Source organism: Notamacropus eugenii, chromosome 3 (genome assembly GCF_028372415.1).
Source record: "Notamacropus eugenii isolate mMacEug1 chromosome 3, mMacEug1.pri_v2, whole genome shotgun sequence".
NCBI lineage: Eukaryota > Metazoa > Chordata > Mammalia > Diprotodontia > Macropodidae > Notamacropus > Notamacropus eugenii.
The window spans coordinates 357,658,542-357,946,899 of NC_092874.1; the positions used below are offsets into that span (position 1 = coordinate 357,658,542).

Below are 288,358 nucleotides of genomic sequence, written 5' to 3' on the forward strand. Positions count from 1 at the left end.
AGAAGAAGAAGAAGAAGAAGAAGAAATGTTTTTGGTTACAAGTCAAACCTAAGAAAATCCCAAAGATATTAAGTAATAGAGAAAATATTGTAAACTATGGGAAATCAGGCACACCAATTTATTTGCTAAAACTGTGTTTTGGTTCAATCAGTTTGCTAAACAATTTGGAATTTTGTGATACTAATTGTTATATTGTACATGTTATGCAACCTGGTGATGCTCCTATTGGACATATACTCAATAGAGATTAAAGAATAAGGGGTTATATTTATTGAAATATTTATAACAGGACTTCTCCAGAAACAAAATAAAGTGAGATAAACAAAAACAAAAGAGAGAAAAAAGACAATTAGCATATGGATGACTCAGACGTTCTGTTTAGGTGTCATGGAAAGGAGTTGAAGAAGTTGTAGCCAAAGGGATCAGAAGCCACCATTTAATGAGACATTTAGTCATATTGCATTGCCATATTTATATTTTTTTGAATCATAAAATTATTTCAGTTTATAGATTAAAATTGATTATAGAAGACACATTCTCTAACAAGTACCATCAAAGTGAATATACATAGTTATTTCATATAATAGGAAATTGTTTAGAAAACACATGAGGCCAGGATGTATGTCTGAAGAATATACATAAGGATACATCTGTAGCAAGGGCACATCCATGGAAAGACAATTAATGCCTCTCATTTAGCAAGATCATAGGCATCTCTTGGTGATATCATAATGGTGTAGTTCCTAGTCCTACTCTCTTCTGGTTGCTAGTTTCTGCTGCTCCCCAAGTGGTATAAATTTTGGTTTCTACTGAGTGTTATTTTAATGACCTAATAGCTAATCTTGGATATGTAGCCTCTATTCCTTTCTACCTCCTTCTCTATTTCTACCTGCTATGATGGAGACCACATCTGAGGTACTACTTCTTCACCATAAGTAGGCTATGCCTTCTTTGTTTTATATTCAAACTCGGAATCTAAATTTCGTCTCTTACACAGACAGATCTAGAAAAGTCCACAAGTAGAAAGGAATTTGTCAGTTTCCAGAATCTTTGGTCATAGGGAACAAGTACTTTGGGGGTGTATTTTTATTGCTCTTCTCATAGATGTGGCACAGAGGAAAGAACACTGAGTATGTAGTCAGAAAAATTTGAGCTCAAATCTGATCTTAGACATTTACTGTCTGTATGACTGTGAGCAAATCACATAACCTTTTTTACCTCAGTTTTAATAACTGTGATGTCAATAGCATCTACATCAGAGAAGATATATAAATCATTATTTTCTTGCCTTCCTCTTCATTAAATCCCTATGGATTTTTGAGAAATTTAGAAGCCATTAACAGGCAAAAAAGTAAACCTCATTTAAATTGAGAGTTTAGACAAAGAGAGTGAGACAAAGGATTCTCCTCTTGACAGTTCCATAGAACTTGATGCTGTGTCTTGAAAAGCCTGAGGAGGAGAATTGTACAAGATTTCTCTGTCAGCACAAGATATAGCAACAAAATTTATAAGAAGGAATAGTCTCAATAATGTAGGAAATGGAAAGTATCAATAATTTATATGATCAATAATAGATATTTTAGGCAATTTCTGTATGTCATAAAATGTATTGGGGTTTGACAAATAAGTACTTTAACTAGTGTAAACTAAACAAATTCTGCTATTGAGCTCAAGTGATTTGCAAATTGGGAATGATAAAAGGTTTTTTTTTTTAATTTACTTTTTTTTATATTGCTAAGACCAATAATTCTTAATTTTGGGAGCAATCACTTGTTTAAAAAATGGTTTTATAAACATTGCTGTTCAATCGTGTCTGATTCTTCATAACCCTGTGGATGATAGCATGCCAAAACTTTCCACAGGGTTTTCTTGGCAATGATACTGGAATAGTTTGCCATTTTATTCTCCAGTGGATTAAAGCAAATAGAGGTTAAGTGACTTGCCTGGGATCACATAGCTAGTAAATGAGTAAGGATTTGAATGCAGGTTTCTTGACACTCTATTGACTGGGCCGCTTAAATGCCTCCTCAATAATGGTTTTCATACTATTTACAATGGCATTTCAATAAAATTGTTTCCCTTTTTAACTCTCCGCATTATAATTTATTCTTAAATCATCCTCGGAGAATGTAGAAACTTCCCTAGATTGCCAAAGTCTAAGACAAGAATTTTTATTCTGAGAGAAAAGCTTCAAAATTCCTGATAGTTTAATTTAGCTAGAAATTTTAGTATGGTCATCTAGAAAGATACATACACTTCCTCGTTCTATTCTGCTCACTTCCCTGGAACTGTTATACCTCTGCTGGAGCTGCAATATAAAAGCACTCTGAGATATCAGACATCCTCAAATTGGGTACTGTGAACTTGAAGCAAAGAAAACCTGTCACCTCGCACACTTTCCTACTTGTCTATGTATGGATGGAGGAGCAATAGCTGCTCTAATATAAAAGTGAACGGATTCAATTCACCTAAGCCCTACTGTCCTTATGCCATACCCTCAGAGCCCACCTAGACAGAAGAGAGGAGAGAAAAATAGGAAAATATATATTTTTTTCTGATATTGCTCTGCAATATTTGGACTTTGGCTTTTGAAGGTTAGTATTTCCCTGACCTGCCCCTTTTGCAGTCTCTGACCAGTCTGGCGAAAGAGCAGTCTAAAATATGATTTTCAAACCATATGTCACTTTAGTTTTGTCACATCAAGAGCTAATTATTTCATTCTTATTGTCTTCATGTGTCAAATTATTTTAACTAAAAATCTTGTCAAAAAGAATAGCAAATGGTATCTCCAATTTTCAACCCCATTATTTGCAGTAAATAGCACATGACTATGATAAATAAAGATGTTTTCGGGATAGAGGTCAATTTTAGGTGGCATCATATCTTAAGGAAGCAAATTAATTTCATTTTTTGTACAGACGACATGGCCTCAATGGCCTCCAAATTCATTGCAGTTTTTGTAGAAGTCTTGGCAAAACCCCAGATCCCTGATAGGAACTCATACATAGGCATAAAGTGCAAAGGCCCTTGGCAGGTCAAGATGAACTCAGTATTTATGTTTTGGCACCAAGCAGTTCATGAAAAATAAATGACTTTTATCTTAGTAAGTCCTTCATATTTTGAAAAGTCATTGCACAGTAGCACTATTTAAGATACAGACTAATTAAAAACTTCAGGATGTAATGTGGTCTATACTCACGTGAGTTTTCTTCAGAGTGATCTCAGCAATTTGTTCTTTTGGGGCTTGCTTATTTTAACAAACATTTGTTTAGTTAGGAACTTGATTTTTTTTAAAAAATTAGAAATCGTTCTCTAAATGGAGATAATCAATCTTCTGAGGAATTTAGAGCAGATCATACTTGATATTCTTTGGGAATATATGCTACTGACACTCCACATTCAAGAGATTAACAAAAATAACAAGAAGCAGTCTGAGTCATCTTGGTTCATAGATAGAGATATAGATAGATAGATAGATAGATAGATAGATAGATAGATAGATAGATAGATAGAGAGAGAGAGAGATATGCAGATATATGTGTATATACACACATAAATACATATACATATATGTGTATGTATGCATATATATGTATGTATATGTATGTGTGTATGTGTGTGTTTCTAATAAATACATCCCAGCTCTAAACTCATGTCTCTCCCTTTTCCCTATTTTTCTTCTTTGGTTCAGTTTATTGACTGTTGTCCTGTCTGTTTTTCTTCTAAATATTTTACCTTCTTTAATTTTTTTCCCCTGCTACTAGAAATGATCTCTTTTTCTTAGTCATGGCACATGACTACGTACATACACATTTATACTCACCTGCCACCTCCACACCAAACTAACAAATATGTTCCAATTAATGACTCCAACTTGCCCCTCACCCTTCAATACAGCAGATGATTATGGTAGAAAGATATGACTTTTAGATGTCTTTAAATCTAATCCTTAATGTTCCCTTTTTAAGTCTGTGCTTCTCAATCTGACTTGCAGTTTACCTTTTTTTATATTATCCACTCAAATATTTTCCCCATGTTGTTTGTTTTTTATTATACAGTCTAATTAATATGTTTAGTCTTCAAAGGTTAGAAGATGCCCTTGTTTCTCTCTCAAATAATAAGTCAATTTTAACAGTGACCTTCTGATAATGATGATAATTCTCTAATGCTCTAAACTCTATAACTCTAATGTTAGATAGTCAGAGCAGTCTAAGCAATAAGGTGTATGACATACCAAAGAAGTATTTTTGATTCAGTAGAAAGAGTACCTAGAAAGAAAAGAGTAAAAAGCAAGTTTTACTCTCACTTCTACAACTTACACATTCTGTGTGACCTTAGGAAAGTTATTTTGTATCTCTGAGTCTTCATTTCTTCATCAGTAATGTGAAAGACTTTAAATAGACATGATTTATGATTCCATTAAGCTTTTATTTTCTATGAAATAAGATAGAAATATCCCTAGAGGAAAATAGCTGTAGGTCATTCTTAATGTTGCACAAGATCTTAAGAAACAACATTGTGGGCCCCTGTTCAAAAATTAATAAAAACAATTGTACAGCTTCAAGTTTATTCAGGAAGCTGTGCTAAGCAATGTAGATACAAAGAAAACAAATATATAGTCTCTGTTCTGCTCTCGATAGTTTCTTATAGTTGAGTAGGGCCAGACAAGAGACTAAATGAGGTAGGGAGATAGTAGAGAATCGAACATGAATGAGACAGAGCGGGAGAATTAACAAGAGAATTTAAGAGGGATGGAGAGAGAGAGAGAGAGAGAGAGAGAGAGAGAGAGAGAGAGAGAGAGAGAGAGAGAGAGAGAGAGAGAGAGAGAGAGAAGAGAGGAGAGAGAGAGAGAGAGAGAGAGAGAGAGAGAGAGAGAGAGAGAGAGAGAGAGAGAGAGAGAGAGACTCAGTTTCAGGAGAACATGGAACCCATGAAAAAATGAGAGAAAAAATGATCTTGAAAAGTTTCATTAGAAGCAGAAGGTAAATATGACTAATTTTAATATCAAGCTACACTTTGAAGTGAAAAAAAAAATAAAGGTTAGCTTCAAGCAAATTGCTGTATAGTGGTGGTGAATGGGTTGAGCCATAACCTGGGGTGGAGAAAGGGGAAAAGGGGAAGAAAGGGATAGAAGGGAAGAAGAGGGGAAAAAGGGGAAGGGAAGAGAATGGGTGGAAAGAATTTACAAAACACTGTGTGGTAAACACTGCACTAATCTCTTCACAAAAATTAGATTTTTGGATTATCATAACAATCCTGTGAGGTAGGTGCTTTTTTTGTCCCATTTATAATTGAATAAATCAAGGGAAATAGAATTTAAGTGAGTTGTCTGGAATCAAATAGATTGAAAGTGTCACTGTTGCAAATTTTGTTGTTGAAAAAATTATATGTATAGAATACACATATATGTATACATTCATGCATACAATACATATACTTACATATATATAATATACATATCAATATCATACTTATAGAATATGTATACACATACATAGGTGTATATATATGTATTATTATATGAATTTATGTATATATTACTTTCTACTTGTCCAATTCTAATCTTTATCAAATTATTTTCTTCAGTTAACTTTTGCATCTCCTTTTCCAACTGTCCAATTTTTCCTTTTAAAATGTTATTTTCTCCAGCTAAGTTTTGTACTTCCTTTTCCATTTGTTTAATTTTCCTTTTCAAAGAGATGTTCTCATCAGTGAATTATTTTTTTTATAATTTAAAAATCATTGGCCAGTTTTTCTTCTATTTCCTTCTTCAACTGTTGCAGGAGAGCTGTTTGTGCATGCGAGAAGTTCATAGTCCCTTCTGAAGTTTCAGATGGAAGTACGGTCTCATTATTGACCTCTTTGGTATTTGTGTTTTGGTCCTTATCTCCATAGTAAGATTCTATGGATGGGAGCCAAGATGGCGGAGTGAAAGCAACGACTCACCTAAGTTCCTGGAAAACTCCTCTGGATATCTCTGGGGGGAGAGTCTGACCAGACTTTGGAGGTGTAGAATCCAGTGGGTGACGGACTTTGATGGATTCGGAGCCCAGGCTGGACTGGAGGGTCCACGGGAGGGATCTGTTCCGCGGGGGTAAGACCCTGGCGCACAGCGCAGCCCGGTCAGCGCGGCAGGGCAGAGGGGACCAGAGGAGCCCGAGAGTGGCGGGCTAGACCAGCGGAGCAGGAGATAAGCCAGGCCGAGCTGGTGAGAGCCGCTGAGTGCCAGACATCAGCGCAGCAGCCCTTGAAATCTTCAGCCTGAAGACGGACTTTGGTGGGTCACTACTTGAACTTCCAGGAACTGGGATGGCAGAGTGATCAGTAAGTGCTCTCTCCTCCCCCCTGATGACCGTGAGGGAACCATAAAATTCTTCCCCAGATTAATACTGGATCAGCGGGAACAGCAGAAGGGGGCGGGTGGTCTCATAACACCAGAGGCTGGAAAAGTGGCAAAGGGGGATTCTTCCTACTGTGGTGGAGGCGATCTGGAGGGACAGATGACCCAGGGCAGAGAAAATTCGCACTGAGACCCAGGCAAGCCTCAGAGCCGGGAGACGAGCCCAAGGAGGGGCGGGAACACGCGTTAGCTTCTAGGCGTGCCCCAGCCCTCCAGGGGAAAAGGGAAGACAATAGGGAAGCTGGGATCACCATCCCCTGACCTTGCCTTTGCCTCAAGTCAGCTGAGGAGATATCCTGAGACCAGACCACACCTCCCACACACCTAACAAGCTAACCCCAGGGTTGATCAGGGAAACAAAAAACAAAAGCCTGCTTTTAGCCCAGACACACATCAGCTCAACTTAAAGATCTGTACCTTCTGACTGAAAGAACCAAAAGCTACAACACTCAGCCAACATCATGAGTCGGAAAAAGCAGAAGAAAAGTGAAAAAACCATAGAATCTTTCTATGGGGATAAGGACCAAAACACAAACACCAAAGAGGTTAGAGCTGAGACTGTACTTCCATCTGAAACCTCAGATGGGACTATGAATTTCTCGCAAGCACAACTAGATTACCTGGAACGTCTGAAGAAGGATATAAAAGAAAAACTGGCCAATGATTTTAAAACTATAAAAAAAGAATTCACTGATGAGAACATCACCCTGAAAAAGAAAATTGAAGAAATGGAAAAGGAAGTTCAAAAATTAACTGGAGAGAATAATTCCCTAAAAGGAAGAGCTAATCAAATGGAAAAGGAAACCCAAAACCTAATTGGGAAAATTGATCAGATGGAAAAGGAAACCCAAAACCTAACTGAGAAAATTGGTAGAATGGAAAAAGAAGTACAAAAATTAAATGGAGAAAATAGCTTCTTAAAGGGAAAAATTGGTCAGATGGAAAAGGAGATGGAAAAGCTAACTGAAGAAAACACTACGATGAAGATTAGAATTGGGCAAGTAGAAACTAATGACTCAATGAGGCAACAAGAATCAGTCAAACAAAATCTAAAGATGAAAAGATAGAAGACAATGTAAAATATTTAATTGGAAAAACAACTGACCTGGAAAATAGATCCAGGAGAGAAAACCTAAGAATTATTGGCCTGCCAGAAACCCATGATGAAGAAAAGAGTCTGGACAATATCTTCCATTAAATCATCAAGGAAAACTGTCCAGAAGTACTAGACTCAGAGGGCAAAATAGTCATCGAAAGAATCCACCGTTCCCCTCCCGAAAGGGATCCCAAACTCAAAACCCCAAGAAATATCTTTGCCAAATTCCAGAGCTATGAAGTGAAGGAGAAAATACTACAAGCAGCCAGAAAGAAACAATTCAAATATCAAGGACACACAGTCAGGATCACACAGGACCTTGCAGCTTCTACATTAAAAGATCGAAAGAATTGGAACCCAATATTCCGTAAGGCAAAGGAGTTGGGACTTCAACCAAGGATCAACTACCCAGCAAAGTTCAGCATAACATTTCAGGCAAGGAGAAAGTCATTCAACGAAATAAGGGATTTCCAGAGCTTCCTGACCAAAACACCAGAACTCAATAGACAATTTGATCTTCAAATGCAGGTCTCCAGAGAATCATAAAAAGGTAAACAGAGGGGAAAAAACAAAAACAAAAACTTGCTACTCAATTAGGGCAAACTGTTTACCTCCCTATAAGGGAAGATGATACCTGTTAATCTTGAGAACTGTGCAGCTATTATGAAAAAGGGATATATGTAGAGGGAACGGGCATAAAGTAAATGATGTCATGTCAAAAATACGATTTAAGTATGAGAAGGGAATGTAATAGGAGGTGTGGAATGGGGGAAGCAGAAAATGGCAAATTATGTCACAGGAAGAAGTACAAAACTATAGTAGAGGGAAGAAGGGGAGGGAGATGAGCATTGTTTGAGAGGTACTCTCATCTGATTTGTTCAAAGGAGGGAACAATAATCTTAAGTAGATAAGCCTAACTAGCTCTATAGGTAGTAGGAGGGGAAGGGGGAAGAAAGGGGAGGGTGGCTAAAAGGGAGGAAAGAAGCAATAAGAGTAAAGGGGACTAAAAGGGAGGGGGGGGTCAAAAGAAGGAGGGGAAGGCTGCAGGAGGAGGGGGAGAAAAGTGAATACTATTGAGGAGGGGAAGGGAGACAGGAGAGCTAAAAGCACAAATGGTGGGAAAGAGGTTGGAAGGAAATACACAGATTGTAATCATAACTCTGAATGTGAATGGAATGAACTCTCCCATAAAACGGAGACGGATAGCAGAATGGATTAAAAGCCATAATCCAACAATATGCTGCTTACAAGAAACACATTTGAAACGGGGGGATAGACATAGGATAAAGGTCAAAGGATGGAGCAGAATATATTGTGCTTCAGCTCATGTAAGAAAGGCAGGAGTAGCAATCCTAATTTCAGACAAAGCGAAAGCAGAAATAGATCTAATCAAAAGGGATAAGGATGGAAACTATATCCTGCTAAAAGGCACCATAGACAATGAAGCAATATCATTACTAAACATGTATGCTCCAAGTGGTATAGCATCCAGATTCTTAGAGGAAAGGTTGGGGGAGTTGAAGGAAGAAATTGATAGCAAAACTATACTAGTGGGGGACCTCAACCTCCCCCTCTCTGAACTCGATAAATCCAACCTCAAAATAAACAAGAAAGAGGTTAAGGAGGTAAATAAAACTCTGGATAAGGTAGATATGATAGATCTTTGGAGAAAATTAAATGGGAATAGAAAGGAATATACTTTTTTCTCAGCGGTACATGGAACATTTACAAAAATTGACCATGTCCTAGGACATAAAAATCTCACAATCCAGTGCAGAAAGGTAGAGATAATCAATGCATCCTTTTCAGATCATAATGCATTAAAAATTACATGTAATAAAAGGCCATGGAAAGAGAAACCAAAAATCAATTGGAAACTAAATAATCTAATTCTAAAGAAGGGTTGGGTTAAAGAAGAAATCATAGAAACAATCAACAATTTCATTCGAGAGAATGACAATAGTGAGACAACATACCAAAACTTATGGGATACGGCAAAAGCAGTTATTAGGGGAAGTTTTATATCTCTGAATGCCTACATAAATAAAATAGAGAAAGAGGAGATCAATGACTTAGGCTTGCAGTTGAAAAAGCTAGAAAAAGAACAAATTGAAAATCCCCAAGTAAATACCAAATTAGAAATACTGAAAACCAAAGGAGAGATTAATAAAATTGAAATTAAGAAAACTATTGAAATAATAAATAAAACCAATAGTTGGTTTTATGAAAAAACTAATAAAATTGATAAACTTTGGTCAATCTGATTAAAAAAAAGAAAGAAGAAAACCAAATTACTAATATTAAAAATGAAAGGGGTGAACTCACCTCCAATGAGGAGGAAATTAAAACAATAATTAGAAACTACTTTGCCCAACTTTATGCCCACAAATTCGATAATCTAAACGAGATGGATGAACATTTTAAAAAATATAAATTGCCCAGATTAACAGAAGAGGAAGTTGAATACCTAAACAACCCCATCTCAGAAAAAGAAATTGAACAAGCCATCAATGAACTCCCTAGGAAAAAATCTCCAGGGCCAGATGGATTCACAAGTGAATTCTATCAAACATTTAAAGAACAGTGAATTCCAATACTACATACACTATTCTTGAAAATTGGGGAAGAAGGAGTCCTCCCAAATTCTTTCTATGATACAAATATGGTTTTGATACCCAAACCAGGAAGAGACAAAACAGAGAAAGAAAATTATAGACCAATTTCCCTAATGAATATAGATGCAAAAATTTTAAATAAGATTCTAGCAAAACGAATACAGCATCTTATCACGAGATTAATACATTATGATCAGGTAGGATTCATACCAGGACTACAGGGCTGGTTCAATATTAGGAAAACTATTAGCATTATCGATCACATCAACAAGAAAGCTAACAAAAACCACATGATTATCTCAATAGATGCAGAAAAAGCTCTTGACAAAATACAACATCCATTCCTACTAAAAACATTGGAGAATGTAGGAATAAAGGGAACTTTCCATAAAATAATAAGCAGTATCTATCTAAAACCTTCAGCAAGCATTATATGCAATGGGGATAAGCTAGATGCATTCCCAATAAGATTAAGGGTGAAACAAGGTTGTCCATTATCACCACTATTATTTAATATGGTACTAGAAATGTTAGCTGTAGCAATTAGACAAGATAAAGATATCCAAGGAATTAAAATAGCCAAAGAAGAAACTAAGTTATCACTCTTTGCAGATGATATGATGATTTACCTAGAGAATCCCAGAGATTCAAGTAAAAAATTACTAGAATTAATAAACAACTTTGGCAAAGTTGCAGGGTACAAAATAAACCCACACAAATCTTCTGCATTCCTATATATTAGCAACAAAGTCCAACAGCAAGAGATAGAAAGAGAAATCCCATTTAAAGTTAGGGTAGACAGTATAATATACTTAGGAGTCTACCTGCCAAAACAAATCCAGGGATTGTATGAACACAATTACAAGACACTTTTTGCACAAATAAAGTCAGATTTAAGTAAGTGGAAAAACATTAGTTGCTCATGGGTAGGCCAGGCTAATATAATAAAAATGACAATTCTACCCAAGTTAATATACTTATTTAGTGCCATACCAATTAAACTATCAGACAATTACTTTCTAGAGCTGGACAAAATAATATCAAAATTCATTTGGAAAAACAAAAGGTCCAGAATATCAAAGGGACTAATGAAAAGAAATGCTTGGGATGGTGGCCTAGTGCTACCAGACCTCAAACTGTACTATAAAGCAGCAATTATCAAAACCACTTGGTATTGGCTAAGAAACAGAGAGTTAGACAAGTGGAATAGACTTGGTAATCAAGATGCAGTAGGCGAGGAATATAGCAACCTTCTGTTTGATAAACCCAAGGACCCCAGCTTCTGGGATAAGAACTCATTGTTTGACAAACATTGCTGGGAAAACTGGATAACAGTGTGGCGGAAATTAGGCATAGACCCATACCTGACACCGTACACAAGAATAAAGTCCAAATGGGTACATGATTTAGGTATAAAGATTGATACCATGAATAAACTGGAGAAGCAAGGAATAGTGTATTTATCAGATCTATGGAGAAGGGAAGAATTCTTTACTAATGGTGAGATAGAATGCATTATGAAATGCAAAATGGATAACTTTGATTACATTAAACTGAGAAGTTTTTGCACAACCAAACCCAATGCAACCAAAATCCGGAGGGATGTAGTAAATTGGGAAAGAATTTTTACAGCTAAGCTCGGGGATAAAGGCCTCATTTCTAGAATATATAGAGAACTGATCCAAATGTATAATCATACAAGTCATTCCCCAATTGATAAATGGTCAAAGGATATGAACAGGCAATTTTCAGAGGAAGAAATTAAAGCTATCTATAATCATATGAAAAAATGCTCTAAATCACTATTGGTTAGAGAGATGCAAATCAAAACAACTCTGAGGTACCACATCACACCTTTAAGATTGGCAAACATGACAGAACAAGAAAATGATAAATGCTGGAGAGGATGTGGGAAAGTCGGAACACTAATTCATTGTTGGTGGAGCTGCGAGTGCATCCAACCATTCTGGAGAGCAATTTGGAACTACGCCCAATGGGGTACAAAAATGTGCATAACCTTTGACCCAGCAATATCGCTACTAGGACTATATCCCCAAGAGATCGTAAAAATGGGAAAGGGTCCCACATGTACAAAAATCTTTATAGCAGCACTCTATGTAGTTGCCAAAAACTGGAAGTCAGGGGGATGTCCATCAATTTGGGAATGGCTGAATAAATTATGGTATATGAATGTAATGGAGTACTATTGTGCCCTAAGAAATGATGAACAAGAAGACTTCAGAGAGGCCTGGAAGGACTTATATGACCTGATGCTGAGTGAAAGGAGCAGAACCAGGAGAACTTTATGCACAGCAACAACCACAGTGTGTGAGAGTTTTTTCTGGTAGACTTAGATTTTTGTAATAACACAAGAACTTCTTACCAAAAAAAAAAAAAAGAAAAAATCCCAATGGAGGATCTCAAGGCAAAATGCCTGCCACACTCAGAGAGAGAAATATGGAAGTCACTCACACATTGTAGCAGATCATGTTTGTGTATGTGTATGTGTTTGTGTATCATGTTCTGATTTGTTATACGATTTCTTTCATTTATCTTAGTCTGACTACATAGCATGAATATAGTGAAAATATACTCAATAGGAAAGTATATGTAGAATCCATACAGAATTGTATGCAGTCGTGGGGAGGGAGGGGGGGTAGTAGGGAGGAGGTGGGGAGGGATAAAATAGCAATTGTATGGCAGTGATTGTTAAACATTACAAAATAAAATAAAATAAAATAAAATAAAATAAAATGTTTTCTTCTCCTTAACTTGCTTAATAAGCCTTATGTTTAAATATCTAACATAGTTTTTCTTTCAAGTGCTCTCAGAGAAGATGTGGTTCATAAACTTGAAAAGAATTAAAATCACTTATTTAGGAAAATGCTGGAATTTAGGCGGAAAAAGTACTATCCTGCCTGCTTACTAGCTATATGAGGGGAGAAAAGTAAGTAAATTATCCTCCCTCTACCTCCATTTCCTCTTCTGTAAATAATACTCAAATCATACTTGATCACAGAAGTTTAAGTTTTGACTGTGCACTATACCTTGGGAAAGTATTTCTGCTATTTACAAGTACGCTAGATATATATACACAGATACATACACACACACACGTATATATATATATATATATATAAATATATATGCACACATATATAATACTATATATAAACACATGCATATATACATACACATATAAACATACAAATATACACATATATATATGCATGTATATTTGTATATATGGATGCATATGTATATATCTGTGTGTATATGTGTATATGTGTCTGTATATAACAAGTCCGATCATAGCAACTCTATAGTCCTTGATGGTTTTAAAAAAGACTTTTTGAAGAAATCTTCCCAGATCTTTCTCATATTTCTTTTTTTTAATTTTCTTCCGAGGTTGAGGTTAGTACTTAGATTTCACCTGTTGTTAAACTTTATTTAAGTTAGTTTTACCCCCCCTTTTGAATCTCTTTTTATAGGATACTTCTCACAATCTTCCATATTTCTACATTTAATTTTCAAAATATTGACATTTCACATCACTGTCATACGTCTTTATCTGGTAGCAAATAAAGCATATGTTGACCAAGGCATATTTTTGGATGAGGAACACTTATCTTTTTGTGCTTCATGCACCACTTTGGCAGTCTGGTGATGCCTATGGAAACTTTCTTAGAAGAATGTTTTTTATTCATAAAATAAAATAAGATTAGAAAATATATCAAACGTTAGTGAAATGATGACTTTTTTTCCCCTCATCCAATCTGATGGATGAAGTAGACCTCGTGTTTAAAAACGTTGTTAAACTTCCATATGCAATTATTGTTGTCTATATCCTTCATTCAGATCATATTCATTTATCACTTTTCATCATGAATAATATTTAAATGTGCATGCTCTCTCTCTGTTTCTCCCAATAATTTGCACCCCACTCCCCTTTTTTCTTCCAGACTAAGCAAAGCAGTAGTTTAACTGCAAACAGACAAGAGATTCAGTGTTGATGTTAGAATAATATGAGCAGCAAGTTAGTTTCTCTCTATTAAAATTCAATCAATTCCATCTTTTACTGATGTTATTTGATTCTTGTCATAGCTACCTGTTCTTTTCTACAAGAAGCTAGTCAAAAGTATATGTGAAGTTTCTGTATAGTGTTCAAGTCTGTCTGATGTCATTCCTTATACCTAATCTGTATTTTCTACTCTACTTTACATTTATTCACACATTCCATTGAAGTTAGGAAATATCAAAGTACATGTTGATTTAATTTGGATGTCCAAATTGACTTTTTTTTGTAGAATTTATCAGCTTCTTCTTTAATAGATGTTGTTATATAAATTGGTCTATGTTCATAATGGTCCTTTTGTAATTGCTTATCACATGCACTGAAACATGATTATGGGATTGTTTTTGTTGTCTTTATACAAAGAATTAAACCAATATTATATTCTTTGTTTGTTGATTATAAAAAAAATGGCATTTCGTTCAGTAGAAAGAAATGGTACCTGGAAGCATCTCTTCACACAAGTCATTCCCATTAAAACATTTAAATCATCATGTAAGTCATTTGAAAAATACAAAAGCAGAGATAAGCTTGTTATGTTACACAGTGATCATTAATATTAGCGGGGGAATAAAACAATATGTTGAATACTTTCCAAAGCTGTTTACTACTGCAATAGAGAAAATCCAAAACAACAACTATGTTAAAGAGTAATTACATATAGATACATACATTCTTTACATTCTCCAGTCTTGGATCAATGCAGAATATTTTGGAATTAATATGTAAATTATGATATTTATTTAGACATACAAGCCATAAATCTGTTTATGATAGTATATACATACTGTCAGAACATAAAGGGATAAATGCTAGGATCAATGTTTAACTAGAAAGTGTGGAAATAGAATAAGCACTGATAGGGAAATCCTAGTTAAAACAAAATAGAAAATGTGAAAAATAACGAGACGTCAGTCTACCAAAGCAATGCAATACTTGTACAGATTTAATTACCAAGTATTCTTTAAAGAAATAAAAAAAATACACAGAGATATATTCAGCACTCGTGGTTGAGTTGTGAAATGTTATGATAAATAAAAATTATAATATTATCAAAGTCAATTTAAAGTTTTAATGCTATACTTAAATAAAACAATTAAAATAACACAATATTTGAATTGTTGATGGAATTGTGAATCCATATAAATATTTGGAGAACATTTTAGAATTATACAAATACATTGGCTAAATATAAATTATGCAAATAAAATCCTCTGACACAAAGATTTGCTTCTGAGTTTATACCCCAAGAAGATCATTGATAGAAGGAGATTCCCACTACATAACACTCAGACACACACAGACACGAGCAATTTTTTGTGATGGCAAAGAAATGGAAACCAAGTAGATTGCGGAATAGCTAAATAAATTGTGGTACATAAATGTAATAGACTATCTGCTCTAAAATATGATGTATATTATTAATTTAGTGAAGCACATCAAGACTTACTTTAAGTGATGTAGAATAAGATAAGAAGTGTCAAGAAAGAATACACTCACTGACTAAAATAGGACAAGAGAAAAGAATATCCATCACAAAATAATGGGAAATGAATGCTACAAAATTATATGTCTGTGTGTGTGTGTGTATGTGTGTGTGTGTGAGAGAGAGAGAGAGAGAGAGAGAGAGAGAGAGAGAGAGAGAGAGAGAGAGAGAGAGAAAGAGAGAGAGAGAGAGAGACAGAGACAGAGACAGAGACAGAGACAGAGACAGAGAACATGAACCGAAAAAACAACAACTGTGAGAAGATACTACACCATACTCTTTTGTAGAGGTATGAAGTCCACAAGTGAGGAACAATGTATATATTTTTGAATTCTCTCATTTTCTTGTTAATTGTTTTTGATGAGTTTCCCCTCTTTCTTTCATTTCTCTTAAAATTATTAATTGTTATATGATCTGTTCATTAGTAGTGGGTAGGGTAAAGATACGGGAGAAAGTTTAGGTGACATAAAACCAAGTACATCAGCAAAAATTCATTTTAAAATTGAAAATAGAGTTTTTGAAGACTCCCCCAGTTTTTTTCTCTGTACCTTGTTGTTTGCAGACAAAAAAGGTGCAAAATATCTACATGTGCAGCAAATTATCTCAACAGCATTTCTATTACGTATCATCAGGATTCTCTTTGACGCAGAACCCCTAGCCACTTCCCCTTGGGGAATTATATCAGTTGAAAATACTGATGAACTCTACACACACTTGTAGAGATTGTGCTCCTTGACAATGTTCCTCCTTCCCATTTCCCCACACAATCTCTTAAAATAACTTGATTATAATAATATAAAAGAGACAAACCTCTGAAAGTCAGAGCTCTGATGAATATACCTATTAACCATAGATCTAAATAATGGTTCTTTCCACTTTTTACGAGGATATTAAGGGACTGGTTCAAACTCAGAAATATATTTTAGATATTTCCAAAGTGTTGATTTGTTTTTATTTTTACTATACATATAAGACACAAGAATGAGCTTCTAATGGTAATGGAGAGGATGCATGACTGGAAGTGATTGAGAAATGAAGGAAAGAAAATGAAATGAAAGCAAAGCAAAGCAAATCCAAAATGGGAAAACTTAAGATGAGTAGAAGAGAATGATTTCTTCTTGGTGACTTGACTATAACATTTTTCTCTACACCAAACTTTGCAAAATATAATCTAGACTCTGAACTAGCTTACTACTTTATAGAATACAATCTGACCATTCATTATTTTAATGCTTTTGAATGACTTGTTGATGAAGTAGAGGTGTTCCCACCTAGTATAAGTATCAGGGCTAGAGCACCTTGTTAGTTACTTAAATGAGGAGGAGTGTAGTTGATTGATTTGCTCAACTGATCCCTAGTCATACAAGCAACAATCACCTTTACTGTTAATTTCTGCATATGGAAATTTATGTGTATGAAATTCATAATAAAAGTAATATTTAAAATGAATATAACAGTTTTTGTGTATGTATGTGTGCATGAACACATGTCTATATGTATATACACATATGTGTGTATGGATCTGTATCTTTATCTATCTATCGAATCATGGAATCTGTGTTATTTTGTCATGAGGTAAATATCTTTACTTATGAATCAAAGATCAGTCTGAGTATTTAAACATTTAAAATACTGCGTTATACTTAAGATAATGTTACCTTTGAGATTTCATGAACTAAAATCTCCATTCATCAAACAGTAGATCAAAGGTTAAAAAATCCATTACTCAATGACATTATATTTATTATGGATATCACTTTTTTTGCCTTCTTGATAGATAGTTGAGGCAGGGAGGCAGGGAGAGAATTTGTAAGCGAAAACAAAAGTAAAGAAATACAGTGCTAAGTTTTCCACTCCTCGGTGAGTTAAACTACACCACTTTCTTTGGCACTTCAATTATATTCTTAAAATACATGATAACAGAGTCATTAACTGTCTAATATCATTAATAATGACACATGTTAGGAATCAGTCAGTTCCGTACATAAAACATAATAAACAGTTGGTCCAATTATAACACAGAATGGTATTATAACTTTTTTGACAGGCTTTTAATTAAAACATCAATGCTGTTGTGACACACAAAAAATAAGCTTGGTTGAGAATATTTTATTTAGAATATGCTAGCAGTCTGTGCTTAGAGATGTGTGAGATGAATTTGTGGTATTTTCAAATGCTTACAAATAGATGAACTGGAAAGAACTAGAATAGAGCTGAGACTGAAGAATTTGCTGCTCAGTTGGAAGATAAACAAATAGCATGGTCTATATATGCAAAAACATGTAAATTACGTCTCAGAACACAGGGAAAAGACCATTAAATCTATTCAAAGTGTTCTCTTTCTCAAGGTAGAATGAATAACTAATCACTCTTAAATGCCTCAAAATATGCCAACCAACTGCTTTATGGATAAATTATGATGCTAAGGAAAGAAAGTCATGTTTCATCCCAATGTCCTTGGCATCTTTTCAGTCTTTAAAAATGAGAAACATGTCATTTTCTTTATGTTCAACAAATGAATTTAACTACTCTCCTAAACATGAGAGTCTTTTCATCTGCCATATTAATAAGTGCGCTAAGGTAAAGATTGAAAGGCAGCCTAGATATTATCTTGCACCAAAACTACACGTAACATTTAAAGACCACTGTGTACTAATACTTTGTCAATCAGTGATGAAGCAAACATCTAATTTGGAACTCATAAAGTGTTCATGTTAAATGCTCCCCAAAATATAATGTAAGAGATGGAGTTTTATAAACAAATGAGAATTACTTTTTTATTTTTTATCTAAATGTCACATAAGGCCTTAAATTCTAGAGTTTAGGATTTCACCACACTACCAATGATGGAATTCTACTTAAGGGCTTTGAAAGTAATATATATATATATATATATATATATATATATATATATATATATATATATATATATATATATATATATATATATATATATATATATATATATATATATATATATGTGTGTGTGTGTGTGTGTGTGTGTGTGTGTGTGTGTGTGGTTTGTTGTTGAGGTTGAAGGATTATATGAAAAAAGTAGATGTGGAAGAAAATATCTTTTTAATGTGTTTTTTTTTTTAATGTGTTTGATTTTTCCCTCCATAGTTACCTTGGCAACTTTAAATTTATGGAATACAAACAAATTGGAGTGAATTTGTACGTGTTTTCTGGTCTTGTAGTTTTATAACATCTTTATTTTTAATCGAAGAAGATTTTTCTCCGCGATGGGAATTTTTCTTTCCAGCTCATTAATCTGCAGCAGAGATTAAGTGTTTTCACGTATTAACATTGAAAAGGAAATAAGTTAATTTTAAAAGCACATTTTTAAGAGTAAATATATGCCACATATCCCCCCAAGTACTTTTCTTGTAATTTTCAAAAATGAATTCAATTAAATAATTAGATATCAGGGGAACTTATTAAAATGGAAATAATTAAGAATTCTAAAATTAAAATTGTACATTCCAAATTTGTGAATTCAAAATGTTGACCTATATTGACCAGCTTACTATTTAAATAAACTGACCAACTGATATATTAACAATTGCTTCCATAATTATATACGTACAGTGTTGTAAAGAGTAAAAACAACAACAACAGATCAGTTGTCAGAAAAGCTTTATATTTGTCTTGTTTTATTTGCCATTAACCAGATGGGTGACCTAGTACAAATCCTTTACCTATCCAGACTTTAAATTACAGCCTGTTAAATAAGGGATTTGACTTAGGGACATCTTGCACCTCTTTTGAAGCCAACAGACTATGTTTTAATTACTCAAACGTCAATGTTTTGTGGTTCTATTCAAATGGAATATATAAAGTTACTTTCATTAGAGAACTTATTCTGTATAGCATGATTGCTTCCAATAATGACCATCTTCATTCTATTTTAAGTGATGCTCTCCTCTTGACGCTATATGACTTATTTCTCAAGGTTAAATTCCAGAGAAATGAGACCCTTTATTCTATAGAATTCCCAACACAAGTTTTATTAAACTAATCAATTTGCCAATTGACTTAGAGAAAACATATTTTTTGTCACCTGAAAATAATAAGACAAAAGAATCACTGACAATGTCCAAAATCAGTTTTCTTTAACTGATGTTACCAAAATCTGAGATTTCTCTTCATTCAAAACTCATTTAAATTGATAACATATTTTAAGGTGGTTGTGAGATGAAATTTTTTGTCGCCATTCTTATTCAACACAGAAATGTGCCATAGAAATAGAATACAAAGTTTGAGAAACCCAATCAATTAATCAACATTTAATTTATTAAATACCTACTAAGCCCCAGGTGTATAAACAAAGCAAGTTCTATACAAAACATATAGGAAATGATTAATAATGGAAAAGTATTTGAATTAAGAGTGGTTATAGAAGGCTTCCAATAAAAGAGGGCATTTCAGTTGACACTTAAAGGAGGACAGGGAATTCAGTAGTTAAAGCTGAGGAGGGAAAGTATTTCAGGCATTGGAACTAGTCATAGAAAAAATATTAGGAGCCCAGAGATGGAGTGTCTTGTTCATGAAACAACATGGAAGAGCCATGGATTAAGAAGCATGTGTAGGGGAGCAAGGTATAAGGTGACTGGAAAGTTTCAAGGGGCTAGGTTATGAAACTCTTTAATGTCAAACAGAACATTTTGTATTCAGTCCTAGAGGTGTTAGGGAGTCACTGGAGTTTACTGAGTAAGTTGTGGTGGTATTGACATGTTCGAATCTGTGCTTTGGAAAAAAGATATTAGTGATTAAGTGGAGGATAGATAGGAATGCAGAGAGACTTGAAGCAAGCAGATCCATTGGCAAGCTATTTATTGCAATATTCCAGGCATGAGGTGATGAGGCCTATGCTTAAAATGTTGGCAATGTCAAAGGAAAAATGTCAATATACTTGAGAGATGTTGCAAAAGTGAAATCTACGGGCCTTAGTAAGAGATTGGTTATTGAGGTAGGAGGAATCAAAGATGGTGCTGAGCACAGGAAGACCTTTAGGTTTTGAGCCTGAGGGGCTGGAAGAATGTCATTGACCTAAAATGTAATAGGGTAGAATGAGTAAATCAAATGAAGGTAGAATGCTCCAGGGATTGAATTAGTCTGTCATAAAACTACAGAAACTTTTGAACTCTTGAAAATTTTCTAATTTTTTTCCTTTTCCAAGGTCTAGAACTTACTTCCTTTTTTGGGCTTACTTTCATGACTCCAAGCCTTTTTTTTATCTCTCTTAGTACCATCCTGTGAAGTGAAGATAAATGTCTGATTTGATTTTCTTCTTTGGTTTAATGCATGTTGATCAGTTCTAGGTTAACCATCAATTCAAACTACTAATACCAGGTACTAGTTGTATTAATGACTGATAGAGAGATGGGTTACAGACACATAAAGAGTAAAATCAAATGCTCACAGAGATATCTTTAATATTATGACACAAATAGAGTAAGGCAAGACATTGGTTCTGAGGGTACAAGTTAAAGAAGCTGCAAACTTACTTGGGTCTTTTATAATATATGCCTAAGTCACAACTTGTTGGCATATTTAGCCTTCAGGGAAGGCACATTAAAACTTTCAGGGTGCTCATTTACTACTTAGCCTGTCATTATAACAGTAAATTGCATGGTTAATTTCACCTCAAGTGGAGACTTCACTTACCCAAATTCAGGATAAAATCAAATTCTTCAGGAAGAAGATAGTAAATTGGTACAGATGGTCATGCAATCTGTATTTGAAATGAGGAAAATTACAATGTAATAAGATAAAGGGTACATGCCAGTAACTAACTCATACTCTAGTTCTGGTGATGTTGACTGAGCACAATGAATATTAAAAATGTTAATTGCACTACATTACCAATTGTATCAATTAACAAAACATAACCTGAATCTAATAGAAACAGTATGGTTGCAATGTTTACTGAAAAGCACTTCTGAAAATGCAAAAAATTCTAGGTAAAGAAGTGTTATTTGAAGCCTAAGGGATTTGATGATGTTCTTAGGACTAGTGGGGATTTGCAATTTCAGGGAAAAGGAAGGAGATATTATGATTTTTAAACAAATCTAAACAAACCATCACATTTAAGCTTAGATTTTCTTTTTCTACAAAGCAAGACATGCAGAGTTTTCCAATGCCAAGTCATCAAGTAGTATTTCCGAGGGCAGAAAAATATCTCAATTTTAAAAAGAAACAAAGTGCAATTTATACTAAATGCCAACATTAAGAATCATTTTTTAGTGTATTCTTGATCTACCATATTCTCATAGTGTGCAAACTAGTGTTATTTTTACTAGTACTGAGTAATGTGTTCAAAGTGATCTTATTTCTTTCTGACCCCTGAAGAAGCATTCTATTTACAACAGCATTGTTGAGCTCAATAACTCTTTAGTACTCCCAAAGAATTAATCCAACTTCTTGAAATGTCTAACTACCTACCAAGGAATAAATCCTCCTCGAGGTGACACAGTGAAAGAATGGTGCTTTTATTTTGGTAGTCAAGAGGTTGGGATAAATTATTTTATTTTTTAAAGACATTAATAACTAAATAAGTACATTCACAAATATGAAATAATGAAAATTTCATATAATTTACATAAGCAAATTGAAATGCATAAAGGAGCTCAATAGATAGAGCAATGAATTTGAAATCATGAACGAAATCATGAATGAAATCCTTCTTCATGTTCTTACTAGCTGTATTAGTGTACACAACTTAATTTAGTTTTTCAAGTTTCAGCTTCCTCATCTGTAAATATTCCTTAATTGTAGAGATTGAACTCACTGACCTGTAAGATCGCCTCTACTGCTAAGTCTATGATTTAATGTGATATTTAAATTTCTAAGCAATAACTTGCCAAAAGAGATAAAAACATGGAAAAATAGTGAAAATACCTATTTCCCATCAGTTTATTTATTCTCAACCAACCAGATAAATTTCCATCTCTTCTCAGTATGTTGTTTTTATTATCCATAAGAAAAATGAGAACAATGATAATGCTGATGATTACAGCAATAACCCCTGGAGGCTCCACCTATTATCTCTGTCGTGTGTGTGTGTGTGTGTGTGTGTGTGTGTGTGTGTGTAAGGTAGGGTAGGTTGGGAGAGTGGGCTGAATAATTATGTAAAAATAATGGAATGCCACCTAAGGTAATAAAGACCAGAGGTTCAATATGCCATGATAATGCAATCACATTACTTGGGAAATGCTTAATCAACTTCCTTTCAGATGAAAGTCTAATCTCATTTTACTTAACAGAAAGTTTTTTAAAAAGTTGAAAACACACTTCAAATATAGACCTATTACTCATTTAGATACATTGCAGACTTTAATTAAGCATTTGCACATTGTTTCACCTAAAAAAAAATATGTAAACACAAAAAAAGAAATCCAGAATGATTTTGGCCGAGCAAGAAAAGGGGAATGTCAAAATCTTTAAGTATAAAGAGTGATTCATTATTAATTTATCCATTTTTGAGAAGTCATCTAAAAGCACTATAATGTATAGATTCTCTTTATTATAATTAAAACATTTTATTGATTACAAATAAACCTAATTTCTTCACTTATGTCATAGACATGTTTGACTGTTATATTAAAATACAATTAGAACACTAGAGTGTTTGATGTCCACAGAGAAAACAATTCGCTATTCCAAACAGGATAAAAAAAAAACAAACAGTAATCTCAAGAACATGACTTCTATGGAGATAGTTAAAGGGCATCCATCATCATCACTCTTGGATGGAAATTGTTTATGAATTTCATGTTCAAATGATAGCCCAACCGATGCCAGACATTTATCACTTAACATTCATGGAAACCATGAAGTTACGCAGTTCCATTGAAAATCAATATAAATGCTTCATTCAAGGGAAATTCTTTTGAATTATATTAGAATATCATTTGGACTAAATAATTCTATCCTCCCTAAGTTGGTCTAAGAAAAAATTGAGATTGAAAATTTTGGGTTTAAATATGGAGTTAAAATTGATCCAATGTAAAAACATTATACACATACATATATGTATCCATGCATATGCACATTGCATGTATGTACATATGTATTACACATGTAAGCCTATATAAATACACACAGTGCATATATACATATACACACATGTTTGTGTATGCAAGTATGCATTCCTTCTTCAGGGGAAATACATTGAATATACCCAAGGAGAAAAATGAGTTTTAATATATCAAGGTAATGACTAACATTCTTAAATGAGCGCTGAATGAAAACATTACCTTTAGAGCAATAATCACTGTGGAAGACTCCTTTTTCACATATAGATTGATATAGTCAATTAAGCAACAGCAAATCTAGAAACTGCCCCAATAAAAACTCATTATGTTTCTAACTAATTTTCATTGATATCTTCTTTCTATACAGCCTATATTTTCTCCCGTATATACAGAATATATGCCATATGTGGAAGGTTATTCCCTATAACATACAAATTTTCTAAACAAAAAAAGAGGAGGAAAAGAATAATTAGAACAATGAATGCATCAAAAAACCTGATATTATGCAATTTCTATACCCACAAACCCTTCTTCTGCAACACAGAAATGCCTATGTATCTTCTCTGAACTGTTCTTTGGAAACAAGCTTCTTCTCTTTAATTTCACAAAATCAGTTTTTATTTATTTTGTTCTTTCCATTTTCATTATTATAGTTATTGTGCATATTATATTACTGGGTTTGCTTATTTCACTTTATATCAGTTCATGTAAGTCTATCTTTCCTTCTTTTTATTTTATTTGTATATTCTATGACATTCTTATTTTATAATTTGTTTAAACATTCTCCAGTTACCATGTATCGAATTTGTATTAAATTCTTTGTTACCTGTTATGGTAATTAGAATTGGGAAATTTTTCCTATTCATTAATAGACCCATTAAATCACATGGAGCCTGTGGTGGGAGGATTTTGCTGAATGGGTGGAGCAGGAAGACTCAAAGCTAGAGCAGAGCTGAGAGGAAGTTAGTCTTGAGAGCAGTCAGAGATAGGAAAGATGCAGGCTGCTGGGTAGTGTAAGTGATTTTGTGATTGTGATTTTGTTTAAGAGAGCCTGCTCGTGATAAGGATAATGGACCTCGTTTGTGGGAAGCCTAGCAGGACGAAGGTGGTTTTCCTCTGCACTGTTATTGTGTATAGATGCTTGTTGCTGCATTGGATTTGGGTCTGAATAAATGTTTTGGTTTTGTCTTCTATGTGGAGAGTCTGTGGTACTTCGCGGTTCTGACTTGTGCCATGATATTCATGGCTATTGTGGGCACTGTGAATATTGGATTGGCATTACATTACCATAAAATATGCTGCTATAAATATTTTAGCTACTTCATTTCCTTAATTACAAATTATTTTCCAGAACTGTTGCATTAGTTTACAGAGAATCCATTAATTTGCCTACCTTTCCATAACCTCTGCAGCAATGGCTGTTCCTTTAAAAACAAAACAAACAAACAAACAAAAAAAACCTTTGACAATTGATTAATTTATAGGTGAAACTTCAAGTTTGTTTTGATTTTCATTTGCACTATAAGTAGTAATTTGAAACATTCTGCCATATGATTGTCAGTAGTTTGAATTTTTTTTTGAAAGCTATTTATTCATATCTTTGGACCACTTATCTACAGGGAAATGAGTTATGGTACTATATTTTTTTTTGTTAGGTGGCATGCACTGTAAGTGTGTGTGTGAGTGCTTTTGTGTGTTTGTGTTACAAACCCTTATCAAATATTCTTAACACAAAGACTTTTCCCCAGTCTACTTCTTCCCTTAAGTTAGATTTTTACATATTTTTTTTAAAGTTTCATATAGCCAAAATTATCTTTTTATTTTTTTTGGAATCAGTAATGAACATTTATTTTTTAAAAATCACACCAACAATGTTAATGAAATGTAAGACTCATAAACTTCTGGCACATTAAGAACAATCTATAATTCCTTGCCAAAAAGAAGAAACATAATTACTAAAAACTCAGAGCATGTACTAAAGAGCATGAAAATTCAAAGAAATACTTCAAGAACAAAAACAAATCTCACTTTACAAAACAGTGTTACTGGCTAACTAGTGGTATATGCCAGTGGACTTCACAAATGTAACCAAAAGAGGATCATCTTGAGAAAGAACCTAAGAAATTCCTAAGATAAACAAGGAAAATCAAAAGACACTCTGTGAATAACATTCACATTAACTCAACTAACAACAGGCCAACACAGAAGCAAGAAAGGACTGAGTCATTTAGATATATAGAAATACAGGACGTTTATGATAGACTCTGAATCACATCATTCCAACAGTAATTACCAAAAGAAAACACAGCCTTAAAACTCGTTCTTTTTCAGTGACATAGTAGACAATACTATAGTTTGGGAGAAAACAACAACCAAAATATAATAAAGTTGAGAGGTGCAATTATGCAACAACATATTGCTATTCATGTATGCTGAAAAGTGATAAGTATTTGTTTTACAAACAACTAAAATATCCTTAAAAGATAACAAACAAACAAAACACATACTTGAATCTGTTATACTTTGGAATGGTGTAGGAAACATAACTAAAATTATTCATGAAAGAATTGGAAACATTAATTTCTAAGATAAAAATAAATTTAAGATTAATTTTATGGAAACCTTTTAATTAAGTTTATTCTACAGATTCCCAGAATAACTGAAATGTATGAAGCACTGGTTTAATAATTTTTAATATGCAATTGAAGATAATGTAGTAAATTCATTCCAATTCAACATATATTTAAGTATATAGTATATCAAAAGTACTGTACTAAGTCTTAGGTATAAGATACTGTAAGATAATCTTTGTTTCCTAATTCCTCAATATTGATTGCATTTCTTCACATTCATATTTCCAAGTGGAAATGGGAAAACTAGAGGGGTGAAGGCCACCTGATATATTTTCCCTCTGTAACAGGTGCCTACGGGTGCCTGCTCTTTATTCAGACTATCTACACAGTTGTGAAGAACTGTACTGGTAGAAATTAACCGATTATTCCTAACTACTACCGTGGCTCATTGAAATGGACCAAAAAGAGTATGTTTCTCAAGTGCAAATCATTCTGTCAGAAAATATGCATCAGTAAATCAAAATTGGCAACAATCAATATCTTCCAAAGCCAAGAAGATTATCTGAGTAAGAAGATGGCATGAGAAACCTTGAGATCAAAAGTAATGAAAATAATCCGATGCTCTAGTCGCTCCCCTCAGGCCTGACAACTTTAATTATAATTTCTTCTTTGCTAAAATTACAGTTCAGGTCAAACTCTAGGACAAAAAATGCAAAAATGGCAAAGTGTGACTTCCAAAATCTCAACCACCTTTACTCGGTGAATCCTTTCCTTACTCACTTAGTCTTATCTTCTGGAAGACTTCTAGTGCTCCCACAATATCTTCTGGGTTCTGAACATCTCCTCCTCTCATGTCACAATGGAAACTGTTCTCCCTATCCATTATTCAATTAAAGAGATTTTTGTCCTATGTCCTCTCCTCAGCCCTACCATTAAGATCCTAACTTTGTTTTATTAAAACATTGCTAAATGGCATTAGCCAAGTTGATTCATTAATATATTTCAAAATTTTTATGGATACTAATGACAGTGTACATTTTAACTAATCCATGTTCAAATTAATAGTGGATTCTGAAAAGTGCTTCTTAACAAATAAACAAAAAGGAGAACTAATTTGTAAATCAGGGGTTCTTAACCTGGGGTATAGTAATCCTTTTTTTTATAACTATTTTAATATAATTGCTTTTTTGTAAACATACATATTTTGTTTTGTACACAAAACACTATTCTGGAGGGGATGTATAGCCTTCATCAGCCTGCCAAATGCACCCATGACCTATCTATGTAAAAAGTGTTGAACCTGTCCTCTAATTGGTAGTATAATAAATTCTATAATGTACTACTCAAGAGTGATTTGGGGGCCAGAAACTTTTTACCTGAGTACTTAAAATCACTCTATAGAGACAATGAAGAAAATTATAAGACAAGTCTGGCATTATGACAAGGTCAGTCTACTAAAGGTTATTTAGAGGGACACTGGTGAACTCATTTGTTTGAAAAAGGGAGTTTTAAAAGTTCCAATGTGCTCATTATTAATTTTACCTGAAAATATGTCAAGGAAGAGTGATTGCAGTAGTTTGTGTATTGCCAGTTTGGAATATTCCTTTGCATATAGAGGTTGAAATCTTTTTATACTATATAGTCTTAAAAAAAGTTGTCTGGGGCTAAAATTGTCTAACTAATTTAACCATCATCCCAGACTCTGCTACAAGGAAGGACTTTAATCTTGGTTTTCCTCACTTCAAATTCAATAGTATATCCACTATGTCTATGAAATGGCAAAGAGCATTTAAGACTTCTTTATACAGAAAAGTTAGTGATGTATCATTTCAAAATATGCTTTCTGTCTCTGTTATTTAGAAATTCAAAACTTCAAAGCATCTTTAGTATGACATATTTCCTACCTTGTCTCATTGCCTGCATACTGAACAGGGGAAAAGTACTGCCACTGGATAAGATGATTCTACTGCACTGCTTTCTTTCTTTCTGTCACGGATGATCAGAGATAATAAAAAAAGTATTTACCACATTATATGCTCTCCATTAAGATAGAACTTTTCTATTTTAAAAGTATTGAGCATCAGTGAGTTCAACTGCATTCCAGAACTGTACTTTTGAAAATCATCTTTGTTCCCTAGTTGGAAAGTGCATCCCTTGTTGTCTGCTTTTTATGTAACACTTGCACACAAGCTTTGAATTTTACTCTGAGAATTGATTTTTTTTAATACCAAAACCATTTATATCCCTGAGATAACACTCAAGTACTGCTAGTGCTATATTTTTCCCACCAAAGCAAAGCTAATAAATGTGAAATCCTCTCTCCACACTCAAGATATCAAAGTAAGGAAGATACGTTTGAGAAATTGCTCTAATACATCAGAAAATATAAAAATCAATAAGCTATAAAAGCTAAAAGGCTTCTTCAATTTTGTCCCCTTATTGCTCAGTGTAGGTGGTCAGGTCCCTGAGAATAGTCCAAGGTTGCAGCCATACTCTTACACATAGAGTTTGGTATTGTAGCAAACATGTGATGTTCCCCTCAAGAACGTGATAGTGCATATTTGGAAAAAAAAGGGAGGTAAGAATGGCCTTTGGGCTCTTCTACATTTGTTTGAGAGCTAGTAAATGCACTTGAGAAATCAGGCAACCATGACTGTGGGTATTGTCACTTTTGTGTGAGAATAAAATAGCTGCAGTCCTGAAGAGCCTTTTCTATTTCTTTCTCTGTGTCTGCTACTTTTCAAGCCCGGAATAAACAGGGTTATTTATGTCAGCATTTACTAACTTAATCCTTGGAAATAAGAATAAAATATGTGGAGTGCCTCATGCTAAGTAAAGCATTGATTTTTCTCATATGGATGACTTGAAAATGAGTACCTCAGTGAATCAAAAACCATCCATTAAATTAGACTGTTTTCAAATAGGGATTTATTCCTTCTTTAGGATGGAGGAATTTGGAGACATGCAAGATTATTCAAATTTTTTTCCAAGTGTTATACTTGGGCAGCAAAATTAAATCTCATTCATGAAAGAGGTGAGGAAAGGGAAGACAGCAGTCATGTTGAAAGCATTCTGAGGATTTGGTGGACTGCTATCTCAACAGAAAAGGAAGCTAGATGGCAGAGTAGGTATAGTATTGTGCCTGGAATCAGGAAGACCCACCTTTCTGACTTCAAATCTGGCCTCAAGCAGTTACTAAATGTACGACCCTAGGCAAGTGATTTAACTCTGTCTATATTTAGTCATCAGCAAAAATGAGCAGGGAAAGAAAATGGCAAATGGTTCCAGTATCTCTGCCAAGAAAACCCTGAATGTAGTCATGAAGAGTTGGACACGACTGGAAAATGACTGAACAGCAAAAAAATTCAATAGAAATCAGTACTTTTATGGAACAGACAAAAAAGTTGATGCTACCATCAGCTGCATTAAGAAGACAATAGTTTCCAGTAATTGTATTCTGCCATGCTAAGACTTCTTCTGACATATTGTATTTAGTTCAGAGTGACGTGGTTTAAAGACACTGATAAGCTGAAGAAGGTACGTTGGAAGTACAGAAGGATGGTGAAAGGTCTCAAATCAATTACAACAAAATCAGTGTCTCTTATTTTCCTCTTTATATCTGTATTGTGTCATATAATCAAGTGTTTGTTGTTCATTGTTTTTGTTATAGAAAGTAATTTTAATAAGGATAAACTATGTGGGGGATAAGAAAGGAAATATTAATTGAGCAGAATTATTCATTGTTATGATTTTCATTATATGAAAATCTAAAGATTGTCACTGTGGGAGAAAAATAGGAAATATTGCGATATTTTTCTTTGTAATTTCCCCCAAAGAGATTCATCTTTTGTGAGGGCTTGAAATATTGACTCTATGCCAGAACCCTGGCAAAAGGGAGTTTCAGACTCACTACTTTCCTTATTCCAGCTTCAGTCAGGCTGTAATAGTAATTTAAATGGAAAGATTTTTTCTCATTCATTAATAGGCCCATATGATCTGCTTAAATCACCTGGAAGCCTAAGTCACATGTGGTGGGAGGAGCTTACTGAGCAGGTGGAACAGGAAGGGTGGTGTAGAACTAGGAGAAGTGAGTGAGCATGGTCCAGTCAAAGGAGAGAGAATACAGGCAGGTGTGGCAAGACTCAGGCTTGTCAGTGTTTGCTTGTGAAAAGGCCCTGACTGAAGGGGGCAGGCTTGGGAATGGCTTTACTCCCTGCAGTGATCATGTTTATTAATTTCTTGGTCACCATGACAGATTTTGCTTTCTGATTCTGGAATTTGGCCTTCTGGTGTCTAACTTAAGGGTTTTTCTTCTGCCTTCTATATAGAGAGTCTTTTATATTTTGCGACTGAGAATTAAGCTGGAATATTCATAGTCACCACTAGTGCTGTGAATCTCAGTCCAAATTGCTGTAATTCCCCTTGTTTTTCTTTATTTGTTTTAATGTTCTACAATCACTACCATAAAATTAAGATTTTAACCCCCTACACCTACCCCTCACTTTCCTCCTCCCTCCCCAAGATGGCATACAGTTCTGTATAGGTTCTACATATACTTTCCTATTGAATATATTTTCACTATACTCATGCTATGTAGACAAACTAAAATAAATGGAAGAAATCATATAACAAATCAAAACATAATACACAAACACACACATACACACAAACATGATCTGCTACATTCTGTGAATGTATTCCATAGTTGTTTCTCTGAGTGTGGAAGGTATTTTGCCTAAGAAAACCATTGAGATTTTTTTTATAAGTTCTTGCATTATTACGAAGCTTCAAGTCTACCAGAAAAAACTCTCGCACACTGTGGTCATTGCTGTGCACAAAGTTCTCCTGGTTCTGCTCCTTTCACTCAGCATCAGATCATATAAGTCCTTCCAGGCCTCCCTGAAGTCTTCTTGTTCATCATTTCTTACAGCACAATAGTACTCCATTACATTTATATACCATAATTTATTCAGCCACTCCCCAATTGATGGGCATCCCCTTTACTTCCAGTTTTTGGCAACTACAAAGAGTGCTGCTATAAATATTTTTGTACTTGTGGGACCCTTTCCCATTTTTATGATCTCTTGGGGATACAGTCCTAGTAGTGATATTGCTGGGTCAAAGGGTATGCACATTTTTGTAACCCTTTGGGCATGGTTCCAAACTGCTCTCTAGAATGGTCAGATGAGCTCACAGCTCCACCAACAATGAATTAGTGTTCCAACTCTCCCACATCCTCTCCAGCATTTATCATTTTCTTGTTCTGTCATGTTTGCCAATCTTATAGGTGTGATGTGGTATCTCAGACTTGTTTTGATTTGCATCTCTCTAATCAATAGTGATTTAGAGCATTTTTTCATATGATTATTCATAGCTTTAATTTCTTCCTCTGAAAATTGCCTGTTCATATCCTTGACCATTTATCAATTGGGAAATCCCCTTGTTTTTCAACCTAACATGATCTTATCAGTCTACTGTACCTCTATTCATGCTGTACTCAATCCTACTCTGACCCATAGGCATACCTCCCTCTTTCTCCCATCAGCTCTGTATCACTTTATCTCATTCACTCTGACACTGTCTTTCTTTGGGATTTTCTTTATTTTCTTTCTTGATGTATTTCTACATCCACTCTGTATCCCTCTCTCTTATGACATGGGAGGAAGTAGAGGTCTTTTTTAAACTGTACAAGCATCTAGAAGCTTCTATCAATCAATATGCAGAGAGTGGGAGACAAAGGGATGAAAGATGTTATGTGATGTGTGAAGAATATCAAGGAGGTAAGTTTCATCATGTCAGAGTACATGAAAACCAAGAAATGTATACTCAAGGTGAAAAAAATGTTGGAGCCAGATTGTGAAGGATTCAGTGGCCTCTAAATTATGTTCCCTTTTAAATCTATGACTTTAATAAGAGAAATTGATATTTGATTACAAAAGTTATAGGGAGGCAGTGGACTTGATTAAGCACATGAATGATGTCATCAGATGTCTGCTTTAGGAATATTTTTTGGAAGCTTTATGGATGATTGATTGTGGAGGGGAAAGCCTTGAGGCAGGGGGACCAATTGGAAAGCTATTGTAATAGTCTAGGTGAGAGGTGGGAAAAGTTTGGAAGCATCAGGATAAATGATGTAAGAGGAGAGAACGGAGAGGAGGGAGATGTTGAGGTAGAATTAACAAGACTTGATAGATCATTGGTGAGGGAGAAAAAGTAGTCAAGGATGACTGTGAGTTCACAAACTTGCATGAAAAGAAGCAAAGTCTTTCCTTTAACACAAATAACAAAATTGTGAAGGTGATGAAGATAAATTCTGTTTAGGACATACAAGCCTAGTAGACATTTCATTATCCTAGAACCCCTTGAAAATAATCTGCCCCAAGTGTGTAGCCCTTTTCAATCTGAGGCAGGTAATAAATGCCTCAGATCAAATACATGCAAAAACCTTTTAAGCACGTTTAGGGTTAGGGAGAAGTTAGTCTAGACAATACAGTGTAGAACTGGGTTATTCAGCATTAAAGTGCGGAGAAAAAGCACCCAATCAACTTTTGAAAGAAATTGCTCACACAGAGCCACAGAGCTTTCTTTATTTTCTTACTTTTGTTCCTTTTTCCCTCCCTCCCTCCCTTCCTCCCTCCCTCCCTTCCTCCCTCACTCCCTCCCTTCCTTCCTTCCTTCCTTCCTTCCTTCCTTCCTTCCTTCCTTCCTTCCTTCCTTCCTTCCTTCCTTCCTTCCTTCCTTCCTTCCTCCTTCCCTCCCTCTCTTTCTTCCTTTCTCCTTTTTTATCCATTTACAAATTTTATTAACATATTTTGTTAATACAATGCAAACTTTTACAAATTGGTGAAAGGTTTCCAACAATAAAATAAAATGATTAATCAAATTCTATAAGCACTATGACATCATTTGAAAATGCATGCAATTTTCCCAAATCTTATCACTTACTCTGCACTTCTATTTTAGGTGCTACTTTAATTAACAAAAAAAAAATTCTATCCCTCCAAATATCATTAAAAAAGAAAATAAAAATTAATTATTTGTAAAAATATTAATTACTTTTAAATTTGTAATTTGTAACTAATAAAAATATCAATTATTTGTAAAAATATGCATTATCAAGCAAAATGAGGTCTCTCATTTTTGGAATGCAAATATATGTATCTATGTATGTATGTATGTATGTATACACACATATATGGATACACACATATGTATATATACATACATATATGTGTGTATATATACACATATGTGTGTACATATGTATGTGTGCATGTATGCATTTCTCATTTTGTCCTTTAAATCTGTCACCTAACTGAGAGGAGGTGGATTGTGTGTTTCATCACTGATCTTTTGGAATTGTGGATGATCATTTTATTGATCGTATTTCTTCCAGCTACCAAAGTTCTTTGTTTGTAAAGTGTTACAATTATATAAATTGTTCTACTGGTTCTACCATTCTTCATTGGTTTATAAAATTGTTCATTTTTACAACATTACAACATTGATTTTATATTAGAAATTGTTCTTCAGGCTCTACTTACTTCACTCTGCATTGGTTCATATAAGTCTTTTCATGTCTCTTTGAAATCATCTATTTCCTAATTTTTAAAATCACAGTGGTACTTCATTACATACATAATTTTTCCTACGTTCATATCTGTATCCTATATCCCATATCCAGGTGCAATTTTCTATGTACTGTGACACCTAGTTGCCAGGACTGTAAGAGTTTTGAGTTCAGTTTACTATTATTCTTTGTTTTGAATTTTGCTTAGTCAATAACACCGAGGATTGCAGTCTGAGAATTATAACTGGATGCGAATTATAGTCTTTATGTGTGTGTACACAGGTATATGTCTTTGTGTTCGTGTATAGGTGTACATATGTATATGTATGCAAATATTCATATACACACATATACACATATGCACAGGTAACCATATCCATAAATATGTATATATACACTTATGTGTATATGATCCTGTATATGTATATATACATATGATCATGCATTTGACCATATATATGAACACACACATATACATGCATACATACATTCATACATGTGTGTATGAAGGGAAGGGAAAGGGATTATAACCCTTTGCCTGAGTTCAAAGTCCTTTTATAATAAACCTATTGGATGTAATCAGAAATTGAAGGTAAAAAGCCAACATATCTTAAAATTTGGACCTTGAGAATGAATGTGTGTGATATTCCCAAATATAGCAGAGTAACAGGGAGTTTTCCTCTCCCCCAAGTATTTCTCCCAACAAATATAAAACTTGCACTTGACTGAATACTGATGGAGAAATTCAAGAAAACTTCTTCATGATTTTTTTCACCCATGGTAAACATCAGGATCATGACAAGGAGGTCTGCAGATACTTGAGATAAGGAGAAATGTTTCCACATTGAACACTCTATTATAGAAGAGGTAGTGCACACAGGCAAAAAGGGAACTAGCATCCAGCACAGAGGGGACTAAACATGTGGCATGCTCCTTGTGGTGTTGGTTGGTAGCATTGTCACTCACTCTCCATTTCCAGGTCTCAGATGCAGTGTGAACTGAGGATGAGACTAGCATGCCATATTATGTTCCTGAGTAAGGAGCTACCATGTGTTCAGGGTTGTGTATTGAGAGAAGCTAGTTCAGAAGCAAGCAGTAAAAGTATGGTTTAGATCCCCAGGGGCACAGTAAGATTTCAATACCAGCTTCTAATCTAGTTCATTCTTAAAATTATACAGACATAACTAGAACAATAATATCAGACCATATCTGAATTTACACTACAATTGCTTTGAACCAACATAGTTACTCAGCTTGGTACTAGTAATGGAATCCATATCAGTCTATGGTTGCTCTGACTTTAATTCAGCTCAGGAACTTGTAAAGAGTGAGGGGAAGACAATCAGACTTTTCTTTGGGTCAGAACAGTTTGAAAATACTGAAAGCTGGCAAATCTACAGCATGAGCTGTTTCCGAGGTCTTTGAATAGCCTAACATTCAGTTCCTGCAAAATGCAACAACAACACAATCCCGGATCTTCCCTTCAGAAGTGAACAGAGTTTGAATTCAAAATAAAGACTGAAGTCATAAAGTAGGTTTGAAGAATAGGAGAAAAAGAGAATCATGACAAAAAACTATTATGCTCAAGACATAAACTAGAAAAGAATGATTATATATATATATATGTATATATATATATATATATATATACACATATATATATACACACACACATACATATAAGCAAAGTATATATATGCAAAGCCTAAAAAAAAAGTGTTAGTACACATTCATTTACAATTCTTGGAAGACCTGAAGCAAGAGGTGTTTTATTTTTATTTGTTGTTGTTTTTTAAGTTACAATTTTAAAAAATGAGTCGTTAAAAAAAACAAATAGAAAAGTAATTAGCATCTTTTCACAAGGAGTAGGAAACCTTGCTCAAGCAAGAAATTTTCTAAAAAATGGCATGAATTTTCTAGAAATGAATGAGAGACAATAAGAGATATTGAAATAAAGTCAAAAGCCTGAATAAAACGAAATATAAATTTTCTCTTTGCAAAAACAACTTACCTGGAAAATAGTTCAGGAATAAAAAAAAATCGTCGGAGAACATAGGAGAAACGATTAGGAAAAAAAGGAAACTTAGACAAAATATATCAGCAAATAAAAAAAAAAATAACCCAAACTTCTTAAGAATAAGGAAAAATAGTGAAAAAAGAAAGAATTTACTGGTAACATCCTGAATGATACTCCCAAATTAAAATTCTCTGTATTATAGCCAAAATAAAGAGCTTCTGGGTCAAAGAAAAAGAAATTGGTAGCATCCATAGAGAAAGAATTTGAGGACTGAGGAGTCATGGTCAGGGTCATACCTGACCTAGTAGCCATTACTCTGAAAGTTATGCTTTGAATACGATATTCCATAAGGCAAATCTGAGTATAATGTTAGGAGGGGAAAACAGATCTTTAACAAAATAGAGACATTCCAAACATCCCTGTTCAAAACACCAAACCTTCAAAGAAATCTAAAGTTCAAATATAGGACAATCAGGATAAACATTAAAAAAAAAAGATAATGACCATTGAGGAGTAAAAATAGAGAAACTGCTTAATTCTTATATAGAGAGACTGTACACATGTCCCCTGTGAACTCATTCATTATTTGATTAGATAGAAGTCCTGGTACTATTTCTGTTATGTCTTTATGATCTTAAAACAATTGAAAAGGATGAGAAGAGGAATACTCTGGGTGGAGGAGAAAGCAAGTTCAGTGGAAATTATTTTGCATAGTCTGTATGGGCAAGTAGAAATACATACAAAAAATGAAGAGGTGAGGAGGATCAGCTGACATTTGAATTTTGTTTTCATCAGAAATGGTTAAAGCAGAGAACATATACATACATAATGGGCTATAAAAATATATTTCCTTAAAAAGATAGGTTAAGGCAAGGATTAGTTCTATGAAGAAGTAAAAAACCTCTCAAACTAAGTACATACTGTAAATACACACACACATATTTGCAGTGGCAAAGAATTAAAATCAAAGACATACTTGTCCTTTCAGAAATACTGAAGAGTTTATAGTATAAAAATAAGGAAAACTAGTATTGTGCTATAAGAAAAAGAAGGATGGTTTCAGAGAAACCTAAGAAGACATGTATGAATTGATGAGAAGTGTAATAAAAAAGAACCAGAAGACGGTGAAACTCCAATTAGCTTAATTGCCAATCATAACTCCAAACGACTAATTATGAAACATACAATCCCCCTCTTGAAAAGAGATGAAAGACTCAGAGTGAAAAATGAGACACGTATAGTAAGTTTTTATATGACTACATATTTGTAACAAGGATTAATTCTTCTTGTATATAGATTAATCTTTTACACATACTCTTCAGTCCATTAATCCCCTGGTCTTTCTGCAGACAAGACAATTTGTTTCTCAGCTTCAGGTGTTTTCCTTATCTACAACAGCAAGGACCCCAGAAGACACAGGAGATCCTGCTGTACAGGTTCTTAGATCTGCTTTTCTAAAAGAAAAGCAACTTTTGAGGGGTCAGCAATCTACTTTAACCAAGCACATATATCATTCACTTCATTCAAAGGGAAAAGTCAGTACCCTGAACTTCAGAGAAAATACAAACAGAAATTATAAGCAGAAATTAAAAACAGAAAGAGCAGCAGACAGGGCTTCCAACTGCCTGACCATAGACAATACAGAAATCATTACCAGAGAGGGAAGCACCAAGATCAGGATTTTCAAAGCCAGGGGGTTCCTTAGCACCTACCCAGAGTCTCATGTGGCACATGAACCTTCTTCCAAAAAAATAAGACCCAAAGTAAAATCTCACCTCAGAGTATACATACACTTTTCAGGGCTGGAGGACAAGACCCTCATGACCCAGTGCTTCATTAGAAATTAACAAAAGGTATCTGAGGCCTATTAACGGACAGGGAAGATCTTTAACTCTTCCCCCCACCCACCGTTAACCTTACACTGTCTCCCATGTCTTGAATGTTCTCCCTTCTCTTTTCTGACTATTGGCTCATCTACCATTGAATGCCAACTAAAATCCCACCTTCTACTGGTAGATTTCCCAAACCCCTCTCAATTCCAGTGCCTTCTCTATGTTTATTCTTTCCTATGTATCCTGCATATAACTTACTTTGTATTTATTTGTTCTCATGTTGCCTTCCCTGTTAGCTTGCAATTTCCTTGAGACCAAGGACTGTCTTTTGACACTATTTATATCCTCAGTACTTAGCACAGTAACTGGCACATTGTAGGTGCTTAATGAATGGTTTTTTTTTAATTTTCAATGTGAAGGAGTGTCTATGTGAGGAAGATGGGAAGGAGACAAAGGAGATTTTTGCAAACTGAAAAAAAATTAAAATAATATTCTTTTTTCTCCATCCGTATCTCTCTTTATCTGTCTATCTGTCACTATCACTAACATTTTTTGTCTCTATGTCTTTGCATATCGGTAGGCCTTTGAAATGTCATCTTTATATACTTTTCCCTAACATTATCATATTTTTCTGTTAGCTGTGAATGTTCTGTGATTTCCCTTTATGATTTTCAGACTTATAATTAGTAGTTATTTGGTTAACTTTTCCTATTTTGATGATTGAAGAATTGCAAACTTGTGTTTAGCTATAATCTTTTGAAGTAAGCAATGTGTATTTTAATTTTGTATAGTTAATAGATTTATCTTGTTCCTTTCTAGATTTATGTGTGACATCTAATTGGGTTTAATTTATCAAGATGCTCTATCACACAAGTCAAAAGATTCTAAGTTTATGAGATTCTTAGAATCTGCATGTAGCTGATATGACGGCAATTTTTGTCTCACTCCTTGCCCCAAGAATGACTTCCCCTAAGCAAAGACTTGCCTCAGAGAGATATTTTGATACTTAAAAGACAAAAAAAATATTTCTTTCTCTTTTTATTTCCTTCCTTCTTTTTTCTTTCTTTCCTTCTTTCCTTCCTTCCTTCCTTCCTTCCTTTCTTCTTTCCTTCTTTGTTTGTTTATTTCTTTCTATCTTTCTTTCTCTCTCTTTCTTCCTTTGTCTCTCTCTCTTTCTTTCTTTCTTTCTTTTTCTTTCTCTTAATTCATTTCTTTCTCTTTGACCGTAGACCCACAGAATGTCTTATATCAGAGACAACATTGATTGAGAGCCATACATGTAAGTAGGGGAGGTACCCTCAAGTTTTACATATTTGTATAGTCTAACTTGTCCCTTCAGCCAATAAAGCTTTTGATGATTCTATTAAGCTCCAGTCTTCCATCAACATTTGACTGCTTTTTATTTCCATTTGAAAATGCCCTATTATTTGTATAAACTTTGTGTGTCTTAATATGAATTAATATTTCTTTCCAAGCTTGCATCCTCTTCAAATTTGCTATTTGTGTTTATACTGCCATCAGTTTCACCAGTGTGTTGCCATCATTTTTCCTATAATCTAAAATCAAACCAGTGAGTCATCTTTAAGTTTTCTGTCTTTCTTGTGTCCTATATCCACTTATACACAAGGTACTAGATTCTTTGCTTACAATCTTTCGGACTCTCTTCTCTTCTTTCCCCTCCCACTGTCAATGTGCTATCTCAGATCCTTGCACCTTAATAATTGCAAATAGTGTCACTTATATTCACTTTAAATACTTACGTTGTCGTGTAACAAATTGGCATTATTTATACAAAAAATCCCAACGTTTTTAGTCTTTCATCCACATTTCAGAAAATTTAATCTTGTTTACTTGTCAACATGGACCTTTATTCATTTATTCTACTATATTTATTCTCTCCTCTACACACAACTTCATTTACACTCCATTACTCATGCTGCCTCTTGGTATGATTACCCATTTCCTCCCTCCTTATACAAATTTTACTCATTCTTCAGGAGCCAGCTAAAGTCCTATATCTTCCTTACCATTCCAATCCCTCCACTTCCTATTTCTTTATCAATTGCATTGTGTTATTATTTAAACCTCCACATGTAAAATTCTTATTCCTCCATCAAGTCTGCAACTCCTCAGAGGCAAAGAACATGACTTACCATTCCTTGCATCCCACATAGCTCTTCTGTTAGGGAGTACTCAGTAAGTTTTTAATACACTGAATCAAAAGTTCAGTTTTCTATCAGAATTAAAGGAGGGCACATGCTCAGATAGTAACAGACTTGATTAAGTTTCATGGTGAAGAGATGACTAAAAATGGACTATTTATTCAATTCTTTCCCCTGAATCTTCAGGCAGTTTAAAATGGATGTAAGAATACATCATGACAAGATTTATAATAGCAGATCACAATTTACAGCTAAGCAATGGTTCATTCCTGGAACTGGATTCAGAAGAATATGAACACTGTCAGTAAATGACTCTGAGAAAACTAGATTAACATGGTTATATAATATAGATGACTATATTGCATTCTGAGAACTATTTTTTAAAAGGCTGGAACTCTGGTAGACATCATTGAAATGAAGCTTTGTTTTTCTTTTTGTGAACCTTTAATTTTTACGTTTTCTTGAGCTAATGTTAAAAGCCTACATTTTGCACAATATAAAAGACCCTCACCTCATCAACAACATACTCAATAACAATTGAGAACTATCAGAACAGTTGACAACTTAATGTATCCTTTAATTCATACTCTAAAATTTGAAGTAATGTATTTGCTAGAGAACTGAATGGTACCGCTATTCTTTCAACCCCTTCCAAACAGAGTACATCTTCACTATTACGCATCTTAAACATTTGCTATAACCAATTCCCAATCTTTTTAATTTCCTTCTTAAAAACAAACCAAAAAAAAGATTAGAAGATAAAATATCATATATGTATATATACACACATACATTTTAAATGGACATATTTATATATCTATAATATATATTGAATATAATATACACTCATATATAAAATATAATTATATATATATAATATTTTTCTGACATTTTCTAAAACAAGTTGTTTTCAGATTTTTTCCCCTGCACACATTATAGTTAGTACTTAACACCAAACTAACATGTGACATATGTCTACCTATGTGAAGCCTTATTTGTGACCAAGATTGGATGGTTAATGTTAATTTTAATATTAAACTGAGTATATTGTTAGAGATGGAAAAGCATTTACAGATAATTTGGCCCAATCCAAGGATTATAAATTTAAAGATGTCATGATATTTGCAAAAGTTCCCCAGTTGCTTTTGTGAAAGTAAGAATTTCTTTTGAAACACAAACCAACTAAGAGTTTTATCTATAATCATAAAGCAGACATAGGGTAAATATAATTTCAAAAATACTTGAGCCACATTCAACAACCTTTTCACTTTCACCACGACATTTTGACATCATGTAAATACAATCTGAAGATTCCTACACTCCCTAGACAGCTAAAGAATGACACTCTTTAATACAAATATTTTAATATTTTCTCTTACTTTCAAAGGAAAATAGTCTATAAAATGTAGATATACTATGAATAATAACACTCATTGGTAAGACATTATTACTGGAGTTTTATGGACAGATAGATAAATGTATCTATATAGAGTCAAATATCTTTATATATGTGTGTACATACATATACATAAATATATACACATAAACATACACGTATATGCAAATACATACAGAAAAATGCATATGTATACACATATATGCACACTTATAAACATATATATTTCTATATAGACATGTACATACATATATACCAATGGCTACATATATGAGGTGTACTATGTTATATATATATATATATATATATATATATATATATATATATACACATATATATATGTGTGTGTGTATGTATATGATTATAAGTACATACTATAAGTATGTGTATGTATATATATATGTAGATATAGATATAGATATGCATATGCAACGTGTATAATGACTTCCTTAGCCCCCAGTGCCTTAACGTCAGGTTTGTTACATTTCATTGCCTTCCCCCCCCCCCATTCTCTAGTATCTTTAAAAGAGTTTAGATGTGTCTAATGTTTGTCCCTATTTCTAGTCTCCACTGATTGTGTTTCCTCAATATTAGGAGATCCCTGCTCCCCAGTTCTAAAACTTGACAAGTCAGCTTAGTTTTTTTTAAACAATTTACTTCACATGTACAGAAAGAAAAATATATCAACAGCCTCTCTCTTCTGTATGTGGTGGGCATAACCTTTTAGCAGCGTAGTGGTGGTGTAGGGTGGAGAAGAAGTGGATATTAAGTTCATAGTTTAGAACTATTTTCTAGTTTCTATATAGAGCATGGTTCTTCACACCCTCTTTAATCACTTGAAGCGATAATCAGGTTCCAAGTCCAAAGCTCATCTGGTTTCTCAGGGCTTTCCTGCTGGGCAGGCAGCAACATCTAGCCTGGAACACTGTCTTGGGTGTTTCAGAGGCTCAAGCACTACTGTCTAGAGTATCCACCTCTTCCACCTAGGAAAGGACAAGTTAAACAGAAGAAAATCCCAAACTAGAGAGACAGACAAGACACAGAAACAGACACAGACAGAGACAGAGACAGAAAAGAGACAGAGAGTCAGACAGAGACAGAGAGACTGTTCCAGTTTGGCTCTCTAGCCTTTGGGAAAGAGACTGCCCTCTTCCATGTGGTAGAAACAAGATGCCTTCCATCAAAAGGAGGTACACTGTACATTAGTGCTTCTGACGTTGATGCTCTGAGAATGCTACAAAATTAACTTACATTAATATGATATATTGTGGAACCCTGTAGAGTTTGTTAAAATATTTAAAATAAGATGAAGTTGCAACTTTATAATTTACTTGGGGAGCTAATATGCTTATAAATAAAAATAAAATTGATCAAACCCTGATAAATATACAAAAGAGGTAAAAATATTAGAAGTTAGAAAAGGACAGTTTTCTTTTTGGGGTGGGATTGGGGGTAGATACAAAGATTAGTGAAGCCTCTGTGGGGAAAGAAACCACAGAATAAGGTTACCTACCAAAGCAGATTGACATCTGTTCTGCAATTTGTAGAATTAACAGAGCTGGTTGGGTCACTGAGAAATAGTTACCCACCTAGGGTGACATGGACAGTATACATCAGGGTTAAGATTTGAATTCAGGCTTCCTTATCTTAAGGCCAGTTTTCTATCCACTGTATCATGTGACCTTTCCTTCTGCAAGATATTTTGGGGATGGGAGTGAATAGTCTATCTGGATCATAAGGTACATGAAGAAAAGTAATATAAGCAGAGTTTAAAAGTCTTGGGTTCAATCAGACTGAGGAAGCCTTCAATAACAGTCTATAAAGCTTAAATTGTATTCATTAATTTTATATAGATGCAAATAGTGCCATCAGGTCACAAACACGTTCCATTGCTTTGGATCCCTTGGATTGCCACATGCCCTAAATACACAAATTCAGATATGAAACCAGTCTAAGTCTTATTGTTTTCACAAACTTGAAATTCCTGAAATTTATCTTCTTCAAAAATAGTAAGATTCTGATCTAAAATATACTAGCCAACATACACATAGAAGATACCCTAATACTCTACACTTTGACTCTACTGGGTATAACCAGAGATACAGTTATGCTACAGGTTATCACCAACAAGGTTTTCCTTTCTACATACCCATCTGTTCTAGAGACACAAAACCAATGATCCACATAGTTCTCATTTGTTGATCTGCCACATTGCAGTTCCTTCTGTTCACATCCCAACTCTAAAGCTCAACCTTTGGCTTTGAAAATCATGCACCAGTATCTCTGAACTACTCCACTACTACCTCTGCTGGTTCATTGACCATCTGATAACTAATCAGCTACCCTACAGTTCCCCAGATATTTGTTTTCTCTCCACATTCCCAGACTTAACACTAGCCTTTAGAGAATCACAACAGGTATTTTTGAGCAAACTAGTGATATAATGACAATTAATCTTTAGGATTATTAATCTGGCAGTGGACAGATAGACTGGAAGGAGGAAGAAAAGAGAAAGGAGATTTATTGTGCAACTATTGTGCTAGTTCAAGTAATAGACACGAAAATGGACAGCAGAACAGAATGCTAGTGATATTGAAGAGAAAGAGGTGACAAAACAGGGAGAGTAATTCTGAAATTGGCATTGCTGCAGGTTCAGGTTAAACAGTCAGTCATGTAAATCTCTCTGTAAACTATGTTTAGAGTAATGATACCCTATTTTTACAGTATTGAGAAACTTAAAATTTTTCTTACTCTCTTTTTGTCATTATTGTTGCTGTTGTTTTTGTTTCTATGAGGCAACTTCTTGGTCCCAGTAACATCTTTGAAAGAGAAATTTAATAGAAATTCTTTCCAAAGAGAAACCTTCCCATTTGAAAGATTTTTTTCAACTAGTGATCCTTTCCCTGACCCTTTGTTTGCATTTGCATATGAAAAATCCTACAAGACAAATGAAGCAAACAATTTATTTCACTTAGGTTTATCTTGAGAATAAAAAAAATATTTGATGACAAAGCTTATAGTATGATCTGCAGCTCCACAGAAGAAATATTTGATCACAAAAGTTAATTACATGCATAAGAAGAGTTGAGATGCTAACAGCTAATTAGTCACAAAGGGAAATTAAATCTACTTTCCTAACTGGCAGTTGGTATCTGGCAATTTTTTTTATTAAACACAATAAATTCTGATCTATCAGAGTGGGAACTCTAAAATTTTAGAGGGAACAATCAGACTCTATAAATTTGGTAAAAAACCAGCATTCATACAGGACAGTAGGATATCAGCAACTTTTTTAGTCAATCTACACATATATATGTAAATATACATATATTTTGTTAACAATTAGCAGATAAACTAAATCAGACTTGCATGGCAAGATTCTTATAGAACTGATGATTCTTGGCCAATACTTTGTCATTTATGAGCCTGAATTATTACATAAGTCTAAAATAAAGAACTTCTCAGAGAAAATGAAGTCCTGGTGAGCAATTAGAGCCATTCAAAATGATGAGCTTAACTTTCTGGTATCTTATCATAACTGTTAAGCTAGAACTTTTTCATGCACCTCATGATGAACCAAACCCATAAAAATGTGCTTGAAAATGCACCCCAATTATAATTTGAAAAAAAATTGCTCTTTATTTTGCTTTACTATGGAACAAAGAATGAGGGAAACCTGGAAATGAATTCACACACACACAATCATCATCACCAGTATCAGTATCATCAGCATCATCTTCATCAATATGTGGTGTAACAATGTATAAAACTTTCTATTTCCTGTAGCATTAGTGTAGATTAGCTACACAGCTAATTTCCAGACCAGATATAGTAACACAGATGTCATCTCAGCATTAGAAAGCAGGAGAAAAAGATGGATTGTATTGGCAAAAGAGCAAGGACATTACTTTTTCAATTTTTGTAGTATCTTACCTTAACAATGACAGGATTTTCTCCTTATAAAATTACTCCTTTTAGTGTAAGAATTTCCCTTTAAGAACAACTGTTTTAGGATTAGTAATTTGCTCTTTTTGTGGATATTTTTTGTTCTTGTGGGTAGTGGTCATAGATTTGTGGTGAACCTTTATTTAAAGTAGTACCCATTCAACCAGCTGAGGGCAACCATCTTCACTAGCAGGTAAATTCAAATGGACTAGCTGAATACCTCTGAATGACCTCTGAAACTACACTTATCATGATTGTAGATGGTTTTCTTGGAATATGCAATCTTTTTTTCTTCTTTCTTTTCTTTCTCCTCTTTCTTTATCTTCGTCCCTTCCCTTCCCTTCCCTTCTCTTCATTTCCTTCCTCTCCTTTCCTTGCCTTTCTTTTCTTTTCATCTTCCTCCTTTTTGCCACCTGTATACCTAAACACCTTGATATACACAGGGGGGATCTACTATCACATTCTTAGGTGCAAATTTATAAAAGGAAAGGCAACTTTTGAGAGATTAACAATCTCCTTTAATTAATCACATATATCATTCACCAAGTTCAGGGTGAATTTCAGTACACTGAATTTCAGAGAACATACAGAGAAATCAATTTCCTCAACTGTAAGAAGGGAATAATAATAGCATCTGTCTCCTAGTTTTGTTATGAGGATCTAATCAGATAGAACATGAAGTCTACTACCACCTTCTGCAGTAGCCTAACCCACCATGGAATATCTATAATGATTAGGAACAATGCCTGGGCATCAAGCCTTAATTTGCCTCTAAAATTTCTTCCCGTTTGTCTTTCCACTGTCTGCTGGGGACAAATAGAGCAAGCCTAATCCCATATGACAGTTCTTCCAATTACTTGAAATTAACTATCACATCCTCTATACTATTTCATCTTCTCTGTGTTAAACATTCCCAGGAAGAGACTGATAGGGTAAAAACATATACTTCATGCACAAAGGTATTTTTTATATAAGCATGAACCATGCTAGTATGACAAAGGCTGCCCAGTGTAATAGGTAGCAAAGTAGCCTTGCAGTTAGGAGCACATGGATCTTACCTCAGACATATATTACCTGGATTAAGTTTCTTAACTCTTCATTTTCCTAGGCAACTCTCATAGAATTTAAGTCCTGATTTGAAATCTTTTTCAGGGACAGGAACATTTGCTCCAGGAGCACAGCATTGTTGAAATCTTATCTCCAGATTTCTAAACATTTTTTTAAAAATGATTGCAATTATCAACATACTTCAAGAAAGTAAAAATGTCACTAACAACTGTGTTTTTCTGGTTATTGTCAGTTATTTAATAAATGTTTATTAAGTACCCACAAGGTACCAGACTAAAGTACTTGGGAATATAAAGACAAAAGAAAAATAGTCCCTACCTCAAGAAACTCACAATCTAATAGAGGAGGACAACATATAAAACGAATCTGAAAAACTCAGATTAAGGAAGTGGATATCTGGTGCAAGGGTATGATTCAATCCAGCAGCTTTTTGGGAAATGATGAGATAGTTTCCCTAGGCCCACTGTAGTAAGTGAATGATTTGGAAAGACCTCTCCAATGTCCATCCCCCACCCCCTCCAATCAGAAGAAAGGAGAACCCCAAAGGCCAAGGATTGATGAGAATGTGTGAGTTTCAGAGTTGATGTGGTATTGTAGAAAGATGAGTTTCTAGAGACAACAATGAAGTCCAAAAGAGTAATCACGTGGAAAATGATGTATGGATATGGTTTTGTGTGGACATGTTATTAAACATTTGGAAGGGATCAAAAAAGAGAGTTTAGGGCATTTAATAAAATAAGGTTAAAAGTTACCCTACACAAATGACCTTCATGACTCATACAGGATAACTTTTATGCTAATAAATGACCCTTGCTTATTAATCTTTAATTTGCAAAGGAGCATTTACCATCACAGTATTTGATTAATTTATTTGTTTTGTTTGGAAAAATATGAGAATTTGAAGTAACTATAAATAAATAGATTAATTTTTTATCAGAAAAATCATGCGAATAAGGAAATTGCTAGTGAATAAACCACCTATGATCTAGTTTGAAAAGAAAGTTAGTATATATATATATATGTATTATAACTATTATATATTTATATATATATATATTATATATATATATATATTTATATACTGTCACAATTTATGGAATTGTCAGGAATCCTCCTCTCATCTTAGTAATGTTCATCAACATGTTCCTTGATCCAAGTATTCTGTTTTGATACCAGAGTTGTAATGGCACAGACTGCAACAGAGCATACGATAATATGTAGGATAAAGAATCACCAAAATTGGAGAAGCTTTTATAAAAGGGCTGTTAGGTTATCTACTCAATTCTTTCACTACAGAATCATTCTGTATAGTCTATTTTCCTCTTCTTTGTCTAGTAGAGTTTGAAATTACTCAAAGTAATAAGATTCCTGCTATTTCCCTAAAGAGGTTACTCCATGGTCTAATAAATCTCAGTGTTTTACTTGACAATTTTACCTTGGATCAATTTCACTCTTTGACTTCCAAGCGCTTCTTAGGATACTTTGAAATAATATTTTTTCTCTTAATGATATATTTAGATGGAGTAGAACTCATATCAATTTTTTAACAAATGAGCTATAGCATGTTCTTTTCTTTGCTATTATTTTCTGTCTTTCTCATCCACACCTACTTCCTCCCCTTTCTCCTTATTGTTCTCCTTTTTCTTCTTATTTCACTTTTTTTTTTTTACTCTATCTCATAACTTTCTTACATAGTGATAACTGGGAGGACTTCTATGCTATGATTTTCCAAATGGTATGCAACTATTTGTCAATTATTAGACATATACATTTTGGGAAAAATATCCAAACATGCTGCTTCTGTTCTCAGTCTTCCGTAATCTGGTAATAGTTTTCCTCAGTGTCGTACTTTATTGCTGTTCTCCAGTCAGATTTCAGCACTGATATCTATATTCCTCAATGGGAATATTGATACCTTCTCTATTACAAGTATGTGGGGGAAATATATTCTAGGAAGAGGACCTCTTAAGAGCAAATAGACCAAAGTAATAGATTAAGTAAATTAGTCTCAATATCCCAAATGCCCTACAGTTACTTTATAGGTCTTAGGAGGTTTTCATGTATGGGTTAACTTTCTTAGCTCATGTGATTACTTCTATATATATATCTAACATTAACTCTGCCCATAAAATCTAATTTTGGAAAATTGTTATAAAAAAGAAAAGTATAAGTTCTAAGTCTACAATGGCTGTACCTTGCCTTACATTGATCATATCTTGCCCTTGTCTATATTTCCATGAATTTTACTAGTGATTAACAAGCCAAGAATGCAAGCAACCTCAGATATATATATATACATATATATATATATATATATATATATATGTATGTATGTATGTATGTATGTATGTATGTATGTATGTATGTAGCAGAGAAAGGGTAAGAGGTTTTCTGCAGAAAACTGTGAATAGAAAAGCAGTGGCATAAATAGATTGTCCCCCTTCCCCAACAACTTACAATGTCCTTCCTTGAAAGTTGATTAGAATTTGGGCATTGTGTTTTATTGCCTAAGTTCCCTCAACTCACTGTGGGTAACACAATGAGGAAAGATCCTAGAGAGGGCTTAACAACTGAACTTTGCTTGTTCAAAAAATTTACATATTTCACTGAAAAAACCCATTCTCTGAGAAGTCACTCTTACCATCTTTTTGCTCAAATGCCTTCAGTCATGTTATCCTCCTACAAAATTATTTCATTTCTTTGCCAAAGGAAATCCCTCCACATGCATAAGCACAGCTTTCCTTAACTTCCATTAATTCTCAGAGGAAATCCCACCTTCTTCTGGAATTCTTTCACAATTCTCTTAATTCTAGTGTCTTCACTCTTTTAACTATTTCATAATTAAATTGTTTATAACTTCCTTGTACAGATTGATATTCTAATTTTCTTCTCCTGTTATCTGTCAGGCATTTCCCCCTTAACTGTATCTCAACTGCTCAGCCTATTGTTTAGCCTATAGTAGTTATTTAATAAATGTTATTTTAATGACTGACTGAAAAATGATCTTAATCCTACAGCAGATAGTCCCTGATATCATCCATACTCTCACATTTATCTTCAATCTATATCTAGCGACTGCACTTTCAAAAAGACCCTTAAGTCATCTATCCATCCTTGCTACATGTTGTTTCATATGCCTCTTCCCTTTTTGTGGATAAATTTCTTTTTAAAATATTTATTTATTTTTAATTAATTAATTTATTTTTACTTTTCAACCTTCATTTCCACAAGATTTAGAGTTCCAGATTGTCTTGCCATCTCTCCCTTTTCCCCGCCCCAAGACACTGTTATTTCTGATTACCCCGTCCCCCAATCTGCCCTCCCTTCTATCACACCTGTCACTTCCCTTATCCCCATCTCCTCTATTGTATTGTAGGGCAAGATAGATTTCTATGCCCCATTTCCTGCATTTCTTATTTGTCATTCCCTTGCAAAAAACATTTTTTAACATTTGTTTTTAAAATTTTGAGTTCCAATTTTTGTCCCTTTTTTCCTCTCCACCTATCCCCGCTGAGAAGACAAGAAATTCACTATAGTCTATACATGTGTAATTTGCAAAAGACTTCCATAGCAGTCATATTGTGAAATACTAATTGTTTTTCCCTCCATCCTATCCTGTCCCCCATTTATTCTATTCTATTGTCTGTTTTGATCTTGTCCCTGCCCAAAAGTGTTTACTTCTAATTACCCCCTCCTCCTATTTGATAGAAGGGAGGGCAAATAGCAAATCATTTAAAGGCTTCTTTTTTCAACTAAAACCTGTGGATCAGTGTGTTAACACTTCAAATGATTTGATCTATTATGCTCAAGACATTGTCTCTGAAACTTCATTTTCTAGTATATTCTTATTTTCTCTTTCATTTCTTTTGGCAAAGCTTTATCTCATACTTTTCCTGATGATAAACAAAGTTCATGCCTTGTACTCTGGGACCCTAGTCTTCTTCTTCTCCTTTTATTAAAATTAATTTATTCTACTTGTAACATACATTTTCACAAAATTTTGGGTTCCAAATTTTCTCCCCATTTGTCTCCTCCTCCACCCCCAAAACACCGAGCCTTCTAATTGCCCCTAACACTAATCTGCCCTCTCTTCTATCATCCCTCCTTTCCCTTGTCCCAACTTCTGTTTTGTCCTGTAGGGCCAAATAACTTTCTATACCACTTTACCTGTATTTCTTATTTCCTAGTAGCAAGAACAGTACTCAACAGTTGTTCCTAAAACTCTGAGTTCCAACTTCTCTTCATCCCTCCCTCCCCACCCCTTCCCTTTGGAAGGCAAGGAATTCAATATAGGCCATATCTGTGTAGTTTTGCAAATGACTTCCATAATAGTCGTGTTTTGTAAGACTAACTATATTTCCCTCCATCCTATCCTGCCCCCCATTGCTTCTATTCTCTCTTTTGATCCTGAATCTCCCCAAGAGTGTTGACTTCAAATTTCTCCCTCCTCCCATTGCCCTCCCTTCCATTCTCCCCCCTACCCTGCTTATCCCCTTCTCCCCCACTTTCCTGTGTGGTACGATAGGTTTTCATGACAAAATGAGTGTGCATTTTATTCCTTCCTTTAGTGGAATGTGATGAGAGTAAACTTCATGTTTTTCTCTCACCTCGCTTCTTTTTCCCTCCACTAAAAAGTCTTTTGCTTGCCTCTTTTATGAGAGATAATCTGCCCCGTTCCATTTCTCCCTTTCTCCTCCCAATGTATTTCTCTCTCACCGCTTAATTTCATTTTTTTATGATATGATCCCATGCTATTCAATTCACTCTGTGCTCTCTGTCTCTGTGTGTGTGCGTGTGTGTGTGTGCGTGTGTGTGTGTGTGTGTGTGTGTGTGTGTGTAATCCCACCCACTATCCAGATATTGAAAAGTTTCAAGAGTTACAAATATTGTCTTTCCATGTAGGAATGTAAACAGTTCAACTTTAGTAAGTCCCTTACGACTTCTCTTTGCTGTTTACCTTTTCATGCTTCTCTTCATTCTTGTGTTTGAAAGTCAAATTTTCTTTTCAGCTCTGGGCTTTTCAACAAGAATGCTTGAAAGTCCCCAATTTCACTGAAAGACCATTTTTTCCCCTGAAGTATTATACTCAGTTTTGCTGGGTAGGTGATTCTTGGTTTTGGCCATAGTTCCTTTGACTTCTGGAATATCATATTCCACTCCCTTCAGTCCCTTAATATAGAAGCTGGTAGATATTGTGTTATCCTGATTGTATTTCCACAATACTTGAATTGTTTTTTTCTAGCTCCTTGCAATATTTTCTCTTTGACCAGGAAACTCTGGAATTTGTCCACAATGTTCCTAGGAGTTTCTCTTTTTGGATCTCTTTCAGGTGGTGATCTGTGGATTCCTTGAATACTTATTTTGCCCTCTGGTTCTAGAATCTCAGGGCAGTTTTGCTTGATAATTTCATGAAAGATGATGTCTAGGCTCTTTTTTGGATCATGGCTTTCAGGTAGTCCCATAATTTTTAAATTGTCTCTCCTGGATCTATTTTCCAGGTCAGTTGTTTTTCCAATGAGATATTTCACATTATCTTCCATTTTTTCATTCTTTTGGTTTTGTTTTGTGATTTCTTGGTTTCTCATAAAGTCATTAGCCTGCATCTGTTCCATTCTAATTTTGAAAGAACTATTTTCTTCAGTGAGGTTTTGAACCTACTTTTCCATTTGGCTCATTCTGCTTTTGAAAGCATTCTTCTCCTTATTGGCTTTTTTAACCTCTTTTGCCAATTGAGTTAGCCTATTTTTCAAGGTGTTATTATCTTCAGCATTTTTTGGGGTCTCCTTTAGCAAGGTGTTGACCTGCTTTTCATGCTTTTCTTTCATGCCTCTCATTTCTCTTCCCAGTTTTTCCTCCACATCTCTAACTTGATTTTCAAAATCCTTTTTGAGCTCTTCCATGGCCTGAGCCCATGGTATATTTATTTTGGATGTGTGGGATACAGAAGCCTTGAATTCTGTGTCTTTCCCTGATGGTAAGCATTGTTCTTCCTCATCATAAAGGAAGGGAGGAATTATCTGTTCACCAAGAAAGTAACCTTCTATAGTCTTATTTTTTTTCCCCTTTCCTGGGCATTTTCCCAGCCAGTGACTTGACTTCTGAGTTTTGTTTCCACACCCATCACGCCTACAGATCTGCTCAGCCACTGCTTGGGGTTTGAGATTCAAATGCTGCTTCCCATCCTCAGGGCTTTGGGCAGGGGTGGGGCTGCTATTCAGTGTGAGATTAAGTTCAGGTCCTCAGGTGGGGGCAGGGCCGCCACACGGGGCTCACTTCCCTCAGGGGTTTTATTCAGAGACCTTTTACAATGGATCCCAGCTCCTGCCTGCTTGGGGAGCCCCTGTCACCCGCCGCCCCTGCTGCTGCCTCCCGAGGGGGCCTGAGTTATGGGAAACCCCACTCCCCTCTCGACCCGCCTAACAGATCCTCTCACTGACCCTTTTCACCTGTGAGTGGAAGGACTTGTGCGGCCACTGGAGATTCTGTCCCTGATGCCTGCTGGGATCTGCTCCTCTTGGTGCTGCGTGGCCAAGGCAGGGCTGGGCTCTGCTCATGGTCTGGCGCACGATGGACCTTTGGTGTCTTTTTTCAGGGCTCTCTGGAACAGAAATCTTGTCCACTCTTTTGTTCTGTGGCTTCTCCTGCTTCAGAATTTGTTAGGAGTTCTTCTTTACTGATATTTTATGGGCTGTGGGTTTGGAGCTAGCATATGTGTGTCTTTCTGCTCTGCTATCTTGGCTCCTCTCCCCCTAGTCTTCTTATATACAGGTCTAAGGTACTCTCCTCAAAGCTGCTCAAGGCCTGTTTTTATGTTTGCCTAGACACATTTTGACTTAAATATTCTGCTAGTACAGAATTTTCCTTCATCTACATTCTCCCCTCCTTGGTTCACTATTTATTAAGAATAATTTGGGTAAGGTATTATGAAAGACAATCAAACACAATCCAGGGCAATATCTAAGCAAAGTATTTCATCTTTCTGACTTCCACAATCTGTTTATAATTTTGCTTGTCTTTCCCTGCTCTATAGTTTAGAATATTCATTTTAGAACTGTAAAGGACCTATGAAGTCTAACCCAACTTCCACATTTCAGAGATAAAGAAGATGACATCCAAAGGGTTGAAATGATATGCCCAGGATCACAATGACCTACAAAATTTTGGATTCAGACTGCATCCTCTGACTCTAATTCCAGTTTTTTCCTATGGAAAAGTGCTACTTTTTTGTTCTTCTTAGTACTTACTCTAAATGTTCCAAATTTCATCTCTTTCAGCACCTCAAATCCCCCCAAGTGGAATGGAAATCATAACCATAACCATATTCTGCTTTTCACATTCTTAAACAAAAATTATAGGAGACCTCAATACATATAAACTCAATTCCAGTCTGATTTTTCCAACCCTGAATGAATAGAAAAACTTCTCCAACTGCATATGTTGTGTGTGTGTGTGTGTGTGTGTGTGTGTGTGTGTGTGTGTGTGGTGGAGGAAGGGGAGAGGTTGTTATATTTTGTTTTGCTACAGATATTCTTCAGTTACCTTCAGAAGAACATAAGAAATGATAATTTCTCTCTAAGCAACTGAACTCTTTTTTTGATCAGAGGATAGCAGCTTATGCACAATTAATCTTTGACTTTATGCTCATTCAGGACTAGGAGGACATGGGCAAATTACTTGAGATGAACAGCCATCTATGCCAAGTGTGACAATGCTCCCATTCCAATCACCTATCACTGTGCAGACATTCCCAACAAAAATATTAAAAAAGTCATGCTCCCTTCTTCTAGGTTTTTCTCAGTTGTGATAAATAGGGCAAAATTACTGAAACTTTTCCCCGGGTAAGTTGTTTAAAGGATACTGAGAGTGCTGTTACAAGACAAGGTTTCTCTCCTGTTGCCCTTTTCCTCCCAATCTCATTTCAGGGCACACACATTCCCCCTTAAACAGTTTAGAAACCTCATGGCATTCAAGAGCATGCTTGTTTCTCCTCAAAGTCACATGCCAGGTGAATTTACCCTGTTTCCATTTTCCCAGGACTCAAAAATTTCCAGTCACAGAATTGCTACTCAGAATTCACATTTAAGCTAAATGGGATTTCGTTTCTAATCAGAGATTTTAGAGGCAAACAATTCGCTAATTGGACATTCCCTCCGTATCTGCAGCTCTGTAGATAAAGAATGTAGATATATTCTCATCCACATTTAGTTTTCTCTCATTGCTTTTATTCTTCCTTTGATTTTAAATGTATTGTTACTCATACAGTTCCATATAAATGCCACAACTTAGGGAAATTTTCAGAAATTCTTCTTTCAAAGATTAGTTCTGAATTTATTTTAAATATCCATTTTCACTATTCCTTCAGTAATTTTTTTGCTTTCTTGCACATGTATAGACTAGACCACGGTTGGAATTTTTCCTTCTTATGGTTTAATAACGATTCACATGACTGACGCATTCTCTAGAAAGTGTAGTAGTTACAAATTGATACTGTGCTTCCTCAGACTATTATCAAAGTTGGTACAGACAAATTTCAGTGGGCCCTGCTTATAGAGGTGAACAATGATGGAAAAGCAATTCTTTCCTAAACATGAGTTACAAAGCATAGAAAGAGCATAGGAAAATGGTGAGATTTATCATCTTTTATAAGTGGAAGAATAAACAAGTTCCAACTTGCTGATGAATCCAGTATACATAAAATGGAATGTTTAGTTGACCTTTTTGACTCCTTATTCTCTTCCACTTCATTACATAATCTCTTGCCAAATTTCCACAATTCTACTTCTATACCACTCCTTGTATTTGCATACATCCCCTTCTTTCCAGCTACACAACCTATACTCTATATCTGATCAAATACAAACTCTTCTCTCTGGCATCTAAAGTTTTTAAGAAGTTTTACTCAAATTTGATTTTAAAACTTGTTGTATCCTAATCCCTTTTATGCACTCTAGGACAGTTAGATGGGCAAATGTATTTGTCACTCAACAGAGTCAGGAAAACCTTAAGGCAAATATGGTGTTAGACACTTAATACTTGTGAAGCACTGTGCAAATCCTTTAACTTCTATTTGTCTTACTTTTTAATTATAAAATGGGGAGAATGAAATATTTATCTCTCAGAATTGTTGTGAGGATCAAATGAGATGGCATTTCTAAAGCACAACACAGAGCCTGGCCCATAAAAGGTGTTTAATAAATGCCTATTTGCTTCCTTCTTTTTATAGTCCATTCAAACTGATCTTAATGTTTCTCATATGTGGTAATCCATTTTTCTTCTCTATGCCTTTGTTCTAACTTTCCCTTCATACACTCTTTCCTCATGCACAACTCTTAGAATTCTTAATATCTTCCAAGACTCAGTTCAAGCATCACCTCTTACATGAGTGCCTTTGTGATTTGCTATCTTATATGTTAGCATACCCCACAAAATTATCTTATATCTATGTACCTACTTTACATATACATATATACTTACATAGTCCTTGTAAACTTTGAAGTCAAATATCTAAATTGGCACTGTGTAGGAAAAATATTGGTTCCCAGGTTAAGGCCATACTTTTGTCATAAGAGCACTAGATATATTCCCTGAGGAGTTGAAGATTATTTTTCCAATGCAATAGCATTGCATAATAGCAAACACTAGGCTTATGGGCCAGGAATCATTTTAGTCAGAATACTTTAATTAGCATTTAGAAATGGATATTTACTCAGATACCCTCTAAGAATAGTGGTTACAAAAAAAACTTTCTAAAATTTATGATAAACTCTTCTCCACGAGATTTGTTTAGGTATAACAAGGATATTCAATAAGCATATACATTGAGGAGATATAGAGGTAATCTGAGTGAAGATTCTTTGTCTTGGGTTGCCCATCATTTTTTACCAGCTAAGAATCAGGACCCACCTGGAACTCCTTGTGATTGTTGTGTACTCATGTCACCAGGAACTGATGTCCACAGATTAAGGTTTGAGTCCTTCTAGCAAGTCTTATGTCAAGCATAGCTTCAATCCCTTTCAAGGAAAAAATATCGTAACTTGCATGGGGTGGTGGCAATAGTAGATTACTGCCTTTCTCATAATCTTTCTCTGGCCAAAGAAGTAGTAATATTGATAGACATCTGACCATGTCCAAACCTGAGGTTTCCTTCTCTTCTTCCCATTTCATGTTATTTCTCCTCTAGTAAAGCCAGGTTTGCTTTACCCTTTTAACAATCCTGGTTTTAAATTATTTTAATTATTTGTAGATAACTGCTGGCATGTGATAATATTTTCTTGCCTAATCCAACTCTTCTTCCTATGTAATATCATTCCATATTCAAGTATTTATAGCCTCTTCTTGGGATTCGTTAACTGAACATTTTATTTCTTTAAGTGACATGGGCTGGCTTGATTAAGTAAATCAATCAGTCTGGAGCTTTTCCTAAATATTTACTGCATGACTCCCTTATTAGAAGCATACCTCTATAAAGGGAGCTTTTGTATATATGTAGGCATGTGTATATATATATATATATATGTATATATATATACATATATATATGTATATATATATGTATGTATATATATGCATATATGTATGTATGTATATATCTTTATATTCACACGCACAGTTAAGGAAACAAAGTTGGCACTGAATAAATACATGTTACTTTTCTTCCTGTTCCTGTTGAACATTTCCTTCAGTATAAATTCTATACTATATAAATACTTGTAGAAATGTATACAAATACATATAATATATATATATATATATGATGCATATGTGTGTGTTTTGTATGTATATGTTTGGATATATATATGTGTGTGTGCATATTATATACATACAGCTTCTGCATAAGTTTCTGTCTTTTTTTTATTGTGTAATTAAGTCCATCTTAGGGTTCCAATAGGGCACAGTCTCGGGAGCAAACCAACTACATCCCCCATCCTCATTCACCTCCCTTCTTAGTGATCTCTGCCAACGTTTTTCTGCATCTGTAGAAATAAAAGTTCCTCTTGAGATGTTTAAGACAAATATTAGAATCTTTGGATCAATGGTTTGTCTTTCCTTTCAGAATCTTTAGTGTCAGCCTTTCTGTGTGCCCTTAACTGCTATGGGCCAATTCAGAAAGCAAAGGGAAAGTTAACTTAGGTTAAATTCTCCTCCTTAGCCTCCGTGTAATGTCAGGTTTCATGTATTTAAAATTCAGTAAGTAAAAGGAACTGTAAATATGCTATCAGGAAGAGTCTTCTAGTTAGTAAAATACGGATGATTTTCTCCCTTCCTTTTTTTACGTTTTTTTTTTTTTTTTAATGCAGACTTACTGTCTTCGTTGATCAGATTCATTGTGCACCCTGAGTTTCTAATCTCATTTTTACTTTTATCATGTAAATGAACCACAATGATAGGTCTCCTCAATTTGCACAAAATGAATGAACCAGGGAAGAATCCACAGGTACATTTTGTCATCTTCTCAACTGGTGCAGACCATTGAACAATCTATTTGACTGTGGCTGTCAGCTTTAATTATGAATTTGGTCAAATAATTTAATTGGCCTAGCTATGGTCTGTTTCACCTGCCATGTATGGATAGAGGCAGAAAAAAAGTTAGATAAGTTGCCCAGTATATTTATTGATTTTGTAATGTAACCAGCTTAAATAACAGTCAAAAATAGTACTTTGTTCAATACATATATACTTTTTCTTCTTCATAAAGAACAGAGATCCTTGAAAATAGTTTTAATAATGTTACTGGCAACTAATATAAGTTACCCTGGGCTAATAGAAAAACAAACGAAATCTTTATGCAGATCAAATTGAAAATAACACTAACTAAAGAACCTAAGTAGCTGATAAGAATAATTGAGATTGCCCTCATAAGGGCCCTGAGAGGTAGGGAGTTCAATCTTTAAAGAGGATAAATGTTTTGACAGAAGCCACACATCTGAAGAGTAAGAAAAAAGGTTTGAACTCAGATGTCCTGACTAGACTTTCAGTTCTTTTTTTCAATAAATTTGTTGTTTTCTATTCTACAATTGTTAATATATGCACACAACATTTTCCAATTCATCCAGTTCTCTGCACTTAACCACTCCTATAGTGCAGGCCTTCTTCACCTTTCATCAGGACTTTTACAATATCTGCACATTCATTCCTGTGGTTTTAGCTGCCCCTTTCTCAGAGCAGCCAAATCAATATTTCCAGTACACGGATCTGATAAAATATTTCCTTAATAAAACTTTAGGCCATCCTTTGCTGTCTATAGTATAAAATACAGAATTCTCAGTTTGACTTTTAAAGCATTTCATACTATGGGAATTTCTATAGTTATATTTTATATTATGAACTAAAATGCATTCTTTCATTTCTGTTTCAATGGAGTAGATTTACAAGCTTTTACTCATTGCACATGACATTGTATCTTCTGCCTCCAAACCTTTGTGATACTACACATCTGGAATGCACTTCACAATAAGGTTGACTTCAGAGAATCCCCTTGTTTCCACGCAGTTTTTATCTAGCTTTCCTCCTAGACACTATAATATAAAAAGCTAGATGAATTTATTGTATAAATATTAAATGTTTGATAATTATATCATCATAATATGTATTAAGATACATATATATTACTTATAAAGCCCTTTCTAATCACCCCAATTGATCAAAATATTATTAATCTTTTTTTTTACTTTGTTAGCTAATTATATGCGTCACCCACTCTATAAAATTTTTCAGGGCAGGGACTGTTCTGTTTTATTTTGATGTGACTAAGTTTCACCAGTACGTAGGGAAGTGATTTATAAATTGTATGCACATTAAAAATTCTGGAAAGCGATGGCTGACCACATACTTAAATTGCAACATGAAATTGTGTAGACAGATAAACTGTGAGAAGAATGAAACTTCAAAATCAAGGACATGAAGTGATGACAAACTGTTGAGTTTTTGGCAGGTATAGGAATGTGGCCACCTTGTTCTTATAACTTCTTCCTGTCTCTGCATCTCATCAGAGCATCTTCCTTTCTATCCCTGGCTAAATTTGCTTTTAATAAACTCATTTCTTAATCAATACATTAGATGTTCCTGAGCAGTGACTGGTTTTTTTTCTTTCTATTCCCACAATTTAGCACAGTGCCTGTACATAGTAGATGCTTAAGAAATGTTTTGTTGAATGACTGGTAAACAGATTTTTTTTTCCCATTTCCTTGCTTCTTCTTATAGTTTACACTTTTTGAAAGAAGTCATATCGTAAAATTTCATCCAAGGATATGATGTATTCTGTCAGACTTTTAAATCTTTTCTATCAATCATATTCAGGTACTAAAATTGCAACAGAGTTTTTAAAAAATTTGTGCAATAATAAAAATTATTATAGTGTGTATATACATGCATACATACATATATACATATACATACATATATATATATATATATATTTCAGTATTCTCTTGGGTCCTCTCATTTTACTCTTCTGTATTTTGTCCAAGTCTTTCCATGTTTCCATGACATGCAATTTACAATTCTTTGTCACGCAAAGAGAGTTGCTTTAAACATTTCAGAACATATAGGTTCTTTTCTTTTTTCCTTTGTTATCAGGTATGGAATGAGTAGTGGTATTCCTGGTTCAAAGAGTTACTCTTTGGGCATAATTGCAGATTGCTTTCCAAAATCGTTGGATCATTTTACATTTCTACAAACAATACATTAGTGTCTCAATTTTTCCACTTCCTCTCCAACATTTGTCACTTTCTATCATTTTAGCCAATCTGGCAGGTGTAAAGTGATATCTCAAGGTTGTTTGAATCTGAATTTCTCTAATCAATAATGATTTGGAGCATTCATATGACTAAAAATTGTTTTTATTTCTTCATTGGAAAACTGCCTGTTCATATCCTTTGATCATTTATCAGTTGGAGAATGAATGATCTGTATTCTTATGTATTTGACAAAGTTCTAATTATTATTTGTAAATTTCCCTCTATCTTATTTTTACTCACTATTTTCTTCCTCATTTTCTTTTTACCTTGTTTCTATTAACTTATTTTTTTCACCCCCCTAAAATTCCATCTTTTATTTTCTCCCCATATCTTCCTCATTTTACTCTATACACCCTTTTAAAATTCCTCCCCAACACTACTTCTCAGTTTTTTCACCTCTAGAATTTCAGAACACTTCCAGAACTTTTTAGGTGTACACATTGTTTCCTCAAGTCAGATGAGAGTAAGTCTCCATTACCAGCCCTCCACACATAATCTCTATTTCTTCTCTATAAATTCTTCCTTTCACATATAATTTTCAGGAGAAAATAATTTTCTTACGCAATTTTTTTTTTTTAGAATTACTGCATCACACAACTCAGTTGCAACCTTACTTTCAACACCTTAGTAATGATAACAGTTTTAAGAATACAATAACATTTTCATATGTCACGATTAAACAGCTTAACATTTATCAGGGCCTTATAATTAGTCTTTAATAATTTCTTTAGATTTCTTCAGGATCTTTCATATCAAAATTTCTTTTGAGTTCTGGTCATATTTTTACAAATATCTGAAAGGTTTTCATTTTCAACAAATGTCCAGTTTTTTTCTCATTCAGAGCTATACTTACCTTTGCTTCATAAGTTATTCTTGGATTTAATCCCAGCTCCTCTGCTTTTCAAAATACGGTTGGTTGTTGTCCTTAGACTTCAAAGAGGATCAAGATGACATCACCATTGTAAAGTGAAATTTCAGTGTATCCAGCTGTGGCTGATTAGACGAATATAAGCTCAGAATGCTCTACCACACGTTGGGCACAGATAGTCCGTGTTAATATTTGGGGTGGATATCCCAAATTTGAGCATCCTGCTTTTAATTTGCGCTGTCTCAATTCTGCTTTGCTCAAAAAGGACAGCACCTTTTCTTATGTGGGCACGTCATCTTGAGTGGTCCTGGGTCAGTGTCTCCCGTGTTTCACAATCAAATCCAAAGTTTTTGAGAAAGACCTTGACAGTGTCCTTTGATTGTTTCTTCTGGCCACCATGTGATCGTCTGTCCAATCCAAATTCTCCACAAAATAATCTTTTTGGCAAGCGTACATTTGGCATTCACACAACGTGACCAGTCCGTTAGAGTTGCACTCTCTGAAGAGAAATGCCAAGAGCAGAACAAAGGTTTGTACATCACATCTGCAGATCTGACCAAGGCCATTGAAACTGTTTATAGTGAGGGCTTTTGGAAAAATTATGTCAAAATTTGGTTGCTTGGAGAAATTCATTGGTATTGTACGTCAATTTCATGATGACACGTTTGCCTGGGTTCTGAATAATGGACAAAGCTCTCAGGCCTTCTCAGTCACCAATGGAATGAAACAGGGCTGTATGCTTGCTCCCATGCTTTTTAGCATGGTATTTTCAGCCATGTTGACAAATACTTTCAATGAGGATGAACACGGCATCAAGTTCAACCACCACACTGATGGTAAGTTCTTCAATTTGAAGAGGTTACAAGTCAAGACCGAAGTGGAGGGAGTGTTGGTGCATGATTTTCTGTTTGCAGATGATTGTGCACTCAATGCAGCCTCTGAAGCTGAGATGCAACAAAATATGTATCAATTCTCTGCTGCCTGTGCTAATTTTGGCTTAATAATTAGAACCAAAAACAACATAGGTGCTACATCAGCCACCACCACAACATTCATATATAGAACTTGGTTACAAAAAAATGGAGAAATTTAGAATGCTATGGATACATTCACCTACCTTTATAGTGTACTTTTCAGGGACAGACACATTGACAATGAGGTTGATGCACGCATTGCCAGAACTAGCTCAGTGTTTGGGAGTCTCTGAGGAAAGATTTGGGAGATCTATAGAGCCATTGTGCTGACCTCATTGTTATGTGCTTGTGAAACATGGACAGTCTATCAGTGCCATGCCAGGAAACTGAATCACTTCCATTTGAACTGTCTTAGGAAGATTCTGAGGATCACCTGGCAGGATAAGGTACAAGACACTGAAGTCCTTGCTCTAGCTGATCTTCAAAATATAATATATATTTCAATAACTGTGGTCTTTTAGTGTAGAAACTGCTTGGTCTCATGAAATACTGATTGAATTTCCTTAGTAAATAAATTTGTCTTTTTTTGTTGTTGTTGCTTACAATATTTTTGCTTTAACCTTGGAATTTTGAAATTTGGCTGTGACAATCCTGTAAATTTTCTTTCTTGGATCACTTTTAGGTGGTAATCAGTGAATTCTTTTTATTTTTACTTTACCTTCTTGTTCTGAAACTTCAGGGCAATTTTCTAAATAATTTCTTCAAATACTTTATCCAGATTCTTTGCTTGATAAAACTTTTCAGGTAGTCACAAATTATTATATTGTCTCTCCTCAATCTGTTCTTTAGATCAGTTCATATTTTCTTCTATTTTTCTTCTTTTATTATATTTTGGTGTCTCATAACATCATTCAATTCCGCTTCCCCAATTCAATTTTTAAGGAGCTATTCTTTAAAATTTTTACATCCTTTTCTATTTCATTGCCTTTCTTTTCATAATTTTTATGGATTATTTTTTTCTATTTTTCCTCATTCTCTCTAATTTGATTTTTAATTCATTTTTATTTTCTTCCTCATAATTTTGTGTCTTTTTCTAATTAGTTACCTTTCTTTTCATAATTTGATTGAATTGTTTTTATTAATTTTCTAATTTTTCTACTTTTTCTCTCATTTGATTTTGAATTCCTTTTTAAATTCTTCCTAGATTTATTTAGGAGTTTTGACAGGGTGATGTTGCTCTTTAGGGTAGGATTTCCTTTTTTAAGTTCTTCCTATTTAATACTATTTTTTCTAATTATAGGTAAAGATACTTTTGAACATTCATTTCTGTAAGATTTTGGCTTCCAAATTTTTCTCCCTCCCTCCCTTTCTTCCTCACTCCCCAAGATAGCAAGCAATCTGATATAGTTTAAGTTTGTGTAGTCATGTTAAATATATTTTGAATGGCTTTTTAAAAAATCATTTTCATCCTGAAGATGAACCCAGATCTTCTTTTACATCAAAGCAACTATGAGTGGTTGGGTTCTTTTTCCTTTGCTTATTGATTTTTATTTTTAATTTGCATTTTTTTTTATTTTTTAGCTGCTTAATATTATAATTATTGAGTTTTAATCCTGAGCTGTGGCTGTCTTAGACCTCAGGTCATTCTAATTTGTTTTTCCCCTAAGCCCCAGTCATGACATTTGAAATAATATTCTTGATCCCTACTGTAATCTACTCAGCAGAATTGTGTTTTCTCCAACTTGGTCGTAGCCTCAGCCAGGATAATGGCCAGTCAACTGTTAGGTTTGACTTCTGGAAACAGCAGGGTGTCTTTCAGCATTCCCCCACTCAGTTGTCTATTACTCTTTAGGTGAATGTTTCTGAGTTGAAGTTCATGAGGTAAAAGTTTTTAGGTGAATTCCCATTTTCTAGTCCCCACTCTTTAATCCAGTGAGTGAGTGAAAACTATGAGAAAGGTAATAGACAAGTAGTCTCAAAAACCAGTAAAGCTCGGTGGAGCCAGGATGGAAGAGTAAAGTCAGTGACTCACCAGAGCTCTCCCCAAATCCTTCCAGATACCTTTAAAATGTCTCTAAAAATTCTTGAGAAGCTGAACCCACAAAAAAGACAGAGTGAAACAAATGTTGAGCCCAAGACAGCTTAGAAGGTAAGTAGCGAAGATTTGTGGAATCTGTGTGAGAGTGGAGCTCAGTCCAGTCTGGATGCAGAGCAAAACTCTGGCCCCAGCAAACCAGGAGCAGGCCTTTGGAAAGACTGAATCAGCAGCAGTAGCAGTAGTGGCAGCTTCCAATGTTATTAGTTCTGAGACTTTAAGGGGGTCAGGAAAAGATTTTAGGATTTTTTGTTGCTGTTTGTTTCCTTTGTTTGTTCACTAGCACTGAGGCAGGATTCTGTTTCTCTGCTCACACTTGGATCTGGGTCTTAGTCTTGAGTGACAGTCCCATGGCAAGAAGCAGAACAGACATAACAGATATTGTGGTCACACTGGAGAGGGGACCCTCTTCACAGCTACAGGGAAGAAAAGATTACTTGTGGTCACTTGCAAACCAGAGCACAGGCCAGGAAAATAGCAAACACCTCAACTTAGAACAACAGAAAACTTACAGATCTCTAGAAGTGTCCCTGAAAGCAGCTGCATAAACCCACTGAAGTTTGGTACAGTGTGACCTCCACCCTGGAAACAGAGCCCTACTTTTGCAAAGAGTTAAAAGTCAACTAACATGCTAGGAAAATGAGCAAATGATAAAAAAATTTTGACCCTTGAAAATTATTATGGTGACAAGAAAGATGAAAACACACTCAGAAGAAGTCAACAAAGTCAAAACTTCTATACACTAAGCCTCCAAGAAATTATATGTATTGGTTTCAGACCATGGAAGAGCTTAAAAAAGGATTTTGAAAATCAAGTCAGAGAGGCAGAGGCAAAATTGGGAAGAGGAATGAGAGTGATGCAAAAAAATCATGAGAAAAGAACCAATAGTTTGGTAAAGGGCACACACACACACACACACACACACACACACACACACAATGCTATAGAAAATAACAACTTAAAAAACAGACTAGGCCAAATGGGAAAAGAAGTCCAAAAAGTCAATGAGGAGAAAAATGCCTTACAATAGCAGAACTGACCAAATGGAAAAGGAAGTCCAAAAGTACACTGAAGAAAATAATTCCTTAAAAACTAGAGTGAAGCAAATGAAAATAAATGACTTTATGAGAAGTCAAGAAACAATAAAACAGAAGTTAGTGGAGTAAGAAGTAAGTTGCTCTCACCCTACCTTACTGGCCTTTGAAAGCCCAGAATATATAGCCCCAGGAATAACCCTGAAATAGCTGAGGTAGAAAAAAAGATGAGGTAGAGCAATCTTGTAGCCCAGGAAGGGAGGGACTAACAGGAAAGGCCCTTCTCACTATAGAGGAAGGGGAGTGGAACAGGACAGAAGGTGTCCCAGCAAGCCAGTAGCAAATCCCACCTCAGCAATCAGGGGAAGATCCTGATCTCCCAGAATGGTGAAACAGGCAAACGCCAACATCAGGACCACCAACCATCTCAATATGATAAGAGGAACTTGTAGACACCATCTTGGAAACCATCTTGCATTCTGGCATTCTCTAGCAGTCAAATCTCCTGCTTCTTCAGCACAACTCCAGGAAACACAACTCCAGGAGGCACAGTTGCAGGCTGACAGATATATTTCAGCAGCTGAACCTTCAAGTGAAAAGTTTGAGTGAGCAAGTATCAACCAGGGCCAGATTCCCCACCCCCACGCCAAGAGCTCCAGTATTGCTGACCTCAGCTCAGCACCAGGTAAACTGCCAGAACCCTACGGCCCCCAGTTGCCAGCACTGGAGGCCTCAGCACACAAAGTCAGGTCCTGGACTCCAAGCATGAAAAGTTTTTATCTATGCCCCTGTGCTCCAACAGGAGAGCTCAACTTTAAAAGCCAAGAAATGGGCAAACACCACGAGGAAAAAGTGAAAAAAAAAAGACCATAGATTCTTATTTTAGAGACAAGAAAGGTGAAGACACAAACTCAGAAGAGGACAACACTTTCAATATACCCACACCTGAAACCACTTAGAATAATTCAAGAAGGCTTTTCAAAGTCAAATAAGAGAGGTAGAAGAAAAATTGGGAAAACGAATAAGAGGTATGAGAGAATCAATAACTTGGAAAAAGGACAAATATTGATGGTAGGAAACAAGACCTTAAAAAATACAATTGGCCAAATGGAAAGAAAAAAAAATATTACATTGAGGAAAACAAGTCCATAAAAAGTAGAATTAGTCAAATAGAAAAAAGGGATACAAAATCTAATAGAAGAAAACAATTCATTAAAATTTAGAATTGGGCAATTGGAAGCTAATGACTTTAGGAAATATCAAGAATGAGATAAACATAAATGAAAGAATGTAAAAAAAAAAAAGATGACATAAAATAATTCATTGAGAAAACAACTTATCTGGAAAACCGAGCCAGGAGAAATAGTCAATTCAATTATTTATTTATATTTATTTATTTTAACTTTTCAACATTCATTATTTCCACAATATTTTGAGTTACAAATTTTCTCCCTTTCTCTCCCCTCCCCTCATCCCAAAACGTCTTGCATTCTGATTTCCCCTTCCATCAATGTGACCTCCCTTCTAACACCCCTCCCTTCCCTTATCCCCATCTTCTCTCTTATCTTGTAGGGCAAGATAAATTTCTATACCCCATTACCTGTATTTCTTATTTCCCAGTTGTATACAAAAACAATTCTCAACATTTGTTCCTAAAATTTTGAGGTCCAACTTCTGGTCCTCCCTTCCTCCCAACCCATTCCCACTAAGGCAAGCAATTCAATATAGGCTATATATGTGTATTTTTGCAAATGACTTCCATAATAGTCACGTTGTGTTAGAGCAACTATATTTCCTTCCCTCCTATCCTGCCCCCATTTCTTCTGTTCTCTCTTTTGACCGTTTCCCTCCCCAAAAGTGTTTGCTTCTAATTGCTCCCTTTTCACATTTGTCCTCCCTTCCATCATCTCCACCACCCTGCTTATCCTCTTCTCCCCTACTTTCCTGTAGAATAAGATAGATATTCATACCAGTCTGAATGTGCATGTTATTCCTTCCCTGAGTCAAATGTGGTGGGAGTAAGCTTCACTTTTTCCCTCTGATCTCCTCCCTTTCCGCCTCCATTGGACCAGCTTTTTCTTGCCTCTTCTATGAGAGATAATTTGCCCGATTCCATTTCTCCCTTTCACTTCCCAATATATTCCTCTCTCACCCGTTAATTTTGTCTTTTTAGATATGATCCCTTCCTATTCAACTCACCTTATGCTCGTGTGTGTGTGTGTGTGTCTGTGTGTGTGTGTGTGTGTGTGTGTATAATCCCTCCAACTACCCAGATACTGAGAAAAATTTCAAGAGTTACAAATATTATCATTCCATGTGGGAATATAAACAGTTCAATTTTAGTAAGCTCTTTGTGATTTCTCTTTCCTCTTTACCTTTTCATACTTCTCTTGATTCTTGTGACTGAAAGTCAAATTATATTTTCAGCTCTGTTGTTTTCATGAAGAATGCTTGAAAGTCCTTTATTTCAGTGAATGGCCATTTTTCCCCCTGAAGTATTACATTCAGTTTTGCTGAGTAGGTGATTCTTGGTTTTAATCCCAATTCCTTTGACTTGTAGAATATCATATTCCAAGCTCTTCAGTCCCTTAATGTAGAGGGTGCTACATCTTGTGTTATCCTGATTATATTTCCACAATGCTCGAATTGTTTCTTTCTAGCTGCTTTCAATAGTTTCTCCTTGACCTGGGAACTCTGGAACGTGGCTACAATACTATTAGGAGTTTCTCTTCTTGAATCTTTGTCAGGAGGTGATCACTGGGCTCTTTCAATATTATTTTGACCTCTGGTTCTAGAATATCAGGGCAGTTTTCCTTGATAATTTCATGAAAGAGATGTCTGAGTTCTTTTTTTTATCATGGTTTTGAGGTTGTCCCATAATTTTTAAATTGTCTTTCCTGGGTCTGTTTTCCAGGTCAGTTGTTTTTCCATTATCTTCCACTTTTTCATTCTTTTGGTTTTGTCGTGTAATTTTTTGATTTCTCATAAAGTCATTAGCACCTATCTGTTACATTAAAATTTTTAAAGAGCTATTTTCTTCAGTGAACTTTTGAATCTTGTTTTCCATTTGTCTAATTCTGCTTTTTAAAGCATTCTTCTCCTTATTTGTTTTTAGGACCTCTTTTGCCAATTGAGTTAGCCTATTTTTAAAAGTGTTATTTTCTTCAGGATTTTTTGGGGTCTCGTTATCAAGCTGCTTACTTTTCAAGATTTTCTTGGATTGCTCTTATTTTTCTTCCACCTCTCTTACTTGATTTTCAAAATATCCAAAATATCTTCCATATCCTGAGACCATTGCATATTTATTTTGGAGGTTTGGGACGCAGAAGCCTTTACCTTTCTGTCTTTCTCTAATGGTTAACATTGTTCTTCCTCATTCAAAAGAATGGGAAAGAATACCTGTTCGCTAAAAAATTAACTTTTTATTGTCTTATTGTTTTTCCCTTTCTTGGGTGTTTTCCCAACCAGTTACTTGACTTTTGTGTCCTTTGTTAAGAGTAGAATATACTCTTGATATCTGTCAGTTCTCAGTTCCTTCAAGGTGGTAAAATCAAGGAAGAGGAGTTTACTCCTCAAGGACCTCCAGCTCCTCCACACCCCAGGACCATGTTCGGGGCTCAGCTCAGATTCCCCGGGGGCTTTCAGCTGAGCTACTCCAACAATGGACCCTGGCTGCTGCAGTGGCCACCGCAGTCACCTCCCACCCCAGCCCACTGCTGTTGCTGCTGCCACTGCTGCTTGGGGCTGCTGCTAGGGAAGACCCTGTTCCCTTCTTTCTCTGGTTGAAAAAGTCGTCTCACTGACCTTTTGCAGCTATGTGTTAAGGAATCTGTGAACCCCTGCAGCTGCCAGGGATTCCATCCCTGAAGCCTGCTTTTATCTTTCTCCTCCTAGCCCCGTGCAGCCAAGGCTGAGCAGGACTCCACTTCATGTCCAGTGTGACAGACCTTTCCCGTCAGCCATCCAAGACACCCTGCACCTATGATACCTTGGACAGTATCTTTCAGGAAATCATCAAAGAAAAGGCTCAAGCACCAGAAGGTAAAATAGTCATTGAAGAAATCCTCTGACCACCTCCTGAAAGAGATCCCAGATTGAAAACACCTAGGAATATTATAGCCAAATTTAAAAATTATTGGATCAAATAGAAAATACTGCAAACAGCCAGAAACAAACAATTTTAATATCACGGAAACACAGGACATTGCAACTTCTACATGAAAAGGTTGGAGGGTGGCCAAGATGGCAGAGCAGAAGCATGGACCTGATAGATGTATGTATGCACATGTATATGTGTGTGTGTGTATACACACACACATGTATATATACACATATATATACACACAGATATATATGTGTGTGTTCAAGTATATATATGTATAATATATGTGTGTATGAGTATCTATATATCTATGTGTGTTTTGTATGTGTATATGCATATGTGTACATATGCACATATGTGTATATATGCATATGTATATAAACACACATATGTATACAGTCAGGCACTCATATATATTTATACACAAAAGCATATTTATCCACACATATACATATATGCATATATATATTCATGCATACACATATACACAAACACATATACATACACATGCATACAGCGAGGGAGAAAGGGCACAGGGTGAGCAGATTATGAAGGGGTGATATCTATAAAAGGAAATTAAGTGTTGAAAGGAAAATACTAGGAGCAAGAGAAAGGGAGATGTAGAATGTAGTAAATCATCTCACATAGAAGAGGTGAGAAAGAGTTTTTACAGTAGAGAGGAAGAAGAGAGGGAATAAGCGAGCCTTCCTTTCATCAGATTTGGCTTCAGGAGAGAGCAAAATACAGAGTTAATTGGGTATGGAAATTTATATTACCCTACAGGAAGACAGGGGGAAGGGAATAAGAAAGGGAGGGGGGAATAGTAAAAGGGATATCAGATTGGGGAACAGTGTAATCAGAAGCAATCACTTTGGTAGAGAGACAGGTCAAAGGAGAGACTAGAGTAAGTGCGGGGTGGAAAAGATGAGGGAAATAGTCTTTTGCAACATGACCATTATGGGAGTATTTTGCATAAACACACATGTATAACCTATTTTGAATTGCTTGTCTTCTCAATAGTGGTGGGTGGGAAGAGAAAAAGAGTGATCATTTGGAACTCAAAGTTTAAAAGCAAATGTCACAAATTGTTTTTACAAGCAACTGTGAAATAAGATGTACAGGCAATGGGATATAGATGTAGAAATGTATCTTGCCCTGTAAGATAATAAAGGGGAAGAGGGTAAAAGGGGGGATAGAAGGGACATTAGACTGGGAGAAGGAGTAATCAGTATGTGTGACACCTCAGGGTGTGATGAGGGGAGAGATGGGAGAAAATTTGCAACTCAAAATGTTGTGGAAACGAATGTTGAAAACTAAAAATAAATATATTAATTAATAAACAAAAAGAAGGAAAAGGACTTCTATGTACAAAAATATTTCTTGCAGTTCTTTTCTGGTGGTGAAGACTTATAAATTGAGGGGATGTCCATAACTTGGGAAGTGGTTGAACAAGTTGTGGTATGCAATTACAATGGAATACTATTGTACTATAAGAAATGATGAGCAGGATGCTCTCAGAAAAACCTGGAAAAATTTCCGTGGTCTGATGCAAAGCAAAATGTACTGTGTACACATAACAGCAACATTGTAGTAAGATCAGTTATAAATGACATAGGTACTCTCAGCAATATAAAGTTCCAAAACAACTCTGAAGTATTTATGATGAAAAATGCTGTCTATTCAGAGAGAATGAACTGATGATATTTGAATACAGATTGAAGCCTACTGTTTTGGTTTTTTTTTAGTTTATTTTTCTTAAGATTTTATTTTTCTCTGTTTTCTTTTACAACATGACTATTCTGCAAATGTTTTGTATGACTACATATGTATAACATATTGCTTTCTCAGTGGGATAGGGGAAAAGGAGAGAATTTGAAACAAAGTTTCAAAATAAATGTTTGAATTGTTTTTTCTCTTAGGTGGGGGAAATTAAAATACTAAATAAACCAACAACAAAAAAGCCACCATCAAGGAAAAGAACAATAATACTAGCCTGACCCCACATCTTTTCTCTATCTCAGCCACTACTTTGTTTTCTTACTCTTACTTATCCAACATCTAGGTCATTAATTCCTCAGTTCAACATCTTCTCACAAACACATATCCCACTGACAGTATTTCTTTCCTGAATTCTTCTCTCTAAAGAGAGGAAACCACATTTCCTTACAGAGTACCTCTCCCAGAATCTCATGTAGGTAGCCATGGATGACTTTTCTCTGTCCACAGAAATATTTATTCAAAGATCCAAGATACTGAATTAACTATCTATGATTTACGAAAAGGCAGGAAAGATTAAGAAAAGAGACTACTTTGGCGGCCCGTGTAGTGCTGAGTAGAACTGCTTATTTTATCAGGTGAAATATAAGTTTCCATAATACTAGATATTCCCATCAGAAATAGAAAAAATGCTTTTCAAAGGAAAAAAATCAATATTTTTTTGGATTATCTGCTTGTGTTACTATATGAAGAATGAATAGATTTTGTTTTGTTTTATCCTGCCCAGAAATTGAAGTAGTTATTCTCCAGCTATCTATTTCTAAAGAAAATCTGTAAAATTCAGTGTGTTTAACATGGAAGGTGAAAAATAGCTTTCCTTGTAACTTGAGAATGTCTTTAAACATATATATCTTCTCAGATACTTGTCTGGCACTATAGAACATAAGCTTCTCAAGGACAGGAACTGTTTCATTTTTTTTTTAATTTCCATCACTAAAATCAGTTTTTGGTACATGGTAAGTTTTTAATAAATGGATATTCACTGATGTATTGAGTGACTACATTTTTTACAAAACACTGTAAATTGAATGTCCTTTTAAACATTATTTTTCCATTTTTCAAACTAGGTAAGTCCCTGTACTTGATAATGAAAAAATTCATATGGTGAAATATTTTTCAGACTTTTCATTCAATATCTTTCCTTGAAAATCGGCCTACCTTACTAACTACAAAGGTTTTACTTTTTTAGACCTAATTTATTGTTCCAAAATTCAATACACTCTGGAAAATAAAATGTAACAAAAGGACCTGTTTCATGTAAAACTTTGTTATTACTGAAATAAGAAGGTAACATCAAATAAAATCTGAATCATTTTTTTCAGTCCCTGGATCTTTGGGAAGAGAACATTCCTTTCACATATACCCCAATTTGGTCTTTGAATGAATTAAAGTGTGATTTTTTTTTTCTACATGATATTGGATTTTTTTGTTGTTTTTGCTCTTTTTTATTTTATTTTATTTTCAATACCTGTCCTTTTTTATCAAAAGATGTTTACTGTGAGAGAGAAAGTCAAAGGAGAATTCTTTTGTTATGATAAATCATGTTGATGGCTCAAGTCTGGCTCTAAGAAATGTATGGTATAGGCTGGCTGTCTTTGCAACACAATTTGCAGAGTCTCAGAAGGCTATACTTTGGAGGACAGACATACCCTTTCCAAAGAAATAAAATTTCCAGGCTTCTGCTGCTAACTCCTTATAGAGTTAGAGGTGCTTTGAGAAAGGGCAACCATTTATCTCTAATTCACAGAGGACAGGAAAGAAATGATACAAGAAGGGGAAAGAATGGGAGATTGACAAAGACTTCTCTCTCCAAGTCCTACTGGTTTTAGCATGCCAATTGGAAATGTATGTTCTGGCAGAACTAATCTTTTTGATCACTAATAGTATGTGTGAGTGTAGGGGAAACTGGGTTAGGAAAACACCATTTTTGATTTTTTAAATATGCATAAAGTTAAATATAAATGAAATTTAATTTAAATGAAAATTAAATTTAAGAAGTGGTGTGCTAGGTGTACCAATTATTCTGTGGTGGGGGAAGAGAGGAAGGATTTCTTTTTAATAAAGAACATACTCATTTATATTAAATAGGTTATTTTGAGTAACCAATCTTTAAAGAAATATTTGAAATAATTTTATTTCTCACAATTTATTTTCAAACTATGATAAAGTTAGTCTCAGTTTGATTTTCTCTGTAATGTTTAAAATCACAATTGTCTTTGAAGTCAGCCATGGGTATAAGAAGAAATAGGTTTCAACATTCCATTTTCAGTCTATTTAGAAAAATGTAACCAGTTGTATCCTCCCTTATGGGAGATGCATGATAGTTTCACTCCCCATTAATAAATATCTTTCATCGATTATAAATCTTATACATGCTCTCTGATCCATAGCTGAAAATCAACTGGACAATGTTTTCTGTGCTTCAGATGAATGAAGAAACCGTATAAATAAAATATAATAATTGCTGATGCCTTGTAGTTTTGATTAAAATAATATACTATCTATCAAATTGTGTTTTGTGAGAATCTTGCTAAATACTCATTTGCATAAAAACTTAGTAAGTGACATGCTGCGATTTTCCAAGGCTGTTTTGTTATTGGTGTATTATCCCCTTGATGTTACCCTCAACTGGTTTTCTTTCTTTTCATTACTTAAAATAAGCCAAATGATTAGTGCTCTTAGTAATGGGAATTCTTTGTTAAATGAGACAGCTCATGACCCATTTGTCAATTCTTATCCCACACAGTTTCTGTCCATGTCTTTCCAAAAATCCTCCATAAAGAATCTATTCAAAATATAGGATACCTCCTTCTAGGTTTTTAAAAATCTGATAGATACCATTGGAATGTATAAGATATCCATGTGTCATCTCCTCACTACATTATCGCCTGATTCCCAAATAGGATCACACACTTCCTGGATGATATATTTTATGCCATTCTTTTCATGAAAGCCATTATTGCTTGCAGGCTATTTATACTCACCACCACCCTTTGGATCAACTTATAATTTTGATTCTTCAGTGTTTACGGTGTTCTATGAAATACAGATATGTAATGTAATTATGATAAGATTTTTGTTAAAGCATAGATTTTTATGGCAAGTAGAAGAGTGAATTTATCAGAATAATTACCATCCCTGTGTAGTTCATACTATACTTTCCTCTTATTCAATTCTGAATGCGATTCAGTGTCCATCTGCAATGTATCCAGGATTACACACAAACACACACATCTATATCTATATCTATATACACACACATATACATATGGATATGTATGTGTGTACATATAGACACTAACTCAATGAATTGTTCACCACATTATGTATTGTAGCATAAACAAAGAACATACTTTATTTATTTGTTTATGCCTATGTAGACATTTAATCCGATGCCTTTTGAGTGAATGTGGATCTGTTTAAAGAGGTTCATAAGTATCCTATGTCTTCCAGAAATAAGTACAATGTCATCCCTAGACAGCGACATCTTAAAGACCTAACTATCCTCCTCTAATTTGGACTCTCCATGAAACAATCTCCTTGAAGGTCGATGATATTCACTGAACAAATTCATTTTTCTGTTTTCATTTATTAAGGCATATTTTATCATCTTAACTAATGCTCATGGAAGCTGTTATGGGAGGAAAAATAGTAGGGCCGATTTTTCTTGTAGCCAGTCAAATGCTTTTTGAAAATATTCAACATACACCAAACATAATAAAATTTTGTATGATCTATGCCTTTCAAAAAAGTTGTGACTGAAAATGTGTTCTGCTATAAATCAGTGTTTATGAGTGTCTATCTACTCCATGCACATATTTTCAACAAGGATACCTTTAATATGTATCAAGATCACCTTCATAAAGATTGTATAGAATTGAGAAGATAGTCATATAGGTTGTCAGTTATTGGTATAGATCCTTAAAAAAACGCAAATTGGCTTCATATAAATATATGTAGATGCATAGATATTCATCTATGTAGATGCACAAAACTCATAAAGTGCATTTCTACATAGTCTCTTGTACTGCAGGTTTCACTTTTTTTTCATTGCCTGGACCAGAAAGTATTTTTTAATTGCTTTTCACAATTTAAAGATTCTCTAGGTACTTCCAGAAGTTAAACAAAATCTGGAATAGACAAAGCACTCAGCTGAGCTCTCCCAATGTTTGCCTTCAAGCAACTTTAAAATAATGCCACTAATCGAATTCTGTAGTGACAGAACCAACAAAATGTCAGAGTGAGACACTGTTTCACCTGAAGACAATGTAGCATTTTGGAAAGAAAAATATTTGGCATAGAGGAGAAGGCTGACGCAGAGTCCCTGGGGATGAACTACCAATGATAGGATGAGGACCTAGAACAAACTACCCAGAAAAATTGATTTTAATCTTTGAAAGGAAAAATGAACATTTAATGAACTAGAGGATTTTCAACTATTCCTGCTGGAAAGACAAAAGGCGATCAGAAAATTTGACTGAAATACAAGATTCAAGAGAATCATAAAAAGTAAAGGGAATTCATAAGGTACTCAATATAGTTGAATTGTTTATCTTTCTTAATGGGAAAGATGATAATTATGATTCATAAGAACATTATCAGCATAGCTGGAAGGATTTTACATAGAAAAACTGTATGGGAAGAAATGAATTATGTTGGAACGAAATATAGAAAAAATTAGGTAAGAAAGAGGGATGTTCTGGGAGAATGAGAAAGGAAGAAGAAAAATGGGAAAATATCTTTCATATAAGAGGTTTTAATAAAGATTATAGGGGAGAAAATTTGGGGATGTGTGCATAACAGTTGAACCTCAATTATACCTAAATGGATTCAAAGGGGGCATATACACATGGATTTTTATATGTATGTATGTATGTGTATATGTATGTATTTAGACTCAATTATAATATAGATGTATATACATACATATATATGTATATATATACACATATATATGTATTACCCAGCAGGAAATTAAGAAAAGAAGAGGGATAAAAGAAAGGTCTTTTTTTTAAAAAAAGAGGACAAAAAAGAAAAAGACATTGGTGAAGGTACCTGAGAAGAGGGAGGGATGAGAGAGAAAGAAAGAAGAGGAGAGAGACAGAGAGAGAGAGAGAGAGAGAGAGAGAGAGAGAGAGAGAGAGAGAGAGAGAGAGAGAGAGAGAGAGAGACAGAGAGAGAGAGAGACAGAGACAGAGACAGAGACAGAGACAGAGACAGAGAGACAGAGAGAGACAGAGAGGCAGAGAGACAGAGAGACAGACAGAGACAGAGACAAGCAGAGACAGAGACAGAGAGAGAGACAGAGTAAGCAGAAGAAAACAGAATGGGGGAAAGTGCACACTTAATAACCATAATCATTAATGTGAATGAGATGAACTTACCCATAAAATGGAAGCAGAGAGCAGAACGGATTAAAAATCAGCAGCCAACAGTATTGTTTACAAGAAACGTACCTGAAACAGATAAACACATCCAGTTTTGAAATAAGGGGGTGGAGCAGAATCTATTATGCATGAGCTGAAGTAAAAAAAAAAAGGCAGGGGTAACAATTATATTCTCAGGCAAAGCATAACCAAAAACAGACCTAACTAAAAGGTATAAACAGGGAACTTACATCTTGTAAAAAGGTACCATAGATAGTGAAGTAATGTCAATATTAAACATATATGCATCAAATAGCATAGCATTCATATTCGTAAAGGAATAGTTAAATGAGGAAGCAGACATAGAACTATACTAGTAGTAGACTTCAACATTTCCTTATCAGAGCTGGATAAATCTAACCACAAAATAAATAATAAAGAAGTCAACGGGATGAATAATATCTTAGTCATGTTATATATGACATATCACAGGAGAAAACTGAATGGGAATAGAAAGCAGTATGCCTTTGCCTCAGTTATACATGGCACCTTCACAAAAATTGAGAAGTAACCAAAAAAAGTAGTCAAAAAATAAAAAAGATTTAGGATATAAAATATACCCACATAAATCATCAGTATTTCTTCCATAAATTACCAACAAAGTTTAGAAGCAAGACATAGGAAGATAAATTCCATTTAAAATAATTGCACACAATAGGAAGTACCTGGAAATATACCTGCTAAAACAAACCCAGTGATTATATAATACATTTCACACAAATAAAGTCAGATCTAAACAATTAGAGAAATATTCATTGCTTATGGGAAGGCCAAACTAATATAATATGTATTACAATTCTTCTAAGTTAATTTACTTATTCAGTGCCATACCAATGAAATTACCAAACAATTGTTTTATAGATTTAGAAAAATAATAACAAAATTCATCTGCAAGAACAGAAAAAAAAATCAAGAGAATCAATAAGAAAATGAAGGAATGCAACTAACCAGTACCAGGTTTCAAACTATCTTACAAAGCAGTAATCACCAAAACAAGCTGGTACTGGATAAGAAATAGAGTATGGATTAATGGAATAGATGAGGTACACAATAGATCATAGTAAATTATCACAGTAACCTAGTAGTTGATAAACCTAAAGATCCAAGTTTGTGGAGCAAGAACTCACCATATCATAAAAGTTGTTGGAAAAATTGGAAAGTTGTTTGGCAGAAACTAAGCATAGGCCAACATATTACGCTTTTTTGCAAGATAAATTAAAAATACATAAATGTGTTGTACATAAAGGATTATATAAGTAAATTAGGAAAGCGTGGAAAAATATTCTGTCAGAAACAGAGAGCATCACAGGATGTAAATGGATAATTTTCATCACCTGATATGGAATAGCTTTCACTTAAATAAAACTATTGCAATCAAAATTGTAAGAGTTATAGAAAACTGGAGGGAGGGATTTATAGCAAATATTTTGAGGATAGTTTCATTTCTTAAATGTACTGGCAACTGAGTCAAATGTATAAAAAAAAAGAATAAGGGCATTTAACCTGTTGATAAATGGTCAAAGGATATGAACAAGCAGTTTTCAGAAGTAATCATAACTATCAATAGCCACACAAAAATGCATTAAAAACTTACTGATTAGAGAAATGAAAATTAAAATAACCTGAGATACCAATTCAAAGCTATCAAACTGCTTTATATGACAGAAAATGAAAATGACAAATGTTGGAGGGTGGAAAAATGGGACATTGATGCACTATTAATAAAGTTGTTAACTGATCCAAACATTTTGGAGAACAATTTAGAACTATGTCGAAGGGCTATAAAAGTGTGCATACCCTTAGGCCCAGCAATCATACTATTAGATCTGTATCGCAAAGAGATCTAACAAAAGGAAAAACAGCCTATTTGTTTAAAATCATTTATAGCAGTTCCTTTAGTGGTGGCAAAGAATTGGAAATCCAGAGGACGCCCATCAATTGAGGAATGACTGAATAAGTTGTGATATATAATTTTGATGGAATACTACTATGCTATAAGAAAGCAGGAACTGGATAGTCTCTGAACAAACCTGAGAAGACTTATAAACTTATTCAAAATGAAACCAGCAGAGCCAAGAGAACTTTGCACATAATAGCAATATTGTAAATCTGTGAAAAGTTTAGGTACTCTGATTAAGAGAATGGCCTAAGACAATTCCACATTTCCTGTGATGAAAAATTTTACCCACCTCCAGAGAGAACTTATGAATTCAGAATGCAAATTTTAGCATGCTTTTTTCCTCTCTTTATTTTATTGTTCCACTTTCTTTGACATCAATAAGACAGAAAGAATGTGGGACACATTTTTGGGAGATAAAACATTTGAAGAATGGGATGGGGATAATGAAACATCAAAAGAAATGATTTTTTGGTTGTCCTTAGTTGATGAAGAGGACCAAAATGACATCACTATGCTAGAGTCAAGTTTCTACGTGTCCAACTGTGGCTGATCAGACCAATACCAGCTCAGAATGCTCTACACAGGTCAGGCAAAAATACTCCCTGTGAATATTTGGGGTGGATACTCCAATTTTGTGCATATTGCATTTCCTTTGAGTGGTTTCAATTGCTTTGCTCATAGAGCACAGAACCTTCTCTGATGTGGGCAAACCATGCTGAGCAATCCTGTGCCAATGTCTCCCCTAATGCAAATCAATTCCAAAGTTCTTAAGAGAGAACTTGAGAATTTCTTCTGACCACCGTGTGAACAATTGCCCTGTGTGAATTCTCCATAAGATAATCTTTTTTGGCAAGTGTACATTTTGCACTTGAACAATATGGCCAGCCCATTGAAATTGTGCTGATTGAAGCAGAGTTTGTATGCTTGGCAGTTTAGTTCGATGAAGGACTTTAGTGTCGGCTACCTTATGTTGCCTGGTGATCTTCATAATCTTCCAAAGACAATTCAAATGGAAGCAATTCAGTTTCTTGCCATGGCACTGATACACTTTCCAGGTTTCGCAGGTATAAAACAATGAGGTCAGTACAATGGCTCTGGTAGTCAGTCTAGTATCTCTTCTCTCCTGCACTTTCCTTCAGAGTTTCCCAAACACTGAGCTAGCTCTGGCAATATATGTGTCAACCTCATTATCAGTGTATACATCCCTGGAAAATACGCTACCATGATAAATGTAGACTTTAGGATGTATTCAGGGAAGACTAGTATCTCTGGTGTGATGACTGCCTAGCCCTTTTTAGAGCTGTTTTTCATCTTTGGTGTCCACTTGTTCCACTCAAATCTCATCTGGGACTCTAAGAAGTTGTAGTATGCTCAGTGACCGTACCCTAGTAGGCCAATTTTGAGCAACCAGGAAGACAGGAGGAGAAAAGAGAGAGATCAGTGTCATAAAAAACCTAAGGAGAATAGACAGTCCAGTAGGAGGAGATGATCAGCATTGTTAGATGCTCCAGGAAATTACAAAGGAAAAAGACTGAGAAATATTAAAAGAAAAATTGTTAGAAAAACAAAAGGGATATCAATCAAAAGAGATGTTTTTCATTTTAATAAATGTTGTAATACAATATATCCATAAGAAATAGGAATAATATTGCTTTTGGGGCTCTGCATCTAGTCCTCAACTTAGATTTTTTTCCCCAAAGAACAATGCCCTTGGAGATGAAGAGTCATCTCAGTTACCACCAATAGTATTGACTGATTAATATTCACCAATGGACAGGCAAATAAGCATAGGCAAGGGAATAATATACCCTGAAGTAAAGATAGGAGTCAGTATGTACCAGGCAGAACAAATCATCACTAACTACTTGATCCCTACCATTCCTCATACCCTGGTGGGCTACTCAAGAGTCTTGGCCCATAGGCCACTAGTCTTGCTTTCAGTGTGGCCTTATTGCCATTATCTGATGTAGTAACCTCTAGAAACCGTATTTTACTGATTTTGCAGGAGATAAAGTCCCTGCCTCTTTACTATTCATTATTATTGGAGATAGAAAATTCTCATTACAAAAATCTTTGACAGTGTCCCATTTCTCAACATCCGGAACTGGTAAAGTTTTACTGCAAGGAAAACTGGAAAATAGCATGCCAGAAAGTAAACATAGGCTAGTTTTTTTATAGCATATACCTAATTATGGTCATAATGGGTACATGATTCAGTCATAAAGCATGATACCATAAGCAAATTAAAGGAATAAGGCATAGTTTACTTGTCAGATTTGTGGAAAAAGAAAGAATTTATGACCAAATAATACAGGGAAGTTATGAAATGCAAAATAGTTTTGATTATATTAAATTTTAAAAAAAGTTGTTGCACCAACAGAATCGTTATAATCAAGATTAGAAGGAAAGAAATAAGTTTGGAAGCAGTTTTAATAATGTGTTAATGATAAAGGTCTCTTTTTTTCAAATATATAGGGAGCTGAGTCAAATTTGCAAGAAGACAAGTCATTTTTCCAATTGATAAATGGTCAAAGGACATGAACAGGCAGTTTTCAGGTAAAGAAATCAAACCTATCTATAGTCATATGAAAAAATGCTCTAAATCACTAATGATTAGAGAAAGGCAAATTAAAACTACTCTGAGGTACCACATCAGACCTATAAGATCAACTAACATGATTAAACAGGAAAATGATAAATGTTGGAGATGTGGGAAAATTAGAACCCTAATACATTGTTGGTGGAGTTGTGAACTGACCCAACCATTCTGGAGAGCAATTTAGAACTATGTCCAAAGGCAACCAAACTGTGTGGAACCTTTGGTCAAGCAATACCACTACTAGGGTTGTGTCCTAAAGAGATCTCAAAAAAGGGAAAATGTCTTTCCTTACGGTCAAAAATATTTATATCACCTCTTTTTGTTGGTCAAGAATTAGACATTGAGAGGATGCCCATCAGTTGGGGAATGGCTGAACAAGTTGCGATATGTGATGTAATGGACTACTCTTGTGATATAAGGAATGACGCAAGGGACTGATGTCGAATGAAGTCAGAACCAAAACATCGTACACAGTAATAGCAACATTGTGTGATGATCTACTATGATAAACTTAACTCTTCTCAGTAATGCCATGATCCAAGACAATGCCTAACGATTCATGATGGAAAATGATATTCATATTGAGAGAAAGAACTATGGACTAAATGCAGATAGCAGCATAGTATTTTCACGTTTTTGTTGTTTGGGTATTTGAAGTGATTTCTCCCTTTTCCTTTTCTATTTTTTTTTCTTTCACAATATGACTAATGTGTGATCAACATGATTAACATTAACATGATTAACATGATTGGACATGTATAACCTATATCAGATTGCTTGCCATCTTGGGGGAGAGAAAAATGTGGAAGTCAAAATCTCATTTTAAAAAATGAACTTTGAACACTGTTTTTATATGAAATTAAAATGATACCATTTACAAAAATATTTTAAACATAACATTATTTGATATTATTTTAAATAAGTGATACTATTATTATTTTTAAAAAATTGACAGTTTTGTCAATAAAAAATGACAATCTGCTTTATTACTGAGGTCCTAAGAATAACTAGTTTGATGTGTCCTGAAGCTCTCATGTGCTAATATGAAGTTCTCTATTTCCACCACTAGACTGTGAATTTTTTTGAGATCAGGCTACTCTTATTTTATCTATCTTTACAATGAAGCAGTAGTTGGCACATAGGAAGCATTAGATAACAAATAAAAAATTACGTACTCAAAATTCAAAAAGTAGATATTTCTACTTCATATTTCTCATGACTTTCTCTATATAAACTACTCTACATCAAATTGGCTCACTTGGTCTTTTTAAATTTCAGTTATTCTCATGTGAAGCATTTACTATGTGCCAAAGTACAGTGCTTAGTTGAAGAAATGTATAGAATGATTTTTCATTCATATGTGCATCCATTCAAATAACAAATATAACTGATTAAAAGAAACATGAAATTTCTACGAACTAGTGCTGAGTGAAATAAATAGAACTAGAATAAGGCTTTACACAATGATCATAATAATATGAAGGAAAAGAACTCTGCAGACCTCTGGAACTCTGATGAAATTTGTGACCAATTATAATTTACAAAGAATAAAGCTGAAGCATATCCTTCACTTCTCCATGGAGAGATGATGAAGACTAAATGGAGAAAGAAACATATATTTTCACACTTGGCAAATATGCTGATTTATTTTATTTTTGTCATGAGGGCATGTGGTCTATAGTGGGACCAATACAGAGTATATGAATCCAAACTCTCTTGGGAACTTGCAGGGACATCAAGTACATACTGATTGATTGTTTGGAACTTCTGGGATTCCAAGCATACAAGTAGTGTACAAATTTGGAATTTTAGCAAAAAGTGACAGAATTCTGAGTTTTTTTCTCTGTGTAGTCACAAAAACAAGAAAAAGTCTCTTTATATCTTCATATGCTTTTTTTTTTTCTTGGATGCTCAAGAAATATTCTAAAGTGCTTACCATATGCAAAGCTTTGACCAAAGGATTCTGTATACAAATTTAATTTGAGCCCTGCTCTCAAGATAGAAAAAAAGGGCTTCCTACCAAGATGCCTACTTGAAGAGAGGAAAACTGGCTTGCTCCCTAACACCTAGTCAATACAATTATGACTTTGCATCAGACCAAATAATAATCAAGAAATTCAAAGATAAGTTATAGTGACTCCTTCCACCATAAAATCACACACACACACACACACACACACACACACACACACACACACACACATTAGCCAGTGACCCTTAGGAAATAGGAGAAGTGGGGGGGAGAGGAAGCAAAGTAGCTGGGCAGGAAAGGACAACCACAAGATTGAAAAAGTACATACATAGAGGAAGAATTTTGGGGAGAGAGTTAAAAGGAAGAATTAACACTACAGAGAGAACAGTCAAAATAGATTTTTTAATCTTGAATGCGGGGATAAGAACAGAAGAAAAGAAAAGAAGGAAAGGCAAGATGAGGTGAGGCAAGGTGAGGTGAGATGAGGCAAATCAAAACTAAGATATAAGAAGGTGCCCATCAAATTGATGAATAACTGACTAGATTGTGGTATTTAAATATGAGGGAATGTTATTACACTCAAATAAATGATTGAAAGAGATTACATGTTCACATGAATTTCTGTTCTGGAAAACAACGGGAATCAACATTGAAGGAAACTGCGAGCATTTGGGGGCTAGGGGCTATTTTCACCTTTGTCAAGATATCCACACTGCTTGGCATATAAGAAATACTTCACGAATGATTCTACTTTTTTCTTAATAGTATTTATTCAACTACATGTAAATATTCATTTTTGTAAGATTTTTAAGAGTTTGATGTTGAAATTTTTCTCTCTTTCTTCCTTGCCTTCCCCTTCCCTAAGAGAGTAAGCAATCTGAAATAGATTATACATGCACTTTCTTGTTAAACATAAATTGTGTAGTGAAAAAACGAATAAGAACAAAAAAAACGGAAAGAAAAAAATAATAAAAAAGTGGAAGTAATATGCTTCACTCTGCATTCAGACTCCATAGTGTGTGTTTTTGTTTGTTTATCTTTTTTTTCCCTCTGGACATAGTTAGCATTTTCATCAGGAGTCTTTTGGAACTATCTTGGATCTTGGTACTTCTGAGAAGAGCTAAGTATATCACAGTTAATCATTACACAATGTTGCTGTTACTGTGTACAATGTTCTCCTGGTTCTGCTCACATCACTCAGCATCAGTTCATGCAAGTCTTTCTAGTTTTACCTGAAATCTGCCTGCTCATCATTTCTTATTACATGATAACACTCCATTATATTTATATACCACAACTGGTTCACCCATTCTCAAATTGATGCATATCCCCTCAATTTCCAATTCTTTGCTACCACAAATAAAGAGTTGCTATAAATATTTTTGTACAAGTAGCTCCTTTGCCTAATTGCATGATCTCTTTGGGATACAGACCTAGAAGTGGTCTTGCTGGGTTAAGGGGTATGTACACCTTTGTAGCCCTGATAGTTTCAAATTGATCTCCAGAATGGTTGGATCAGTTCCCAACTCCTATAACTGCATTAGTGTTCCAATTTCTCCACATCTTCTCCAACATTTCCCATTTTTCTATTTTGTCATGTTAGACAATCTGATAATCGTGAGGTGATATCTCAGATTTGTTTTAATATGCATTCCTGTAATTAATAATGATTTAAAGCATTTTCATATGACTAGATGTAGCTTTGATGTCTTCATCTAAGAACTGCTTCTTCATACCATTTGACCATTGATCAATTGGAGAATGACTTCTATTTTTATAAATTTGACTCAGTTTTATATATGTTTGACAAAAGAGGCCTTTATCCAAAACACTGGCTGTCAAAAATTGTTTCCCAGCTTTCTTTCATATCCTGGTTACATTGCTTTTATTTGTGCAAAACCCTTTCAAATTAATGCTATCATAATTATGCATTTTGTATTTCATAATGTTCTCAATCTCTTGCTTGGTCATAAATTCTGCTCTTCTCCATAGATCTGACAGGCAAATTTATTTGCCTTATTAATTTTGCATATAGTATGACCCTTTCTGTCTAATCATGTATCAATTTCAACCTTAATTTGACTTACTGAATGAAATGTTGTTATCTGCCCAGTTTCTGTCATAATATTTTCCAGTTTCCTCAGCAGTTTTTGTCGAACTGTGAGTTCTTATACCACAGACTCGAGTCTGTGGGTTTATCAAAGAATAGATTATTATAGTCATTGAATACCACGTGTCTTGTGTACCCAACCTATTCCATTGATTCATCATTCTTTTTCTTAGTGAGTATCAAATAGTTTTGATGATTGTCTCTTTATAATATAGTTTTAGATCTGGTGCACTGAGGTCACCTTCTTTTTGTAATGGTAATTTCAATGGGGAGATGTACCTGGGTCACATGTAAGTCCGAGTCACATGAAGTCTGTGGTGGGAGGAGTTTGTTGAAGGGCCGGAACAGGGGAGATAGAATGGAAAGAGGAGGAGCTAGAGAACAGCTGAAAGGAAATTCGTCAGTCTAGTCAAAGATAAAATGGATGCAGGCAGGCAAGCAGGCAGCTGGCTAACATGAGTGAAAGAGCTTGTTTGCGATTTTGTTTAAGGGAGTCTGCCTGTGATTTGTTTAATGAAGCTGGTTTGTGGGAAGCTTAGCCCTGGGAAGGCTAGGGGTTGAAATTGTTTTCTGTATTGTTATAATGTATAGATTTTTGTTACTGTATTGAATTTTGCTTTCTGGTGCCTGAATAAATGTTTTGTTTCTGTCTTCCATGTGGAAAGTCTACTGCATTTTGAGATTCAGAATTGTACCAGGATATTCATGGCCTGTGTAGCAGCTGTGAATATTGCATTGGCACTATAGCTTTGCATTTTTTTTTGTTAATTCCCGTGATATTCTTGACCTTTCATCTTTCAAATGATTTTCTTTTTTTTCTAGCTCAATAAAATAACTTTTGGATTTTTAATTGTTATGGCTCTGAATAAGTAAATTGATTTAAGTAGAAAGACATGTTTATTATATTGATTCTGTCTACCCATCATCAATTAATATTTTTTTCCATTTGCTTAGATCTAGCTTTATTTGTGTGAATAGTGTTTTGTAATGTGTTCAAATAGTTCCTGCATTTGTCTTGGCAGGTAGATAGCCAAATATTTTGTACTGTCTACAGTTACTTTGAATCAAATTTATCTTTCTATATCTTTCTGTTGGGCTTTGTTGGTAAAAATGTCAAAATAATGATTTATGTGGATTTATGTCCTACAACTTTGTTATATAAATTATATGTGTGTGTGTGTGTACGTGTACATATGATTACATCTACATAAATTAATTACAGCATGAATACATTGTCTTTCATCCATTTTATATGCTGCATCCAAACCAAACATAATATGTCAACTGCATAATTTTACTAGGTTTCAACAGTAATACCAGTTATCACTACATGAATCTACATCTTTTCTCGTATTAAAAAAAACTCATTCTCAGAAGTGAGAAGAAAAGAATTTATTGACTTTGGCATGAATATTTCTTGCCCCCTTTTGTTAATATTTTAAAAATTGTCTTTTATCTTTGATGCTTACTAATAATAATGAAAATATTTTAGAGAAGGAAACAAGTACAAATCAAGTTGTAATTGATTCCTTCTAACTTTATTTCCTTTCTGTTGTCTGAAAGATGAACCATGCTATTGATAATCACAATGCATAATCATGACAGGAAAATTCACAACTAGAGTAATGGCTGCCAGAGTCAGACTTCTTTGAACCTTCTTCTCTCAACTTTGAAAGTCATAAGGTGGTTTGAAAATATGGTGACTTTTATTTTTATTCTGCAAGAAGATAACTTGTATTGTGTTTTCCATCTAGGAGTAAATAAAAGGAATGTGAATACAGATATGAAGGTTAATTTAATAAAGAATAAAGATTTACAAAATGTTTTCATTTTTTGTACTGAAAAGCACATATAATGCAAGTAGCATATTTTAAGTCATCAACACTTAAGAAGCCTGACTGGTTAGAACACACATACACACAGCAATACATATTTTTAGTTATTTGATTTATGAGTAAAAACAAATGTATACTAAAAATCTTATCAATCCTAGTAATATTATTATAAAAATTAAGTAAACTATATGGCCCTTGCAAAACAAAAAATGTTTCAGTCAATCTGCTTTGTTTATAAAATTGCATTAGAAAATTACATGGATTTCAGTAATTCTAAGAAGCAGTCATCCACTGTTTAAACAAACTCTTGGATTGGTAGATTTTGAATAAAAGTATTTATCTGTGATTTTACACAGAAAAATTCATTCTCTTAAAGCAAAATGAGGTTCCATGGAGGATGAAAAGAATTATTACTGTTCAAATAGCATATTCTAGGTATGGATCATCAAACTGGCAAGTTATTTTCTGCTTTTATGATTCAGGAAAGGATGCAGTACTTTATTATGAACAGCAAGGTCTGGATTAGACTTAGAAAAGTGTCAAGGTCAAGAAATCACTCAAGACACTAAGAATAATCTTACTATTTTCAGTTTTCTTTCCACCCCCACCTCGCCTCCAGATCAGCCCAGCCAGCACTTGAGGTCAGAGATTCAAATGCTGCTTCCCAGCCTCAAGGCTTTGGGCAGGGGCGGGGCTGCTGTTCAGTGTGAGATCACGTTCAGGTGCTCAGGTTGGGGCAGGGCTGCCACACAGGACTCAGTTCCCTCAGGGGGTTTATGCAGAGACCTTCAACAATGGATCCGAGCTCCTGCCTGCTTTGGGAGCCCCTGTCCCCCGCTACCCCCACTGCTGCCTCCAGAGGGGGCCCGAGCCACAGGGACACCCCACTCCCCTGTCAGACACTGAAAAGGACTCTCTCACTGACCCTTGTCACCTGTGTGTGGAGGCACCTGTGCAGTCACTGGAGATTCTGTCCCTGAAGCCTGCTGGGATATGCTCCTCTCGGCAATGGGCAGCCAACTCAGGGCTGGGCTCTGCTCATGGTCTGGTGCACAATGGACCTTTGGTGTCTGTTTTCAGGGCTCTCTGGAACAGAAATCTCGTCTGCTCCATTATTCTGTGGCTTCTGCTGCTCCAGAATTTGTTGGGAGGTCTTCTTTACAGATATTTTATGGGGTGTGGGTTCGGAGCTAGCATATGTGTATCTTTCTACTCTGCCATCTTGGCCAATCTTACTATTTTCAAATAAACATTCATGCTTGTAGTACTATTCCTAGGAGAAGAGGAAAATAATTTCCAAGAAAAACTACCAGTAAATTGCTATCAAAATTGGTGTTAATATAATGCCTAGTTTACAGAACCCAGCAGAAAAATTCCAATTCATGACAATGAAGTTTGTAAGAAAACATAACACCCTCCCACATGTATATGATACATTGCCATACTTGCCCAGTATTTCTGATGTTTTACTTATTTATGTCTATTATACTGTAATGCTAAAATTTTAACTGTGACTTAGTTATATATTATAATTGTTAGCTGATATGTGATATTTCTAGTGAACTTAGTATGTTCTCCCTCAAAATTATCTAAAAATGGAAACATTTATGATTTTATGCAACATGGAATCTAAAACAGTGGATTATGATTAATAAGCAACTTACTTAGGAACTTGGAATAGAGGTGTGGTGGCAGGCAGTCATTCAACAGGCATTTATTAACTACTTTTGATGTGCCAGGAACTATATAAAGTGTTCTGGATACAAAGGAAGGCAAAAAACAATTTCTTTTTTCAAGAAGGTCATAGTCAAATTGGGGAGACAACACACAAAAAAACTATTTACAAACAGCATATGCGTGTGTGTGTGTGTGTGTGTGGATTTGTGTGTGTGTGTGTGTAAATTAAAAAAAATAATCAACTGATTAAAAGTACTAGAATTAAGGGAGATCACAAAAGACTTCTTGTAAAACATAACATTTTTATCCGGGACTTAAAGGAAATCAGGGTAACGAAGAGGTACCCATGAGGATGAAGAAGAGCAGGCATGGCATGAAAATTGCTAGTTAGGAGATGAAGCATCGAAGCAGAAAGAAAAGCAAGAAGGGCAGCATCACTTAATGTCATAATATATGGGGAAAGTCACAAGGTATAAGAACAACAGAAAGGTTATGTGAGGCAGGGAGGAGGGGATAGTTTATGAAGGATTTTGAACATTAAGCAGAGGATGTTTTTCAGATTATAATCTTTCATTATTCCATCCTTATCTTTATTTTTTTAATTTTTTAATATAGAGTTTTATTTTGTTAGATGTTCCCTAATTACATGCAACAAATTTAATCATCATTTTTTTAAATGTTAAGTGTAAATTCTTTCTAAACCTCCCCCCCCCAAATACAGCAAGCAATTTGATATTAATTATACATGTGATGCTATGTAAAACTTATTTCTATGTTTGCCATTAGAGAGAACATATTACATTTGGTCCTGGCGGTGAGAGGAAGCCACTAAAATTGACAGAGTAAGAAAATGGCATTAACAGAGTTGCCTTTTTGGAAAATCACTTTTAAAGCTCAGGTGAAAACAAAATGGAGTCGGGAGAAACTTGTAACAGGAAGACCAAACAGAAAACTGTTTAATGCAATAATTCAGGCGTGAGAGGATGAGGGCCACTCTAATTTTGGTAATAGTATAAGAGGACGGAACAGGGTATATTCAAGAGATTTTACAAAGGCAGAATGAGTAGACCTTCAACACAATTTGAATATAGGCCAAGGTGGAGTGGAGAGAGAGTGAAGAGCTGAAGATGACATACACATTGCAGCTTTGGATGATTAAGGCGATGTTGGTGCCTTTAATAGTGATAGTGAAGTTATTGGGGAGGGTTTTTAAGTTCTGTTTTAGACATGTTTCATTTAAGATGTCTGGAAGATATTTAATTCCAGTTTTCCAATAAGCATTTGGTTACAGCAAACTGGAGGTTCAGGAAAGAGGTTAGAAATCAATGAAGAGATTTGAGAATCGTCTGCATAGAGATGATTATTAATCTATAGGTGCTGATAATATCACTATATGGAATAATATAGAGGGAAATAAGGACACAGGACAGAATCCTGTGAGGAATTCACACTTAGTGTGATGTGGATGAAGAATAAGTTAAGAGACTGAGAAAGAGAGATCAGATAGGTAGGAGGAGAATCACAAGAGAGCAGTTTCCATACAACCTAGAGAGAAAAGAATATTGAGGAGAAAAAGGTAATTTAAAGTGTCAAAACCCATAGAAAGTTCAAAGATGAGGATTAAAAAATGGTTATTAGATCTGGCATTTAAGAAATCATTAGTAAATTTGGAGAGAGCAGTTTTAGTTGAATGAAGATGTCAGCAGCCAAACTGTAGAGAATTAAGAGTGAGAGAAAAAGAAGAGGGGCTACTTATTTTCAAGAGCTTTTTCAGAGAATTTAACCCAAAAAGTGGAGGAAAATATGGGAGAATAGCTAGCAGTATTGCTAAATGGATTTTTGAGGATAAAAGAGACATGGGTATATATGTAGTCATTGAAGAAGCACTTTGTGTGTGTGTGTGTGTGTGTGTGTGTGTGTGTGTGTGTGTAAGCAATGTCTCAAAGTTATTAACATTAAAAATGGGAGGTAGGGGCAAGACAAGATGGCGGAGTAGAAAGATGCACATACATTAGCCCTTCCCCCACAGCCCATAAAATAACTGAAGAAAGACTCTCAACAAATTCTAGAGCATCAGAAAGCATAAAACAATACAGTGGAGATTTCCAGCCCACAACGTCATGAAAGGCAGATGGGAAAGGTCTATTGCATGGGACATGGAACAAAGTCCAGCCCAGCTTTGGCAGCTGCAGGCACCAGGAGGAGGACCCAAGTAGGCTTCAGAGGTGGATTCCCCAGCAGCAGTAGGGGCGGTTTGCAGATGCCTCAACCCATAGGTGAGTGAGAGGATTTTTTCATCTAGCCAAGAAGGTAGCAGGGTTTTCTCATAGCTCCTCAATCAGGTGGCCATGGTAGAGGCCAAATCGGGCAGCAGGAGCTCCCACAGTGGTTCTTATCCATTATTGGATCATAAAACCCCTGGGGGAAATGAATAATTGATCCTTACCTCAGTCCTGTGTAGCAGCCCTGCCCCCACCCAATGTTTCTGGGGGATTTGAGCACCTGATCTTTATCTCACACTGAATGGAGCCCCTGCCCCAGCAAAAGCCCCTGGAGGATCTGATCGGTTTAGCTCAATCTCAGCCACCAGTGCTGGCCTGGTAGAACTGGAAGCCAGGTGGCTGTGGAGAGGAAACTCTATTACCCACAGATTCTGGGCACAAAAGTTTCTGGTTGCTTTTGGAGGAACTGAAATCTTACAGATCCCCAGAGTAAACCCTACTCTTCACAAAGGACAAAAAAGTCAAGTAACTGGTTGGGAAATGCCCAAAAAAAAGGGAAAAAATAAGACTATGGAAGGTTACTTTCTTGGTAAACAGACATCTTCTCCCATCCTTTTGGATGAAGAAGAACAATGCATACCATCGGGGAAAGACACAAGAAAATCAAGGCTTCTGTATTCCAAACATCTAAAATAAATATTCAATGGTCTCATACCATGGAAGAGCTCAAAAAAGATTTTGAAAATCAAATAAGAGAGGTGGAGGAAAAATTGGGAAGAGAAATGAGAGAGACGCAAGAAAATCATGAAAAGCAAGTCAACAACTTGCTGAAAGAGACCCCAAAAAATGCTGAAGAAAATAACACATTTAAAAATAGGCTAACTCAATTGGCAAAAGTGGTTCGAAAAGCCAATGAGAAGAAGAATGTTTTAGCAAGCAGAATTAGCCAAATGGAAAAAGAGGTTCAAAAGCTCACTGAAGAAAATTGTTATTTAAAAATCAGAATGTAACAGATGGAGACTAATGACTTTATGAGAAACCAAGAAATCACAAAACAAAACCAAAAGAATGAAAAAATAGAAGATAATGTTAAATATCTCACTGGAAAAACAACTGACCTGGAAAATAGATACAGGAGACTACCTGAAAGCCATGACAAAAAACAGAGCCTAGACATCATCTTTCATGAAATTATCAAGAAATACTGCCTGATATTCTAGAACCAGGGGGCAAAATAAGTATTCAAAGAATCCACCAATCACCTCCTGAAAGAGATCCAAAAAGAGAAACTCCCAGGAACATTGTAGCCAAATTCTAGAGTTATCAGGTCAAAGAGAAAATATTGCAAGCAGCTAGAAAGAAACAATTTGAATATTGTGGAAATACAATCAGGATAATGCAAGATCTAGCAGTTTCTACATTAAAGGATCAAAGGTCATGGAATATGATATTCCAGAAGTCAAAGGAATTAGGATTAAAATCAAGAATCACCTACCCAGCAAAACTGAGTATAATACTTCAGGGGAAAAAAAAATGGTCTTTCAATGAAATAGAAGATTTTCAAGCATTCTGGATGAAAAGAAAAAAGCTGTAAGAAAATCTGATTTTCAAACACAAGAATCAAAAGAAACATGGAAAAGGTAACCAGGAAAGAGAAATAATAAGGGACTCACTAAAGTTGAACTGCTTACATTCCTACATGGAAAGACAATATTTCTAACTCTTGAAACATTCTTCAGTACCTGTGTTGTTGGTGCTATTACAGAGAGAGAGAGAGAGAGAGAGAGAGAGAGAGAGAGAGAGAGAGAGAGAGAGAGAGGAGAGAGACAGAGACAGAGACAGAGAGAGAGACAGAGAGAGAGAGAAAGAGAGAGAGAGAGAGAGAGAGAGAGAGAGAGAGAGAGAGAGAGAGAGAGAGAGAGAGAGAGGGAGGGAGGGAGGGAGGGAGGGAGGGAGGGAGGGAGAGGGAGAGGGAGAGGGAGGGAGGGAGAGGGAGAGGGAGAGGGAGAGGGAGAGGGAGAGGGAGGGAGGGAGAGGGAGAGGCAGGGAGGGAGGGAGACAGAGAGCACAGAGGGACTCGAATAGAATGGAATTATATCTAAAAAATGAAATTAAAGGGTGAGAGAGGATTATATTGGGAGAAGAAAAGGAGAAATGAAATGGGGCAAAGTATCTCTCATAAAGGAGTCAAGAAAAAGACGTTTCAATGGAGTGAAAAAGGGGGGAGGTGAGATAGAAAACGTGAAGCTTACTCTTGTCACATTTGACTGAAGGAAGGAATAAAGAGCACATTCATTTTGGTATGAAAACCTGCCTTGCAATACAGGAAAGTGGGGAAGAAGGGGATAAGCAGGATGGAGGGTATGATGGAAGGGAGGGCAATGGGAGGAGGGAGCAATTAGAAGTCCACACTATTGGGGAGGGACTAGGTCAAAAGAGAGAATAGAAGAAATGGGAGGGGCAGGATAGGATGGAGGGAAATATAGTTAGTCTTACACAACATGACGATTATGGAAGTTTTTTGCAACACTACACATATATGACCTATATTGAATTACTTACCTTCCCAATGAGGATGGTTGAGGAGGGAAGAAGGAAGAGAAATTGGAACTCAAAGTTTTAGGAACAACTGTTGAGTGTTTTCTTGCATACAGCTGGGAAATAACAAATACAGGTAATGGGGTATAGAAATTTGTCTTTCCCTACAGGACAAAAGAGAAATGGGGATAAGGGAAGGGAGGAATGTTAGTAGGGAGGGCAGATTTGTGATAGAGGTAATTAGAATGCTCACTATTTTGGAGTGGGGGGAGGGGAGAGACGGGGAGAAAATTTGGAACTCAAAATGTTGTGAAAATGAATGCTGAAAACTTAAATAAATAATTTTAAAAATGGACCGACTTGCCTGTCTTTTATTCAGAAATTATTTTAAAAAGCTGAGAAAATCAGAACTCAGTGGAAAACTTGATATAAAAGATCCAGAAGAAATATAAGGAAACCATTAAAGAGTAATTATAAGGCACTGAAAAAGGTTAAACTGTTTACTTATGATGTGTAAAAACTGTTATCATTACTAAGGTAGTTTTAAAGAAAGATTGTGACTGAGTTGCATGATGAGATGATTCCAAAAAAAAAAAAAAAAAAAACCCAAAATTGGTTAGACAAAGGTAAAAAGGAGCAATTGTCTCATAAAAATGGAACATGACAAGAAGAATTGATACAGAGGAAACAGGTGAGAGAGTAGCGTTGATAATGTTGGAACATTAATCTCATATGAGTTGAAAAGGAAATAAAGTGTACATCTGAAGAAGTTTAAATGTGTCCTCAACTTCTACAAAAGTGAAAAAAAAACTGGGGGAGAGGAGCTGGAATAGACTTTTAAAATAATGTATAGAGTAGATTAGGAAAGTAGGGGGAGAAGATACGGGGGAGAGAGTTTTAGTGGTGTGGGTAAAAAGAGGAATAAGAGGGGAAGGTAAAAGATAAGGTAACCTGGAATAAGGTAAACAGAGAGGCTGAGGAAGCAAATAATGAGTGAAAATAAGATGGAGGGAAATTTGCAAGCAGTAATTAGAACTTTGTCAAATCCATAAGAATACGAGTCACTCCCCAGTTGATAAATGTTTAAAGGGTATGAACAGGCAGTTTTCCAATGAAGAAATCAAAACAAATATACATACACACACACACACACACACACACACACAGTCATTTTTGTTTTTGTTATTCACATGGTGGCCAGAAGAATTGATACAAGACCACTCTCAAGGTCTCTCTTAAGAACTTTGGAATTGATTATATGACATGGAAGACACTAGGACTGCTCAGCACAGAGTGACCACATCAGAGAAGGTGCTGTACTGTGCTCTGTCAGCAAAGAAGAATTGAAATTGCTCAAAAGAAGCACGAGATGTTTTAATTTAGAGAATCTAAAATGTTCACGTGGGCTATTTAGGCCAGAGCTGTGGTAGAATATTCTGAGCATGTATTAGTCTGATCAGCTGCAGTCAGACACACTGTAACTTCACTCTAGTGTAGTGATATCGTTTTGGTCCTCTTTAAGAATGAATGACAATAAACAGCACACATACTTGCACACACGTATATATGGGTACGTATAAGTGTATGAACACACACATATATGCTCTAAATCATTATTGATTGGAGAAATGCAGGCTGAAACAAGCTTGAGATATTATTTTTTACTTATCAGATCAGCTAAAGTAATCGAAGGGGAAAATGACAAATGTTGGACAAGATGTGGAAAAATTGGGACACCCATTCATTATTGGTGGAATTTTAAAATGTTTGGAGAACAATCTGGAATGATGCAAAAGACTTATTACACTGCTTATACCATTTGACCCAGAAATACCACAATTTAGTCTATTTCCGAAGATGTTTATAAAAAGGCAAAGAACCTATGTGTTCTAAAATGTTTGTAGGAGCTCCCTTTGTGGTGTCAAAGAAGTAGAAATAACAGGAATGACCATCAATAGGAGAATGACTGAGTAAGTTGTGGTATATTATTGTGATGGAACAATACTGTGCTATGAGAAATGATGAGCTGAAGGATTTTTAAAAATGGAAAGAATTGCACAAAACAATGAAAAGTTAAATGAGCAGACCCAAGAGAGCATTGTATACTGTAAGAGCAATATTATTTTAAAAATGACTGAGTGAATAAGTTATTTTATCTATTAGAAATACCTAAATTAACTATAAGGAGCATATGAGGAAAGATGTTATCTGTATTCGGAGAAAGACCTGATAAATATATGTGGAGAATAATTTTATATTCTTTATTTTTCTGTAATTGAATATATTCATGTATATACGTATATGCATTTGCGTTTAATGGTAGCTGTCTCCACGGTGGGAAGGGAAGGATGAAAAGAAGAAAAAATATATAATTTTCATTTACATTTGAAAAGAAAGTTGTGCGTAGTAGATTTGCATTTTCATGGGCAATCTTTTTTTTTATCAAACTTTTATGGCCATACTTGTTTAATTTTATGAATAAAAATTAAAAAATTTTAAAAAGGGAAACTGGATGGCAGTAGGGTTGGTATGGGGGTAACTGCCAGAGTTCCTGCACCTGTCTAAGGTATTGAGAAAAAGGTGTAACAGGCAGGAGTGGTTATTGACTTTATGACTAGGATAACAGATACCAGATGATGAAGAAGTAGTCTCTCTTTCCTTCACCACTCTCACTGTCCCAAAGGGTAAATATTTCATTCAAAGTTTTCCTGTTCTTTAATATTGCATTTAAACCTTGAGATCTAATATTAGTACCAATGATGGGTAGAAAGGATCACTTCTGAGTATTACTGGTTGTGGACTTTCATTATTTCACACCATTTTGTTTATGCTTCCCTGCCTGGTTTCAACCTCATGGAACAAGATGTCCCCACACAACGTATTCCTCCTTTTATTCCTCTCTTTTCTGCATCCTTTCATGTGTTGTTTCCCCTTTAAGAATGTAGGTTTTTTTGAGGGCAGGGACTATATTCCTTTTTATTATTTGTATTCTCAGTGCTTAACATAATGTCTGGCATATAAACACTTAATAAATGTTTATTGGGTTGGATTAATAAATAAATGTTAGGTTTGAGAAAGAGGTAAGCAGAAAGAAGTGGACAGTAACTGGAGGAGCATAAGAGAGAAATAAATGATTTATCTTCTGTTTGATTATTGAGGTGAAAAGATATTGTTGTAGTTGTTTTTCCCTCTCCAATATCTCATCCTCTTCATATTGTACTGACTGAGGGCTCATGAAACTAAAGAGAGAATATTTTCGGATAATTATATTTTATAAATTCCCCAAACAAAAAATATAATTGAATGCTGAATTTTCTGTTGACAGAAGTCTGAATCATAAGTAGTAGATGTAAGGGGAGTAGGGAACATTGGTGAATAAAGGATAACAGGCACTTCCCTCAGAGGCAAGCTCCTGAGGCAAGTTTGATTCTTGGGCTATTTTGCTCCAGCAAGTGATCAGCACCATCTGACACTTAGTTAAGTGATAGAGTGAAGACTTTAGAAAAGGAAAAGTCATACTCCTTGCCTGTAAGTTGGTTTGCTGAAAGGAGAAGAGGGGAAATTTTTCTCTCCACCTTCGGGAAGATGGAAGTGAGGAAAGGTAAGAAGGAACAATTAACTTTCCTGTGAAACTAACAATCTCAAATATCACATGCTACTGCATCACACTGGAAATGGTTACAAATTAACTTGCTAGCTTCTATTTGGGCATTCCCAATGAATGTCCCTGATCCCGCTGAGCTGACTGACAAGTCTCAAATTCGGTGTGATTTGGGTTTTCTGTCACTTAGTATGAATTTAGAAAACTTGTTACCTTTTGACCTTAAATTAGTGATTTTAAACTGAATTGATATTTCACCAATATCATTTTATACACACATGCATATATGTATAAGTACACGTTTGTGTATATATACACATGTATACATACACATGCAGGCACATGCATACATATACATATATACATATGTGTGTATGTGTATATATAATATATGTATATGGGTGAGTATGTATACATATACACAAACATATCGAGAGAGAGAGAATTTAAACTTTACCACAACTGGAACAGATTGATTATGTTTATTTAAAATTTACTTTGTTCTGGGCTATTACCTTACACAGTGGAGTAGAAAATATACAGAGATACTATTGGATTTGCTTTAACAGGTCTTAATTACGTCAATAAAAATTTGAAAGTAAGTTTAAAATTAAGCTCAAATTCAAATCCATTGTAGATTTATTCAACAAATATTTGCTGATTGTGAACATGTGTAAGACACTCCATTAGGGGCTTAGGGTGATACAAAGAGGATCTTACCCTCAGGAAGCTTTTCAATATGGTTGGTTGATTGCTACTTTCATGCTCAAAGAAGATCAAAATGACATCACTTGCATTGGATTCAAGGTATAGTGTGTCTAACTGTGGCTGATTAGACTAATACAAGCTTTGAAGGCTAGGGCACAAGTAATTCAGATGAATATTTGGAGTGGAAATGTCTCTAAATTCATGTGTCTCATATTTCTTTGAGTTACTGCAATTCTACTTTGCTCATAGAGCATAGCAACTCTTTTGATGCAAGCACACCATGTTGGGTGGTTTTATACCAATGTCTCCCATGTCTCATAATTGATTCTAAAGTTCTCTGGAGAGATCTTGAGAGTGTCCTTCTGTTGCTTCTCCTGACATCCACATGAGTGCTTACCTTGTGTGAGTTCTTCACAAAATAGTCTTTTAGGCAAATGTATGCTTACCATTTGAATAATGTGCTTAGCCTTTCAGAGTATACTGGAGTTGTACCTTCTTCAATAGGGATTGAATGCATGACTGTTCAGCTAGAGAAATTACCTCAGTGTTATGTACCTTGTCTCATTAGGTTATCTTTAAAAATTTTCTTAGACAATTCAATTGGAAATGATTTAGTTTCCTGGTGTGTCACTGGTACATTGTTCAGGTTTCACAGGCATGTAACAATGAGGTCAGCACAATGTCTCTGTAGACCTTTAATACTGTAGACAGTCTAATACCTCTTCTCCACCACACTTTCCTTCAGAGCCTCATAAACACTGAGCTAGGTAATGTGTAAGTCAACCTCATCATCTATGTATATATTCCTGGAAAGTATACTGCCAAGGTAAGTAAACTCATCCAGAATATTCAAAATTTCTCCATTTGCTGTAATCGAGAATTTCACATATGGATACTGTGGTAGTGACTGGTGGAGAAACTCTCTTTTCTTGATGTTGATTGTCAGGCCAAAATTTGCACAATTAGCAGAATTGATCCATACTGTGCTGCATCTCAGTCTGAGAAGCTACATTGATTGCACAATCATTTGTGAACACCAGTACTCCCTTCCCTTAAGGTTTGGCTTGTAGCCTTTTCAAGTTGAATGATTTACCATCAGTGTTAGTTAATTGTGATGCAATTTTCATCGCAGTTGAAGCTATCTGACAATACTGCAGAAAACATTATGTTAAAAAGCATGGAAGCAAACCTACAGTCTACTTCACTGCATTTGTGATGGCAAGGCAGAGAGAATTGTTCATTATATAGAACCTTTGAAAGCATTCTATCATGAAACTGGCACAGTACTGATGAATTTTTCCAGATACCTATATTTTTCCGTGATTTTTCTCAAGTCCTCATGATGTACAGTATCATGGGCCTTAGTCAGATCAATAAATGTTGTGTATGGACTTCTGTTCTGTTCCTGGTATTTTGCCTGGAGCTGTCAGGTAGCAAACACCGTATTGCCTGTTCCTTGGCCTCTTTCTGAAGCCACACTTGCTCTCAAATAGATGGCCATTTTACAGGTGAAGGATCAGTCTATTAAGGAAGGCTTTGGCAAGAATCTTGTCAGCAATGATTAAGACAAACACCTCACCCCACACACTCACACACAATGATTGTCACAGTACAACTTTTTCCTTTATAGAAATGGACAATTGAGGCACTTGCATTCCTATGGTATAATCCCCTCTTGCCACATAACCCAGAAGATTTCAGTCAACTTTTGTATGAACAATGGATCCCTTGCTTTGTAAATCTTGGTTGGAGTATAATTAGCTCCAGATGTCTTGCATATGACTGCATCCTAATGACATTCAAAACTTTTCTTCAGTTGGAAGTTCAATTAGAAAGAGATTCATTTCAACTCGAGGTATATGGTTAATGTTTTCAACACTGATTGATGATGATCTGTTAGAAATAGTATGGAACCTTTCAGCCGATTTCTCCAGAATCAGTTCTTTGTCACTAATCAATGTGTAGTTGATGATGAGTAACTGAGGTGCACCATAGGTCTTTGGCCCATAGGTAGTCTTCAGGCAATCATAAAAGCTCTTTAGAGTGTTACCATTAGTGTAAAACTTTTTTTCCATCTGCTTCTCCCTGAACCAAAAGTCCTCCATCTCTCTAAGCTTTGCTTGATACTTTGACTTAGTAAAACGGTGCCTTCTTAGAGACAAAGGATACTGCTGCTAGAGCTTGTAGAGTCCTACTTTTCATTTAGTAGCTTCTGATTTCTCCATCATTTTCATCAAAACAACCTTGATGTTTTCAAATGTTCTGTCCCAAAAGAGTAAATGCTGCACACCAAATCCAAAAGCCTCCCAATTATTTTCTGTTCATTTGTTGCCAAACATCCATTGGCTCAGCATTCCCTCCAAGTTAATAACAAATGCTTGGAGAAACACTGTAGTGTATTGACATTAAGTCTTATGGTAGTCATCTTGCTTTTGTTGAAAGTAAATGTATGCTTTGGAGAGGATAAGCCCATAATCAGTGTAGCACTCTCCATTACACATAGCCTTCCTTTCTGTCACATCCTCTCTTCTCTTCTCCTTACAGGAAGTTAGTATTTCACATGCCACTGTTTGTTGCGAGTAAATAACATTTGTGATGAAAAAGTCATGAAATGCACAAGTCTTCAGTAGTGAGTGTTTCTGTTGCTGTTTCTGACTCTGTTCTTCCCAAGGACTCATCATGTCTGATAATTTTCTGTGCCTTCTCTGACATTAAATTTACCCAGAATCACAAATTTGTTCACTTTCAGCACTTTGATGATTAGGGTCTCAAGATCTTCATAAAATATTCTTCAGCCTCATTAGGGTTCATCATTTTGGGATCACATGTACTGATGATGGTAGCGTGGCACTTTCAGAAACACTGCAACCACCTTGTCATGAGCCTATTGTTCACTTCTTTTGATTCTGAAACTTACATTAGCTCCATGGAGCTCCCCATGGTAGTGGTGCCTCCAGAAAAAAACGTATCCATCTTTGATTTCAGTAAATTTACCTTCATTTGCTAGTCTTTCTTTCACTTGGGGCTGCTATTTGGATTGAATACCTGCTGAGTTTTCTCTCAACAAGACCAGTTTGTCCTTCAGATATACTGTATTTCTTTTTGTCCATAAACACAGACAGTATTTCATGTACCAATGGTGAGTGGAATCATTGTCACAAAAGTTTTTGTAGGTTTGTGTGTTTTGACCACAAGGTAGAATGCCAACTGGCCATGTTAAACACACCAGAGTTAGGTGAAGGAGATGATTTTTAGGGTACCTTTTCTAACACCTTCCTCATGCCAGGACGAAAGAAAGATGGTCCTTAAAAAGGCTTCTCAGACACTGAGTGCACTACCAAATCCCATCCATGCTTTAGTTCAGTGAGAAACAATCCTGGGCCATCTGTGTAGAGGGTTATTACTACAGATTTCAATGTATCTATACATGTTACTTTGTTATTTGTGCATCACTACAGGACTTTGTGATTGGCAAAAATGGTGAAATAGTATGGGCGATGTCTTATAACTTGTGTACTAACTGAACTTAAATGTGGAAGAGTTATACAAAATTATCTGGCTCACTCTCTCTTTCATAGTCATTGGAGTCCAGTGACAAAACTAAGATGACCAATGATGACTCAAGATTCAATGGAGGACTTTGATATCTCTGATGACTCCCTCAGTGTCTTGTACTAAATACTCTTTTGTAAATTCTACATGGCACAATTTTTAATCAAATTTGATAAAAAACAAATAAAGTAGTATACAATGCCTCCAAGTGCATGGTAATGCAATTTAACAAGCAAACATAATTTTGTAATGTCCTAATAGATTACTACTTATCTTAATTTGTGCAAAAGAGCCTTAACCAACTCATAAATTACAAAGAAAAGAGAAAAAAAGCATGAAAAAAATCAACTATTCTTACTAAAAGACAAATTCTTAGCTGCACAAGATTCCCTGAGCACATGATGTATCCCTGAAACAGGGATTAGGATCCTGGGCTTGATTGGAAGTTACCATTTCACTCTTCTGAGTAGAACCAAAACTGAATTGTCTTAGTGTTTAAAAAGGAGCTCATATCTACTAACTGTAGTGGGCCAACAAGATCCTACCTCTGTCCCTCTACCATTGACAGACTCTTCAACTTCTAGGATCATTTAGGTGTTCAGTGTTACACTCTCTGGGTTTAATAATTTACTGACTTAAAAATGGAAAAGAAAATCAAGCTTCCCAATTTAGGAAAAAAATAGTCATTAATGTTCCCATTGCATATTGGACTGTTCCCACAGGAATGAGATTCTTTAGGTTAAGTTAATGTCACCATTTTGCTCTTCAGGTAAAAAAAAAAAAAAAACAACATACTGTTCAGGTTTAAAATTCTTCCACAATTTCTTCAGTTTCTAAGGCATCTGAATGTGTTTTAAATAAAACTTTTGAGATGTCACTTTGAGATATATTGTGATGGATGAAATTTCAAATAACTCAGGAAGCAAAGTTTTGAGCTTCCAAGCATATTTGATTTGTTAAACCATGAGTGCTAACTGCATAACAAATCTGATCCAGGCCCCCTCAGCTTGCCATTGTATCCCACATAGAAAGGGAGGCAGATTTTTTTATGCATTTAAAAAAAATCAATTAACATTATATAAACCACAATTTAAGATTAAGTAATTTGACTTTTAATTGGAGGAAAGATTAGTATCTTTCTGAGTTGGGGAGGAGATGAATGAGTCCCAAAAGTTGGGAGCAGGGAGATCTAATAGGATCCAAAAGGAAAAGGAAAATGAGAATACAAAAATGAAACTTAGGTGTCAAAATGAAGTCAGTTTTCCAGATGGAGTCAGTTTGGAGGGGCGGAGCCAAGATGGCGGAGTGAAAGCAACAACTCACCTAAGCTCCTGGACAAACTCCTCTGGATATCTCTGAAAGGAGAATCTGACCAAACTTTTGAGGTGTGGAATCCAGTGGGTGACAGACTTTGACGGATTTGGAGCCCAGGTTAGACTGGAAGGTGCACGGGAAGGATCTGTTCCGTGGGGGTGAGCCCCCAGCGCACAGCGCAGCAGAGTGGAAGGGACCTGAGAACCCTGAGAGCAGCGGGCAGAACCAGTGAAGCAGGAGACAAGCCAAACCGAGCCGGTGAGAGCCTCTGAGCACCAGATATCAGCGCAGCAGCCCTTGAAACCTTCAGCCTGAAGACTAAACTTCGGTAAATCACCTACTTGAACTTCCGGGAGCCAGGATGGTGGAGTGATCAGTAAATGCTCTCTCCTTCCCCCTGATGTCCGTGAAAGAACCATAAAATATTTCCCCAGAAAAATCCTGAATCAGCGGGAATGGCAGAAGGGGGCAAATAGTCTCATAACACCAGAGACTAGGAAAATAGCAAAGGGGAATTCTTCCTACTGTGGCGGAGGCGATCTGGAAGGGCAGACGACCCAGGGCAGAGAAAATTCGCACTGAGACCCAGGCAAGCCTCAGCGCCAGGAGATGAGCCCCAGGAGGGGTGGGAACACGCATTAGCATCTAGGCGTGCCTCAGCGCTCCAGGGGAAAAGGGAAGACAATAGAGAAGCTGGGATTATCATCCCCTGAGCTTGCCTTTGCCTCAGTTCAGCTGAGGAGATCTCCTGTGACCAGACCACTCCTCCCACACACTTAACATGCTAACCCCAGGGTTGATCTGGGAAACAATAAACAAAAACCTGCTTTTAGCTTTTTCACACATCAGCTCAACACAAAGTTCTGTACCTTCTGACTGAAAGAACCAGAAGCTACAACACTTAGCCAACATCATGAATAAGAAAAAGCAGACGAAAAGTGAAAAAACCATAGAATCTTTCTATGGGGATAAGGACCAAAACACAAACACCAAAGAGGTCAGAGCTGAGACTGTACTTCCATCTGAAACTTCAGAAGGGACTATGAACCTCTTGCAAGCACAACTAGCTTTCCAGGAACAGCTGAAGAAGGAAACAGAAGAAAAACTGGCCAATGATTTTAAAATTATAAAAAAAGAATTCACTGATGAGAACATCACTTTGAAAAGGAAAATTGAACAAATGGAAAAGGAAGTTCAAAAATTAACTGGAGAAAATAATTCCCTAAAAGGAAGAGTTAATCAAACAGAAAAGGAAACCCAGATGGAGTCAGTTTGGTTCACTCAGTTCTCTCAATTTTCACAATGCCAGAATTTTCCAGTAATTTCTAGGATTTCTGTGAGAGTCAAAGAAGGGTATCATTTGTAAGATGCTTAACACAATGCATGGAGCATTCCAGGTACCTAATAAATTCAAGTTCTATACTATTGAACTTTCCTGGTATTTTTATACAGACTCCAGTGGCTATTACCAACAAGGTGTCCAGGTCTAATACTAATAAAGTGTTTGCACCTAGTAAACTAAAAAGATATAGTCTTATCTGACAGGATTAGCATCTTGTCAGTACTTTTCTTAAAGAAAGGTTGGATAATACTCTGGGCTGACCCCTCCCCCCATTCCAATCTTAAAGAAAAAAAGAAATGTTATACAAAACTTTGCAGGATTAAATACATAATTAAAATTGAAGAAGAGTACTATTAAAGAATTCAAAGGATCATATCATACTAAGGTTATACAAGAAAGACTTTGCATAATATGCATCTTTTGAGATTGTCCTAGAGAAGGAGAATGATTTAATCAGGTAGGATAGGAGATTAGGTCATAGTGAGCAGTGCAAACAAAGGTGAGGAAGTGGGAAACAAATGAATAAATTAAAATGCATTTTTTAAGCACTTACTAAGGTAGTAGATGTTGTAAATATATAAACAGAAAAGTAAGAACGTCCCTGCCCTCAAGTTGACATTCTAATGGGGGAGATAATACATATGGAAGGTTTTGGCTTCAAGTTGGATAGCAAAGGTTCCTTAATCCTTAGAGGCAAAGAAAATGCAAGTAGTTCTTTTTCATCGTAATTTTTGGTTGACAAAAGTCATATCAGTTGCTGATGCTGAAACATTTGACAATGCCAAAGATTTTGATGGCAAGAGCTTTCTTTTCTGGGTTTTCAGTGGGTATGGCTATAGCAATTATAGGGATAATTATTAGGATAATAGTTATGGGAGGTAGACTGAAAACACTTATTCCCAAGGGTCTTTAGTTTGGGATCATGGAGTCTCAGGATTTGAAGGAATGTCATGCTCAAAGTGAGGTGGTGGTGGTTTAATTTACTTGACAAATGCTGACTCCTGCCTCTCCTTCAGGATATCTTTCTGCCTCACTTGTACTGACTTACTTTCCTGAGCGATAACAGTTGTTTATGAAGTGTGGATAATTGAATATATCTTCACAGGAGCTTTTTTTCCCCCAGAATTGATGACTGGGAAGGCTTGATTCGAATCAGAATGGTTCTGAGGAGTGCTGCTACTTTGAAGAGTCTTGTGCTTATCTACTTGTTTGTGCCTATTAATCAGCATTTGTTTCTTGCTGTGGCTATTGATGATGGGCTCTTTCCCTAAAGGTATTTCTGGAATCCTAGGAATGACTGTGAGGGCTGGATTGAAAGTAGGTCTAATGGTATGGCAAGAACTTTGGATCCTACAAAAATAAAAAAGTCACATAGAAGACACTAATTGTAAGTTGGGTTACGAGGTCTTGAAAGCAAAAGCTAAGGAGTTTGGGGATGATGTACTGGGTAACTGAAAAATTGAAGGAACAGAGAAATTATAAGATCTAAGGTGTGTAAAGATTGTCAATGATGGCAAACAGCATAGAGCCCATGTATAACAAAATAATTTATGTTAGATCTTATTAGGAAAGAATGGAATTGGAAAGAAAGTAGATATATATAAATTGTAAAAGATATAAGGAAATTATGGTACATGAATGCAATGAAATATATTACTATGCTATGTAATTAATATTATGATGAATACAGAGAAGTATGTGAAAAATAACAGATAGCCCATTAAAGTAAGATGAACCAAGAAAACATAATGACTACAACAATGTAAATGGAAATTACAACAATATTCCCCCACATTACCCCACCCCAAAATATAACGTGAATGCTATGGAATTAAAATGATCTAGCTTGGCTCTAAAGAATTGACAATAGAAGACATTTCCCCACCGTTATTTGCTAGGATCCGACATTCCAGTTGTAGAATACTGCACATAATGGTGAATATTTTCTGTATTTTTTTAGTTCCCCTGAACTTTATCCTTTCCTTTTTTCAAAAAAATGTTTTCTTATTTGGAATAAATTTTCAAGGTGAAAATGTATAAGGGATACGTTGGGATATGTAGTTATTGTAAAATAATCCAAAAGATATTAAAATTATTTTTAAATGACCTCAGGGTTGCATAGGGGCAGGGGGCCATTGGTTTAGGGCTAGTATGCAAGTCATAATAAAGTAGAGGGAGAACAGACATAGAACTCCATTTTTGAGGCTTGGGGCCTGGAAAAGTTTAGTGGCATGAATGAAACAAAGGCTTCAATCAAAGTTGTTTGAGGGAAATGAAAGCAAGTCACAAATGAATGATTGCAAAAATATATGTATGATAAAGAATACACTTTAACTTTAAAGGATCAAGATTTTAAATGCCCAATTACAATTTTCCATTTTGTCTTTGGTGTCTGGAGATGATGCTAGATGTGTATTTTGATGCAATTGAAAATATAGATGTGTGCCTACAAGGCTTTGCTACAGTGCACACACATAATGAATCCATTGGATTGGAACTGTCTTAAATGATAGGTGGAGCTACATTTAACTCTGTCTACAGAATTTCATTTTTAAACTGACCCCAAATTTTGTTGAAATGGAGTCATTTGGGTTTCTCATTATTATAGAACAGTTTTGTCTAAAGGATTTGATTCTAAATACTGAAAATTTTTACAGTATACTGTTGAAAGTTGCATTTTGGGGTCTATAACTTTCTTCTGCCTGTCTAAACTTATAATTCTCTCATTTTTCACCAGATGATTTACTTTGCTGTGCTATTGCTATTTATGCTTTGCAGATGTTTAGCCTAGCAGAACTGTGTGTCAGCTCAGAGTAGCTTTGAACACTAACAATAATTTATTGGCAAGGTTACTTCCTTGTCACAGTGTAAGTAGGGCTTTGAGTATGAAAATAAGGTAGACGTTACACTTAGCATCTGTGGTATCCATATAGAAAGTTAGATATCCTTAACTCTTAATAATTACATTGGCCTATATTTTGAAGTGACATTAGTGTGACTGTCTTAAAATTTTAACAAAATATTTCTCCTATAAAATTACTACTTTTCTAGGATTTTCTTGTCAAGTCTCCACTATGCTTCAAGTATGAAATGTACTGATGGCCTTCAATTCTATAGCCATTTGGTTCCACTTAGACATTTGAGTTTGCAACTGTAATCTAAAGGCTCAGCTTAATTGCCTGACTAGGAAATGCAGATATTTATGAGAAGGTATTAACTGCCTGCCCTATTGCTGTCATTTAAAAGGTTCTCTGGATATTCAAATATAATAATAATAAACTAAGCATGAAGAGGCAAAAATTATGTTTAAATCGATGTGGGAAAAGGTTTTGTGGCACAAAGAAAAATCAAATCAATCAGTAGGGGTCTTTTAAATTTAGGCCTTTAAAGAAAATGGGCAAGAAGCAATTTTCTTTATTTGTCTAACAGGCGACACAGTTAATCAGCACTAATTGCCCTGGCTTGGCCTCTCAGTCATGTTGGTTAATTAAAACACTTTCTAATAAATACTAACCAAATCCCCCTATGAAGAGAGAAAGCTGAAAAATGAAAAGCACAGAGAATGGGATGCTTTCTCCCTTGAAAAAAAAATCATGATTGATTTAGTAGAGATAGAATTGAGTCATTTTCTCTGCATACTCTTTATCTGCAGGGCCCCTTGGCCATCAGTGTGGGAAAAAAAAAAAAAAAGAAGACATGGAATGAATGTGTTTAACGGAGTAATCATCCTCATCATGAAGTGCTTATCAGAACGAAAGACAAAATGCAATTAGACTAAATTTACAGTTGGGCCAATAATTATCACTCAGATGTTTCAGCTGTATGGAAATATACTATTTTAAACCGTGACTTCTTGTTCAGCTGATTTCACACCCCCACCCCTTCATTATTTCTCTCTCTCTCTTTTTTTTCAGTTTATAAAATATGTCAGTCTTGATGTAGCACAGCTGAATAATTGTCATAGAGTCAAATGCTTGCAGATGGTTAATGGAAACAGAAAATTAAATGAACAGCAGTAAAGAAACTCATACAAATTTAAAGAACCCTATTGCAAATTTAAAGGGTCATTTGGTTTCATCAAAAATCAAATAATATGAATATGTTATCCTCGGCATGAAAAAGACTATGTTAAATTGTTTTGAGAACTGAAAAACGAGCAATCAATGGTGTATTAATGAAATTTGTGAAAAATCATGCACTATTGAAACATGCCATAAATTACCATTGAGTACCTGCAGAAAGAAACCTATTTTGGGGCATCAGTTTTGGGGAGTGTATTTTTTTCTGTAAGAATTGAAAATTTGTCTTGAAATAAGTACAGATTGTTACCTAAAAAAGAAACAAGAAGAGGATTAAACATTTTGGCCTCCTTCTTAACGCTCTAAAAAACAAATGAGTATTTCAAAAAATGTCTTGTGTGAAAACTTGTTATGAGATAGGATAATCCAGCAATTCTCAAGATGTAAAATCATATTTCCAAAATATAGGATCAAATTCTACTTAGATCAGCAAGGACTTACGGTTGTTTTATAAAACTAAGCTCACATCAACCTGGCTTTCTTGAAAGATATAATTGATATAACACTTGCAAGATGGATAGCTATATCTCTCTTTTATAGAATAAAGGTGATGCTATGCATTATCATTAAAAATTACCATTTAGATTATAAATTCATCCAAAATAGATAGTGAGAGGTTAAAACACTACATTTTTCATTCATTTTTTTTTGGAAAAATGTCATTATCCCTTCAATACTCTGGTAAACCCAGAAATCAATAGGACATACTTTTGTACATAAGAGAAATGCTTCCAAAATTAAGGGTTTTTCATATCAAAAGAAAAGAAAAAAATAGACATTAATTGAGTGTATATTAAAACTAAGGCATTCTTTATGCTATCAAGAATGCATAAGATACTTTTAATATTTTAGCTATTTAGTAGCAAAACTTTTAACTACTAACACTCTTAGAAGGTAGTGGAGAGAAAAAAAATATTTTAAAGCTTTGTGCTATAAATATAACTAAAAATCTTCAACAAATGATACCATAAAACAGGGATATTTATAAATACCTTAAGGATATCATCAGGCAAGGCAGAATGAATCTTATCTGGCATTAGCGAGAAAGAAAGAAAGATATATTACAGACTTATAATTTTGTCATAAATGGTATCTGATGATTAGACCTTTAAAATTGTCTGTGGAAATCCTTTTGTCCTGCCTCTTGAGTACTCAGTGAGTTGCATATAAAATTGATGCTGAGCTGAAAATATCGATCCTGCTTTTGCATTAAACCAAGTATCAAATGTCTTCCCTTAAATCTTTTCTTAGTAACTCCATGCAACTGGATACCTAACAGGGGTAAAAGCGAGTTACTTTTCCCCTGCATTAAACTAGGGCATAAGCATAAATCAGTCAAGGAACGATGAATACTTTATGGAAAATTATTTTTTCCCTCTTATGATTTGACCTAATGCTTTCAGGGTCACTTACCCTAAGACATTTCTCAAATATTGGAGCTTCTCTACATTTTTCCCTTCTGAGAAAATACTCAATTTTTAATAACAATCACAGTATTTGCCTTGAGAAAACAATTTCTCCTAATTAATGGACATGAATATCATTCTCATTATGTAAGGTTTTTTTTTTTTTTTTGTAATTCAATCCTCCTCTACTTTTTAAAGGCTCCTTGTAGCATGATTAGGATTTTTCCCCTTCTTAATAGAATCAAACTTTAGCTTCTCCCACTTGCAAAAGAAATGGTAAACATATCAAAATTTTGTCCCTCCATATAAAATACAATATGTTCATAGAATAAAAATATTTTAACTTCATGTATTTAGAAGTAATTCTGTGAAAATCTCAGCCAAACTGAAAGATTATCTTTGATATCTCTTTTCATTAAAGGTAAAGTTCAGGTAAGTTTTTGCTCAAAATATATCTAGGATTTGAGGAAGTAATACTTTTTTTCATGATTTACTACGGAATCTTCCACAAAAATGAGCATTTCCATATCTAATATGTAATGAGGTTGCATAGCATATCTACATGCCATTGAAATGCTATCTTTCTCATTTAGGATTCTTGGGAACTGCTGTTAGGAGGATCAGGATGACACATAAGGAAAGTGCCTTAAAGATACATGTTTTGGGGGGAAGTATAGATATTCTGCAACAGGTCCCAGTAAGATAGCCATGTGTTAAAGAGTCCCATTGATATGGTTGAGAAGCAGTCAAAAAGCCCAATCAGTTAAATTTCAGTAACATTCTTTTTTTATTGCTCTTGGGGAATCTCCTTACCTAGTGAAAGGATTTCAGTCTATAGTCATATCGATTCAAAAGGTCCATAAGACTCTTTGACATTCTAGCACTGTTGTTTGTAGGTAATGTAGCATCTTTGTTCTAAGAATTTAAGAAAGAAGAGCCTCTTTTGGCATCCCATTGTTCCAACGTTTGAGTTTTGCACTCAGAACAGCATGAATGCCTCAGAGGATGAGGAATAACCTTTGAGAGTGGCTTTCAAAACCCCACCACAGCAGTAGCTGAGATGCTGGTCCACATAATGACATGCTGAATCTTGAAGTGAACTTGAGACACCAAATCCTATGTGGGAACTAACTTAAGTTTCAAGATAAGTTTCAATCTTGCCATCGAAATAACATTTTTAAAAAGCCCTCGTTTATACTGGAGAAAATATATTTCTAAGGTGGTGTGAGGAATGTCTATATGCTTGTTCCTCCTACGTTTTTTTAAAAGTAAACATGTCTGTGTAAAAGCCAATTCAATGTTAAGTGCTTAAATTTAAATGGAAGTGTTACAAATGACAAGCTGGAAATTAAGGCTATAGCAATAGACAAATAAACTCACAGAAACCCTTCAGGGTACCAGACAACTCTCAGGGGATGACTAAATAGGCCTGACCCTGAGAAGTTGGTAAGAGTCAAGGTATGTCACTTTTTGGTAATATATACAAAAGGTGATGATTTCTTGTGGTTATGTTATGTCCATCTACTTTAGTAAACATTATATATGTATATGTCTATCTATCTATCTATCTATCTATCTATCTATCTATCTATCTATCTATCTATCTATCTATCATCTATCTGTCTCTGTCTGTGTGTCTGTCTCTCTGTCTGTCTGTCTACCTATCTATAACTGTTGTGAGGTTATTCAGTCATTTCAGTCATGGTCAATTATTTTTGTCACCATCTGGGGTATTCTTGCAAGGATTCTGAAATGATTTATAATTTCCTTCTGTCACTCAAGAAAGTAAGGCAAAAAGGGTTAAGTGACTCTCCAAGGATCATACAGCTAGCAAATATATGAGGCTAGTTTTGAACTCAGGAAGATGAGTCTTCCTAACTTCAGGCCTTGCAATCCTTCCATTCCACTATCTAGCTGCCAAGTTATAGTATTAATTATTATTTAATTTCTATGGTTCTCTAAGTAAATCATGATATCACCAAAAAAAAAAAACACATTATTTTCCTTTGTCAATATTTATTACCTCAAAGTATTTTCTTGTCTTGTTGTTATATGAAATAAAGATGGTATGCTTCCATCACAGATATTTCTATCTCTTGATTTTTGGAAGATACTGTTTCCAACCTCAAAGAATGTCATTTACTCCTATACTTTCTAGCATTTTTAAAATAAGTGTGCTATATTCAAATAAACAGGTTTTGATAAATAAATTAGTTATTAATTCATTTTAATTTTCAAATTTGACAGATATTTAAAATAAAAATATGACATGATTACTTTTTACCTTTTAGATGTATACATAGGTGTACACATTTATTTATTTATTTATTTATTTATTTCATTTCACTGATTGATTTATGCGCTCAACTACTTATTTGTGTATCATCTATCTATCTACCATCTATCTATCTATCTATCTATCTATCTATCTATCTATCTATCTATCTATCTATCTATCTATCTATCTTATTACTGAGCACCTAATCTGTCTTTAGCATACTTTAACGTAGTACAGGAAATGTTAAAAAAGAAAGAAGCAAGAAAGTTTGTCAAAGAATTGAAGAGACAAATCAGTAATAAGTATATGAGTAAAATGGGAAGGAAATATAAAGTTAAATGGAAAAATGCACCGAAAGACTAGTTAGAAAAGGAAGTAATCTATAAAGACTGGAGAGGCCACAAAAAACTTTCCAAAGAAATTTAACTAAAATTTAAATGAAAGTCACAAGATCAAATAGAGATGATAGAGTAGGTGAAAGTCCAGCTTTCCCCACAATTCTTTCAGTAGTGAGCTAAAAAGATGACAGGACTTAACAGTAATTAAGAAATTGAAGGAAAAACTATAATAGTTCATTGCTGTAGCCCCAGATCGCAAATTTGACCTACTGGTAAATACTGGGTAGCAACTGTGGAATAGGATAGATTGTTCCAGGTTCAGGCTATCATTCCAACTTTGTGTAAATTATTAATGATACCACGTCACATGTAATGGGAGACAACATTCAAATAATGGGACATATTAGAGCTAGTCAAGGTTTTTAACATGCTTCTATATTGGCAGTTAATACTTGTCTATCTTTGTGTGTAGATGTAATATGCTGCCATATATCATATTATGAGTAGTTCTTTTATTTTTTAAATGAACCTTTAACAAAATGGGCAAAATAAAGAATACTTTAAATGGAAACATTGTCAGTATTACAAAAAATGCTTATTATTAGAGAAGAATAAAAATTATATAAATGAACATGGTTATAGTAATTTCTGAAAACAGATAATATATAGGAATACCTGAAACTATAGTGGAGAATACATATAAAAACAGGTAGGTAAAAGAAATGAGTTGCATCGGTTTTGTGTGTGTGTGTGTGTGTGTGTGTGTGTGTGTGTGTGCATCATTTAACAATATTAAAAGGAATAGAAGCATGGCAGTGATTGAACTGTTCATCATTTGTTGTCAGGGATTGAAGATTGATAAAAAATTTCATTCTATTAACAGAGCAACCATGCTGACAAAAGTGTGAAGTTTATTTATGGTGGTCAAAGAAAATGGAGATGAAATGGATAATTATTGAAATTATTGGCTGGTTTGACTACTTTAAAATTGGCTCCATTTGCACAATATAAGAAATCCTGATGAGGTGAACAGTTCAGACTAAGATAAAACAGCTAGCTTTCTGGTTATTTTGAAGAAAATAATCAAAGAAAATAGATACACTTGTTAGTGACATTTTAAGGATGGGTGAAATACACTTATACTAGAAGATGATTTCCAGATACTTTATTTCAAAGCTTCTATAAAAGAAAAAAAAAAACCTTCACCTCCATTTAAAATGTTTAAATCTAACACTTTGAATGGAAAATAATACAGAAGCTTATTTTAATAAAAAGAAATGTTTGTTTATTGGCTTCTAAATCTTTAGTACTCTGAGAAGTTGCAATGATTAATCATTTACAGTTCTTTGAAAGCCAAATGAGAAAGCATAGATGACTAAAGTATTTTCAAGGTATGGATTTCAATTTTCAAATTTTAGCCAAACAGTTACAAATATTACATGGTAATCAAAGAACAAAGTACAGAAACAACAAATAATTTCACTCAATAAAATAGATCAATAAATTGGGTGCATGGACTATCAATGAATGTGAAATTAAAACAATCATTATGAGCTACTTTGACCAATTATATGCCCATAAATCTGATTATTTAAGTGAAATAGATAAATATTTGCCTATATATACATATATGTATATATAAATTGTTTAGATTGACAAAAGAAGAAATAGAATATCTAAATAATTCTATCTTACAAAAAAAAAAAACAAAAAAAACCAAGTCATCAAAGAGTTCCCTAAGAAAAATTGCCTGTACCGTATGGATTCACATGTTAATTCTACCAAATATTTAAAGAAAAAATTAATGAGAATACTATATGAACTATTTGGAAAAATAGTCAGAGAAAGAGTAATACCAATTCCTTTTTTTTTTTTTTAACACAAATAGGTGCTGTGACATAAACGATGATTGCCAAATCAGAGAGAGAAAATTATACGGTAATTTCCTTAATGAATTTTAATGCAAAACTTTTAAATACTTGCAGGAACATTACAGCACTATTATCATAAGAATCATACACTATGGGCAGGTAGGAATATAAGGTTCATTCAATATTAGGAAAACTAACAGGAATTTGATCATATCCATAAAAAGGAATAAAAATCATATAATCATCTCAATAAATGCAGAAAAAGCTTTGAACAAAATATAACACATTTCTTAAAAAGCTCTAGAGATGCCAGAGACAAGATGGGATTATAAAGGGAGGGAATCGACTGAGCTGTCTCCCAAAATCCTTCAAATACTTAAAAAGTGATTCTAAACAAATTATAGGACAGCAGAACCTACAAAAAGATAAAAGCAAATTCCCAGTCAGTTTTCTGTTCTTCTAAGGTGCTATGACCTAAAGAGAGATGTGCACTACTCTTCTGACCATCAGAAGGAAATGCCTGTTGCACTAGGGTGAGAGTGGAGTAGTGTAGTTCACCACAGACCACAACAACATAGCCCTGGTTCCAGTTAACCAGTCGCAGTCCTTGAGAGTGAAAGAATCAGTCGTGATAGTGGTTGCTTCCAGAATTCTCTGTCCGTAGACACTAAGGTGGTTGAATAATTAGTCAAAAGGAAATTAAAATGGTCTTCTTTTTAGTACTGTGGCAAAACTTTGTTGCTTTATCCATACTCTAATCCCTATTGCACTCCTGGGTAGTAGTCCCAGTATGAGGAGGAACACTTGCGTAGCATATCTATGTAGCAGTAGTGGAGGGGGGACCCTCCTAACAGTTTCAGGGTAAAAATAATGCTTGTGGTCACTCACAGACCAGAGTACACGACAGGAGAGTAGTACACACCTCTCTTTAGGTCATAGCACCTTAGAAGAACAGAAAACTTATAAATCATCTAAAAGTATCTCTGAAAGCAGCTGCACAAAACCCCTGAAGCTTGGGACAATGTGCCCTCCATACTGGAAGCCCAGCCCTACTATAACAAAGAGCTACAATTCAATTAATAGGCTCCAAAAAGTAGCAAACAAACAAAAAAAATAACTCAAAGTATTAAAAATTATCATGGTGACAGGCAATATCAAAACACACACTCAGAAGAAAATCACAAAGTAGAAGCTTCTATACAAAAAGCCTCTAAGAAAAATATGAATGTGTCTCAGGCCATGGAAGAAATTAAAAAGGATTTTGAAAATCAAGTAAGAGAGGTAGAGGAAAAATTGCAAACGGAAATGAGAATGACAGAAGAAAATAATAATAATATATTCAATAGCTTGGTAAAGGAGACAAAACAATTATGGAGAAAATAATACCTTAAAAAACAGACTAGGCCAAATGTAAAAAAAGGTCGAAAAAATCTATGAGGAGAAGAATGACTTAAAAGCAGAATTGGTCAAATGGAAAAGAAGATCTAAAAAATCGCTAAAGTAAATGATTCCTTAAAAAAAATTGAGATTGAACAAATGGAAACTGGCTTCATGAGAAATCAAGATATAATAAAATAAAACCAAAGAACGAAAAAATACAATAAAATGTGAAACAAGTAATTGGAAAAAAGCAAACAACCTCAGTAACTGATCCAGGAGTGATAATTGAAAAAGAGTACTGGATTTCCTGAAAGATGTGATAAAAAAAATTATCCTAAGCATAATATTTCAAGAAATTTTCAAGAAAAACTGCCCTAATATTCTAGAATCAGAGGATAAAATAGAAATCTAAAGAATCCACTGATCACCTCCAAAAAGAGATACCAAAATTACCACTGCTGGGAATATTGTAGCTGAGTTTCAGAGTTCCCAGTTCAAGGAGAAAATATTGCAAGTAGCCAGAAGGAAACATTTAATTCGCCATGGAACCACAGTCAGGATAACACAAGATTTAGCAGCTTTTCCATTGAAGGACTGGCAGGCTTGGAGTAGGATATTTCAGAGAGTAATACAAGTATAGTTACAACCAGGAATTACCTACCCAGCAAACCTTAGTACATCAGGGAAAGAATGGATATTCAGTGAGAAAGCGGATTGTAAAACATTCTATTTTTTTATTTCAAATTTATTTATTTTTACTTTTCAACATTCATTTCCTCAAGATTTTGAGTTGCAAATTTTCTCTCCATTTCTGCCCTCTGCCCACCCCAAAACAGAATGCATTATGATTACCCCTTATCCCAATCTGCCCTCCCTTCTAGCACTCCCCTCCCTTCTCTTATAACCATCCCCTCTATTTTCTTGGAGGGTAAGATAGATTTCTATATCTGATTGCCCATGTATCTTATTTCCCAGATGCATGTAAAAACAATTATTAATATTTGATTTTAAAACTTTTAATTATATGCAATGGGGATAAGCTAGACGCATTTCCAATAAGATCAGGGGTGACACAAGGATGTCCATTATCACCACTATTATTCATTATGGTACTAGAAATGTTAGCTGTAGCAGTTAGACAAGATAAAGAAATTGAAGTAATAAGAACAGACAAAGAAGAAACTAAGTTATCACTCTTTGGAAATTATATGAGGATATACTTAGAGAATCCCAGAGACTCAAGTAAAAAACTACCTGAAATAATAAATAACTCTGGCAAAGTTGAAGGTTACAGAATAAACCCGCACAAATCTTCTGCATTCCTATATATTAGCAAAAAAGTCCAACAGCAAGAGACAGAAAGAAAAATACCATTTAAAGCTAGGGTAGACACTATAAAATACTTGGGAGTTTACCTGCCAAAACAAATCCAGGGACTATATGAACAAAATTACAAGACACTTTTTGCACAAATAAAGTCAGATTTAAGTACGTGGAAAAACATCAGTTGCTCATGTGTAGACCAAGCTAATATAATAAAAATGAGAATTCTACCTGAATTAATTTACTTATTTAGTGCTATACCAATCAAACTGTCAGAAAATTATTTTCTAGAGCTGGATAAAATACTACCAAAATTCATCTAGAAGAACAAAAGGTCCATAATATCAAAGGGACTAATGAAAACAAATGCTAGGGAAGGTGGCCTAGCGTTACCAGATCTCAAATTGTACTATAAAGCAGCAATTATCCAAACCAATTGGTACTGGCTAAGAAATAAATGGGTAGACAAGTGAATAGACTTGGCATTCAAGACACAGTAGGCAAGGAATATAGCAACCTCCTGTTTGATAAACCCAAGGACCCCAGCTTCTGAGATAAGAACTCACTGTTCCACAAGAATTGCTGGAAAAATTGGATAACAGTGTGGCAGAAACTAGACATAGACCCATGCCTGACACCATACACAGGAATAAAGTCCAAATAGGTACACGATCTAGGTATAAAGATTGATACCATGGACAAACTGGAGGAGCAAGGAATAGTGTATTTATCAGATTTATGGAGAAAGGAAGAATTTTTTACTAAAGAAGAGATAGAAGGCATTATGAAATGCAAGAGGGATTATTTTGATTTCATTAAACTGAAAAGTTTTTGCACAACAAAACCCAATGCAACCAAAATTCAGAGGGATGTAGTAAATTAGGAAAGAACTTTTATAGCTAATGTCGATTATAAAGGCCTCATTTCTAGAATATATAGAGAACTGACTCAAATATACAACTATGCAAGTCATTCCCCAATTCATAAATGGTCAAAGAATACAAACAGGCAATTTTCAGAGGAAGAAATTAAAGATATCTCTAATTATATGAAAAATGCTCTAAATCACTTTTGATTATATAGATGCTAATAAAAACAACTCTGAGGTACCACATCACACCTATAAGACTGGCAAACATGACAGAACAGGAAAATGATAAATGTTGGAGAGGATGTGGGAGAGTTGGCACACTACTTCATTGTTGGTGGAGCTGTGAGCTTATCCAACCATTCTGGAGAGTGGTTTGGAACTATGCCCAAAGGGCTACAAAAATGTGCATACCCTTTGACCCAGTAATAGCACTACTAGGACTGTATCTGCAAGAGATCATAAAAATGGGAAAGGGTTCCACCTGTACAAAAATCTTTATATTTTATGTTTTATATGATTTTATATGATTTATTATATTTCTTCCATTTATTTTTGTTCATCTATATAGCATGAGTATAGTGAAAACGTATTCAGTAGGAAAGTATATGTAGATCCTATACAGAATTGCATGCCATCTTGGGGAGGGAGGGGGGTTGTGGAGGGTAGGTGTGTGTGGGGGAAAAAATCTAAGTTTTATGATAGTGATTGTAGAACATTAAAAAAATAAATAAATAAAATATTAAAAAAGTAAAATGACATACAAAAAAAAAAAACAAAAACAAACAAACAAAAACAAAAAACTTTGATTTCCTATTTTGCTTCCTTCCTCCTTCCCCAGTTATCTCCAGTGAGAAGGCAAGTAATTCTATATATGTCATACATGTGTACTTATTTAAAAGACTTCCATAAAAGTCATGTTGTGAAAGAGTAATGATATTTCCCTCCATTCCATCCTGCTCCCCATTTAATCTATTCTCACTATTGACCTGGTACCTCCCTAAAAGTGTTTACTTCGAATTACCCCCTCCTCCCATTTGCCCTTCCTTCTATCATCATCCCCCACACCTCACTTTTCCACTTCTCCCCTACTTTCTTGTAACATAAGATAGATTTTCATACCAAATTGATTGTGTAACTTTATTCCTTCTTTAAGCCAAATGTGATGAGAGTAAGCTTCACTTTTTCTCTCACCTCCAAATTTTTCCCCTCCTTTGAAAAAGCTTTTTCTTGCTTATTTTATGTGAGAGATAAATTCCCCCTTTCTATTTTTCCTTTTCTCCTCTAGATATAACACTCTCTCGGCAATTATTTTTATTTTTTAGATATTATCCATTCCTATTCAGCTTACCCTCTGCCATCTATCTATGTATCTCTCTCTCTCTCTCTCTCTCTCTCTCTCTCTCTCTCTCTCTCTCTCTCTCTCTCTCTCTCTCTCTGTCTCTCTCTCTCTCTCTCTCTCTCTCTCTCTCTCTCTCTCTCTCTCTCTCTAATTCATCCAGCGACCTTAGTAATGAGAAAAGTCTCAAGAGTTACAAATCTTATCTTTTCTTGTAGGAATGTAAACAGTTCAACTTCAGTAAGTCCCCTATGATTTCTCTTTTCTGTTTTCCTTTTCGTGGTTCTCTTGATTCTTGTGTTTTAAAATCAAATTTTCTGATCATCTCTGGTCTTCTCATCAACAGAGCTTGACAGTCCTCTATTTCACTGAATGATCATCTTTCTCCTGCAGTATTATACTGAGCTTTTCTGGGTAGGTGATTCTTGGTTTTAATCCTAGTTTGTTTGACTTCTGGAATATCCTATTGGAAGCCTTTTGATCCCTTAATGTAGAAGCTGCTAGAACTTGTGTTACCTTGATTGTACTTCCACAACACTTGAATACTTTGTTCTGGCTTCTTGCAATATTTTCTCCTTCACCTAGGAACTCTGGAATTTTGCTACAATATTCCTAGGAGTTTTCCTTTTGGGATTTCTTTCAGGAAGCCGTAGGTGGGGTCTTTCAAAATTGCTTTTACCATCTGGTTCTAGAAAATAAGGGCAGATTTCCTTGATAATGTCTTTTTTTTTCTTTTGTAATTAATTAATTTAACTTTTAACATTCATTTTCACAAAATTTTGGGTTCCGAATTTTCTCCCCATTTGTCCCCTCCCCCCACCCCCAAACGCCAAGCATTCTAATTGTCCCTATCACCAACCTTCCCTCTCTTCTTTCATCCCTCCCTTCCCTTGTCCCCATCTTCTCTGTTGTCTGGTAGGGCGAGATAACTTTCTATACCCCATTACTTTTATTTCTTTTTTCCTAGTTGTATGCAAGAACAATACTCAACAGCTGTTCTTAAACTTTGATTTCCAACTTCTCTTCATCCCTCCCTCCCCATCCATTCCCTTTGGAAGGCAGGCAATTCAATATAGGCTAAATCTGTGTAGTTTTGCAAATGACTTCCATAATACTTGTGTTGTGTAAGACATTTCCCTCCATCCTATCCTGCCCCCCCATTGCTTCTATTCTCTCTTTTGATCCTGTCCCTCCTCAAGAGTGTTGACTTCGAATTGCTCCCTGCTCCCGTTGCCCTCCCTTCCCTGATTCCCCCCCACCCTGCTTATCCCCTTCTCCCCCACTTTCCTGTATTGTAAGATAGGTTTTCATACCAAAATGACTGTGCATTTTATTACTTCCTTTAGTGGAATGTGATGAGAGTAAACTTCATGTTTTTCTCTCACCTCCCCTCTTTTTCCCTTCACTAAAAAGTGTTTTGCTTGTCCCTTTTATGAGAGATAATTTGCCCCATTCGATTTCTCCCTTTCTCCTCCCAATATATTTCTCTCTCACTGCTTAATTTCATTTTTTTAAAGATATGATCCCATCCTATTTCATTCACTCTGTGCTCTGTGTGTGTGTCTGTGTGTGTGTGTAATCCCACCCATTACTGAGATACTGAAAAGTTTCAAGAGTGACAAATATTGTCTTTCCATGTAGGAATGTAAACAATTCAACTTTAGTAAGTCCTTTATGACTTCTCTTTGCTGTTTACCTTTTCATGCTTCTCTTCATTCTTGTGTTTGAAAGTCAAATTTTCTTTTCAGCTCTGTTCTTTTCATCAAGAATGCTTGAAAGTCCCCAATGTCATTGAAAGCCCATTTTTTCCCCTGAAGTATTATACTCAGTTTTGCTTGGTAGGTGATTCTTGGTTTTAGTCCTAGTTCCTTTGACTTCTGGAATATCCTATTCTATGCCCTTCGATCCCTTAATGTAGAAGCTGCTAGATTTTGTGTTATCCTGATTGTACTTCCACAATACTTGAATTGTTTCTTTCTACCTGCTTGCAATGTTTTCTCCTTGACCAGGGAACTCTCAAACTTGGCCACAATGTTCCTAGGAGTTTCTCTTTTTGGATCTTTTTCAGGTGGTGATCAGTGGATTCTTTGGATATTTATTTTGCCATCTGGTTCTAGAATATCAGGGCAGTTTTCCTTGATAATTTCATGAAAGATGATGTATAAGCTCTTTTTTTTGATCATGGCTTTCAGGTAGTCCCGTAATTTTTAAATTGTCTCTCCTGGATCTATTTTCCAGGTCAGTTGTTTTTCCAATGAGATATTTCACATTATCTTTCATTGTTTCATTCTTTTGGTTTTGTTTTGTGATTTCTTGGTTTCTCATAAAGTCATGAGCCTCCATCTGCTCCATTCTAATTTTGAAAGAACTATTTTCTTCAGTGAGCTTTTGAACCTGCTTTTTCATTTGGCTAATTCTGCTTTTGAAAACATTCTTCTCCTCCTTGGCTTTTTGAACCTCTTTTGCGAATTGAGTTAGCCTATTTTTCAAGGTGTTATTATCTTCAGCATTTTGGTGGGTCTTCTTTAGCAAGCTGTTGACCTGCTTTTCATGCTTTTCTTTCATCTCTCTCATTTCTCTTCCCAGATTTTCCTCCACCTCTCTAACTTGATTTTCAAAATTCTTTTTGAGGTCTTCCATGGCCTGAGCCCACTGAATATTAATTTTCCCTGTTTGGGATACAGAAACCTTGATTTATATGTCTTTCCCTAATGGTAAGCATTGTTCCTCCTCATCAAAAAGGAAGGAAGGAGATATCTGTTCACCAAGAAAGTAACCTTCTATGGTCTTATTTTTTTTTTCCCTTTTCTGGGCATTTTCCCAGCCAATGACTTCACTTGTGAGCATCCTCTTCACAACCACCTTGCCTCCAGATCCACCCAGCCATCACTTGGGGTCTGAGATTCAAATGCTGCTTCCCAGCCTCAGGGCTTTCAGCGGGGGAGGGGCTGCTATTCAGTATCAGATTAAGTTCAGGTGCTTGGGTGGGGGCCGGGCTGCCCCTCAGGGCTCAGTTCCCTCAGGGGGTTTATGCAGGGACCTTCAACAATGGATCCCAGCTCCTGCCTGCTTTGGGAGCCCCTGTCTGCTGCCGCCTCCACTGCTGCCTCCCGAGAAGGCCTGAATTGTGGGGACACCCCACTCCCCTGTTGGCCACCCAAAAAGACTGTGTCACTGACCTTTGTCACCTGTGGGTGGAGGGACCTGCGCAGCCACTGGAGATTCTGTCCCTGAAACCTGCTCAAATCTGCTTGCCTTGGTGCTGTGCTGCCAAGGCAGGGCTGGGCTCTGCTCTGGGTCCGGTGTGCGACGAACCTTTCAGGTCAGTTTTTCAGGTCTCTCTGGAACAGTAATCTCCTCCACTCCATTGTTCTGTGGCTTCTGCTGCTCCAGAATTTGTTGGGAGTTCTTCTTTACAGGTAATTTATGGGCTGTGGGTTTGGAGCTAGCATATGTGTGTTTCTACTCTCCCATCTTGGCTCCTCCCCCCGTGATAATTTCTTGAAAGATGATGTGCAGGCTCTTTATTTGATCGTGACTTTCAGTGAGCCCCATAATTTTTAAACTATTTCTCCTCAATTTATTTTCCATGTAGGTTGTTTTTTGAATGAGATATTTCACATTGTCTGCAATTTTTTCAGTCCTTTGGTTTAGTTTTAGAATTTCTTGATTTTTCATACAGCAACTTACATCTGATCCATTCTAATCATTAAGGAATTATTTTCTTCAGTGAGTATTTGGACCTCCTTTCCCATCTGGCCAATTCTACTTTTTAGGGGATTTTTATCCTCTTTGACATTTTGGATCTCTTTTGTTGTTTGGGTTAGTCTATTTTTTACAGTGTTATTTTCTTCAGCGTGTTTTTGAGTCTTCTTTGGCAAGTAATTGACACGTTTTTCATAATTTTCTTGCACCACTCTCATTTCTCTTCCCAGTTTTTGCTCTGCTTCTCTTACTTAATTTTCAAAATCCTTTTGGATCTCTTCCTTGGCCTCACACCAATTCGTATTTTTTCTTGCAGGCTTTTCATGGAGGAGCTTTGATTTTGTTTTCTTCTGTTTGCGTCCTTTGATCTTCCTTGTGACCAAAATAAAATTCTATAGTCTGACTCGTTTTTTCTGTTTTTTGCTCATTTACCCAGGCATTTACTCTACTTATGAGCCCTTTGTCGATGTAGATTTCTGCTTCCCATGGAGCCAGGGGGTGTACTGTCCACTGCTGGACTCCCCACAATCTGTGGGCCTAGAGCTCCAGAAACAGTCGTTGTCTCTGCCCCTGCTGCTCCTGTGGCTTCTGCGTGTTCCTGCACCCCCTCTCCCCTCTGCAGCCCTGGGTCTGTGGCTGGACCACTACACTCTTCCACACTGGTTCCACAGACATTTTCCACTGACCTTCCAATTTATCCTTAGCGTTTTGGGGCAATAAATTCTGGGAACCACTACAGGTGTGAGGGATTCAGTCCCCTGAAGGCCTACTCATGTCCTGTCTGTGCTGGCCTGGTGCAGGCGGGACTGTGCCCTGTCCCCAGTGTGGCATGATAGACACTTCCTGGTGACCTTCTGGAGTATCTTAGGCTGGAGATTTGCTTCACTCCATGATTCTGTGAGTTCTGCAGATCGAGAATTTGTTTAGAGCCATTTTTACAGATATTTCTCTGGGCTTGGGGGCAGTCTCTAGGAAGTACTTACTATTGCTCCACCATCTTGACTCCAACCACCTTAAAGCATTCTTGATGAAAAATCCAGCGTTGAATAGAAAATTTGACATTCTAATACAAGACAAAAGAGAAGTATAAAAAAGGTAAACAGGAAAGAGAAATCATAAGCAACAACTCTGAGACACCACAACACACCTATCAAATTGGTTAATATGAATGAAAAGAAAAAAATGACCAATATTGGAGAGGATGTGGAAAAATAGCGACCTTAATGCACTGTTGTGATCTGATCCAAAAATTGTAGAGAACAATTCAAAACTATTTCCAAAAGATTATAAACTTAGAATGCCCTTTGACTGAACAACACCACTACTAGATCTGTACTTTAAAGAGACAAAAGGAAAAGACCTATATACACAAAAATATTTATAGCTGCTTTTTTCTGTGGCAATAAGTAACTGGAAATTAAGGAGACATTCACCAATTGGAAAATGGTTGCACAAACTGTGGTGAAAGATTGAATACTGTTTTGATGTATGAAATGACTAATAAGATGGTTTCAGAAAACACTGCAGAGACTTAGATGAACTGATGGGAAGTATAGTGACCTGAACCAGGAAAATACTGTAAACAGCTACAGAAATACTGTGTTAGGGGATAGCTAGGTGGTGCAGTGGATAGAGTACCTATCCTGAACTGGGAGCACCTGAGTTCAAATCTGTTCTCAGACATTACTAGCAGTGTGACACTTGGTAAGACACTTAGCCCTGTTTGCTTTAATTTTCATTTATGTAAAATGAGCTGGAGAAGAAAATGGCAAAACATTTTAGAACCTTTGTTAAATAAAAAACCAAAAGGAGCAATGAAGAGCTGCATGTGGTCGACTGAATAAACAACAATAGGATACTGTATGTTCGTCAAATATAAATGACTAAGTTATATTGAGCAACTCAATAATTTAAGACAATTCTCTAGAACTTATGATAAAAAAGGCTATTTTTTTTCACAGAAATAATTGATGGAGTCTGAATGAAGATTGAAGCATACGTTTTTCCCTTTATAATTCTTGATTGAGAGTTCAGCATTCTCTTTTACAACATGGCTAATATGGAAATGTTTTACCTCACTGCACCTATAAAATCTGTGTCAAATTTTTTACTCGTGTATAACTTATGTCTGATTGCTTTCTGTCTCAGGGAGGGGGAAAATAGGAATAGAATTTGAAATTCAACTTAAAAAAAACCTATATGTTAAAAATTAACATTTAGTTAGAGGAAAATAAAATACAAAAGAAAAATTAAAAAAGTATAAGACACATCATTGTCAGAAAATAGCCATACTAAAAATAATTTTATTTCAAAGAAAGGGAGGGAAAAGAAAACAAAGCTCAAATAAAAAAAACAACTTGACATGTAAGTGAGAAAAATAAAATGAAATTAAATGTGAAAATTAAAATAAATTATTGCAATGACAACAATATATTTAAAGCTTTACTGATTTTAAACAATTCCCTGGGTTACCCAAACGCATTTGATTCGTTAAGTGAGAATGTGGGTGTGCAAAATTTTCCCATATCTCTCCAACATTTATCATCTTCCTGTTTTTTCATATTAGTCAATTTGATAGGTGTGATGTGATACCTCAGAGTTGTTTTGATTTGCATCTCTCTAATCAATAGTGATTTAGAGCATTTGTCATATAACTATAGATGGTTTTAATTTCTTCTTTCCTAAACTGCCTGTTCATATTCTAGGACCATTTATCAACTGGGGAATACCACTTATTCTTATAAATTTCACTCAGTTCTCTACGCATTTTAGAAATGAGTTCTTTATCAGAAATACTGGCTGTAAAAATTTTCCTGCCTTTCTGCTTCCCTTCTAATCTTGGTTGCATTAGCTTTGTTTGTGCAAAAACTTTTCAATTTAATTGAATCAAAATAATTAATTTTGTGTGTCATATTGTTCTCTATCTCTTGCTTGGTCAGAAATTCTTCCCTTCTCCTTAAATCTAACAGTAACCTCTTCCATGCTTTCCGACTTTGTATATACTATCAGCTTTCATATCTAAATCATCCACCCATTTTGAATTTCTCTCGGTGTAGAATGTAAGATGTTGTTCTATGCCTAGATTCTGCATAGTATTTTTCAGTTTTCCCAGTAGTTTTTGTTAAATGGTGAGTTCTTATCCCAGAAGCACAAGTCTTTGGATTTATCTAACATTAGATTACTACAGTAATTGACTATTTTTTTCCTCTGTAACTAACATAATCCACTGATCCACCACTCTATTTCTTAGCCAATACCAAGTAGTTTTGATAATTGCTGCTTTATAATACAATTAAAGATCTGATATGGCTAAGCCACCTTCCCTAGCATTTCTTTTCATTAATTTCATTGATATTCTGGACCTTCTGTTTTTCCAGATGAATTTTGTCACTATATTTTGTAGCTCTATAAAATAAGTTTTGGCAGTTTTATTAGGATAGCATTGGTATTGATGGAATTCTGATAAAGCTACCCCCAACCCCAGTATTCTAACTTCTTTATATGCCCTACTGAACATCAGGCTAACCACACCTGTCTAGGCACATCCCCCCATACCCACATCCTCACTATCCTAACTTCTTAATATATGCTTCACTGTTCAGTAGAAAAATAGGTGTTTCCATGAACTCATATTTGTCTCTGAGCAGTGGGTGTGTCCATGTGATAGGATTCTTGTCATTGCCTCTACCTAAGCACTGACCCATTCCTCATATTTCCCACAGAAACATCAGCTTTGTTCATGCATTCAACCACAACCACACCCATCTAGTCCCAGGCAGGACCACAATAGTCAGTCACTCAGAGAGCATCACCACCAGGATGCCCAAGCAGGATGGGGACCACAAAGCAATAGATGGAACTTTTCCTAAGTAGGCACATGCACAGAGATAGTAAAAAACTGACTGAGACTGAACTTATGACATAGGGATGCTTTTAATAATTTCATTATCATATACATGTTCCCCCTCAATTTTTTTTTCTGTACGCATTGTGGGTAATCACATGCACAATTTCACTAAGGCAAGGACTCTTTCCCTATTACCTAATTCTTTTACAACCTCCTCCTGCCTTTTCAATATTCATAGTTTCTGTTATGTAATTGCATGTTTAGCCTATAAAAATCTACCTTTCTCGTGCTGAAGTTGCTGGTTCCTCTTGGAACTTAGCTCCCTTCATGAGAGATGTCAGTCTCAATAAATGCCTACACTTGGATTAGAGGGGATCGGACTTTGAATTGTTTGAAATTGTTCTACCACAAGATATCATGAAACTCCAACAGGTTTTGGTGTCCTAGAGTTTAAACCATAACAGTTTGGTATTTGCTAATATTTTATTTAAAACTTTTGTATCTATATGCATCATGAAACTTGTCCTACAACTTTCTTTCTCTGTCTTGACTCTTCCCAGTAAAGGTATCAGCACCATATGTTCATCATTAAAAAAATGGACTCTTGGGGGCAGATCGAATATGGCAAAGTGAAAGAAGGGACTTGCATGAGCTCTCCTCTAAACCTCTTCAAATACCATTAAAAAGTGACTCTGAATGAGTTTTGGAGGGGCAGAACTTACAAAGATTCAGAGTTTACCAGATTTCCAGGCCAAGACAATCTGGAAAGTTGACAGGATGTATTGCACCAAGCTAAGAGAGGAAGGCCATCTAGATTGGGCCCCAGCAGAGCAGAACCATACCCAACCAAGCTAGAGGAGCACTCTAGGAAATTAATCACTGGCAGTATTGATGGTTTCCTGACTTTTCAGTCCAGAGATGCCAGAGACAACTTAAAAAGTTAGTGAGAGGGATCTGTTGGAGCTGGACAAGAGAGAAGCACAGTTCAATGTAGGTTATACCAGTTCACCTTCAATCCCAATGAACCAGGAACAGGAGTTGGGGTGATTGAATCAGCAGCAGGGGCAACAGTACATGACACCTACCTAAATATTGGTCATGTACTAGGGCATAAAAAGCTAACAACCCAATGAAGAAAGGTAGAAATGTTAAATACATTCTTTTTCAGATCATGATGCAATAAAATTACATGCAAGAAAGGGCAATGAAATGATAAACCAAAAGTTAATTGGAAACTAAATAATCTAATCCTACAGAATGGGAGGGTCAAATAACAAATAATAGAAACCATCAAAAACTTCATCTAAGAGAATGACAGTAATGAGATAATATACTGAAACTTATGAGATGCAGGAAAACCAGTTTTTAGGGAAAGTTTTATACCTCTAAATGCTTACATAAATAAAATTAAAAAAAGGGAGATCAATGAATTGGGAGCACAACTAAAAAAAAGCAAGAAAAGAACAAATTTAAAAATTCCAATTAAATACCAAATTAGAAATTCTGAATAACAAAAAAGAGCATACTAAAATTAAAATGAAGAAAACTATAGAACTAATAAATAAAATTAAGAGCTGGTTTTATGGGGAAAAAAATAGGTAAACCTTTGGCTTATTTTTTTTAGAGAAGAAAAACAAATTACCGGCACCAAAAGTGAAAAGTGTGAATTTGACACCAGTGAAGAGGAAATTAAAACAGGATTTAGGAGCTATTTTGCCCAGCTTTATGCTAATAGATTTGATAACCTTAGCAAAATAGATGAATATTTACAAAATATAAATTGCCCAGGATAAGAGAAGAGGAAATAAAATATTTAAATAACCCTATTTCAGGAAATGAAATTGAAGAAGGCATCAATCAACTCCTTAGCAAAAAAAAAGGCTCCAGCATCAAATGTATTTAAAATTGAATTCTGTCAAACATTTAAAAAAGAGTTCACTTCAATACTATGTAGACTAATTTACAAAAATGGAGAAGATGGAGTAATACCAAATTCTTTTTATGATGCAAATATGGTTCTGATACTTACACTGGGAAGAGCCAAAACAGAGATAGGAAATTATTGGCCAATTTCCATAAGGAATATAGAAGCAAAAATTGTAATAAAAAAATGATACTAGCAAAAAGATTACAGCAACTTGTCACAAGAAGAATATATTATGACCAGGTAAGATTTATACTAATAAGGTAGGGCTGGTTCAATATTAGGAAAACCATCAGCCTAATTGATCATTTCAAAAACAAACTAACAGAAGCTTTTGATTATCTCAATAGTTGCAGAAAACGCTTTTGAGAAAATATAACACCCATTCCTATTAAAAAACACTAGGTCACATAGGAGTAAAAAGAGCCTTCCTTAAAAGGATAATTAGCATCTACTTAATACCATCAGCAAGAATTATATGCAAAAGGGATAAATTAGAAACATTTGCAAAAAATCAAGGGTGAAATAAGGATATCCGTTATCACTACTATTATCCAATATAATACTAGAAATGTTAGCTTTAGCAATAAGAGAAGGAAAAAAAGAAATTGAAGGAGTTAAAACAGGTAAAGAACAAGCAAGCTGTCACTCTTTGCAAATAATATGATGATATACTTTGAGATTCCTAGAGAATCAAGTAAAAACTATTCAAAATAATAACTTTAGTGAAATATAAACTATATAAATACATAGAAATAATAATTATTATAATATATTATATTGATTATATAATTTAATTATATACAACTCAAATGTAAATGTATGAGTTATACATATGTATAAAAATATGAAATAAACACATGTCATCAGCACTTCTCTGCATTACTAACAAAACCCAGTAACAAGAGACAGAAAGAGAAATTCTGTTCGAAATTGTGGTAGACATCATAAAATATTTGAGAATCTACCTGCCAAAACAAATCAACGGCCTATACTAATAACACTACAAAATGCTTTTCACTCAAATGAAGTCAGACCTGTATAATTGGAAAAAATCAGCTACTAATGGGTGGGCTGAGCTGATATAATAAAAATGAACATTCTTCCTGAACTAATTTGCTTATTCAATCCTACACCAGTCAAACTACGAAAATTATTTTGTAGATCTACAAAAAAAATGAGATTCATCTGGAAGAATAAAAAGTCCATTATATCAAGGAAATTAATGAAAAGAAATGCTAGAAAGGTGGTCTAGCCATACTAGACCCTTAATTGTATTATAAAGCAGCAATTACCAAAGCTACTTGGTACTGACTAAGAAATAGTGAAGAATCAGTGGAATAGGTTAGGTACAGAAGACAATGTTCAATGACTATAGTAATCTATCATTTGGGAAACTCAAAGACTCCATGTACTGGTATAAAAAATCACTACTTGACAAAAACTGCTGGTAAAATTGAAAAATAGTATGGCAGAAACTAGGCATAGATAAAGACAGTTAGCTATCAGATATAGGCTATCCATGTTCAATAACATAAAACATTTCCCTATTTGTTATTTTGCACAAGAAGACTTGAGTAAAAGATAAAGAATGAAAGAAAGACAATGAAAGTAGCATGTTTCAGTCTATTAAAACAATATCAATTCTATTCTACAGAAAAGTTAATCCTTTGATGCACTGATAAAGACATTAATCAGGAAGTTATTAGGGATAATAAAAGAATAGTAACAAATATTTTGCATCCATTTCAAGGATTCCTTTTTAAAAGATACTGCGAGAACATTGTTAGTAATCTCTTTAAGATTATCAGGATGCAAAATTTCTCCCTGTGTACAGGAATTGAAACTATCACGAAAAAGAATTATCTTTCATAATTTATTCGTAAGATTTCTTTCCCCAGGTAAGCAGAGATCATTGTAAAATTAGTTCAGTCAAAAGTACACATATGCATACATATATATGGATATTTATGGATATTAGATATATGTGTGTATATTTATGTATGTTATTTTATTTAAAGAAAAAGGAGGAGAATGAAAAGCAAAAGCAGGAGAAGGTAAGTGATTCAGAGGATGGGGAGATGATGATTTTTAATTTTCCCATGAGATCGTCCTCTTGGTTTAATTTTCCTAATGAAATATCCAATCCAAATCAATTCTTTTAAATTCATATATCCCTAAAATTTTTAAATCACGACTATCTCTGAATACTTTCAATTTGTTTTAGGTTTTCACACTGTTAAAAAAAAATTGAATTCTCTCTGCATAAGAAGGCCAAGATTTTTTTTCTTTACTGCTTGCTAATAAACAATTCCTGCTCTAAGTTTTATTAGAAAACTATATTTACATCAAATCTGGATGGTTTTTAGATGACCCCAGGGGCATGGTCAAGTTTCCTTGGCTTATCTAAATCCTTCTTCCTATATAATACCATTCTATTTCTAAGTTTCTTTGAGTACTTGCTGCAAGGTCTATAATTGAGTGTAAGGAGTCATCTTTTTACTTAGCTTACATGAGGTGGGTTAAGCTGGTTGAGAGAACTGTTCTACCCCACACTTATACAAGGAAAGAAGATAAAAAGAACTGAGTAGATCTATCATTTCACATTTATGGGCTATCGCTAATGTCTATTTTCTCTTCTAAGAGTCTAGCATTCTAAGAGCATAAGCCAACCAACTTGGGGGTATGCACCAGGAGTTTAGACTTACTTGGGAATTGTTTTTATTCCTCTTAAAAAGATGAGATTAGACATGTTCATACCCTGCAGGAAGTGTCATGTATATCAAAGATTTCAAATAACGGTTCACTGACCTGCACGTACATCATATTGATCTGGGAAATCCCATGATCAATCCTTCTTGAACCTGTGACATTTTGTTATTTTAAAATAAAAGTATTTTGGTTGAAAGCTTTCTTTTTAAAAAAAAAATTCCTTTGAAAATAGTTTCCCAAGCTTTGTTAGTTTAAATAATATTCTTTTAATCATCAAATACTATTACTGAAGCATCACTTCAATTACAGAATTGCTTACCCATGTTTTATACGATGTTTCTGAAATTCTGGTTGAGCTATTTAAAAAATGATTTAGCCATAAGAAAATGCAAAAAATAAGGGTGTTTTAAATCCCCACTAGTCTTATATGAGATGTCATTTTCTTTTAATCTAGTCTTGAGTTCCCATTATTAGGACCATCATTTGAGTCCATTTTTTTTTGAAAGTAGACACATCCAATAATTTCCAGAAGATTACGTGTAAAGTATATTTGCCCTACCAATACTAGGGAGACAGAGGGAAGAGTGATGTCTTAGTATTTGCTGCCTTAACTTTTTGTTACTAGCAAAACAATAGGATTTAGTTTGTTAAATTAACTTATTATTTGCACCACTTGGGAAAAGTAGAGCAAATATTTGAAAAAAAAAAGTTGAGAAATGAGGGAAGAAGAAAGACTAAAACACCATAATGTTCAGAGTTGTAGCATGTTCAAGTTTTAGGGCAGGAAGGAGAAATTCCATTTTTTGCCATGACAGAGAAAGCTCATAAAAATGTTGTAACTATAAGTCTTCTTTCCTATTTCTTTGATTTCCTTGGGATACAGACTAAGTAGTGATATTATTGAGTCAACATGTACTCACAGTTATATATGTCTTTGACCAAAATTCCTAATTGTTCTCTAGGGTAGTTATACCAGTTCACAACTCCACCAACAGTTTACTAGTACTCCTATTTTCCCACAACCTCCACAGCATATGATTTCTGATACTTTTGAGTTGGTACCTCAGAATTGCTTTAAATTACATTTCTCTATTCAATAGTAATTTAGAACATTTTTCAAATGAGTATAGATACATTTGATTTCTTTTCTGAAAACTTCTAATTCACATACTGACCATTTATCAATTGGAGAATGACTTTCTTTTTGATCATTTGAATCAGTTACCTATATATTTCATTAATGAAATTTTTGTAATAGAAATTTTCTCAAAAATAATATTACTTCATTGTCAAAGGTACATTTTATAGCAAAATGCAGTCCCTGATTATCTTTTAAATAGAATTATTTTTATTACTTTTCCTTTCTCTGAGATCATGATTGCAACCCTTGCCTGTTTTCAACTTCAGCTAAAGCATATCAGTTTTTGCTCTAGCCCCTTACTTCAATTCTCTCTCTCTCTCTCTCTCTCTCTCTCTCTCTCTCTCTCTCTCTCTCTCTCTCTCTCTCTCTCTCTCTCTCTCTCAGCTTATAGAGTGTCTCTTGTAAACAGAATATTATTGGATATTGGTTTCTACTCTGTTTTATGGTTGAGTTCATCCTATTCAATTCACAGTTATGATTACTAACAGTTTATTTCCCTCCATCCTCTTTTATTCTGTGTTTTACCCCCTTCATCTTTTTATCCTGCTCCTCCTCAGAATTATGCTTCCCTAGTCACCCCTGTTTTCCTTAATCTGCCCTCCCATTTATCACCCTTCTTTTCTTCTTATCTCTTTTACCTCCTATTTCTCTGTTCAGCCACATAGATTTCTATAAGCAATTGAATTTGTTTACATATTTCCCTCCTTGTATGAATTTGAATAAGAGTGAGGTTCAAGCACTGTCTGCCACCTCTTTCTTTTCCCTTTCCATTGAAAATTCTTCCTTGAATGTCTCTTTTGTATGCAGCAAGTTTCCTCATTCTTCCTCTTTCAGTGGATCTTTTTTTCTCGATTCTTCATTTTCTTTCTTTCTTTCTTTCTCTCGTTTTTTTTTTTTTTGGCAGATCATCTCAGCAAAGTTGAATCATACCCATGGAGATTTCTTTTAGTTGCCATAATACTGATTAAGTTCTTAGGATTTACATGCATCATCTTCCCATATATGAATACAAACAATTTTCCTTTATTAACTCTCTTATAATTTCTCTTTCATGCTTATGTTTTTATTCTTTTAGTAAATCTTCTGTGTGATTGCCAAATTTCTATTCATCTTTATTCTTTCCATCAGCAGTGATTAAAAGTACTCTTATTTCATTAAATATCTGCTTTTTCTCCTAAAGAGCTAAACTCAGTTTTGCTAAGTTACTTTTGAGTATAATCCTAGAGGCTTTGACTTCTAAATTATCATATTTCCAGAGCTTCATTCATATAAAGTGGCTAGATCTTATGTAATTCTAACTGGGACTCCATGATATTAGAATTTTTTTTCTCCCTCCTTGCAATTCTTTTTCAACCCTTAAGCTGGAAGCTCTGGAATTTGACTATTACATTAGTAACATTTTTCATTAAGAATGATTTTTTTGTTCTGGGAGCAAAGATGGCCGAGTGATAGGTAATTGCTATCCTCTTTCCCTTGTTTACCTTGACAAGCCCGGACGATATCTCCCTGGGAAAACACTGGAAGAGTGGGAGCAGTAGAAGGGGTAAAAATTCTCTTAGCCTATGAAACTAGGAAGATCTCTAAGGAGGGTTACTCTTGCTGTGGCTGAATGGGACCAGTGCAGGACCAGAGCTCTCCCAGACAGCCCCACCTTAGGAAACCAGGAGAGGATCCTGAGGCCTAAGGGGGAGAATTCAGCAACTGCCAAAATCAGGACCCCAGGCATCCTAAGCACCCCAGGGAAACCCCAGGGAGACCTCGTGTGGTCTCCTCCTGAGGAGACTCTTCCTGCTCCTCCTGAGGAGACTGCCCCTCAACCACCCTTAACCAGGTAGCTCCAGGGTAACTATGGGTAGACCCAAAAAGACCTCACCTGGCCTCTGCATACCAACACCAGCCAGCTCAGCACCAGGCAAGCTTCAGCATTTTAGGACCCAATTGAAAGAACCAGAGGTCACAGCACACAAAGCCTCAAGTTTTAGGCACAAGAACTGTGGGACAGAGTCCCATTTGTGCCAGATGCAGAGATCAACTTTAAAAGGCAGGAAAGGGTTGAATATCATGAATAAGAAGCAAAGCAGAATAGAAAAGAGCATAGAATCTTTCTAGGAAGACAAGGATCAAAACACAAATAACAAAGAGGTCAGCATTGAGATTGTACTTCCATCTGAAACTTCAGAAGGGAAGATGAACTTGTCTGAAGTACAGAGATCCAACTTGGAAGAGCTCAGGAAGTATTTCAAAAGCCAAATTAGAGAAATAGAAGAAAAAACTGATGAATGACTTTTAAAATATGAAAAAAATCACAGAAGAATTTAAACGGACAATTGGACAAAAGAAAAAGGAAGTACAAAACTAACCGGAGAAAATATTTCCTTAAAAGGAACAATTGGACAAAGAGAAAAGACGACACAAAAGTTAACTGAAGAAAACAATTTGACAAAAATAAAAGCAATCAGGCAAGTAGAAGCTAATGAATGTAAGAGATATCAAGAATCAGTCAAACAGAATCTAAAGAATGAAAAGATAGAAGAAAATGCAAAACATCTGAGTGGAAAAACAACTAAAGTGAAAAATACATTCAGGAGAGAAAATCAACAAGAAAGTCATAATGGAAAAAAGAGCCTGGACAATATCTTCCAAGAAATCATCAAGGAAAACTTCCCAGAAGTCCTAGACACAGAGGGTAAAATAGTCATCAAAAGAATCCACCATTCACCTCATGAAAGGAACCCCAAACTAAAAACACCAAGGAATATTGTTGCCAAATTCCGGAACTATCAAGTGAAGAAGAAAATACTGCAGGCAGCCAGAAAGAAATAATTCAAATACAGAGGAGCAACAGGCAGAATCACACAGGACCTTGCAACTTCTGCATTAAAAGATGGAAGGCATTGGAATACAATATTCCATAAGGTAAAGGAGCTGAAACTACAATCAAGGATTGCGTACCTAGAAAAGTTAAGCATAAAATTTCGGACAAGCAGATGGACATTCATCGAAATAAGGGATTTCCAGACCTTCCTGATGAAAAGGCCAGAATTCAATAGAAAAGTCAAACTTCAAATTCAAGTCTCAAGACAGGCATAAAAAGGTAAACAGGGGAAGAAAAAAACTTGTTACTGAATAAGGGCAAACTGTATACATCCTCATAAAGGAAGATGATAGTTGTTAATATTGAGAAGCGTATATTTATTATGATATATAAAAGGGATTGGCATAGATAGTGGGAGTGGTTATAAATTAAATGATGTGATGATAACAAATGTGAATGAAGGGCATGAAGAGATTGTAATGGGAGATGTGAAAAGGAAGAGTAAAAAAAATAAGTTACATCACAGGAAAAGGCACAAAAATTTATTACAGTAGAGGGAAAGAGGGGAAGGAGCTGAGCATTGTTTGGAAGATACTCTCATCTGACTGGATTCAAGGAAGGAGCAACAAACTCAGTTCAGTAGGGAAATACAAAAATTTCGGTAGGGAGTAGGAGGGAAAGGGGAAAAGAAAATGAAGGGGAGGCTAAAAGGGAGGGAAGAAGTAATAAGGGAAAAGGGGGTTAAAAGGGAGGGGGGCTGAAAGAAGGGAGGAAAAACTGAGAGAAGTAGTGGTCAAAAATTAAAACTCTATTGTGGAGGGGAAAGGAGAAGGGAGAACTAAAAGCATAAACAAAGCAAAGGGGAGGGACAGAAAGACATAGATAGTAATCACAACTGGGAATGGAATGAACTCTTCTATAAAGGGAGACGGATAGCAGAATGGATTAAAAACCATCATCCAACAAGATGTTGTTCACAAGAAACTCATTTGAAAAGGGGGCATAGACACAGGATGAAGGTAATTGTTGGAGCAGAATATTTTGTGCTATAGCTGAAGTAAAAAAATTCAAGTGGTGCAATCTTAATCTCAGACAAAGAAGAAGCAGAAATAGATCTAATAAAAAGGGATAAGGAAGGAAACTATACCCTGATAAAAGGCATGATTGACAACGACACAATTTCATTACTAAAAATATATGTTCCAATTTTAATAGCAACTAGATTCTTAGAGGAGACGTTAAGGGGGTTACAGGAAGAAATAGATAGTAAAATTATATTAGCGGGGTACCTCCCTATCCCCCTCCCTGAACTTGATACATCTAACCACAAAATAAACAAAATAGAAATTAAGGTGGTGAATAAAAATCTGGAGAAATTGGATATGAGAAATCTCTGGAGAAAACTGAATGGGTATAGAAAAGAATATAACTTTTTTTTCTGAGTTGTACATGACACGTAAAAAACATGGACCATGTACTAAGCCATAAAAACCGCACCCTCCCGTGCAGAAAGACAGAGATAATCAATGCATCCTTCTCAAATCATAATGCAACAAAACTTGCATGTAATCAAAGGTCATGGAAATATAAACCCAAAACTAATTGGAAACTAAACATTGTAATCATGAAGAATGAGTGGGGTAAACAACAAATCATAGAAACAAGCAACAACTTCATTCAAGAGAATGACAATGAGATAACCTGCCAAATCTTATGGGACACTACCAAAGTAGTTCTTAGGGGAAGATTTATATCTGTGAATGAACTACATTAATAAAATAGAGAAAGAGGAGATTGATGAATTGAGTATGCAACTAAAAAATCTAGAAAAAGAACAAATTGAAAATCCCCAAGTAAATACCATGTTAGAAACGCTGAAAATCAAGTCGGGAGCCAAGATGGCGGAGTGAAAGCAACGACTCAACTAAGCTCCTGGAAAAACTCCTCTGGATATCTCTGGAGGGAGAGTCTGACCAGACTTTGGAGGTGTAGAATCCAGTGGGTGACGGACTTTGACGGATTCGGAATCCCAGGCTGGACCGGAGGGTCCACGGGAGGGATCTGTTCCGCGGGGGTAAGACTCCGGAGCACAGCGCAGCACGGCAGGGCAGAGGGGACCAGAGGAGCCCGAGAGTGGCGGGCAAAACCAGCGGAGCAGGAGATAAGCCAGGCTGAGCCGGTGAGAGCCGCTGAGTGCCAGACATCAGCGCAGCAGCCCTTGAAATCTTCAGCCTGAAGACGGACTTTGGTGGGTCACTACTTGAACTTCCAGGAACTGGGATGGCAGAATGATCAGTAAGTGCTCTCTCCTCACCCCTGATGACCGTGAGGGAACCATAAAATTCTTCCCCAGATTAATACTGGATCAGCGGGAACAGCAGAAGGGGGCGGGTGGTCTCATTACACCAGAGGCTGGAAAAGTGGCAAAGGGGGATTCTTCCTACGGTGGCAGAGACGGCTGGAGGGACAGACGACAGAGGGCTGAGAAAATTCGCACTGAGACCCAGGCAGGCCTTGGAGCCGGGGAACGAGCCATGGGAGGGGCGGGAACACGCTTTAGCTTCTAGGCTTGCCCCAGCCCTCCAGGGGAAAAGGGAAGACAATAGGGAAGCTGGGATCACCATCCCCTGACCTTGCCTTTGCCTCAAGTCAGCTGAGGAGATATCCTGAGACCAGACCACACCTCCCACACACCTAACATGCTAATCCCAGGGTTGATCGGGGAAACAAAAAACAAAAGCCTGCTTTTAGCCTAGACACACATCAGCTCAACTTAAAGATCTGTACCTTCTGACTGAAAGAACCAAAAGCTACAACACTCAGCCAACATCATGAATCGGAAAAAGCAGACGAAAAGTGAAAAAACCATAGAATCTTTCTATGGGGATAAGGACCAAAACACAAACACCAAAGAGGTTAGAGCTGAGACTGTACTTCCATCTGAAACCTCAGATGGGACTATGAATTTCTCGCAAGCACAACTAGATTACCTGGAACGTCTGAAGAAGGATATAAAAGAAAAACTTGCCAATGATTTTAAAACTATAAAAAAAGAATTCACTGATGAGAACATCACCCTGAAAAAGAAAATTGAAGAAATGGAAAAGGAAGTTCAAAAATTAACTGGAGAGAATAATTCCCTAAAAGGAAGAGCTAATCAAATGGAAAAGGAAACCCAAAACCTAATTGGGAAAATTGATCAGATGGAAAAGGAAACCCAAAACCTAACTCGGAAAATTGGTCGAATGGAAAAAGAAGTACAAAAATTAAATGGAGAAAATAGCTCCTTAAAGGGAAAAATTGGTCAGATGGAAAAGGAGATGGAAAAGCTAACTGAAGAAAACACTATGATGAAGATTAGAATTGGGCAAGTAGAAACTAATGACTCAATGAGGCAACAAGAATCAGACAAACAAAATCTAAAGAATGAAAAGATAGAAGAAAATGTAAAATATTTAATTGGAAAAACAACTAACCTGGAAAATAGATCCAGGAGAGAAAATCTAAGAATTATTGGCCTGCCAGAAACCCATGATGAAGAAAAGAGTCTGGACAATATCTTCCAGGAAATCATCAAGGAAAACTGCCCAGAAGTACTAGACTCAGAGGGCAAAATAGTCATCGAAAGAATCCACCGTTCCCCTCCCGAAAGGGATCCCAAACTCAAAACCCCAAGAAATATAGTTGCCAAATTCCAGAGCTATCACGTGAAGGAGAAAATACTACAAACAGCCAGAAAGAAAGAATTCAAATATCAAGGACACACAGCCAGGATCACACAGGACCTTGCAGCTTCTACATTAAAAGATCGAAAGAATTGGAACCCAATATTCTGTAAGGCAAAGGAGTTGGGACTTCAACCAAGGATCAACTACCCAGCAAAGTTCAGCATAACATTTCAGGCAAGGAGAAAGTCATTCAACGAAATAAGGGATTTCCAGAGCTTCCTGACCAAAACACCAGAACTCAAAAGACAATTTGATCTTCAAATGCAGGTCTCGAGAGAATCATAAAAAGGTAAACAGAGGGGAAAAAACAAAAACAAAAACTTGCTACTCAATTAGGGCAAACTGTTTACCTCCCTATAAGGGAAGATGATACCTGTTAATCTTGAGAACTGTGCAGCCATTATGATAAAAGGGATATATGTAGAGGGAACGGGCATAAAGTAAATGATGTCATGTCAAAAATATGATTTAAGTATGAGAAGGGAATGTAATAGGAGGTGTGGAAAGGGGGAAGCAGAAAATGGCAAATTGTATCACAGGAAGAAGTACAAAACTATAGTAGAGGGAAGGAGGGGAGGGGGATGAGCATTGTTTGAGAGGTACTCTCATCTGATTTATTCAAAGGAGGGAACAATAATCTTAAGTAGATAAGCCTAACTAGCTCTATAGGTAGTAGGAGGGGAAGGGGGAAGAAAGGGGAGGGTGGCTAAAAGGGAGGAAAGAAGCAATAAGAGTAAAGGGGACTAAAAGGGAGGGGGGTCAAAAGAAGGAGGGGAAGGCTGCAGGAGGAGGGGGAGAAAAGTGAATACTATTGAGGAGGGGAAGGGAGACGGGAGAGCTAAAAGCACAAATGGTGGGAAAGAGGTTGGAGGGAAATACACAGATTGTAATCATAACTGTGAATGTGAATGGAATGAACTCTCCCATAAAACGGAGACGGATAGCAGAATGGATTAAAAGCCATAATCCAACAATATGCTGCTTACAAGAAACACATTTGAAACGGGGGGATACACATAGGATAAAGGTCAAAGGATGGAGCAGAATATATTGTGCTTCAGCTCATGTAAGAAAGGCAGGAGTAGCAATCCTAATCTCAGACAAAGCGAAAGCAGAAATAGATCTAATCAAAAGGGATAAGGATGGAAACTATATCCTGCTAAAAGGCACCATAGACAATGAAGCAATATCATTACTAAACATGTATGCTCCAAGTGGTATAGCATTCAGATTCTTAGAGGAGAGGTTGGGGGAGTTGAAGGAAGAAATTGATAGCAAAACTATACTAGTGGGGGACCTCAACCTCCCCCTCTCTGAACTCAATAAATCCAAACTCAAAAGAAACAAGAAAGAGGTTAAGGAGGTAAATAAAACTCTGGATACGGTAGATATGGTAGATCTTTGGAGAAAATTAAATGGGAATAGAAAGGAATATACTTTTTTCTCAGCGGTACATGGAACATTTACAAAAATCGACCATGTACTAGGACATAAAAATCTCACAATCCAGTGCAGAAAGGTAGAGATAATCATTGCATCCTTTTCAGATCATAATGCATTAAAAATTACATGTAATAAAAGGCCATGGAAAGAGAAACCAAAAATCAATTGGAAACTAAATAATCTAATTCTAAAGAAGGGTTGGGTTAAAGAAGAAATCATAGAAACAATCAACAATTTCATTCGAGAGAATGACAATAGTGAGACAACATACCAAAACTTATGGGACACTGCAAAAGCAGTTATTAGGGGAAGTTTTATATCTCTGAATGCTTACATAAATAAAATAGAGAAAGAGGAGATCAATGACTTAGGCTTGCAGTTGAAAAAGCTAGAAAAAGAACAAATCGAAAATCCCCAAGTAAATACCAAATTAGAAATACTGAAAACCAAAGGAGAGATTAATAAAATTGAAATTAAGAAAACTATTGAATTAATAAATAAAACCAATAGTTGGTTTTATGAAAAAACTAATAAAATTGATAAACCTTTGGTCAATCTGATTAAAAAAAGAAAGAAGAAAACCAAATTACTAATATTAAAAATGAAATGGGTGAACTCACCTCCAATGAGGAGGAAATTAAAACAATAATTAGAAACTACTTTTCCCAACTTTATGCCCACAAATTCGATAATCTAAACGAGATGGATGAATATTTTAAAAAATACAAATTGCCCAGATTAACAGAAGAGGAAGTTGAATACTTAAACAACCCCATCTCAGAAAAAGAAATTGAACAAGCCATCAATGAACTCCCTAGGAAAAAATCTCCAGGGCCAGATGGATTCACAAGTGAATTCTATCAAACATTTAAAGAACAGTGAATTCCAATACTACATACACTATTCTTGAAAATTGGGGAAGAAGGAGTCCTCCCAAATTCTTTCTATGATACAAATATGATTTTGATACCCAAACCAGGAGGAGACAAAACAGAGAAAGAAAATTATAGACCAATTTCCCTAATGAATATAGATGAAAAAATTTTAAATAAGATTCTAGCAAAACGAATACAGCATCTTATCACGAGATTAATACATTATGATCAGGGAGGATTCATACCAGGACTACAGGGCTGGTTCAATATTAGGAAAACTATTAGCATTATCGATCACATCAACAACAAAGCTAACAAAAAACACATGATTATCTCAATAGATGCAGAAAAAGCTTTTGACAAAATACAATATCCATTCCTACTAAAAACATTGGAGAACGTAGGAATAAAGGGAACTTTTCATAAAATAATAAGCAGTATCTATCTAAAACCTTCAGCAAGCATTATATGCAATGGGGATAAGCTAGATGCATTCCCAATAAGATCAGGGGTGAAACAAGGTTGTCCATTATCACCACTATTATTTAATATGGTACTAGAAATGTTAGCTGTAGCAATTAGACAAGATAAACATATCCAAGGAATTAAAATAGCCAAAGAAGAAACTAAGTTATCACTCTTTGCAGATGATATGATGATTTACCTAGAGAATCCCAGAGATTCAAGTAAAAAACTACTAGAATTAATAAACAACTTTGGCAAAGTTGCAGGGTACAAAATAAACCCACACAAATCTTCTGCATTCCTATATATTAGCAACAAAGTCCAACAGCAAGAGATAGAAAGAGAAATCCCATTTAAAGTTAGGGTAGACAGTATAAAATACTTAGGAGTCTACCTGCCAAAACAAACCCAGGGATTATATGAACACAATTACAAGACACTTTTTGCACAAATAAAGTCAGATTTAAGTATGTGGAAAAACATTTGTTGCTCATGGGTAGGCCGTGCTAATATAATAAAAATGACAGTTCTACCCAAATTAATATACTTATTTAGTGCCATACCAATTAAACTATCAGACAATTACTTTCTAGAGCTGGACAAAATAATATCAAAATTTATTTGGAAATACAAAAGGTCCAGAATATCAAAGGGACTAATGAAAAGAAATGCTTGGGAAGGTGGCCTAGCGCTACCAGACCTCAAACTGTACTATAAAGCAGCAATTATCAAAACCACGTGGTATTGGCTAAGAAACAGAGAGGTAGACAAGTGGAATAGACTTGGCACTGAAGATGCAGTAGGCAAGGAATATAGCAACCTTCTGTTTGATAAACCCAAGGACCCCAGCTTCTGGGATAAGAACTCATTGTTTGACAAACATTGCTGGGAAAACTGGATAACAGTGTGGCGGAAATTAGGCATAGACCCATACCTGACACCGTACACAAGAATAAAGTCCAAATGGGTACATGATTTAGGTATAAAGATTGATACTATGAATAAACTGGAGAAGCAAGGAATAGTGTATTTATCAGATCTATGGAGAAGGGAAGAATTCTTTACTAAAGGAGAGATAGAATGCATTATGAAATGCAAAATGGATAACTTTGATTACATTAAACTGAGAAGTTTTTGCACAACCAAACCCAATGCAACCAAAATCCGGAGGGATGTAGTAAATTGGGAAAGAATTTTTACAGCTAAGCTCGGTGATAAATCCTCATTTCTAGAATATATAGAGAACTGATCCAAATGTATAATCATACAAGTCATTCCCCAATTGATAAATGGTCAAAGGATATGAACAGGCAATTTTCAGAGGAAGAAATTAAAGCTATCTATAATCATATGAAAAAATGCTCTAAATCACTATTGGTTAGAGAGATGCAAATCAAAACAACTCTGATTTACCACATCACACCTATAAGATTGGAAGCATGACAGAACAAGAAAATGATAAATGCTGGAGAGGATGTGGGAAAGTTGGAACACTAATTCATTGTTGGTGGAGCTGCCAGCGCATCCAACCATTCTGGAGAGAAATTTGGAACTATGCCCAAAGGGCTACAAAAATGTGCATACCCTTTGACCCAGCAATATCGCTACTAGGACTATATCCCCAAGAGATCATAAAAATGGGAAAGGGTCCCACATGTACAAAAATATTTATAGCAGCACTCTATGTAGTTGCCAAAAACTGGAAGTCAAGGGGATGTCCATCAATTGTGGAATGGCTGAATAAATTATGGTATATGAATGTAATGGAGTACTATTGTGCCATAAGAAATCATGAACAAGAAGACTTCAGAGAGGCCTGGAAGGACTTATATGACCTGATGCTGAGTGAAAGGAGCAGAACCAGGAGAACTTTATGCACAGCAACAACCACAGTGTGTGAGAGTTTTTTCTGGTAGACTTAGATTTTTGTAATAACACAAGAACTTCTTACCAAAAAAAAAAAATCCCAATGGAGGATCTCAAGGAAAAATGCTTGCCACACTCAGAGAGAGAAATATGGAAGTCACTCACATAATGTAACAGATCATGTTTGTGTATGTGTATATGTTTGTGTATCATGTTCTGATTTGTTATACGATTTCTTTCATTTATCTTAGTCTGACTACATAGCATGACTATAGTGAAAATATACTCAATAGGAAAGTATATGTAGAATCTATACAGAATTGTATGCAGTCGTGGGGAGGGAGCGGGGTAGTGGGGAGTAGGTGGGGAGGGATAAAATCGCAATTGTATGGCAGTGATTGTTAAACATTACAAAATAAAAAAAAAGAAACATAAACAGTCATTGTCATAGTTTCAAAAGTTAATGAGGAACTGAAGGAAGTTTGGAAGGAAGCACAAACAAGTTTTTAAACTAATATGTTGAATTTAGTAGTTTTTTTTTTTCTTTAAAGCAAGAGCTATGGAATAGAGATTCCTTTTCATATGTAATTCTATACCACGTATATAGATGTGTTAATTTATGATGCATATTGATTTCAGGACAAAAATAATTAAATTTAAAACTAAACTAAAAATGCAAAAAAAAAAAAAAAAGAAAGAAATGCTGAATACCAAAGGAGAGATTAACAAAAGCGAAATTAAGGAAACTGTTAAACTAGTAAATAATATTATGTTAGTTTTGTGAAAAAAAAACAATAAAATTGATAAACCTTTGGTCAATTTTATTAAAGAAAAAGAGAGAAGATAACCAAATTACCCATATCGAAAATGAAAAAGGGTGAACTAAACTCCAATGAAGAGGAAATTAAAACCATTGCAAATTATTTTGCCCAACTTCATGCCCATAAACTGGACAATGTAAATGTGATGGATGATTATTTTAAAAAATAAAAATTGCCCAGATTAGAAAAAAGAGGAACTTGAGGACTTAAATAACCCCAACTCAGAAAAAGAAATTGGACAAGCCTTCAAAGAACTTCCTAGGAACAAATCTCCCCCACCAGACGGATTTACAAGTGAATTCTATCAAACATTTAAAGAACAGTTAATTCCAATACTATATAGACTTTTTGGGGAAATTGCCGAAGAAGGAGTCCTACCTTTTTATGATACAAATATGGTTCTGATTCCTAAACCAGAAAGATCCAAAACAAGAAAAGAAATTTATAGACCATTTTCTCTAATGATTATAGATGCAAACGTTTTAAATAAGATATTAGCAAAAAGAATACAGCAACTACCACAAGAATAATATATTATGACCAGGTAGAATTTATGCCAGGAATGCAAATCTGGTTCAAAAGTAGAAAAACTATTAGCATCATTGATCATATCCAGAACAAAACAAACAGAAACCCCATGATTATTTCAATAGATGCAGGAAAAGTCTTTGACAAAATACAACACCCATTCCTAATGAAAACACTGTAAAGAATAGGAAGAAATGGAACTTTCCATAACATAACAAGCAGTATCTACCTAAAGCCATCAGCAAGCATTATATAAAATGGGGACAAGGTAGTTGCATTTCCAATAAGATCAGGGGTGAAACAGTGATGTCGCTTATCATCACTCTTATTCAATATGGTATGAGAAATGCTACCTATAGCAATGAGAGAAGAAAAAGAAATTGATGGAATTAGAATAAGCAAAGAAGAAACTAAGTTATCACTGTTTGCAGATGATGTGATGATATACTTAGAGAAGTAGAGAGAGTCAAGTAAAAATTACTTATAATAATAAGATAAATAATAAAATAAATCATCTGCATCTACACACACACACACACACACACACACACATTACTAACAAACGCCAACACCAAGAGATAGAAATTCCCTTTAAAGCTGTGGTAGACACAATATAATATCTGGGAGTCTACCTGCCAAAACAAACCCAGGGACTATATGAACAGAACTACAAAACACTTTCCCCACAAATCAAGTCAGATCTATGTAAGTGGAAAAACTTCATTTGCTTGTGGATAGGCCGAGCTAATACAATAAAAAACATAATTCTACCGAAATTAATGTACTTATTCAGTGCCATACAAACCAAACTACCAGATAATTATTTTCTAGAGCTAGAAAAAATTATGTCAAAATTCATCTGGAGGAAAAAAAAAGGTCCAGAATATCAAGGGAACTACTAAAAAGGAATGCTAAGGAAGATGGCCTAGCCCTACCACATACTAAATTTTATTTTAAAGTAGCAATCATGAAAACCATTTGGTAATGGCTAAGAAACAGAGGGTAGAACTGTGGAACAGGTTAGGTACTCAAGACACAGTAGTCAATGAATAAACAATCTACTGTTTGATGAACCCAAGGACCCCAGTTTCCAGGATAAGAACTCACTGTTTGACAAAACCTCCTTGGAAAACTGGATAACAGTGTGGCAGAAACTGGGCATAGACTAAAGCCTGACACAGTGCACAAGAATAAATTCCAAGTGGGTACAGATCTAGGTATAAGGATTGATACTGTAAACAAATTAGGGGAGAAAGGAATAGCGTATTTGTCATATTTGTGGAGAATGGAGAAATATATGACCAAGCAAGAGACAGCATTATGAAGCACAAAATCTATGGTTTGATTACATTAAACTGAAAAGATTTTGCACACACACACACACACACACACACACACACACACACACACACCAAACCAATGCAACTAAGATTTGGAAGGAAGCAGAAAAATTGTTGAGAATTTTAAAACTAGTGTCTGTGATAAAGGCCTCGTTTGTAAAATATGTAGAGAACTGAGTCAAATATACAAGAATACAAGTCATTCTGCAATTGATAAATGGTCAAAGATACGAACAGAGAATTTTCAGAGGAAGAAATTAAAGCTATGTATAATCATATGGGAAAATGTCCTAAACTACTATTGATCAGAGAGATGCATATCAGAACAACTTTGAGGCAGCATATTGCACCCATCAGATTGACTAACCTGACAAAACAGGAAGATGATAAATGTTGGAGATGATGTGGGAGAGTTGAAACACTAATTCTTTGTTGATGGAGCTGTGAACTGATTCAAAGATTCTAGAGAGCAATGTGGAACTATGACCAAAGGGCTACAAAAATATGCATACCCTTTGACCCAGCAATATGGCTTCTGTCACTGTATTCCAAAGAGATCACAGAAATAAGACAGGATCCTATGTATATATATATATATATATATATATATATATATATATATATATATATATATATATATATATATATATATATATATATATATATATATATATATAGCAGCTCTCTTTTGGTGGTCAAAAACTGGAAATCAAGGGGACACTCATCAATTGGGGAATGGCTGAACAAGTTTTAGTATGTGAATGTAATGGAATACTATCGTGCTATGAGAAACGATGAACAGCAAGACTTCAGGGAAGCCTGGAAAAACTTATATGAACTGATTCTGAGTGAAAGGATCAGAACCAGGAGAATTTTGTACACAGCAACGATCGTGGTGTGCGAGGAATTTTTCTGGTAGACTTAGTACTTCATTGAAATGCATGGACTTAAAAAATTCCCAATGGACTCTTGAGGCAAAATGCCTTCCACACCCAGAGAAAGAACTACGAAATTGGATTGCAGACAGAAAGAGATCATTTTCTTTTGTATTATGTTTTGTTTTGCTTTATTTTATGGTTTCTCCCATTCATTTTGCTTCTTCTATGCTGAATGTATTTAATAGGAAAGTACCTGTAGAACCCATATAAGATTGTAAACTGTCTCAGGGAGGGAGTTGGGAGGGACAGGGGAATGAGGGGGATGGAGTGGAAGCCATCTGGGATGTATGGAAGTGATTTTTGTACACTGAAAGCAAATAAAATAATTTAGTTTTTTTTTTTTAAAGTAGGAGTTACTTTCAAGAGAGGATTGGTGTATTATTTTATTTTGCCTTTTGATTCCATGGTATGGCAGTTTTCTTTGATAATTTCTTTAAATTGAAAGTCTAGGCTCTTTCTTTGACCATGGCTTTACAGGAAATCCAATAATTATTAAATTACTCCCTTTGATGCATTTTCTAAGTCAATTTTTATTAGATATTTCATATTTTCTTCCATTTTTTCATTCTTTCCATTTTATTTTTTGGTTGTTTCTGAATGTCTCATAGAATCATTAGCTTCCAATTGCCTGATTCTAAGTTATAAGTAACTTCCTTATTTTTAATTTTCAACATTCACTTGCATATGTTTTAAATTTTCTCCCCCTTACTCCCCTTCCTCCTCTCCACAATGGCAAGCAATCTGATATAGGCTGCACATATACATTCCTATTAATCAAATTTTCACATTAGTCCTGCTGTATGAAAGAATTAGAATGAATGGGAGAAACAATGATAAAGAAAAAAAAGCAAACCAAATCAATAAAAAAGGAAATAGTCTGCTTCATTCTTCATTCATATTCCATAATACTTTCTCTCGAGGTAAATGACATTATCCATTATGAATCCTTTGCAATTGCTTTAGAATCTTGCATTGCTGAAAAGGGCTAAGTCTATCAAAGTCATTCATTGAGCACTGTGGCTGTTTCTGTGTACAGTGTTCTCCTGGTTCTGCTCATTTCACTCAGCTTCAGTTCATCTAAGTCTTTCCAGTTTTTTTCTGAAGTCCTCCTCTCCATAATTTCTTATAGTGTAATAGTATTCCATTACATTCATCATAGCTTGTTTATCCATTCCCCAATTAATAGGCATCCCCTCAATTTCCAGTTCTTAGTCCCCACAGAAAGATTTGCTATGAATATTTTAAACATCTTGCTCCTTTCCCCATTTTTCTGATCCTTTGGGGATACAGCCCTAGAAGTGGTATTTCTGCATGAAAGGGAAGGCATATCTTTATAGCCCTTTGGGTATAGTTCCAAATTGCTTCCCAGAATGGTTGGATCCTATTCTAAGTATCAAAGAAGTATTTTCTTTCACTTTTTGTTCCTCTTTTTACATTTGACTAATTCTCCTTTTTAAGGACTTCTTTTTGAAGTGTTCTTTGTTCCTTATTTACTATTTGGTCATTTCTCTATTTAAAGTGTTATTTTCTTCACTATTTTTTGGTATCACTTTTGCCAAGCTATTTAACATCTCTCCATAGTGTTTTTTCATCAATCTAATTTCATTTTCCAGGTTTTCCTCTACCACGTTTATTACTTTATTTAACTCTTCTAAGAATTTTTGTTGGTTTTAGATCCAATCAGCATTTTTCTTTGGGGCTTTGATTGTTCTGGCTTCCTGTGTTTGTGTCTCGATCTTCCCTGCAACAATGATAATTTTATGTCAACTTCCATTTTTGTCATTTGCTCATTTTTTTTGAAGTCTAGTTCTTGACTTTGAAAGTTGTGTTAATGTTGCAGCCTGTTCACCTGGGAAGAGGAAGACACTCTACCAAGATTCAAAGTTTTTATGAGGTAATTCTTGAGGTTTGCAAGGACTCCTGCTCTCCTGTAGCTGCAAGCTCTAATGTTCTTCTTTCCTTTGGAACAGCATCCAGAGCCTCTATATCCCTTTTGACCCTGAAATAGTGACCTAGAACTACATACGTGAAATAGAATTGCCAAGTAGCACTAGGCCCTGTGCTCTGTGCCAGGACAGGGTTCCCTATAATCTATTTCAGAACAGTTGTCTGATATTCTTACCATCTCTTTTCTGAGAGCTCTGGGGCTGCCCTTGCTGAAGTCTTCTCTTAGATCCACCACTCATGTTACTGCTCTAGCCCAGGCCCAATCTTGGTGCACACTCCTCTCCTGCCTGTCTTTTAAGTTGTCAGTATGGGTCTAAAGATCTTTTCTCAGTTTTCATCCTTCTTGATCTCTCTGTAGTCTTTGGCAATTTTGATCACTCCTTTCCATTAAATATCTGTTTTCTGTATTTTAGCACACTGTCCCCTGGTCCTGCTCTCATCTAACTAATGGCTCCTTCTCAGGCTGCTTTGATGAATCTTCATTCAGATCAATCCTGCAAATGATGGGTTTTCCATAGGTTTCTGTCCTGGACCCCCTTCTTTCTATATCTACCTCACTCTATGATGTCATTACTACCCATGAATTAAATTATCATCTGTATGTTGGTGAATCACAAACCTTCCTATTCAATACAAGCCTCTGTGCTGACTTCCAGTCTCACATATCCAAATAGATAGATAAATAGATAGCTTGAACTAAATGTCTTCAACTCTACATATCTGAAACTGAATTCATTATCTTTTTTCTCCAAACTCTGCTTCCTTTAAAAGACGTTTATTTCTGTTGAGGATAACATCATCCTCTCAGTTTCCCAGGCTTATAGTCTCTGTGTTATCCTCAATTCATCTCTATCACTCACTGCTCATATCCAATTTTTTACCCCTGTTGATTTCACCTCTATGACATCTCCTGAATATGCTCCCATTTCTCCTCTGAAAATATCACCACCCTGGTAGAGGCTTTTATTTCCTCATTCTTGAACTACTAAAATTGTCTGCTGATTGGTCTGCCTACTACAAAAATCTCCAAGTGAATTTCCTAAAGTGCAGATCTCACTATATCTCTCAATCTCAGCCCCTCTGAACTCTAAAAGCTCACTGCCATCCCCCTTAACAAATATAACATTCAGTTTTTTGTTCAAAGCCTTTTACAACAGCCTCAACCCCACCTTCATATGTTCTTACACCTCAAACCACTCCTACCAACAATACGCTCTTTGATTCACTGACATGGTTCTCCTTTTGTTTTTCTAGAACTAAACTCTCCATATCGTCCTTCTAGGACTTTTCATTGGCTGACTTCATGCCTGGAATGCTCAACATCCTTATATCAACCTTTTGGCCTCCTTGTCTTCCTTGAAGTTTTAGTGAAAATCATCACTTACAAGAAGCTTTTCTCATTCTCTCACATAGTTGCTTTTATGTTAGATCCCCTATTAGATTATGAGCTTTTCAAAGGTAAAGTCAGTCTTTTCTCTTTCTTTATGTCCCCAGTGCTTAGTAGTGTCTGGCGCCTAGTGGACATTCAAATGATCACTGACTAAGAAACAGCCAAACAGTTGGTTAGTGTCTTCTGTGCTAGGAAAAAGCTAGATGACCAAAGATAAAGCATTATGTAAAAGAGTAGTTAACATATGGAGAAGAGAAGCAGAGTCATTAGTAATCAATAATCTTGTGGGCCTAGTGACTATGGGAGAGGCACAAGTAAAGTTCACTTTGAAACAGTTGTGCCAAGTTCATTTTTCAGTTAGTAAATTGATATTAGGACTGAAGAGAAAGGATTTTAGCAGTGGCAACTTGCTTTAGAAAGAGATGTGAACATATCTGAGTTCATCAGAAAACGATGTTAGTCATTGTGGCTAAATCATCTTTGGAGCACAATATATTTTTTTAAAAATATACTAGAATAATTATCTCCATATATAATATGTTGGGAAAAGTAAAATTATTCTGGTGGTTCAGGGAAGGGCAGTATTATTTGAAAGAACTCATATTATAGATATATGATTAGCAAAATCTTACGATGAATGTGATATCACTCATTCTAGTATAGAACATTGCTATGTAATTTATACACTTGGAGCTAATTATTGAATAATGCTGAATCAAATGAAGTGGATAGATACTAAAAACTCCTTTCTCTTCTTCACAGAAGAAAATACCATGGAGTGGATGAACTACAGCAATAAAGCACCTCTATGTAAGCATTTACAATTCTTGGGACATCTGCGCATGCCACTAAAGACAAACAGCTGCTTCTAAATTTAAAAAAAAAAAGTTTCCTAGAGGTCACAGCAAAAGGTGCAAATTACCCGTGAGCCTGGAATGAATCTTACCCAAGGGTTAGATCTCCCCTTGTAATGAGGCATGTCTATGTTCTTTGGGGAAGAACATTTATCTAGGAAATTTTCAGGGAACATATTGGCTGAAACCTAGGCTACAAATACTAATGAGCTTGGCTGAGATGGCACCATATTTTTATTGATAGGACAGTACCTCCTAGGGAACGTCTTTAGTAACAAGGAGTGGGTGGTATTTCAACTACTGCTGACACTTATTAAGGTCTTAGACCTCTGAGAATAGTGCTCCTGATAGCTGCCATAGAGGCTCCAAGGGAATATCTGTACATATTCACACAAAAATAAGTTGCAAAACCTGTGTACTCTTGTCTCCCAGACTCCCAATGTCCAGTGACAAATAAAATCACATCTTCAGTTCCGTGGAGTCATAGACTTCTTGACAATACAAATTACATGGAAGCAAACCTGATGTTTGCTATCAGAGAAGTAGTTGTAATCTGGGAACCATATTTTAGAAAGGATATCAATAAATTGAGCATTGAGAGTAGATGAAGAGGATGATGACATGAGTTCAAGTCATTCCTGAAAAAACAGAACTAGAAGTAATAAATGGCAGCTCTAGACAGGCAGATGTAGACAGGTTCTATATAGGGGAAATTTCGTGGACAATACACAAAGTCCATAGAGACAAATCTAATATGAAATATTTAGGGAGAAATCCTTAACAAGTACTGGGTTGAGCTCTCTTTGTGAGAATGATATAGAAGTGATTCCTGCTCAGTTAAGTATCCTTTGAGAGGCCTTCTACTTCTATGATTTTCAAGAATATTGAGATCCACTATAAATTGTAGCTGTTGTTACTATAAAGAGAGCAGAGCTTCCATGAGTTTCAGCCAATTCTATATATTGACCTGGCTGCTTGGTTTTAGGTCAGTTGCTGAGTAACAGATTGGAGCACCACATGGATGATACAAATCAGCTAATTAAACAGTCAAAATAATCAGACCAATCCAATTTAAACATGTGGCAAGTCAGTTGGTTTCTCAGAGACTGCATTATGGGAGGAAAAGGAATTGAAACAACAATAGCTTTCATTCTTGCATGTAAATTTATTTTACAAAGGATTTACCTCACAGATTCTGTGAAGGGGATTATATAGTAATTATTAACCTCAGAATCAGAGAGGTTCAATGATATGACCAAGGTCATAGAGAATTAGAAAGTGGTAGAACCAGGACTAAAACTCTAAAACTTCTAATTCCACATGGTATTATTCACTATCCCTTTTTTCTCCTCTGCATGTGAGCATGCAAGTATACATACGAATATATACATGTTCAAATATATATGCATTTACATACATGTGCATATGTTTTAAAACTTCTCAATTTCTCAATAGTGGTAGTAAATTTATAATTATGCATAAGACAGGACCAACATAAGTATAGTAAAATCATTATCTCTAATTATAAAGTAAGTTGACTAGGACTTATATTTAATCTATTTACAGGTCATTGTCCCAGGAAGTTTTATAATTTGAGCTTCCTGGCTCTGTACTTTTAATCTTTCTAACCTGTAATTTTCATTTAGGGGTAGAAGGTTCAATCTAGATTCAGGAAGTGATGAGTGTAACAAGGAATTTCTAAACATTCTTTAAAGCAGTAATTCCATAAGTTCAATTACTATAGGTGAAAATGAGCAGAACAATGCAAATCTTTGTTTGCAGAAGAAACAGGGAAGTATAAAGCATCTCCTATGGGAAGTGAGTTATAAACTGCAGTTTGAGGAAGTAAGAGATATGGTTTTGTGATAAAATTGGAGGAAAAAACTATAAATGATTGTGGGAACTTTCAGAGAAACTGTTCATTTGGTCCTCAAATGTTCTCATTGACCATTATATCTGAGATAAGCTTGTTTGAGATTAATATTTGAATAATAACATAAAAAATTAAAATACAACTAAATATTTTTTAAAAGGACAATTTTGGTAGTGAAGCAAATGACCCTGAAGTAGGAAAATAACATGGATGATTCAGTAGATAGAGCAATGGGACTATAGTCAGGAAAACCTAAGTTCATATCCAGCCTCTCATACTTACTAGCTGTGTAGCTTTGAGCAGGTGATTAAATAACCCCACATTTGCTTCAGTTTACCCTCTGGAAAATGAGGGTAAAAATAGTACATACTTCCAAGGGTTGTTCTGAGGATTAAATGAGATAATTGTAAGGCACTTAACACGGTGCCTGACACAGAGTAAGCAATGTAAATTTTAGCTATTATCATTATTATTAATTTTTAAAATTTAGAGATGAAGATGATTGCTAATTGTTTGAAAATCCCATGTTTCTATGTTTGTTGGCCAACTATTTTAACACATCAATGGATCGATGATATCATTAAAAATGACATTCTTTTCAGATATGCAGATTGCAGTCATTCATGTTTTCTTCTTCTTCCATGAAACATATCTCTATGCTAAGATTTGTACAGTAAATATGAAAGATAATTTTTATTTTTCTCCATAAAACTAAAATGCTAGACATAATAGTACATCATTTAGGAACCTTAATATTTAAGATGCTATTTCTTTTTGTCTCTGGTAAAATTACATGACTGGAACAGTATCAAAAAGCATGACATTGGCTTTTAAACTTTTTAATTTGCATTATGAATAACTGGAAGATATTCTACAGATTGAAAATTAGCAAGATCCAACATATTATATCAATTGTGATTTTTCTAATAAAAAAACATTTAAAATATTTTGTATGAGTCAGGATCATTTAGTGTAAATGGAGTTTCCATAAAAATGGAAAATGAGAATTTCCCCTGAAGATTTAATTAGAGAGAAAAAATATTATCCTTTTTGGGTAATTATATGATGGAAAATATGCCATTGATTATGTCTTACTCCTTCATTAATGGATTGAGGTTAAAGAAAACTCAACTTTTAAGAAAATAATAAAGGTGTCACTCATTCTTGAACATTATAAAATGAATCTTCCCGTCAAACTGCAGTCTACTGTAAAAAAAAGTCTACTGTACTCCAAAATATTTATCGTAGCAATTTGTGGTAGCAAAGAAGTGGAAACAAAGTGAAAACCCATGAATTTCATAATGGGTAAACAAATTGTGGAAAATGAATGTAATGGAATATTGCTGTGCAATAAGAAATGATATGTATGATGAATACAGAGAAGCATGAATGACATGCATATGAACTGATGAAAAATGAATTAAGCAGGACCAAGAAAACAATATCTAGATTAATTACAGAAAATGTATATATGAATAACTACAACCCAAAATTTAAAAAATGTAATAGCATTATTAAGATAAAGCAGGACTTAAAGATTTTGAGAATACACTCCTATCCTATACTTTCAGGGAGGTGGGTGATCCACAGGTTCAAAACATTACACATGATTTTGGATTTTCCCAATGTGTTAATCAATTGTGCTTCTTTTCCCTTCTCTAAAAATTCTCTTTGTCCTATGGGATAGTTCTTGGGTATGACAACGGGGAGGGATATATAAGAAATCAAAAGTATGAACAAAAACTTATTTAAAAAAAATGAAAATGATATCAGTAGGGACTGGATCTGTGCTTTCATTAGTATAAAGCACTCTTAGATGAAACTTATTCTATCATTATAGGTCTAATCTTCTCTTGAACTTAGAGTCTTAGAAATCTTCCTAGAGCACTGTCAAGAAAAAAGTAATGCAGAAGAGTCATATAGTCATCAGAGACATGGCTGGAACCCAGGTTCCCCCACCTACCTATACATTGTTATGTTAAAGGTTATAGAAAATAATTTCCCTAAAATTATTTTGAAAATAAAATGAAAATGAAAAGTATAGAACTCTACTCTAACTTTGCTGTCTAGTGCAAAGATTAACATAGAATCAATTCATTATATTCCACCTAACACAACAATCATACAGAGAAAAGATCTGACTTTGCACAAATGAAGATGGGGAAGAGGACTAATATACCTGTCATTAACATTATAAAAGATTTAGTTGGTGCTAATACAGAAACTGACATAAATTCAACACACTAGAACTGACATGGTGACTCCTTGAGAAGCTGCCAAGACATCATTGATGTTAATGGGAGGTCTAAGCATATTGGAAAAAAATTTCATGATGTCCATCTGCTGACCTTTAAAAACATTTGGTAACTCCTCAAGTATTACTAAAACAATAAATCAGCTACCTATACCCTCCAAATATTTCTTTCAACCATCTATTTGAACCTTTTCCCAATTCATATACTTTTTGGCCATTTATTTTCATGCTACTCCAAGGACTTCTTTATGGATCACTTAAGTATCACAACATGACATACTCATTCAGAGTATTCTTCCATCAGGTGAAATCCTGTAGAAAACCATTTGAATATTCCATCTTTTTTGACTAAATGAAAGCTTTTTTTATTTCTATAGAACTATGTATGATTCAGATGTAGGTTAGTCAGAAGTAGAGTTAAGGTGGCAGAGTAGAGGTGTGGGATTGGCTAAGGTCTGTCAAGTTTCCCTACAAAAAATTAAAGTAACTCCTCTAAATGACTTCTATCTTAGCAGAACAAAAAGAAGACTGGGGTGAAATTATTTTCCTGCTTAAGACCACTTAGATCAGCAAGAAAGGTCTATCTCACTGGGATAACTGTGTAGTGTAGTCCAATGCAAACAAAGCCCAGAAAGCTAGCAGTAGGCCTTGGTATGTGTGTGCATGCGTGTGTGTGTGTATGCATGTGTCCGTCAGTCATACTTGCAGTTTTAGGAGCCTTCAGCCCGCTAACAATAAAGGGATTGGGCAATTGGTAAGGAGATTACAGGGGACCCTCTGGTGACATTGAAGGCAGGACTCTGTCCACATATGCAGTTCCCAGTTCCAGTGCCAAGATGAGGAGGAGAATGAGCATACCAGAGTGTGTAGCTGCAAAGGAGCAGGGAGCATGTTCACAGGTACAGGGTAGAAAATAATGCGTGTATGCAGAGCATGGGTCAGTAGACCCATCTCTCCTTAGATCATATCTCCCTGGAAGAACTGCAAGCTTATATACATCCCAAATTAGCTCTGAAAATAACAGCATGGGGGGCAGAGTAAAAGGAAGTTCCTGTAGAAGCTTCTCCCATAGCCCATAAAATACCTGTAAAATGACTCTAAACAAATTCTAGAGCGGTAAAAACCACAAAACCACAGACTGAAAGGGATTTCCAGGCCAAGGCAGCCTGGAAGGCCTACAGTAAAGGTCTATCACACCAGGCTTCCAGCAGAGTGCAGCCCAGTCTTGGCTTCGACGCATGGCTAGGTACAGACAGGACCATAGTAGACTGGGCCGTAGAATCCCAGATAGCAACTGTGGTTTCCAGATTGCTCAACCCACAAATGCCAAAAAAAGCTTCAAAGGTCATTAAGAAAGCTCTTTCACCTGGGGGAGAAGGGAATGCAGTGTAGCCCCACCAGCAGTGACAACTGCAGTAACAGAGTCTATTCTTGGAGCCATAAGCTTAAAGACCCAGGGGGAATTGAGCCACTGATCTGGATCCCAGCATGGAATGGGAGTCCTGGGGCTAAGAGTGCTGGCTGGCATGGTGGAGCTGGTGGAGGCTTTGCAGAGGGAATCCTACTAGCAGATTCTGGGCAGAAAATATTACTGTAGTTCCCAGAACACAGTGCAAGCCAGGACAGGAGTAAACTCCTCTCCCTTGATTGTGCCACCTTGGAGGAACTGAGAACATACAGGTCCCTAGAGGATACTGTCCTCTTGACTCAAAAGGACTCAAAAGTCAAATAACAGGCTAGGAAAATGCCCAAAAAAGTGGAAAAATAAGACTATAGAAGTTTACTTTCTTGATGAACAGGTATTTCCTTCCCTCCTTTTGGATGAGGAAGAACAAAGAATATCATCAGAGGAATACCTAAAAGTCAACGTTTCAGCATCCAAAACCTCCAGAATGAATATGCAATGGTCTCAGGCCATGGAAGAGCTCAAAAAGGTTTTTGAAAATCAACTAAGAGAGGTGTAGTAAAAATTGGGAAGAGAAATGAAAGAGATGCAATAAAATCATGAAAAGAAATTCAACAGCATGCTGAAGGAGACATAAACAAATGCTGAACAAAATAACAACATAAGCCAATGACGAGAAGAATGCTTTAAAAAACAGAATTAGCCAAATGGAAAAGGAGGGCCAAAAGCTCACTGAATAAAAGCATTCTTTAAAAATTAGAAATGAAATTATTTATTGTTTCTATGGTTTGTTTTATCCACTCATTCTTTAGAATTAGATTATTTTGCTTCACATTAATATTAGGCCTATATTTCCATGGACCTTTATTATACATAATTTTTACGGCATCATGATCTGAAACCATGCCTTTAATATTTCTGCCTTTCTGTATCATACTGTGAGGCTTTTGGCCTAATACATAGTCAATATTTTGTTCTCCATGCCAAATCCTGCGGAGAGAAAGGTACATTCTTTTCTGTCCTCTTCCTTGCTTCTCCAGAGGTCTATAACATCTAACTGTTCTTAAACTCTATTCACCTTCTTAAATTCTTTCTTGTTTATTTTTGGTCAGATTTATCTAGTTCTGAGAACTGGAGGTTGAGATCACCAACTAGTATAGTTTTATTGTCTATTTCTTGCTATAACTCCCTTAACTTCTCCTCCAAGAATTTGGTTACTATGCTATGTGTTGCATATATATTTAGTAGTGACATTAATTGATTTTCCATGGTACCTTTCAGCAGGATATAGTTTCCTTCCTTATCTCTTTTGATTACATGTATCTCTGCTTTTGCTTTGTCTTAGATTAGGATTTCTATTCCTCCTTTCAAGCATTGCTGATGAGAAAAAGCCAGAAAGGAATAGAAAATTAAACATTCAAACAAGACTCAAGAAAAGCACAAAAAGTTAAATTTCAGTAAGTAATCATGAGGAATAAAATAAGATTTAGCTGCTTGCCTTCTTACATGGAAAGATTATACTTGTAATTTCTAAGTACTTTATAATCATTGGGGCAATTAAGGAGTGTACATTACCTGAGATTGAGTCAGTTATGTTGGAATGACCCCCAAAAAATGAAACAATATGAAAGAGGAATGCACTGAGAAAAGGAAAGTGGGAAAGGTAGAATGGGAATTTTGTTTTCACATTAAAGAGGCACACAGGGAGGAGCTTTTGAAATAAAGGTGGAAATGTAGGAGGTGGTAGACAGTGTTGGAAGCCAGCTTATTAGAATTGATTCAAAGCAGGTAAATTATCTATCATCTATCTATTTATCTATCTATCTATCTATGTATCTATCTATCTATCATCATCATCATCATCATCATCATCATCATCATCATCAACATCATCACCACCATCTATCAGTAATGTATAAAAATGTAACTTACCCAATAAATACACAGGTAGGAGAGGCGATAAAAGAATGTGGGGGGAGCTTCATAAAAGGGATGACAGGGTGACCCTGTTATTTTTTTCCCTTAAGGAATTCACTGAAGGTTGTTCAATTTCATTTTCTAAAATGGGTTTATGTAAGTATTCTGTTTTCGAAGCCGATTAGTCCTTTGAAGAGGGACAGGACTGAAAGAGAGACGAATAAACAGAAGAAAGAGGATTGAGGGAAATACATAATTAGTATTCATAAAAAAATGATGGTGAGTTTGTGTGCATATGTATTTCAATAAATATAAATACAGGCCCTCCTCCTTGCCCTTTTACTGCATTGATATATTCCAGACTATTTTTTTCTTCCAGAAGAATTTGGCTATTATCTTTTTTGGTTCTATAAAATAATTTTCTAGTTATTTCATTGCTATGGTAATGATTAAAGAAGAAGGAGAAGAAGGAGGAGGAGGAGAAAGAGAAGGAGGAGAATGAGAACGAGAAGAACAAGAACAAGAAGAACAAGATGAAAAAGAACAAGAACAAGACGACAAAGAAGAACAAGAAGAAGCTAAGAGAAAGGCAAGCTGAAAGAAGGGAGGGTAGATTGGAAAAGGCTATGTTAAGAAGCCAAACACTTCAGAAGAGGGATAGGGTAAAAGGAGAGTGAGAATAAATAGAGGGTTTACATTTTCCTGCTTCACTTGATACTTGTATTTGAAACTCAAATTTGCTTTTCAGCTCTGTTCTTTTCATCAAGAATGCTTGGAAGTGGGGGGAGGAGCCAAGATGGCAGAATAGAAAGACACACATATGCTAGTTCCTAAGCCAGAGCCCATAAAATACCTGTAAAGAAGAACTCCCAACAAATTCTGGAGCAGCAGAAGCCACAGAACAATGGAGTGGAGGAGATTTCTGTTCCAGAGAGACCTGAAAAACTGACACCAAAGGTCTGTCAAGCACCGGACCCTGAGCAGAGCTCAGCCCTGCCTTGGCCATGTGGCACCGAGAGGAGCAGGTCCTAGCAGGCTTCAGGGGCAGAATCTCCAGAGGCCAAGCAGGTCCCTCCACCTACAGGAGCCAAAGGTAAGTAAGAGGGTCTTTTCAGGCAGCCGAGAGGGGAGCAGGGTGTCCCCCAAACTCCCACCCCCTCTGGAGGAAGCAACGGAAGCAGTAGCAGACAGAGGCTCCCAAAGCAGGCAAGAGCTCTGACCCGTTGTTGAAGGTCTCCTCATAAACCCCTGGAGGGAGCTGAGCCCTGTGTGGCGGCTCTGCCCCCACCTGAGCACCTCAACTTAATCTCACACTGAATAGCAGCCCTGCCCCACCCAAAAGCCCCGAGGCTGGGAAGCAGCAATTGAATCTCAGCCCCCAAGCACTAGCTGGGCACAACTGGAGGCGAGGTGGGTGTGGAGAGCAAACTCAGAAGTCAAGTAACTGGCTCGGAAAACGCCCAGAAAAGGGGGGAAAATGAGACCATAGAAGGTTACTTTCCTGAGAAACAGGTGTCTCCCCCCATCCCTTCGAATGAGGAAGAACAAGGCATACTGTCAGAGGAAGTCAAGGGCTCTTTCTCCAAAGAGAACTTAAACTTGGCTCAGGAAATAGAAGACCTTAAAAACAAGTTAGCAGCTTACTAAAGGAGAACCAAAAAAACGCTAAGGAAAATAGCAGTTTTAAAAAGAGGCTAACTCACTTGGAAGAAAGAGGTCCAAAAAGCCAACAAGGAGAGGGAGGTTTTAAAAAGCAGAATTAGCGAAGTGTAGGAGAAGTTTCAAAAGCTCACTGAACAAAATAATTCATTGAAAGAGAGAATTGAGTCCAGGGAAAAGAATGACTATGAGTTAAACCAAGAAGTTAGTAAACAAAACGAAAAATTTAAAAACAATAAAAGATAATGTGAAAGAACTCATTGGAAAAACAGCTGACCTGGAAAATAGATCCAGGAGAAATAATTTAAAAATTATTGGGCTACCTGAAAGCCATGACCGAAAAAAGAGCCTAGACAACGTCTTCCATGAAATAATCGAGGAAAACTGTCCTGATGTTATAGAATCAGAAGGCAGACTGGATATTGAAAAAATTCATTGATCATCCCCTGAAAGAAACCAGAACAGAGAAACTCCTAGGAATATTGTGGCCAAATTTCAGAGTTCCCAGATCAAAGAGAAAATACTGCAAGGAGCTAGAAAGAAACAATTTGAGTACAGTGGAAATACAGTCAGTATAACACAGGATCTGGCAGCTTCAACATTAAATGAATGAAGGGCTTGGAGTAAGATATTTCAGAAATCAAAGGAACTGGAATTGAAGCCAAGAATCACCTACCCAGCATATCTGAATATAATACTTCAAGGGAAAAAAATGGACATTCAGTGATAGAGACAAATTTGAAGATTTCATGTTGAGGAAAAGACCAGATCTGCATTTAAAAATGTGACTTCCCAAGACAAGAATCAAGAGAAACATGAAACGGTAAACAGTAAAGAGAAGTCATAAGGGACTTACTAAAGTTGAACTGTTTACATTCCTACATGGAAAGACAATAATTGTAACTCTTGAAACTTTTCAGTATCTGGGTACTGGGTGGGATTACACACACACATATGCACACACACACGCACACACACATAGAGACAGTGCACAGAGTGAATTGAAGAGGATGGGATCATATCTCATGAAATCAAGCAGTGAGAGAGAAATATATTGGGAGGAAAAAGGGAGAAATGGAATGGGGCAAATTATCTCTCATAAAAGAGGCAAGCAAAAGACTTATTAGTGTAGGGATAAAGAGGGGAGGAGAGAGAAAAACATGAAGTTTACTCTCATCACATTCCACTGAAGGAAGGAATAAAATGCACACTCATTTTGGTATGAAAACCTACCTCACAATACAGGAAAGTGGGGGATAGGGGGATAAGCAGGGTGGCGGGGATGATGGAAGGGAGGGCATGGGGAGGAGGGAGCAATTTGAGGTCGACACTCAGGGGAGGGACAGGATCAAAAGATAGAATAGAAGTAATGGGGGACAGGATAGAATGGAGGGAAATATAGTTAGTCTTATACAACACGACTATTATGGAAGTCATTTGCAAAACTACAGAGATTTGGCCTATATTGAATTGCTTGCCTTCGAAAGGGAAGGAGTGGGGAGGGAGGGAGGAAGAGAAGTTGGAACTCAAAGTTTTAGGAACAACTATCGAGTACAGTTCTTGCCACTAGGAAAAAAGAAATACAGGTAAAGGGGTATAGAAAGTTATTTGGCCCTACAGGACAAAAGAGAAGATGGAGACAAGGGCAGAGAGGGATGATAGAAGAGAGAGCAGATTGGTGATAGGGGCAGTTAGAGTGCTTGGTGTTTGGGGGGGGAGGGGATAAAAGGGGAGAAAATTTGTAACCCAAAATTTTGTGAAAATGAATGTTAAAAGTTAAATTAAAAAAAAAAAACATGCATTCAATCTCTATTGAATTGCTTCCCTTCTTAGTGGGTCTTGGGGGGGAGGAGCTAAGTTGGACTTCAAAGTAGTAGAAAAGAATGTTGAGAGTTTTTACTGCATATAATAGGGAAATAAGAATTACAGGGATAGGGGTATGGAAATTTTTCTTGCCCTACAAGAAAAGAGAGAAGACAGGGATAGAACAGGGGTGGGGTGTGATCGAGGGGAGGGTGCATTGAGGGAAGGAGCAACCAGAATGCAAGTTATTAGGAAGTGGGGGTAGGAGGGTGGTGGGGAGAAAAATTGGTCATGTTACAGAGTGAGGTAAAAGCAATTAGTATTAAAGCAATAGACTCAATTCTTTACTGAGAATAAATCGGTGACATCTTTAGTTTGGAGAAAAGAATTTCAGTCTAACTTTCCAAGAGGAAGGCAACCTCTGATCAAATTTGGCATTGATGGAAAAGTCAAGGTTTTAATGGTAAATTTGATTTTATTTAATCAGGAAATAGAACATGTAGAGAAAGACACGTAAGCCACTTAAGACTTGCCTAAAAGATGTTCCTTAGCCAAAGTGAAACTCTAATCATATTTTAAACCTGGTTATAGGAACTTCCCATTTTTAGATGCTATGGGACTACTAAGTGACTGGTCTTCTGAGTCTAATTCCAGGTATGGGAAGCAAGAAAGGCGATCTGAGCCTTCAATACATGATGCCAGTAAGCTGATGAGATGCTGGTATGGACGGCATAGGCGATCTCAGTGGTAGGGTGGGAGAGCAGCTTTTCAGTATTGGCTGAGGTGGGATTCTCTTGACTCAGTTTCCCCACTGACACTTGGAAGTCTTTAAGCCTGACTGAATGCAAGTGGACAATCTACTCCTGCCTGGAATAGAGATGAAGTTGGGGAGATATTTTTTCCCTGCAATGTCCCCACTCTTGATGGCAATTTCCTATAGTCAAAAGGTTTGTAAGCTTAATACTAGATCTATTCAATTATAGATTTGCGGTACAGGAACATCTGAGGCTTTCTCAAATTAAGCTATTAGGCATAGGACTTTAGACCAACAAGATTAATTTAGGGTCTTTTTATTCTTAGTAATACTGTGGAGACAATTAGATCAGGAGATTGTGAAGTTAGCAACATAAATATTATCTGTGTCTCAGTTGGCTTATTTAAAAAAAAAATTCTTTTGTGGTCCACATTGTAAATGCTTTAAAAAGATGTATCACCTGACCAAAAGTTTGAATTGCTTTATCTGTTATAATCTGTGTTAAAAAAAAAGAATGCTTGAAAGTCCTCTATATCATTGAAATTACAATTTTTTCTGTGAAGTATTATACTTAGTTTTGCTGGGTAGCTGACTATTTCTATTATACCTCCTTTGTTCTCAGGGATATCATATGACAAGCCCTCAGATCCTTTAGTATAGAAGCTGCTAAATCCTGTGCTCTCCTGATTGAGTTTCCATAATGCTTAAATTTAAAATTCTTTATGGTTCCTTGCAATATTTTCTCCTTGATTTAGAACTCTGGAGTGTGTATACAATATTCCTAGGAGTTTTCTTACTGGGATCTCTTTCAGGAGGTGATTGGTGGATTCTTTCCATTTCTATTTTACCCACTTCTTCCAGAATATCAGAACAGTTTTCCTTGATGATAACTTGAAAGATGATACCTGGGCTCTTTTTTGGATCATGGCTTTCAGATGGTTCAATACTTTTGAAATTCTCTCTCTTTTATCTATTTCCCAAGTCAGTTGTTGTTCTAATGAATTGTTTCACATTGTCTTCTATTTTTTCATTCCTTTGGTTTTATTTTGTAATTTCTTGATTTCTAATAAAGTCATTAGCTTCCACTCTTTTAAGAAATTCTTTCAGTTTTGTAAAAAAAAGTATTCATTTATTTTAATTTTCAACATTCATTTCCACAAGATTGGGAGTTACTAACATTTCCCCATCTCTCCCCTCTTCCCATCTCAATATGGCCTGTATTCTGATTATCCCTCCCCCAATCTACCCTCCCTTCTACCACATCCTTCTCTTCTCTTATCTCCTTCCCTTTTACTTTCTTCATGGGCAAGATATATTTGTGTACCCATTTCCTGTAGATTTTATTTCCCAGTTGCATTTAAAAACAATTTTTAACATTTGTTTTTAAACTTTGGTTTCTAAATTCTCTGCCCTTTCCCCTCCACACCCACCCTTATTAAGAAGTCAAGCAATTCAATATAGGCTATACATGTGCAATTATACAAAAATACTTCCATAATAATCATGTTGTGAAAGACTAACTATATTTTCCTCCATCCTATCCCATCCCCTAATTATTTTATTTTCTTCTTTCCCCCTGTCAAAAGTCTTTACTTCTGGTTACCCACTCTCCCAATCTGTCCTCGCTTCTATCATCCCCTTTCTTTCCCCCTCCCCATTCTTTTCTGTAGGGTAAGATGTAAATTGAGTGTGTATATTATTTCATCCTTAAATCAAATACAATTAGAGTAAGGTTCATTCATTGCTTCTCACTTTTCCCCTCCCCATCCATTGTGAAACCTTGTTCTTGTCTCTTTGTGTGAGATAATTTTACCCCATTATGTCTCTTCCTTTCTTCTCCTATATATGCCTCTCACACCCATCAATTTCTTTTTCAGATATCGTCCCTTCATATGAAACTCATCCTGTGCCATCTATCTATCTATCTATCTATCTATCTATCTATCTATCTATCTATCTATCTATCTATCTATCTATCTATCTATCTACCTACCTACCTACCTACCTATCTATCTATCTATCTATCTATCTATCTATCTATCTATCTATCTATCTATCTATCTATCTATCTATCTATCTATCTATCTATCTATCTATCTATTTATCCATCTATCCATCCATCCATCCATCCATCCATCCACCCATCCATCTATCCATCCATCCATCCATCTATCTATCTATCTATCTATCTATTTATCTATCTATCTATCGATCTATCTATTTATCTATCATGTATCTACTTATCTATTTCTTCCAACTACCCTAATACTGTGAAAGGTCGTATGAGTTACAAAAATCATATTTTCATGTGGGAATGTAAACAGTTCAACTTTAACATGTCTCTTATTATTTCTCTTTCCTGTTTACCTTTTCATGCTTCTCTTGATTTTTGTTTTTAAACTCAAATTTTCTATTCAGCCCTGGTGTTTTCATCACGAATGCCTGAAAGTTTTATACTGCATTGAATGCCCATTTTCCCTCTTTAAGAATTATTATCGAGGCGGAGCCAAGATGGCGGAGTGAAAGCAATGACTCACCTAAGCTCCTGGAAAAACTCCTCTGGATATCTCTGGGGGGAGAGTCTGACCAGACTTTGGAGGTGTAGAATCCAGTGGGTGACGGACTTTGACGGATTCGGAATCCCAGGCTGGACCGGAGGGTCCACGGGAGGGATCTGTTCTGCAGGGGTAAGACCCCGGCGCACAGCGCAGCACGGCAGGGCGGAGGGGACCAGAGGAGCCCAAGAGTGGCGGGCAAAACCAGCGGAGCAGGAGATAAGCCAGGCCGAGCCGGTGAGAGCCGCTGAGTGCCAGACATCAGCGCAGCAGCCCTTGAAATCTTCAGCCTGAAGACGGACTTTGGTGGGTCACTACTTGAACTTCCAGGAACTGGGATGGCAGAGTGATCAGTAAGTGCTCTCTCCTCCCCCCTGATGACCGTGAGGGAACCATAAAATTCTTAAACAGATTAATACTGGATGAGCGGGAACAGCAGAAGGGGGCGGGTGGTCTCATTACACCAGAGGCTGGAAAAGTGGCAAAGGGGGATTCTTCCTACGGTGGCGGAGACGGCTGGAGGGACAGACGACCCAGGGCAGAGAAAATTCGCATTGAGACCCAGGCAGGCCTCGGAGCCGGGGGACGAGCCATGGGAGGGGCGGGAACGCGCGTTAGCTTCTAGGCGTGCCCCAGCCCTCCAGGGGAAAAGGGAAGACAATAGGGAAGCTGGGATCACCATCCCCTGACCTTGCCTTTGCCTCAAGTCAGCTGAGGAGATATCCTGAGACCAGACCACCCCTCCCACACACCTAACATGCAAATCCCAGGGTTGATCAGGGAAACAAAAAACAAAAGCCTGCTTTTAGCCTAGACACACATCAGCTCAACTTAAAGATCTGTACCTTCTGACTGAAAGAACCAAAAGCTACAACACTCAGCCAACATCATGAATCGGAAAAAGCAGACGAAAAGTGAGAAAACCATAGAATCTTTCTATGGGGATAAGGACCAAAACACAAATACCAAAGAGGTTAGGGCTGAGACTGTACTTCCATCTGAAACCTCAGATGGGACTATGAATTTCTCGCAAGCACAACTAGATTACCTGGAACGTCTGAAGAAGGATATAAAAGAAAAACTTGCCAATGATTTTAAAACTATAAAAAAAGAATTCACTGATGAGAACATCACCCTGAAAAAGAAAATTGAAGAAATGGAAAAGGAAGTTCAAAAATTAACTGGAGAGAATAATTCCCTAAAAGGAAGAGCTAATCAAATGGAAAAGGAAACCCAAAACCTAATTGGGAAAACTGATCAGATGGAAAAGGAAACCCAAAACCTAACTCGGAAAATTGGTCGAATGGAAAAAGAAGTACAAAAATTAAATGGAGAAAATAGCTTCTTAAAGGGAAAAATTGGTCAGATGGAAAAGGAGATGGAAAAACTAACTGAAGAAAACACTACGATGAAGATTAGAATTGGGCAAGTAGAAACTAATGACTCAATGAGGCAACAAGAATCAGTCAAACAAAATCTAAAGAATGAAAAGATAGAAGAAAATGTAAAATATTTAACTGGAAAAACAACTGACCTGGAAAATAGATCCAGGAGAGAAAATCTAAGAATTATTGGCCTGCCAGAAACCCATGATGAAGAAAAGAGTCTGGACAATATCTTCCAGGAAATCATCAAGGAAAACTGTCCAGAAGTACTAGACTCAGAGGGCAAAATAGTCATCGAAAGAATCCACCGTTCCCCTCCCAAAAGGGATCCCAAACTCAAAACCCCAAGAAATATAGTTGCCAAATTCCAGAGCTATCAAGTGAAGGAGAAAATACTACAAGCAGCAGAAAGAAACAATTCAAATATCAAGGACACACAGTCAGGATCACACAGGACCTTGCAGCTTCTACATTAAAAGATCAAAAGAATTGGAACCCAATATTCTGTAAGGCAAAGGAGTTGGGACTTCAACCAAGGATCAACTACCCAGCAAAGTTCAGCATAACATTTCAGGCAAGGAGAAAGTCATTCAACGAAATAAGGGATTTCCAGAGCTTCCTGACCAAAACACCAGAACTCAATAGACAATTTGATCTTCAAATGCAGGTCTCCAGAGAATCATAAAAAGGTAAACAGAGGGGAAAAAACAAAAACAAAAACTTGCTACTCAATTAGGGCAAACTGTTTACCTTCCTATAAGGGAAGTTGATACCTGTTAATCTTGAGAACTGTGCAGCTATTATGATAAAAGGGATATATGTAGAGGGAACGGGCATAAAGTAAATGATGTCATGTCAAAAATATGATTTAAGTATGAGAAGGGAATGTAATAGGAGGTGTGGAAAGGGGGAAGCAGAAAATGGCAAATTATATCACAGGAAGTAGTACAAAACTATAGTAGAGGGAAGGAGGGAAGGGGGATGAGCATTGTTTGAGAGGTACTCTCATCTGATTTGTTCAAAGGAGGGAACAATAATCTTAAGTAGATAATCCTGACTAGCTCTATAGGTAGTAGGAGGGGAAGGGGGAAGAAAGGGGAGGGTGGCTAAAAGGGAGGAAAGAAGCAATAAGAGTAAAGGGGACTAAAAGGGAGGAACGGCAAAAGAAGGAGGGGAAGGCTGCAGGAGGAGGGGGAGAAAAGTGAATACTATTGAGGAGGGGAAGGGAGACGGGAGAGCTAAAAGCACAAATGGTGGAAAAGAGGTTGGAGGGAAATAGACAGATTGTAATCATAACTGTGAATGTGAATGGAATGAACTCTCCCATAAAACGGAGACGGATAGCAGAATGGATTAAAAGCCATAATCCAACAATATGCTGCTTACAATAAACACATTTGAAACGGGGGGATACACATAGGATAAAGGTCAAAGGATGGAGCAGAATATATTGTGCTTTAGCTCAGGTAAGAAAGGCAGGAGTAGCAATCTTAATCTCAGACAAAGCAAAAGCAGAAATAGATCTAATCAAAAGGGATAAGGATGGAAACTATATTCTGCTAAAAGGCACCATAGACAATGAAGCAATATCATTACTAAACATGTATGCTCCAAGTGGTATAGCATACAGATTCTTAGAGGAGAGGTTGGGGGAGTTGAAGGAAGAAATTGATAGCAAAACTTTACTAGTGGGGGACCTCAACCTCCCCCTCTCTGAACTCGATAAATCCAACCTCAAAATAAACAAGAAAGAGGTTAAGGAGGTAAATAAAACTCTGGATAAGGTAGATATGATAGACCTTTGGAGAAAATTAAATGGGAATAGAAAGGAATATACTTTTTTCTCAGCGGTACATGGAACATTTACAAAAATCGACCATGTACTAGGACATAAAAATCTCACAATCCAGTGCAAAAAGGTAGAGATAATCAATGCATCCTTTTCAGATCATGCATTAAAAATTACATGTAATAAAAGGCCATGGAAAGAGAAACCAAAAATTAATTGCAAACTAAATAATCTAATTCTAAAGAAGGGTTGGGTTAAAGAAGAAATCATAGAAACAATCAACAATTTCATTCGAGAGAATGACAATAGTGAGACAACATACCAAAACTTATGGGATACTGCAAAAGCAGTTATTAGGGGAAGTTTTATATCTCTGAATGCTTACATAAATAAAATAGAGAAAGAGGAGATCAATGACTTAGGCTTGCAGTTGAAAAAGCTAGAAAAAGAACAAATTGAAAATCCCCAAGTAAATACCAAATTAGAAATACTGAAAACCAAAGGAGAGATTAATAAAATTGAAATTAAGAAAACTATTGAATTAATAAATAAAACCAATAGTTGGTTTTATGAAAAAACTAATAAAATTGGTAAACCTTTGGTCAATCTGATTAAAAAAAGAAAGAAGAAAACCAAATTACTAATATTAAAAATGAAATGGGTGAACTCACCTCCAATGAGGAGGAAATTAAAACAATAATTAGAAACTACTTTTCCCAACTTTATGCCCACAAATTCGATAATCTAAACGAGATGGATGAATATTTTAAAAAATACAAATTGCCCAGATTAACAGAAGAGGAAGTTGAATACTTAAACAACCCCATCTCAGAAAAAGAAATTGAACAAGCCATCAATGAACTCCCTAGGAAAAAATCTCCAGGGCCAGATGGATTCACAAGTGAATTCTATCAAACATTTAAAGAACAGTGAATTCCAATACTACATACACTATTCTTGAAAATTGGGGAAGGAGTCCTCCCAAATTCTTTCTATGATACAAATATGGTTTTGATACCCAAACCAGGAAGAGACAAAACAGAGAAAGAAAATTATAGACCAATTTCCCTAATGAATATAGATGAAAAAATTTTAAATAAGATTCTAGCAAAACGAATACAGCATCTTATCACGAGACTAATACATTATGATCAGGTAGGATTCATACCAGGACTACAGGGCTGGTTCAATATTAGGAAAACTATTAGCATTATCGATCACATCAACAACAAAGCTAACAAAAACCACATGATTATCTCAATAGATGCAGAAAAAGCTTTTGACAAAATACAACATCCATTCCTACTAAAAACATTGGAGAACGTAGGAATAAAGGGAACATTCCATAAAATAATAAGCAGTATCTATCTAAAACCTTCAGCAAGCATTATATGCAATGGGGATAAGCTAGATGCATTCCCAATAAGATCAGGGGTGAAACAAGGTTGTCCATTATCACCACTATTATTTAATATGGTACTAGAAATGTTAGCTGTAGCAATTAGACAAGATAAACATATCCAAGGAATTAAAATAGCCAAAGAAGAAACTAAGTTATCACTCTTTGCAGATGATATGATGATTTACCTAGAGAATCCCAGAAATTCAAGTAAAAAATTACTAGAATTAATAAACAACTTTGGCAAAGTTGCAGGGTACAAAATAAACCCACACAAATCTTCTGCATTCCTATATATTAGCAACAAAGTCCAACAGCAAGAGATAGAAAGAGAAATCCTATTTAAAGCTAGGGTAGACAGTATAAAATACTTAGGAGTCTACCTGCCAAAACAAACCCAGGGATTATATGAACACAATTACAAGACACTTTTTGCACAAATAAAGTCAGATTTAAGTAAGTGGAAAAACATTAGTTGCTCATGGGTAGGCCGTGCTAATATAATAAAAATGACAATTCTACCCAAATTAATATACTTATTTAGTGCCATACCAATTAAACTATCAGACAATTACTTTCTAGAGCTGGACAAAATAATATCAAAATTCATTTGGAAAAACAAAAGGTCCAGAATATCAAAGGGACTAATGAAAAGAAATGCTTGGGAAGGTGGCCTAGCGCTACCAGACCTCAAACTGTACTATAAAGTAGCAATTATCAAAACTACTTGGTATTGGCTAAGAAACAGAGAGGTAGACAAGTGGAATAGACTTGGCACTGAAGATGCAGTAGGCAAGGAATATAGCAACCTTCTGTTTGATAAACCCAAGGACCCCAGCTTCTGGGATAAGAACTCATTGTTTGACAAAAATTGCTGGGAAAACTGGATAACAGTGTGGCGGAAATTAGGCATAGACCCATACCTGACACCGTACACAAGAATAAAGTCCAAATGGGTACATGATTTAGGTATAAAGATTGATACCATGAATAAACTGGAGAAGCAAGGAATAGCGTATTTATCAGATCTATGGAGAAGGGAAGAATTCTTTACTAAAGGAGAGATAGAATGCATTATGAAATGCAAAATGGATAACTTTGATTACATTAAACTGAGAAGTTTTTGCACAACCAAACCCAATGCAACCAAAATCCGGAGGGATGTAGTAAATTGGGAAAGAATTTTTACAGCTAAGCTCGGGGATAAAGGCCTCATTTCTAGAATATATAGAGAACTGATCCAAATGTATAATCATCCAAGTCATTCCCCAATTGATAAATGGTCAAAGGATATGAACAGGCAATTTTCAGAGGAAGAAATTAAAGCTATCTATAATCATATGAAAAAATGCTCTAAATCACTATTGGTTAGAGAGATGCAAATCAAAACAACTCTGATTTACCACATCACACCTATAAGATTGGCAAACATGACAGAACAAGAAAATGATAAATGCTGGAGAGGATGTGGGAAAGTTGGAACACTAATTCATTGTTGGTGGAGCTGCCAGCGCATCCAACCATTCTGGAGAGCAATTTGGAACTATGCCCAAAGGGCTACAAAAATGTGCATACCCTTTGACCCAGCAATATCGCTACTAGGACTATATCCCCAAGAGATCATAAAAATGGGAAAGGGTCCCACGTGTACAAAAATCTTTATAGCAGCACTCTATGTAGTTGCCAAAAACTGGAAGTCAAGGGGATTTCCATCAATTGGGGAATGGCTGAATAAATTATGGTATATGAATGTAATGGAGTACTATTGTGCCATAAGAAATGATGAACAAGAAGACTTCAGAGAGGCCTGGAAGGACTTATATGACCTGATGCTGAGTGAAAGGAGCAGAACCAGGAGAACTTTATGCACAGCAACAACCACAGTGTGTGAGAGTTTTTTCTGGTAGACTTAGATTTTTGTAATAACACAATAACTTCTTACCAAAAAAAAAAAAAAAAAAATCCCTATGGAGGATCTCAAGGCAAAATGCCTGCCACACTCAGAGAGAGAAATATGGAAGTCACTCACATAGTGTAGCAGATCATGTTTGTGTATGTGTATGTCTTTGTGTATCATGTTCCGATTTGTTATACGATTTCTTTCATTTATCTTAGTCTGACTACATAGCATGACTATAGTGAAAATATACTCAATAGGAAAGTATATGTAGAATCTATACAGAATTGTATGCAGTCTTGGGAAGGGAGGGGGGTAGTGGGGATGAGGTGGGGAGGGATAAAATCACAATTGTATGGCAGTGATTGTTATACATTACAAAATAAAAAAAAAACGAAAGCTGTATCAGTGGAAAAAAAAAAAGAATTATTATCAGTTTTGTTGGGTAGGTAATTCTAGATTGCAATCCTAGCTTAACTGACCTTCGAATGTGATGTTATATCATACTCCAAGCCCTTCTATCCCTTAATGTAGAGGTATTAAATCTTGTGTTATCCTTATTGCATTTGAACAGTAGTCCAATTGTTTCCTCTTGGTTGTTTGTAATTTTCTCCTGGAACTGCAAACACTGAAATGTTGCTACAATATTCCTAAGAGTTTTCCTTTTAGTATCTCTTTCCATAGGTGATTAGTGGAATCTTTCAATATCTATTTTACATTTTCATTCTAGAATATCATGGCAGTTTTCCTTGATAAGTTGTTGAAAGATGATATCTCAACTCTATTTTTGATCATCGCTTTCAGGTAGTTCAATAATTTCTAAATTGTATCTCCTGCATATTATCCATTTCAGTTGCTTTTTCTCAATGAGATATTTCAAATTGTCTGCCATTTTTTTTTCATTCTTTTGGTTTTGTTTTATGATTTCTTGATTTTCTATAAAGTCATTAGTTTCTATCTGCTCCATTCTAAGGCTTAAGGAATTATGTTATTAGGTGAATTTTTGGATATATTTTTTCTATTGAGCCCAATCTGTTTTTTTTTAAAGCATTCTTCTCCTAATTGGCTTTTTGATCTCTTTTGCCCTTTGGGTTAATATATTTTTAAGGTGTTGTTTTCTTCAGTATTTTGGGGTGACTTTTTCATGATTTTCTTGCATCACTTTCATTTCTCTTTCCAATTATTCCTTTACTTCTCTGATGTTCAAAATACTTTTTTGAGTTCTTCTATGGCCTGAGATCAATTCAAATTTTTCTTGGAGACTTTGGAGACAGGATCTATGACTTTTTGCCTGCTTCTGGTTGTACGTTTTGATCTTCCTTGTCACAAATAAAGCAAGATTCTATAGTCTTATTTTCCCCTTATTAGCTCACTACCTCAGCCAGTTACTTGACTTTTCAGCTCCTTAAAAAAGTTAACTTATTTATTTTCAGTTTCAACATTCATTTCCACAAAATTTTGAATTCACAATTTTCTCCCCATCTCTGCCCTCACACCATCACAAAACAGCATGCACCCCAACAACCTTTTTCCTCAGTATGCTTTCCCTTATATTATACCCTTCTGTCCTCACTCTCCTCTCCATTTTGCTGTGGGACATGATAGATTCCTATGCCCCATTTCCAATAGAACTTATTTCCCAGATGCATACAAAAACAATTTTTCACATTAATTTTTAAAGTTTTGAGTTTCTATTCTCTTCCTTCCTCCATCCACACACACCTTGATTGAGAAAGTAAGTGATGAAATGTGAGTCATACTTGTGTAGCCAAGCAAAACAATTCCATAACAATGATGTTGTGAAAGACTAACCACGTTACTGTTTATCCTGTTCTGTCCTCTGTTTACTTCATTCTCTCCCCTATCTTTCCCCCACAATAGTGTTTGTTTCTGATTACTCTTCTTCCAATCTGCAGTCCCTTCTCTTATCCTTACTTCTCCTATCCCCTTCCCCCTGCCTTCCTCAAGGGTGTGATAGCAAGCAAAGCATGATCTTTTACTTTTTGTGTTTTAGTAAAATCAAGTGTCTCTGATTGAATCTTGCCTTTATCAACCAAGGGTCTTTACTAGGAGTAAAGTACAGAAGTAAGAATATCTTCAAGGAGAAACAATGTATTTGCATTGTGAATTATTTTACTGTGATTAAAGATCTTGCCCACCTTTTAATGGGGGTGATCATTAAGGGGAATTTATTTATGCATCACTGCTTTTCAAGGGTTGGCACTCCTTATGGCTGTGAAAAAGGCAAAAATACTTTGAGTTGAAATTTTACTTTGCGGCTTACAGCCTTGACATGTTGTTTGTTCAGATGAGACTCTGGCAACCTGCTAAGGAGACCCACAGCTTTGAAAACCCAGATGTTGGTGCTTTCCTCTCTGCTCACTATGGTCAGATAGATAGTTGATCCATGGTGTATGTATTACTTATGTCAGACATTTGGAAACATGTCTGCTGACCTTTGATTTCTATTTTGTTTGTTTGTTTGTGTATATGTGTGTATAATCTATTTTTCAGTTGTCAACATTCACTTCCATAAGAATTTGAATTCAAAATTTGCTGCCCATCTCTCCCCACCCCCCACCCCAGGACAGCATTCAACCTCTCCACTTCTTCCTCCTGTCTGTCCTCCATTTTATTACCCACTCTTCTTCCACTCCCCTTACCCTGTATTTTCCTATAAGTGAAAAATATATTTCTGTATTTCATTGCTTGTATAGCTTTATTTCCAGTAGCATGCTAAAGCAATTTTTAAAATTCATTCTTAAAGCTTTGAGTTCCATATTCTCTATCTCCCTCCCCACCCACACTCATTGGGAAAACAAACAATTCAATACGTGTGTAACAATGCAAAGCACTTCCATAATATTTATATTGTTAAAGACTAACCAGATTTCACTTTGTCCTATCCTGCCCTTCATTTATTTCATTCTTTCCCTTAACCTGTCCTCTGAAAATAGTGTTTGCTTTGATTATCTCTTTTTCCCAATTTGCTGTCCCTTCTATTGTCTTCCCTCTCCTATCTCCTTCCCTCTTGCCTTCCTGCAAGGTAAAATAGATTTCCATATCCAATTGAATGTGTGTTATTTGCTCCTTAAGCCAAATTCCATGAGAGTAAAGCTCAATTTCCTTTCTTCTCCCCCCTCTTCCCCTCCATTTTAGAAGCTCTTTCTTCTCTCTCATATGTTACATGATTTGCTACATTCTACTTGTCCCTTTCTTTTACTCCTAATACATTCCATTAAGCAGTAAATTTTATTTTTTAAGTATTCTCCCTTCATATTCAGGTCACTCTGTTCCCTTTGTCTATGTGTGTGTATACACTTATATACATATGTGTATATATGAATATACACACACATACATACACATACCTACATACATATATATATATATACATATATAATTTACACATACATTCATACATTCTCATACACACCTACCAATATATATTTACTCTACTCTAATACTGAAAAAAATCTTATGAGTTACAAACGACATTTTTCCATGTAGTAATGTAAACAGTTCCACTATAATGGGTTCTTAAGGTTTGTCTTTCCTGTTTATCTTTTCAGGTTTCTCTTGATTCTTGCATTTGAAAGTCAAATTTTTTATTGAGCTCTGCTCTTTACAAAAAGAATGTTTGGAAGTCTTCTATTTAATTGAAATTCTATTTTTTTCCCTGAAGTATTATATTCAGTTTTGGTGGATAGGTAATTCTCGGTTTTAATCCTTTCTCCTTTGACTTCTGGAATACTATATTCCAAGCCCTTTAATCCCTTAGTGCAGAAGCTGTTAAATCCTGTGTTATCCTGTTATCCTGATTGTATTTCCACAATACTTGAAATATTTCTTTCTGACTGCTTGTGACATTTTCTCCTTGACCTGGGATCTCAGGAATTTTGCTACTGTATACCTAGGAGTTTTCCTTTTGGTATCTCTTGCAGGAGGTGCTCGGTGAATTCTTTCCATTTTTATTTTGCCCTCTGGTTCTAGAGTATCAAGGCAGTTTTCCTTGATAATTTCTTGGAAGATGATGTCCAGGCTCTTTTTTGGGTCATGGTTTTCAAGTACACCAATAATTGTTCAATTATCTTTCCTGCATCTATTTTCCAGGTCACTTGTTTTTCCAATGAGATATTTCACAGTCTTCTACTTTTTTCATTCGCTTTGTTTTGTTTTATAATTTTTCAGTGTCTCATAAAGCCATTATCTTCCATCTGCTCCATTCTAATTTTTAAACAACTATTTTCTTCAGTGATCTTTTGAATATACTTTTCCATTTGGCTAATTCTGCATTACTCTTCTCATTGATTTTTTGCATCTCTTTAGCTGTTTTAGTTAATATATTTTTTAAAAGATGTTATTTTCTTCAGCATTTTTTAGATCTCCTTTAGCAAGGTGTTGCCTTGCTTTTCTAGATTTTCTTGCATCACTTTCATTTCTTCTCCCAATTTTACTCCACCTCTCTTACTTGATTTTCAAAATCATTTTCGAGCTATTCCATGGCCTGATATCATTGCGTTTCTTTTTGTACTTTTGTATATGGAAGCCTTGACTTTGATGTCTTCCTCTGATGGTATGCTTAGTTCTTCCTGATCTGAAAGAATGAAAAAAATAACTTTTCACCAAGAAAGTAACCTTCTACGGTCTTATTTTTTCCCCTTTTGGGGGCATTGTCCCAGCCAGTTACTTGACTTTTGAGTCCTTTGTCAAGTGAAGGATATACTCTAGGGACCTGTAAGTTCCCAGTTCCTTCAAGGTTGCACAATCAAGGAAGAGGAATTTACTGCTCTCCTGGCCTGTGCTATGGTCTGTGAGAAACCACCGTCACTCTTTTCTACCCAGGATCTGCAAGTAAGATTCCCTCTTCACTGTCACCACCAGCTCCACCACACCAGCACTTCTCCTCACCCCAGGACCTTTAGGCAAAGGGCTGCAAAAGTGGACTCGTTACTGCAATGGCTGCTGCCACTGTGGGGCCGGGGCTGGGGGCAGGGCTAGGGACAGACTATGCTCCCTTCTCATCCAGGTGAAAACATTTTGTCAGTGACCTTGCAAGCTGTCTTTGGTGTTTGTGGATTGAAAAATCTGGGAACTGCAGTTGCTGCTCATACTTCCTTTCCTTGAAGCCTACTCCATTCCTGTCCATGCTGTATGCCAAGACTGGAATGCTCTCTTCTTTGAGCCCAGTGTGATAGACATTTACTGTAGACCTTTCAGTATGTCTAGTTCTGGGAATCTTTTCCACTGAGTTGTTTTGTGTCTTCTACTGCTCTAGAATTTGTTTATAGTCATTTGTTACAGGGATTTAGGGATTGTGGGGAAGAATTAGAGCAGTTCCATCTTTTTAATCCAACATCTTGGCTCCACTCCCTGGATTTCTCTCCCTTTTCTCTGAAGTTCAGGGTACTAAGTGTTTCCCCTGTACTAGGTGAATGATATATGTGCTAAATTAAAGGAGGTTGTTAACCCTTCACAATGTGTCTTTACTTTTGCAAATGCAGATCTAAGATTCTGTGATAGAAGCCTCCCTCTCTTTATTTTGGGGTGTTAACTCACACGATAAGATAGCTTTCATTATCCAATTGAATGAGTGCTACTCCCTCCTTAAGCCAAATTCAATGAAAGTAAGACTCACCTACTCCCTCTTACCACTCTCCTCTTCACCTCCATTGTAAAAACTCTTTCTTGCCTCTTTAAAGTGAAATATTTTACTCCATTTAACCTCTCCATTTCTTTCTCTACAAGTACATTCCTCTCAACACTTAATTTTATGTATTAGGTATCCTCCCTTCATATTCAGCTCACTCTGTGCCCTTCTGTCTATGTATACATGCATACACACAGACATACATGCATACATAAATGCATATACACATGTGTATACATATATATTCACTGTAACTGCCATACATACACATACATGTATATACACATATGTGTGTGAATGTGTGCTTGTGTTTATGTATATGTATGTATATATGAATATATGTATACAATATAAAAAAAACATATCTATATATGCATATATGCATATACATATATAGGTGTATGCATACCTACATATATATAGGTAAACATATATATGTGTGTGTGCGTATATATATATGTATGTATGTATGTATGTATGTATGTATGTATGTATGTATGTATGGGTGTGTGTGTTATGAAAGTTCTCGTAAGTTGCAAGTATCATCTTTCCATGGAGAAATATAAACAGCCAAACTTTGTTGAGTTTAATTTTCTTTCCTATTTACCTTTTCATGTTTCTCTTGATTCTTATATTTGAAAGTCAAATTTCCTATTCAGCTCTGGTCTTTCCAATAGGAATGCTTGAAAGTCCTTTATTTGATTTAAATTCCATTTTTCCCCCTGAAATATTATGCTCAGTTTTGTTGGGTAGGTGATTCTTGGTTTTAAACCTATCCCCTTTAACCTCCAGGTTATCTTATTCCAAGCCATCCAATCAATTCGAGTAGAAGCTGTTTAATCCTATGTTGTCCTGATTGTGTTTCTACAATACTTATATTGTTTCTTTCTTGCTGCTTGTAATATTTTTCCTTAACCTGGCAACTATGGAATTTGGCTGCAGTATTTCAATAACAACAACAAAAATAAAACCCTCTAATATTTAGTTTTATGCCCAGTATATTTGGAGGAAAATATAAATTCAATGGAAAAGTAGTTCTGGGGAATGAATCCCATTAAATACTATTAGTGAAACTGTTAATTAGTCCAATAATTCTAGTAAGAAATTAATATTAGGAAGTGGCAGCTAAATGGCAGAATGGATAGAGTACCAGCTCTTCAGTCAGGAATATTTGAGTTCAAATCTTACCTCAGACACCTACTAGCTGTGTAATTGTGAGCAAGTCACTGAGCCCTAATTCCTTCCCCCCCAAAAAAAAGATAAAAATTTTATATGCCCAAAGAGGTCAAAAGTAGGAATGGAAGTTAAACATATTCCCAGAATATTCACAGCAACAATTTTGATGTTAATAAAGAATTGAAAATAAAGTGTTTGCCCACCAATTAGGAAATCTCTGGGGGGTAGGGGTGAAAGAAAACTAAAAAAATGATTTGAAGGTAAAGCAATTTTATCGAGTAGTAAGAAATGATAAATATTGGGTATTCAGAGAAAATGGGAGGATTATTATGAACTGATGGAGAATGAAAATGATTATTCAGAGAAACATGGTTAATTCTTATTAATTGATGCAGAGGTAAATTTGTAAAAGAAAAATACAAAAGAAAAATTAAACCCTGTAATATATTTTTTTTGCAATGTAAACCTCACTGGAAAGAAAACAAATTCTGAGTACACATCAAAATATAAACTTGTTCAGAAGAAACTGACAAAACACATCTCCCTCTCTCAGAAAAGTCTTGGAAGGTTATAAGAATAAAAAATATATATATATATATATATTGATATACAGTTTGCCTCTTGGGTATCTGTTGCTCAATTATTTTCTTTATTTGTTATAGGAAATTCATTTTGAAGAGAAAAAGGAGGGATTTTCCAGAAATGGTTATAATATAAAAATAAAATTCCTAAGTGAATTGGCTTATTCACCTTGGCTACATGTCAAATGAGGAAGTAATACATATAGCTATAACATATATGTATTTTTCAAATCATATGAACTGATTCCTTCAGAAAATATTGACTCTTTTTTTTTACTCAGATTAGGACTAATGTCACTTGCAATTGTACAACTTTCATTACAAAGGAAATTATTTGACCTTCAATCAAACAATATTGTCAGATAGCTTATGATTTCTTCCTTACTGCATCTAGGAAAATAAAACATTTTTAGAAGTAATTTTGTTTCAGTTCTATTGCTCACAATAGCAAATGCCTTCTTTAATTAGTAAATGTGCAAGGTTTTTGTTTTTCTTTAATAAGCCTTATCATTTTAGTTATGTTATCCAATCTCTCCATGTATTCAAAAGAAATAAAATATGTATAATGCTAATTAATTTTGTACCACACTAGAGCTGTTAAGCCAGGTATTCAAATTCTTTTTCCAATTCAAATGCAATCTCAAGCTTAAAGTTATTATTGCTAATGAGTAATTTGATTTACTTTAATTTAATTAAACTATATTTAATTCAGTTACACGAAGGCATTCTAAAAGTCTTTGAAATTACATATGATAATAACATCCATGGATTTAAGGAAAAAATATTGTATTGCAAATATAGTTCATTATCTTATAGAATCACAGAAGGGTACTGATTCCTTGTGTTCCGAACCAGTTTCTCTGAAAGATAATGATTAAAAACAAACCACAGGAAAAAGCAATGAAAGGAAAAATTAACATATAAAACATAATTTCATATTGAACAATGAAACCTGGATAACACTTGAAACTTACTCCAACAACAATATCAACATGGCATAAAGGAAGCAATTTTCAAAAAGAATAAATTAAAATCCAGAAAATTTAAAAGAAAATATAAAGCAATGTTCTTATTCTTCTTTCTCAGTTCTTCATGAATTATGCATGACAGAAACACCATGTGAAAGTTTCTATTAAATTCCTTTACACATACTTTTTTAGGACCACACCTTATTATCAAAGCTTATCCATATGAATATACAGATGTGTAGTAATAGCTTGTCATGCTTAACTAAAGACTATATATTGCATAGATGCCTTCAGAAATAAGAAAGCCTCTTCCATTTCTGAGAATTGTTAGAAGAGTTGGATATATTGGCCAAGATAAGATTTCTATGTAACCTACCTTAAGTACTGAAGTAACTCTTGCAATCCAAAAACAACAGATCTTTTATAACCCTTACCACTTATCTTTTTCTCACCTTAACGTTTCTTTAATGATTTTATTATTATATATGCCTTTGACTAACCAAGCTATGTGATTTTTGGCAAGCCACTTATCCTTACAATTCTCCTTGCTAGGAGATACAGCACAGAAGAGTGGCTCATCTCTATCAGTTGAGGAAGTTTCAAAAAGAGGGCTAGTGAAGTCAAAAGCTTACACAGGGAGGTATATTTACCCTATATTTCAATGACATTTTGTATAATCTTCCTACATTTTCCCCTGTTATGTGCTTTGCCCTCATATAGAGTATAATATGTTGTACATTTTTTCCATTATACTTGGCTTTGTCTTTTGATCATTTTAATGTCTTCTTTCCTATGTCTCTTTTTATTCACTTTCAGTTGTCTTATTCCATTTCCTCTTCTTTCTCATTTTTTCGCTATAATTCTTCTATCTTACAAACTTTCCCATATATTAAAAATAGATGCTTTATGTAACTATTATGTTCATTGAAAAATGCTGAAAGAAGTTATTCTTAAATTAAAGCAGAAAAAGGAAATGCATGACCCTGTGGCATCTTTGAAGAATAGAGAACTGGAATTTTGGAAGATCATAAAAAAGAGAAGTACAATAACAGAGAATAAAGTGATTAATGCATGAAGATTCAGAAGATGCAAGGTGAAGCTAGGACAAATCTGGTCAATGTTCCAAAGGTAACGATGAATAGATAAGGGAAATAAATGTATATGGGAGGGGCAAGAGATGGGGTAATAAAAAAGATCAGAATGAAGAATTATTTCAAAATTTCTAACCTTGGGAGCAAAAGTAATGACTGAGTAATGGAGAAATTTACAGATAAAGGAGACATCTTTAGGAGGCTAAAGGCAAATTTAGTTAGGGAATTTGGGAGAAAATTAGAAAGTTTATCAAACTGAGAATATTAGAAAAGAGACAGATAAGTTGTTTTCAGACTTTGAGAGGTTTTATTTTCATGAGGATATGTTCAGATCTTTTACGTACATATATAACATGTATATGAAGGTCTCTAATGGTAGTTGAAAATATAATTTTAAAGAGATTTACTCAACTCTTCACGTTATGGAGGGGATATGTGCTATGTCCAGGATCTATCACTGTGATAGCTGCAATTGTGGAATTATAGCCAAGTTATAGTAGATGATGTCTAATGACAGAAAGTGAAACGAATTCATCCTCAGATGAAACCAAATATACAGATATCAAAATATACAGATATGCTCATGTGTGTGCGTATGCATGCACGGACACACACACACACACACACACACACACACACACACACAATGAAGTTAACATACATAAAATTCCACACCCTCAAAAATTCTCCAGAGAGATCATCGGGAGACATAAGAGCCATAGTACAAATTTTCTGAAGTGAATTCCTCAACATCATGTGAGGTAATTATTAGAAGAATTATTTTCTTTTTCAGTTACAAAAATGAAGCTTAAAGAAGTAAATTCATTTACCTACAATCACAATTTCAAACCAGAACTGAAATCCAAATATTTTAGTCCAAAACTCATGGTTCTTTCCTGCATCCCACAGCTACCATTGAAATTGTACTCAGATTACAGAACACTGTCACCCTAGGATCTGAAGCACTGGTACAATAAGCACTTGCTGTTTCCTTTGAAGTTACGACACAATATGGAGATGAAGAAAAACAAAATAATATATGGTTCTGCTAAGTCCAAGTCAGGAGGGATTAAGCTTTTGAAGCATTATTCTTTCACTTCATTTAAATACACAGATACATTCTCCTATGTTGATCATGTTTTGCTACAGAACTCATTCTACTATTTGATTTACTTGCTTATCTTTCCCATAATGTATACCTTCCCTAACACATGCAGCTTTATTCCCTGCTCTTTTGTTATCTCCCACAAATTTTCACACAGCTATACTTTCAATAAGCTGAGTATATAAACATTCTGGAAGAAGTGTATAAATCAATGATTACCATAACTTCCCCAGGAAAGAAATTAGGTGGACAGGACTTGTAATTAATGAGATGGAAGAGCAGATGTTTTCAGTATCATTTCACCAATGTAATAACCTCAAAAATAGGGAATAAGTCAAATAGGCAAATACATAATAATTAAAACTGAATCAAAATAAATATGTCAAGGTAGTAATCATTTAAACATCTACTATGTATCAGACAGGGAAGCTAGATGGCACAGTGAAAGAGTGCCAGAGTCATGAGCACCTGAACTGAAATTTGACTTTAGGCCCTTACTAGTTGTGTTAACCTAGACAAGTCATGTATCCTTGTTTGTGTCTGTTTTCTCATCTGTAGTATGAACTGGAGAAGGAAATGGCAAGTTAGTCCGGTATCTTTGCCAAGAAAATGTCAAATGGTGTCATGAGAGACCTTGATATGAAATGATATAATGTAAAATGATATCATATAACTTTGCAATTGATGTTAGAAAGAATATGATATATGAAAAAATAATATATTTATTATAGTAATAATATAATACATACATATATAATATGTATAAACACACATATATATTATATATGTAGCTGTGTGTGTGTGTGTAGGTAGGTAGGTATTAAGTAAATAAAGAAGCTAGGTGGCAAAGTGGATAGAATGCTGGGCCTGGAGTTGGGAAGATCCATTTTCTTGAGTTCAGATTTTACTTCAGGCTTTCTAGATGTGTGACCCTAGACAAATCACTTAACGCTGTTTTGCCTCAGTTTTCTCATCTGTTAAATGAGCTGAAGAAGGAAATGGCAAACCATTCCAATGTGTCTGCCAAGAAAATGCCAAATGGGATGAGAAAGTGTTGGACATGACTGCAAAAATGATTGAACAAGAACAACAACAAATAACTGCCTGTTTTCTTGACTCATGTTGTCACTTCTACCTTTAATTACTATATACTTGGCTTATCTTTTTTCAAAATGCATTAGAATGTTTATAGTACACTGAAAACAACTACACCAGTAGCTTAGAATATTAATTCAAAGACCTATCTAATTTCATATATAGACATACATACAAACATCTACACCTATTTGTGCATACTGGTTGGTTGGTTGCTGTCTCTTGTACTCAGAGAGGACAGAAATGACAACACCATGATAAAGTGAAGCTTCAGTGTGTCCCACTGTGTCTGATCAGACCAAAACAAACTTGGAATGCTCTACCACAGGTTCGGTACAGATAGTCTGTGTGAATATTTGAGGTGGATACTCTAGATTTGGGCATCCTATGTTTACTTTGTACTATATCAAATCTGCTTACTCATAGAGCACAGTACTCTTTCTGGTGTGGGCATGCCATGCTGAGCAGTCCTGTGCTGGTGTCTCCCATGCTGCACAGTCAAATCCAAAGTTCTTGAGAGAGACCTTGAGAGTGTCCTTGTATTACTTCTTCTTACCACCATGTGATAGCCTGCCCAAGGCAAATTCTCCATAAAATAGTCTTTTTGGCAAGTGTACATTTTACGTTTGAATAACATGGACAGCCTAGCAGAACTGTACTCTCGGAAGCATAGATTAAATATTTTGCAGTTCAGTTCAAGCAAGGATTTCAGTGTCTGGTACCTTATCCCGCCAGGTGATCCTCAGGATCTTCCTTAGTTCAAATAGAAGCAAATTAGTTTCCTGGCAGGGCACCGACAGACTGTCCATGTTTCACAAGCATACAACAGTGAGGTCAGCACCATGACCCTGTAGACTTTCAGTTTGGTAGTCAGTCTAATACCTCTTCTCTTCCCAAACACTGAACTAACTCTGGCAATGCATGCATTAACCTCATTGTCAATGTGTACATCCATGGAAAGTACAGTACCTAGGTAAGTGAACTTATCCACAGCACTCAAAATTTCTCCATTTGTTGTAACTGGTGGTTGCACATATGAATGGTGTGATGGTGGCTAATGGAGTAGCTCTCTTTTCTTGGTATTAATTATTTGGCCAAAATTAGCACAGGTAGGAGAGAACTGATTCATAGTTTGTTGCATCTAAATTTCAGAGGCTGCATTATATGCGCAATTATCTGTAAACAGAAAATTATGAACCAACATTCCCTCCACTTTGGTCTTGCCTTGTAGCCTTTTCAAACTGAAGAATTTATCATCAGTATTGTGGTTGATGATGCTGTGTTCATCCTCATTGAAATCATTTGACAACAGGGCTGAAAAAATTATTCTGAAAAGTATGGGAGCAAGGATACACCCCTGTTTCACTCTATTTGTGACTGGGAAAGCATGAGAACAATGTTCACTCTCCAGAACCCAGGCAAACATACCATCTTGAAATTTATGCAAAATACTCATGATCTTTTCCGGGCAATGAAATTTTGACATAATTTTCCGTAAGCCTTCATGACTAACAGTGTCAAAGGCTTTGGTCAGATCTACAAATATTGTGTACAGACCTTTGTTATGCTCCTGGCAATTCTCCTTGAATTCATCTGCCAACACCATATTGACTGTTCCTCAGACCTTTCTGAAGCTACACTGGCTCTCAAGTAAATGATCATCTTCCAGATGAAGAATCAACCTATTAAGGAGGACTCCTGCAAGAATTTTACCAGCAATGACTAAGAGAGAGATTCCCCTGAGATTGTCCAGCAGGGGGAAGACTTGGGGATGGTGTTGTTCTCTGCTTTGTTATTGTGTGTAGATTTTTGTTACTATGATGGATTTGGCTTTCTGGTGTCTGAATAAATCTTTTGGTTCTGTCTTCCATGTGGATCATCTGTGGTATTTAAAGATTCAGAATTGCAAGAGGATATTCATGGCTGCTATAGGCACAGCAAGTATCTCATTGGTGCTACAAATGACAACAAGGATGGGATCGTGAAATGTTATACCCCATTTGAAGACAGAAAAGCAGAAGACAGAGAGTAAGACATGCATGTCCCACAGTGGGAGGATTTGCCTTATTTCTCCCTAGCAAGAGAATGGGCTAAAGGCACAGAGTTTTGTGAAAATTGGGAACCAAAGCTACAGGAGGGAGAACTCAGAAACTTAGAAAGATGTTTGCATGGAATACCAATAGAACTGGGGGAAAGAAATGGCAGGGGTGGGTAGGACAAGCCGTACCTTGCTAACAAGATGTTGAATTATGTGCAGAAGCAGAGACAAGCTGCTGGAAGAGAATGCTCAAATGGAAAGGGATTTGGCTTGTTTTGTAGGGTTTCAGGTGGTAGAAGAAAAACCTGTTGTTAATCTAACGTACAAAAAGAAGTAAAACCAAAAAAAAAGATAAAAGATGTGTGGGAGGGATCTCAGGCAGAAGCACAGCAGGATAAGTAAGGGGGCTTGCACCTTGGAAGTGTTTGGCCAGATGAGACTCTGGGTAGCCAGCCACTAAGGAGACCATTGGCCTTGAAAATTCAGAGGTTGGTGCTTCTCTCTCTGGTAACTATATGTGTATGGTCAGAGAGTTGGATCTGTCTGTTGATCTGTGATATATGTATTACTTTGGACAGATAATTAGAAGGTCTGTCTCTAGGACTTTCTGTTTGCAATTTCTGCTTGTAATTTCTGTTAGTATTTACCCTGAAGATCAAGGTGCTGACTTTTCCTCCTGAATTAAAGGAATTATATATGTGCTTGATTGAAGTAGATTGTTGACCCCCTTAAAAGTTGCTTTCCTTTTAGAAAAGCAGATTTAAGAACCTATAGAGTAGGTGCCCCCGTGTATGCTGGGGTGCTTGCTGATACACTCATTCAATAAATAGTTGTTCTTCACTACTATTGAATTAAATGTAACCTACTCTCTTGGTATTTAAATCTCTTCACATTTCAGACGCGACCTATATTTTTTATATTCTTATGTCTTGGCATGCACTCTAGCAACTAGGAGGCAAAGTAGATAGAGCACTGAACCTAGAGTCAGGAAGACTGGAATAGAATTTGTCTTTAGACCATTGCTATGTCTTATCTGTGTGATTCTAAGTAAGTCTTGTATTCTGCTTTAGTTTCCTCATCGTAAAAAGGGAAGCATAATAGCATATGCTTCTCAGAGCTGCTTTGAGGATTAAATGAAATGTTTGTAATAGGATCATGTTCCCTTTACCCCAACTCCACCATGATTCAGCCATACTCTCCTTCCCACTATTCTTTAAGCATTATGGTCTGTCTTTCATCTGTGCATCTTTCAGCGGATTATCCCCCATTTCCAAAATGGTCTCCTCTACCTTTTAGTATCCCTGACTTCCTTCAAGAAGATGGTTCAAGCCCCATTTTATGCAGCAGGTGTTTATTGGTCTTCCTAGCTGCTTGTGCATTCCCATTTTAAAATAAGAGTAGTTTGTATTTTTCCTGTACGTCTATATGTATTTACATATACGAAGATATGTGCATATATACATATGCATATGTGCATGTATAAATGTATGTGTGTATACATATATGTATGTACATAAACACACATATATATACATACATATTCATTTATACACACATATATACATTTACATAAGTTGTGTGGATGTAGTATATGTTCATTCTGCCTTCCTCAGTAGAATGGGAGTCTAACATTAGAGATTTGTCTTTTTTTCTTTAATAAACAGTATCTGAGATGAGGAAAGTGATTATTAAATGTTAATTAAGTTATTGTTTGTTTGCACTTATATCGTTGCTGAGAAGAGAAAGTACTAGGTGTGAAATATTGTTACTGTTCTATGTGGTTAATGTGTCCATTGATTTTAATTGGATAGTTTTCTTTGTTAAAGGGGTAGGCTTACTTGCTTGTGTTTCTGTGTGTCCGAGAATATTTATAAATACTGTGATCTAAAACCAAAAAGTATCAAACATGTTTTATGTGTGTGTACAAAATTCATGGAATATTCAGTTCCTTTTATTTTTCATTTTTTTTTAATTTTTGGAATCCCTGATACCATAACTTGTTGGTAGTGTTGGATAGTGAATTGTGGATAGTGGTGAATTTTCATTTTGATTTGGAATAAAAGTGAGAAGGGGGGAAAATCCTTAATTTTTTCCAAGGTGAATAGTTCTGTAGAGTTACCCACCTCCTTTCAATTTGTATAAAATATTTAACTAAAACAATACTGTTCACATAAAATTTGTAAGTACTTGTTCTGTGATCAATGAGTTTGACTAGGTTTCCATTGTGGATTGCATGATATGTTTTTGAATAGTCTTGGATTGAAATGTTATCTTTTCGACTAGTGTTTTACTGCCATCTGTATTTTCCAAAGATAGTTGCTTTTTTTTTTTTTTCATTTAACCTCATGACCCCCCTCCCCATGCAATGTAGGGGTTGGTTTAGCAATACATTGAAAAATGAACCTTTCTCACCTACGTTAATTGGGTCATGTGGTTGTGGGCCAATAAATTCACTTGTCAATGATTATTTAATTGAATGAAAATGCTAGGACATATGCATATTTCTCGTCATTTTTTCCAGAGTATGTTTAAAATATCTGTCGAAACATTTGGAAATAACATAAGCTTTGATACAATCAGAGATTAATCAGATATTGATTAGAGTATTCCAAAATAATTTCCACTTTTCTATAGTGTGTCACTCAAATATTTGGGCCTTTTAAAATCTAGAATCCAAAATCAAGTATTTTATTTTTTACTTTATTGCAATTTAATAGAATATAAATATCAGGAAATGTTTCATTTAACCATATGAAGGGATACTCTTATCAGGTTAATTTATAGTTTTCCCATAATACTAATTTGCAAGATAAAAATTTAAATTTAAATTTGATTACAACATAAAATACATGAAAAGGCAGTATAATTCTGAATTGGATTCATTTAAATATGATATTTTAAATTCCCAGGTTTGCCTTTCTAAAAGAAGAATAATTCATTGTCCTCAATTATCGCAATATCAGACCCTTGACTTTGTTCTCTAGAGGTGCTCTTCTTTCCTGAAGGTGCCATTGAACTTTGTGGGAGCTCTGATCTCAAGTAAGCAATAACAATTTTTCCAAGTGCCATGATGTATTCGAACGGTCATTAAAGAATTTGTCAAGGGATCCTTTGCATTTCGTGAAGTTACAAGGATTCATGAGGGTGTAAAAGTGACATCCTTTTTTCACTTGCAATCATAATAAGTTAATTTCAAATTGACCTTATAAATAGACATTTAATGGTTACTAGAAGTCTGATATAGTAGAAACAACACTGAGTTAGCAAAAAGAGAAGTTGAACTTGAATTTTGCTTCTCTTACTTGTTATACCTTTGTAATTGTAATGCCCTTGCACCTTGTGATCTCAGTCTTGTAATTTCACTTTTTAACCCCATGTTTTTTCATCTATAACGTGAAGGGGGTGTATTAGATATAACAGCTTTCAAACTGATGTTATATGAACTCACTTTATAGACCTAAAAAATAAGATGAACCCACAATGGATTTATACTACTTTGAAAAGGAATGGAGATTATTGGGTACCCTGTATGTTTGAAACATTATCAAAAGAAAGCAGTGAGAAACAATGCTTACAATCAGTTTCTAATACCTTGGTATTCTTAGAATTTGTTGAGTTTACTTTGAAAAGGTAGTGCACTCTTGAAGGGTTAGGGTATTTTGTTTATATGGAATACTTTTATTTTATTCTATCAACTGTGTTAGTGTTTCCATGAATTTTAAAATACCAACCAAAAAAAGCATGATATTTTAACCCTTGACTGAGTGACTCCAAAAAAAAAAATAAAAGACAAATCTACAGGCTTTCAATAAGTATGAAGAGACTTGAAAATTATTTTGACACTTGTACCAATACAAATAATCTATTTTCTTTCTCTTCATGTCTATCTCATAGGCACACACATTGAAATGAATTAGGTAGAGCAAGGTTAAGTGGACTAAGTTCACAACTATGCTTTATAAATTCTACTTATAGGGATGATTTATAACACCAGTAGATAAAGCACCAGTCCTGGAATTAAAAAGACCCGAGTTCAAATATGGCCTTAGACATTTGCTAGGTGGGTCACACTGGGTGATTCACATAATCTCTGTCTTGCCTCACTTTGATCATTTGTAAAATGTACATAATAATAGCATTTGTTTTGCAAGATTTTTCTTAAAGTTATATGTATTTTTCATTGCATTTTAAGTTTTGAACGATCTCCACCCATTCCTCCCCACTCTGCACTACAGCAGACCACCATTGCACACAAATATGTTTGTGTGTGTATACACATACATATACATAAATATACATATACAAGTACACACACATATATGTACATATCTGTGGTTGTATATTGTATGTGTATATATGTATAATGTACTTTTGAAAATATATATATGAAAAGAGAGACAGAAAGAGAGAGACAGAGAGAGAGAGAGAGAGAGACTATGCATATGCATATTTATATTCACTAGATTTTTTTTTAGAGATGAATAGCATTGTTCCTTCATAAATCCTTTGTAGTCTATTCGAGTGATATAATACTCAGAATAATTGAATTGTTTAGTTACTGTTCTAGCAATATTGCTATTACTATATGCAATGTTCCTTTCGTTTTGTTCATTTCACTTTCTCTATTTTCTGCAAGTCTTTTCATGGTATTTTTTTCTCAAATCAACTTGCTCATCATTTCTTACAGCATAGTAGCATGCCATCACAATCATATAATGCAACTTGTTTAACCATTCCTCAGTTGATAGGCATCTCCACACTTTTTAGTTCTTGCAACTTCAAAGAGAACTGCTATATATATTTGAGAACATATAGGTTCTTACCCATTTTCCCTGCTCACCTTGGGAAGCACACCTGAAAGAGGTGTTGCTGGGTTCAAGAGTATACACAAAGTCAACATGTGCTGCTGCTGCTGGTGGTGGTGAGTCACAAAGTGGTGAAAAAAAGGTAGGGATTTGCTAAACTCTCCCAAATCCCCTGAAAACAACTTTAAACAATACCTCAGGGGGCAGAGCCAAGATGGCAGAGTAGAAAAACGCACATACACATAGCTCCGAACTCACAACCCATAGAACATCTACAAAGAAGTAACTCACGGCGAATTCTGCACCCAGAGGCCACAGAACATTGGAGCGAGGGAGATTTCTGTTCCAGAGAGACCTGCAAACCTCTCACAAAAGGTCCTTCACGCCATGGACTGGGCGCTGGGACTGGGAGCTGAGTACAGCCCTGCCGCGGCCACGGCACTGAGAGGAAAAGATCCAAGCGGGCTTCAGGGACGGGATCTCCAGCGGCCACGTGGGTCCCTCCACCCACAGGTGACAGGGGTCGGTGAGAGGGTCTCTTTGGTGGGTCGAGAGGGGAGTGGGGTGCCCCCATAACTCAGGCCCCCTCGGGAAGCAACAGCTGAGGTGGGAGCAGACCGGCAGGAGCCCCGATCCATTGTTGAAGGTCTCTGCATAAACCCCCTGAGGGAATTGAGCCTGAGAAGCGTCCCTGCCCCCACCTGAGCACCTGAACCTAATCTCACACTGAATAGCAGCCCTGCCCCCGCCCAAAGCACTGAGGCTGGGAAGAAGCATTTGATTCTCAGACCCCAAGCATGGGCTGGGAGGATCCGGAGGCGAGGTGGGTGTGAGGAGATTATTCAGAGCTCAAGTCACTGGCTGGGAAAATGCCCAGAAAAGGGAAAAAAAACAAGACTATTGAGGGTTACTTTCTTGGTGAGCAGGTTTCTCCTCCCCTCCCTTCTGATGAGGAAGAGCGGTGTTCACCATCAGGGGAAGACACGGAAGTCAGTGCTTCTACATCCCAGCCCACTCAATGGGATAAGTTCTGGGAAAAGGTCTTAAAGAGCCTAAACAATTTTCAAAATCATAATAAAGAGGTGGAGGAAAAACTGGGAAGAGTAATAAAAGACTTGCAAGCAAAGTATGAACAACAAATCCCTGCTGAAGGAGACCCAAAGTAATGCAGAAGAAAATAACACCCTGAAAAATAGGCTAACTCAATTGGCAAAGGAGGTTCAAAAAGCCAAGGAGGAGAAGAATGTTTTCAAAAGCAGAATTAGCCAAATGGAAAAGGAGATTCAAAAGCTCACTGAAGAAAATAATTCTTTCAAAATTAGAATGGAACAGATGGAGGCTAATGACCAAGAAATCACAAAACAAAACCAAAAGAATGAAAAAATGGAAGATAATGTGAAATATCTCATTGGAAAAACAATTGACCTGGATAATAAATCCAGGAGAGACAATATAAAAATTATGGGACTACCTGAAAGCCATGACCAAAAAGAGAGCCTAGACATCATCTTTCATGAAATTATCAAGGAAAACTGCCCTGAGATTCTAGAACCAGAGGGCAAAATAACTATTCAAGGAATCCACAGATCACCACCTGAAAGAGATCCAAAAAGAGAAACTCCTAGGAACATTGTAGCCAAATTCCAGAGTCCCCAGATCAAGGAGAAAATATTGCGAGCAGCTAGAAAGAAACAATTCAAGTATTGTGGAAGTAAAATCAGGAGAACACAAGATTTAGCAGCTTCTACATTAAGGGATCAAAGGGCATGGAATAGGATATTCCAGAAGTCAAAGGAACTAGGACTAAAACCGAGAATCACCTACCCAGCAAAACTGAATATAATATTTCAGGGGAAAAATTGGTCTTTTAATGAAATAGAGGACTTTCAAGCATTCTTGATGAAAAGACCAGAGATAAAAAGAAAATTTGACTTTCAAACACAAGAATGAAGAGAAGCATGAAAAAGTAAATAGCAAAGAGAAGTCATAAGGGACTTTACAAAAGCTGAACTGTTTACATTCCTACATGGAAAGACAATATTTGTAACTCTTGAAACTATTCAGTATCTGGGTACAGGGTGGGATAACAAACACACACATGCACACGCACACTCACACACACATAGAGACAGAGTGCACAGAGTGAATTGAAGAGGAGGGGATCATATCTTAAAAAAAAATGAAATCAAGCAGTGAGAGAGAAATATATTGGGAGGAGAAAGGGAGAAATGGAATGGGGCAAATTATCTCTCATAAAAGAGGCAAGCAAAAGACTTTTTAGTGAAGGGAAAAAGAATGGAGGTGAGAGAAAAACATGAAGTTTACTCTCATCACATTCCACTAAAGGAAGGAATAAAATGCACAGTCATTTTGGTATGAAAACCTATCTTACAATACAGGAAAGTGGGGGATAAGGGGACAAGCAGGGCAGGGGGGATGATGGAAGGGAGGGCACGGGGAGGAGGGACCAATTTGAGGTCAACACTCATGGGGAGGGACAGGATCAAAAGAGAGAACAGAAGTAATGGGGGACAGGATAGGATGGAGGGAAATATAATTAGTTCTTACACAACACTACTATTATGGAAGTCATTTGCAAAACTACACAGATCTGGACTATATTGAATTGCTTGCCTTCCAAAGGGAAGGGGTGGGGAGGGAGTGAGGGCAGATTGGCAGACAGGGGCAAGTAGAACGCTTGGTGTTTTGGGGTGGGGGGAGGGGACAAAAGGGGAGAAAATGTGGAACCCAAAATTTTGTGAAAATGAATGTTAAAAGTTAAATAAATTAATAAAAAAAATAAAAAAAAAACAATACCTCAAAATGAATTTTTGAGTGACAGAACCCACAAAAGTATGGGATGAAGCAATTTTCCAGTCCAAGAGAGCTTAGAAAGATGGTAGGAAAGGTCCATATCACTAGGACAAAATGGAAGTGCAACCCAGTGTAGGCAGTGTCCTGGGAATGTCAACAGCTCTTTAACCCCAGAACATATCAATAACTATGGGTCCCTAACTCTGGCACAGTAGCTGAGTGACATTGTAGACCTTAAGTACATAAGTCACAATAATAAATGACCCAATTAATCTAATGTTTCATAAACCCAAAGACCCAAGCTTTTGGAAGAGGAAATCACTATATACAAAATTGCTTGGAAAACTAGAAAACAGTATTGAATAAACTAGGCATAGACCAGCATCTTACACCATATTTCAAGATAAGGTCAACATGGGTTCACAATGTAGACATAAAGAATAATAGATGCAAGAAATTTGTATATAAAGAGTAATAGATGCAAGAAATGCTTTATCTGTCATGTCTATGGAGAATGGAAAAAAATAATTACCAAACAAGAGATAGATACCATCAGAAGATGTAAAATGGATAATTTTGATTATATTAAATTAAAAAAAAACTTTTTATCAAAAGAGAATTAATTCAACAAAGAGTAGAAGGAAAGCAAATATTTGTGATTTCTTTTTTACAAGTGTCTCTCATAAACGCACTATTTCTCAAATATATAGAGAACTGAGTCAAATTATGAGATTATTCATTCCCCAAATGATAAATGGTCAGGGCTGGGAGTTTTTCAGATGAAGAAATCAAAGAAATCACATGAAAAATACACTAAAACCACTATTTATAAGAAAAATGCATATTTAAACAACTCTGACGTAATGCTTTACATGTTTCAGATTGCTTAATATGACAGAAAAGGAAAATGAGAAATGTTGGAGAAGATGTAGAAAAATTGGAACACTGATGCATTGTTGTTGAAGCTATGAACTGATTCAATGATTTTAGAGAGTGTTTTGGAAGTATACCCAAAGGTCATTCAAACTGTGCCTACCCTTTTATCCAGCATTACCATTGTTAGGTCTATGTCCCAAAGAATGTTTTTTGGGTGGCAAAAGTATTGGAAACTGAAGAATGCCCATCAATTGGAAATGGATAAGCAAATTGTGGTAAACACAGGTTATGGAACACTATTTTGCCATATGAAATGATGAGGAGGCAAAGAAAAACCTGGACTTATGTGAACTGAAACAGTCAATTCAGCAGAATCAAGACAATTCCAAAGGAGTCATGATGAAAATGCTGTCCACAACCAGAGAAAGAATTGATGAAGTCTGAATGCAGATTGAAACTTACTATTTTCATTTTATTTTATTCATGGTTCCCCCCCCCCCCAGTTTTGATCCATTCCTTTCACCAACTAACCAGTTCTAAAATATGTTTTACCTGATTGCACATATATAACCTATATCAAATTGCTTACCATCTGTAATGTTAATTATGTTAATGAGTTAAAGATATTCCCCACACAGTAATGGGCCTGAACATTAAGGGATGTTTGATAAGGGGAGATTTGTTTTGTTGGAAGTCCCATACCTTTTGTTGATTTCTAATGAGGCACTGGTTCTCAAGTACTGTGATGCTCTCTGGCTCTGAAAAGTGTATGTTTACTCTGACATGAAGTTTTGTCTTTGGGCTTACTCACTGGAAGAAGATGAGGTTCTCCATAGCTACTAAGAAGCCCCACAGGTGTGAAAACACAGATGTTGGTCCTTTTCTCTCCGCTAACTATGTATATATGTAATTATCAAACATTTGGATCTGTCTGTTGACCTATGATGCATATATTGCTCATGTCAGACAATTGGAAGCCATGTCTGTTGGTCTTCATTTGTCTGTAATTTCTCGGAAGTTCAGGGTGCTGACTTTTCCAGTGAAATAAGTAAATGATATATGTGCTTGATTAGATTGCTGACTCCTCAAAAGTTGCTTTCCTTTTAGAAAAACAGATCTAAGAAACTGTACAGCAGGCCATCTTGTGTATGTTGGGGTCCTTGCTATTATATTTCTGGTGTAGTTGGTTAGTATCTGTATAAATTAAAAGTAAAGTACAGGCTTTTGTGGGACTTGGATAATTGTCTTTTGTTTCCCAGTTGTGGTGGCTATAGTATGAAGAGCCCTCAAACGTGGGGATGGCCAGAGCCAGGACTCCAGTGAATTAGCCCAGCTCCTGACTGTGTCAGAGGGGTAAAGGCCATGAAAGTGTACTGTATTCAAAATCCAGACCAGAGCAGAGAGAGCTTGGAATGGAGCCCTGGAGCAGCAGTGGAAAACTGCCAGTGGAGAGGTGAGCTGTGGAACTGGAGCAGAGAGTTGCCTATGTGTAGACCCAGGCAGGAGTTTTGAGCAGCTGGCTCCTGCAGAAAGAGGAGGAACCAGGAGCTCAGAGTTCAGCCTCAGGGCAAGATGGGGACCGTGCAGCAAAACATTGAATGTGTTTTTATGCAGCATTCTCCTGGGACAGTTTGGGACCTACGGGATGGAGTTGTCTATGGTGGGTGAGGGCAAGTGCCATGTACCTCCAAGGATTTCACCATGGTGATTTTGTTGCCCTGTCACCCTTCAGTATTTGGAAGCAGGGCCTGGAGCATTGTTAAGACTGGAAATTGGCTCATCAGAGCCTGCAGTTCAGTGTGGGGAGGAAACACGCAAGAAGAGGACTTTATTTGCACATTTTATTTTGCATTGAGGAAGGAGAAACTGATGGCTCACTCCCCAAAGAATGACCTCCAAAGAATGATGTAGTTACATATTCTGCAAATGTAAAGTTCATGACCTGTTTATTTGTGAGAATCTTGTTGTATTTACTTAAGAAATGTTCATGCCTATTCAGACACAATTTGATCATGTAATGAATGTGAATGGTCCTGGAGCCCAGTGTAATGTTAACTATGTTAATGAGAGTTAAATATCTTCCCCATCCATTAATGGGCCTGCCCATTAAGAGAAGCTTGATTACGGGAAATTTGTTTTGTAGGAAGGCTCACAACCTTTTTTAAATTTCTAATGAGGTACTGGTTCTCAAGAGTTGTGATACCCTCTGACTCTGAAAGGTGTATATATACCCTGAAGTGAAATTTTGATTTGGAGTTAACTCTTTGGAAGTCTTTATTTTTTGGCCAGACAAGACTCTGGGTAGTAACTAAGACTACATTTTTAAATATGTTGGACATTTTCTCACTCCCAGAGACCACTTCAATGAGAATGATCTTCAGTTTTTCGCTTTGGTCTGGAGTCAATACTAAGAACTTAGCTCTCCTGTGAATGCCCACAGTCAACAATTTCCCCATCCCTTACTACTGCACTCACTGCTCACTGGACATGTCCTCATTCCCTCTCATCCAATACCACCTCTCAGGAGCATAGCTGGGCCTGGCATATCTTCTCAGCAAGGGTTCCCAAATCTTCCTCTGCTCAGAATCTGACTCCCCACACTACCTAGGAGGTAAAACTTCCTGTGGCTGAGGTCTAGGCTATCTTTTCACTTCTTGCTGTTTCATGCTGTGATTCTGGAGACTTTTGCAATCCACTGGAGCTGAACTTCTATCCTGGGATTTTTCTTAGTGTCTTCTCCAGTTGTCCTGATGAGGTGCTTGGTTGCATGTACTTAGGCCCTAATTCTAAAATCACATTTGTCTTTAAAAATCACATTTCTCCCTAGCCTCAAAATATTATCTCAGGCAGTTTCTCCCCAGCCCAAGAACACAGCTTGCCCTAGCAACAACCTTTATATTCCTTCCTGCTATAGCAGCCACCTGCACCTATAGAGATTAACACTTAAAGTCAGCAGCATCCTGAGTGAACACGCTGTATACTGAGTCATAAAGATGTTTACTACTTGCTGACCAATCATATGTATCCTAGACTTGGACATACCTTTACTCCCTTACAGTTATCCTGTCTAAGAAGACAAGGATGAGAACAACCTGGTTTTTCTGATCCAGCCCTGACCACTGGCTGACTTAGTGAAGTTTCAGGTGTAAAACCACACTTCCATGTAGCTCCCCCTTGGACTATTTCTGATGAATTCTAGGTAAAATATCTGTGTAGTAGATACCAAAAGTGCATGTTCATTTAAGAACTGACCACTCCTTAACCATTCCCTAATCCCACCCCAAAATACCTAGTTAGCAAATTTGGCACTAGTGATGCTGTAGAATATCCTATATAAACTTTTCCTGTATTCCTTTAAGGTTGCAGGTTCCCTAAGTACTCTTGCCAGCTGAAAAGTGTAATAAATCTTTACCTTGACTTCAACAATTCTTGAGTCTGTGAATTCTTCTCTAGATGAATTACCCCTTCTACTCTGGTCTTTGTGAGTATCTCACACACCCCTTCCAGCCCTCACCAGTCCTAGGAGGACCACTGTTCTAGCCTATTTCTTGTTTATTTTGGCTGCTCTGCATTAACCTTGAGGTGCTATTTTGTCTTGTTTGTGGAGAAAATCTGGAGTGCTTGTTATTTTCTGATGACTCCATAATCTTTTCAGATTCAGAAAAACCTGCAAGATTTACATGGTATAATGCTGAGTGAAGTTAGCAGAACAAGCACAACATTTTACACAGTAACAGCAACATTGTACCATGATTAACTATGACAGACCTAGCTTTTCTGATTGAGACAATGATTCAAAACAATTCCAAAAGACTCATGATGGAAAATGCTGTCTAAGTGCAGAGAAAGAACTATGGAGTCTGAATGCAGGTATTATTTCACTTTTTAACTTTTTTTCTGTTTTCTTTCTTGTTGTTTTCATTTCTGTTCTGATTCTTCTTTTACAATATGACTAATGTGTAAATATATATATATATTTGTTTGAGTATTTTTTTTATTTTTTTTTTATTTAGCTTTTAACATTCATTTTCACAAAATTTTGGGTTACAAATTTTTCCCCTTTTCTCCCCTCCCCCCCCCCAAACGCCAAGCATTCTAATTGCCCCTATGACCAATCTGCTCTCTCTTCTATCATCCCTCTCTGCCCTTGTCTCTGTCTTCTCTTTTGTCCTGTAGGGCCAGATAGCTTTCTATACCCCTTTACCTGTATTTCTTATTTCCTAGTGGTAAGAACATTACAGTTGATCCTAACACTTTGAGTTCCAACTTCTTTAGCTCCCTCCCTCTCCACCCCTTCCCTTTGGAAGGCAAGCAATTCAATATAGGCCAAATCTGTGTAGTTTTCCAAATGACTTCCATAATAGTTGTGTTGTATAGGACTAACTATATTTCCCTCCATCCTATCCTGTCCCCCATTACTTCTATTCTCTTTTGATCCTATCCCTCCCCATGAGTGTTGACCTCAAATTGCACTCTCCTCCCCATGCCCTCCCTTCTATCATCCCCCCCCCACTCTGCTTATCCCCTTATCCTCCACTTTCCTGTATTGTAAGATAGGTTTTCATACCAAAATGAGTAGGCATTTTATTCTTTCCTTTAGTGGAATGTGATGAGAGTAGACTTCATGTTTTTCTCTCACCTCCCCTCTTTATCCCTCCACTAATGAGTCTTTTGCTTGCCTCTTTTATGAGAGATAATTTGCCCCATTCAATTCTCCCTTTCTCCTCCCAGTATCTTTCTCTCTCACTGCTTGATTTCATTTTTTTTTAAGATATGATCCCATCCTATTCAATTCACTCTGTGCACTCTGTCTCTATGTGTGTGTGCGTGTGTGCATGTGTGTGTGTGTAATCCCACCCAGTACCCAGATACTGAAATGTTTCAAGAGTTACAAATATTGTCTTTCCATGTAGGAATGTAAACAGTTCAACTTTAGTAAGTCCCTTATGACTTCTCTTTGCTGTTCACCTTTTCATGGTTCTCTTCATTCTTGTGTTTGGAAGTCAAATTTTCTTTTCAGCTCTGGTCTTTTCATCAAGAATGCTTGAAAATCCTCTATTTCATTGAAAGACCAATTTTTCCCCTGAAGTATTATACTCAGTTTTGCTGGGTAGGTGATTCTTGGTTTTAGTCCTAGTTCCTTTGACTTCTGGAATATCCTATTCCATGCCCTTCGATCCCTTAATGTGGAAGCTGCTAGATCTTGTGTTATCCTGATTGTATTTCCACAATACTTGAATTGTTTCTTTCTAGCTGCTTGCAATATTTTCTCTTTCACCTGGGAGTTCTGGAATTTGGCCACAATGTTCCTAGGAGTTTCTCTTTTTGGATCTCTTTCAGGCGGTGTTCTGTGGATTCCTTGAATATTTATTTTGCCCTCTGGTTCTAGAATCTCGGGGCAGTTTTCCTTGATAATTTCATGAAAGATGATGTCTAGGCTCTTTTTCTGATCATGGCTTTCAGGTAGGCCCATAATTTTTAAATTGTCTCTCCTGGCTCTATTTTCCAGGTCAGTTGTTTTTCCAATGAGATATTTCACATTATCTTCCATTTTTTCATTCTTTTGGTTTTGTTTTGTGATTTCTTGGTTTCTCATAAAGTCATTAGCCTCCATCTGTTCCATTCTAATTTTGAAAGAACTATTTTCTTCAGTGAGCTTTTGAATCTCCTTTTCCATTTGGCTAATTCTGCTTTTGAAAGCATTCTTCTCCTCATTGGCTTTTTGAACCTCTTTTGCCAATTGAGTTAGGCTAGTTTTCAAGGTGTTATTTTCTTCAACATTTTTTTGGGTCTCCTTTAGCAGGGAGCTGATTGGCTGTTCATGCTTTGACTTCATGTCTCTCATTTCTCTTCCCAGCTTTTCCTCAACCTCTCTAACTTGATTTTCAAAATTCTTTTTGAGCTCTTCCATGGCCTGTGCCCATTGAGTGGGCTGGGACACAGAAGCCTTGATTTCTGTGTCTTTGCCTGATGGTAAGCATTGTTCTTCCTCATCAGAAAGGAAGGGAGGAAATGTCTGTTCACCAAGAAAGTAACCTTCTATAGTCTTATTTCTTTTCCCTTTTCTGGGCATTTTCCCAACCAGTGACTTGACCTCTGAATATTTTCCTCACACCCACCTCACCTCCTGATCCTCCCAGCCAGTGTTTGGGGTCTGAGATTCAAATGCTGCTTCCAGCCTCAGGGCTTTGGGCGGGAGCAGGGCTGCTATTCAGTATGAGATTAAATTCAGATGCTCAGGTGAGGGCAGGGCTGCCTCTCAGGCTCAGTTCCCTCAGGGAGTTTATGCACAGACCTTCAACAATGGATCCAGGCTCCTGCCTGCTTGGAGAGCCCTGGTCTGCCGCTGCCCCTCAGCTTCTGTCTCCCGAGGGGGCCCGAGCCATGGGGGCACCCCACTCCCCCCTCGACCCGCCAAAGGGACTCTCTCACAGACCCCCGTCACCTGTGGGTGGAGGTACTTGTGCGGCCGCTGGAGATCCCGTCCCTGAAGCCCGCTCGGATCTGTTCCTCTCGGTGCCGCAGCCACGGCAGGGCTGTACTCAGCTCCCAGTCCCGGCGCCCAGTCCGCAGCACGAAGGACCTTTTACGAGAGGTTTGCAGGTCTCTCCGGAACAGAAATCTCCCTCGCTCCAATGTTCTGTGGCCTCTGGGTGCAGAATTTGCCGTGAGTTACTTCTTTGTAGTTGTTCTATGGGTTGTGGGTTCGTAGCTATGTGCATGTGCGTCTTTCTACTACGCCATCTTGGCTCCGCCCCCTGTAAATATATTTAACATGATTATACGTGTATAATCTATATCTAATTGCTTGCTCTCTTGGTGGGGAGAAAAGGAAGAATGGGAGAAAACTTTGGAACTCAAAATCTTGCAATAATAAATGTTGAAAACTATATTTACATGTAATTGGGGGAAAAACACAAAATAATATTAAGAGTAAAAAAGAAGTCGATAGGTTTTTATGCTCTCATGGTTGGTTAATTTTTGTAAAGGTACTATGTGCCACTGAAAAAAATGTATATTCGTTTTTATTCCCATTCTCTTCTTTCCAGATGTCCATCCTATCTAGTTTATCTAAAATTTCATTCATCTCCTTGACTTCTTTCTTTTTTGCTTTTGTTAGATTTATCTATTTCTGAGAGAAGTATGTTGAATTCTCCCACTATTATGGTTTTGCTACCCATTTACAGTTTAAAAATCATTTAGTTTTTCATTTCATAACTAGGATTTCATAGCATTTTGAAATATAGTTTATGTATTGCAATTATTTCACTATCTATGATATCCTTTATCATGTTATGGTCTTCTTGTTTATCTCTATAATAAAATCTGTTTTAGGTTTAACATTCTCTGCAATTATAATTGCTAGCCTTGTCTTTTTTTGGTATCAGCTGAAACATAATTAATTTTAATCCAGACCTTATTTAAAAAATTGTTTTAAGTTCCTTTTTTTTCTGCCATTGAATTCCATAGTTCTTTCACTGAATATGGAAGGCATTTAGCCTTAGAAAACCATTGGGAATTTTGTTTTTAATTTTTAATGTCTTTGCATTGCTATGAAGATCCAAGTCTGTCAGAAAAATCTCTCACACACTGTGGTCATTGCTGTGCAAAAAGTTCTACTGGTTCTGCTCCTTTCACTCAGCATCAGATCATATAAATCTTTCCAGGTCTCTCTGAAGTCCTCTTGCTCATAATTTCTTATGCCACAATAATATTCCATTATATACCATAATTTATTCAGCCATTCCCCAGTTGATGGGCATCCCCTTGATTTCCAGTTTTTGGCCACTATAAAGAGTGTTGCTATAAATATTTTTTTACATGTGGGACTCTTTCTCATTTATATGTACACTTGGGGATACAGTCCTAGAAGCTATATTGCTGGGTCAAAGGGCATGCACATTTTTGTAGTCCTTTGGACACAGTTCTAAATTGCTCTCCAGTTGGATCAGCTTACAGTTCCACCAACAATGAATTAGTGTTCCACCTTTCCCACATCTTCTCCAACACTTTTCATCTTCCTGCTCTGTAATGTCAGGCAATCTGATAGGCATGATGTGGAATGTCAGAGTTGTTTTGATTTGCATCTCTGTAATCAACAGTGATTTAGAGCATTTTTTCTATGTGACTATCGGTATCTTTAATATCTTCCTCTGAAAATTGCCTGTTTGTATCCTTTGACCATTTATCAATTGGAGAATGACTTGTATTCTTGTACATTTGACTCAGTTCTCTATGTGTTTTAAAAACTAGTCCTTTATTACAGACACTAGCTGCAAAAATTCTTTCCCACTTTTCTGTTTCCCTCCTAACCTTGGCTGCATTAGATCTGGTTGTACAAAAACTTTTCAGTTTAATGTAATCAAAATTATCCATTTTTCACTTCATAATGCTTTCTATCTCCTCTTTAATCAAAAATTCTTCCCTTCTCCATTAATCTAATAAATACACTAATCCCTGCTCCACTAATTTGTTTATAGTATCAATCATTATACCTAGATCATGTACCCATTTGGACTTTATTCTTGTGTACAGTGTCAGGCATTTGTCTATGCCTAGTTTCTGGCACACTTTTACCCAGTTTTCCCAAGAATTTTTGTCAAACAGTGAGTTCCTATCCCAGAAGCTGAGGTCCTTGGGTTTATCAAACAACGGATTGCTCTATTCATTGATCATAGTGTATTGAGTACCGATAATATTCCACTTGTTTACCCTGCTGTTTCTTAGTCAGTACAAAGTTGTTGTGATAATTGCTGCTTTGTAATACAATTTGAGATCTGGTAGTGCTAGGCTGCCTTCCATAGCATTTCTTTTCATTAGTTATCTTGCTATTCTGTACTTTTGTTCTTCCAGATGAATATTGATATTATTTTTTCCAGCTCTAGAATATAATTTTCAGATGGTTTGATTGTAATGGCACTAAATAAGTAAACTACTTTAGGTAGAATTCTCATTTTTATTATATTGGCTTGGCCAACCTGCAAGCAACTGATGTTTTTCCACTTACTTAGATATGACTTTATTTGTGCAAAAAGTATCATGTAATTGTGTTGATATAGTCCCTGGATTTGTTTAGTGAGTAGACTCCCAAATACCCTAGCTTTAAATGAGATTTCTCTTTCTATCTCTTGCTGTTGGGCTTTGTTAGTAATATATAAGAAAGGCAGAAGATTTGTGTGGGCTTATTTTGTAACCTGCAAATTTCCCAAAGTTGCCTATTATTTAAAATAGTTTTTTACTTGAATCTTGGGAAATCTCTAAATGTACCATCTGCAAGGAGTGATAACTTAATTTCTTCTTTGCCTATCTAATTCCTTCCATTGCTTTTTCTTCTCTAATTGCTACAATTAACATTTCTAATACCATATCAAATAATAGTGGTGATAATGGACATACTTGTTTCACCCCTGATATTCTTGGAAATGCATCTAGCTTATCTCCATTTCATATAGTGCTTCCTGTGGGTTTTAGATAGATAATGCTTATATTATTTTATGGAAAGTTTCCTTTATTCCTATGCTCTCCAGTGTTTTTAATAGGAATTAGTGTTGTTTTGTGTCGAAAGCTTTTTCTGCATCTATTGAGACAATCATGTGGTTTCTATGAGGTTTGATGTTGATATGATCAATAATATTAATATTTTTCCTGATGTTGACCCAACCATGCATTGCTGGTATGAATTCTACCTGGTTATAATGTATTATTCTCATGATAAGTTGCTGCATTCTTTTTGCTAAAATCTATTTAAAATTTTAGCATCTATGTTCATTAGAGACATTGGTCCACAATTTTCTTTCTCTGTTTTGTCTCTCCCTGTTTTAGGTATCAAAATCTTATTTGTATCATAAAAAGAATTTGGGAGTACTCCTTCCCCAATTTTCCCCATTAGTCTTTATAATATTGTAATTAACTGTTCTTTAAATGTTTGATAGAATTCTCTTCTAAATCCATCTGGCACTGCAGCTTTTTTCTAGGAAGTTCATTGATGGTTTGTTCAATTCCTCTTTCTGAAATGGGATTGTTTAAGTATTCGACTTCCTCTTCTCTTATTCTGGGCAATTTATATTTTTTAAAGTAATCATCCACCTCACTTAGATTGTCGAATTTATGGGCATAAAGTTGGACAAAGTAATTTCTAAGTTTTGTTTTTATTTCCTTCTCATTCAAGGTGAGCTCACCAGTTTCAGTTTTTATATTGATAATTTGGTTTTCTTCTTTCTTTTAATCAAATTGATGAAAGGTTAATAAATTTTGTTTTTTTCACAAAGCGATCTCTTACTTTTAATTAATTTCAATGCTTTTCTTAATTTCAATTTAATTAATCTCTACTTTGGTTTTCAGTTTTTCTAATTTGGTATTTACTTGGGGATTTTCAATTTGTTGTTTTTCGAGCTTTTTCAGCTGCATGCCCAATTCATTCATCTCCTCTTTCTCTATTTTATTCATGTAGGCATTTAAAGGCATAAAGCTTCCCCTAAGAATTACTTTTGTAGTATCCCATAAGATTTGGTAGGTTATCTCATTATTGTCATTCTCTTGAATGAAGTTGTTGATTGTTTCTATGATTTGTTGTTTAACCCACTCCTTCTTTAGGATTAGATTATTTTGTTTCCAATTAATTTTTCGTCAATCTTTTTGTCGCCTTTTATTTTATATAGTTTCTATTGTATTATGATCTGAGAAGGATGCCTTGACTATCCCTGCCTTTCTTCACTGTATTGTGAGGTTTTTATGCCCTAGTACGTGGTCAAATTTTATACACATAACATGTGCCACTGAGCAAAGGTATAGTCCTTTCTATCCTCATTCAGTTTTCTCCAGAGATCTATCATATCTGCCATACCCCGTGTTCTATTCACTTCCTTAGCTCCTTTGCTGTTTATTTTAAGGTTAGATTTATGAAGTTCAGAGAGTGGGAGGTTGAGGTCCTCCACCAGTATAATTTTGCTGTCTATTTCTTCCTGCAACTCCCTTAACTTCTCCTCTAAGAATTTCGATGGTATACCACTTGGAGCATATATGTTTGGTAATGATATTGTTTCATTTTCTATGGTGTCTTTTAGCAGGATATAGTTTCCTTCCTTCTCTCTTTTGATTAGATTTATTTCTGCTTTTGCTTTGTTGGAGATTAGGATTGCTATCCCTGCTTGTCTTATGTCAGCAGAAGCACAATATATTCTGTTCCAACCTTTAACATTTACCCTGTGTGTATTTCCCCATTTCAAACGTGTTTATTGTAAAGGTTTTTCCATTTTCTCAGTTTGATATAATATCTACTCACTGAATTAAAGCCAGGCAAGAATTCAAGCAAAAGATGCTTTAGCATGCTTTTATAAAGATTCTGTCTGGGAGGGAGAGACCCTGTGAATTTGTAGGCAGAACAGAAACAACTAATATTTACATTCACTCTGTGTCATTACAGCCCAAATAATGAACAAGTGAGGCTGGAACCTATTATTGAATAATCAGTAATAGCCAGAGCAATCCTCCCTAATACTTTTAAAATTCTGAAGAGTTACAAATACCTTTTTTACTAATTATAGATGTAAACAGGTTTACCTTATTGAAGATCAAAACATAGACTCAGAAGAGGGCAATAGAGTCTACAGGCAAAGTCACCAATAACTGTAAATTGGTCTCCAATCAAAGAAGAATTCCTAAAAGAGAAAAAACAGCATTAAAAAAATAAGAGATGTGGAATAAAATTTGGCAAAGTAAATAAAAATGATACAAGAAAATTATAAAAAAGGAAGTAAACACGTTAGTAAAGGAAGTACAAGAAAATGAGGCAAAAGGATGTACAAAATTTCACTGATGAAAGCACATCCATACAAATTAGAATTGATCAAAAAGGTAAAGGAGATAGGAAAGCTAACAAATTAAAGTAGTTCCTTAAAAATTAAAATTAGTCAGTTGGAATATAATGATTCCATGAGATATCAAGAGACAAACAAAAAATCAAAAGAATGGAAAATAGAAGAAAGTGTAAAATGCCGCATTGGTAAAACAAACTGACATAGAAAGTAGATGGACGGGGGGAGAAGCCAAGATGGTGGAGTAGAAAGCACGCATATGCAAGCTCTGAACCCACAGCCCATAAAATATCTGTGAAGAAGAACTCTCAACAAGTTCTGGAGCAGCAGAAGCCACAGAACAACGGAGTGGACGAGATTTCTGTTCCAGAGAGACCTGAAAACCTGATGCGAAAGGTCCGTAGGGCACCGGATTGAGCAGAGCCCAGCCCTGCCTTGGCCACCTGGCACTGAGAGGAGTAGATCCCAGGAGGCGTCAGGGACAGAATCTCCAGCGGCCGTGAACGTCCCTCCACCCACAGGTGACAAGGGTCAGTAAGAGAGTCTTTTTGGGTGGCCGACAGGGGAGTGGGGTATCCCTGTGGCTCAGGCCCCCTCGGGAGGCAGCAGTAGAGGTGGCAGCAGACAAGGGCTCCCAAAGCAGGCAGGAGCTGGAATCCATTGTTAAAGGTCTCTGCATAAACCCCCTGAGGGAACCAAGCCCCGTGAGCCGGCCCTGCTCCTACCTGAGCACTTGAACTTAATCTCACACTGAATAACAGCCCCGCCGCCACCAAAAGCCCTGAGTCTGGGAAGCAGCATTTGAATCTCAGACCCCAAGCTCTGGCTGGGCGGATCTGGAGGCAAGGTGGGAGTGGAAAGAAAACTCACAAGTCAAGTCACTGGCTGGGAAAATGCCCAGAAAATGGGGGAAAAAATAAGAATATAGAAGGTTACTTTCTTGGTGAACAGATATCTCCTCCCTACCTTTCAGAGGAGGAAGAACAATGCTTACCATCAGGGAAAGACACAGAAGTCAAGGCTTCTGTTTCCCAGCCCACTCAATGGGCTCAGGGCATGGAAGAGCTCAAAAGGATTTTGAAAATCAAGTTAGAGAGGTGGAGGAAAAACTGGGAAGACAAATGAGAGGTATGAAAGAAAAGCATGAAAAGCAGGTCAACACCTTGCTAAAGGAGACCCAAAAAAATGCTGAAGATAATAACACCTTGAAAAATAGGCTAACTCAATTGGCAAAAGAGGTTAAAAAAGCCAATAAGGAGAAGAATGCTTTCAAAAGCAGAATGAGCCAAATGGAAAAGTAGGTTCAAAACCTCACTGAAGAAAATAGTTCTTTCAAAATTAGAATGGAACAGATGCAGGCTAATGACTTTATGAGAAACCAAGAAATCACAAAACAAAACCAAAAAAATGAAAAAAAGGAAGATAATGTGAAATATCTCATTGGAAAAACAACTGACCTGGAAAATAGAGCCAGGAGAGACAATTTAAAAATTATGGGCCTACCTGAAAGCCATGACCAAAAAAAGAGCCTAGACATCATCTTTCATGAAATTATCAAGGAAAACTGCCCTGAAATTCTAGAACCAGAGGGCAAAATAAGTATCCATGGAATCCATTGATCACCACCTGAAAGAGATCCAAAAAGAGAAACTCCTAGGAACATTGTGGCCAAATTCCAGAGTTCCCTGGTCAAGGAGAAAATATTACAAGCAGCTAGAAAGAAACAATTCAAGTATTGTGGAAGTACAATCAGGATAACACAATATCTACCAGCTTCTACATTAAGGGATTGAAGGGCGTGGAATAGGATATTCCAGAAGTCAAAGGAACTAGGAGTAAAACCAAGAATCACCTACCCAGCAAAACTGAGTATAATACTAGGGGAAAAAATGGCTTCTCAATGAAATAGAGGACTTTCAAGCATTCTTCCTGAAAAGACCAGATCTGAAAAGAAAATTTGACTTTCAAACACAAGAATGAAGAGAAGCATGAAAAGGTGAACAGAAAAGAGAAGTCATAAGGGACTTACTAAAGTTGAACTGTTTACATTCCTACATGGAAAGACAATATTTGTAACTATTGAAACTTTTCAGTATCTGGGTAGTGGGTGCGATTACACACACACACACATACACACACGCACTCACACACATACACAGAGACAGAGAGCACAGAGTGAATGGAATAGGATGGGATCATATCTTTAAAAAATTCAATTAAATGGTGAGAGAGAAATATATTGGAAGGAGAAAGGGAGAAATGGAATGGGGCAAATTATCTCTCATAAAAGAGGCAAGCAAAAGACTTTTTAGTGGAGGGATAAAGAGGGGAGGTGAGAGAAAAACATGAAGTTTACTCTCATCACATTCCACTAAAGGAAGGAATAAAATGCACAATCATTTTGGTATGAAAACCTATCTTACAATACAGGAAAGTGGGGGAGAAGGGGATAAGCAGGGTGGGGGAGAGGATGGAAGAGAGGGAAATGGGAGGAAGGAGCAATTTGAAGTCAGTACTCTTGGGGAGGGACAGGATGAAAAGAGAGAACAGAAGCAATGTGGGGCAGAATAGGATGAAGGGAAATATAGTTAGTCTTACACAACACGAGTATTATGGAAGTCATTTGCAAAACTACACAGGTATTGCCTATATTGAATTCCTTGCCTTGCAAAGGGAATGGGTGGGGAGGGAGGGATGAAGAGAAGTTGGAACTCAAAGTTTTAGGAATAACTGTTGAGTACTGTTCTTGCTACCAGGAAATAAGAAATACAGGTAAAGGGCTATAGAAAGTTATCTGTCCCTACAGGACAAAAGAGAAGATGGGGACAAGGGAAGGGAGGGATGATAAAAGAGAGGGCAGATTGGTGATAAGGGCAATTAGAATGCTCAGCGTTTTGGGGTGGAGGGAGGGGACAAATGGGGAGAAAATTTGGAACACCAAATTTTGTGAAAATGAATGTTAAAAGTTAAATAAGTTAATAATAGTAAAAAAAAAAGTAGATGGAGGTTTGATTATTTAACAATGATGTATTGGACTACCTGAGAGCCATGATCAAATAAAGAGCATGGACATAGTATTTCAAGATATTATCAAGAAAAAATGCCCTGATATTCTGGAACCAGAAGGTAAAATAAAAATTTAAAGAATAAACAGATCACCTCCTGAAAAAAATTACAAAATGAAAACTCTTTAAAATATTATAACCAAATTTTAGAGCCCCTAGGTCAAGGAGAAAATGCTACAAACAGCAGGAAAATAGAAAAAGAAACAATTCAAGTATCTCAAATTCGCCATCAAGATTCCCCAAACTTTAGCAGTTTCTATATTAAATTATCAGTTTGTTTGAAATATTACATTGTGGAAGGCAGAGGAGCTAAGATTACAACCGAGAATCACCTAGCCAGCTAAACTGAGCACAATCTTTTAGAGGCATACAATGCATATTCAATAAAAGAGAGAATGTCCAAGAAAGTGATGTAGTCAGAGTGATCATGTATCCTTGGAACTTCCAGAAAGCCTGTTTAAAAAAATTAGAGCATATGAATGGGAATAAAGTGTGAAAAGCAACAACAAGATGATATCAATGTCTGGGGTTACATGCGTCAGTAACTCCTACTTTTGATTTTTCTTTTAACCACCAACCTTAGCAGAATGTGTCAACACTGTGTTACAGTGAGGGTTACCACCCTTCTACTTTCTTCTGTTTTATTGAAGCCAGATATATTCTCCTAAAATCAATATGAAAATTTAATGAGCTACTTTATTTATAACAGCAATTATAGCTGTCATTCTTTGTGACTTAAACCTTACATTATTGTTGTTGCTCAGTTGTGCCTGACTCATTGTGATGCCATTTAAAGTTTTCTCGGCATCTTACTGGATTCTCCAGATCATTTTTGCAGATGAGGAACTGAAGCAAAGAGGACTAAATTACTTGGCCTGGATCACTCAGGTAATATATATCCAAGGCCAGATTTGAGCTCAGGGAGGTGAATCTTCCTCATTCCATGCATGGCACTCCATATACTGTTCCACCTAGCTGCCTGAAACATCCCACACAATTAAAAAACTATAAAGATGTGAATTTAACCACAATTTAAATGAGCATTCAATCATATAGCAATTATGACCATTGAATATATATTCAGTGAACACTTTACATTCAACACTTTACATACTTATTTTATCACATAGAAATACCTTGTTCTGCATCAGGTTTTTCTTGTTATATTTTAGAAATGTGACAGGATTTCCCTATCAGTTACAATTGACATAGATTCATGTTTTATCAATAAGGTGAGATGTGATAGGTATAGAAGTTACTAATCAACTTACTCTAGCATGATGTGTGAAGTCCAGTTTATCAACTATATATCAGGGCAGCTTTAGAACCTATGCAAAAAATGATCAATCATCCAGCAAAACCTTTAATTGGTATAATGGTAATTTAAATGGGAAGATCTTTCATTCATTTGTTCCATTCATTAATAAGCTCATGTGACCTGCTTAAGTCATATGGAAGCCTGAATCACATGAGTTTAAGTCATATGGAGCAGGAAGGATGGAACAGGAAGAGGCAGAGATAGAGCACAGCTGAGAGGAAAGATAGTCATGAGATCACTCAGAGCTAGGAAGGATTCAGGCAAGCTGTCAGATGGTTAGCATGAGTGAGAAAGCTTGTTTGTGCTTTTGTTTAATGGAGACAGCTTGTGATTTATTTAAGGGAGCTAGTTTGTGGGAAGCCTAGCAAGGGGAAGGCTTGGGAATGATATTGTTCTCTGCATTGTTATTATGTTTAGATTTTTATTATTTTGGTGGATTAGCTTTCTGGTGTTGGGGGTTGACTTTCTGGTGTCTGAATAATTGTATTGGTTTTGTCTTTCATGTGGACAGTCTGTTGTATTTCATGATTCATAATTGCTCTGAGATATTTATGGCTGCTATAGGTGCTGTGGATAACACATTGGTGCTACAGTAGGTCCCAGATTATTGCCAGTTTTTTGTCAGGTGTCATTTGGTAAGAAGCATTATTTTAAGTTTCGTTTTCCCAAGTGTGTCAGACTTCAAACTATTTCTCAAATTCCGAGTATACCTCATAAGTAAGTTGCTCAACAAAATAGTTTTATTATACAAAGGAAATAATATTTCAAATATCACAAAGTATGGGCTTTCTCTTTTGGTTGAAAAACTGCTGAATGGAATAAACCCTGAGTCTTTCACTTATAGCACATCCCTTTTATTGGACTGATGAATATCTGGACTCATGAATTTCATTATATGTTCTTTGTGGTTCTATTGGTTTGTAGAGAACAACAATAATAAAAATAAATAATCAACAGATTTCTTTTTTTGGTTAAACAACAAAATTGTCTTCGTTTTATTCTAATATAATTATGCTAAATAATGTGCTAACATAGTAGTTGTTTTAAACATCAAAATAGCTAGAACCTTTGAATGAAAATGATTTAGATTAGTGAGTTTTTGTTGATATATGACTTGATGGTCTAGAAGACTAGTAAGATTTTTAGATAAAGAGTCAGAAAGATCACACGTTTTAAAGAGTTCATTGGGTCCTAAACTCTCATTTTATTTATGATGTAACTCAGACAGAAGGTAATTAATTAATTGACCAAAGTTCATAAAATAACAGTCATCTAAGGTGATAAGATGTGAACCGTAGTCCCTTGACCACAAAATAATGATGCTTTCTCCTGTGTCACAAAGTAACCTTTCAGTACTTTGATCCTTTTCTAATAACTGTCATCTTTTAATATCTGTCATCTTATTTATAATCTTACTTTACTGAAAAAAGTTAACAGACTGAATTTTTACTTCCAGTCTAAAAAATACAGAATCTTCTAGAAGAAGCACTGAAATAATTTCAAAACATAAAGATTATTTTGAGAAGGATTAAATATGCATTTTTAGCAAATATGAGAAAATCTGAAAGCAATTAATATTTCATCAGAATACAGTAAAAAGTACTAAAATATTAGTGCTTTATGTAGCAATGAGACAACATAAACTCTTTTAAATAAAGTATATTAAATACTTTCCATTTCAAAGGAAAGAATTAATTCAAGGGAAATAAAATATATTAACTTTGTCATTTTTTAATCCTAGGAAAAAAAAAAACTTACCAGCATTACACTCAGTTCATGTGCTGAACAATTGTATAAAGGCAATAGATTGAAATGGTTCAATATTTTCCTTTCTGCTTGTTTTGTTTTTATCTAAAATGTAAATTCCACCCAAAATAGTGAAATGAAATCAAAGAAGGGAGATTTTGGGTTCTCAAAAAAAGGGGTGAAAGATGATAATTTTGAAGAACAACTAAATAAAGTTTACCTAATGCCACACAAATATAAAATCGAAAATCAAGAGTAGCATATGTTTGGGAAAGTATATGTCTATATATGTATGTATATATGTATATGTGTGTATACATATATACACACATATATCTATAACTGTAGAGAAGCATATCGAAACTTCATTGTATCTTTATAGGGGATGGGAGAGGGGGGAAAAGAACAAAGGAAAGACTATGCAGCAGAGAAAAAAGAAAACCTACAAAGAAGTAAAGAAAAGACAGTAAATTCTCCACACAAAGTATATTATTTATCATACAGGCTTTCTTGAAATGAAAATTTATTGCTACATATTTTGCATCCTCCCTTATGTTGTTATGTACATGACATGCTTTTTTTCTTACTTACTTTGTATTTAAGTTCCAATACTTAAGCTTATGATATGTTTTGTTTCTTATCTCTGTTCTGTATTTGTGTTTTGGCATTTGAGCGTAAAATAAAATTTAACAAAAAATATCTTCATTAAAATGAAAAAAGAAACAAACAAAACATTTTAAGGGTGAAACATAAAGGCAGAAAATTATAAAGAAATTATCACTGAAATACTCAAATAATATTGGTAGAGTTTGGTATATCTGCCATATGTCACTTGGCATCTATTTCTTGGATTAACATTTGGGCATTTTCCTGAAAAATCTAGGTGTTCTTAGTCATGTGTATAAAGAATATCTTCATCTGGAAATCTCCTCAATGGAAAAGTGATCCAACGACAAGTAAAGTTTTAAGCATTTTAGTTATTACTGTTGGTCCCTGGGAAGGATTTTCAATTGGAGAAAAAGTTAAATTCTTCCACAGATACATTGTGAGTTCAAGTAGGACAGTTTTATTTTGAAAAAATACATTTAAACTTGGAACTCTGAAGAAAAAGTTGGTTGATATTCGTTTGAAGGGTTGGATCTCCACCAATGTGGAACGATGTGTATATTTTTTAACTTTTATAACATAATAATAAAGTTATCTTACATTTTTATTTCTTTTTCCTTATATTTTTTCTTTGTTTTCAAAAGAAACTTTATTTAAAAAATAAAACAAAATGTTTAATCATGTACAAGATGTGACTGGATCTCTTGAAAGTATTCCTTTACTTGGAATTCTTTGTTTTTAACTCTTAATATGATTGGACTTTTTTTTTTATTAACACAACTAAGCAAAGGTTCTATTAAATGTGTCTGCCTACTATGACTTTTATAGAGTTTATTCATTTACTTTTTTAGTTTTCAACATTCATTTCCAGAAAATGTTAAGTTCCAGGGGGCGGAGCCAAGATGGCGGAGTAGAAAGACGCACATACACATAGCTCTGAACCCACAACCCAAAGAATGGCTACAGGGAAGTAACTCACGGCGAATTCCCCACCCAGAGGCCACGGAACATTGGAGCAAGGGAGATTTCTGTTCCAGAGACACCTGCAAACCTCTCGCGGGGGGGTCCTTCGCGCTGCGGACTGGGCACCGGGACTGGGAGCTGAGTGCAGCCCTGCCGCGGCCGCGGCACGGAGAGGAAAAGATCCGAGCAGGCTTCACAGACAGGATCTCCAGCGGCCACGCGGGTCCCTCCACCCACAGAGGGATCTGCAAACCTCTCGCAAAAGGTCCGTCGCGCTGCAGACACAAAGCCCAGCCCAGACCTGCTGCGGCCACAGCTGCGGCACCGAGAGAAACAGATCCGAGCAGGCTTCAGGGACGGGATCTCCAGGGGCCGCACAAGTCCCTCCACCCACAGGTGACAGGGGTGGGTGAGAGAGTCTCTTTGGCGGGTCGAGAGGGGAGTGGGGTGCCCCCATAATTCAGGCCCCCCCCCCCGGGAGGTAGAAGCTGAGAGGCGGCTGCAGACAGGGGCTCCCCAAGCGGGTGGGAGCCTGAATCCATTGCGGAAGGTCTGTGCATAAACCCCCTGAGGGAACTGAGGCTGAGAGGTGGCCCTGCCCCGACCTCAGCACCAGAACATAATCTCATACTGAATAGCAGCCCTGCCCCCGCCAAAAGCCCTGAGGCTGGAAGCAGCATTTGAATCTCAGACCACAAACACGGGCTGGGAGGATCAGGAGGTGTGGTGGGTGTGAGGAAAATATTCAGAGGTCAAGTCACTGGCTGGGAAAATGCCCAGAAAAGGGAAAAGAAATAAGACTATAGAAGGTTACTTTCTTGGCGAACAGGCATTTCCTCCCTTCCTTTCTGATGAGGAAGAACAATGCTTACCATCAGGCAAAGACACAGAAATCAAGGCTTCTGTGTCCCAGCCCACCCAATGGGCTCAGGCCATGGAAGAGCTCAAAAAGAATTTTGAAAATCAAGTTAGAGAGGTGGAGGAAAAGCTGGGAAGAGAAATGAGAGACATGAAGTCAAAGCATGAACAGCAGATCAGCTCCCTGCTAAGGGAGACCCAAAAAAATGTTGAAGAAATTAACACCTTGAAAACTAGCCTAACTCAATTGGCAAAAGAGGTTCAAAAAGCCAATGAGGAGAAGAATGCTTTCAAAAGCAGAATTAGCCAAATGGAAAAGGAGATTCAAAAGCTCACTGAAGAAAATAGTTCTTTCAAAATTAGAATGGAACAGATGGAGGCTAATGACTTTATGCAAAACCAAGAAATCACAGAACAAAGAGAGAAGAATGGAAAAATGGAAGATAATGTGAAATATCTCATTGGAAAAACAACAGACCTGGAAAATAGATCCAGGAGAGACAATTTAAAAATTATGGGACTACCTGAAAGCCATGATCAAAAGAAGAGCCTAGACATCATCTTTCATGAAATTATCAAAGAAAACTGCCCTGAGATTCTAGAACCAGAGGGCAAAATAAATATTCAAGGAATCCACAGAACACCGCCTGAAAGAGATCCAAAAAGAGAAACTCCTAGGAACATTGTGGCCAAATTCCAGAGTTCCCAGGTCAAGGAGAAAATACTGCAGGCAGCTAGAAAGAAACAATTCAAGTATTGTGGAAATACAATCAGGATAACACAAGATCTAGCAGCCTCTACATTAAGGGATCGAAGGGCATGGAACAGTATATTCCAGAAGTCAAAGGAACTAGGACTAAAACCAAGAATCACCTACCCAGCAAAACTGACTATAATACTTCAGGGGAAAAAATGGTCTTTCAATGAAATAGAGGATTTTCAAGTATTCTTGATGAAAAGACCAGAGCTGAAAAGAAAATTTGACTTTCAAACACAAGAATGAAGAGAACCATGAAAAGGTGAACAGCAAAGTGAAGTCATAAGGGACTTACTAAAGCTGAACTGTTTACATTCCTACATGGAAAGACAATATTTGTAACTCTTGAAACATTTCAGTATCTGGGTACTGGGTGGGATTACACATGCACACACGCTCACATACATAGAGACAGAGTGCACAGAGTGAATTGAATAGGATGGGATCATATCTTTAAAACAAAATGAAATCAAGCAGTGAGAGAGAAATATATTGGGAAGAGAAAGGGAGAAATTGAATGGGGCAAATTATCTCTCATAAAAGAGGCAATCAAAAGACTCATTAGTGGAGGGATAAAGAGGGGAGGTGAGAGAAAAACATGAAGTCTACTCTCATCACATTCCACTAAAGAAAAGAATAAAGTGCACACTCATTTTGGTAGGAAAACCTATCTCACAATACAGGAAAGTGGGGGATAAGGGGACAAGCAGCGTGGGGGGTATGATAGAAGGGAGGGCATGAGGAGGAGAGTGCAATTCGAGGTCGACACTCATGGGGAGGGATAGGATCAAAAGAGAATAGAAGTAATGGGGGACAGGATAGGATGGAGGGAAATATAATTAGTCCTATACAACACAACTATTATGGAAGTCATTTGCAAAACTACACAGATATGGCCTATATTGAATTGCTTGCCTTCCAAAGGGAAGGGGTGGGGAGGGAGGGAGGAAGAGAAGTTGGAACTCAAAGTGTTAGGATCAACTGTCGAGTAATGTTCTTGCCACTAGGAAATAAGAAAAACAGGTAAAGGGGTATAGAAAGCTATCTGCCCCTACAGGACAAAAGAGAAGATGGAGACAAGGGCAGAGAGGGATGATAGAAGAGAGAGCAGATTGGTCATAGGGGCAATTAGCATGCTTGGTGTTTGGGGGGGGAGGGGATAAAAGGGGAGAAAATTTGTAACCCAAAATTTTGTGAAAATGAATGTTAAAAGTTAAATAAATAAATTTAATAAAATAAAAAAAAATAAAAAAAAAAATGTTAAGTTCCAAATTTTCTCCCCACCCCAAAATGAGGAGCATTCTGATTACCCCTTCCACCAATCTACCCTTCCTTCTAACACCCCATTCCTTCCCTTATCCCCATCTTCTCTCTTGTCTTGTAGGGCAAGATAAATTTCTACACTCCATTATCTGTGTTTCTTATTTACCAATTGTGAGCAAAATTCTCAACATTTGTTCCTAAAACTTTGAGTTCCAACTTCTCTTCCTTCCTTCCTCCCCACCGACCTCCAATGAGAAGGGCAGCAATTCAACATAGGCTATATATATGCAGTTTTGCAAATTGCTTCCATAATAGTCATGTAGAGTAAGATTAACTATATTTCCCTTCATCTGATTCTGCCCCCCATTTCTTCTATTCTCTCTTTTAATCCCGTCCCTCCCCAAGAGTGTTGACTTCTAATTGCGCCCTACTCCCATTGTCCTCCCTTCCATCATCCCCCCCCCCATCCTGCTTATCCCCTTCTCCCTCACTTTCCTGTATTGTAAAATAAGTTTTCATACCAAATTGAGTGCGGGTCTTATTCCTTCATTGAGCCAACTGTGATGAGAGTAAGCTTCCCTCAAACCTGACCCCTTTCCCCCTGCAATGAAAAAGCTTTCTCTTGCCTCTTCTATGAGAGATAATTTGCCCATTCCATTTCTCCCTTTCTACTTCCAATATATTCCCCTCTCAGCCTTTAATTTTGTTATTTTAGATATGATACCTTCCTATTCAATTCATCCTGTGCTGTGTGTGTGTGTGTGTGTGTGTGTGTGTGTGTGTGTGTGTGTGCATTTCTTCCAACTACCCAAATACTGAGAAAAGTCTCTAGGGTAACAAATATTATCTTTCCATATAGGAATGCAAATAGTACAACTTTAGAAAATCCTTTATGATTTCTCTTTCCTGTTTATCTTTTCATGCTTCCCTTGATTCTTGTGTCTGAAAGTCAAATTTTCTCTACAGTTCTTGTCTTTTCATCATGAATACTTGAAAGTCCTCTGTATCATTGAATGACCATTTTCCCCCTGAACTCAGTTTTGCTGGGTAGGTTTTTCTTCGTTTTAATTCCAGTTCCTTTGACTTCTGGAATATCATATTTCAAACCCTTCGATCCCTTAATGGAGAAGCTGCCAGATCCTGCGTTATTCTGATTGTATTTAGACAATATTCGAATTATTTCTCTCTACCTGCTTATAATATTTTCTCCTTGACCTGAGAACTCTGGAATTTGGCTTCAATTTTACTTGCAGTTCCTCTTCTTGGATCTCTTTCAGCAGGTGATTGGTGGATTCTTTCAATATTTATTTTGCCCTCTGGTTCTAGAATATCAGGGCAGTTTTCCTTGATAATTTCATGAAAGATGATGTCAGCCTCTTTTATTTTTATTATGACTTTCAGGTAGTCCCATAATTTTCAAATTGTCTCTCCTGGATCTATTTTCCAGGTTAGTTGGTTTTCCAATGAGATGTTTCACATTGTTTTCTATTTTTCCATTGTTTTGTTTTTGTTTGTAATTTCTTAGTTTCTTGTACAGTCATTAACTTCTATCTACTCCATTCTCATCTTTAAAAAAACTATTTTATTCAGAGAGCTTTTGAACCTCCTTTTCCATTTGGCTATCTCTGCTTTTTAAAGAATTCTTCTCTTCATTGATTTTGTGGACCTCTTTTGCCAATTTAGTTAGCCTATTTTTAAAGGTGTTGTTTTCTTCAGCATTTTTTGGGTCTCCTTTAGCAAGCTGCTGACTCATTTTTCATAATTTTCTTACATTGCTCTCATTTCTCTTCCCAATTTTTCCTCCACCTCTCTTATTGATTTTCAAAACCTTTTTGGAGCTCTTCCATGGCCTGAGACCATTGCATATTTATTTTGGAGGCCTCTGATATTAAGCATTGTTCTTATCTGCAAGGAAGTACCTGTTCACCAAGAAAGTAACGTTCTATAGTCTTATTTTTTCCCTTTTTTGGGCATTTTCCCAGACAGTTACTTGATTTTTGAGTCCTTTGTCAAGTGGAAGGTATCCTCTGAGGACCTGTAATTTCTCAGTTCCTCCAAGGTGACACAATCAAGGGAGAGGAGTTTACTCCCTGGCCAGCTACTGGCTGAGATTCAGATCAGCTGCTCAATTCCTCCAAGGTCTTTAGTCTGAGACCTCCACAAAGGGACACTGCAGCTGCTGCTATGGCATCTGGGCCACCACTGCCACCACCTCGGCCTGGATCAAGGGTGGGGACCCTGCTCCCCAGGTTAGAAAAAGCTGTCTCACTGACCTCCAGAGTTCTATTTGACTCCTGTGTGTTGAGGCATCCTGGCATCCTACTGTGCTGCTGTTGGGGATCCTGCCCCACAAAGCCTGCTCCTGATGCTACACAGTCAAGGCTCTGCCCTGTGTCCTCTGCCACTGAACTTTCCCTTTAGCCCTCCAGGCCACACTCAGCTGGAAATCTCTTTCACTCTGTTGTTCTATGGCTTCTATTACTATAGAATTTGTAGAGTCATTTTTACAGGTGTTTTATGGGCTGTGGGGGAAGAGCTAGCATATGTGCATCTTTCTACTCAGCCATTTTGGATCTGCCCCCTCCTCTTTTTCTTTTCTTTAAAAATTTATCTACTGTATGGAATGGTTCTTTGGGCCAGGGAGGAGAAAATGATACTACAGTAAACTGATCTAATATTTAACTAAATTTATTTTTTAAATGATGAGTGATAGATGCAATATGAAGGTATATATGAAATCAGCACCACAAACCACCATAAGATTCACTTACCTTTCTGAATGTGATAAAGACAACTCTGTTTTTTATTGTTGTTTCCAATGTTGTTTTGTTTTAGTTCACACATCATTTCAAGTTTCAAGAGTTTAGCAAGACCTGGATATGTAGAAACCCTGTACAGTTTTAAAATACTATATAAATTGCTTCTACAAAATGGTTTTACAAAACATTGATTATGAGACCATGCTCATAGAAGTGGACATGATTTACAACAAAAACAGGCCCTTTAAAAATAACATTATAGATAACTAAGACATACATATTTTATACATATACAGTGGCATTAAAAGATTGGTTCCTTTTGTAGGGATCTAAACATTTGTTGTCTTTATTAAACATAAATGTGCTAAAATGTAATCTTTTATTTTGTCTAGACAGCATTCAATAAGTGATCAAGTACTAGATTAAGTTACATGACCTAGGTTTGTATTTTGTCTCCACCATTCAGTAGCTCCATAACTTTAATTAACTCTCCAAGCTTTCAGTTTCCTAATTACTGAAATAATCATAATGATTTGTGTAGTACATTTCTCACTCAATCACTTTGAGAAAGCTCTCTTTTAAAGAGCAAAGAACTATATGACTTTGAATTACTATCATTATGTTACTTGAATGTTATTAAGATAGTCCTTGGGAATTCATTTTAATAATTGCTTCAATCTCATTTATATTCCTGCACCAGAGGAACAACATGAAGGAGTATGCTATTTGGGGGAAATACTTGATTTCAAATTATAATGTTGACATTTAAAAAAAGTTTAATTTTTTTTTTGCAGCTGTTTGAATTGTAGGTGAAATGTTCCATGTAAGGACATTCACCTGCAAATACATGGTAATATTCCATTTAGTCAAGTTGTGTCCTTGCTAAAGAAGATGAGGTTTTAGTTACTGGTATTGGAAGATATCCTTGACCACTCAGTCTTGCCACATACCTAAATCATAATGTTTCTGGCCTTCTCTATTTTAATATTTCACATAACATATACCATATATAATGGAAACAAATGATAATACCTAAAACTACCCCCCATTTGTAATAAATAATGCCTATTTTATGTAGCAATAATGATCCTCACAATAATTTTGAGTGTCTGTTAATTTGGGGGTAGATAATAGGAAATGACTGGATGAGTGATCTGGAGGAGATCATTTAAACTTTCTGAGTCTCAGTTTCTTCATTTGTGAAACAAACAAATAAAAATAGCCCTTTTCCCATTTCACAGATTTATACATGAAAGAGCTTGGAAAAATATTCCTAATAAAGAGCTACAAAAATGTCAGGAATTAGTATCAGTAATGATAATCATTACCTTCAATCAATCTCTGTATTATCGTTCACCCATGTAAGCAAACCATACCCAGGAATCATTCATTAATTCAATTAGTAAGCAATAAGTGATGTGCTATATAGTGTTATCATCTAGCCATTGACTGAGGGAGTGGAGCTTATGCAAAGAAAAAGAAGGCACTTTTCACCACAAGGTATTTGACGTCTATTGCAGGAGATAAAGCACATACACAAATAATTGTGATGCAACATAGAATATGGCAAATATATAAGATATGAATTAGGTGCTGTGAGGATTCATTGGATCACTTGTGACTTGGGTATATGGATGTGGACCTTTTGGTAAGGGCATTGCTGGAAGTCTTTTCCAGTCAGAAGAAACATAGCTTAATTTTGTTCATTCTCTTGTTCTCTCTTGAAATATGAAATTAATAATAATATCTCATTTTTATGTACCACAGTTTCCAATCCTATGACACAAAATAGTTGGGATATCATGTTTTTATTTACAAATGAGGAAACTGAAACTCTGAGAGGATTAATGGCTTCCTTTTTATTCCACATATAGTGGATATCTAAGGTGAAATTTCATCTTTTTCCTAGTTCAGCACTCCATCCATTATTTTGTATGATCTCTATATATCTAATATTAATATTTAAAATATTACCCTCCTCCTCAAATCTGGGAGTACTTAAGATTTCTCTTTTGCTCCATCACAGTACATATTTTATGATGTTGATCTGCGTATAAGTTGTTTCCCATCTAGCAGACTCTAAGTTCCTTGAAGATAGGCAGTATAATTTAAAAACAAAGTCATATACCCCACTATACAAAAACAGCATTTATACAGAACAGGCAGTAATGTTTTCTAATGCAACTGAAAGCACAGATTTCTACTGTTAACTAATTGAGTTCTAGCATCCTTGCCATTGCCTGTATGTAAACTGCAAGAACTTTGGATTTGACTGTGCAACATGGGAGACATTGGCACAGGACTGCTCAGCATGCCATGCCCACATCAAAAAAGGGTACTGTGCTGTATGAGCAAAGAAGAATTGAGACAGCATGAAGTAAACTTAGGATGAGCCCATTTGGAGCATCCACCCCAAATATTCACATGGACTATCTGTGCCCGACCTGTGGTAGAGCATCCCGAGCTCATATTGGTCTGATCAGTTATAGTCAGACTCACTGAAATTTCACTTTGTAATGATGATGTCATTTTGGTCCTCTTCAACAAGGAAGAACAACAACCCATCTAAACTGAAAATAAAATTTGCATCTTCCACCTAGTTTGGGATTTTGTTGTTTTGGGGATGGTTCTTGTTTGTTTATTTTTCTTTGCTTCTGTCATGTATAGAAGCTATTCCAAACAGATTTTTTTTTGGTGAATTTATTTTTTTTAAGCATCTGACACTTCGAATCATTAGCTCTTAATCTAAAGTCACTGGAGAATTTCTAAAGGATCTATGAAGTTGGATAACCAAAATTTTCCATCATTATTTTCTCTAATCTGGTACTGAAATGTAGCATTTGTTCAATAACGAATGTAGGTACTACACATAATTCTGAGAGATGGTCAATAGGCCTTACCACCCTACCAAAGTGACTCTATAACGCACATATGGCATGAACACACATATACAGATAAGTTTGAAAAAAACTTTAGAATTTATACTTAACCTTTATGTAAATCAGGTTTACATATTCCTAAAACCATTCACACTGTTAAGTCCCCAAGGTACAACCTAAGTATTGCACCTCTTTCAAGGATCTAGGGATAATTCTCCTTAGAAAATGGTGGACTCTTTATAATGCTGTTTGATAAAGCCTCCATTCTAGTGAGATGTCCCCCAATATCAATTGCCTGTTGGAGCTCTATTCCCAGTTTCTTTTAAGTAATATCAATGGATTTTTAACTCCCCCAAATACTAACTAGATATGACAAGAACAGAAGTTACAAACATTTCTTTGCCACATCTGAGACACTTTCCCTTATACCATTATGTAACCTAGATACAGTGGGATCACACTTAAAGCAATTTCTACAGAGCATTTTCTTTAAAAGTTCATGTCTGAATGCAGCATAGACTTTGGATGAATTTTTGCCATTTATCAACTTCTATTCTGGGTCAAGCAGATGCCGCATATCTTCACACTTCACCAGGTAGGGCTATCCTAAAAACCTGATATGGAGACTAGCTCAGGACTTCTAGTGGCTTGCTCACCTCACCCCAGTGGTCACAAAGTGGTAATCTAACAAATACATAGTCCTTCACTCATGAGCGGGAAAAATAATTTGAAAAAACATAAGTCTGTCTTCTCATGATTCCAACCATGCAAACAAGACAGGCACCATTATCAGATTAATGTCCATAGCAAGCATTCTCATAAGGACTAGACTTTAATTGGCCAGTTTCAGTTGCCTGTAAGATATGTGTCATGGAAATCTCAGGTTAAGCATTTCAGCAAAGCTATTTTTTTTTTTATAATGCACAAGTCTTGAGAAAACTTTGACAAAGATTGGTTCTAACGTTTGCTTAATACAATAAAGAATTGTAAATGTACTTCATCAGCAAATGTTGCTAAATCAGAAAGATTATTGTAAAATGCTCTCAATGGGCCTCTCATACTTGCAGTAGGAGTTTTTTATAGCAGTGTTATTTCTCTTTTTTTATTATTCTATAAAAATCCCTATAAAGGAGATATATGCTAATGCTAAAATTGTCTTACAAAAATCCTTTCCCCATGATACACGTATACGTGTGTGTAAGCATGTAAAATATACATACACATATACACATTTAAATAAGAATGTACGGAAGGGATAACTGCTTTTTCTTTGGTAATTTCTTGTCATGTTTGAAAGCATACCTTCAGACATCAAATTGTTTGCTGTCTGTTGTCTTCTCCACTACCTTACCTCCACCCCTCCAAGCACATCAAAAACATTGGCTGATTTCATATTGTAATCCACATATTTACCTTCAGATAACATAAAGAAAAAAAAATACATCATTGATTGTAGTAACAGTCTGAAGGTCATGATAATCTCTCAAGGTCAATTTACCAAACTGCAGTTCAGTGCTTTTGTTATATGCCTGGATGAGCTTGGTGTTTTGTGGCAGCCTCTTTCAATCAAGAGATAACTTGTGAATAATAAGTAAAAAAATGCTTCACAAAAACTTCTAAGCTCCACTTTTCTAATCCAAAGGTGTGATAGGGTGCAGCCAACCGCAATGATTGAACTTCGAACAAGTTATTATCAGATACAAAACACAATTGCTTACTGAAAGGTGTTTGGGACTTTAAAACCTACAAATGTTGGATGAAATACAATATACTCCTTTCCATTTGTCAGTTTCCCAAAATATTTCATTTATTTGAGGCAATTTACCATGTTGTGTTTAAGACAAGCAAACAAATAAGGGGAAAAAATTGTAAATCTAGCCTCATTTTATATGATCTCTGAACAATTATTTATTTACTGGGCATTAGGAGGTTCAATGCCAGGCTTAGAATTAGGAAGATTCATCTTCCTGAGTTCAAATATGACCTCAGGCACTTACTGGCTATGTGACCCTGGACAGTTCACTTTATTTTGCTTGTTTCAGGTTCTTCACCTGTAAAATAAACTGGAGAAGGAAATTGGAAATTATTTCAATATCTTTGCCAAGGAAATCCCAAATGGGATTACAATCAGGATATTAAAACAATTGAATAACAACAAAAAAAAACACCCAACTCCAACAGATTTTGTCTTCTCCTTTTCAATGAATATTGTTAATAGAACTCATTGGCAAAATATATCCTCTGCACTGCTTAATGTTTTTGTTCCAGATAAATTTATTATGATTCTTTGAACAATGCAGTCTACCCTAGGAGTGAGATCACATTTGTAGACAGTAGTAGTAGTAGTAGTAGTAGTAGTAGTAGTAGTAGTAGTAGTAGTAGTAGTAGTAGTAATAGTAGTAGCAGTAGTAGTAGCAAGCTCTTATGCTTCAGGAATATCCCTAGAATTTGGTAAGAAGCAATTGCCTTGCTCTGGTTACTCAACCTATTAATGCAACTCTCCCCTCCCCAGCTCCTTCCACACATGTGTGTGTGCATGTGTGTCTGTGTGTGTCTGTGTGTGTGGGTGCATGTTACTCTTAGCCCACAACTTTGTTTCTCTTTGTGTCTGCGTTGTAAAAAGTAGAAATGTAACAATCATCAGAAACTATTTTTTCCCCTAAACATTTATATCCAGAAGCACTACTGAAATCTTTTCTTGTTGCTAAGAAAGGTGAATGTTAATATAGATGTAATACCATCAGATCCCTTGCGAAAAAATTTTATTTTATTTTTTTGATGCAGAGACGAGCCAGGATTTATAACTGCCACTTTATGGGAATTCCAATGTAAAAATTTCTTTGATCAATACAGGTGAACACTTATTCTATATCTTATATTAGGTTCTGGTGGATTGAGAGATAAAATGACTTACCCATGGTTTTACCCACTAGCATTTTATCGAGGCAATACTTTTATCCATATACACACCTGGACAAAGCAAATTTTATATCCATTGTGCCATCCTGCCTGTGGTGAGGAACTTAATTTTCCTGAGATATTGTTTTATTCTTTTCATTCTTCTGTTTAAGAATCTGCAGTTCACAATTATTTTACCAGATGGTAAGGCCTCAGTGAAACATGTTGAGTTGATTTGACTTTTCTAAAATTCTCTGTCTGATAATCATGAGTTTCCATTATCTGTACTATTCTAATAATCCATCTTTATTTATTCCTCTTCCTCACCTGGAACACTCTAATTAGCCTGGCTTTTTCATTCTTTGTTTTGAGATCGATAAGAAATATAAAGGTAAAGAGGAAGTGATTTTTACCCTCAAAGAGATTAGATCAAAGTAGATAAAATAAGACTTTTATTTTTCAGTTGTTTCAGTTAAGCTCAACTTTTTGCGTCCCCACATGGGGTTTTCTTGGCAGAGATACAGGAATGGATTGCCAATTCTTTCTCCACCTTTTTTTACAATGAGGAAACTGAAACAAACAGGGTCTAGTGATTTCCCAGGGTCACCCAACTAATGTCTGAGGCTAGATTTGAACTCAGGTCTTCCTGACTTCAAGTCCAGTGCTTTATCTACTGTATACATAGCTGCCATAAAAAAGAATGCTACAATAGAAACAAAATAGGAAATATTGGAACAGTAATTGTACAGAACTTAGAGAGCTGTTGTCTACCTATTTCTGATTCACTATATGGGATCTTTGGGGGCAGGGAGAACGGAACGACTGAATCTGGTCCTGTATGATTTTACCTTTCAGTGTGAGATGATGGAGGGTTCTCTAAATTGATAGTGAAGTCAGAAGAGAGCTGATCAATCAATGAACCTAGGAAAAATTCCATAGGCATCTAGTCCCTCTCTTCCTTTGCGGAAGGGATAGATATGTTGCCTGCCTCTAACTATGCCACTTCTGTCCTTCCTGCATCCTTGAGCTCATGTACATTTGTGGGTTTTTTTTTTCCATTTTTTACTGTTTTAAAAATATTTGGCATTTTATCTTCCCCAGTAACATTTGGAGTTTTTCATTCTCTTCTTCATCCCTCTTTCCCCTTATCCCTCACTGAGAAGGCAAGGAGTTATTAAGATACACACACACACATATGTGTACACACACATATATGTATATACCCACATACATACACATATGTATACATATATGTATACACACATATCTACACATGTACTTGCACACATATACATACCTGTGTGTGTGTGTGTAGTCAAGCAAAACATTTCCATATAAGTCATGTTGTTAAATAAAATATAGACCAAAAAATTGACATCAAGAAAAATAAAGAAAGCAAAAAAAAAGTGTATTTGAATTTGTGTTCAGACATCATGAGTTCTTTCTCTGGAGATGGTTAACATTTTTCATCATAAGTGCTTCAGAGTTGTCTTGGATCATTACATTTCTGAGAGTAGTCAAGTCGTTCACAGCTGATCATCTCACGGTATTTCTCCTCATCTGTACATGGTACATGTCACTTTGTAACAGCTCATATGAGTCCAGGTTTTCTTGAGAGCATCCTGCTTATCATTTCTTGTAGCACAATAGTATTCCATCATAATCACATATCTGAATTTGTTCAGCCATTTTCCAGCTGTTGGGCTTCCTTTCAATTTCCAATTCTTTGCCATTAGATAAGAGATGCCATACATATTTTTGTATATATGGGGTCTTTTTAAATATCCTTTGGGATAAATACCTGGTAGTGGGATTGTTAGGTCAAAGGACATGCATGGTTTTATAGCCCTTTGGGCATAAGTCCGAATTGTTTTACAGAATGATTGAATCAGTTCACAACTCCTCCATTAGGGCATTATTGCCCCAGTTTTCCCTCATCCCTTCCAGCATTTTCCATATAGTAAGTATTAGGAAGTACATCAAAACTGTTTGCTTTAATTTATGTTTTTCTAATCAATAGTGAGTTAGAACACTTCTTCATATGGTTATTGATAGTTCTCATTAATTCATCTGAAACCGCTCATATCTTTGATCATTTATCAGGTGGGGAATGGCTCTTATTCTTATAAATTTTATTCAGTTCTCTATATGTTTGAGAAATTAGAAGATTATCAGAGAAAATTTCCTCAATTTTTAAAAAAAATGTTTATTTATTCATTTTTAGTTTTCAACATTCATTTTCACAAAATTCTGAGTTTCAAATTTTCTCCCAATCTCTCTCCTCCCTCCACCCTGGACACCATGCATTCTGATTACCCCTTCCCCAATTTGCTCACCCTTCTACCACACCCCTCCCTTCCCTTATCCCCGTCTTCTCTCTTCTTGTAGGGCAAGATAGATCTCTTTTTTTAAACTATTTTTTGCTTATTATTATAACGCAACAACAAAGCATAAAAAATATATTTGTGATTTACATTTGTTACAAAAGAGTTGTAGAATGAAAAATTTTAAAAATAGATTTTTAAAAACAGTTACTGAATATCATACCTAAAAATAAGTCTAGCATTGATGACAGCTTAAAAAAAAGTGGGGAAATTTACATGAAAACTTTATATACCTAAAAAGAATACTTAGTTTTACATACTAGATTTGTAGTTTCATATGCAATTCTCTTTTTATTCTATTGTCAGGAAAATGCTTGTTTTATTCCATAAATTAAAAATAAAATAATTGTGAAAAAAGTAATTGTAAAGTGCTTAGAACAGTACTTAGCCTGGCACATAGTAAATGTTATATAAATAAAAATGTAGTTATTTAAAATATTTTATTAACATATACTGAATTCTCTTCTTTCTTTTTTTAAATTTTATTTATTTTAAGTGTTCTACAATCACTACCATATTACTTAGATTTTTTTCCCTCCCTTCCCTTCTTTCGCCCATAACACCCCTCTCCCTACCTAAATGGCATACAATTTTATATAGGTTCTATAGGTACATTCTTATTAAATACGTTTTCACCATAGTCAAGTTGCATAGAAGAATTAAAATGAATGGGAGAAATCATATAACAAACTAAACTGTAATACAAAAGAAAATGATCTGCTACATTCCGCTACTGAATTCTATAGTTTTTTCTCTGGGCGAGGAAGGCATTTTGCCTTAAAAGACCATTCGGAATTTTTTAAGTCCTTGAACAGCAATGAAGTTCTAAGTCTACCAGAAAAAATTATTGCACACTGTGGTTGCTCCTGTGTACAAATTTCTCCTGGTTCTGCTCCTTTTACTCAACATCAGATCATGTAAGTCTTTCCAGGACTCCCTGAAGTCTTACCGTTCATCATTTCTTAAAGCACAATAATATTCCATTACATTCATACACCACAATTTATTCAGCTATTCCCCAACTGATAGGCATATACCACATTACCTGTATTTCTTATTTGCCAGTTGCATGAAGAACAATTCTCAACATTCGTTCATAAAACTATGAATTCCAACTTTTCTCCCTTACTGCCTCTCCACCCATCCCCGCTGAGAAGGCAAGCAATTCAATTTAGGTTATACATGTGCAGCTATGCAAAGACTTCCATAATAGCCATGTTATGTAACACTAACTATATATCTCTCCATCCAGTCCTTCCCCACATCAATTCTATTCTCTCTGTAGACTTTGTCCCTCCTCTAAAGTGATTACTCCTTATTACTCCCTCTTCCCATTTGTCCTGCCTTCTCTCACCCCTGATCCCATTTATCCCCTTCTCCCCTACGTTCCTACACTGTAAGATAGATTTTCATATCAAATTGAGTGTACACGTTAGTCCCTTCTTAACCCAAATGTGATGAGAGTAAGGTTTACTTTTTCCCTCACCTCCTTCCTTTTCTCTTCCATTGAAAAAGCTTTTTCTTTCCTCTTTTATGATAGTTTGCCCTATTCCATTTCTCCCTTTCTCCTCCCAAAATATTCCTCTCTCACCCCTTAATTCTATTTTTAAGATATATTCCCTTCCTATTCAACTCACCCTGTGCCCTCTGTCTATATGTGTGTGTGTATAATTATTCCAACTTCCCAAATACTGAGAAAAGTTTGAAGTGTTACAAATATGATATTTCCATGTAGTATTGTAAACAGTTCGGCTTTAGTAAATCCCTTAGGATTTCTCATTCCTGTTTACCTTTTCATGCTCTTGACTCTTATGTTTGTAAGTCAAATTTTCTATTCAACTTTGCTGTTTTCATCAAGAATGCTTAAAAGTTCTCTATTTCATTGAATGACTTTTTCACAGTTTTACATGCATCCTGGACAGCTGAGGCTATATGATTCAAAACTACATTTACAATTAAACACCAGTCCTGCCACAAAGTATCAATTTCAGGAATAAGACTGGAATGATAAGTGAACCAAAAAAGCATACAAACATAAAAGACTTTTATGGGAGAAGAGATACACAAGACAAAAGCTGAGAAGAACAGAATAACTGGAAATCATCCACATACAAACTATTGTAAAAAAGCAGAAACTAGATATAAGGTGAAATAGAATTTCTTGAAGAATGGGAGAGAGAGAGAAAGAGAGAGAGAGAGAGAGAGAGAGAGAGAGAGAGAGAGAGAGAGAGAGAGAGAGAGAGATAAAGAGAGAGACAAAGAGAGAGAAAGGAATGAAGAGGGGGGGTCAGTTTGGAGTTAAAATTATTGTATATATATTAAATGAGTGTGTAGAGGAAAGAATTTGAAAGTGAATGAAAACAGCAAGAAACACTTGAAATGAGAATTAACAATGAAGCACAAGAGGTATGAAATTAACAAAAACTGACATCTTCATAGAAAATTAGAATGGACCAATAGGAGTTAACAACTCTATGAGAAAACAAGAAATTATGAAACAAAGACAAAGGAAAAGGAGAAAAAATAGAAGGAAATATAAGGTGTTTCACATGAAAGAAATAATTGACCCCCCAAAAATCAATAAATCAAAATCAAAAGAATCACAGAACTATCTAAAATTTATAACAAAAAACAAAGTTGCTCGTTTTTCTTAGAAATGGAGAACAAAGTAAAAACAGGAAGAATCCAACAGCTAACCTGGAAGAAAACCCACTTTATCTATTGATTTGTGTCCACTTCACATTCCATCCATTTATTTACTCAGATGATTTCACCATTTGCTTCTTTATCTCCTTTCTGCCAACTTACCTCCTTCCTACCACCATAGATCAAAATATCTTTCCCTGTCGTCACTTTATGTGCAATCCTCTCCTACTATAAAATAACTTTCCTTACTGCAAGATTCTCTCTTTGTCTTTTAAATATTTCATCCTTGGGAGCAGAGGCAAGATGGTGGAGTAGAAAGGTGCACATACTACAGCTCTTCCTCCACAGCCCATAAAATACCTGTAAAAAAATAACTCATAACAAATTCTAGAGAAGCAGAAGCTACATAATGACAGACTAAAAGAGATTTCCAGCCAAATATAACCTGGAAGGCCAATAGGAAAGGTCTATCCCATGGGACACCAAGTGGAGTGGAGCCGAGCTCTGGATGTATGGCACTGGGAGGAACAGGACAAGAACAGGCTTCAGGGGCAGAATTCCCAACAGGGAGGCTCTCAGATCCCTCAACCCACAAGTGCCGAAGAAAGCTGCAAAGGTCAGAGAGAGGGCTTTTTTTCAGCTGGACTAGAGGCGAGCAGGTTCTTCCCCAGCATGGGCCCCAGGTAGCAGGAGCATCAGCAGCAGGGTGACAGCACTGCATGGCAGTGGCCAGTGGGACCCCAAGATCCATCCTGGGAGCAGTTCCGCTTAAAGCCCCTGGAAGAATCGAGCAGCTGATCTGAATCTCAGCCCTGAGCATAGTCCTGGGGTGAGGAGGAGCACTAGGACCCTCCTCTTGACAAAGGATTCAGAAGTCAAGTGACAGGTTGGGAAAATGCCCAAAACTTTCCATCATTTCTGATGAGGAAGAACAAGGCATACAGTGAGAGGAAGTCAAGGCTTCTGCATCCAGTGCCTCCAAAATGAATATATAATAGACTCAGGCCATGGAAGAGCTTGAAAATGGAGTCAATAGCTTGCTAAAGCGGACCACAAAAGATGCTGAAGAAAATAACTCCTTTAAAAACAGGCTAACTCAATTGGCAAAAGAGGTCCAAAAAGCCAATGAAGACAAGAAGGCTTTAAAAAGCAGAATCAGCCAAATGGAAAAGGAAGCTCAAAAGCTTACTAAAAAAAAAAAAAATAGTTCCTTAGAAATGAGGGTGGAGCTAAGGGAAGCTAATGACTATATGATAAGTCAAGAAAGTACAAAACAACACCAAAAGAATGAAAAAAAAAGAAGGTAATGTGACATATTTCATTGGAAAAAACAACTGATGTGGAAAATAGATCCAGGAGAGACAATTTAAAAATTATGGGACAATCTGAAAGCCATGATCAAAAAAAGAGCCCAGACATCATCTTTCATGAAATTATCAAGGAAATCTGCCCTGACATTCTAGAACCAGAGGGAAAAATAAATATTGAAATAATTCATCAATCAATTCCTGAAAGAGCCCCCAAAAAGAGAAACTTCTAGGAATATTGTGGTCAAATTTCAGAGTTCCCAGGTCAAGGAGAAAATATTGCAAGTAATTAAAGAGAAACAGTTCCAGTATTGTGGAAATACAATCAAGATAACGCAAGATCTGGCAGTTTCTTCTTTAAGGGATAGAAGGGTTTGAAATAGAATATTCCAAAAGTCAAAGGAACTGGGATTAAAACCAAGATTCACCTACCCAGAAAAATTGAGTATAATAGTTCAAGGGAAAAAAAAAAAGGTCATTCAATGACGTTCCAAGCATTCTTGATGAAAAGACCAGAACTGAAGAGAAATTTTGACTTTCAAACACAAGAATCAAGAGAATCATGAAAAGATAAACAGGAAAGAGATATCATAAAGGACTTTCTAAAGCTGACCTGTTTACATTCCTATATGGAAAGACAACATTTAAAACTCTTGAAACTTTTCTCAGTATTTGGATAAGTGGAGGGATTACACACACACACACACACACACACACACACACACACACACACAGGCGCACACATATATTGACAGAGAGCACATGCTGATTTGAATCAGACCGGATGATATCTATAAAAAATAAAATTAAGGGATGAGCGAGAAATATATTGGGAGGAGAAAAAATGGAATGGAGCAAATTGCCATTCATGAAAGAGATAAGAAAAATTATTTTCAGTGGAGAAGAAAAGGGAGGAGGTGAGAAAGGAAAAGTTAAGCTTACTCTTCACATACTTCTTAAGGAGGGAAAAACATAGTCACTAAATTCGGTATGAAAATCTATATTACACCATAGGAAAGTAGGGGACAAGGGGACAAGTGGGATGTGGGGAAAGTAGAAGGGAGGGCAAATGGGAGAAGGGAGCAACTAGAAGTATACACTTTAGGGGAGGGATAAAGTCTACACAGAGAATAGAATTGATGTGGGGAAGGATTGGATGGAGAGAAATATAGTTAGTCTTACATAACATGGCTATTATGGAAGTCTTTTGCAAAACAACACGTATATAGCCTGTATTGAATTGCTTGCCTTCTCAGTGGGGATGGACAGGGAGGGAGAAAGGGAGAGAAGCTGGAATTCAAAGTATTAGAAATGAATGTTGAGAATTGTTATTGCATATAACTGGGAAATAAGAAATATAGATAATGAGGTATACAAATCTATCTTGTCCTATAACAAAAGAGAGAAGATGGGGATAAGGGAAGTGTGAGGTGTGATACAAAGGACAGCATATTTGAGGGAAGGGGTAATCAGAATGCATTTTTTATGGGGTGGTGGAGGGGAGAGATGGGGAGAATATTGGAACTCAAAATTTTGTGTAAATGAATGCTGTAATCTTAACATAAATAAATAAATAAATAATGATAGATATTTTATCCTTGGTATTTACTATGACTCTTAGAACATAGTGTGTAATAACTGCTTTTCATTTATTCATTCAAATTTCAGAAAGGATGCTGATCTGCATAATTTATAGTGAGGATTTTCTTTCCTTTTTTTTTTTTTTTTTAGAATTCCTACTGACTTTATTTCTTCTCAATAGAATTTCTTTTTTCGCAAAATACATGAAAAAGCTTTAAAAATTCATTTTTGCAAAATTTACTTTCAAAATTTTTCTCCCTCCTTTTCTTCCCTCCCCATGACAGCAAGCAATCTGATATACATATATATACACAAACATATGTGTATATATATATATATATATGTATGTGTATATATGTATATATACATCCATCCCCATATAGATATACATGTCAAACCTATTTCCACATTAGTTATTCTACGAAAGAAGAATCAGAAAAAAATGGGATAAATACAAGAAAGAAAAAAAGTTTAAATGGTCTCCATTCAGACTACATAGTTCCTTCTCTAGTTGTGGCCACCATTTTCCTTTACAGGTCTGTCCGAATTGTCTTGAATGATTGTATTGCTGAGAATAGCTTAGTCTATCATAGTTGAGGTCAATTAGTCTTGCACTTGAATAGTATCCTATTTACTTGTATTTGAATACCTGGAACTTAGGACACTGCTTGGCATATTCTTTTGTCTGTCTATTTAACTCTGTGTCTAGCTAGCTAAGTACACATAATAGAGTCCACACAAAATAGCATTTACTGAATTGCCCTTACCACTTCTTGAGAAACATGATCACCTCTGAAGGAATTACTTCTTTGGGAAGATGAAGAAAATAAACAATCCTAGTTGTTCTCTTACCTCCATGAAGTTGGAAAGATGGGGCTGCATCACAGTCACATAAGGTAGGATTGGTTACTAAATCAGGAGAAATTGCCTACTTAAGTGACTCCACCTTCTGTCTTTAACTTTTTTTCTGTAAATTAATTTATTTAAATTTTCTACATACATTTCCACAAAATTTTGGGTTCCAAATTTTCTCCCCATTTCTCCCCTCCCCCAAACCTGTAATGCCAAGCATTCTAATTGCCCCTATCACCAATTTGCCTTCCCTTCTAACATACCTATCTTCCCTTATCCCCACCTTCTCTTTTGTCCTGTAGGGCAAGATAACTTTCTATACCCAATACCTGTATTTCTTATTTTTCTAGTTGCAAGAACAATAATCAACAGTTGTTCCTAAAACTTTGAGTTCCAACTTCTCTTCATCCCTCCCTCCCAACCCATTCCCTTTGGGAAGGCAAGCAATTCGATATAGCCTGTATCTGTGTAGTTTTGCAAATGACTTCCACAATAGTCGTGTTGTATAAGACTAACGATATTTCCCTCCATCCTATCCTGCCCCCCATTGCTTCTATTCTCTCTTTTGATCTTATCCTTCCCCAAGAGTGCCCCCTCATCCCGCTGCCCTCCTTTCCATTATCCCCCCCACCCTACTTATCCCTTTCTCCCCCACTATCCTGTGTTGTAAGATAGGTTTGTCAAATGTGATGAGAGTAAGCTTCATGTTTTTTTCTCTCACCTCCCCTCTTTCTCCTTCCACTGAGAAGTCTTTTATTTGCCTCTTTTATGAGAGATAACAGGCCCCATTCCATTTCTCCCTTTCTCTTCCCAATGTATTTTTCTCTCACCACTAAATTTCATTTTTTTAAAGATATGATCCCATCCTATTCTATTCACCCTGTGCTCTTTGTCTCTCTGTCTGCGTGTGTGTGTGTGTCTCTGTGTGTCTGTGTGTGTGTGTGTGTGTGTGTGTGTGTGTATAATCCCATCAACTACCCAGACACTGGGAAAAATTTCAAGTGTTACAAATATTGTCTTTCCATGTAGGAATGAAACAGTTCAACTTTAGTAAGTCCCTTATGATTTCTCCTTGCTGTTTACCCTTTCATGCTTCTCTTCATTCTTGTGTTTGAAGGTCAAATTTTCTTTTCAGCTCTGGTCTTTTCATCAAGAATACTTGAAAGTCCTCTATTTCATTGAAAGAAGTATTCCGAAGTATTATACTCAGTGTTGCTGGGTAGGTGATTCTTGGTTTTAGTCCCAGTTCCTTTGACTTCTGGAATATCCCAGTCCAAGCCTTTCGATCCCTTAATGTAGAAGCTGCTAGATTTTGTGTTATCCTGATTGTATTTCCACAATACTTGAATTGTTTCTTTCTGGCTGCTTGCAATATTTTCTCCTTGACCAGGAAACTCTGGAATTTGGCCACAATGTACCTAGGAGTTTCTCTTTTTGGATCTCTATCAGGTGGTGATCAGTGGATTCCTTGGATACTTATTTTGCCCTCTGGTTCTAGAATCTCTGGGCAGTTTTCCTTGATAATTTCATGAAAGATAATGTCTAGGCTCTTTATTTGATCATGGCTTTCAGGTAGTCCCATGATTTTTAAATTGTCTCTCCTGGATCTATTTTTCAAGTCAATTGCTTTTCCAATGAGATATTTCAAATTATCTTCCATTGTTTCATTCTTTTGGTTTTGTTTTGTGATTTCTTGGTTTTTCTTAAAGTCCTTAGCCTCCATCTGTTCCATTCTAATTTTTAAAGTACTATTTTCTTCAGTGAGCTTTTGAACCTCCTTTTCCATTTGGCTAATTCTGCTTTTGAAAGCATTCTTTTCCTCATAGGCTTTTTGAACCTCTTTTGCCAATTAATTTAGCCTAGTTTTAAAGGTGTTATTTTCTTCAGCATTTCTTTGGGTCTCCTTTAGCAAGGTGTTGACCCGCTTTTAATGCTTTTCTTACATCTTTCTCATTTCTATTCTCAGTTTTTCCTCCACCTCTCTTACCTGAGTTTCAAAATCCTTTTTTAGCTCTTCCATGGTCTGAGACCATTGAATATTTATTTTGGATGTTTGAGATGCAGAAGCCTTAACTTTTCTATCCTTCCCTGATGGTAAGCATTGTTCTTCCTCATCTGAAAGATGGGAGGAGATATCTGTTCACCAAGAAAGTGACCTTCTATGGTCTTATTTTTTTCCCTTTTTTGGGCAATTTCCAAAGCAGTTACTTGACTTTTAGTTCCTTTGTCAAGAGTAGGGCATACTCTGGGAATCTGTAAAATCTCATTTATTCCAAGGTGGCACAATCAAGCGTGTACACTGATCTGGGAGAAGATTTTTTGCCCAGAATCTTAACAGACTTTCCTCTCCACAGTCACCTCGCCTTCAGTTCTGCCAAACCAGCACTGAAGGGGTGGGATTCAGTCAAACTGTGGGGGCAGGACCACCATTCAGTGTGAGACAAAGACCAACTTCCTCAGGGCTTCTACACAAGACCAAGTCAGGAATCAGCTCCTCAGTGCCCCCAGGGGTTTTATGATCCAACAATGGAAGCAGGCTGCTGTAGGGGCTGAGATGGGAACTTCCATGTCACCAATATGACCTCTGTGGCTACTGCCTAAGGAGGAGCTATGGGAAGGCCCTTCTCCCTTCCTGGCCAGCTGAAAAAACCCCATCACTGGCATTTGACGCCTGTGGATTAAACAATCTGAGAACCCTCTGCTACTGGGACTGGGGATTCTGTAACTGGAGATTCTGCTACTGAGGGCTGTTCAGGAGCCACAAGGCTGGGCTGGGCTCTGCTCCAAGTCAGGTGCAGCAGACTTTTCCAGGGTTCCTTTCAGGTCACCCTGGGCTGAAAATCTCCTCCACTCTGTTGTTCTCCACTTCTGCTGCTCCAGAATTTGTTGAGTCCCTCTCTACAATACCTGTAGCTGTGTGGGGACAGCCTTCATTTTCTTGTCTTTCTACTCCACCATCTTGGCTCTGCCCGTTCAACTTCTTTTGACTCTTATGTATGCCAAGTTGTTCTGCCTGGGCTTCTTGTGAGGGATAGGGCCAAGGGTCAACTTTCCTGTCACACAAACAGAAACAGATAGTTGTTCCAAGCTTTCCAGAAGATACGTTTCACAAGGGAGATTTAAAAGTAAAACACTGAGGCAATCATTCAAACAAGATATCATTTATTAATTGGGTGCTGAATGAATTAATCAATCTGAAGCTATGTATAGTGGGATGTCCTTGAGATGATGATATATATACCTTTTTTTTGGCATGGCGTGGTTGATGTCTTATACTTTTATGTAATTTTAGGTATTGGAAATTGACTTTTTTCTTTATATTATTGTTTCATGTCTTTTGCTATTATATATAAATGTTGTTGATTTTTGTGAATTTATTTTAGTTATCAACTTTGCTGAGTTCTTTAATTTTCTCAATTTATCTCTTTGCTGATTCCCTGGGGTTTTTCCAAGTAAACTATCATATCATCAGCAAACAGAGATAGGTTCATTTTCTTTTTATTGATCCTTTTTATCGTTTAGTGCTTTTGTCTTATTGCTAATGCTGACATTGTCAATACTATATCAAATAATTTTGAGGAGAATGGTTATCCTAGCTTCACTTCAATATTTATGGGGAAAATGTTTTAGTGTGTCTTCTTTGCATATGAAACATGTTTGGTTTTAGATGCACGCTTTTTATGACATTAATATATTCTTCCACTACTATATATTATATTTATATTACTATATTTGATTACTATATTATGCATAGTTTTTTAACACAAAGCAGTATTGTGTTTTTGAGACATTTTCTGCCTCTATTGAAAGGTTGTTGTGGTTTTTTAATATTATGCATAATAATATGATTGATTATATTGATAGTTTTCCTTACATGAAACCATTCTTTCATCCTTGGTATGAATATCAATTGAACATAAAGAATGATTTATTAGATAAATCACTGTAATCTATTTGATAGAGTTTTATTTTAAAAATTTAGTCAATGTTTTTTGATGAAACTAGCTTATATATATATTTTTTTCCAGTGTTGTATCTTTCTCTGGTTCTGGCATTAAAATAATATTTGTCTGATAAAATGATTTTGGAAGGTTTCTTTTTCTCTCAATTTTCAATAGTAATTTAATTGGCAAAATCTTTCCCTAACGTGAATAGACCCATGTAACCTGCTTAAATCACATGGATGCTTAAGTCACATGTCTTGGGAGGAACTTGCTGAATGAGTAGAACAGGAAGGGTGAAGCAGAGCTGGGAGAAAGTTGATCAGGCTAGTCAGAGCTGGGAAGGGCACAGACAAGCAGACAGCTAGGCTCTTCAGTGCTTGTTTGTGGGAAGACACCAGTGGAGATGAAGGGAACTTTGGAAATACCTTTGTCCCCTGCAGTGACAATGTGTATTGACTTCTTGGGTACTATGACCGACTTGGCTTTCATGTTTGGGTATTTGACTTTCTGGTGTCTGAATAAATGTTTTTCTTCTGCCTTCTATATGGAGAGTCTGTTACACTTTCAAATGAGAATTATGCTGGCATATTCATAGTCACCACCAGTGCTATGAATTGTCTTGGCGATACACAGTTTTTGAGAATAATTTGTGAAATATGCTTATAAACTCCATGAATTATTTGATAGAATTCTCCTGATAATTCTTTTGTTCCTGATGTAAATTTTTTGGGGTAACTTCTTTATTGCTATATCTGTTTCTTTCTTAGACAGTTATTCAATATCTGTTCTTCTGAGAGTTAAGATAGCTATATTTTTAGTATTTCTCTATTTCTTTTGTGTTTTCAGTTTTTAGTGTATAATTACGTGTAATAAGTCCTGATTAATCTTTTTTAAATTTCTTCCTGTTTTGCTATGATTTTACATTGCTGAATTGCTATTTTATTGATTTTATTTTTGTTCTTTTCAGCTTAACTGAGAGCTTATCAATTTTATATATTCATCTTTTCAGTGTAATATTTCATTTTATCATTAAGCCTTTTTTTAAAAAAATTGTTTCCCCCTCCATTATCTTCTTTTGTGTTTATTTTAGTTTTCTTTACTTGTTGAATCTGTATTTCTAAAAGCATGTTCAGTTCATTAATCATTTTTTTCTATTTTGTTTTTCTATGAAGGTAAAAACATGATTATCCCCTTAAGCCCTACTTTAGCTGCATTCCAGAAATTTTGGTATGTTATTTCTTCATTTTGATTTTCTTTTACATAGTCATTAATTTTCCCCATGATTTGTTCTTTGCCTTACATATTATTAAATATGTCATTGTTTCCTTTTGGGTCTGTGTCTTTGGTTTGTGATCCTGAACTATTTCCTATTCTTATTACATGATGGACAATAAAGAAAGTTTTTATTATTTCTGCTTACCTTATAGATTCCCCTTTTCTATTTTGCCTTGCAAAACAATGACAATTATTGTAGGCATCAGAAAGGACATTGCTACCAGTAAGTCATCCCCCCCTCAAAAAAATATCTCTTTTCTCTCTCTTGTTGACCTCTTTTTTTTTTCTACATCTTCCTCAAAATCACCTACCTGGACCCATTGCTTTGGTATTAATTGGGTACGTCCTAGAAGAAGGAGGCGTTTCAAGACCCTACAAGCCCAGCCTTCAGCCGAGGTAAAGTACTTATTTCCCTTAACCCATAAAATTATTCATCAGTTAACCCCCCCTTCGAACTGCAAATTAAGGTTTTCTTCCTTTCCTCCCTTTTGGGATCTTTATCCCCTCCTCTTCACCCACTCCCCTGCAGCCTCTTATCTTTCTGAGGTTGCTTTTACTTCATTTCTAGCCCATAATTTGACTCTGACCTATCATTCACTCCTCTTAATCATCCTCTCTTATTTCTCCTATTTTCCATATCAGCACATATATTAATATCATTCCGCCAAAAAGAAGCACTCACCTGTAGGAAAAGCCTTGCCAAATTCTGTTCATGATGCCACCGTACACCTTTTCATTAACACTTTTCCTCGATTTTTGCCTTCAACCCTGTCTCCTTGAGTACATTTAATAAAAAAAATCTCTCATTGGTCTTTCTGTTATCACGTTATTCTTGTCAGCATTTATTCCTACCTCATCCATTTGTGCTGTTTGGAGTATCTGGGATACAAATAGTCTCTTTAATTCTGGTTTTCCTTCCAAAAAATGTTTTAAATTATTCTTTATTATTGTTCATCCATCTTTTATTCTATAAGGTAAGGTGGAGATTTTCAGATCTATCACCCTAGACTGCGTCCTGAGCTTCAATATTCTTTGATACACATTATTAGTTTCTTTCTCCCTCTTCCCAGTTGTTGCACAATAGTTTTGCATTATTAGAAAATCCTTTCTTTTTTATTTGAAGGTCTTTCTCCTGATGATTTAGAGAATTTCTTGTTTCAGAACTGAATTGTTCAAAATAATCCCCATATCTCTTGGAGTTTTCAGCCTTGTGTTTTTCCCCTTAGAAATAATCTGTGAATTATTTTAATTGGGAATTCATTTTCTATACTAAGAAATTATGAGTTGCTCTCATATGTGAGGATATTGTCCTTCACTATATCAGGTCAATGAATTAGGTGTGCATATTAAAAAAACCTAGCAAATAACTTTTAAAATCCTCCAATGAAAAGCAAACTAGAAATCTTGATGACTAAAGTAAATGAAGGTAAAAAAAAAAAACATTGAAACAAAAAATAAAATTAGCAGCTTGTTTTGTAGGGGGGAAGTGGAGGGATTGATTAAGATATCAGCACACTTGATTAAAAAAAAGAAGAAAATAAAAATACCCAACTCAAAAATGAAAAGGGTTAATGCACAATCAATGAAGATGAAATTAAAGCAATAAATATGAGTTTTCTTGCCCAACCACATATCAATAAAATTGACAAACTAAATGAAATGGATAAATATTTAGAAAAACATAAATTACCCAGGCTAGAAAAATATGAAAAAGAATGTTTGTCTTAACCAAAGAAATTGAAGTACTCATAAATGAAGAAGAAAAAAATCCCCAAGACCAGATGAATTTACAAGTGATTTTACTAAAAATTGAAACAACAGTTAAATCTAATATTATGTAAACTCTTTTAGAAAGTAGGCAAAAAGAAGAGTCGTACTAAATTTCTTCTATGACACAAATATGTTTTTCACTCCCTAAACAGGGAGAGGGAAAAGTGTGAGAAAGAAAACTACCTGCCAATTTCCCTATCTAACCTTGTATATGTGCATAGCATGTATTTTGTTTCATTGATGTGGCTACTAGTTTGTGATGAAAATTTGTCTTAGGGAATATTTGCAACTAAATTGAAGGGAAAATCAAATTTCCTAAAACATAAATTAAATATTCCATGCAATCCTGTTAGAGATATGCTACAAATGTTATCTTTATTTACAGTGGATAAGTTATTTTAATCATATAGATGGTAGTGCCAAGAGAGGAATTCAGATTCAGGTATTTCTGGAACTAAATTTCAGTTCTCTTTATATCACATTAAGTTCACAATATTTTCAATATTTTGTAAGAAACTATTCGTAAACTAAATTCAACTGAGAAAGAAATTATATCCAAAGATGAGGTATTAACCTGAGTACAGCAGCCAGTCCAGTCATCTCCCTACCTTTGCTGCATCAGCAACTCACCCAGGATTCAGAGGTGAAGCCTGAAAACAGCATGACAGAGCAAGTGACACTGAGCTGGACTCAGGTGTCTGGGGTGAAAAGGCGAAGGTCATGAAGTGTATCTCAGAGGTGAGATCAACTAATGTGGTCTTGGGCCAGTATGTAGGGAATGCAGATGGAGAAAGGGAAGACACCAAAGGCTATCTGGATGATTGCACAGTGACCCAGAGCTCCACCACTGCCACCTTTGCTGCTTTGGTCCTCTAGGTGGAAAATGAAAGATGGGACAGAGACGCTTTATCCTACATTGTGCAAAGGACCTGAATAAACAAAACGTAGAGGTGTGGTTACAGTTCCAGGATATGGCTGGTGATGTCTTCCAGCGCCAGTGCAAGTGGAATGAGCTAGTGACCTGTATGCAGCCCAATGAGGCTGTCTACACCAAGATGATGACCAAGAAGACAGGTATGTTCTTCAACCCCAAGAGTCTGAGCTGTACCTGACCTACAGCAACAGATACAAAATTGTGAAGCTGTCTTATTCTTATAAGTGCCTTATCCTGGATGTCTTCTGTGAGATCCATATGCACTTTGTGCACAGTGATGAGCTGCCAAAGAATGGAGGATCTTAGTGCCCCTGCTGCACCACATTGAGAGGGAGAAGATCCAGCCCATTACCTATGTCTGTGACAGCCAAGGCCTTCCAAAATTGGACGAATGTATGAAGAGAGTGAACTTCCAGTATGAGTGCACCTAAAAGTGGGTAAATTCCCACAAGCTCTGAGGTAGCCTGGCAGCCCACAAGCCACCTCCCCCTTGTTTCCCATTCCCAGCCTCCATGTTCATTCTCTCAGCCTGCTGGCCTCACTTTAGGTCTGCCTGTCCTTTCTGCCCATTCCCTGTTCATGTTCTACTCACTCAGAAACTCCTGGGAGCATGAGACCAAAAGCCCATTCCTGGAAGAGAGGGAAGGCCCGAATGAGAGATTCCCTGGCACTCTCCACTCCCAGCAACCCTGGGGACCTTGCTACCAACTTCTCAGCCCTGTTTAAAGCTACATTAGGTCTGCCACTCAGCAGGTGCCAGATATACTTCCATGTACTTGAGCTCCCAAAGCAGCTACATTCCAATAACATTTATTAGAGGTAGACTTTGTTTCCCTTTAGGACTGCAGCTTTATGAACACAGAGAATTACCAGTCCAAAAAAAAATGTCCCAGGGCCAAGATGGCAGAGTAAGAGCAAGTACTCACTGAAACTCTAAGAAAATCTCCTTCAGATACCTCTCAAAAGAGGATATGAACAAATTTTAGAGTCAGAATACAGTAGGTGACAGAGTGTGGCAAATTTCCAACCCAGGACAGCCTGGAAGGTCTATGGGATGGATGTGTTGCACAGGGCTGCAGGAGTACACAGAGCACTGGCTGTCCCAGCACAGAAACCACCATAGCAAAACCAAGCAGGAAGCCCTGGCAGTCAGAAGCAGCAGCACCACTGTGGATTCTCAAACATATCAGCCTAGGACAGGAGTCCAGTGGAAGTGAGCAAGAGGGAAGCACAGAATCCCAGGTAACAGCAACAGCTGCTCCTGAGACTATCAGCCCACAGATAAAATGTGTGTAAACCAACTACTTGAACTTCTGGGAGGTAAGATGGCACAGTGATCTGCAAATGAGATTCCCCTCCTATTGCTGACATTGAAAAACCCGGAGAATATTTCCCTAGGAAAAATGCTAGAACAGTGAGATCAGCTAAAGGGATAAAGTCCCAGCCTGTGAGGCTAGAAAAATTACAAAGGGGTTCCTCTTGCTGTGACTGAAGGGGACAAATATAGGACCAGAGCTCACCTAGACAACCCCATCTCAGCAAACCAGGAGGAGATCCTGAGGCCCTGGGGAGTGGGGTCCATAATTGCCGACACCAGGATCCAGGCACGCCTCAGCATAGCCAGTGGAATTGGGAAGACACTAGCACAGAGAGGTTCCCCGATTTCTGAGCTTGCCTACGCTCTAGATCAGGAGAGGAGATCTTCTGTGGCCAGACTACTTCTCCCCAACACTTAAGCAAACTACAGAATAACTGGGGAAACTCAGAAAGATTTCACGTGGCCTCTGCTCTGGCATACCAGCCAGCTCAGACCCGGGTAAGCTGCAGCATTTTAGCTTCTAGCTGAAAGAACCAGAGGCCACAATACACAAAACTCAAGTTCTAAGCACAAGAACAATGGGACAAAGCCCCCTGTGCTCCTGAAGCAGAGATCCATTTTAAAAGCCAAAAAAAAGCATGATCATCATGAGCAAGAAGGAAACCAGAAAAGAAAAGAGCAGAAAAGAAAATCTTTCTATGGGGACAAGGACCAAAACACAGATGCCAAAGAAGTCAGGATTGAGACTGTACTCCTACCTGAAACTTTGGAAGGGAATATGAACTCGTCTGAAGCCAAAGAGCATTCTTGGAATACATGAAAAAAGGTTTTAAAAGCCAAATTACAATAGAAGGAAAATTGGCCAATGGTTTTAAAAATAAGAAAAAAGAAATCACTGAAGAATTTAAAAGGAAAATTGGACAAATGGAAACGGAAGTACAAAAACTAACTGTAGAGAATAACTCCGTTAAAGGAACAATTGGGCAGATAGAAAAGAAGATGCAAAAGTTAAATGAAGAAAACAATCTATTAAAAATTAGAATTGTGCAAGCAGAAGCCAATGACTATCAGAAATCGACAGTCAGTCAAACTAAATCTAAAGAATGAAAAGATAGAAGAAAATGTAAAATATTTCATTGGAAAAACTGCTGACCTGCAAAATACATCCAGGAGAGAAAATCTAAGAGTTAATATCTGCCAGAAAGCCATGATGACAAAAAGGACTGGACAATATCTTCCAAGAAATCATCAAGGAAAATTGCCCAGCAGTCCTAGATCCAGAAGGCAAAATAATCAAAAAAATCCAACGATTACATCCTGAAAATGATCCCAAACTGAAAACATCAAGGAATGCCGTATCAAATCCAAGAACTTTCAAGTGAAAGAGAAAATACATCAAGCAGCCAGAAAGAAACAATTGAGATATCGTGGAACTATGGTCAGAATCATACAGGACCTTGCAGCTTTTGAATTAAATGAACAGGGGGATTGAAATATGATACACTGTAAGGCAAAGGAGCTGGGACTACAAACAAGAATTAATTACTCAGCAAAATTGAGCATAATATTTCAGGCAAGGAGATGGACATTCAATGAGGTAAGGCATTTCCAGAGATTTCTGATGAAAGGGAAGAGTTCAATAGAAAATTTGATATTCAAATTCAAGTGTCAAGAAAGGCATAAAAATGTAAACAGGGGAAAAATTATTATTCAGTATGGGCAAATTGTTTGCATTCATATAAGAGAAGTTAATATTAAAAACTGTTTATTTATTATGATATTTTAAAGGGTTATACATAGATAAAGGCAGTGGGTATAAATTAAATGGTGTGATTATAAAAAAAGTGATTCAACGGTGAAAGGAGATTGTAACAGGGGATTTGAAAAAGAGGAAGCAGAAAAAATAAATTACAGCACAAGAAGAGATACAAAAACATATTACAGTAGAGGGAAAGAGAGGAGGGGAATGACCATTGTTTGAGATTTACTCTTATCTGATTGGCTCAAGGAGGGAACAACAAATTCGATTAAGTACAGAAATCTAACTAGCTCTATAGTCAGTAGGAGAGGAAAGGGGAAAGAAAAGGGAGAGGAGGCTAAAAGGGAGGGAAGAAGTAAGAAAGGAAAATAGGAATAATAGGAAGGGGAACTGATAGACGGGAGGAAAGACTGACGGATGCATTGGTCAAAAATCAAAACTCTTTTGTGGAGGGGAAGGGAGAAGGGAGAACTCAAAGCATAACTGGGGGCAATAGGATGGAAGGAAGACACAGATAGTACTCATAACAGGAAATGCGAATAGGATAAACTGCCCCATGAAACTGAGGTGGATAGCAGAATAGGTTAAAAATTATAATCTAACAGTATATTGTTCACAAGAAATGCATTTGAAACAGAGTAAAGGTAAAATATTGGAGCAAAACATATTATGCTTCAGCTGATGAAAAAAAAAAAAAGCATGGGTAGCAATCCTAATCTCGGATAAAGCAAAAGTAGAAATAGATCTAATCAAAAGAGATAAGGAAGGAAACTATATCCTGCTCAAAGTCACCATAGACAAGAAGCAATATCATTACTAAATATATATGTTCCAAGTGCTATAGCATTCACATTATTAGAGGAGAAGTTAAAGGAGTTACAGGATTTGTCAGATTTATGGGGAATGGAGACATTTTCTCTTGTGTTTCGTTTGGCTTGGTTTAGTTTTTCTTATGGTTTCAAGCATTCATTTTAATTCTTCATGCAACATGACTAAGGTGAAAATGTATTTAGTAAGAATGGATGTGTAGAAGTCATTTAAGAATGGATGCTGTTTCAGGGAAGAAAGGGGGAAATTGAGGGGTCAGAGGGGGAGAAAAATCTAAGATTTATGGAAGTAATTTTAGAATACTGAAAACAATTTTAATTTTAAGCAACAAATTATATCCAAGAAATGATAAATAGTAAAACATTCTCTCAATTTGTTAATGAAAATGAAAAAAAAAGGTATTTAATCAAATAACCTATTGCTAATTTTTATAGGTTGGGATGAATCACCATTAGTTCTCAATTACATATAACAAGAACAGGTATGTATAGCTATTTTTTTTCAGTTAGTGACTATTCCTTTTTGTAATAGTTTGGGGCATTTTTTGAGGATATTTTTCATAAATAATAAATTATATCAAGGTTATTGTGTCAAGTTGAATAATTCAAATGAGAAAATAATTCCTTAGAAGGATGTAGTTGATGTGGTAAGAAGCACTCCTATTTGAATTCTGCATCTAAACCTTGTTATATGTGTGACAAACTAAGTGACTACAGCACAATATTTAACTTTTTCCCTTCACTTATTTCATTTATTAAATGAAAGACTTGGAAAAGATGCACTCCAAGATTACTTAAAAGATTACATGTATGATGTTTTGAACTATATGCAACCAAAACTTTAGAATCCCAGCCTGAAATAATCCCAAATAATGAATATTATTTATGTTGTTTTTTGCTTTCAGACAAAAATAAATAATTTTCATAATATCCTCGAAATTAAATGTTGATCAGAGTACATAAAAAGTCTAATCCCACAAAATTAATAGGTTTTTGAAATATGAAAAATACATTAATACAAAAACAAGCTCAGTTAAATATTCATTATTTTATTTTAACAATATAAATTAATGAAATCATTTTATAATTAACTTAGTGTCAGTAATAAAAATGTGAAATATAGTAGGCTTATCTAGTGACTTATGTAAATATCTTTAGAACTTATTGATATTTTTTCAAATGACTAATTTATCAGCTATATGAAATTTATTTAAAATACAATTATACAATATTCTTTTTTTAATTTTTATTAATTAATTTAACTTTTAACATTCATTTTCACAAAATTTTGGGTTCCAAATTTTCTACCCATTTCTCCCCTCCCCCGCCCCAAAACACCGAGCATTCTGATTGCCCTTATCACCAATCTGCCCTCTCTTCTATCATCCCTCCCTTCCCTTCTCCCCATCTTCTCTTTTGTCCTGTAGGGCCAGATAACTTTCTGTACCCCATTACCTGTATTTCTTATTTCCCAGTAGCAAGAACAGTACTCGACAGTTGTTCCTATAACTATGAGTTCCAACCTCTCTTCATCCCTCCCTCCCCACCCATTCTCTTTGTGAAGGCAAGCAATTCATTATAGGCCATATCTGTGTAGTTTTGCAAATGATTTCCATAGTAGTCGTGTTGTGTAAGACTAACTATATTTCCCTCCATCCTATCCTGCTCCACATTGCTTCTATTCTCTTTTTTGATCCTGTCCCTCCCCAAGAGTGTTGACTTCAAATTGCTCCCTCTTCCCATTGCCCTCCCTTCCATCATCCCCCCCACCCTGTTTATCCCCTTCTCCCCCACTTTCCTGTATTGTAAGATAGGTTGTCATACCAAAATGAGTATGTATTTTATTCCTTCCTTGAGTCAAGTGTGATGAGAGTAAACTTCATGTTTTTCTCTCACCTCCCCTCTTTTTCCCTCCACTAAAAAGTCTTTTGCCTGCCTCTTTTATGAGAGATAATTTGCCCCATTCCATTTCTCCCTTTCTCCTCCCAATATATTTCTCTCTCACCGCTTAATTTCATTTTTTTAAAGATATGACCCCATCCTATTCAATTTACTCTGTGCTCTGTGTGTGTGTGTGTGTGTGTGTGTGTGTGTATGTAAGCCCACCAACTACCCAGATACTGAAAAGTTTCAGGAGTTACAAATATTGTCTTTCCATGTAGGAATGTAAATAGTTCAACTTTAGTAAAGTCCCTTATGACTTCTCTTTCCTGTTTACCTTTTCATGCTTCTCTTCATTCTTGTGTTTGAAAGTCAAATTTTCTTTTCAGCTGTGCTCTTTTCATCAAGAATGCTTGAAAGTCCTCTATTTCATTGAAAGACCATTATTTCCCCTGAAATATTATACTCAGTTTTGCTGGATAGGTGATTCTTGGTTTTCTCCTAGTTCCTTTGACTTCTGGAATATCATATTCCATGCCCTTCTCTCCCTTAATGTAGAAGCTGCTAGTTCTTGTGTTATCCTGATTGTATTCCCACAATGCTTCAATTGTTTCTTTCTAGCTGCTTGCAATATTTTCCCCTTGACCTGGGAACTTTGGTATTTGGCCACAATGTTCCTCGGAGTTTCTCTTTTTGGATCTCTTTCAGGTGGTGATCTGTGGATTCCTTGAATACTTATTTTTCCCTCTGATTATAGAATATCAGGGCAGTTTTCCTTGATAATTTTGTGAAAGATGATGTCTAGGCTTTTTTTTTGATCATGGCGTTCAGGTCGTACTGTAATTTTTAAATTGTCTCTCCTGGGTCTATGTTCCAGGTCAGTTGTTTTTCCAATGAGATATTTCACATTCTCTTCCATTGTTTCATTCTTTTGGTTTTGTTTTGTGATTTCTTGGTTTCTCATAAAGTCATTAGCCTCCATCTGTTCCATTCTAATTTTCAAAGAACTATTTTCTTCAGTGAGGTTTTGAACCTCCTTTTCCATTTGACTAATTCTGCTTTTGAAATCATTCTTCTCATTGGCTTTTTGAACCTCTTTTGCTAATTGAGTTAGCCTATTTTTCAAGGTATTATTTTCTTGAGCATTTTTTGGATCTCCTTTAGCAAGTTGTTGACCTGCTTTTTATGCTCTTCTTGCATCTTTCTCATTTCTCTTCCCAGTTTTTCCTCCACCTCTCTAACTTCATTTTCAAAATCTTGTTTGAGCTCTTCCATGGCAGGAGGCCATGGAATATTTATTTTGGGTGTTTGGGATACAGAAGCCTTGACTTCTAAGTCTTTCCCTGATGGTAAGCATTGTTGTTCCTCATCAGAAAGGAAGGGAGGAGATATCTGTTCCCCAAAAAAGTAATCTTCTATGGTCTTATTTTTTTTCCCCTTTTCTGGGCATTTTCCCAGCCAGTGACTTGACTTCTGAGTGTCCTCTCCACCCCACCTTGTCTCCAGATCCGCCCAGCCAGCGCTTGGGGTCTGAGATTCAAATGCTGCTTCCCAGCTTCAGGGCTTTTGGCGGGGATGGGGCTGCTATTCAGTGTGAGATAAAGTGCACTTGCTCAGGTGGAGGCAGGTCTGCCACACGGGGCTCAGTTCCCTCAGGGGTTTATGGGGAGACCTTCAACAATGGATCCGAGCTCCTGCCTGCTTTGGGAGCCCCAGTGTGCTGCCACCTCTGCTGCTGCCTCCCGAGGGGGCCTGAGTTATGGGGATACCCCACTCTGCTCTCGACCAGCCAAAGAGACCTTCTCACTGACCTTTGGCACCTGTGAGTGGAGGGACCTACGTGGCCACTGGAGATTCTGTCCCTTAAGTCTGCTGGGATCTGCTCCTCTCAGTGCCACGTGGCCGAGGTAGGGCTAGGCTCTGCTGCATGTCCAGTGAGTGACCAACCTTTAGTGTCAGGTTTTCAGTGCTCTCTGGAACAGAAATCTCCTCCACTCCGTTGTTCAGTGGCTTCTGCTGCTCCAAAATCTTTGGGAGTTCTTCTTTACAGGTATTTTATGGGCTGTGGGTTTGGGAGCTAGCATATGTGTGTCTTTCTACTCCACCATCTTGGCTCCTCCCTACAGTATTCTTTTATCATCAAAGGCTGCTAGATTGTTCAATTGAGCAGCTTCCCTGAAATCAGGGGACTCATTTTCCTGAATTCAAATCTGGCTTAAAACACTTAAGAGCTGTGTGCCTCTAGGCAAGTCACTTAATTCTGTTTGCCTCAGTTTCCTCATCTCTAAAATGAGCTGATGAAGCAAATGACAAACCACTTTAGTATCTTTGCCAAGAAAATCCTAAATGGGGTCACAAAATGTCCGATATGACTGAAAACAACTTATACTAAAGAATTCATACATTTGGTTTGACAATTGCTTTTTGTCCAGGAATTATACCTACTTTAAGATGTATACTTTCTTGATTAAAAAAAAATAACTGTTAAATAATATCCAGAGGTACTACGTATTTGAAGGCATGACATCAAGAAGCCTTAAGACAGTTAAAACTTCAGTGTCTTTACATATGCAAAAAAAAACCATTATGGAATCAGAATGTATCTAGGACATAAGACCCCTTACTTGGGTTAAGGAGCACATTGCTTTGTAAATTTAGACAATATGAAAAATCTAATCTAATTTTATTTATGCAAGGAGCATTTTGGCTTTAGTTTAATTGGATAATAAACTTAAGAACTGGAAGAAGACTTGGGGATCACCTTATCCAGCTCATATATTCAAAAACAAAGAGGTTGAGGAGAATAGCTAGTTTAGTGCCTTGCTTGAGGTCACATTTAAAGTAATAAATAAAGACTTGAAACTTACGACATCTGGTCCCAAATATCCTGTTTGTTGTGCTATGGTAGGCTGGAATCATAGAAAGTTAATGTTGGAAGTTTCCTTAGTGATCATCTAATGCAAGCCTTTAATTTCCCTATGTTGAAATTGAGGCTCAGTGTAATTAATTGATTTGTTCCCATTCTTCACTTTCATTTTCAGGGGGTTTTTTGATGTGTTTTTTTCTACCCTTAACTACTTTGAAATAATGAAGATATGTTTAAAAATGGCAATCTAAAGAATTTTAAGTATATTATAAGAAGATTCTTCAATGATTAAAATCTTTGGAAGTACTCTCAACTGAGTGAGATAAGAGGAAGAATGAATAAATAACTTTAGGTATTTAGTAAATACATGTATTTATAAAGATTTCCTTTGCAGAGGCCTGTCTAGTTCAGGTTTTCAGTGCTTTGCTTTAGTTCCAGAATAATATGAGAAAAATAATAATTCTTCTTAAATTCTTTACAAACTATCTCATAACAACACTTTTTTGATAAATACAGTGGGTAAAGGCTAAGAATTTTCATCACAAGTTAATCTGTACCCTCACAATGTCAATTTTCCCTTTAAAAAATAGCACGCTTAAAAACCATTCAGTTCAATTCAAGAAGCATCTTTTAAATAGTTACCACCTGAAGATCAATGTACCTTAATATTTCAGATGCATGTTTTTTTTCAAGATTTTTTCAGATGACTATTTAAGACATTTAATTTTATTACTATGAATAAAAAGTCCATCTTTATGGTGATAGTTAGAAACAACATTAAAAACTATGACTCCTTTCAGACTCTTTTTCATGAAGGCAGATGTGTTGCTTATTGTTTTTTTCTGGAGTATCTCCTTACCATACCTACTACAGCAAATATGAATGATATGGGCTCACAGAGAGAGAGAGAGAGAGAGAGAGAGAGAGAGAGAGAGAGAGAGAGAGAGAGAGAGAGAGAGAGAACTGGTGTAGAAGACAGAATGTTGGATATCAAGCAATGTTGACCTCAAGCACTACTATCTGTGCAGTTGTGAGCAAGTCACTAAAGTATCTCAGAGGCTCAATTTATTTATTTGTCAAATAATGCCGACAATTTTTGCATCAATGATATCTGATGGTTCCTGTGAGGAAAACACTTAAAGTGCTAAATAAATGTATTATAATTAATACATGAGAAAATATATTTAAAGCACTTTGAAAATCTTAAAGTGCTATATAAATGCTAATTATTATTGTTGGTATTATTATTTTGAGGAAATATACTCTTCCACTTGTAGCCATAAATAGTATTTAACAGAGAATTTTAATTTCCAGCATTCTACCATAAATATTTGTGTTTGGCAATTTTCCTTTCACTATAGGTCTACAATGCCTAAGGTAGTTACTAGACACATTGATTTATGTGTTTCATGAGGATGAGGTATAGATTTAGAATTTTCCTATATCAGTGTCATGGCTTACACCATCAAAGGCATGAATCTAAGTGAGAGAAGTACCACATGTCTGGAGCAATTTGTATTTCCCTTTTCGGATGCGACCCAGGAAAGAAATGTAGTCAGTTTGTGGGGTTGTAAATGAGGTTAGTTATCACAATAGTGAAGTGTGGAAAACCTGCATACCATCTGGTTACACATTTTCTCATCTTTTGGTTTAAATAGTGATTTCTTTGCTCCCATATCTACTAAAATTTTGCCAAAGAAGAGATTACAATTCCTATTTTTGCATTTGTTTTCTTTAACTGATTAATTACTTTTTTCCAACATTCACTTCCACTAGATTTTGAGTTCCAAATTTTCTACTCTTCTCTCCCATCCATCTTCCACCCCAAGACAGCATGGATTCTGATTAGCCCTTCCCACAATTCGCTCTCCCTTCTATCACACACAGCCCCTTCTCTTATCCTCTTCTCTTCTGTTTTCTTATAGGGCAAGATAGATTTCTATATATTTTCTTGACTATATGTCTTATTTCCTAGTTGCATGTAAAAATAATTTTTAACGTTTATTTTTAAAACTCTCTCTTTCTCCATCCCCACCCATCCCCACTGAGTAGGCAAGCAATTCACTATAGGTTATACATCTGTAGTCATGCAAAACACTTTGATAACAGTCATGTTGTGAAAGAATATATTCCCTTCCCTCCTATTATACCCCTCCCCCCAATTATTCTGTTCTCTCTTTTGGCTCTGTCCCTCCTCAAAAGTGTTTACTTCTAATTACTCCCTCTTCCCATTTGCCCTCCCTTCTATCATCCACAATCTTAAGCCCTTTCCCCTACTTTCCTGTAGGGTAAGATAGATTTTAATACTCAATTGAATGTCCATGTTACTCCCTCCTTAAACAAAAAGGCGATGAGAGCAAGATTCCCTCTTTTCCTCTCACCGACCTCCGCTTCCCATCCATTGTAAAAGCTTTTTCTTGCCTCTTTTATGTGAGACATAATTTACCCCACTCTATTTTTCCCTTTTTTTTCTTCTCTCAATATATTCCTCTTTCAATTATTAATTTTATTTTTTTAGATATCATCTCTTTATATTTCATTCATGACGTGCCCTTTCTCTACATATGTGTGTAAAACTCTCAAAAATTATCTTTCCATATAGGAATGCTAACAGTTCAACTTTAGTAAGTACCTAATGATTTCTCATTCTTGTTTACCATTTCATGCTTCTCTTGATTCTTGTATTTGAAAGTCAAATCTTCTATTCAGCTCTCGTCTTTTTCTGAAGACAGCTTGAAAGTCCTCTATTTCCCTGAATAACCATTTCCACCCTGAAATAGTATACTCAGTGTTTCTGGTAAGTGATTCTTGGTTTTAATCCTAGCTCCCTTGAACACTTCAATATATTCCAAGTCCTCTGATGCCCTGATGCTGCTAGATCTTCTGTATCCTGACTGTGTTTCCACAACAGTCAAGTTGTTATTTTCTTCGTGATTACAATGTTTTCCTTGATCTGGGAGCTCTTGTATTTAGTTTACTAAATTTGGTTTAGTTTACATTACTACGAGTTTTCTTTTAGAGATCTTTTTAAGGAAGTGATTGGTGGATTCTTTCAATATCCATTTTATCTTCTGGTTGTAAAATATCAGGGCAATTTTCCTTGATAATTTCTTGAAAGTTGATGTATAGGTTCTTATTTTCTAATCCTGGCTTTCAACTAGTGCAATAATTTTGAAATACTCTCCTGGATCTATTTCCCAGGTCAGTTGTTTTTCAAATGGAGTATTGCACCCTGCCTTCTGTTTTCTCTTATTCTTTTGGTTGAAGAAATAATCAAGAAAATAATTTCTTGATTTTTAATAATGTCAGTAGTTTACATTTGATTCATTCTAACTTTGAAGGCTTTATTTTCTTCAGTGAACCTTCTTATCTCCTTTGCCATTTGTTCAGTTCTCCTTTTTAAGATATTCTTTCCCCCATGGGCTTTTTTTAATCTCTTTTTAAGGCACTTTCTTTCAGCATTTTTTTCAGTCTCCTTAAGCAAAGTGTTGACTGTTTTTTTCATGATTTTCTTGCAACACTCTCATTTCTCTTCCAAATTTTTCCTCTGCTTCTTTGATTTTCAAAATCCTTTTTGATCTCTTTCATGTCTTAGACTAATTTATATTTTTTGGAGGCTTTGGATGCAGGAGTTTTGATTTAGTTGTCTTCTTCTGGGTGTATGTTTTGATCTTCCTTGTCACCAAAGTAAGATTCTATAGTCTGCTGTTTTTCTTTGTTTTGTTAATTTTTGCTTATTTCCCAGCCAATTACTTCACTTTTGAACTTTTTTTCAAGGTAGTTCTCTATTTCCAGTGGGGTAGGGGGAGCATAGTGTCACCTTTAACTTCCTCCCACAATAAGTGAACCTAGAACACCAGAAATAGTTGTAGCAAATGCCACTGCTGTTATGATTGCTGCTGGTTCCTCTACTCCCTCTACCACCCTGGAGCTCGGGAGAGACCACACAGTACTCCCTCACACAGATACAACAAGATTTTTCCACTGCCTTTCCAATTTGTCCTTGGTGTTTTGGGGGTTGAGAAGTTTGGAAACCACCACAGCTGATTCAGTTCCCCTCTCAGGCACTGTCTGTGCAGGTGTGGCTCCCAATGCACTGTGATCTGTTTGAACTTGCACAAGAGACTCTGCTGTTACCATTGACCTTCCAAATTGTCTTGGGCTGGAGATTTACTTCACACTATCATTTTTTTGGCTTCCACAGATCCTGACTTTCTTGAGAGTCATTTTTACAGGTATTTAGGATTTTGCAGGGAGTACTCAAGCAAGTCCCTGCTTTTACTCTGCCACCTTGACTCTCCTCTCATTCAATTCATATTTTGAATTGGCATTTGATCTTCTGTTAACACTGGATTATTAGGGAAATAGCCTAATCCTTTTGAATATGAAAGCAATTCTTCACACACATTCAATAAACATTTCTTAAGCGATACTTTCACGGAATAAACTATATTTAGCACATAGTAGTATCAATATAGAGCAGAGAAAAATCTATTAGAATGCAGCTTGAGTGTAAAGAAGGAAATAAAAGTTTTTTTCACAATCATTGAGTTTGAAGTTTTTAAAATTTTTCCTCTCTTCCTCTCTCTCTTCCTATCTCTCAGAGAAAGAGAGAGAGGAAGAGATAGATAGAAAGATAGATAGATAGATAGATAGATAGATAGATAGATAGATAGATAGAGATAGATAGATAGATAGATTTTTCCTTCTTTAATAGACAACACAAATTACCAGTATTTGTTTTAATCCTAGCTATTTCTAATTTACCAGGCATACAACACAATCTTCGTCTTCCAAACTTCTGCTTTCTAAAACTTTGCATAAAATATATTGCACATATAGTACATACAGTACACTCCCTATTTCATAAAACTTTCAGGTGAAATTGGCTTGTAGACCTTATACAATTGATTATACTCCCTGTAAAAATGTAACGTATCATTAGTATATATTGTAACATAGTCTTTATCATCATTATTCATCACTTATTTTTTTCTAATGGGAAATATCACGGAATCTGTTTCATCCCTCCCCCCTCCCTGTGGTACCATTTAAGAGAACTCACTGGGAGGTGGGAGACTGGAAGGAGAATGGGGAGAATGTTCAGATGTTCAAGCAAGTGCGAGCTGCGGACTTTGCAAATATAAAGTGTACAGAGCACTTAGTCTTGATTCAAATGACTTTCTACCTCTATGATTTTGAGGAAATAACCTAATCTCATTGGGCCTTAATGTCCTATTTCACGTGTTAAAATGATTGGATTAGATGTCTTCTCAAGTTCCTTGCAGATCTAAATCAATGGTCTTATGATGTCATAGAAAATCTATCACAATTCCATGAAACAAGAAATAAAACTCTTTTTTTTTTTAAGATCCCACTGTGCTTAATGGTTTTATTAAAAGCCATTTGATAGGGAAGAACAAAGTGCTGCTTTAAAGTCTTTCATTCAACAAAGAACACTTATCATGCATATATTAAATCACACAAGATTCCATGAAAAAATGTAACAGTAGAGACAACTGTTGAATAACCTTCTGATACCAAGTGAGGCATAAAACAGGGAGCTATGTGCTAGCCAAAGGTATTTGCCACACTGTCATAGACACTGTCCAGTGCAAAGTCCAAATGGAAAAGGGATTCTCTATGGATAGTGAGATAACTCCAGATATTTACAGCTTCAGATGGCATTGTGCTGATTTACCAAGCCTTAGAACAATGCAGAGCCTTTCAAATTAATTCCATGATCACTAGAGTTCGGTCTAAGGATGCATACAGGAAAAAGCAAAAGGGAAGGAAAAGGCAATTGTAGTGAAGTCACTTAAAAACTATCACAGTTTGTCTGTGAACAGCAAAATTCAGAGTCTGGAGCTGGAAAGGACCTTAAGTGATCACCTCTTCCAACCCCCTCATTCTACAAAGGAGGAAACCCCAAGGTCACACATCTAGCCAGTGGAAGCAGATTATCCAGACTATGATATACATACAATAGGCTAGACAGCCTATAGAGCTGGTTCTCAGTATCCTGGACAAGCATGCAGATGGTCAAAGGACTGAGTAGGAGATGAGAGGGTTGGACCTGGCATTACTTTTAATTATACTATGAACCGAGATAGCTGAATAGTTCCTCTTATGAATTGACAGCTTTAAGACTGTAAACTTCTTTCCATATGCTTTCTTTTTCCACTGTAGCAGTTTCCTGTTTCTAGTCTCATAATCTATGCCTGGTTGGTGAATATGTAAGCAATTTGATCTCAGTATACCACACTGTATAGCTACAGTCGCCTAGTAGGGCACAGAAAGGCACTCCTCAAAGGAAGCATGTTCTGTCTGGCTGTGATAACAAGTGACTATTATTGTCTTTCCCAATACACTTAATCTATAAAGATGGTTCAGCACAAATGTTACATACAGTAGCACCTGTAGACTCTCAGAAAGCTACCTTCAGGTTCTAGATGGTTTGTGGGTCAGAATCCTCTCTTAACTATACTTCCAAGTCCCTACTAATATGTTTACTTTTCTTGGGTGGAGGATACATTTAATTCAAAGCAAAAAGGCAAAAAATGAAAGAGTATAGTAACATAATATCCCTTGCTTAAACTTGGAACTTGTTCTCCCATAAATACACACAATGACAGTGAGAAGAGTGAATGTGATGGGACTCACATAAGGGGTACAGATATGGAAGAGTACACTTATGGCCACAGCATATACATGGAAGAACAATTTACACCAATAAAGCTGTAGAACTACCAAAGTCTTCCTATAATATCATCAGTGTCTATCTACTGAGCTTGGTCCCTCCTAAGTTTTGTTTCCAGTTCTGTCCACTGAATGTCACACCTCCACTTCAGTTAACCTTTTGTTACTTCGTTATTCTCAGAATCACCTGATATTCTGTGGCCGTACACCAGGGATGCTGTGGTTAATAAAAAATAAAACTCTTATTATCCCTGTTTCAGTGATAAGGCAAACAGTAACTTCTCCACCATTATGCTTGGAAATAATAATTTATTTTTTCCAATAACATACAAAATAGTTTTCAACGTTTACTTTTATAAGAATTTGAATTGCAAAATTTTTCCTTCCCTCCCTTCTCTCGCCCCTCCTCAAGATGGCATGTTATCAGATATATTGCATATTCATGTGCTATTACACTAAACATATTTCAAATTAGTCATGTTCTGCATTCAAAGAATCCATGGTACTATCTCTAGATATGGATAGGATTTCCCATAATGAGTCTATTTAAATTTTCTTTAATCGTTGTAATGCTGATATGAACTAAATAATTCATACCTGATCTTTTCACAGTTTTACTGTTACTGTGTGTAATCTTCTCCTGGTTCTGCTCACTTCATTCAGAATCAGTTCATGTCAGTGTTTCCAGGTCTTTTTTTTTTTTATGCAATCTCCCTGCTCATCACTTCTTATAGCACAATAACCTTCCATTATATTAATACACCAGAACTTGCTCAGCCTTCCCTCAATCATTAGGAATTCCCTCAACTTCCAGTTCTTTGCCACCACAAAAAGAGCTTCTGTAAATATCATTATATATGTTTAGTCCTTTTATGTTAGTCCTTTTTCCTTTTTTATTATCTCTTTGGTATACAGACCTATTAGTGACAATACTAGATTGAATGTTATGCACAGTTGTATTGTCCTTTGGGCACAATTCCATATTGCTCTCCAGAATGCTCACAATTCTACCAACAATGCATTAGTGTTCTAGTTTTCCCCACATCTTCTCCAACACTTATCATTTTCCTTTTCTGTCTTATTAGCTAATTTGATAGATGTGGTACATCAGAGTTGTTTTAATTTGCATTCCTCTAATTAATAGTGATTTAGAGCATTTTTCATATGCCTCTAAATAATTTTTATTTTATCTGAAAACTGCTTATTCATATCCTTTGACCATTTATCAATTGAGGAATGGACTATATTCCTTTAAATTTGACTCAGTTCTCTATATTTTTGAGAAATTAGGCCTTTATCAGAAACACTGGCTGAAAAATTATTTCCTTGCTTTCTGCTTCCCTTCTCACATTGGTTGCATTGGTACCCTCCACCATCATTTAGGAATATTTTGATTTATTAAAGCAAAGAGAACATGAAGGACCACAAGTGAAAAGGAACAATATTTTGTAGTCCAAACAGGTTAGCCTTATTCAGAAAGGTACGAATGAAAGAAGTTCCTATCTCCCCATCCAAAGAAACTCATGCCTCCATATTTTGGATGTTCAAAACCTTTATTTTCTGATGAGGACAAATAAATATTATTTTAAAATAATTCTATTCCAACAAATTTGTGCCCATCATTATTCATATGTTGTTTCTATTTTAGCATCAATGTTTACTACTATAATACTGGTTAGTTTTAGTATATAATGTTCAACTTGTGATGTGCCATCATGTTGCTATCACTGTGCTAATCATTGAAATATTTGGTATGCTAACATCAGTACTCACAAAGCATGCTGCCAAAACCAACACCCTGCATAATCAAGGTTTAGAAATTTACAATGATAATAATTACAGGTTCACTGATATGAAGTAAGGAAATTATCAACTCAGCAGCTAGATGAAGTTCAATAATCATTTGAATTTTACATTAGATGCACAGTGATGTAGTGGTTACAGTTTTGGACTTGGAGTCAACATTGATCTTCAAATCCTGCTTCTGAATTAAATACCTACTGTGTTCCAGGAAATAAGCTAAATATTAGGGATACAAAGAAATGCAAAAGACAGTGTCCTTGAGGAGCTTACAGTATAATGGAGGGATATCATGTAATGAACTTTGTGTAAACAAGCTATATATGAGATAAATTGAATATAAGCAATAGAAATAATATCTTTCACAAGATGACAAAGCATTTGTTTTCAACCTAATCCCCAGTGAAGGAAGAACAAGAAAATGTAAAGGAGGAAAACAAAGAAGAAAGAAATATGCAAAAGGTATAATCAATCATATTGTATTAAGATACGAATCATCTCCCCGCAATTTATTATTTTTTTTGATACTAAATAACTGAAGGATAGAACCATTTCCTATTTTATGAATCCAATCTGACCTTTCCACGTCTGAATTGACCTGACAAACCTAAATTCCAAATTTTGGATAATTTGCCCAACATTGTCTGATATATAGCTTGAAGTGTCTCTCAGGTTTTGTCCTGATTGACCTGCTCATCTCCACTATCATAAGAGGAGAGTGCTGAATTCTGTCAGCCTTGTAACAAAGAGTATACAAAACTGAGGAGTGGTGGTTCATTGTACTCCCAACTTCATTGTTAGGTTTAACACCAAAAAAAGCTGTGACTGAGTTGTAGATGTCTCCCTTTTAAATTTTCTTTTTCTCATCATGATTCAGACCTTTCTCTTTGCCTCAAAGTGAAATTAAACAAGGTCAAGTAGAAAACAAACTGTAGTGGGTAGGCGAGGTGACATACTGGAGTGGTACCATTACAAAGATACTTGAAAATAAAAAAAATGAAAATTAAATAAAATAAGGTAGAAAGAATGGGTGGGATTATATTCTGCAACTAGATAAACTACCAGTGAGACTCCTCAAGAAAGGAGAATGAGCATTCAACTTGGAACAAGACCAAGTACAAAATGAATAAACATCATTTAGTAAAGGAAAATGACTACAAATCCTCTCTGAATAAATGAAATTAATGCAGTAAGGTCTAGCTCTATGGGTTCCCTGAAATAATGAATTAACAATTAAAAACAACACAATTGTTTATGACAATTTAAAGAAATTAAAGAAAAATATGAAATTAGGGTGGAAATCAAGAATATGTAAGATCTCTAACAAAGAGCCTCTCAAGAGAAAAAGCAATTTGGGGGAATGAAAGAGAATTTTCCCCATATGTCAAAGATCTGAGGGAAAAAGAGAATGATAGAATTTAAACTCAAGAATTCAGAAATGTAAGGAGGCTTTTACCAAATTGAATCCATAGCACAATGCCAACTCTGAAACTCACTAACTTTATGATTGTTAGCAAATCATTTAACATCTTTGATCCTCAATTCTTTCATCTTTATAATCAGGAAAAAACATATCATGTACACCAAAGGTTTGTTCTGGGGATCATATAAGACTATATACTATCCGACAGTCAATCAGTGAACATCTATTAAGTGTTTTTTATATGCCAGGAATTGTGCTAAGCACTAGGGATAAAAGAAAAGTAAAAGACAGTCCATGTTTTCAAGGAGCACACAGTCTAATGAGGGGATTGTGAATAGTTGCATATAAACAAGCTATATACAAGATAAATAGGAAATAATCAATAAAAGGAAGAGACTAGAATTTTCAAGAAAGGTATTCTGTATCTTGGACATGAATCATGACAGGAACCAAAGATGTGGAAGAACATTCCAGACATCTGGAATAACCACTGAAAATACCGAACGTCAGTAATTTTCTAGGAATCTTGTAGGAAAAGCAAGAAAGATAATGCCAATTGGTTGAAAAGTGAATAAAGGCATGTAGGGGAGGAGGTTAGAGGTAAAAGAGGTATGGAAATAGATGGAGTGGGACACGTCCAAACTCTTTAAAAGTGAAGGTTCACTCTTTTTATTAGATAAATGTAAGGAGATATTAATAATGAAAATTTTGCTCATACAGTGTAATGAGCACTGAAACAGACATCATTCAACTTAGTTTCCGCGCTTGACTCTGACACTAAATATTTTAGTGATGCTGAATAGATTCTATGAGACTCACCTTCCTCATTTGCATAATGAGAAGTTTGGTTTGGATCATCGTGAAATTACCTCTCTGTTCCAAAATGTTTTGATTTTTCTTTGCAAAAATAACTGCCAGAATAAGACTACCAATGCCAAAATTTGAATATCAAATGGTCTGGTCAAGATCATAAGTCCTTTTTCTGCACTTAAGGTTAATCAACCTTCATCAAGGACATTGTATGCATTTTATACTATGGGCCCCTGGGATACAAAATTTCACAAAACAGTCACTACCATTAAGAACACTATAGATCTAGTTGTGAATATCATGTTGTGGTTGGTATTCTTTACACTTACGTTATTATTATTGTAGTGAATATTGTTTTTGGGAGGAGGGATGGGTCTCCACTTTGCTTGCTTTCCATCATAAAACATGCTTTTTCGTTATATTTACTGTTCTATTATCCATCACTCTAAAAAATTCCACTTCACTTATATACCAAATGTGTTTAGCCATTCCCTACCTGAAGGGCATTTACTTTTTCTCCAATGCTTTCCTACCACAAAACAAAAAAAATTATTACATGTTGATGTATTGGCACCTTTCTTATCTTTTTCAATGACCATCACACACAATAAAATTTATCCAAGAAAATGTATTAACATTTTAACCACTATATTTGTATAATCCCAAATTGCTTTTCTAATGGTTGTACTGATTCACAACTTTTCCCCCAAATATATTAGAATGCCTGTCTTTCATTATCCTTACCACCACTGATAGTAAAATTCTTTGTGTTCTTTTCATTTGTGAGAGGAAAACTGCTGTTTTGATTTGGATTCATCTTATTATCACTGATTTGGAGCATTTTATGTGATTGTCAATTTCAGTTCTTTTTTTTTAAAACCATTCATCCCTATCATTTGGTGATTTATCTATTAGAAAATTGATGTTGATATACACACACAGAAACACATATACATATGTATGTATGCAAGTATGTATGTGAATATCCGTTAATTACCTGTATATCTTGAATGCAAAGCCCTTATTCAAGAAATGTTAAATATATTTTTCCACTTGACCATGACTTCCTTCATTTTTATAAGTACCTAAGCTTTTTATGTGCCCCTAGGGCTCTGCACTCACAATGACCAAATCCATTCTTGGAATTTTCACCCTAAAGTGTCAATCTCTATTCCTCTGGCTTATTGCTCACACATAAACTAATCCATGAAAAAATTTAAGAATAACTCCAGCAAGGGTGTACTGGGAAGTGGATGGTAGGATCTAAAAGTTCTATACCAGATACTCAGCATACAATTTGGTAATTGAATATGGTATAGTGTTTATTTTACCCAACAGAAAACTGATTAGATAATCAAAGTCTCAGGGAGTCAGCGACCAATTGTAGAAGTATAGAGCACTGAAATAACCCATAAACATCACCTGAAGGAATGAAATTGAGTATGATACTGGAATAAACATCTTTCATTTCAGTGAGTTACTTTTTCCCATAGTATCACCCAAACACAATGTCATCCTTTTGTATATACTCCCTCAAAAGCTAAATTAGTTTTGCTGATTTGATGTGTGAGAGATCAGAATCGAACCTACATCTTCTTGGTTTCAGAGCTAGCTTTCTATCTGCTTCACCACGCTGCTTCTTTTCATATATACATATATATACCACAAATTTTATGTTTTTTAAAAAGTAAATATTAACTTGTGTTAGTGACAATTTTAACCTTAACTTTACTGAATCATTCGAGTTCTTTCAGCAGTCATCAAATTAAGTCGGGTTATATTCCTAGAAAAGATAACTTTGAGTTGAAACGATGAAAATTAAATGAAACAAAGGAAAACAAATTAAAATGTGCTATAGCAACAAGGTTAGTCTAAGTTTTTGTTGATCACCATGGACCTAATGCCTATTTTCTAGTAATATCCATAAACATAATATTTACTCAAATATGCACTATGTACTTCACCATTAAATAATATGAAGGATTCTAAAGTACAAAACAAATTTAAAAACAATATAGGAGTTAATTATATACATTTTTCTTAAATATGACATTCCACCATCATGAACTTCAGAATGTTCTTATCTTTATAAGTCTTGCTTTACTTTTGATTACAATAAATCAGAAGGAGCACCTTCTTCAAAGTCATTAAAATCATTCTACGGTGTCGAAAATATTGAAAAGAATAAAAAAAGTCTGCTTTCTAGTCCTGCCTATCCTACTGAGTCATATGACATTATTCATGTAACTTTATTTTACCTATATTTTACCTTTGTTTCTCCATCTTCAAAATGATACAGTTGGACTAAGTATCAGCAAAAAGTTCTTCTCTGGTGTTGCATTAATTCTGAAGATAATTCTGCACTCTTTATGACTTCCAGCAAAGCTTAAGTTCTTTCCATTTCCATCATGTTGAAAGATTTAGGGTACAGAATTGGCAACAGAATACATCTCTATTCCATGAATCAACATAATTATTTAAGTAAAAAAATTCATAGCATGTACACTGCTCCCTTCATGTTGAATCTTTTGGTTATGGTAATTAACGAAGCCAAGAATACTAAAAATACCCTAAGTCCTACACCCCCTTCTTTGCTTCTAGAGAAACAATGGCACACATGTGCTAGCATGTGTGTGCATGTGTGGGGGGGGAGGGGGTGGGTGGGAGTGCAAGATAGGCAGGAAATGTTAAGAAATACTCTGATTTTAGACTATCTATGCAATTTGACCAATACCTTGCTACTCTGTGACATCATTTTGCTATGATCAGTGAGTTGTCATTCAACAGTAGCATTAAAATCAATTATCATTGTTGATATAAAAGAAACCAGAAAACAAAAAGAAGTTTAAGTTAAATGGAAGAATGTTTCATAAGTTCTTATTGCAAAAGTGAATAAACAGTATGCTGTAGCTGGTTCAGGGACAAATGGAAATGTTCTCTCATGGAATATTTGATCATCTCATATTGAAATGTTCATGATAAGTATTTGCACAAAAGGCAGCATAAAAAACTTTACCATCTGTTTTAGAGGAAGAAAAAGTAGACAATTTCTATAAAACACTCTATAAATTAATTTTATAAATGAGCAACATATAAACGAGTCTGATACTTTGACTTTAAAACAAAAGTGGGTATAGGTGAAGAGAATGAAAAATACCTTAGAAATTAAGGTTCAGAGTTAAGGAATGAGAAAATCCAAAGACCTATAAAAATACCAAAAGTGAGAAAAAAACCTTGGGTCCTATTATTTTTTTTTAATCAAACAATCAACAAGAATTTATTAAAAGTGCTTATTGTGTGCCAGAAATTGTGTAGGGGTGGGGGTGGGGGGTGAAGGCAGTAGGGGGATGTGGGGGTGAGACTGGCGGGGTGGGAGTAGGAGTGGGGGGGTGGTTTCAAATACAAAAGTGAAACAGTACCTACCTTAAGGGTGTTACATTCTAATGGGGAAGGGGGGAGCAAAGCATGTATATAAATAAGTATATATAAGATAGATACAGAGAAAATAGAAGATAACTTTTAAGGAGAAAGGTTCCAATAGCTTGGAGGATGGGGGAAGGTTTCTTACATAAGGTGGCATTCCAGTTGAGTCCTGAAATCTAAAGACCTAAAATCTCAAAGACTGAGTCTTGAATCTAAAGTCTTGATCAAGCTTCTACTTGACAGTCAGCTATAGTCTATGGAATGGTTTCTTTGCATAATATAGTTCTTTTGGCAATCAGTAATTTGCTACTGATCCTAAGCTTGATGTTATAAAATCTTTGCTTATGGCAGAAACTTTTCTATAAGGACCACAATCTCTTATAGAAACAAATGGGCATTTCAGCAGAAAACTAAACAGGTTTTAAAAACTTAGATTTAAAGGGCTTTGTTTCATTTTTACCATGTATTCACTTGGAGAAAAATAAGAGCTCAAATTACAGTGGGACTGAGATTTGTTCAAAGGAAGGACATTCTCAAGATAAGGACTTAAATATTAAGCAGAAATGCTTGGGAAAGGATTAGTAAATTGTCTTTCTTGGAGATCTTTTATGAATTGAATTGACCATCATTCTTCTTGGCTTAGCTAGAACTCTGCTTGGAGGCAAAAGGTAGACCAGATGATCTCTTGGGGCTCCTTCCACTTCTACCAATCAATAGTCCCTGACAGTCTCCTCTCCTGCTGTACTTTTTTTTTTTTTATTAAACTTTTAACATTTATTTTCACACAATTTTGGGTTACAAATTTTCTCCCCTTTTTCCCCCCTCCCCCCCCGACCCAAGTTTTCTAATTGCTCCTGTGACCTATCTGCTCTCTCCTCTATCCTCCCTCCCTTCCCTTGTCTCCGTCTTCTCTTTTCTCCTGTAGGGCCAGATAGCTTTCTTGACCCCTTAACCTGTGTTTCTTGTTACCCAGTGGTAAGAACATTACATTAGGTCCTAACACTTTGAGTTCCAACTTCTTTAGCTCCCTCCCTCTCTACCCCTTCCCCTTGGAAGACAGGCAGTTCAATATAGGCCATATCTGTTTAGTTTTGCAAATGATTTCCATACTAGTTGTGTTGTATAAGACTAACTATATTTCCCTCCATCCTGTCCTGTCCCCCATTACTTCTATTTTCTTATGGTCCTTTCCCTCCCCATGAGTGTCGACCTCGTATTGCATTCTCCTCCCCATGCCCTCCCCTCTATCCTCCCCCCCTTCCTGCTTGTGCCCCTGTCCCCCACTCTCCTGTATTATGAGATAGGTTTTCCTATCAGAATGAGTGTGCATTATATTCTTTCCTTTAGTGGAATGTGATGAGAGTAGATCTCATGTTTTTCTCTTGCCTCCCCTCTTTATCCCACCATTAATAAGTCTTTTGCTTGCCTCTTTTATGAGAGATAATTTGCCCCATATAACTTCTCCCTTTCTCCTCCCAATATTTCTCTCTCACTGCTTGATTTCATTTTTTTTTTTTTAGTATATGATCCCATCCTCTTCAATTCACTCTGTGCACTCTGTCTCTATGTATGTGTGCGTGTGTGCATGTGTGTGTGTGTGTGTGTACTCCCACCCAGTGTTCACATACTGAAATGTTTCATTAGTTATAAATATTGTCTTTCCATGTAGGAATGTAAACAGTTCAACTTTAGTAAGTCCCTTATGATTTCTCTTTGCTGTTCGCCTTTTTATGGTTCTCTTCATTCTTGTGTTAGAAAGTCAAATTTTCTTTCCAGCTCTGGTCTTTTCATCAGGAAAATTTGAAATTCTTATATTTCATTGAAAGACCATTTTTTCTCCTGAAGTATTATACTCAGTTTTGCTGGGTAGGTAATTCTTGGCTTCAGTCCTAGTTCCTTTGACTTCTGGAATATCCTATTCCATTACCTTCGATCCCTTAATGTAGAGGGTGCTAGATCTTGTGTTATCCTGATTGTATTTCCACAATACTTGAATTGTTTCTTTCTAGCTGCTTGCAATATTTTCTCCTTCACCTGGGAATTCTGGAATTTGGCCACAGTGCTCCTAGAGGTTTCTCTTTTTGGATCTCTTTCATGCGGTGTTCTGTGGATTCCTTGAATATTTATTTTGCCTTCTGGTTCTAGGATCTCAGGGCAGTTTTCCTTGATAATTTCATGGAGGATGATGTCTAGGCTCTTCTTTTGATCATGGTTTTCAGGTAGTCCCATAATTTTTAAATTGTCTCTCCTGGATCTATTTTCCAGGTCAGTTGTTTTTCCAATAAGATATTTCACATTATCTTCCATATTTCGAATCTGCGCGGTATGTTCTGAGATATCTGTCTTTCTCAAAAAGTCCAAAGTTTCCATCTGTACCATTCCAGATTTGAGAGATCTGTTTTCTTCAGTAAGCTTTTGAATCTCCTTTTCCATTTGGTTAATTCTGCTTTTGAAAGCATTCTTCTCCTCATTGGCCCCTTGCACCTCCCTTGCCAGCTGAGTTAGGCTAGTTCTCAAGGTGTCAATTTCTTCAAGATTTTTTTGGTTCTCCTTTAGCAGGGAGCTGATCTGTTTTTCATGCTTCTCCCTTATCCCTCTCATTTCCCTTCCCAGTCTTTCCTCCATCTCTCTAACTTGATTTTCAAAATTCCTCTTGAGCTCTTCCATGGCCCGACCCCATTGGGTGGGCTGGGACACAGAATCCTCGATTTCTGTCTTTGCCTGATGGCAAGCATTGTTTCTCCCCATCAGAAAGGAAGGGAGGAAGTTTTTTTTCTCCGATAAAGTACCCTTCAATAGTTTTATTTCTTTTCCCTTTTCTTGGCATTGTCTCCACCTAGTGGCCTGACCTCTCAATGTTCTCCTCACACCTACCTCGCCTCCTGGTCCTCCCAGCCAGCGTTTGGGGACTCAGATTCAAATGCTGCTTCCCGCCTTAGGATTTTTGGCGGGGTCAGGGCTGTTATTCAATGTTAAATTAGGCTCAGGTGCTGAGGTCAGGGGCAGGGCCGCCTCTCTGGCTCAATTCCCTCAGGGGGTTTATGCACAGACCTTCCACAATGGATCCAGGCTCCCGACCGTTTGGGGAGCCCCGACCGCAGCCGCCTCTCAGCCCCCACCTCCCGGGGTCCCGAGCCATGGGGGCACCTCACTCCCCTCTCAACCTGCCAAAGAGACTCTCTCACCTACCCCCGTCAGTCCCCTGTTGGTGGGGGACCCGTGCAGCTGCTGAAAATCCCGCCTCCGGATCCCTCTCAGAACTTTGTCTCTCGGAGCCACGGCCACCGTCGCCGCTGCAGGTCCGTGCTGGGCCCCGTGTCTGCAGCGCAACGGACCTTTTGCGAGAGGTTTGCAGGTCCCTCTGTGGGTGGGGGGACCCGCGTGGCCGCTGGAGACTCCCTCTTTCCCACGGAAAGTATGCTTGTGATTTGTTAAATGGACCTGATTTAGGGGAAACCTGGCATAGGGAAGGCTTGGTGATGGTTTTGTTCTCTGCACTGTTATTGTGTATAGACTTTTGTTACTGTGATGTACTGAGTTTTATGGTTTCTAAATACATGTTTTTCTTCTGACTTCCATGTGGAGAATTTGTGGTATTTTACGATTCATAATTGATCTGGGATATTCATGGCCATGGTAGGTGTTGTGAATTTCTCATTGGCACAGCAATCCCTCATTCTTTAGGAGTAGGGTATCTTTCTGCATTGCAGCTGTTTATGCCCTAGGACATGGACAATTTTTGTGTAACTGTCATGTACCACTGATAAGAAAGGTATATTCTTTTCTATCCCCATTCAGTTTTCTCCAGAATTCTACCACATCTAACTTTTCTAAAATTCTATTCACCTCTTCAACTTCTTTCTTATTTTGTGTTTACATTTATTTAGCTCTGAAAGTGAGAGATTAAAGTCCCCCATTGGTATCGTTTTGCTGTCTATTTCTTCCTGAGAACCACTTAACTTGTTCTCTAAAACTTTGGATGCTATATGCTACTTGGTGCATATATGTTCAATATTGATATTACTTCATTATCTATGGTAACTTTTAGGAAGATTTAGTCTCCTTCCTTATTTCTTTTAATTAGATCAGCTTTTGCTTTTGCTTTGTTGGGGATCAGAATTGCTAGCCCTCCTTTTTTTTTTACTTCCAGCTGAAGTATAATATAATCTGCTTCAGCCTTTTACCTTTAACCTGTGTGTATCTCTCTGCTTCAAATAAGCTTCTCGTAAATAACATACTGTAGAGTTATGTTTTTTAATTCCCGCTGCTATGCACTTCCATTTTATGGGAGAGTTCATCCCATTCACATTCAGAATTATTATTACTCTGTCTTTCTTTGCATCATATTCTCCCTACCTCCGTTTATATTTTTCTCTCTGCTTTCACTCTTCTCCTCCTCATCAGTTTTTCTTCTGTCCACCATGTCCCTCATTCTGCCCATCCTTGTACCAGACACTCTCCCTTTTCTTTTTCTTTTCACCTAGTACTTTTCCCCTGCCTTCTGCTCTCCTTTCTATACACCCTTCCCATTTCCTCTCCCCTCTTAGACTTCCTATAGAATAAGATAGATTTTGATATCTAATTGAGAGTGTATGCTATTCCCTCTTTGAACCAAATTTGATGAGAGCAAGGGTCAATTAATATCTACTTCCCGTCTTTCCCTCTACTCTAACGAATATTTGAATATCTTCATGTGATGCAATTTATTCTTTTCTGCCTTCTCCTTTCCTCTTCTACCAGTACAAACCCTTTGTTATTTTTTTCATCACATCAAAGTTATTTATACCTACACCTCCTGTCCATGTCCTAAATGAGAAAATAAAGATAACACTCTAAAGAAATGCAACTATTATCTTCCCATGTAGGGATGTAAACAGTTTGACATTATTGAATAATATTTTTTCCTCTTTACATTTTGATGCTTCTCTTGAGTCTTCTCCTTAAAGATTTAATTTTCTGTTCACTTTTTTTCAATCAGAAACCATTGAAAGCACCCTATTTCATTGGATGTCCATTTTTTTCCCCCTCTGGGAGTTAGTGTTCAATTTTGCTGGGGAGTTGATTCTTGGTTGTAATCCAAACTCCTTTGCCTTCCAAAACATCATAGTCCAGGTGTTATAGAACTCTAGCTTCAACCCTGGCCTTTTGGGGGGTTTCTTTTAGCAAGTTGTAGACTCAGATTTTTATGATTTTCTTGCATCACTCTCATTTCTCTTCCCAATTTTTGTTTACTTCATTACTAGATTTTCCGAATCCATTTTGAGCTCTTCCATGACCTGAGACCAATTCATATTTTTCTTGGAGGCTTTGGATGCAGGAGTTTTGGCTTTGTTGTCTTCTTCTCGCTTTGTGTTTTGATCTTCCTTTTCACCAATGATGTAAGAAAATACATCTTCACTGAGAAAGCAAAAATCTATAGTTTGTTTCTTTCTCCCCTATTTGCTCATTTTCTTAGCAAAATAGTTGATTTTTGAGCTTTGTTAAGTGGAGGTCTCCAGAAGCTGCCTCCACTTCAGCAGTGGCTGGGGCTAGGATTGGGACAGGACCATGCTCCCCTCTAAGCCAGTAAGAGACACTACCCACTGATCTTTGAAGCTGTCTTTAGTGTTTGTAGGTTTAGAAGTCTGGAATCTGCCACAGTAGCCTACAATTCAGTCCCCTAAGGCCTGTTGCTGCTATGTCCACACTGGCATGATCAATGTCAGACTGCTCTGCTCCCAGACCAATGTGATAGATCCTTCCAGTCAAACTTACAAACTGCTTGGGCTCACAACCTGCTTTAGTATATTATTTTGTAGCTTCTGCTGCTCTATAAAACAAAGACAGATAGCAGAATGGATTAAAAGCCATCATACAGCAATATGTCATTTACAAGAAACACATTTGAAATGAGGGGATAAACACACAGGGTAAAGATAAAAGGTAGGAGGAGAATGTGTTGTGCTTCAGCTGATGTAAGAAAAGTAGGGGTACCTATCCCAAACTCAGACAAAGCAAAAGCAGAAATAGATCTAATCAAAACAGGTAAGGAAGGAAACTATATCCTGCTAAAAGGCACCATAAACAATGAATCAATATCATTAAAAAAATGTATGCTCCAAGTGGTATAGCATTGGAATTTGTAGAGGAGAGGTTGGGAGAGTTGCAGGAAGAAATACACAGCATAACTATATTGGTGGGGGGCCTCAGACTCCTCCTCTCTGAACTTGATAAATCTAACCTTAAGATAAACCTGAAAGAAGTTAAGTAGGTGATGAAACTCTGAATAAGATAGGTATGATAAGTCTTTGGAGAAAACTGAATGGGAAGAGAAAGGAATATATTTTTTTTGTCAGTGGTACATGGCGCATATACAAAAACTGGCCATGTTCTAGGGCATAAAAACCTCACAATCCAGTGCACAAAGGCATAGAGAGTCAATGCATCATTCTCCCATCATAATGGAATAAAAAGTATGTGTAATAAAAGGATATGGAAAGATAAACCAAAAATTAATTGAAAACTAAATAATCTAATCCTAAAGAAGGAGTGGGTAAAACAACAAATCATAGAAACAATCAACAACTTCGATTAAGAGACAACTTACCAGATTTTATGAGATACTGCAAAAGCAGTTCTTAGGGGAAGTTGTATATCTTTGAATGCCTCCATGAAAAAAAAAGAGAAAGATAATATCAATGACTTGGGCATTCAGCTGAAAATGCTAGAAAGAAACAAATTGAATGAAATCAAAGGAGAGACCAATGAAACTGAAATTAAGAAAACTATTGAACCAATAAATTAAACTAACAGTTGGTTTTATGACAAAACTAATAAAATTTATAAACATTTGGTCAATTTAATTAAAAGAAAGAAGAAAACCAAATTACCAATATCAAAAATGAAAAAGGTGAACTCATCTCCAATGAGGAGGAAATTAAACAATAATTAGAAATTACTTTTCCCAAAAGTATGCGCATAAATTTGACAATCTAAGTGAGATGGACAGGTATTTTAAAATATATAAATTGCTCAAATTAACAAGAGAAGAAGGTGAATACTTAACCCCATCTCAGAAAAAGAAATTGAACAAGCCATCAATGAACTCCCTAGGAAAATATCACCAGAGCTAGATGGATCTACAAATGAATTCTATCAAACATTCAAAGAACAGTTAATTCCAATATTACATATACTACTTGGGAAATTTGAAGAAGAAAGAGTACTTCCAAGTTTTTTCGATGATACAAATATGGTTGTGATCCCTAAACAAGGAAGAGACAAAACAAAGAAAGAAAATTATAGAGCAATTTCTCTAGTGAACATAGATGCAAAAATTTTAGCAAAAAAGAATACAGCAACTAATCACGAAAACAATACATTATGATCAGGTAGGATTCATCACAGGAATGCAGGCATGGTTCCATATTAGGAAACTATTAACATTATTGATCATATCAACAACACTAACAGAAACCACATGATTACCTCAATAGATGCAAAAAAAGCTTTTGACAAAATACTACACCCATTCTTATTAAAAACATTCCAGGGCAAAGGAATAAAGGGAACTAAATGCTAGGTACTCTAGACACAGTAGACAATGAGTGTAGCAATCTACTGTTTGATAAACTCAAGGACTCCAGCTTCTGGGATAAGAACTCCCTGTTCAACAAAAATTGCTGGGAAAACTGGATAAAAATGTGGTGGAAACTAGGCATAGACCAATGCCTGACACTATGCACAAGAATAAAGTCCAAATGGGTACACGATCTATGTATAAAGATTGATACTATGTACCAATTGGTGGAGCAAGAAATAGTGTATTCATCAGATTTATGGATAAGGCAAGAATTTTTGACTGAAAAAGAGATAGAAAGCATTATGAAGTGCAAGATGGATAATTTTGATTATATTAAACTGAAAAAGGTTTTGCACAGGCAAACCCAATGCAACCAAATTTCGGAGGGATGCACAAAACTGGAATAGAATTTTTACAGCTAATGTCGGTGATAAAGGCCTCATTTCTACAATATATAGAGAACTAATTCAAATGTACAAAAATGCAAGTCCTTAACCAAATTATAAATGGTCAGTGGATATGAACAGGCGATTTTCAGAGGAAGAAATTAAAAATATCTATAGTCATATAAAAAAATGCTCTAAATTACTTTTGATTAGAGAGATGCAAATCTAAACAACTCTGATGTACCACTTCACATCTATCAGATTGACAAACATGACAGAACAGGAAGATTTTTCCATCAATCATCATTAGAGGAATGGATGTATAATTTTCTTTCTTTGTTTTGGCTGTTCCAGATTTAGGTATCACAACCATATATGTATCATAAAATGAATTTGGTATTACTCCTTCTTTACCCATTTTCCCAAATAACTATATAGTATTTGAATTAACTGTTCTTCAAATGTTTGATAAAATTCACTTGTAAATTCATCTTGCCCTGGAGATTGTTTTCCTAGGGAGTTCATTGATGGCTTTTTCCTTTTCTTTTCCCAGGATGTTTTTTTTAATGTATTCACCTTCCTTTTCTGTTAATATAAGCAATTTATACTTCTTTACACATTCATTCATCTCACCTAGATTGTCAAATTGTGGGCGTATCATTGGGGAAAGTAATTTCTAATTATTGTTTTAATTTTCTCCTCATTGGAGGTGAGCTCACCCATTTCGTTTTCGATGTGGGTAATTTGGTCTTATTCTTTCTTTTTTAAATCAAATTCACCAAAGGTTTATCAATTTTATTTTTATTTTTCATAAAACCAGATCTTTCTTTTATTTGTTGGCTCAAAAGTTTTCTTAATTTCAATTTTATTAATCCTTCTGTTGGTTTTCAGTATTTTTAATTAGGCATTTTCTTGGGGATTTTCAATTTGTTCTTTTTGTAGCCTTTTCAGCCGCATGTCCAATTCATTGATCTCCTTTTAATCTATTTTAGTCATATAGGCATTCAATGATATAATATTAGCCATAAGAACTTCTTTGAAGTATACCACAAGTTTTGGTAGATTGTCTCATTATTGCCATTCTCTTGAATGAAGTTGCTGATTGTTGTTTTGTAACACTTGTTGGTTAACTCACTCATTTTTTTTACCATTAGATTATTTAGTTTCCTATTAATTTTTGGTCGATCTTTCCATAGCCTTTTGTTATACATATATTTATTGCATTATGAACTCAGAAGTATGCATTGATTAAATCTGCCTTTCTGGTCTACGTTGTTAGTTTTTTGCCTTAGTACATAGTCAATTTTTGTATACATGCCATGTCCCACTGAGAAAAATGTATATTTCTTGCTATTCCCATTCAGTTTTCTCCAGAGATCTATGATATCCACCTTATCCACAGTGCTATTCACCTGCTTAACTTCTTTCTTGTTTATGTTGAGGTTAGATTTATCAAATTCAAACAGGGGAGGTTGAGGTCTTCCACTATTATAGTTTTGCTGTCTATTTCTTCCTGTAACTCCCTTAAGTTATCCTCTAAGAATTTGGATCCTATACCACTTGGAACATTTGTAGTAATGATTTGGGTTGATTCTCTATGGTGTCTTTTGGCAGGATATACTTTCCTTCTTTATTTCATTTGATTAGATCTATTTCTGCTTTTGCTTTGTCTGTGACTGACTTTGCTAAACCTACTCTTTTTTTTTTTTTTACATCAGCTGAAGCATAATACATTTTGCTCGAACGTTTTACCTTTACCCTCCATGTATTTCTCGGGTTCAAATGTATTTCTTGTAAACAAAATATTGTTGGATTATGACTTTTAATTCATTCTGCTATATACCTCCATTTTATAGGAGAGCTCATCCCTCTGGCATTCACAGTTCTGATTACTATCTCTGTCTTTCCATCCATCCTATTTCTCTCCCTTTATGCTTTTAATTCTCCCTTCTCTCTTCCCTTCCGCAACAGATTTTAAATTTTTGACCACTGCCTCCCTCATTCTTCCTTCGCTTCTGTCACTCACCCTACCTTTTATTCCCCTTTACCCTTCCTACTTCTTCCTTGCCTTTTAGCCTCCTCTCCCTTTACTTTCCCCTTTCCCCTCCCACCGCCTATAGAGCTAGTTAGATTTCTATATTTAACTGAGTTTGTTGTTCCCTCCTTGACCCAAATCAGATAAGAGTAATTCTCAAACAGCATTCATCCCCATCCCCTCTTTCCCTTTACTATAGTGTGTTTTGTGCCTCTTGTTGTCGTGTAATTTTCTTTTTATCTGTGTCCTCATTTTCTCATCAACCCCTTTGCACCCTTAAAAATCACAATTTTTGTCATCACATCATTTAATTTATTCCGACTCCCTCTATCCATGTGTATCCCTAAGAAATATCATAATAAATGCACAGTTCTCAAGATAAGCTACATCATCTTCCATTATAGGATTGTAAACAATTCGCCCATATTAAATAACAATGTTTTCCCTCTTTACCTTTTTATGCCTCTTTTGAGTCTTGAATTTGAAAATCAAATATTCTGTTGATCTCTGGACTTTTCATCAGGAATCTCTGGAAACCCCTTATTCCATTGAATGTCCGTCTCCTTGCCTGATGCATTATACTCAATTTTGCTGGGTAATTGATCCTTGGTTGTAGTCACACCTCCTTTTCCTTACGAAATATCATACTCCAATCCCTCGGATTTTTTAATGTAGAAGCTGCAAAGTCCTGTGTGATGCTGACTTAAGTTCACTGATATTTGAATTGTTTCTTTCTGGTTGCTTGCTCTATTTTCTCCTTAACTAGAGAGGTCTGGAATTTGGCAGCAATATTCCTTGGTGCATTCAGTTTGGGATCTGTTTTCAGAGGTGAATGGTGTACTATTTTGATGACTATTATGTCCTCTGGATAGAAGAACTCAGGGCAGTTTTCTTTGATGATTTCTTGAAAGATTTTGTCCAGCCTCTATTTGTCACTATGACTTTCTGGTAGACCATTAATTCTTAGGCTTTATCTCCTGGATCTATCTTCCAGGTCAGTTGTTTTTCTAATAAGATATTCTATATTTTCTTTTACTTTTTTTTTTCATTTTTTAGACTCTATTTGACTGATTCTTGTTGTTTCGTAGAGTCATTAACTTCTACTTGCCCAATCCCAATTTTTAGTGGATAGTTTTCTTCATTTAACTTTTGCAACTTCTTTTCCATTTGCCCATTTTTTTTTCCATTTAGGGAGTTTTTTCCCTCCATTTATATTTTGTACTTCCTTTTCCATTTTTCCATTTTTTTAAAAAGTTCTTCCGTGATTTATTTTAAAATCATTGGCTGATTTTTCTTCTACTTCTCTTATTTGGCTTTATAATATTTCTTGAGGTCTTCTGAGAATGCTCTTTGGGCTTGAGACCAGTTCATATTCTCTTCTGAAGTTTCAGAGAGAAATATAGTCTCAATACTCGGGTTTTGGTCTTTATTCCCATAGAAAATTTCTTTGTCCTTTATTTTCTCATTTGCTTCCTGCTCATGATGTTTGCTTTTTTCTTGGCTTTTCAAGTGTTTCTCTGCTCCTGGGCTACAGGGAAATCTTTCCTACAGTTCTTGTGCTTGGAACTTGAGGCTTTGTATATTGTGGCCTCTGATTCTTTCAGCTAGAAGTTAGAATATTGCATCTTGGCTGGTGCTGAGCTGGCTGGTGTGCCTGAGCAGAGAGGTCAGGTGAAATCTTTGTGAGTTTCCCTGGAATTACTCCCTAGCACCCTGCATGAAGTGTGGGGGAGGAATGGTCTGGCCACAGGATGTCACCTCTCCTGAACTAGACTATAGACAAGGTCATCAGTTGGTGTGTCCCTTCTGCACTACTGTCTGCCCAACTCCCCTAGCTGTGCTAACTCATGCTTGGAATCTTGGTATTGGTCCTTATGGTCTCCACTCTCCCGGGGGCTCAAGATCTCCTCCAAGTTCACTGTGGTGGGGCTATCTGGAATAGCTCTAATCCTACACTAGTCCACTTCAGCCACAACAAGCAGGACCCCTCTTTATGATTTCTCTAGATCACAGGCTAAGAGACTGTTTACCCTTGAAGATAATCCCATTATTCCATGATTTTTTCTGGGGAAATATCCTCTAGGTTTTTCAAGGTTAGCAAGGGAAGCAAGAGAGCATTTACTGATCAATCCACCCTCTTGGTTCCCAGATGTTCAAGTAGTTGACTTTTTAATTTGTAGACTGGTAGTCCCAGGAGCAGCTGCTGCTGTTACTTGAGGTTCAATGCTTCTCTTTTACTCAGTTCCACTGGAATCCTGTACTGGGCTTATGTGTTTGAGAATCCACACTGCTGCTGCTGCTTCAGACAACCTGAGCCTTCTTCCTCAGCTTTGCTTTGCTGAGGTACATCCTGGTCCAACCTGTTCACTCTGCATCCCTCCAACCCTGAGCAACATATCCTTCCTTTCAATCTTCCAGGTTGTCCTGGGCTGGAAATCTGCCTCAGTCTATCTCCTAGTGTACTCCGCCACTCTAAAATTGGTTCAGATATTCTTTTTAAAGGGATCAGAAGGAGTTTGTCCTAGAGCTTAGGTTGATACTTGCTCTCACTCCACCATCTTCAAGAAATCTCATTTGACATTTAACATTATTCTTGAGCTCCTCTAAGAAGAATTTTTTGGCTTTGAACCACAGATGTAAGAATATTGACAATGTTGTCCTCTTCTGAGCTTGTATTTTCATATTTCCAATCACCATGGTAATTTTCTATGGTCAACATTCCTGCTTGCTTCTTGCTCATTACTTTTTCTCTATTTTTTGGCCTTTAAAGTTGAGCTCCTCTGCTGAAGCACTGGGGTCACTGTCCTAAGATTCTGCTGTGTACCAGAGGCCTCATTATGGGCTTTGCATATAGGATCCTCAGGGGAGGGCCACTGGGCAGCTGGAGGTGTCTGGCAGCTTACCTTGTGCTGAGCTCGGGTCCTAGTGGTGATGTCTGACAGGTGTTGAGGCCAAGTGGGATTTTTCTGCACTTCCTCTGAGATACCTTGCAGTACATGGAAGTCTGGCTCCTGGAGGATACCTATCAGCCCTGGGTTGCATTAGAGCACCTTGTGGTTCTCCAAGCTATCGTCTCCTGGTTCCCATGCCTATAATAAGACATGTAGGGGCATCCTAATGATTGCATTTATCTGCCCAATAATACTGGGGCTCAGATTCTCTGGCTGTGGTGGAGCTTGCTTCTGGCTTCCTGGGAAGATTCCTGTTTTGGAATGTGCTCCCTTTTTACCCAAGAGAAATGGATCTTTCTTGTTGATCCTCCAATTTTTCCAGGCAAAAAGATTGCTCCATCTCATCTTTTCACTATTTATTTTGTTCCATAAATTGTTCTGAAGTGATATCTTATGGCTGTTTGGAGGTGTGTATGGAAAAGTGGCAATGATTGACTGCTTTCTCCACCATCTTGGCCCCCAAAAGCTCTCTATTCTGTTTTTTAAACTATTGTCTTCAGAATTTTCCTTGTGCCTCCGTTATTCTTTAGTCTTTTTTCATGATTTTCTTGCACCATTCTTATTTATCTTCCCTAGTTTTCCTCTATATCTTTTACTTGATTTCCAAAATTCTTTTTTGTATGCAAAAAACCCATTAACATTTCTCTTGGAGGCTTTAGAGGTAGGGATATTTTCTTTCCTGTCTTCTTCTGAGTATTGGTTTTGATCTTCATTGTCACAAAAGTAACTTTCTGTGGTCAGATTTTTCTGCTGTTTGCTCATTTTCCTAGCCTATTTCTTGACTTTTGACCCGTTCCTAAAGTGGGGATCAGATTTCAGGGTGGAAGGTTCACTGTCTCAAACTTTAGGGGCTTCACACAGTTGTTTTCAGAGATACTTCTAGGTACTGTAAGTTTTCAGTTCTTCCAAGGTGGGATGACCTAAGGAGAAGTATGCTTCCTATTCTCCTAGCCTGTGTTCTGGTCTGTGAGCAACCACAAGCACTTTTTTCTACCCTCCAACTATAATGAGGTTCTCTATTTCTCTGGGGGTTTTTTACACTTTAAGTCTGGAATATTTACTCTAGGCAACATTTATTTGTTAATTTATTCATGGGCACATACTTATGATATTTAACCTCTCTCTGATAACCTTACATTCCATTTTCAGTATTCTTAAATGATTCTATAACACACAGTGTTGTTTTGCCACAGTCGCTTTCTATACTTCCTCTGTTAAAAAGACAATACATGCTGAGTTTCTAAAGTCATAGAATATAGATATAAGCCACTAAACTAAAATATAGATTTCATCTAAGCTCTGAGGAGTTACAATATTAAGCTATTACAGTAAGAAATAGAAGTAAAAATCATTAAAACGCACAACAAATAAAATACAGTTCAAATCTTTTTTCTCATGCCTTGCCTTTGGAGAACAATTAGGGCACTGTATTAAACTATGATATAATCTGATTCCTTGGCAAGTCCCAGAGAAAACTGGCAGTCTAGGAATATTGCATGACTATCAGATGGTTTAGATGCTGAAGATGGACTGTCTATTCTTTCACAGAGTGCTCCATTCGTGTATCTTTTCTTCCTTTTTTTTTCCCCAAGTACATTTTTTTCATCAGTCTTCTTAGCAAAAAGTAAATCCATACATGAATTGATTTGTATGCCACCCTATATGATTTTAATTTAAAAGGAATATAGATACTTTTTTTTCTAAGCTTTTTATTCCTATTAAATTTCTCCTACTTATAATTTCGCATATGATGACTCAGTTTCATCTTAAGGTCATTAAAACAATTTTTTTCCTATAGGCTCTTTCTGGGCATCTTGGATTGTCATATACAAAATTTCCTCACTGTTATGTTGGGTGTTTTCTAATGATCTTTTCCTTAACATCATTTATGCAGTATCTTATACCTCAGAGTTATGACTTAGCTGTTTGATAATAACATATTCCACAGAATAGATCAATTAACCTCACTGCACTAACTGTAATAGATTTTGTATCCCTTATAGGAGAGCCTTTCATAATTATGGGTTAATATATTAACTTTTCTGTCAGCATATGTGAAAATCAACAAAACAAAAGACCGACAAATCAAAGACGAACAAATATAGGCTAAATTTTGCCTTCTCCAAAATCTGAACCTGTCAATGTTAAGTGAGGAGTCAGGCAGCATGGAATAAAAACATCTTTGTCTGAAACACCAGAGGCTTTCAACATTTTATTTGCTTTCATTGACTTCATTTTAGCACAGAGATGATTTGTGAACTTGAGTAAAAAGCCCTCTTGCAAAATTGCCATCTAACATGCTAATTAGTCATTTTCCATCAAATATTCTTTATTCCATGTGATATGAACATATTCATTTGACAGAGATTTTTGCAGTAATTTCAGTATATTAATAACAACTTATAGTTATCTAGAACTTTAAAGTTTACACAGAACTTCACATATATCGTCTCATCTGACCACTATAATGAATGCTGTGAGGTAGGTAGTATAGGTGTTATTATTTCTATTTCATATGTGTGGTAATAGATTTTCAGATATGTCAAGTGAGTTACCCATAGTCATATTACTAGTGGGTATTGAGGTAAGATCTGTCCACGAGTCTTCATGACTCTAGGTCCAATAAAATATTTGATATGTGTCCTCCTGCAATATGGCAAGCTCCCTAAGGGCAAGAACTTTGCCTTCCAAGTATTTTATATCTTTAGAGACTAAAGCAGTCTTCTGTACATTATAAATAGTAAATAAATATTTCTTGTATAAATAGTTGTTAATATAAATTCAGAGATGAATTAACTGTCATGATGAGGAGGTAAAATACAAACATCTTGTGCTTCATTTTTTGGAGGAAATGTTTTGTTTTGTTTTCCTCAGATTCCTCTTTCCTTAGGGCTGTGATCACAGATGGGCTGGTAAAAATTTAACAACCAACTCTCTCCCCAAAATATGTTCATGGAACACTTTTGAGTTTGTTCTGAATTATTATTTTCTCCACTATCTTACATTTAAAGAAGTGATAAGATAATAAATCAATCCCTCATTTGTAAATGTGTAATTCATTAGGCATAAATGTTCACAGTAAAAATTTATAATTGGCTCTCAGGAACTGGTTTAGGCTTGCTCCAGGATGCTATTGTCATGGTTTTTCTTATAAACCTAGCCCAAAAAAGGTGTTTGATACTGTAGAAGAAATCATTTAATGAATCAATCCACAAAAATGAACATTTATCACTTTCTATATGTAAATTGCCATTGCTAACACTGGGGATAGAAAAAAAGTGATATTGTAATGGTAATTTGAATTGGAAAAACTTTCCTATGAATTAATAGGCCCATTATGTCACATGGAGCCTGTGGTGAGAGGATTTTGCTGAATGGGTGGAGCAGGAAGAGTCAGAATTGAGAGCAGAGCTGAGAGGAAGTTAGTCTTGAGAGCAATCAGAGCTGGGAAGGGTGCAGACAGCTGGGTTACGTGAGTGATTTTGTGAATGTTAGTAATTTTGTTTAAGAAAGCCTGCTTATAATGAGTGTAATGGACCTGGCTTGTGGGATGCCTAGCAGGGGGAAGACTTGGGGATGGTATTATTCTCTGTATTTTTATTGCATATAGATTTTTGTTGCTGTCGTGGATCTGGGTCTGAATAAATGTTTTGTTTCTACCTTCCATGTGGAGGGTCTGTGCTATTTCGTGATTTTGAAATATGCCATGATATCCACAGCTGCCATAGGTGCTGTGAATATTGCAGTGATGCTAAAAAAATATGGTTCCTTATTTCACAGAAAACTTGTTCTTCTAATGAAAGAGAACTGTGTGAATGCATGAGTCAAATATCATTATTCTAAGGGAGGAGAGAGCTGAAAAAGAGAGATAGAGAAAGAAAAGGAAAGAAAGAAAAAGCCACACTTCCCAGAAAAAGGGCACTTATGTTGGAGGAGAAGTATAAGAAAGAGAAAAGTCTCTCAGAAGAGCTAGAATTTGAGACAAGATTTGAAGGAACCCATGAGGCTGAGGTAGGAAAGAATAGCGTTCCAGGCATGGGAGCAGACATTGAAAAGATATGTCAATGAGAGATTTGTTTAGATATTGTTTAATTAAAATCAAGAAAGCGAGCATTCTTGGGTAATACGAGTAAAGTATATGACTGGAAAAGTGGAAAAAGTTTATGTTGTGAAGAAAGGAATAAAAGCACCTACTATGTGCTAGGAAATTTGCTAAACACTTTACAGATGTTATCTCATTTGATCCTCACATTAGCCCTGAGATGTAGGTGCTATTATAATTCCTATTTTACAATTGAAGAAATTGAGAAAGACAGAGGTTAAGTGGCTTTCCCAGGGCTACATGGCTAAGCATCTGAGTCTGGATTTAAAGTCAGGTGTCCCTGACTCAAGACCATATCGCTAGCTGTGTTAAAGTCAGCTGAAGGGCTTGCAAACCAAACTGAATTCTTTTAAAAATTGTCTAATGTCTGTCCATTTCCAGCCTGGAGTGCTTTCTTACTGGCTTATATTTCAAAAAGAATATATCTAAAGTAAAGGCCCCTTAATGAAAACTCAAACCCCTAGCCAGTTCAAACTGAGAAATCCAAATACTAAAAAAAAACTTCTATATCTGTTTGCTTTCTATATCTTGTCCTCTCTTCATTCTCAATCTCATTGTGAATATTTGGTAAAAATCTTTGACACAGATTGAATTGGCCATCCAGATTTTACTACATTGTCAAATACACATTAAGAAACATCTAAAATAATGCCATTAAAAAATAGCAATTTTTAGATTTGACAGTCTGTTACCAAAGTATGAGGTAGGGGAAGCAGGAGCAGCCATATATCTAGCTTCCCTTTTATTTCAGTCTCCATTGGGGAATATGTATAACAATGGGAAATGTGAAGATATTAGGAGATATCCTCTTTTCCAGAGCTAAGACCCAGCAAACAAGCCATGCCCTGAACTTGGCATAACAACAATCCTTTGCTTTCACCCTCTGGATGATCTCAGCACAGCAAAACCCCAGAATAAGGACCTATGATTTCCTTATTTCCCAGGAGATCTTGTCCTTAGAGCTGGAGCTACAGCCAACATACTGAAGCAGAAAGTGATTAATCACATCTCCTGATAATGAACAATTCCTGTGCCTGTAACTGTCAAGTGAACTGAATCAGGTTCTACACTCCTGTTCCCTCCACACTAATACCGGTTCTGTACCCTGCCAAACAAACCATCACAATGCGCAGTGACCCTTAAGACTTGAGACAATTACAAGGCTTAATGATTCTAATGACTTACAGTCTGTTCCCACAGGACACAATAATTAAATTGTCCCTCCAAAATGCCAAGTGTGAGAACTGCTTGTTCAAGAACTAAGAATGTTTTGGATTCAATCTTTTTTGTGGTTTTTGTGCTTTAAAACCCTACCTCTGCCATAAGCCATAAGCCCTCCTTCTCAGGAGGACCTCCACTTTCAAACATTTTCCATACTTTGAAATTAAACTTCTGTTTGATTTCTGACCCTCTTGTCTCTGGCCTGCTTTGTTTGGCTCTGACCGCCCAGAGGTTAAAGCCCAATTCCAATCTGGTTGACAACAGGTAATAGGGGAGTAGATAAGTCCCCCATGAAGGCAAAGGGAGAAATATCAAAAAGTGACCACGCCAACTGTTAATTTTCTACCTCTTCAAAGGTCTCTGGCTAGATGTGGAATTCAGTCAACAGCCACTCAGAAGTAGTTGATAATGGTCTTAGATTAGAGAATCTGAGAGGGATTCTCGTGTATCTTTGCCAGTCAAAACCTTTAAGCTCCATATCTTCCTTCTTTGGCTTGATTTCCACTTTTATTACAAGCCTGCAACAAGTTTGTGATTCTATGGATCCTAGGTTGTTTGAAATAACCTCAGATTTTAGTGAATACTTGGGAAAGGAGATTCTATGCCCATAGAGTGCCCCACCCTTTTCCCCCTTTACTTCATGTGAGCAGAGGTCTTAATGAGAAACTACACTTCAAATGAATTAAATTGATTATTGAAATAATTCTCTATGTACTATCCTTGTTTTTAACTCTATATATACTACCCTTGGAAAACTATCTGAATGACTAAGAATTCAGTAAATTTATATTATTTCTGTCATATGTCTTTATTTATTCATTTGAATTTTGAAGAACACATAGGATATTTTTATTTTTCTTCAGATTTTGTATACATATATGAATACAAACGTGTGTGTGCCTGTGTATACATTTCTTCCTATCTCACTACAATCTCCTTGCAATTAGAGTATATTTAATTCAAGGTACCCTGACTAGTATCATTCCTGGGATAAAACATTCATTAATACTTACTGATTTAAAATATATTTTATAATAATCTTGAAAGCAGCACTTTCATCACAAATAAAAGTTATATAGTACTTTATGCTTTTCAAAACACTTTACATATGTTATTCATTTGATCCTCATCAATATCCTGTGATGTAAGTGCTATTAGTATGTCCATTTTACAGAAGAAGAAAGTAAAGATGACAGAAGTTAAATGACCTGTCCAAATTCTATACAGCTGATAAATATCTGGGGGCAAAATTCAAAGTCAAGCCTTTTTAAACCCAGGTTCAATACTGTACTTAATTTCATGTAGCAAATTCTACAGTGATATCTCTGTCTATAGTGATAATGATATCTAATTCATTCCACTTGCCAGGTTACCATACTGGCTTTACAGAAGACTCAAACTTTTTTCCTCCATCAATCAAAAATATGTCAGAAAAAGCTTTCTGCTTCAATATAAACTGAAGGTTTTTGTCTCTTTCCTTGTTTTATTAATGCTGATGAATATTATAGATAAGTTTTTAGATCTCATTCCCTGGAGAGAAATCTTCGAGATTGAAATTATTCCTTGGTTTAAGATGAGATCCATGATTTAAAGCATTTGTAGAGTCGTAGATGAGTAACATGCTTTCCTTAATTTTAAAACATCTTGCTTAACTCTCCCAATGAGCAGAAGAGGAAACATTTTAAAAACAGAAACAAATTAAGATCAATTTTGTTTTGAGAATTCTTGGCTCTTAACAGGAAATATTAAGATAAATAAAGGGAGGAAACATTAAATAAAAATTAAATAATTTTGGGTTGGGAACAAGGTGAGGTAACAAGGAAACCCCTATGTTTAGAGGAAGAAGATGAGTCAAAAGTTTCCGGAATTTCAACTCTGGTAACTTCACATAACTTTCCTTCCCTGTCAGAGATACCCTTATGACAACGGTGTCAGCAATTTCTACTTTTTTTTTTTTTTTTTACAGATTTTATTAACATTTTAAATGCCCAAAAATGAAAAACCTTGCCACCCACCCTAATGAAATTAATATATTTCTAGTTATTTAAAACAGTTATATAATGGTAAGCAGATTCCTAAGTATTTTATTCATTTTTTGGTCATTTTAAATGGAATTTCTATTGGTATTCACTGGTAATATATAAACAAACTAAGAACATATGCAGATTTGTTTTATATTCTATTATTTTGTTATTTATTATTTCCATTAGTCTTAATGAACTCTACAGAATTTACTAAGTAAAACAGTACATCATCTTCAACAACTGATTTTTAGTAATTGCTTAACTTTTCTTCCTCATTTTCTTTTTTTCTTGTCTTAATGCCGTAGTTAGAATTTCTAATATTACATTACATAATAGTTTTCATAATGAACATCATTGCCTTACTCTTTATCTAGATTATTTTTCCTTTATAACTTAATTTATAGCTTGTGAAGTTGATTTTTCTCACATTAAAGTTTTTGGTTTTTATTCCATTCATCTGAGTATTTTATATATTTAATATTCATTCTTATTTAATATCAGAGCTTTATTGCTCTAAAATTTGGCAACCTCGTTTTTAGTAATCTTATTCATTTTTTATATGTATTAGTATCCCACTTAGATTTTTTTTATATTGAAAAAATCAGAAGATGGCGGAGTAGAAAGACGCACATACACATAGCTCCGAACCCACAACCCACAGAACGGCTAGAGGGGAACAACTCACGGTGAATTCTGCACCCAGAGGCCACGGAATATTGGAGCGAAGGAGATTTCTGTTCCGGAGAGACCTGCAAACCTCTTGCGGGGGGTCCTTCGTGCTGTGGACTGGGCGCCGGGACTGGGAGCTGAGTGCAGCCCTGCAGCAGTCTCGACACCGTGAGGAAAAGAACCGAGCGGGCTATGGAGGTGGGATATCCTGCGGCCACGCGGGTCCCTCCACCCACAGAGGGACCTGCAAACCTCTTGCAAAAGGTCCGTCGTGCTGCAGACGCGGAGCCCAGCCCAGACCTGCGGCCGTGGCTCCGAGAGGTACAGATCCGAGCAGGCTTCAGAGACGGGATCTCCAGCAGCGGCACAAGCCCCCCCACCCACAGGTGACGAGGGTCGGTGAGAGAGTGTCTTTGGTGGGTCGAGAGGAGAGTGGGGTGCCCCCATGGCTCGGGCCCCCGTGGGAGATAGAAGCTGAGAGGCAGCTGCAGACAGGGGCTCCCCAAGCGGGCGGGAGCCTGGATCAATTGTGGAAGGTCTGTGCATAAACCCCCCGAGGGAACTGTGCCTGAGAGGCAGCCCTGCCCCGACCTGACCATCTGAACTTAATTCTCACACTGAATAGCAGCCCTGCCCCCGCCAAAAGCCCTAAGGCGGGAAGCAGCATTTGAATCTCAGTCCCCAAACGCTGGCTGGGAGGATCAGGAGGTGAGGAAGGTGTGAGGAGAATATTCAGAGGTCAAGCCACTGGCTGGGGAGAATGCCCAGAAAAGGGAAAAGAAATAAAACTATTGAAGGGTACTTTCTAGGAGAAAAGACAGTTTCTCCCTTCCTTCCTGATGAGGAAGAACAATGCTTACCATCAGGCAAAGACACAGAAATCAAGGATTCTGTGCCCCAGCCCACCCAATGGGCTCAGGCCATGGAAGAGCTCAAAAAGAATTTTGAAAATCAAGTTAGAGAGGTGGAGGAAAAACTGGGAAGAGAAATGAGAGGGATGAAAGAGAAGCATTAAAAGCAGATCAGCTCCCTGCTAAAGGAGAACCAAAAAAATCTTGAAGAAATTAACACCTTGAAAACTAGCCTAACTCAATTGGCAAAAGAGGTTCAAAAGGCCAATGAGGAGAAGAATGCTTTCAAAAGCAGAATTAGCCAAATGGAAAAGGAGATTCAAAAGCTCACTGAAGAAAATAGATCTTTCAAAACTGGAATGGCACAGATGGACGCTAAGCACTTTATGAGAAAGACAGATATCACAGAACACAGCGAGAAGATTCGAAAAATGGAAGATAATGTGAAATATCTTATTGGAAAAACAACTGACCTGGAAAATAGAATCAGGAGAGACAATGTAAAAATTCTGGGACTACCTGAAAACCATGATCAAAAGAAGAGACTAGGCATCATCTTCCATGAAATTATCAAGGAAAACTGCCCTGAGATTCTAGAACCAGAGGGCAAAATAAATATTCAAGGAATCCACAGAACACCGCATGAAAGAGATCCAAAAAGAGAAACTCCTAGGAACATTGTGGCCAAACTCCAGAGTTCCCAGCTCAAGGAGAAAATATTGCAAGCAGCTAGAAAGAAACAATTCAAGTATTGTGGAAATACAATCAGGATAACACAAGATCTAGCAGCTTCTACATTAAGGGATCGAAGGGCATGGAATAGGATATTCCAGAAGTCAAAGGAACTAGGACTAAAACCAAGAATCACCTACCCAGCAAAACTGAGTATAATACTTCAGGAGAAAAAATGGTCTTTCAATGAAATAGAGGATTTTCAAATTTTCTTGATGAAAAGACCAGAGCTGAAAAGAAAATTTGACTTTCTAACAGAAGAATGAAGAGAACCATGAAAAGGTGAACAGCAAAGAGAAGTCATAAGGGACTTATAAAAGTTGAACTGTTTACATTTCTACATGGAAAGACAATATTTGTAACTCTTGAAACATTTCAGTATCTGGGTACTGGGTGGGAATACATACACACACATGCACACACGCACACATACATAGAGACAGAGTGCACAGAGTGAATTGAAGAGGATGGGATCATATCTTAAAAAAAAATGAAATCAAGCAGTGAGAGAGAAATATTGGGAGGAGAAAGGGAGAAGTTGAATGGGGCAAATTATCTCTCATAAAAGAGGCAAGCAAAAGACTTATTAGTGGAGGGATAAAGAGGGGAGGCAAGAGAAAAACATGAGGTCTACTCTCATCACATTCCACGAAAGGAAAGAATAAAATGCACACTCATTTTGATAGGAAAACCTATCTCATAATACAGGAGAGTGGGGGACAGGGGCACAAGCAGGGTGGGGGGGAGGATGGAGAGGAGGGCATGGGGAGGAGAATGCAATCCGAGGTCGACACTCATGGGGAGGGAAAGAATCATAAGAGAATAGAAGTAATGGGGGACAGGATAGGATGGAGGGAAATATAGTTAGTCCTATACAACACAACTAGTATGGAAATCATTTGCAAAACTACACAGATTTGGCCTATATTGAATTGCTTGTCTTCCAAGGGGAAGGGGTGGAGAGGGAGGGAGTTAAAGAAGTTGGAACTCAAAGTGTTAGGATCAAATGTAATGTTCTTACCACTGGGTAACAAGAAATACAGGTTAAGGGGTCAAGAAAGCTATCTGGCCCTACAGGACAAAAGAGAAGACGGAGACAAGGGCAGGGGGGGAGGATAGAGGAGAGAGCAGATTGGTCACAGGGGCAACTAGAATGCTTGGGTTTGGCGGGGGGAGGGGATAAAAGGGGAGAAAATTTGTAACCCAAAATTTTGTGAAAATAAATGTTAAATGTTAAATTAAAAAAAAAAAAGAAAAAATCAGATGTCAAAGTTTTGCTCATTTTATCATCTCCTTCGAAGGTCTAGCATTATTTATGAATCTAATTTTGTTTTGCTTTCAATTTTGGATCATGAGATTATAAGACCAGAGAAATAAGAGATTTAGACTTGGAAGAATATCAAACATAATAAAATCTAATCTCATTTTAGACATGTCAATTGAATTAGAAAAACTTGCTTAGGACCACATAGGAAGTGCTTAAGATAGGTTTTGAGTTCATGTCTTCTTGACTCTAAGCCCAGTGTTCCAATTACAATCCCCATCCTTCTTCTCTTTAGTTAGACGTTTTCATTTTGTTGGTTTCCTAATTCTTTTCCTTTAACTATGTATCTGATTCATTGATCTGATCGGTTCTTTCACTATTTCTTTGATTAACGAATTTTCGAGGTATGTATTTATATATAATCACATAATATATGTTA

At 36.0% G+C, this 288,358-nt stretch overlaps 1 pseudogene; it reads left to right on the forward strand.

Annotated features, from left to right (window-relative positions):
- The first annotated feature begins 68,844 nt into the window (after window positions 1-68,844).
- LOC140532185 (glucose-6-phosphate 1-dehydrogenase-like) lies at window positions 68,845-241,775 on the forward strand (annotated as a pseudogene).
- The last annotated feature ends 46,583 nt before the right edge of the window (window positions 241,776-288,358 follow it).